The sequence below is a fragment of the Vanessa tameamea genome, chromosome 5 (genome assembly GCF_037043105.1).
Source record: "Vanessa tameamea isolate UH-Manoa-2023 chromosome 5, ilVanTame1 primary haplotype, whole genome shotgun sequence".
Classification (NCBI taxonomy): Eukaryota; Metazoa; Arthropoda; class Insecta; order Lepidoptera; family Nymphalidae; genus Vanessa; species Vanessa tameamea.
In genome coordinates this window covers 5961500-6229172 of record NC_087313.1, presented here as the reverse complement: position 1 = coordinate 6229172, position 267673 = coordinate 5961500, and the positions used below count along the sequence as shown (strand labels likewise).

The window sequence follows — 267673 nt, the reverse complement described above, 5'->3', positions numbered from 1 at the left end:
AATACAAAGACTCATCAAAAGAAGAATCGTTGGTCACTTTGGCAATTTAACATATAAAATGATTTTTCTTTACAGGGTCGTTCAACTGTAGCCAAAGGTTATTTTAAGAGGGAATACCCTTTCAAGTGAAAACTTCTACAAGTACAACACTACCTTTTGCAAACAAATATTGTTGTATATTCTAGTGTATATATTTTATAATATGACAAATACATGCTATTTTATACACATTTATTATTTCACATTAAGCGATAAACGAGTTTAAAAAAATAGTTTTGATCAATATATTATGCTCTATTTTAAAGCAATTCCATTCAAATATAGATTCCAAATTAACAATTTAAATGCTTGATACGCTTTAAAATGGTTCGCTGCTGATCGAAAACGATTAAAATGGCGCAAATTGATATCCCTGGGAACGCGGCAGGTGACGGAGAGACAAAAACACCTCTGTCTTTCTATTTAACTCTCCATTATATAGAACCTCTTACCACTAAACTTAATCCCATTTAGATGGCAGTAATAACGTTTAAAGGCCGTTACATTCACATTCAACGAATGCATAAATATTATTATTTTTAAAACATGCCAAAGCACTACTTGTCTTCGTCTAAATACCTAAACAATAAAGTTGTATAACTATATTTTTTTAATTATACTTATGTTTATGAACACCACAAATATTACTCTATTAAAATTAAAACTTAATACACTGAATATTAGTTAATGTGGTAAATAGCATTTTTATTATTTAAATCATTTTCATATCCTCACTAACCTAACGTGATCCTTGAGTAACTTTTGTTTCCAACCAATCGTTGAGCAGATTAAAATAAGAGACAATTTTATGAAGAAAATTCTAGAGTATATTTATATAAAAAAATGTAAAGAAATGTAGATAAAAGAATACTTTTCTCAACGCCAAGGCTAAATGTAGATGATGCTACGTATCGTAGATGGTGCTACGAATACGTATACTCGACGTAGCAAACAAAGAACAGCAGTTACGGCCACCTAATTCCTTCCCGAGCTCTCCGCTAAATAATACACAGATTTATATAAAACCGACGAGGTTCTTTGTTTCGCTGAAACTGAGTAACTTTTGCTCAATGATATGCTTTGTGTTACATTGTTTATAAGAAAATAAACATTTGAAATTAATTTTTACATTTATTATAACGGTATTGAAAATATTTAAGATTGAATTATTAAACGGAACAGCTTTATAAATAATCAGATATAATGAATCTAAGCTAATAGCACCTTGTCACGTACATGAATATGTATCTATAATAGATATTATAATACTCTAAACTTGACTTAGTTATTATTCATAACTACTAACTTTTCTATAAGTAAATAACGCAGTACATAACGCAGTTAGTATTTTTAGAAAAGTTAGTTGTTATGAACAAATAATTAAGTCACGTTTAAAGTATCATATTAGGTAACATATGTGTGATTGATTTCAATACACGGTTGCAGTCTATGAGCCTTATCAAATATGATATATATTGTAGAAGGTCAGACCGCCTAGGATAAAGATAAAAATACCTTCTCGACAAATAGACGAAGGAATATAACATTAGTCTTGGAGCTGGACAATAAATATGGTGATAGTAGCTATCTAGCAAGTACTGTGACCGCATACAAAGATTGAGCGAAAACGTGATATGTTTAAACTTTTGATGTAGCGTTAAAAATGATCAAAAATGTGTATCTATAAGTACTAATATTATAAATGATCCGTTTGTTTCGATTTACTCTGAAACTATTGAACGATTTTAATAATTCCTTCAATATAACGCTATTTTTAGAAGTGCCGAGATGGCCCAGTGGTTAGAACGCGTACATCTTAACCGATGATTTCGGGTTCACACTCAAGCAGGCACCACTGAATTTTCATGTGCTTAATTTGTGTTTAAAATTCATCTCGTGCTCGGCGGTGAAGGAAAACATCGTGAGGAAACCTGCATGTGTCTAATTTCAACGAAATTATACCACATGTGTATTCCACCAACCCGCATTAGAGCAGCGTGGTGGAATATGCTCCAAACCTTCTCCTCAAAGGGAGAGGAGGCCTTAGCCCAGCAGTGGGAAATTTACAGGCTGCTAATGTATGTATGTAACGCTATTTTAGTAAACTATTTTATCCAGAATGACATAACATTATTCCAGAGATAATAAGACTGATAAAGATTGAATTCCCCGCGAACGATGCCCCGGGCTCAGCTAGTCTACCATTTGACTATATATAAAGACAAACAAAAGTTTGTTAGGAATATATGGTATGGTGTACTAAAATTGTCTATATCGAAATACCAGAAACTAAGTTGCCGCCTTTGCATTAGCGACGCTTTAACTTTTTTACGTTCACAGTAAATATAAGAGGTGAGAATAAAAGTGGAGTATGTTGGAGTCAAACCTGATCGGAAGATCGTTTTTACATAATAACTCTCTAAACTATAATATTTTCAATAATCTGTGTTGCCATTTTAAAGTATACTATGTAATTTATTTTTTAAGTTTCGAAATAATCATAAAATAATCTGCATTCTGTACTTCGTCACATATAAGATTGGATTATTTTGCTGATCGAAACTTGTATGGTATCAAGTATGATCTTCATCTTAGCAAAAAGGTTAGCTTATTTATTTCTGTTACTTCAAACGGTTTTCAAAACAAGATTAAACGAAAAAGAATTTCTATAAATAATGTAAATAAACATCGCCATATAACGAAGCAAATAAAAGCTATAGCTAGCACTACATCGCACAATACTCTCCATGGACGATGAGCATTATTATGTGGTTACTTTACACCGCACTACTCCGATGCTTCCGTGTGGTTTGAATGTCTGTAAAATTCATGATGTTTTTCATTAAGAGCAAATCTTCAATTATTTATGTTAGTATTAAAGTATAAATCACACTTTATTGCCTCTTATATTTATCTTTATCCGAGCAGTGCCTGTTAGAAATGCCGCGGTCATATCCCCGAGGAATAGAGTGTGAATTGACCCTCCATAATTTAGTTCAGTTCCCTGTACAATAGCACATATCTTTCCCTATTTTATGTGTATCTCAGTGGTGACTTTCGTTTGTTCGATTAGGTTGTCCATAACAAAGTTTACGGATCATTCAATATATTATTTATAATAAGGTATTTTTTGTAAGGTTACTATTTTTTTTATTCTAAAAATGTTTGAAATTAGTTTGCGTTAAATAAAACTGTCCGATAAAAATATTTAAATAATTAACTTCACAATTTTGTTTTCACAATATATTTAAACAGTATATAAAATATATGACTATGTTTTCCTGACTGTTTCCGACTACGGAGTCCTTTCTCATAGACTATACCAGATGGTTGAATGCAAATGTTCGGACACATTTAAAATCAATATCTGTTAAAAATTGTGCGTAAAATAATAATAATAATAATTAAAGTAAATATAACCTATACCTAGAAATAGAATAATATATAAAATTTTAAAAAAATTAAGAAAAAAAAGTAAGTTAAGTCAGCGTAGGCCACCTCTTTCAAGAAGGACGGCGATCTCCAACATTAGTGAATATCTGCTAATGTTTAGTAAATAAGAAACATTTTAATCCGCCACACCTAACTAAAACCAAAAAGTGAAAAAGGCACGGGCAACTGTGAGCGCGTGGATGAAGTGTAACATAAAAAAATGTTCCGACAAACACAGGTGCGCATTCTATCGCTTCACTCTGGTAATCCAATGGCCGGCCAGCCGACTCGACCACAGATCTGACGCAGGACTAACGGTTACGTAGTGTATGCGCAATGCTTCCAAACTTAAAAATGTCATGATATAAAAACTCAATAACTTTTATTAACTCGGCCACGGGTTTGAACCCAAGACCTCGGGAGGTGCAACCTATTTATTTAGACAATAGACCAACGGACAAGGCAACGAGGAATTATATACATAAAAGCTAATGAAAACAGAGACAAACTCAGAAACGTTGTAAGTTAACTGTTGTATATCTAAACATTAATTCGAAAATTAAATTGTCAAATGTAAAACATACATTTGAAACAAAAATAAGAATGTTGTAATGACCTTCAATTGAAATATTTATTAAAGAATTGGTTGCACAGTCTACATTTTATACTAGTTACCTGCCTGTGAGGTGAGGTGTCAGGTGTTAGATACCCTTTGTCGTTTCGTGTCGTCTGTACACTACAACGTATATTTATATTCATGAATAGTTGTCGCCCGCAGTTTCACTCGCAATTTAGTGGTTGGTCCAAGTCTGTTAAAAAGTACCTATCCTTCGTTGGAGTACGAGCTTGCTTCAAACCAAATTTCATCAAATTCGGTTCACTGGTTTGGCCGAAAGAGCAACAGACAGACAGAGTTACTTTCGCATTTAATATATTTGTATAGAAGTACAGATAATTGGTTGAGATGTTAAAAGGTGAATGTGTACTAAACAAACTCACTTATGCATTAACATTGATGAGGATTAACAAGGGTAAATAAAAATATGTCAACAATGTAAACTCTCAAAGCATTTTATTATTATATACTTACAACTATAGACAAACTTTTGGCAAACTATAATTTACGGTTGCATCACAGTCCAAATTTACTGAATTGTATTTATATTCGAGAGACATTTCAAAGGCATCACATTCATCGGTTATCTTATCGAAGAAATAACTCGTATTTACTTTTGAAATTGAGGATCTCTTGCTAATATTCATATTACGTTTTCTTACGGGACTACTTTTTGGTGTTGAACAATTTTGATGTAATCTATTGGCAAATATACTTTTTCTATTTATTTGTTTATTTTCGAAAATGAGTTTGACGAGATTACTATTAACTTTAGTCGTTGTTACTTTAGGTGCTCTAGAAACGATAGTATCTACAATATCTGATAAATCTATATCATTTACGTCTTCCGCGCTCAGATCGAGAATACTTAGTAAATGTTTATCATCCGATATATTCTCCTTGTTATGATCGACCTCTCCCAAAATATTATCCAAAGAGTTATTTGCAATGGCAATATTCGTAATGCTATTATTCAATGTCTCTGTTAATTTCGACTTTCTTTTCTTAAGCGGTTTTAAATAACTATCAATTGTATTTTTTACTTTTGTTTTTGTACTGTTTTTCATTTTTCTCTTAAGTTTATTAACGCATACACTGACATGCGCTTTGCTACAATTCAAATCTTTGTTAGTTAGGCTTAAATTTTTCATGGAGTCATTGAGGTGAGACATTGTTATATCTTTAACTTGTTTCGGTTTTCTGTTGTATTTCCTCTTCGGTTTAACATTCTGATCAACATTTTCGGAATCTGGATCTTTCTTCTTCCTTCCTCTTGTCTTCTTCTCTTTCGGTGGCTTCTTGATAGATTCTTCATACCTTTCAACTAAATCTGGATAATAGCGTCGCATAAGATCTTGTCTTTCTATTGATGTCCATGGACCTTGTGTATCTTCACCTTCTGTAGACGATACAATAATTATAAAAAATAAAGTCATTTCTTAATATTCATATAAATAATAATTTATCTATTCACCTTCAAACTGATCGTCCGGTATGAGAGCGTCATACTGTCCATCAATATCGGCCCACAAAACTTCGTAACTGGGAACTCCTGTAAAATAAAATATCGTAAGCATAAAAATGTATATGTATGTGTACAACAACACGCTGATCTTAGCCGGAGATCGCAGGTTCATATCCAGACCAGCACCAATGACTTTTCATGTGATTTATGTGTCTTGATTCTACGGTAAATGAAAAAATCGCTAATAAACCCGCATATCATCAAAATTAAGATTACCACGACATATATTTACATCAAACAGTGGATCAGCATAGATGAATAACCCTCTACCTAAATAAAGTTGATGCGTATGCATATACTGAGTATTTATTTATCATTTAACTACTCTCTGTGCGTACGATATTTTTCAGTAGCAAACTACAAGAATAATCGTAGATTTTTGATGATCCATTTAACACAATAAGTCCAAATATTTGAAAAAAAAAGCTATAAAATAAACGACGGTCGACCGTCACCAAACGAATAGTCAAAACAAATCTTGTGGATCAAGGATCTCATTACAGGCTCGGTTTAAGAATTTATATGTCGTTTTAGTTACCATTTTTAGATTATTATATTTATTGCTACTCTGATCATATATAATATACATTAACACAACATTTTTAAACGTCCTGAACAAAAATCGTACTTGAATCTTTACAAATCATCGGGAATTCCTAATAATTCAAATCATAGATTCGATCTAAATGTGGCATTTCTTTTGGACTCAATAAAATTTGATTGCCTGAAAGAAAACAATGCGCTGTTAAGAAGCAGACTCTCTTTTAACAGTACAATTTATTTCTCTTGATGAATGAGTATAAAAACAAAACGTTCATTTCGTAATCGGTTAAAAACAAACAAGTATCAGTATGCCATTTGCGCATTATTGATCATGTGACCAGAATAGAGTTGGAGGGAACCCGATTATTCAAGTCCTGTTACACAATACGGAAATATACCGATATAACACAATTATGCTAAAACGGAACTACTGACGGAGATCGATAAGATAAAATTTAATGCAAAATATGTTACTGATTGAGACTCCAACCACACGATTTGAATCCAATCAAATGAATGTCAATTAACAAGATTTTTCAATTATCAAGTTGGAAAAAATATTAACATACAAGAGATAAGTTTTATTATACAGAATAGCTAGAAAAATGGTTTAGAAATAGTGAAAACATAGAATTTGTTATGAATATTGTAAATAAAAAAAGACATGCATTCCGCGACTCGATAACTGACGGAATTCTGGGGCTCTCTATTGTGAAAATTTTACAGGAATAAAAGTGATGTGCAATAAATAATATAAAAAATATACTAAAACTTATTTGACTACCTCAAAGGAATATTCCCGGATTATTTAATATAAAATAAAACTCAATTACCGTATTCGTATCAGCAAAATTTTAGTATAGCAATATTCCGTAATTAAAACAACAATAATTTTATAAAAACGTACCTCGAGGATTTCTTTTCTTTTTTATTTCGATAGGTTTTATCGTTCTGCAAGTTACATATTCTTGAAGATGCCATTTTGTTAGTAGCGGTAGAAATTTCTCGACACAGTATCTTTCGGACCAGTCCAATTTCTTGGACATAATTTTCTGAAAATGATTTACTCAGTTACATTTGAACATTAAATAAGAAGTATCAAAATATAAAGTTGTACTTCTTTATATCATAGTAATACATTAATTTGAATAATTCAAGGGCATATTAAGAACAAAGATAATACATAAAACTATAAATTGTTATTACTTTAAAAGTTATCCTCAACTTAATTACAAATGTTTCATAGTATCAAACAATCGAATACCACAAATTGAATTAAACTCGGAGTTGGAATCTTCAAGCTGTCGAGATCTATATCTTCTGGTGTGGTATCCAGGAATTCCTTCATAACTTTCGGCTCAGGGAAAGGCATTCCAGACGACAGGGCACGGTTACGGAGCGATAGTTCACGTTTTACTTCCGCTACTTTGGACCTACAAACAATTAGTTTGAACTAAAACTTCTCGTTATCAGGCAATATATAATATTAACACCTTATTACATAAAGCCTGGATTTTATCGTTGATTTCTTTAAAATGAACTTATTGATGACAGTGACGCGATATACATCATCGTAAATCCGCTTAAACTAATTTTTAACTGGAAAGGCAAGCTTTTAAACGTTCAGACGGCATTTTGTTTAGTGATAAGCATAAATAAAAACATAAAGTCAAAATCTTATGCTAAAAAGAATGGTCATTATAAAAATATATGTCATATTTGTAATATATGAATTCGAACATCTTACACTCGACGAGCCGAGTCGGACGATGTTAGTTAGTGACTAATCACGTGAACCTTAATCGGAGCACAACGTGAAAGTATTAACACATTTACAGCCTTTACAGCTAACATTTAGAAAAGACCAAACGAGACACCTAGAAACGTGAAACGATAAGCTAAGATGTGCTCGCAAAGCTTATTTAAAATATCGACTTTTATGACGGCTGGGATAAAATGCACAATTCGATTGAATAGCTCGCAAGGATTTGCAGAGATGAATCTATGCTAAGAAACTTATAGCGAGATAACCCTCTCGATGCTTCTTTGATGTGGGAAAGATGTGAATTTTATCGATATTTACGTAGACGGTGCTCATTTTTCCTGCGTGGTTAGTAAATACTTTTTCATTTTTAGGAAGTGTTTTATTAGATGTTAGTGTTGCGTATTATGTAGATATAATCGAAAACACTCTATTCTATTCTATCGACAATTTTCAATCACTATATAGATCACTAGCAACCCGGCCGGGTGCAATTTATTAAAATATAAACTAATTATATAAATATAATTTATACCCATAGCATTCAGGAATAATGAAGCTTTCTATCATCAATTCCGGATATTACCCGCTACATACAAACAAAGAATATGTGTATGTGTGTGTGTGTGTGTGTGTGTGTGTGTGTGTGTGTGTGTGTGTGTGTGTGTGTGTGTGTCTGTGTCTGTGTCTGTGTCTGTGTCTGTGTCTGTGTCTGTGTCTGTGTCTGTGTCTGTGTCTGTGTCTGTGTCTGTGTCTGTGTCTGTGTCTGTGTCTGTGTCTGTGTCTGTGTCTGTGTCTGTGTCTGTGTCTGTGTCTGTGTCTGTGTCTGTGTCTGTGTCTGTGTCTGTGTCTGTGTCTGTGTCTGTGTCTGTGTCTGTGTCTGTGTCTGTGTCTGTGTCTGTGTCTGTGTCTGTGTCTGTGTCTGTGTCTGTGTCTGTGTCTGTGTCTGTGTCTGTGTCTGTGTCTGTGTCTGTGTCTGTGTCTGTGTCTGTGTCTGTGTCTGTGTCTGTGTCTGTGTCTGTGTCTGTGTCTGTGTCTGTGTCTGTGTCTGTGTCTGTGTCTGTGTCTGTGTCTGTGTCTGTGTCTGTGTCTGTGTCTGTGTCTGTGTCTGTGTCTGTGTCTGTGTCTGTGTCTGTGTCTGTGTCTGTGTCTGTGTCTGTGTCTGTGTCTGTGTCTGTGTCTGTGTCTGTGTCTGTGTCTGTGTCTGTGTCTGTGTCTGTGTCTGTGTCTGTGTCTGTGTCTGTGTCTGTGTCTGTGTCTGTGTCTGTGTCTGTGTCTGTGTCTGTGTCTGTGTCTGTGTCTGTGTCTGTGTCTGTGTCTGTGTCTGTGTCTGTGTCTGTGTCTGTGTCTGTGTCTGTGTCTGTGTCTGTGTCTGTGTCTGTGTCTGTGTCTGTGTCTGTGTCTGTGTCTGTGTCTGTGTCTGTGTCTGTGTCTGTGTCTGTGTCTGTGTCTGTGTCTGTGTCTGTGTGTGTGTGTGTGTGTGTGTGTGTGTGTGTGTGTGTGTGTGTGTGTGTGTGTGTGTGTGTGTGTGTGTGTGTGTCACACATTTACAAACAAATGAAGATCGCAGTTTTAAGCATTCTAATACCAATAAGTCACATATAACCAATTCAATTATTATGAATCAGTCTGCGCGTTGATTTAATGTAATCAATCTCCTATTGCTGTGTTCCACATTGATGGGTGAGCCAGTGTTAGGGACAAAGATCTGAACATATTTTTCTCATGGTTGTAACGAAATCCAAGAAACAGCTTACTATTCTTACAGCGCTTATAATGAAGGTCGGCTGTGACCACTAACTACAGCTTGGATTTACATTTGCCTAGTTGCTAAGAAAAATCCACAGTGACTTCATATTACGTTCATTCATGGTCGTAAGTAAAAAAATATATATACATTAATATCGATGTATGTAGAAATCGTAAAATACAACAAATCAGTCTGATTTTATCTCATATTCATAATAAAAAATAGTACTAAAAGTTTACAGAGGATGGAACCCTCAACTACCTATCCAGTAATGTATATATTTTATACTAACTTGTGACCTATGTCCGTACAACCCCGATGTGTGACGCAAACGGGACAGCCGTTGTTGGCGTGTGTTCGTCCCGCGTGCCCGCAGCGGTCGCAGCGGCCGGGCGCCGACGACCAACGGGTTTGCTCTTCGTAGTGTTGCGGGTCACTCACCCAGGATAGTAATCTGTATGGAAAACGTGGTTCATAATGCTTGCTAATTTTAATAAAACATTAGGTCCTACTGCAGTGTTTCACTAAGGCAATCACAATCGAAGTATTTACAAGAATCATCAAATTGTGTTGCGAAAGGGAATAGTCCCTGAAGTAATTCGAGAATATCTCAAAAATAACTTAGTCGAGCGTGGTAAGCTCGGGTGACTTTTTTATAGTATAGGTAGGATGACCAACTGTACCAATTGATGGTAAGTGTTCAACTACCACTCATACACTAGAGCTGTAAAAATATCAACCATTCCTTACATCGCCAAAGCGCCTCCTAAGGTAGGTGGGCGCTTTGGCAAAGAATGAAAGTAATTACAAAAAACATTATGGAAACGGAATTTGGAGTTGTAAATTAACATAATTAATAATAAGTATTTTTTCCATGTTGCAAATATGATCAAAGCAATTTACCAGAATTTGATTTTATATATGTATGAGTAACATGTCTGATTTAGTGACAGGATTCCGACTGTTTCACAATCAACTAGTTCGACACCTTTCTAAAGAAACGAGACTTCAAAATCTGATGTAGTTTTTGTTTTCAACAAAATTGAACCAGACTACTTTTAACTTGACGAAACCCACACACTTAAATAAAAAACTGTATACACACACAAATCGTACAGATTAAAAATTTGCATCTAGCTTTCAACTAACTAAATGGTTTTTATTTTACTTTTAATTTAACATAAATTTAATTAAACAAAATAATTACCTAAATATGATCTGATCTTCAGGTACAGTATGAAGGAAAGCAACTGCAGTGGTAATTGACGAACCACAAGCTCCGACCCCATAATCACAACCACATAACAGAGCAAGCGCCACCATTTTCTTACGACCAAAACCTTAACACATTTTTTTACAAATTATGCCAGTAAAATGCCTTTACTTTCAACCTCAATTTTAGGAGGAATGATATAGAAAATTTACAAACATAATTCATACATATATAATATAACAAAAACGTATTATAAAAAAATATATATTAACATAAACAACTTGGTATAATAATAACGTTAATTAAAGCTTAAAAACATTCAATGAAATTGAAAAAGTAAATGGACATAATTAAAATCATCAAAAATTCATGTATCAACGTGAAATTATCATCGAAAACCGGTTCATTCTTAAAGTCGTTTAAAATTAACTACGCAAACAAATCATAAAAAAGATTTATATATACCATTACTGTTAAACATTTTCTCAGCGTCATAGCAATCGACTGAACCCTGCATCGCGCCGCCCCCCGCCGCGCTCGACACGCTGAAGTTACGATACACACGCTTAGCTCCGTACGCGAAACAGTCGGAATCCTGGGACACCACTGCGTCCACGAGCTGACAACCCAGTATGAACATTAACGTCTATTACAAATATAAAGAAAAAAAAATCTTGATTTATTTCTTCATAGGCATTTGAGATACGGTGATTCCGGTGATTCCTTCGTCTTCTATCGCCAACGATAGACTGGATCCCTACCCTTCAAAATGGAACACAATATTAATGCGAGACTTTTATTATCGCACACCTGATATTGTTGTGTTCCATTTGCTTGGTGGTAGAAAATATGAAAAGTGGTTGGTACCTACTCACATGGGCTTTCATAAGGCCCTACCACCAAGTAGTTCAAATAACATAATAAACAAATACTACACAAACTACAAAACAAAGATAATAAAGTCATTTTGTCAACTAAGTTATCCAATAACATAGTCTTCTAGCCCTTAGATATAGACAGAGGGTTCAATTACTCGAATATATATTGTTCAAACAATAATATAAAATAGAAAAGCAGAGATGTTCTTTTAATGTGGAACTACTTCAAATAAGTTAATAAAAATGATTATTTAATAACCTAATTCATCAACAGCCCATGCTCACCCTATGTTTTTCTTCTTATTAATAAAATATACAACTAATGAATTACCTACTAGCAGTCTTTTGACAAGCAATACAATTTGAACACAAATTCAAACCCTCAAGTTCAAACCCTAAAGATGAATGAAACACTTACATAACAATGTTTATAAGTAAGGCCAAATAAAAATGGTAATTTCAAAAAAAATTAAATACAAACACCTTTAGCATTCAGTCTTGCACAAGTAGCTTCAGCTTCCCCTCGTCCTTTAACACATCTCACGCCCATGCTCTTCAATAGGGTTTCGCACTGAAACACAAGGACTGTTATAAACTGAGTAAAAGTTATTATTAAAATATTATTACAAAAATAAAGCAGTGAGTGTTAGTGCTCTGTACAATAAATATATTTAAATATATATTTATAGCAATTGAGTTTTCTTAAAGTTATTAAAACAATTAATTTTAATTTATTACCTCTTTTAATACACCTTTAAATCTTTTTCTTGATACATTTGGAGCTTTGGCTTTAGCAGCATCAGACTTTGGTGCAGCACCTCGGAACTGTATAGCATTTCTGGCAGCCATAACATCTTGCTTTAGTTCTGGAGCTTCACCCTCGAGCACAAATACTGGACTTATGTCAGCAAGTAGCAAGTAAACAGTTCTGAAGAATAGATTTCTGAAAAATGCTTATCTCGTGATATGCTGATACTAGGTAAGATAACAGTCTATAACAAATAGCTGTTTTCCAAACAACAAATAATGATATCAGATATAATTAATATTATTCAATAACATTATATATTATATTGAATAAATTAAAATGAAAAATTATTAAAATTATTTTATTAAAATGTATAACCACATTTACAACCTTTGGCTATTCTTGTGAAGTATATAGACGGGTTCTATATGACTTTGAATTACTTAAGAGATACTAGTAAGTCACTATGCGACCACCGATTATAACTACCAAAACTTATTACAATAAATTAACTTTAGCTAGGTACATTATGAACAAATTCAGGTCAACCATTCCAATGATACAATATGTACCAAAATAATCCCATTATATCATATAAATACACTGGAGACCAAATTTCTCTTATTTTCTTAATAATATAATGATGAAGGTCTTGCCCAGCAATGGGAAATCTATGTTAATGTAAGATATTAGATAATTTTAAACTCCCGACTAAACTCTGCAATGGTCACTTGGTCAGTTATATTTGACTAGAAATATATTCACAACTAAAAATATATAGGTGTTTATTATTACCTTAAATATAACTTGGGTTGTATATAATAATCGGTCACATTTTGACTATCACAAACCCATCCTGATAAATCGACAGCAACAGTTTCTCCACGAATCTATATAGGCAAACAGAAAATTGGAGATAAAATAATTAAATACCGAACAATAATTTAAGAATTATAATAAGTCGTTTACTTCGTGTAAAGATTTCTTCTCGCTAAAGGGTGTCAAAACTGTCCATAAACCTTTTATGCCCATTATAAAGATAATAAACAATACTTTTAAGTTAACTAGCTACTTTGTACACATACAATTATTTTTATATTATATATTAATAAAATTAATAACATATTATTCTTAATGGAGACAATTTCAAATTCAACGTTTAACTTCAATGTCTTTGAAGACTTTGATAGCAATTTAACAAATACATAGCAATAGTTTAGTTAATGAAAATCTATGACATTGACGTATCTAATTCTAGATATTTCTTCTCTCTTTGGAAAACGAAAAACATTGAATCACACAGCCTAATTAAAAAAAAAATTTTGTAAAAAATCCCTGTTACATATCAAACGAGATCAATTATTAATTTATGTTATTCAAGAAAAATATAGTTTATAATTTCAATGAAGTCAGGACTTTTACTAAGATTCAATTTTACTGTGTCTTCTGCAATAAATCATACACCAATTGTAACTTAAGAACTAATAACCAGCGCTTGTTCTATAATCGCCAACAACTACTCCAAAAAATGATCTATCTCTTGCATTCTTGCATTCTTGAATAGGCATAAATTTAGATCAAGACCTTTCCAGCGATTACTATTAAACAAAAAAAACTTTTTATCATATAATTATGCTGGAGACAATGTTTACCTTTTTATTCTCCTTTTCAGGCGTTCTAACTATGCTAGTATATGCAATATATATACATGCAAGTTATAGATTATTATTAATAGGTGTTTAATAAAAATACATAAAAAAAACCTATGAACAGGCCTAGAAATACCACTTAGCATGATTGCGAGGACCATTGCAAACGTACTTATAATATTTTTTTTATATTGCAGGATCTGTCATTTGACATTTGATTAAAAAAAAAACTGATGACGGGGCTGTGTATTGCAATACTTTCGCCTTTTCTTGTAAAGTAACGTCACACAAATACATGACATTGACACTTGACTTAAATTTGAAACAAATAAACAACAATTATTGAACATTTCGTTCATTATCATTACCAAATGTTATTCCTGAATTATTTATAAGATAAGGAATAAGATTATTACCATGTATGACGATAACGTAGTAATTGTACGCACAGATTATTTACATACACATGTAGATGTACAGTTTTATCGAAATAATTCGCTGCATTACATCGGAGAAGAGGCTCGGCAACCAAAAACTCTTATCTTCCTTCCCACATAACGATAACGTTATTATAGATAATTCTGCTCGTTTTAATTACTAATTAGACAAAATGTCATATTTAAATAAATTAAATAGGATTTGGTAAGTTATATATTATTATTATTATTTTCATTAATTTAGAAAATAATTATATTTTTAATTATTGTTCTCCAGCTCAACTCTAAATCTTCCATATAGTGTAAGATTTAATCATGCGAAGCAGCTCAAATCAGACATACAATGGAGGCATATAGATAAAGTACTGATAGCCAATAGAGGTGAAATAGCATGTAGGGTTATGAGAACAGCTAAGAAATTAGGCATAAGAACAGTAGCAGTCTACTCAGATGCTGATAAACATGCAATGCATGTGGAAATGGTACGTTTTTATTACTTACTGATTTAATAATTTACTTGATAAAAGTATGATCTATATTTAAAAGAAAATTTCAGGCTGATGAAGCATATCATATTGGACCGGCACCATCCTCTCAGAGTTATTTAAATGCAGCAAAGATTATAGAAGTAGCCAAAAAGTCTAATAGTCAAGCCATTCATCCAGGATATGGATTTCTATCAGAAAATGTTGAGTTTTGTGAAAAGTGTGCGAATGAAAATGTCATCTTTATTGGTCCTCCAACTTCAGCAATAAGAGACATGGGTATTAAAAGGTATGTCACAATGTTGGTCCAAATATATAAAGTAATTTACTTGGCAGTTGGTCTTTGTATAAGCCAGCCTGGTTAGGTTAGCCTATTGTAATTACTACCCTCTCATCATATATTCTCCTACATTATTATTATTAATTTTAAAATATATTTTATATTTATTATTATTATTTAAACCTCATAAATTCCTAAGTAATAATAAGAGTATTTGTTTTTTTTCTACTACATAGCAATACTTAAATAGCTCGGTCCTGGTTTTAAGGGCGAGTGAGCCAATGTAATTATAGGCACATGGGACATAAGATCTTACTTCCTTGGGTTGGTGAATTGTCAAAACACTAACAAACAATAAAATGTTTGGTTAATATTTCTTACAATGGCAATGTTTACATGCAATGGTTCCCATTTACCATCAGGTGATCCATGTGCCAATCTGCCAATTTATATTAAATTGAAAAAAAAAGGAAATCTTGGTACCAAAATTAATGGAACTCTCATAGGTAACAAGTATTTTTTAAATTGTAGCACATCAAAAGCAATCATGTCTAGTGCAGGTGTGCCCATAGTAAAAGGATACCATGGAGAAGACCAAAGCATTGAAAAATTACAGGCCGAAGCTAAAAAAATTGGCTTTCCATTAATGATTAAAGCCGTTCGCGGTGGTGGAGGCAAGGTAACAATTTTTTTTATGAATCAATTACAGTAAATGTCAGTCTATGGTTCTCATTTATAATTATTGTTTATAAATTTAAAATCTGTGGTTTTGCATACATTTTATTGTAAATAATCAAATTAATCTTCCTAATACAATTACATTATAATTGTGATTCATCAGCGTAATAAAATAATATTTCTATTTAATTCTAACACCTAAGTATGTGTTACTCTGCCTTAAAATGGGTAAATATATATTGACTATTCTGTTTGCTTGTGCAACTGGAAATTATAAAAAAGTGTAAAAAGCTGGGGGTTAATTCTACTAATGTATAACTGTTATGATATAACAATTACTTAAAATTCAATTGCTATAAAGTGATAATTTATTAGTAGATATGGCCCCCTGTATGATTAGACTAATCAATTTTACATTAGATATTCTGTTTATTGAAGTAGATTATTTCAGACCACAACTGTTAAGCAGTAAGCAATTTGGAAAACTTTAGACTAAGCTAAAGGTTTACTAATCACAGTATAGATCAGATTTAATCCAGAAATAAGCACTATTTATCTCAAATAACTAATCACACCACTTCAATATTGTTCATCAGGCTTAGAATTAATTGCCTATCGTTAAAAAAGAAATAGATTAAAAATACCCATACATTTATAAAATATATTTACAGGGTATGAGAATTGCTATGACTGAATCTGATTTCTTATCGCAACTGGAGTCTGCGAAGAGAGAATCTCTTAAATCTTTTGGTGATGATAATATGCTTCTAGAACAATATATCACTGATCCCAGACATGTAGAAGTACAGGTAATCTTATCTATTATAAATAATATATGTATGTAACATTATAATTTAAAAAGTTTTAAAATATTGCTTTATTTCAAAAGCAAAAAATAACATAATATAATTCTATGTTAACATGTATTTATTTCAGTTTTTCCATAATGAAAAAAAAATATTTAAATCCAATGAAGCCATATACAGTGTTTATGTGTTAAAATAAATTATTAATGGTTTATATTATTGATAACATTTGTAACCTCTCTTTTATGTTACCTGCCTTTTTAGTGCAACGACACTAATCCTCTAAACTAGAATTATTTGTATATCTATATAGAGTGTCACTCTACAAAAGAACTAAAACAAATGAGCCAACTTTGTTATCTTGGTGTGCGTGACTACTACGCTGACAATCGCCGTCGTCATACTACTATACTAGTGTGCGTGACCTTAGTGGCCCACAGCTTGAGAAAGCTTTGACAGTCTATCTAGACATATAAATGATAAAATCCTCTAAACTATGAAGTACTATTTAGCAGAAAATTGTTTCGTTGATAATATAAACATATTAATTCATTTATTTAAGTTTTTATATTGAATTTGAAACTTACAGGTGTTTGCCGACATGCACGGCAATGCAGTTCATTTATTTGAGAGAGATTGTTCTGTACAGAGACGGCATCAGAAAATTATTGAAGAAGCACCAGCGGTATGTTCATTTTCCATTGTTTTGTTCTTAAATTAAGCATCAGTGTAACTTCAGGCACAAGGGACATAACATGTTGGTACCTAAGGCATTCGGTGCATTGCCGATGCTAGGGATGTTTAATATTTCTGACAGCACCAATGTCCATGGGCGGTGGTGACCTCTATCAGGTTGCCCATTGGCCCGTTCACCTACCTATTTTGTATAAAATAAAAAATAGTTATTAAGAAATATAATAAAATTTAACATTCCAAAATACTACAATTTGAGGAACTCTTCTCATTACATTCTAAAGATGACATTTGGGCAGTTGAAGTATATATTTTCCTTTTCAACTAAATGACATTTTTAAATTATATATATGAGAATATATAATATATATAATGAAAAAATACGAACAAAATATCACGTGACCACAAAACCCACTTCAAAGATTCAAGAATCTTTGTGACGTCATTACGTCATAATAATATTAATGCGATGATAATAAGAATAATAAATTCAAAGTAAAAATACTTTTAAAAAAAAAGCTTTTATTTAAATGCTCTAAAAAAAAGAAAATAAAATTTTAACTATCTATTTATAACCTCATTATACACAATTTCTTTAATCATAAAAGCTTGTCACGTAATAGCCTTGCGTAAATTAACTAGTAGTATCTAGTAGTATATAATTTAGTAATTTAATCTGCTGTTACATTTTTTTTTTATTTCAGTTTAATTAAATACTTCTATGTATGTACATACGATAATATACATAAATAAATTAACATCATAATATGCTTGACAGTAACGAGTCACAAACCAGAAGCCTAAAGCATTTTTTTTGTATATATTCCTTATCTAATTTAGATGCAACCGAAAATAAATCAACATTTACATTATTACATTAATAGCCTGTAAATGTCCCACTGCTGCGCTAAGGCCTCCTCTCCCTTTGAGGAGAAAGTTTGGAGGATATTCCACCACGCTGCTCCGATGCGAATTCAGTGGTGCTTGCCTGGATTTGAAACCGAAATCATCGGTTAATGTACGCGTTCTAATCACTGGCCTATCTCGACTCACATATAATAATAAATCAACATATAAAAATAAAATAAAGGACAACAAAGTCAGTTACTCTTTTATAATTAACCTATTAGCCAACAAACATTTTTGTCGTATAAGAAGAAATTACGCAACTAATAATGGTATAAGCGTTGTATAGAAGTAATTTTATTCTGTTATTCGATTTAGTTCCGCTGATAGTTTATTCGATTTATAGTCGTGTAAAAACGTCCTAGAAACTTCTATACGACTGTTTTATACAACTGTTACACGGTATTTAGTCGTGTAACCAGCGTTGTGGCAGTAGAAACGTCTTCGCGACTTTTATACCGACTATAGTCGTATTAGAGTGATGTATAAAACTCCTGTACGAATTAAAGTCAATATGACTTTTTTACGACATTTATATGACTGAATGTCCTATAAGAGTTTTAAAATACACTAAATATTACACACACCGCCATTCATTTGCGTCTTCGTAAAAATAATTTTACAGAGTTGAAATGGATAAAAAAAGCTGGGCAAACATAAAAAAAAGTCTCCACTTTAAGAGGAAAGATAAAAAAACCTATGCATCATTTCTTACCTCCAATTGTCTTATATCGAATATAAGTACGCGACAAGTTAACTGTAGGCTAACTGGATATGGTTCCGTATAAAATTTTGTGAGTTCTGAGCTACGTATTAATCGAAGCGCAGAAAGTGCATTTAGTGGCTCTATAAAAGTAAATTCAAACGTAGACGAATTTGACGAAATGTTTGATAATTTGTGTGTTAGTGATAGTCGATTATGATAGCACAAATAAAGCCCATGAAAATGATATACTTCGTTATAATCTAAAAAAATGGGCAATTAATTACAACATTTCACAAACTGCTTTGAAGGACCTAAACAAAATTCTTAACGAAAGGATACCCGGATCAGTTCCAAAAGATCCAAGAAAACGTATTAATGTAATAAAATCTGATTTAGTATTCGTATATTTTTTTCATTATAACGTATCATTTTTTATCACAGCTGAACCAATAAATACTCAATAATTATATCAAATAAAAAGGTTTTACACACTTGGCAATTACTAAATTGAACTCTAATTTCGTTTTCTATGGCGGAATATTTACAAATCCATTAATAACATAAATTAAAACGTCGTTTAGAAGTTGTATAAAGGTTTTGTCCTGCACTTTAAATCGTGTATCAGTAATTTTTAAAACTTGCTTTAAAAAATCTCAATAAAATATTATTTATTTAATTGATTACACTAGCGCGTTCATTATATAGTTAAAACTAGCCCATAAAACTCGATAAAGTTAATTTCCCATCAGATTAACATTCCTTGAACATGAGTTTCGAAGTAAACATAAACAGAGATGAATAAATAAAAAATAATGTTCACAATCAATTAAGTTTGTTCGTGACAGCTTTCAAACTCAATTTACAATTAATATTTTATCCTGTCACTTTTACAAAAAATATAGTCTGGTAAGAAGCGTGTTAGATACTGGTATTCGATCAAATGTCGTAAAGCAGCGGTAATAAACACTTTAAGTCTGCGGCACGACCTCTATACGACCACTATGCGACCAAAAAGTAAATTATGCGACGGCTACATGACTCTTATAGGATACTAAGTCGTATAAAATGGGCCTTTTCTTGGTGATGTCGACGTTATAACGGCGTAACGGCGACCAGCTTATAGAACCAAAAGTTACAGTTGGCACATTGTGGCGACCTGTCAAATGTTTGTTGAGAGGATACATGTAATATTCCCAGCAGTAAAGACATTATATTTATAGACTGCTGCTTTATTTATTCGTTACGATATAATCTCTTACGATTCTGATGTAAATAATAATAAAACATACATCAACGAATTACGAAATATCAAAGTGAATAAAAAATATATAATTTCCCAGCCCGGTATTTCCGAAGAAACTCGTAAAGCCCTTGGCGAGGCAGCCGTGCGTGCTGCTAAAGCAGTCGGCTACGTCGGCGCTGGCACCGTCGAATTCATTCTACACCGAGTGACGCATGACTTTCATTTCATGGAGATGAATACGCGATTGCAAGTGGAACACCCCATTACGGAAATGATAACAGGTACTTAGGCGAGTAGGCGTTCTGCCAAATGCACAAACATCAAATAAAAATCCTTGTTTTTATGGACTAGAAACTCTCGCAGGCGTACGATACATCGTTATGAAAAATTGGATCGACGGCTTAGGAAAACTGTTAACGACTGTACACACAAACATTCATTTTTATTTATCCAGATGAAAGAAGATTATTCATTTATTGTAATAGTGTAAATGCAAATTGAAAATTTTACAATTTGGCTTTCTCTTGTATTTTCATCAATACCAAAAGAAAAAATCTAATTGATTTTATTCAATTATAAATATAATATAATTTTATTGTTTTTTTTTACTGCCTTTATTCTCAATCGTCTCGAGCACACTAAGAAATCTTGTAAGTACGAGCGTCATTCACTCATGCACGCCGATAACCTGTAATAATATAAATAAATATTTCTAATCATAATTGTTTCAAGATTTCATCTATTACCGATCTGATCTATTACTATAAAGACAATTGAACGACCAGTCGAAAAACAGTAGTTTACATATATTTTTATAAACTTTTAGGTACAGACTTAGTAGAATGGCAATTGCGGATAGCAGCTGGAGAACCACTCCCAGTGACTCAAGAGGACATAGTCCGTCGCGGTCACGCTGTGGAGTGCAGGATATACGCGGAAGAACCACGGGCAGGATTCCTGCCTCGAGCTGGAACTCTACACAGGCTTACCCAACCTACACCAGAAGAAAACGTGCGAGTAAGTACATCTTACAGTGCTTTAAAGTACACACACATAAAAAACCATTGGTGTTTGATCATTTTTCATTCTATAACATTTCTAGAAGTCAAACAGTAAAAAAGATTTTAACTATGCTGCTTTGCCCTTCCTTTCTAGTAATTTATAAGTTTTTTTTAACTTTATATGTATGTTTGAGTCAAATATTGCACTTATAATTCATTCAGTTTCACCTTGCGGATTGTAAGTTCTGTATTTTATTCAAGTAAACTATGCAATGAAGCATTTTTGGAACGAAACCATAGGAACATTCCATAGGACATAAGACTTTGAAAATTACTAAAATAAACTAGTTTAGCTGTGCTTATGTCTGTAACTTTTCGAATTGTTTTGATTGCATAATAGCAGTACTTTGTTTCCCTGATACAAATGGGTGTACCCCGCTGAAGTTTGAAGTCGAGAGTATCTAAAGTAATACCTAGAAACACCTAGTAAAATACATTTTATTCTTATAGGACCTTGATTGAATATTGGCCTTGCTTTATTATTTTTAAATAATCATCAATATTCTCCCAACCTAAAATAATTTCGTAACCTTTTTCGCTTTATATTTATGATAACATAACTTTATATGTACTTGCTTGACTTATAGAGTATTTCTGTAATAAAAAAATAGTTATTTTGTTTTTGTTAAGAAATTCTCAAACATTACATTTCAATAAGCAAGTCTAACGCTTCTATATTGAATAAATCATTTTTTATTTTGACTTAGGTCAGTCTTCCGAAGATTGTTATAAATACTGTTTCTCAAAACCCGTGTAACTGATACGGATGATATAAATACGTATTATTCTTGTAGGTCGAAACTGGAGTCAGAGAGGGGCAAGAAGTATCTGTTCACTACGACCCCATGATTGCTAAACTGGTCGTATGGGGCAGGGATCGTAATGAAGCGCTTCTTAAAACCAGACGAAAACTTTCCGAATACCAAGTACGTTAGAATGTTTAAAATATTTCCTTTGTAATACTTATCAACTGTTTCCTGAAATATACATATAACTTCTTCTACAAGAATAACTTCTTTAAGTAAATTCAATAGTCTTGGTATTTACTTTTTTCTATAGATTATTATTTCGAAGAGCGATAAATACAGGTATGTTTCAGGAGCAGTCTCCGTGTATATGCAGGCAATAAATACATAATTGTATAAATCTTTAACTAAAAATAATTTAACCGATCAATCCGTAAATGACTTCTGTGTAAATAATCCCCTTGTTTGTGTAATGTGTCCCCTTTTAATGTAAATTAATTTTTCCACGAATATTTATGTACAAAGTGTACTACCTCCATTAATAGATGTATTATAATGTAGGTAGCTGGCTTGGAGACGAACGTGAACTTCCTGCTGCGCCTGAGCGGTGCGAGCGCGTTCGTAGCGGGCGACGTGCACACTGCGTTCATCCCGCAGCACGAAGCGGAGCTGTTCCCGCCGACCGACTCGCAACTCGGCGAGGAACAAGCCATACAAGCTGCACTGGGACATGTAATTATAATTCTCTAATACATACTGTATGCCTTATTTTATTTAATCAAATCAGTACAAGCTATATTGTTTCGAAGTACCGTTTTATCGTCATTATACAAGATTTATTAAATTATAAAGTAATTTTCGCTTTACTTCTCGTATTCATAAAAACATTGCGTTAAAATAGTAGTTATTGTGACATGCAATTTAATTGTAGGAAAACACGTAACTACTAAGTTTCTTTACGGTTCTTCACGGTACAACCTACTTAAGATTATGTAAATTAAGATTATTCGAGTGATTCTAGGAAGTCTAATCAATTAAAGTTTATAATTTTTTGTAACGTTGAATCTAAAACAAAAGGCAGGCGGAGCATGAAAAATCGATTACAATTTGCAGTCGCTTTTAATTTTATTGCTTCATAATAATATTCGGCGCGCTCTATCTGCCTTAGAAGTAGACTTATAACAGTACTTTAATTGTTTTTGAATAAATCTATACAAATCTTATTTTTATAATGCCTCATTTATTACTCGTTAGATACAAAATAAAATGATACCTACATATTTTTATAGCGAAAAAATAAGAAAAGCTAAAGTTTACTAAAGTAGAAAATTAAATTACGGTTCATATTACGTAACTAATAAATTTTATCTAAAAATAACTAAGTTAATCCTTTATTATAATAATTATTAATGAATATAACTTTTGTTTTTAGTTAATAAAATCTCAGACCGATGTTTCTTCAAATGACTCGTGGAAAGGAATCTCAGTAACTCCAAATGCATGGAGGCCGAATTATAACCTACAAAAGACGGTGCATTTGAAGTTTGACGAGACTGGTAAGTTTTATTCTATAATTACTTCTGGGGTTGCTATAAAAAAAAACGTATACAGGCAGTCCTCGACTTACGTCGTTTCGAGTTACGTCGAACGATATTTTGACACTATTCCTCAAGCATACGTCAATTGTTTCGAATTCCGGCATAGGAGAATACAATTGTCGCGAGGTCAATGTCATAGCAAGAAATAGCAAGAAGAAAAAAACGAAGCAATCTAATATGTCTCGACTTACGTCGTTTCGATTAACGTCGCCTTTTTCTAGATCCTAACATACCGTAAGTACGAGGACTGCCTGTATTCTTTTTGTAGCATAGGTGTGGGTAATGGACCACCTATGGTCCATGTAGTCACAACAGACCATAGACATTATACATATATCCACCAATCATGAGAACTGAGATATCCCTTGTGTCTGTAGTAGTTGTTGTGTAGTACACTGGCTCTCCCATCCTTCAAACTAGAATATGACAATCCTAAGTATTGCTATTTGGGGGTAGTATATCTGATGAGTGGGTGGTACCTATCCAGGCGGACTTGCACAAAGCCCTCATCCTTTATCCTTATTATAAATTCTTTGCTTTATACTTTTTATACTGTTAAAACATTCTGTTTGGCTGTTTAAGTAAAATATAGTTTCAATAGTTACTTCTCCATTGTATAATTCATGTATCCATTTCTAGTCCTGAACACTTTCTGAATTTTGAATTTAAATCCTTATAGTATAATATTGAATAGGTAAAAGTTGTTTTCTAGTCAATTAGTATTCTACATTAGTTTCCAATGGATCTAAATTACCGTAAAATTATGTTTAATGTGTACTAAGAGCATATTAATAATCCGATAATAACCATTCCTAGAATACTAATATATATTTTTAGTTTTTGTATTAATTTTAAAACTATGACATCCTTGAATAAAACTTACGTTTGATACAATGTTTATTGTTTACCGATGGCGATAGGTTGCTCTATAAATAATTGGTCTATTATAATTTTGTGTAGATACTCTCATTAACTTGTCCGCGTGTAAAATGCGCTGCGGCCCCTTTAATGGGAGTCATCTATAACTCAATTATAAAATAATACTAATCGCTTACGAAGGCGCGCCCCCCTACGTTAATTATTGGCGTTTTATTTAAATAAACTTAAAAAATATATCTAATTAGTATTTTTTTGCTGTCGTTACTCTTAATCGTCTCACGCACAATATACTTTGTGCAACGAGTTATTCGCTGATTGACAGATGGAACTAGTGATTACAACGTAACAAGTAGATAAGCGATTCGATTATTTGCACTATTTGATATGTAGTATCGATTATCGATTTATGTCGTTACTAAAAAAATCTTTGTTTTGTTGGCGGTTTCTATGTTTATCATAATTAAATGAAAAAAATGGCTTTAAATTCTTCACTGTTTGTGGTATCAATTATGTAACGTAGAATATATTGATCATTAAAATATAATTTTATAAAAGTAATTTGGACGAAAGTAGGAATTGTTAAAAAAAAGATCCGTCGCAACGAAAGTTCCACGTCGGAAGACTAAGAGAAATAAATTAAACCTATTTTACTCAAGATATGTTGACAAACATTATTGAATTCTACAAACCATGATTCTAATTTTATACGTATCTATTACTATTTAACGTGTTAACAATATTAAAGTCATGAGAGTATATTCAAGAGTTCCTGAGCCTTATGTTTTAAAAAAACGGACGATAGTTTTGCATTTTACAAGCTGTAAGGCTGTAAGGATCGGTAAACTTGTTTTAAATACAAGTTTATTGTACAAATACGGGCCGAGATTATAACAGAATATTTTTGTAAAATGTGTAGTAACGCTGCGGAATAGTACATATTTCGTCTCTCATAATGTATCTCACAAATTACGATGTGATAGTTGTAATAATGAGGTTACTTATTAGAATAATATTCACTTACCGCCTGTCTAGAATCAAACCAAATATTAACTTATTTTTTACCGCATTTATTTCCGCCTGGCTTCTGCGACTCCGATCCATAATTTATACAAATATTTGTTTCATTTCAGACATAAATGTAACGGTTAAATTTGAAAGCACTCCGAATGCATATCTAGTGAAAGTAAACGACGGAGAATTCATACCGGCTGAGGCGCACGTACAGACAACAGAACAAGGTCTCAGATTGATCACCAAAATTGGTGACAAAACGAGCAACGTCGGTTTGTTGACACACGAGAACGAAGTACATGTTTATGATGAGGTAATAACAAATATTTTTATTTGTATTTATTTTCCTGCCAAAATAGCTGTATAAAACGACCGTAATTAAAGATAAAAGATTTACTCTTGCATCATAACATTTTTTTTGTGACTAATTTGTGTTTTTAATTATGTTAAAGTAAAATATTTTTAAAATTTTATATATAATATTCCAGTGTTTTGTGTTCGTAATTCTTCTCCTCCGAAACTATTTTGATATTTTTTTTTATACTTCTTGTGTTTTGGTTTTATAATTTTGTTTTTCTATTTCTGGCTTAAAAATATCTTATATTTATATTTCAGCCTCCCAGCATATCTCAGTAATTTTACTCAGTAATCGCGACTTAATAATCTCTCATTGTTTAATAAATATCTCTATTTCACGACCAGTTTCAGAAAACACTGTGACTCATATATTATATGTATATAAGGTTATGTACTCAGGTTGTTTTTTAATAATTAAATTTCAAAAAAGTATGTGTATACAAATCTAATTATTTATTAAATAATCTTTTGCTTACAGAATGGTCAAACAGTAGTGAATCTATCACGTCCGAAGTTCCAAGCGCTAGCAGCAGACGCGACCGCTTCAGCGGATAGCGCTTCCTCTCCGACTCCCGGTGTCCTTGAGAGGGTATTGGTTAATAAAGGCGACAAGGTACGATTCTCTATAGAGGCACTACACATTAACCCCGTACAACGGTTGTATGGTTACACAATGCTTTGTCTTCTTCTTTCAAATGTAAAATCACTGATGATAGAAAGAAATCGACGTAAAACTTTTCACCCGCCATTCAACTATTCTTGAACATTATATTGTGATATTAAAATGTAAAATTTGAATGCAACGTATTGATATTAGTAACGTATGAGGTAAATTTTAGAGTTCCGAAATTTTTTTCTTCTCTCATGGGCATTGAGTGCTCAGTGTTTTATTTTTCCTTTGGATATAATATTTGGAACTTATTGGTAACATAATGAAGTATATATATTCCACGCGAATGTGCTACAACTGCTTAAGTAACGAGTATTAAATGAAACTTTACGTAGCTACGTCTTACTTTATATTAGTTTTGTAATATTTATGTTATTTCATGTAATCAAAAAATGCGTGCGAAGTTACACTTCTTTGGCGTAATTTAAAATAGATTTTAATTATATGCAAATAATAAATAACATTAAAATAATAATAGATTACTTATTAACAATAATATGTAATAAAATAAATGTAATTTCTTCTTTTTTTTCATCACTACTATAACACTCACAGAGTCAAAGGAGTCATTCACACAGTCATTTAAATTTGTAAATTAAACATTGTAAAATAAGGTATAACCTACACACAGTACAAGACATGATACATAGTGTGGCAAACGTGAAAACGATTAAAATTGCCGAATGTATTTCGCTCGCCTTTTTCGCAGTCGTAAGTGACATGGAGGTTTAAGGTGTGAAGTTGTTTATTTGGAGCACTTAATTGGCGGTATCGCGAGTAACTTCAACACGTAGTTTTCATTTCACCCGTGCACGCACATGATAAAAATCACTCTCATCACTTTTTCATAACGCGCTAAAATAAGTATAACTTCAAATTACATTCAAATCTGTTCAGAAATTTAAAAGTATTGGTGGAATAAATAATAATAATATTATATTAATATTATATATATATGCAGGAATGAATAATGAAAATAATTAAATTAATTTTATAAACAATATTTTAAATCCATTTTAGAAGTGTTCTTCAAAGTAATAAGATGATATTTTCTGTTATAACTGTTTAAAGGTGGTAAAGGGGCAGCCATTGTTCGTTGTGATCGCTATGAAGATGGAATACGTGGTGCGGTCACCGAGAGATGGCGTCGTAGCTGACATTGCCAACTTGAAGCAAGGAGACGCTGTGGGGAAGGGCGCACAAGTGGTACTACTACAAGGAGAAAATTAAAGTTTTTGTTCATAAAAACAATTATCGTACAAAAATAAAGTAATAGAAATTCAATTGTATATGTGGTCGTTTCATACAAGTAATATTTTACAAAATTTAAAGTGTAAGTGTTTATCGGTATTTGGAAAGGAAATAGAAGACAATTTAATACTGTTAATGCTATTTTTAAAATGTTTTTATATATATTTTCATAACATTTAAAATAAATAATTAAATTATATTTAAATGCCTCTTATGCAATTGTAAAAAATATTTACAATCAATTAAATATATTTTGTTGGTTATGTTTTTGTATTTAAATTTTATACTAATACATTTAATAATTAATATATGGTAACAATAGGTTTTATTTTTTTTTAAATAAATGCAATTTGAATATGATGTTCAATGATGCCCTTATTAACATAAGAAAATATATTTACCCTTTATAATATCTAATAATAACCACAGATGAGGTCGTTTTTTTTTGCAGAAAAAGTGATAACACGATTAAAAATCATAAAAATAATTACTACTATCTATAGCCTATTCCAATCTAAGTAGGAATAAAGATAAACAAGCCTTATATTACATATTTACGTATTTAATTCGATTTGCTAATAGCTCAGCTATATTGTGCACTACACCAGAGTTTTTGATTAAGAGGACTACAAGAGCTAAGTGCCCTTGAGAATCGCACACACACACAAAAACGGCAAGCCCGTGAACTAATGGTTAAGCGAGGTAACGAGGTTACGCCCAAATATTCTAATAGATGGCGCCAAACCGAGCGAAGTAAGATCAAACATAAATCTCATAAAAATAGATAGGACAACAGAATTGTTTTTATTTCTTTCGATGGTAGTTAACAAATGATTATAAAATAAAACTGATTCAATTAAACTTACAATATTTTTATTTATATTTTGTATACAATAAAATAGACAGTTAGTGTTAACCTTTTTTTTTTTCTTTTATTTATATTGTTATACCACAATTAGTTCTTATACTAAATATTAAAACATACCAATTTTTAACATTTTATAAAAGTTTGATAATCTATTTATATAATAAAATCATAAATGTTCGAAATCTGTAGTGTAGTAACCATGGGGTAACATATAACGTAGTGTTTGTTCGTTTTATTAATATCGGTTCACAAAGAAAAAATATATATTCAATTTAAAAAAAAAAACATCTAAATATTTACTAGAAAAAAATGTCGTCAAGTCGATTTGGTTGAAAAATTGGTTAACTAGATTAATCATACTAGGTTAAATCATAAATCTCAGAAAAATAGATATGATATTAGAATTATTTGTATTGCTTTTGACTGTTATTCGAAAATGATTAAAAAATAAAACTGATTTAATTAAACTTAAAATATTTTTATTTATATTTGGTACTACAAAAAAAAAGATTTAGTGTTAATTTTTTTATTAAAATCTTTTATTTAATTTCACTTATATGTATGAATGTATGTACATATGTCCTGGAATCTTGCAATCAATATTACACCCACTTCCACCATATATGTATTATCTATGACTTCCACTGAAGCTATGGAGCTGAAAGTTGGCACACGTATTTAGTCTCGATGACAATGCACGATTCATGAATTGCTGCCACATTCAATCCAATATGGCAGACGTTACAAAAAAATTAAAATTTTAATCTAAATATGCCCCATAGTACTTTTAATGAAAAATATCATATTGCTTCGAGTTTATTGGGATCGATAGTAGTCACTCTCAATTGATGTTTTCCTTGCTTTGACCAAATACTCTATCGTAATATTTAAAGAATAGCTCGAAAAATCTGATTCTATGCGAACTGATTGCACATTTTTTCTAATAGATGTTTTAAATATTCATAATTTATAAAAAAAAATATGTTTACTAATAAAATACTCTTACCTTTTAATATCGTTCATATGTATGTTCGACGCTTAATTTATATAAACGTTTTTTAGTTTTCCTCACGCGTTTCACTTTATTTCCCATATTTACACAATTAAAATTGATAGCAAATAATATAATAAAAAATAAATGCCTAATTACTATTACACTATTTTAACTTAATATATTTATTTACAAGAAAGAATAATATTTATTATAAGAAAACATGAAACAATGAATTTACAATTAAAATTACAAAAAAATATCTCGTATCGTAATGATGCGGCGAAAAGATCGACACGTCTATATAGCATCAGGCATCGGCCGGCAATTTTGTTCGAAAATAAGAACATCTAATTTTAAAAAAATCTATTGATTTTACTAAAAAAGTGACACAGAGGTATAGTAGTATATTGCTTGTAGAGTAATCTGACAAAAAACCAGAATTATTGAATGTATATAAGTATAGTTATTATTTGTTAAAAGATTTTTTTAGAGGTAACTCTTTGTGATTTTTTTCTATTATACCAAATTAATTACATAATGTTTTCAAAATAACAAATAACTAGCATGTATCCTGAAGATTATTTTCATTTGGTTTACTGCATTGGATCATATACTTTTTTGCATTATAAAACTTGCATTTAGCTCATGTAGTCCCCTTAATATATCTTATATATTTATAGCGTAAGCCGATTTTAGTTCCAGTTGTTATTGAATGATAGCTGCGCTTAAATAATCTGTTATGGTCTCATTTTGAAGAGGTCCAGCCGAAGATGTGCAAAAATAAAAGAGGATTCTTAATTTCAATATACTAAGTTGTTACAATTTAATAAAGAATTAATTTTACAGTGCGGAAAAAAGTTACTCTCCGGAAAAACGTGAACAAAATTGAAGTAAATTACTATCGACAAACTCCAATTCTAATTGAACCAATCTATACTATTTGATACTAAAAAAATCATTTAAATAAGGTTTCATAATTTTGGCGCCTAATGTAAATAAGTTACTTGCAGTTTACAATGAAATGAAATCAAAACAAAACCTGTCATTAGATTTGAAATACCTAAAGAGCTTTTGAATAAATGCGAAACTTCGCGGGTGACTCACTCAGTCAGTAATGAATGTCATAGATTATTCGGACTCTCGACCAATGATATCGCGTCAATTCGCAGTCAAATGTCGTTTATTTGACTTTTGTCTTCTTGTAGTTGGAATAGACTATAGTTTTAGTATCTATATTATTTGACAGTACTCCAGAAGGCTATGTTAGAGTAGGGTGCCACTGGACTCTATGGTATTAAAAAGTAACAATTATACACAAGTTTAACTTAATAACTACTCGTATCATTCTGTTTTAAGAATTTGTCAACAGAAAAACGCAATATAATCTTACTTACCCCGACCCGTGGTTGGCTCTTAAAGCTTCTCAACCAAACCATAGCCGAAACTAACGAGACAATAGCCAGTATAAGAACTACTTATTTTTTATGTAGGATACAAATGAATGTACCGGGAACATAGTTTTCTGAAATAAAGTCATAATAGATACTTATGTAATAACTTTATTTTGAACGTTAGTAATAAAAAAGCAGATATAAACTTAAACTCCTTTCTTTATAATTTGTTAAGAATACCCAGGGCTGTGACGCAGCGAATTTCCTTAATCTTAACCCCGTTCAAGACAAATACAATTAAGCAATTTAATGACAACTATTTTAATACTTATATAGCAAATAAAAAGTAACGTCTTTTTAAATTTAGCTTTATGGAATATTGATTTTCATAGTACAACCGCACAGAAGAACTTATTATTTATTTGATTATAAAAACTTGCTCAATATTATGTAGATATTAATTATAAGAACATTATCTCGCGTTCGATATCTTCGCTGCAGCTTAATGCATAGATAATACATATATACTGGCTTAATGCTAGACAGTAAGTCCTTGCTTCTTTGTTCATCGTCATATTTGCAAGAGGGAGACAGCTATCTTTCTTACACTTCTTACAATTAGATAAGAAGATTAGTACCTACAATATATTATGATTATATATAACTTTCTTAGACAATCGGCTAAACAAAACAAACCAGACAAAAAGATATTCGATTTAGAAAGTGTTCGATTTATGCTTACGAAACCATAAAATATTTTTCATTGTTCCATTTTTTGTTTTAAATGAAGGCAGAATTTGTAAAAGAATGCTTATTATAGTACCTATAGCGTAATTATCATTGCTTTAGAACTGTTCAATGTTTAAAATTAGGACTAAAAAGGCACCTGTCATTGGTATTCCAAGAATAAGCATTAACCATCCATTACTCCTATCTTAATCCAGGGAGCAGGAGCCGAAAAAACTTTGGTGTTGGGTGCACCTCGCTGATAATGAACAAGTCTTGGACCATCGTTAAGGCGCAGAAGGTCTCTTAAAAATCCTTTGAGGAGGTGGAGGGGCGAAATCGCCAGGAAACTGCTGAGCTTTAAGCGGCGCTGAATATGATTATATACTCGATATGCCATTACACATCGGGTAGCATATTTAATTGTAAAAGTAAAATATTTATAACCGCTCAATAATTAATAACATATTAAATTTATTAAAGATATAAGGATTAAAAATTACGCCGCAATTTCGGTTTTAAAAATTAAAAAAAAAACAATCATCGCAACCCGAAACACCATAGTTATCCAAAACTCTGTACAATTGTTTTAATAACCCTTAAGTCAAAAAAATCTAGTGCCGTTGAAAAATCAAAATTTTGCATAAATCTTACTTAGTAGAGGTACCTGTCTGCCTTTTCATTTCGAGACTAAATTCTCTAAATTTCAAGTGCATATACATCATTATAGATTTCACTATTTATAGGTAAGTATATATTTAGGGCATTCGTTCCCTCGCTACCACAAAATATCTAATGTTGAGTGCCGATAAACATTAGGATAAGATAAGTAATAGATAGAACCTTGACAAGGTATCACATGGTATGTGAAAGTTGCTGGTAAATAAATTCCGTTATAGGAACAAGGTCGTTCTGAGTAAAAGAACGCAAATTTTGTATTGCTATCCATCAGGGGGCGTAGCTCAGATGGTAGAGCGCTCGCTTAGCATGCGAGAGGTACCGGGATCGATACCCGGCGCCTCCAAACTTTTATTTTTATTTAATAAATTTTGACACCACGTAGAAAGTTTTTTTTTTAATATTAGACTTCGTTTTATAACTACAAATGGAAATTAAAATTTTTATTAAAAAAAAAGTCATTCTATATGCCTTTTTTAATTATCGCAGTTTGTAGCCTTCGGTCGTGCTTTATCTAATATGTATGTGGTTAAGAAAATATATCAGTCTACTGTCCTATTCCTGTCTCGTAACTAACCGCATTACGTAGGTCCCTCGGTCCATATATTTATTTTTAGAATCAACATTGTAAACGCTTTTTTACTGACAAAAATAATTTAGTAAATATATATATAGTATTAATCGTTACTCCAAGTTTATCTGCAAGGAAAAAGTTTTAATCGTACTTTTTATGTTGTAAAAAGAAAAACAATATTTTTACGTTTCTCGTTACTTAGGAAACATTAAAAAGCTGTATAATATGTAAAGTCAACTTTATATTTTGTCGGAGGTCGTTATTGTTTGTATTGAAGTGTATGTAAGTGTAATATGTAAGAAAAAAAAATGTTTCCATTTTAAAGTAAGATTTACAATTAACTAAGATAGACAATCAAATGGTTCAAACATTACGACTTTCCAAGTCTATCAATGTTCACAATACTTAATAATACTGGCTGACTGGAGAGTATATAAGACTCAAAGGGGTGGGCAACAAAGTAACAACGGCGAGGGACTACGGTATTATTGTGAGCACTGCTTTGAGTTAAGAACTAAGCTCTAGGAAGTTCGACAAGTGACAGTGAGTACGAAACCATAAGAAGAAAACTTGTGTAAATTAAATGCTTAGAAGACTCAGAGAAATATACCCGTAGTATAATATTCTTGAATTAGATCCAGATAATTTCATTAAAATGATAAATAATTAACTAAATATATATTTAAAAAAAAAAAATTAAAATGTTTTTCAGAACCTCCAATATTAAGAGACTTAAAGAAAGAGAAGATTGAAATCTCAGTCCAAAACGTACGCCCCGAGACACACCTAAGCATTTTAAGAGCAAAATACTCATATAAAATAGGTACTTGATAAAACTGTTCAAACATGTTTTAATTTTATCTCTATGAAATGATATATTTTTTTATCTCTATGAAATCTTAATACAAATTAAAAACAAAGATACGTATGACCGGACAAGACCTGCTGAAATCTAAATAAGTTTCTCTCACGATGTTTATTACCACGAATTAATATTTGTTAAATACACATACATATGTGTAGTTAATAAACATTATTTCGTCGAATCCACGTGTTCTATCTACGTGGCTGTATCGGCTCTACAATTTATTTTCCTAACAACAACAACGAAAATATTTATACTTAAAACTTTTTTCAATAGCTTATAAGTTTTATTTTGCTTAACAATATTATATTGAATGCCTCTTCTAAGGATTATCAGTATACGTAGGTAGTTGTTTTTTAACTTCTTGTCACGCGTCCTATTTATTATAAATATCCAATCTTAGTTTTATCTTGAACATCAATAACCCCTGTTCCAAATTTTGACAACATAAATGTTCAAGGACCTAATCATACTACAAACTAAAAAAATATTTCATTAAATAAATATTAATATATTAGAAATAAAATTCAATTTCAACAAAATCAGAAAACAATTAACATAAGTACATAGACAAATTTAATTGTTTACATTATAATATATATATTTATTTATAATACTTTGGTTCAAATATAATAAAAAATATTTCTGAGCACAAACAATAATATTTACTTAGAAAAATACATCACGACCGCTTGCTACTTAAATGAGCTCAGCTAAAGGTTTTTTATTATATTTTAAATTAAATTGCTTAATAACTAAACAATTAGTATTTAGGAATATAAATTACGTCCGCCTCTTCATTAAAACTATACTTTATTATAATTACTTAACAAATCGATCTTAAATTACTATATTAAAGTTTATTTTATATTTATAAATAATATTTCATTTTTGGTCATTTTGTATTCATTAAAAGTTTTGGATGTATTTGAATGAATCAGGTTCATTGTTTTTTAAGGTACTTTTACCTGGCGCGGGTTCGGCAAGAACTTGTTTTTTTTTACATTCCTGCCAACAGCTGATCCCAACAGCTGATCAACAAAACAAACCCACATTACTAAGTTTTCATTGGGTCTCGACACACCGTTCTGATATCACTTATACAAAGGCAAACACATACCGAAAGTCGCCTTATAATCTTTTATTACTTCTGACGATAATGTAATCTATAAATATAAAATTTGATTCTTAGAGAGAAAGGTTTTTTATTTTTATCATTATGTGGCTTTTTTTAAAAGTTGATTGTAAATTTAAAACATTTATTATGTACCATTGCACATTCACTCATTTTATTCTCCGATTATAAATCATACCGTAATTAGCAAAGTTATAAAAAGAGCGAGGTCAGTGAAGTTTATACTCTGAGGAATATAACAATTTTTAAGTTACTTATTAAACTGGTATCATTTTATAATTATAATTCAGTTGTCATTATTCGGTGTTGAAATTTGTTAAACAACGCTAAAGTTTGATTTCCATTTGTTTAAACAAAGCAAAACATATGGCACTTTACTGTAACCATAAAAATATTTTTTTATCACATGTAAATAACGCCTTACCGGCTTTCAAGAGTGCATTGGCAGCAACAAGTTAAGTAACAATTGAATTAAAAAAAAAACTAAATCGTAAACGAACTTTAGTCATCCGGGAATTACAATAGTGAGAGACATTCTTCAAATACACAATTTCTTAACAGCAAGCGTTATACGGAAATATAAAAAAAACACAGCATTGACACCGAGTGAAAACGTGCTAGAAATATTTTTTTAATAAACAAGTACGTGATTAATTTAAAGACGTGATCTTTCTATTAAATATTATAAGCGTTGCGGAATAAAAATCAAGTGACCTCAAACATTATGAAAGTAATTGTAGTTATATGTCGAAACAACTGAAATACTTGGATAAAATGTCTGTTTGAAAGGTGTTGCAATAAATGATATTGAAACTTACAATATCATGGTCGAAGATAAAGTATTAGTTATTTTACATTATGTAATTTTTATTCATCATTCGAACATATATTAAGAAGATATTATTTAATTACAAGAATATCGTAATGAGAATTTAAGTATATTCATAAAAAAGCTCGTATCTCGTATAGAAGGTATAAGAACAATAATCACGTCGACAAAAATACTAAAATAATAACGTCTATTTGTCTGATTTATACTGTTTGAAAAGTAACAAGCTAATTAATACAGGATTAATAATAAACTTCAATTATGTATTCAGTATTTTATTAAAACACTTGTCTTTTTATATTATACATATTATATATATATATATATATATATATATATATATATATATATATATATATATATATATATATATATGTATTATTAATTCTTAAATTATTAATAGTTTAATTTTTCTATTAACCGTGTACTGTTACGAAATACCTTTTCTAAATGTGAATTCGTATCCTTATCTATAAGGTAATTAAAAAGTAAAACAAAAACATTAATGATGCTAATATAAATATACCGAATAGATGTAAAAACGCTTAATGTAAGTACCTAATAAATATTGTAATAAATAACTATTATTACTTCTAACGTCCACGTAACGGTTTTGTTTAGCAAGTTACTGTTAAGTTCTCTTTCGCTTTCGATAACAGCAAACACTTTCATTACTCTTTGATTGCATTTGCATAAACGATGGCATGAGGAAAAATTATACGCTACGCCAGTATGAAGCTTCCACTTTATACGTTAAAATTAGAAAAAAAAAACAAAGGAGAATTGTATCCAAGAACAGTGTAATTATATAAATTCGTCAAGATAACGGAACAACAAGTGCGAAGAATGTTCGCGGGGACAGTATCACACGAGCTTAAATGTGTTCCAATTATTCAATTTGTGCGTAGATGTAACGAGGCTGCGTTAATAGTGTTGCATAAGTGGGGTGCATCTGCTTGACATTTGAATCGACCCCAAATCCGAATAGAAACTGTGTCACGTATTAGCCGGCAAGCAAGCACCGGCATGGCCGCAGCGCGATGTTGACGACGGTGAGCCGCGAGTTGCGTTGTGCAATCCCGTTAGCACTCCTCCACTCCACGTGCGAATCGAGCCGGCGCGCCTCAATGTCGCCCGTGGGCGGCCGCCCGCTGAAAATAGCGAGCCCACCCGAACTCTACCAACGGCCCGAAGAGCACCGAGAGCAGCCGTTTCGTTCATACGCATAACCTTTCCTTACCTCCTTCTCACTCGGCTGAACAGCTGAGTATCAAAACAAAGAAGCGAGACGGGCGGTCGCCGCTCCCGCTCGCCGGCCGGCCGGTGTCGCGCCGCACGCACGCCAGTTCTTGTTTGAACCGTGTCTATTAAGGTTGTCCGCAGCAAGCTTGCGCGCAAAGTTTACTGCCGCGAAAGGGTTTTCCTTTGTCCCGATCTTCGAGGACCTTGCCTTCGTATTATGTTTCCGCGCGAGAACCGCGATCAGCCTCGGCTTATTGAGGAGCCGAACCTACTTGAAAGTACGGTATCGCACCGAAATTCTCGTGGTTCCCCAAAATTTTGTGACGGATACCCCGCGAAACGTGTGCGTCGGGCGATTTGAAAATTTTGAGTGAACTTGTGACAGAAAGAAGTGTGAACTACGGAATAATATTAAATACCTCTGTTGTATATTTTTTTAAAGAGGCTAATTGAACTCTAGGCATCATGTCAACCGGCAAACGCTTAGCGAAGCGCTCTATCATAGGGACCCGCGTTGCGGCTCTCAGTGATGATGGACTTTATTACTCGGGCATGATCCAGGCTGTGAAAACCCCGGCAGCATTTCCGGAAAACAACAATTGTATCAACTTGACTCCAAACACCCGTTACACGGTGCGGTTTGATGGGGGCAAAATGATTCGCGAGTACCGCGATGCGGAGCTCATAGGACCCGGATTTCGTGGATTGGCCGGAGTTCGTTTGAAACCCGGTCAGCGTGTATTCCTCACGTACAATGGTCGCGAAGTCCGAGCCGACGTGTTAGAGCACGATCACGACACCGACGAGCTTCGAGTTCAAATTCACGTACCAGCCGCTGAAGTAAGATTTTTATTATTATTATAATTAACATTTCAATAAATTAAAAACTGACTTTTTAAAAGTAATCCAACCATGCTTTACACCAACTCCCAACTCTTTTTTTATGTTCTAATCTCGTACGTACAACTGCAACAAAAGACATCAACGCAATGTAGAGTCGTCGTTTTAGGTAATTATTGACGTCGCTGTAGATTGCAAAAAATACCAATAAATTGTATGAATGTCATGAAACATTCAGTCATTGGCATTAGAGGTGTTGACATTGCGACAACATTGATGTAGACAAAGGTTTTATGAGACGACAGAGGGACGGGAGAGAGCGGACGCGTGCAGCGAGCTATTGACCCCGGCTGCACGTGGGGCAAGTGACGTGCATCGTGCACCCAGCCCCGGCATCCATACTCGCCCGCACGGCTCCGCTGCACGCCTGCACTAACTACGCATCGCCCGCTATCGCATGTAACGCACCGATGCCACTTATCGCCGGCCGGCGAGATTATTCTAGTCGCCAGTGACCAGTTATTGCGCGGACGATGGCTAATTTTATTCTTGCCAACGCAATAAAACTTGTCTTAAACATTTGAACTAAAAATCCAATAAATAATGACTAACCGATCACACAATCACTGATTCCTTCACGCTATTAGTACTCGTAAAATGATTAGAACAGCTATTAAAGTTTGAAATAAATAATATTTATTTAGATACAATTGTACATCATACAATACTTGTTTACGACTAAAAAGCATAATTTAACTCGTGCGTCACAATCGCAGTGAGACATTTATCTACGTGTGGACACGAACCGTGTGGCGCACCAGTTTATATTGTAGTTAAGTCTCTACGATAATCTTCCCTAATTACTAAAATATTTCGTTTTATCTAGTCTCTGATGTGCATACATTAATCATTTGTTCAATACAACTTTTAAACAATATATGAAAATGTAAATACGTGTTTTATCTCACTATAATTGATCATAATCACCAAGATGATTAGCTACTGTAGATAATGCGAGGTGTGGTCGTAGAGTTTTTAAATTCAAGGATGTTACACGCTTCACATTTTAACACTGATCAGTGGACATGTGTAAAGAAGCACGCACGTGCGCTAAATTCGGCCGAATGCGTACCGTTACCGCTACGCACTGAAATTGGAATTTCAATTTCTCCCACGTGATTTAAAACGATATCTTCGATAACCGCATTTTGAGTGAAAACGTGTCGCTATTACCCCACGTTTTCGTGATGTTTTACATTGATATTAACTTGTAATACCAGCCGGCCGGCTACCAGCCACGTAACTCCTCACGCACTAAACACAATACCACAATCTTATCGCGTGAGCTAATTACATTGACCACAATATCATTTTTATTCTTTAAATAAATCAAGACCAGATAATTATACAATTTACCAGCTGTGGCATTTTAATGTGGGCAAAAACCACTAGTTTACACCGAACTTGTGATCGATCAACTCGTCGGACAGGTTTTTGTATCTCATTATTTAATTGTTAACACCAAGTCTTACGCACAAAATTATGGTATTGATTGCTTAACGGGATCCCAGGCATGATATAGATTTCAAGTTCGTTCGTTTTTGACATATTCGTATAGAAATTGTGTCGAATTGACTGCTGGTGCAATGAGGAAGGAGCGGCTACGCGGCGCGTGTGCCGGCCTTGCGCGTAAACACGGTGACGTCGCACGATATCAGCGTGACGCGCTGCCACGATCTCTCGCTCACTCACTGAATAACATTTTCGATAACGAGGCTAAATCATTATGTAGTTATGTATAATGTATTAGTTCGAATCCATTAACGATAATCAAATTAAACAATAATAATGGCCTTATTAAGTTATTCGCATTGAAAATAGGTAAGAATAAATATAAAAGTGATTCTACTTGCTGGCAATAAACTACCTACTTATATTGCATTAGTAAATAGTGTGCTATCTGAAAATTACAAGCACTCGATAAAAACAACTCTAATGCGTAGTCATCATTCAACAAATGTCTGATAACATGCGTACGAGTTGAGATGTGATTGCATTGTGATTACGTCATTTTAATTGTATAAAACAATTTCAATATTCGAACATAGTCATATTTTCTCATGAACAACTTGGAAATTACATTGACCGTCATTTCGTACTTATTTATGTGGAGGATAATTATTATCAGAATGACGCGGTAATCCCCCAGCACAGCGACCGACGCTTGCGTTCGTCACACGTCATTTACACTTTTACACTTGGCAAATCCACGACACGTTAAGCGGAATTGAATAAAAAAAATCTGACTCACACTATCTACTACATTCATAGTATTACTTATTTATTGAAACTTGAAACACACAAATCTCGTTTTTGTTTACAACGCTAACTATCATCTTATTGTGAATTCTATTCACTTCTAATTCAATTCTAATTAATAGATTAAACAATCATGTTTTAATCCTAACGAGTCGCTTAAATAATACACCTTCTCGATTCATATATTTTTAAACTTCTTACAAACGCAGCGCGGACGATCATTATGTAGCAAGCAATAAGATATAAAAATAAAGAGTGCGCGGCCGAGAAATAAGGTCACCGACAGGCCCGGAACCACATAACGGTATTCGTTACAAAATCGCGTCAAGAATTATTTTCACGTGCGCGCGGCGCCGCCCGAACCGTTAGTCGGTGGCGATGTCGGCTCAGCACCGGCTAACCTCATCGTTGACTTGTTTCGAGCTAAATGTCCACAACCTAAAAAGAACTCACACGTGTATTAAAATTGTCTTTCGATACGATGACAAAACAATTGGTCTTAGATTTCACTTTTAAACACCTCGACAATAATAATTTCGATATTTTTGTACGATAATTTTCATGCTTTTGCGTTGCCTTTCGATTACCGATGTCGTAAAGGAGCGTCGATCGGACACGGCTACTGGCGTACTGCAAGCCGCAATGAGTGTGAAAGTGCCACTCACACCTGCACTGTTTCAGACTTCATTCACTTTTACACATAACAACGTACATAAATTCATAATGCAGTATTTTTAAATTATATCCATGATCATAGAGCTCTAAGCTTTTGTAAATATTAAACATGCGAAAGATCTTAACTAATCACTGTTATGACTTTGCTATTAATAAAACTTCTCATAATCCTTTAGTTTTATTTCAAAAATAAATCTTTTTTTAACGCTTAAAATATAAATTTAACAAAAACAGAAGAAAAAGGCGTGATTTTAACTCAAATGCAATATGTCCTCAACAGTGAAATATAAATCTCGCTTTCACCACAAGAAATTCCGCAAAGGCTAAGAGAGCAGAACCGTATTTCAATGTATACTGTATGATTTCGTTACGAGCGAAAGGATTTCAGAAACGAACTGTAATGCATTTAAACGCATGATTTTTCTATCACATTTTTTTAACTAATAAATACACGTTTATAGTAGTTAGTGTTGCGTGAAAAATTTGCGTGTATAATATCCATTTCACTTGTAAAACTTAGCTCTAATATATTTGCAATTTTATTAGAAGTACCGTTACGACATGAGTATACGATAACAACTAACAAAGGAAAAAAATAAAGAAAACGGCGAACTTAAAACTTTACGTTAAATTAAATATTAAAATTATATCAAAATCGAACAGTTCACGGAGAAGCATAAACTAAAATAATCCATTAAATCATAAACCTATGTATGAATGTTCCGATGCAATTTACAAGTTTCTCCTTCGATAATTTCCAGTCGTACGTGACTTTTTTGTCGAAGCAAATGCATGAAAGGAACTGGCGAGCTGAGATCGACCATCGTAAAGAAACCATGGGAAGAGAAAACGACGAGTCCCAGCGCATGCGCACCATGTTTATTACACACACAAACATCGATACGTAAGATACAAATTCGATCCGTAAATGTAAAAGATCGTTCATAAACGTTAATAGTTTTAATTAATTAAAACATCAATATATACGAAATACATAAACCATTAGACAAACCATTCATAAACTGTGTATATATCGTTGAAACAATGAGGTAGATTGAACGCGTTCTAGCCACATTTTTCAATACATTTCGTAACTTGGCGTTTGTTACGTAGCAAAATGCGCCTAGTGACACTGTTTCTAAATAAATCAAGGTTGATAAGATAATATTGTTAGTCGATTTGCCGGTACAAGTCATCAAGGGGCTGTCGAGAGAATGCGATAGTTAAATATGGGCAACGATTTAGGACACGAGCCGGATACGCCAAGTCAATATGAAGTTCACCAAATAATAATGTTGAAAGTACCGGCATCCTAACTTAATACAACTAACTACATGCATTATAATTAGTAATCTGCGCCAAAAGAACCGCTACATTAATCCCTTTGATATTAATGTCGTCGTTATTCACTTAAAATTAAATGTGAAATGTTTTTATACAGTATAACGAAACAATAGAGCAAAACTAAATATATCTCCTCGGGATTCATTTAATTCAAATTGGTTTCCAATTTAAAGGATTAGTAATTATTACATATAATTATGAGTGTATAAATATTAAAGTATTAATCACGTATCAGATCATAGAATACAATGATTGTAAAAGACAACACTTTAAACAATCACTGAAACGGAAACTATTAAAGTAATAGTACCTTCTTATCTACTTTAATAATGGAATATAATTAATATTTCTCTATTGTACTTAAACTATTTATTATGCGTTTATATTCGTTTGAGCAATATTTGACTTTTGATCTGTGAATTTAAAGGGATAATAAAAAACAATTTCGTTCTATTGTGCACGTATAATAAATCTATTTTCGGCACAATATATTTTACAGCATTTCTTTAAATAATATAAGTAACTGATTAAGTTACTTATATTATACTATATTTATTATACTATCTTATTACTGTTTTGAATAATATGCAGTGCGGAGTTTAAATCAACAATTTTAGCTAAAAATTTAAGTCAGTAAAAGAAGCAGAAACACAATCCTAACGCTCACTATAAAATAGCTCGACTAATGTATTCGACCTACATTTAGTGCCGAAACAGCGAGATGATTGACCATTTAATGATGTCAGACAACCGTTGCTAATCTAAAGGCGTCATTTCTATGTTGTTTTTGTCCGCCACAATTCATTGTTAATACGTACATTGCGCGTAATTTTTAAACCCAATAAAATATTATCGATCTATAATACAAGGTACCTCAAATTCTAAAAACATTAATTATCTTGATGCAAAAATTGTTGAATGCTTTGATTCTGTTATATTTTCGTCTATGATGAAGTTGTCATCCCACAACTGTGGCGAAGGCAAGGCCGACCCTTTGTGGGTGACCTCATTGTTTTCGCCTTGAAATAGTTTTATGATTCGTGCTCTGCTACTGTTATCTGAATAGTTAGATAAATTATACAAAATTCCCAATATTTTCCAACAATTATTTACCTTCATACAGCAATAATTTTATTGTATGTACCTACTGCATAAAACGAGTAAGATGAGACGTGCTTATGGACTTAAAGTCACATAACATTATCATCTGATTTAGAAATGAAAATTTACAGTTACAACGTAGGCGACTTATCTTCTAACGTTATCGATAAAAATATCCGAAGAAATGGGTTCTAAAAAGTTTAATAAAAATAACCTTGAAACACGGAAATAATGTGTTAATAGAGCTAGATATCGAAGGCAAAGGGTAATCATGATTCACTTCGTCTATACACTATTAATGTAAAAGAGTTGACTCGACGCTGACGCAAGGTGACGTGAGACTTGTGATCAGTATTAGCAGTGAACTTCATGCAAGCCTTTTTATGTAAGTGAAGATCAAGTAATAATTACTGTCGGCATGAGGCGCGCTATGCGCGGTCCTCTCTGACACGCTGACCCACTGGCCCAGAAACGTTGATATTGAACCAACGACGCACAACCCGCATTCGAAATTCGACCTCCACTTGTGTTTTCCTTTTTTGTGACAGAACTTTGATACAGGTTTAATATACAGTTCTCAACTGTAAAAAAATATCAAATATAAAAAAATCAAATGGATGTTCCATTTGAACAAACTTAAAATAATATTGTTTTTATTAGAAGAGCAGTCAGTGCCTATTTACAATTCTCGAAGTTCTTTATTAGATTGACTTTTTAAAAAGTTTTCTCTCAATTGGGACTATTGGTGTCGACGATGACGATGTAACTTACAAGTCGTCAAGATAACGGTACTATTCGCACTGCGTATATAATGTTTTAGTCGAACAGGTTCCCGGTATCCGTTATCAACTAGTGGGGAGTGTTGGGCCCGGTCCGTTTTTGGGTCAGACTGGGTCATGACGCCTGCGTGCTCGGTACCCGACCTTTCAAACACATATATAACCCATTTTGAAGTCTAAGAATAGAGAGGCAACCGTACTCTCAGGCATCTCAAGGTAAAACGCTCACTTTTCTAAGCGTCGCACGTAAATGATGCGATTATGGCATCACGCTGGGTGCTATGTCGAAACGACTTGCGTGTCCTTGCACAGATTTCTCGTTCAATTACGTAACGCCACTTTGGCCTTATGCGATTTTATTTACGTACACTTTGTCTAGGATACGCGCCTAATACAAGCATCCGCCCACGGAGAGAGCAGTGAATCGCGCCTGTGACGTCACAGCGGCGCCGCGCCTACGCGCTCTCTCCGACGCGCAGTGACGTCGATTCTGAAATTACAGTGACTTACGATATGACGTCATGTCTATCAATTGAAACCTTCAATTGTTTAGACCAATAACCTAGGCCTCGTAATAAATAAAGCGTGCCAGTCTTGCATCATCATTGTCAACGCTACGCAATAATGATTTCCTGACAACGACAACCGACATTAAATATAAATTCATTTGACCTACATGGTCAAATGAATTTATAGTACCTACCAATTTCGTCAATAAAGCGCCATAGTTGACTTAGTTTTATAACAAAACATTTCTTACATTTTTTAAATTTATTTTTCAAATATTTTTTTTTTATCACAAACTATTAAATAGCAAAATTTTCATTGGGTACACACTATAAAGATGCTCTACTTTAACGTAAAGAAGGTTAACTGGGAGCGGATAGGATCGTGACCTATGTAGCTCGTTCCGTGCCAACTAGGTCACCTAACTTCGTCCTGCGCCGCGGTCATTCAATAGGAATGACCTAGGACAGCAATATAATGATAACTTGAATAACAAATATAAAGTAAATTTTGCCTTCAATACCGAGTAATAACTTTATGATATATAACGGATAATCCCAATAAAATCTTTCCTTATAAACAGAATGAGCTCACGGCAGGGCTTTAAACACAGTTGCAATTAACACAAATAAAGAACCAAATGTTTGTTTCAAGAATAATGGTAATAAAATCGGTGCTTGCATTTGGACATGTAATGTGGGTCACGGATTTTTGGCACAAGGTTGTTGCTTGCAGTCCGGCAGGGTGGTGCTTGCGTGCCTTCGCTGTATCCGCCTTGCAACCAACGTTTGTATTCGCTAAACATACAAGGCCGCCCGCTCCGTGCCAATCGATTGCTCGGCCTAACAGTACACATCCGATTTCAATACCTGAATCTAAATGCTTATTAATCCAAAACTACCATTTTACGTAAATTAAAATTCAATTTAATAATAGCACTATTGTTCTAGTGATTATTTAAACTCAAGGTATAGTTGTAGATAAAAAATTAAACACTAATGCTTTTAAAACTTATTATTACTAACTACAAATAACATCGAATTATGTTGACGTATTACACATCGATACGCAAAGGTATAATAACTAGATAAATTACTTTACAACGAGATTGCTTACGTTTTATGAAGTAATAGGAGAGTGACACGCCTCTACCATTTCAAAATGTTAACTTATTCATACTTCGTGAGCCCTTTTAGCCGCCTGCAACAACACATATTATGGTTGTAAAAAAAGAACGATTTTACTTTCTTATTTCAAACATTTAAAGTACTTATATTATGATTTTCAAAACCAATCCTTAACTAATTTATTAAGTTACCTCTTTGAGCTAAGGTAACTATTTTGGCGAAACCTACAGTTGTAATATTAATTACTAAGGTTGCATTTCGTATATCAAATGTAAAGCTATTGACCTATTTAGTCGTGCACGATCGCCTACTACCATCGAATTGCTTATGCATGCGTGTCAACGTGACTCGAAGTGCAGGCTCCCTGAATATTTACAAAACCAACGTCGCCCATCTATCACCTATTCTTATCGATGTAAAAACAGAAACCTTATGTTGAATTACCATATTGTTCTCTTTTATTCGTTAATGTGTATACGTTTAGAACAAGCTGCTTTTCTTGTCGATTACATTCACATTTGATATACAGATAATGGTAATCTTCATATTTTATCATGCAAGCTACTTATGCTGAAACCGGCTACGACATTGCAATGTTATCGGTCGTCTCAGCTGTGGTAGTCTATTGTTTTCTTAACTTCAAAATTCCTGCCACAGAACTAGATTTTAATGTCATCAAATATAATTAAATGGATTGAGTCTACATTCATTTATTTTACGGATGGTGCGTCGTCTAAATTATCTTTCTTTCCTTTTGAGAACATGAAATATTTTTTTAAAGAAAGTATTTGTAAGAAATGATTTGTATTTAAATTGATTACAATATTTATAAAGTATGTGATACGATGAGTTACAAAGTTAAAGATACTAATTCATCACAATTAATACCTAATCGTCGCATACGTAAAACGACGTCGTCGGTAGGCACGACAGCACAACGCACGCGTCACACGCGTTCAGCCAATGACTCGCGCTATCCTGCAGTCAATGCCACTTGCTTGCACTGCAGTAATAACTTTCGCTTCAGATACAATGTTATAAAAATGTATCAATTTTCATTTTAGTTTTCACTCTCAAATTATATTAAATATCATAACAGGAACCGGAACATTACCACTTTTCACCGTCTCGCTCAACATGAATAAGCAAATTCATTGTCAAAAACAGGTTTAATTTTATTTTATCATTATTTGAATAATTTCCAAATTGAAAAAGCAATTGAGGTAAAAACGCTTCAAAAGAATGCATAATCTATTTGGCGAAGCAACATCGACATGCAACAGAGCCAGCCGGTTGAGCTTTCGCAATTCAGATTCCATGAGTGTCCAGCATACTGTATTTGCAACTTTAATTGCTAATACACGTAAATATATGGAGACGAAACATGCTTATACCGTAAAAATAAATCAAATCATATCTTCTACGACACTACAATCAAGTTACGTGTAGATGGTATTAATGTTAAATGTGAATAGGCTGACACAGAACGACTATCAAATATATGTACTTTACGAACGTAAATTTATAATTTTTTTAGTTAATTTAAAAGTAAAAGAAGGTAACGATATTGAGTTTTGTAAGGCGTGTATTTTTTGATAATATGGTTATATTTAAATAATTTAAATATTAATGGTTAATGGATGTGCAATTCCTGTTTTGTTTATCAAGCAAATATGAGATCTATTACTATATTAATGACGCGGTATTATCAGTTATCATGTCAAAGTCACTCGGTGACTTTCACTGGCATTTATAGGCGGCCAAGTTTCGCCATCGGATCGAGCAATTGTGCAACAGTTGTCACTTTTTTACATAACGCGTCAAGATTGCCTTTGGTGGGGGAGAGGATGGATGGAGGGAGAGGGAGGCAATCACGATGAGCGGAACTGCAGCTGCGCGGCCGCACGCTTACTGCTGATAAATGTTTGGAGCAGAACTGCTCTACTTATGATTTAGTTCCAATTAATGATTATTTACTATAGCACCAAAACTGGATAATATTGCATTAAGTATATCTTGAATTATAAACATACATATAATAGTTTATAAAGTATTTAATCAATCTTACCCTAACATAACTGTAATATTTGATTAATGCTAATTATGAAATCATTATTTTGGTTTAAAAAGTTACATTAACATGCGTATATCATGTGTGCGAATACTTGAAAACTGCCGTACATACATAATTCATACTCATTAAAACAACTTTCATTGTTCCGGTATGAGCGGGATACGGTTCTCAGCCACGTTCGCAAGCACCAAATCACCAAAAAGTGAAAGTCCATGATGTGATCAGCGTTTTTAGTGCTCACATTCACCGCGAGAAGCAAATCATTATCTACAGTAGTAACATCTACAGCTTTTGCAATATAAACTTTAAAATCTTAAGGTTTCTGTTTAAATTCAAATACCAGCAAGTTTGCCAAATCAACATTTTTTTACAGAAACAACGAATATAAGTAGGTATTAGAACATTTAATACTCTGTTATTGAGGTTAAAGATTTTAATCATTATTTCAATTTGATCTCGCTCAGAAATATTCCATTTAGCCTCATTTCTCTACAATGCCACAGAAAACATCAATACATACAGAATATCAAAACGTTTTAAATAATTTGAAACACATTTATGAATTAATTGCATATATTAAAAATGACAAGACTTTTATTCTAAGTAATATTTTCTATATTCTTATGACGTCAAATAATTTAAAAATATGATATAAGATAATATTAAATAATGACCACCAAATACCAGCATTCGTTGCACTGACGTATAAGAGAAACGCGATCATAAACTAGTTGGCAAGAGCACGCGCAGTACATTGTATAAACATGCGAACACGCGTTGGAGGAAGCTCAGACGAAAATGCAGCCAATGTCAACTGCTAATAGAATGTTCATTACACATACTAAACGAGATTGCGTTCTAAACGAATAATCAAACGACGTAATACTTATAATACCTAAAGTATGATATTAATTAGATTATGATTACATATGATAGAATCGTTTTTAGTATTAATTAACTGAATCGCTTCATCGGTAGAATTAAAAATATCTAAGGCTTAGTTAAATGGAAATGTTGATGACGTGGAATGCATCTCAATTCACTTTAAACTACTCTAGGTCATGACGTCATCCACACACGGATCGTACGAAGGTCGACCATATTGATCTCGTATACACGCTTTTTGTTCCTATGCCTTACATAATATACATGCATGTATGACGCCTACACAAGTATAATTATAACATTCTCAAAGAACATATCTATTACACCATTACACCAGATAAAAATAACAAGTGCTTTTTTTTTAGTTTCTTCAAGATCTTCGTTAGCTATTTATCTTCAAAATGAATGTTCAATATTACTTCGGCAATCCTTTCTTCTCCTTGCTTGCATTATAAAAATATTAAAATAAATTCTTTATTTGTTTCAGGTGCCCATAGAACTAAGAAAAAGATTGGAAGAGATAAGATTACTAGAGTCTCGGAAGTCAGCAAGGCTTGCTGACGTGGACACAGATTTTGCAAGACTTGCAGACATGGCCGGCGACAGGCGCCGAGCCTCTGCCATCATCGAAGTGCCTGCTCATCACATGCAAGGGTAACGTTTTACACCTTTAATTTGCTTGGAACGTAAAATAAAATCACAGTCGGCAACGACTACTTCTTATTTAATTCTACTAAGGAAACAGCTTTGTATGCTCAGATTTGTATGTTTTTTTTACCACATTTTTCACGTTACTCTTATTGAAATTAATATCCATCACAAGCTTATCAACTTTAAAATAAACTACAATACTAGAGTACTACTTTTAGTAACAGTCAGCGCTGCCAATACAAGAAACATACATCATGTAGAGATTACGTAATATTTATTATTACTTACAGTGACATTAAATAAACATATCAAAAAGAAGATCGATAATCCCGAAGTCGAAACTAACATAATAATTAATACATAGTTAGGAGAATTTAACAGAACGACTACAAAATAAATGCTTTACTTCTAATAACTTCCTGATGAGCAACACGTTGAGCCGCTCCCTTGCCTTGTATCTCATAATTGTATTGTGATGTAAGCATTGACTTAAGGACCGTTTTAATTTTAGTTATGTAAATAAGCTAGGATAATCAATGATTACTATGATTAATATTACATAATTCGTATCGAAGACCCTACACTTAATTGAACATTGCAACTACTCATTCTATTTAGTTCTCAATTACTTACATTTCTAATTTTAACTTCATTAACTGATACTGGTAAAATACTTAAAATTTTAAAATCCGTATTATTTGCCTTGAATGAGCAGTTCACCTCGTCATCTATGAGGAAGGCCGCATCTATTGCAAATAAACTCACCTTGCCTTGCGTGGTCTCTTATCAAATTTGCACATTCTTTTAATTGTTATTAATCATACTTCCTGTTTACGCAGCAATAATGAGCATGATTTGAAAACTGCAAGAATATAAACAAATTAATCGATTATTAAGTTATTTTACTAAAAGGTGACCTCGCTGTTCGTTACGTTAGTTAACACGTAGCCGTATGTACCCGTATTGTGGTAGTTAAGCTTGTAGGTGTAATCGCTTACAATCGTGCATCGGTGAAGTGGAGCCGCGCGGGCGAAGTTGCGAAATCCTTAGCAAGCACATTAGAAACTGGATGGAAGTGTTAGCGCGGAGTACGGGCGTGTCCTTGTCACACTTGCCTACATTCTGCCTCCCGCGCCCCACACCTCCAGCGAGCCGCAGACAGGGACAGACAATGCAACATTGAGAACCATTAAATAACTCTTACGGCTTGGTTATATTGCACTATAAAATTTAAAAAATCTTTCTCTGTAGTTAATTCGATATACCTGAATTAGAAAGATATCTTGGAAGTGATGGCAAATTGTGAAATGTTAAATAATGCAATTCATAATGTAGTACTGTGGAACCGGAACAAACAGCATTAAATGCCGCAGCAACGTGACGCTCGCTGGCACCGCAGTTTCACTTTTCATCATGACGCTAGTGAGAGGTGAGACCTCTACTTGGTCCGCATTTCACAACAGTAGCCAAAAAGTCAGGCCAAGACGAATAAAAATTTATCAGTAGAATTACAAATGAAATTGATGTAGATAAAGTGAATAATTCATAACTATACAATGGGTATAGAATTAGATACAACCTAGTAACAAAGAAAAAATCGAGAAAAGTCGGTGGTTCGATACTATATTTTTTATTTAAATTGGATTAATTCTTAACATTTACAATTTTAATTATCTATAGTTGCACGAATCATAGAAAAGAACATTACTGTTGGTTTGTTAATATCAACAGTTATGTTGAAGTAATTAATTTTTGATTTTATCAAAACTACGCGGGATAGAAATTCCATTCACGATTGGAACAAATTTGCGATCACGGGACTGGGCCAAGCCAAAGTGAAAGCTTAAAAAGCTCCGTTTTCGTTTGATGTAATATAACTACTTATTCAACATTTTAAAAATACCGACATTCTAAATACGCACATCGTTCAACTCTACATACAATTAGAAATGACTGAATTTAATTTAAAACGAATCAACAAAATTCGAAGATGGCGTCGAGTTCGCTTGATACTTGGCGGGGCCGCCATGACACAGTGACCTAGTTTGAAAATGGAACAAACCGGCACACTAGAGACGTGCCACATGCATTCATATCCATTCACATATTATCAAAATTACCGATATTCATATCTTAGATACGATAACTCACTCAGTTTTGGGCTTACTCTACATTTAGATATATTTTGTGCCCCTATAGGAGAAAAGACTTATAAATTTAGACATTATAAATATTTACACAATATAAATTTAGAGAATATTAAGAATTCAACCATTCTATGTCTCACGTCCTCGAGCAGGTAGTACTAACGTATTTAGTCGGCTAGTAGGACAACAGCACAACCCGCATTTTGATGTCGTAAGTATCGGGTTACTACTTATCACGCCCTAAGTCAATGTTTAGTAAAACAGATTGAATAAATGAAAAAGTATTTGAATATCATAGATTAGTTTAGTACAATAGGCACGTCTGAATTTCGCAACCATTTATGTAATACGGTCAGTGTTCATGGAACGCCTTTAATAAACTTTCAATGTCAAAAATGGTAAACCCTTTATTGACGCAGTGTTGTATGGTAATGAGATATTTGAGTGTCACGGGCGAGTGAGTAGTGACACTAGTGACAAACTAAGTACGAATACCAGCGTACTAATAATATGCAACATAACATCCGAGCCATTGTCATTTAACTAACTAATATTTCTATAGTGGTATTAAAATTAAACCTAATCTAGTTTAGAGGCGAAATTCAATAAGTATATAATACATTTTACTTAGCATAGTTCGCTACTTATATGACTATTATTGTCAATTCCTTCAATAAAAATCAAGCTTAAGCTCTATTTTGTACCCTAGGTATAATTAATGTAACAAAGAAACCAAGAAACAAATAGCGTCGAGGGCAGTTTTGCATACTTTTGCGCAACATCTCATGAACAGGAAGGCAATGGAGGGGCGGCAGTCAGAACTAGAAGCACTTTCTCGCTGGGCACGTTTGCTTTCGTTAGTCTTGAGGTCCGTTATCTCATTTGGCAGGTGCGGGCGTGCGCTTTCCTAGAGAAAGTGATACAAAAATTTTACATTCATCATTATGCAAAGTTAGTCTTTGTAAAAGTTATACTTCATCAACTCTTAGAATAATAATGTCTGTTGTGTTTTATACAATATTTATTATGAAGGTCGAAATAAATAGCCTAGAGTTAGGCAGGAGTTATTAAGATTAGTCATTCGAAATAATTCAAATACACGCTGACTTTCCATCGACCTACCTGCAGGTTATTCCACCGCTTGCAGGAACAAAAACTGTTCGGCATGTATGTATTCTTCGAAATTTGATGATTTAAGGACGGAATTTTCGAACATTTTATTTGTATCAGAAACATTCGATTTATTGGACGGTTGGTGTTACAAAAAGAAAAGCAGTATTGTAAGAATTCTTACTAATTTAAATAACAGAAAATTTTCAGGTTTCGTATATAAATTACAAGTCAATAAACTTATTGTTTGCTTTCGAAAATAATCATTCGACTTCTTTAATTTATTTTGTGCTGTTTTTAAATATTAATTGAAGAAAAGATTATGTTAATCATTACAATAAATAAATTATTACTGGCAGCTTTACTTTCCGTGAAAATCCTATACCTATACGTTTAATAATATATGTTTTCTTTTTCTTTAAAATTCAATTATACATTGTATCTGTAACAAAAATAAAACCTCACAGTTATAATGAGCAAAATAAAAACGTGCTTTGTTAACCAAACCTGCCCAATATCTAAAGTGATTGGCCAGAGCAAGAACACCGATGACCTCACCTCAGCTCCGGAGTGGGGCTTGCCGCCACCTCAGCTCGGTGCCGACAGAGCGTTTTGCGCTAGCTCAATCACACTTTTTTATGCCCGCAAAAAATTACTTCACGACCTACATCAACCGCCAATTGCATGTCAACGTCCAAACAAGCGATTTTTTCGTTGCCTAAATTACTTAGAAACCGTCACAGCGTAACGTACATCTTTCAATCAGTTTTAAACACTAATCGCTTAGGATATTACTATGTAGCTGTAATGGTCTTTATGCAAATAATTATTATATAACAAAGGTAGTAAGTAGGTATGTTAATTAAAATTAACTCTTGTCACGCCCACAAAATATAACTAGTTAATATTCCCTTGCCTTTTATAGTGTATTATTCAGGAGTCTGCATAAGATAAAATTAATTGATCTTTTCCAAGCAACGCATAACATGTTTATGAATTACTGTTATTAAAAAAAACGAAATACATAATTCTTTGAAATCCAACAAATAAAGTTTGGAATGTTCACTCGGACGTGATTAAATCGATCTTACTAAAATGGTTAAGATAATTCAATTGCTCACGCTAATCAAACAGGAAATAATTTGAATTGAATACCTCAACATGTCTCGGTTGTGTGCGTTAAAGCGTATTTGAATAAAGAAAAAACATACATATTGTAAATATTAACTATTGTAAATAGTTAGTATCAGTAGCGAGTTGGTGGCGCGGCAACAGGCGGCAAGGTCGTTCTCAATGTTACGTATCTACTATAATCTATGTATCTACGTACTATACTACGAGCCCGCAGCGAGGTGAGTGTGCACAGATGCAGGTCGACTGCGACTGCCAACCAGCGATATTTAATTAGTGACAGCAACATTTAGATAATTATAAGAGAATTTGCATGTCACAAGGTCGAAAAGTTTTTCAGTTTACCAAAATACGAAAACTAGTCAATGAATGTTTATGCTCTGGTTTTAAATATCAAACAAGTAGCCAAACTTCAGTGATTTACATTAAACGTTTATTGCACCGAGCATCCGCGTCGTCGTGTCTACGTAGAGCTTATTTATGGGTTGCAATGATTAGATCAAAATAAAAATAAGAATGAAATTCCATTGAACCGCCTTGAAAAGCAACTCGATGAGCGAGATGCGATACGTTATACGTTACGTCAGCGTATTAGAGGAAATTACGTGTCTCTGCTATTTTTACGCGGGTGTTCGCCGGCCGGCCGGCGAGATCCAATTATTGCGACCAAATAAGCAGAGTGCGCAAAACCTAAAGCAGTGACGCTTTACAGACAAGCATCTAAATTTATCACTACACAATAATAGCTATTTAATATAGCTCTAGGTAAATATCAGGTGTTCGCTATACAGGTCACAAACTTCCTATTAATTTAATCAATATAAAAATAACGAGACATTTTTAGTATTATAGTATTATCAATTACAAAGAACATATTTTAGAAAACGGTGTGTAGATTTGATCTGATATAAATATGTTGTAAGGTGACCTGCAATCATCTGTTCTGAATAGGATAGCGACCCTGCAAAGTCTCTCGCCGCACGGTCGGCGGGTGAATACTCCGAGAATACGCCCTGTATCTAGAGTACGTACATAGGTCGTCAATTTTTCGACATTTTTTACAGATTTCTCTTTGTAAATAATATATTTTAGCAAAACTGCATTAAAAAGGAGCGAAGAATGATATAATAAATTATTTTCTTTCTATTGAATATATTTATTTACATTGAAAATTGAGAAGTACTGTTTTAAATCGAAATCATTGTTGGTTTTACATGAAAAGAAGTTTAACTAGTTTAACATTATTAATTATGGCAAATAAGTTGTTAGACAAGTTTCGTTCAGCGATCCTAAAAGCGAGTCCAATGTGCGCAATTTATACGCCGCCTGTTGCTTGCTCCTAGGACGTCTACAAGAGTAAACAGCCTTCAGGTCAATTATCTGAGGTCTTTCGAACTTTAACCCTCTCCAATTTTAAGGGTCGAAGTATAAATGACGTAACATAATTACGAATTCTTTACATCGAAAGAATATTCTTTATTTAAAATCATTTTAATATCTAATGCTCTTAATATAATGCTAATATATTGTTGTACCTTCACATATTATTTATAAAATATATTTATTAATGATCTTTCAAAATTTTGTTAAGTTTTATTTTTGTATTTAAAAATTGCAATAAAATTTATAACTTCACATTAAGTAACAAATTAAAAATATATATATTAACACGTGGACGTAATTTCATACGCAGAAAGGTAACTTCGTAAATCTTGATAAACGATTCGTTCGTCATTTCAGATATTTACAGAGTAACTGCTTTTGTAAATATTATGCTACAATATAGTAATAACTTCTATTACGAAGCAAAATAACCATATATATTTTTTAAATTGTTACGTATAACATATTTGTACGTTATTCGAAGCGAATATTTAATTATTTAATTATGTTAACGTATTACATATTTTTTTAATTTATAATATGTAATTAATACACCTACTATGAATTGTGTCATTCGTGCTATTGTAATCGTAATACCCATTATAAATAATATAAAACAAATAAGTACGCGTATAAAACATTATCAACGATCGTGAAGGTTAATTAAGAACAAATTGGAAGTCTTATCAGTCATCTTTATAAAATTCAAACATATATGCTATATATATACTATTAATGCGTAGGTTATCTGCTCGTGTATTGTTCCGAAATGATAAATGAACATACCTGAATATCATACCAATATTATACAGACATATTAACGATCGTCTCATTATAAGGACAAATGAGTTCAGAGTATTTTTTTTTAATTAATAATAATAACAATATCATTTCCATTTAAAATATTAAAAAAACAACTATTTATTAAATTTAGAGTTCACTATGTTAAAAAATGCTAGTCCTATCTTACGATGTGACTAGATTTTGTGGTTTAAACAAATATTGAACATACATATTTTAGGTACATACAAACATTAATACTTTAACCAAGTAAATGGTAGATCTTATTCATATATTTTATAATCTGGCCGTACCTGTTAAATGAATATTAAATAAGTAACGGTAGGCTTATATTGATTTATTCGTTTGAATTTCATAATGTCAACATCTAAGCAATCTAGTACATTAGTAAAATAACAAAGAAACGTTAATACTGAAATTAATAAAACTTTATCAAAAATAAAACAATTAAACTATGTACAATATAATATTTAAATCACGAATTGTACAAAAATTTACACAGACAAGAACAAATTTTATCAAATTTGAAATATTTATATATCTTATTTGCTCGCCCAGACAGTGAATATCTACACTATTAAACAGGGTCGTAAGTTGTGAAGGTTCATTGGACGAATGCGAAGTTGTCTGTACTCTTACTTCGATGTCTTGATCTAATAAATCTATTATAATAATTTGAAAGATACTTTACTCAGCTAATTCGTTTAATAGGATATTTATACGAATAATTTTGCTATTTATTTCGACGCTCAAGCTGTTTTGGATACCTCCTATTTAAATTACACATTAGAAACCTTGTGTTACCCGTTTTCTTATCGCATATTATGAAGTTTAGATAATTTCATATAATAAAATAATTATTTTTGTTTCAATTATGTTTCACTACCGAAATTTCACCTATACTTATTTAAATTTAATTATTTCACGTTTAACGAAATGCTATTGGGCTTAGTGATGACCAAAAATACAGTTTACGCTATGTCCATTGCATATTAAGTGAAATTGCAACAGAACGCTAAATGAATCCTGATGTAAATCAAGTAATATTTGATTTAATTTCTTACTGTAATAATTTTTTAAAAGACCTTTAGTCGTACCAATTATTGTCATAGTAATATTGATAGTAATTTATCATTATTCACAGAAAATTAAAATCAATTTCACATAACCTATCGATTGAATATCTATCACAGTGTATTTTCTTTCACAGGTCGCGTAAACGAGGTCCCAGTAGTTCCTGCGATTTAGGCTTTGGAGAGAGGGATGACCAGATGAATGAATGCAATGCAGCCCTCGTTCTGATGTCACTCAGCTGCTCACCAAACTCACCTCGACCCAGTAAGTTCAACCTTCTAGCTCTAAAAATTTAACCTTTGAATAAACACCTGACTTAAATATTTGAAGAGGCATGTGGTTCTGTGGTTTCCATTAAATTCGGTTATTAGTTAATACTTCATTTTGTTAATAGACTAAAATCGTAATTAACTATGTAAAAAGTCGTTTGAGACTCGTTTAATACAATTACGTACACAATTCTTTTTTCCTAATTTTAAAATTCTTGTAACATTCTCTTATATCAGTTGATAATTTAGTATTACATAATGGTGATCACGCTACGCCGACTGCGTAGTTACGTTAAGCGATGGTAAAGAATTACATAATGAATCCCACCTGCGAAGTTAGAACGAACCATATTGTGCTCGGTTTCGACTTTCGTATCTAAAACGTCAAGTCAAGATACCATTTAAGGAGCGAAGATCTTGTAACTTATTAAGCAGAACTATGCAGCTTATTTTCTTTATTATAACATTTTAACCATTTTAGAGTTTGGGTTAGTCTAGAATCTACGAAATGTTGATAACGTCTAGACAGAAGTCTAGACATTGTCTAGACAGGTATTCGGTGTAACTCCACTCTCACGTTATGAGCTCTAACCAAATGTGATCTAGTAAATTAAGTTAAGCATATTTAAGTAACATTTTCAGTAGCGCGACCTTTTCTCATTATTTCAATTGCTAGGAATTAATTGCTTTCATTTCCCACGAGAACGATTTGTGCTCTTAGGTAAGATTGATTAACATCTAGTTGCTGTGATTTTAACATGAACGAAATTTGAACATCATCTTATAATCTGAATTTACTACTCAGACAATTGAAAGCATATGAATAAGTAAATACTATTAAAGGCAACAATACCATTTGATTAAATACTGATGCTTAACATTTTATTTTTATTGTATGAACAGTTTTTATAGAACTCTCGAAAGAAATAATAATTATAATTATTTGAAATATCTTAAATTAAAATTGTTACACACATATGTAACTTTACAGCTTTATATGTTACAAAACTATTTTACGGTATAGAACTCAACGTTATCAAGTAACCAAGCTATGTTTCTCATAAAAATTTACGATACATCTTCAGCGCAGGTCTAATGGCGGCACGCAGTATATGTGCCGCGAGAAAATAGCTGTTCTTACGAGTGAAAGTGACCGGCTATAGTTCCGTTTCGTAATTTATTGCCGTATAATTTTATTTGTGTAGCTACGCACTTGTAACTGTTAAATTAAGCTACTAAATTTTCGAGTAAAAGTCAATCTTAAACCTGTACGAAACTCTTGCAATAAATAATATGGGTCCTTATTTAGCTTAACGTCTTAAACCATGTAAAAAAATACCGAAATCTAATAGTAAGTAGCTAGTGAGAAAATTGTTGTAACGTTTACATTACAGTACATTAAAAAAATCTTGTAACAGGTGCGTGGGGTGGAAGGTCATCAGTATCCCCCGGAGCAAGCAGTAGCTCTGGTTCCTCATGGAGGTCCGGCACCCCTTCCCCTCCGCCAGTGTCTTCATCGTTCAGTGATGAGGGCATCGCAATGGATTATGAGGACATTCACCCACGCAAAAAGAGGGTACGTACCTATTTCAGCTTTGTAAAACTTTAAATAACCTAAAACGAAACTTGTAATTTATTTTACTTAATTATTAATAAGCGGATCCATTTTTTATTCAGTCAAATAGTATAAGATACAATGAAAAACCATTTAATATACAATATAGAAACTAAAAACTGCGATAGAAATATTATTGTAATGGCTAAAGTATAGAAATCATCTTATGAAATCTAATCATATTATATAATTTCTGACAATCTAAAATGCTATAAAAACCGGGTCTATAAAATTTCGATTGTAGTTTTAATAATATAAAAAAGTTAATGAGGTAAAGATACCGTTAAAAAATGCGTGTAGAGCTGTAACAATCCTTTGAGACAAAATGACTCGCACATCTTGTTTAACGTGCCCAGCCACCGTGCCACCGACTTCAATTAGACCGTGACACAGATCATGCTCGCTTTCATATCATAACCGAGTAAATGTGTGCTTAAGTAAATTACGTTATATATGAAGCAGATCCGACGCGACGCGCTGTAAATAGAGCGAATTAACACATAAACGAAAGAGTTTTCTTTTCTCAAGAATGTTTATTGCCGGTGCCTTGATTGGATATAACATAAAGGAATTATTTCGTGACGCATAAGCGCGTGATTCAAGATTGCAGATGCAGTTCAATCTTTTGTCTAACTTGCAACAAACGTTTATGTGTCATAATCGTTACGAGTGACGTATCTAAGATTAACAAAGCATATTTTGTGTTGCACAGCGTGTATTCAACACCACTTTCACCAGTAAGACACCTGTTCGAAGTCGTTAAAGGCCATTATATCACGACTAGAGGCAATTCCTATTCCTGGTTTCGTAAATCTATATTTATTCTCTACAATGGTTGTTTATAAACAACATATAAATATTTTATATATTTTATGCGAATTTTAACAGTAAAAAGGTATGGTATTTTTATTATTATTATTATTTTGCCCGACGTTTCGACAGAGGCGTCGGTCGTGGTCACGAGTTGAAATAAAAAGTATGATCACGGTGGTAAAGCGAATAAAATATATTCAATTAGTTTATTATGAACTTTTGATAAGTCACATGTTCTTATAAGAATAAATTACGTAAATAATTGATTTCCGATCATTCTAATACAATAATTTGTAATTTTATATGGCTAATGAAAATTAATTTTATTATCTATAAAATCATGACTCTACTAGAATAAATAATAAATGAACAAGTAAGAACGCCGATTTTTATGCACTAAGTATACTGATTTATAACAAGTAATTTAATTTAAACAATTTAAAAAGCGTTATAAATTTAATATGGATGCGAAAATACATCATTATAACGAGACATTAATATCATCATTTTATCGAATCAAATCTACTGAGTTTACCTCTGGTCGTATTCCAGGGTGTAATCTACAGATCTAAGTTAGATGTAACGTTATAGATATGGTAAGTACTAAAACTCGTTTTTAAACGCAGTAAACTGCAAATGCATTTAAGAATATATCAGTTGCTACAAGAATATTTTATGATTTACAATACACGTGCACACTGCAGTTCAGTGTATCGTACAATGTCAAGGCACAGTACCGCGGTCGCGTTATGTAATTCTATTGCAAGTTGTCATAAATGTTTACGACTAATAGCGACAACTGTTGTCTGTCCCAATTTATAATATATATATTTTATTTTAATATTTCTTTGTAATAATTTCTAATTAATGAATTCTTATACAACTACAATAGGTATGTATATATATTTAGTGTGACGTATCTAATGTACACAGCAACACAAAGCATAATAAAACAATTGTACCCTTGAAATTAATTCACCCGCGATCTACTGAATGAGGATTATTGTTAAAAAGTTAAATAATGAGCTTTATGTATTGTTAAAATAAAGGTCACACATATAACTTACGTAATTTACGGTTGTACTGTAAAACAATATATTATAATTATTTAACATGTCAAAATCCAAACGTCAATTATGTCAACGCACTTTAAAAACTTTAGAGTACAATGGATTCCGTTTTGTTATGACAATAGTCTTTGTGCTGTTCTCGCTCATATGTATATTGTTTAGTAATTTATAGATGTAGGAAGTAAGCTGCGGGTCGTCCATGATATCGACTACCTTTCTTTAACGATTACGTAAATTATACACATACATACTGACGCACTAAAGGCTTAGGTGAACAAAGAACATTTATGGGTGCACTTGTATTATTTATGTATACTTACTTTGACAGTAACTTATTATTACCGCATTAGATATATTTTTATGAGTAACCAACGCTGTATCAGGCTATGTAAATCTTTGTATATCTCACTGCTGGTCAAAGACATTTTTTCAGCTTGAGAAAATCATTTAAAGCTTATACCACCACGATGCTCCCAATGCGGGCGGAATACAACAGATTTTTTTCTGACACATCCTAACAATATTTGCCTTCGCCACCGAGCACAAGATACTTTTTAAACACAAATTATGTACATGAGTACTCAGTGGTGTCCAGGTTCTAGCCACTGATCCAAATGGGCTTCTACATGGACTTTGGACGTGACAAATATCTTGTGTTGTTGGATCAGGATTACTTAAGACTGAAATCGAGTAAAGACTAATCAATAAATCTTACGCTGCAAGTTGTTGTAAGCAATACTTATTGTTTGGCGTACTAGATCTGTTCGCCTACGTTCCAGTCTCAACCTTGAAATAACGGCCAAGATGTGTGTTATGATGTGGTGTGGGTGTTTGAAGAATAGTTCTTTTAAACTACTGTGTTAATGAAACAAATATTTATATAATATCATAGCGATAAGACTACGATACATTACTTTTGTTTTAATTGTATAGATTATTAAAACACGTGTACTCGATTAAAGCAAATAATTCCCAATAGGTAACTAGAACGATGGACTTAACTTCAACAGAATGAACAATCGATTAATGCATAACTATCGATACGTTAGGACTCCTACGCAAATGGCAAGCGATGCTAGCGAAGTATTATTTGTGCAACAATGGCTTGCCCTAGACTCGCTGTCGCCTGTGGAATTATCACATGACCACACTTGGCAACTATTCTGATTACCGATTGCAAACGGAAATTATTACTTAGAAATGCGTCATAGAAGTGGTATGAAGAAAACAATAAACGATCAAAATTTAAAAATAGATATTGATGAATAGAGTCCAATTACAAGGAATCGATTAAATAATAAGTAAAAATTAAAAATTAGATGCCTTAGTGTTAGCTGTCAAAAATTCAATATGCTAAAACTTTGTAATTTAATAATGCATCATTTCGCGAATGACTAACGCCGGTTATTGTGCAGAATTAGTATAATCTTTCCTCGATGTCAGCACTCGGATTATCGGCCCCAGGGTCGGCGACCTGTTGCCCGCTGGCCGACACATGTGGACGGAACCAGTTCCTATGAACCACTTACGCCACACGGCCCACCGCGCGCCCTCGCTCCGTCCCAAAAAAACTAACTACCTACGTCACAACTCACAATATTCACCTTTAAATGTTATCGTTAGTCGTCACATATATTGTTAAGCACAACATCAGTTTTTATAATTGTGACAATGATACAGTTGACGGTTTACTTCGCAAGCATAAATTAAGGTAATTCTTTAATAATTTATTGATCAACCTTTATCGACTGCCACAACGAATGTCATGTTATATATACACACACTCGAGCAAAATCTCTTAAACGAGTGTACGTGTGACGCCAACTGGCAGACCTTGGGTAAGGACATAGCTATTATAACCCAGCAAGGCCTTGTGAGCTTTCTGCATGCAACACAAACACGTATGTAATGTCTTTTTTATGATATAAACCGGTATCTCTTATAATTAAATTACTTTATTAAATAGTCTGATTTAGATTAAAACTAAATCCGTTTAATTTGCTGTATACACAATACCATCGACCACAAAACATTTTAAGTAAAAAGTTTTCATTGGTTTCTTTCTTCTCCAAAAACCAATCTGCCGGTCGGTCGTGCCGCGAGCCGCCTCACTTGCGACTTCATTATCCTCTCCAAGAATTATTCGCTGGCGAAACATCATAGTTAATATTACTCAATGTCATGGCACTTGCATAAATGAAGACTTCGAATTACGTTACTTCAAAACCAACACCATTATAGACGAGCTACCAGGCTAAAATTGATGAAAGTCTCCGCTAATTTCTGCGCGAGCAATAGTTAGTCACTAAGGCATATACGTGTATGCTACACGTGGAAAGCTAGTTATGTAGATAACACGAGTAGTAACTCCGCCCCTGGCGTGCTGACGTTGCCAGCTATCATAACAATAGCCGAGCGCGTTGCATCAGCGCACGCGCACTAAGCTCGCCTCTTCTCGTTGCATAATCAATGCAGCACCTATCTGTTCACATCCTCAAAAATGTTCAAAGACAATTGACAAATTTACACTGTAAGGTTTTTGTATTTATATTTAATTCGATTTATTTGAAAACAATTTTGAAGTTATATATAATAATAAATTAAATTATCTGTAATTGAGAAATATTAAAGTAGAAATATGCTTAAAGAGAATCGTAAAATATGATTAACCTTAACTTTTAAAATTATACTAGTAATCGTAAACGTATCGACAAGGGTATGTTTTAAGAAAACGTTGTAACTGTGAAATGTCAAAAAATCCAAAGACACAGCTACCTAGTACCTACCTGTACTAAAGAAAGCAGTATTTTATCAGCGAGCACGTGTGACCTCGGAAGCATATAAAATCGACAATATATTTTATATCCATTAAATATAGATAATATACATAATACTGTTTTTGCAATATTTATTTTTAAATTTAGGTATTTCAAATATGATATTTTTCAATTTAATCCTGTAAAATTTTCTTCATGAATTCAAACTACTATCTAATTGTCGCCCGCGGCTTCGCTCGCGATTTAGAAGTTGGTCGTCAGCTTTTAAGCATAAAATGATTTTTTAAGCTTGCTTTATATTGCATTTTGGCCGTAAGAGCAACACACGGACAGACAGACAAACAAAGTTACTTCCGCATTTATAATATTACTATAGATTGTTTTTTTGTATGATTCTCTGCAGTACATGTATTTTTAAATTGAAAAATCAGTAAGTTAATAAATAAATCAAAATACAGTTAGATTAAAATATCGTAATTGAATAGATGCACTGCTGCGTTTGCACAATGCCACGGTCATAATTATAATATAGTTAGTGATTTAAATAAGGAAAATAAAGAGATCGAGGACGTCATTGGAGCAGATTCTTCACAGGCAATTGACAAACCAGTTGCTTATAACCATTGGATGTAATTACATTAAAAATATTTTGTATTGACAACAGGCTTGGTTATATTATAATGATTTCCTTGATTGACCTAAAATGTATAAATTATTTGCATAAAGATACAAGGAAGTCACCACATGGTATGTCCATTGTTACCTTATTAGAATTAAATAGAAAAATGTCGCGTGCAGAAAACTAACCATATTAAGAAAATGTAATAATTATAACTCTTTCTCAAAATAAAATTATTTAATTATTTGGCGTCTCTCTTTAGTTATTTTGGATCAGTGCTGTTAAATTTTGGAACTTTATTATAATAAGTATAACTCAAATTTAGCGCAAATTAAAATATTCTTTGAAAACACTATTTTATATAATAATGTATATTTAATAAACATAGCACATATTTAAGAACATAATTCAATGGTATTATCATATCACAAATCCAGCAATGCAATTAGTTTTCGATTTTTTATATGTACAAAAAATATCCTATACCCGTCGCGCAATTTTTACGCAAAGAACTATGGTTTTTTATAATAACTCCCTAATCTAAAGGAGTTTTTTCGATGGATTAAAATAAGTATCGTACAGGTACCTACTTTATTATATTTTAAAAGATAACATGCGGAAATAATTCGATTCTTAAAGCATAGGTAAAATCGATAAGACATTTAAATAAACGTGTTGATTATCAATATTATGTTTCGATTAACAATCGTTTTAGTAAATCTAAAATATTAACAGTAATTTCCTATGCAATTTCAGTCAGTGTACTTATGTATAACATTACAAGTTCTAAATGTAATAAATAAAAATTCTTATTTAATTAATTTGCATCGAACTTTCCTAAGTAACAATTCGTCGAGTAGATTTAAGATGACGACTGTCGTCAGTATTATATTTCATTGAAGGTCGTATTATCGCCGTACGTTGATAAAATAAGCCTATTGTTATCGGGAGAGACACGAATAACTTCCTCATTTACTCAGGGCCATATCAGGGCCTCGTTCGTGGATAACAATTATAAACTTAAATCATTTGTCATAGGTAGATATGCGTACTTTAAAACTGTTCAATTTTTTTTATTAAGACTAGTATTATAAGACTTTTTAAGAACAACTTCAATATTTGACTAATACCTAGAAAAAACTATTTTTCTTTATAATATATTATATAGGTTAAGCATCTGCTTTTCTCAAAAAAAAAATATAATAAAAATAAACTTGAGATTTATTCTAAACGTTACGTAATATTTGTCATTATGTATAAAGTATAAGCCGTATCATCGTGCTGTATCTGCAATATATCTAAATTCTTGATAAAATTTAGTGATAAAACTGTGGTATTGGAAACAAGGGCGTTTTGCTGTCGCAGCAACACTCACGTGAATAGAGATGCAGCACGCGCGCTCTTCGTGACGATGGTAACATTTTAAGAATACTGCTGTGTATAAAAAAGATTCTGTGGACCTTGAAAATATATGCATTTCTAGTAATAACATAAACTAATAATAGTGTGTAAACCTTACCGTATACCTAACCTTTGTGATTTTTATTTATACATATTACGGTTTATTGTTATGATAATAAAAAAATTGTAATGAAGACTTGGAAGACTAAAAAAATATACTAATGTGACGACCATCATTTGTTCGGCTGTCTGTTTGCCCATGCATCGCGGTAATCATCATTTTATTCTAACCAAAAACTTTCTTTTTTTAAAATAAACCAAAATAGTTCTACTGTTTAAGTTCAAAATTAAATTTCAATTAAAACAGTTCACTGAGTTACGTAGCAGGTCGTTTGTATAATATCATCATCAAAGGTCACTAAAGTTATTGCTCAAGTTTGAGAGTTGTCGAAGCTGTAAATTTATTCTTTAATTTAAATCACAATAAATAAATTTAGTGTAGGAAAAATAAAACCCAGTTCCGTGTATATATAATGTATGTGAAAAATTAAATACCTACATATATATTTTTAATTGTTTACCTCCTTTCAATCACTGGTTGAAAAACTTGTTTTTTAATCTGTTTAAGTTTTTTTTTTATATTTTAATTCTTTGCTTATGTAGTGATTATTTATTTACTGTGTTCGTTTTGAGATCGAAATCGTCAAGAAGTATTATATAACTATTTGCATTGTTCTCCGATCGATATTTTACTGTGACGCGCGTCTAATCTTGTAGACAAATTATTATAATTTTTACGTTACATTTCGTCACCGACCAAAGATTCCGTTATCTACGCTATTTGCGCATAAAAAAATGTTTTTGTCTTTGAGCATCTTAGTCTCAAGGTCCATAGTATATTGCGTTGCGATGCTGGCGTATTTCAAAGCAAGCGAATAAAGCCACGGCCTTCGCGGTCTATATTTAAAACACGGAAGACATTGCGGTACTAGAAGCGCGCAGATCATTCCCCGCTCAGTAAACAGTTAGGAGTGTAAATGGCAGGCGCGAAACTGGTCGTGAAGCGCGGGCGTCGCGTCGGTACGGGCACGGACGCGCACGTATGGAACGCCCTCTACGGCATGCGCGTATGAGCACTCGCTGATTACTTGTATGTTTGATTGTACTTTGACCTTCATTTACTGTGTCAACCTCCATATTATAACTCGGTAGGCCACTTACGTAAAATTCGTATTTAAAGCCAATGCAAAGGTTACTCATTCGAATGATTTACAACAAGATGCGTTATTGAGATAATTTATTCGAAATATTGCAGTAATTAATATAAAAACTAAAGGCTATCGGGATTATTAAACGAATTATAAGTGGTTTAATGACATTTGATCAAAATACTTTAAAATTCCGGTAGTAGAGAAGTTGTCCGCATAAATTGAATACCGTTACGCTACTTAACCTTCGAACGACGAACATTCAGTGACCCTAGTTTACTATCTGAATATTGTTATATAGGAAATATAAAAGGCTCCACTTCGTTACTCTTTAACCTCAACATTAAAAAGTAGTTTTGACGTTACGATACGATCGGTTACGCAATGAATACCTATTAAGGAATATAATTTATATATTTATTCACTCATCACACATAATACCACGATATAACTGATATGTTTATGCTTACGGCGCCTGCCTTATATTAAATTATAAAGAACTCTAAAATTTAATACTCAATAAATAATTAAATTTTAAGAGGTAAATTAAAAAAAAACATTAATATGATTAAATTTAAGTTCAAAATTAAAAACAACGTTTTATTAGTTTATTTTAGATACAAAATAAAACCTTAACAATAATTGTACCAAATAAAAAGGAAACCTAAGACACGAACGATATATATAGTATCAAAGTAGGCCAATTTTGTGTAACACACACATGCGAGCAAATATAAAAAAATACTGGTAACATTTAACCTGATAACATAATTAACATATCGCTCACTAACTACGTAATAATTTCAGTATTGAGCTCTTAATATATAAACATAATATAAAATATATACATATATACGAAAATAAATATTTATTAGTAACTAATGAAAAATCTTCATTTAATCAATAATAAAATAAAATATTATATTTCGAATTAAATACAAAAGATTTGGATAAATTATTGATCGAATGAGTAACTAAAACGGCAGTTGTAATAGCTTATTCAAGTACTGTGGGATCACGTTGTGCAACATCGAATATAGGTTACATCCATACGAGCGACCTAGATACAGCGATTGCATTAGGCACCAGAGTCCTTTGTGTCGGCGCTACTAAGCGATGATAGATAAACAGTTTAAATAGAGGCCAATATTTGAATATTTAATGTTTATTAAAGAAGGTATGCAAAAATATCGCTCATTTATTAAAAAAATAACAAATTGTCAATGTTTTAAATACCTGAAATTTCGCTTAAAGTTTCCCATGTTAATAGGTAAAATATGGTGTCGCCGTATTGCGGGCGAACTTCAGTTTTGTTGTCGTTCTGTCTCGCTCTTCAGGTCATCGCCCGACACACCACACGACTCCCTCGTTCTAATAACCCTGTGCATATCGGTAGCTTGATACATTATCGTTTTCGTGGTATACTATCCTTCGATGTGCATATGTCTTCAAAAATAAGGTATGCGATACAAACTTTCTTAAGAACATGGTATTTTGTGCATGGGCTTCATTAAGTTCACACACCCTACCCGACGACCTTGGTTCGGTCAAAAACACCGTACTAGCAGGCATTGACCAGAGGACGATAAAATAAAATCTTAAGTTTCGGTCACATTGGCTATAATATGGTCATTGATCACGTTAGTCAATTATTTATACCAGCTTGCACAATTAATAAGAGCAAAGGAAGTGTTTAACTTGCGTGCGACACGACATTGAGGGTAATTAAATAATTAATGCCTTTGTTGCTCATAATCCTTTTGTAATAATATTTCAATGTTTATATATATACATATATGCGAAACCCTGGCAATTCATATTCTATTATGATTAATAGCTAGCAAATATGATGATACAGGTTTTTATATCAACGCCTTGTTGTAATATAAAAAACAAGAAACATTCCTACGATTACAAATCCCGGTGATATTCATAAAAAAAGAAATGTAGCCGAGTGTAAAATTAGATTGGCAGCTCTATTTTTCTCAACATGAATGCAAGTCTTGAGGCAGTGTCGGCAGATAGGTGGAGTCAATGCGTTTTTTTTACCGGCATCGACGGGGCATTGACTCCGATGCCGGGGCACTGCCCGTTCTTGACAGTTCAAATGTTTACACTTTACATCTCGAAGGATCACTCGCTGCTCACTTCAAATGAATCCGTTCCGAATGCTTTACTTCAACGGACGATCCGTGTAACTTCGGGGATTACGGTTACGATGACATCATTCTTAAAACTTGAACGCTACTTTTACCCAAACAATTAACATACCTTTGTTTTGGGCGAGAATAACAATGTATATTAAAATATTGATTCAATACATCATTAATTTATTAGTAACACTAACATAAATACACATTAAATATTTATTATAACTTTGCAATTCTCATACAGTTACGTGAATTCCTAATTCTAAAAAATCATGAATGATTGTTAAATTGACAAAGAATATTTAGTGAATGCGTAACTACCTATATACAGCGGTCGGCGGCGAATATCACCGGCACGGACGGGAACAATGGCGCAGCGAGTTCATCAGACGCGATAATGAGTGGTCCTGTGGGTTCAACAAACTTCCCATTTTACAAGTAAAATAAACTTTATACGACAACAAATCTGTACCATTGAATTTTACACATTTATGCGTATAATAAATTGTATAGTTTTATTCGTTTGACGATTTGCCAAATGTCAACTCCAACTCGAAATTCACAAAATAGCTAATCGAGCCAGATTGGGGAACGCTATTAAAGATTTTATTAGTTTTTAATTATAAATAATTGTGGTTAAGTACATCAGAGATGTTAGAAGCGTTTCTGCGTGCATCGCTAGAGGAAAAAGTGAAATTGTAACAAGCCAGAACCAGTCGAGGTCGGTGACCAGCGAGGCGTCTCCACAACGATTGGCGGCTGGCCTAGTGGCTGATTCATCATTACTGCTTAGTCCTCACCATCATACCGGACCGACGCAAGGAACTCTGACTCATAGCAGTCTTTTGTCATTGTATGTGTACAACAAATCATGTCCTTTTTTATCTTTCGTAACTCGATTTGTTGTTTCGTAAAATTATGTTAATTATTCGTCACATATAGTTTATAACTGTTAAGTATGTTACTTACACAATATGAAGTAAAAGGCAAACAATAAGGTAAATGACAAATCCTTTGTATTAAGTGCAGAAAATTATAAATTATAGTCTAAATATATATTTTATAAATGTTATATATAACTTTTCGATATAACTTTGATGCGAACATCCTTAATTCTACAAAATTTAGTCATCTGTCAAATTGAGATCTCAACAAAATCACTAAGTTATAAAGTATATATAACTATATTGGAATATAGTTCTATTCCAATACTATATATACTAAAAACATGTTAAATAAACTGTAGTAGATCTCTTAATAAATATTTCTGTAATTTAATTCGCATTATATAGCTGTAGTAGTAAGTAGGTACCGTAAAGAGGCAAACGTACGCATAGAGTTTCTTGCCATCAGGTATTTTCATATTATGTTCTTTATATGTCGTCGTTCTGATTGGATAAAAAACAAGTGATGAGGGTGAAATGAAGGGTACGCGGGGAATGTTTTGGCCGGGTTCAATGCATCCACGCCACCTGTAGGCCTCTATGAATGTGTGCCTAGAGCCACACAGATAATATGAATTATTCTTTCCACAATAATGTGCAAATATTAATTGATTTGAAGTCGATACGTATTTATAACGTAAAAGCTAATAATAAATATACGCACTCAATTTATGTGAAAAAAAAGACTTTAAACTATTTAAATTTTTTTAGTCTCCATAATCTTAAAAATTTAACTGCACATACAATTTCCATACAAGATAAATATAAGAATATATTCTTGTATTATATATATTCATGTATGTTTGTTGTTGACCGAAATAGGGGTTACTTCTAATAGTTATATAGTAACAACTCGGTTCAGTGACCTCTAGCGCTCGTAGTCCTCGTTAGCCCCTTGTCATCATGGGGTGCGCTGTAAGGAGCATTCTATGTTCATACCCTACTACTATCCAGGTATAATGTTGTCTCGCTCGCATACCATAGAAAGTTAAAATTGTTTATTTTGTATTTAAAAACTTTGTAAATAGGAATATCCGCTTCAATCCGTCTCATATTTTAGTAAAATATAAATACTGTAATAGATGCTATTAACATAATTTATAGAATTGTGACATATTTCGTTGTCTACAATTAATGTCAAAACATATTCTCAATATGCATTCGTTAATATGTTACGGTTACTTCATTCTTCGTTTTCATTTTCTTAAACAAATTTTGGAATAAAGGGTTTGTTTGTAAACATTAAAAAGGCTCAGGTAGTTGACAAAGCGTGTTTTTAACTCGCGGCGCGGACTAGCCACGTGAAACGTGACCAAATTTTATACGCGGTTTGCGTTGCCTTTTAATAACTATGAAACGTGTTTATTTGCTTTTAAATCACTGTACGTTTAAATATTGATTTTTAAGACACGTTTTTAAATATAATTATATAAAGTTAACAACTTCTACTAATTCCAAAACTCAAAAACCTAGCATACATAATTACATATTAATATTACAAATAACATATAATATATATAACATATAATAGCTGTTATTTGTAATATTAATATAGATACTATCTGACACTTATATGTCATCGGTACTATATATACATAGTTATTTTCAGCATTTCGCTGGGAAACTTTACATGATTATAGTTTAATATCTGATCAGATATACACTAACTTTAAGATCAAAAAGAACACAGAGGAGGTCGGTACGCCACGCCACAATTGCTATGCAGTATTCAACTCATCTAAAATATTGACGTCTTTTTCACGCTTTATAAATAGAGTGGGATGGCACCAAAACAACTTATCTAGCCGCGTTGCGTTGAAATAAATAAGTAGAAGGTCACTTAAACGAAACAGTCTTATGTGCATTAGTGAGGTAAAAAGAGAAGCAATGAAAACAAATCAATAAGTCATCTCGTTTCGCCGAAGAAAGAGACGGCGCAATAACAAACCGGCACTTAATGCCGGATCGCGTTACATGCGAGCTATTAAACGAATGTAAACCTTCATGCAAAATCGTATAATATTATTTCGACTATCCGTGTGTTATTTATCTGTGTTATAAAACACAATAACTTTGACTATGGAAGATCCCGCTGCTAAATACATGCGCTTATATAAATAAAGAATATCACTTTATTTACCGGATTTAAATAAAATTCCTCTTTTAAATATTTTTATTTTTAAATATAGCTTTTTAAAAAAATGTTTTCACACTCCGGTCGCTACAAACCTAAGAGAAACTTTGAAGGCAACATAATAAGGTCTGTTGCTAACCACCCCTTGGCCCCGACCTTCTGACGTTTCACTCCCCCTTGGCACGTGAAGCAATCCCTCGGCACCTCTTTCTAACATACTAACATAAAACTAAAAATTAAGATCTAAATAAATATAATATTATAATTCACCGCGTGATAAAATTGCAAATAACTTTAAACACGAGCTACAAGTGATTATAGATGTGTATGTACAATAAACAAAAGACTTAACCTATATAAGCGTTCTAATTACGGCAAGATAAAATGACAGTCTGCGTTGCCTTATGTTTGCATCTCGGCCAACTGCCACATGCACTATATCGTCGCTAAATAAACATATTATAGCTTCTGTACTACATCCAACTGCACTTCACCGCACACACTGAAATGTTCCGGCACGTGTAATGTGTACTCACAGCACACTATTGCACTAGTCAGGGACCGCCATTACGAGATAAAAGTATTTATAAGTGCATGTCTGCAGGTTGCAGAAGTAGATTGAAGATGATCTCAAATGCGATATAAGATTATTAATCTTACAAGTGTTTTTTTATTTATCACACTAACAAATATAATTGATAAAATATTGAAATGATTTCTAGAAAATATCTGAAATGAAGTACAGATTTGTATAAAGTACACAATGTTCTGTATACCGAAGTTGCTTATTTAGCCTTATTTAAAAATATATGTAAGGAGGCACGTCAGTTTCAGATCGCTTAGTAAACGCGGGTTGCGGGACCTAGTTAAATGTTCGCTGTAATATCGGGGGCCTAAACTAGGTCAGTGGTGCAGCGAGGGACGGGCCCTCGACACTCCCACCCTCTTATTGCGAGGGGAAGATGAATCATTCAGCTGAAATATTAGGCTATTCTTCAATTTGTGATGTCGAAACATAATGCTTTAACGTAATTTTATCTAGAAACCTTAGTCAAAATATGAAAGAGTTATATGTTTATAGTTAAGCACTTAAGGGTTTCATAATGTGATAAAGCTGATAAGTTTTTTTTTTTTTTGTATTAAACGTGCAAGGCTTATATAACATTAAAGTTTATATATATTGGTTAAAGTAAAACAATCAATATTATAATCGATAGGATGAGCTTAAAATATATACCTAAAACATGCTCTTTATAATGTAACATTTATACAAATAGATAATTGTATTGCTTAATACACAGTATTAACACAGGCTACATAAGACTGACATATGAATTATAATTCAAAGTAAACGCTGTAAGCACGATTTAATATATTTGGCACTAATAAATAAATAAAAGATAAATAGCTAAAAACGCAATATCTATAATATTATATATTTATCCTCAATATAATACAGGCTGATAGTTGTGTATAGTATCATTTTAAAACTAAAATTGAAACAAAGGAGTTGCAACCTTCATAGAACACCCTTGGCCGTGGAGTTGCGACCTACATAGAGGCCCCGCAGACCACCTCCCTCCCCTGACCTGACCTAGTTCTAAATGCACTTGATATAGCCTCAGTTCCCCGGCGTGGGGCGACGGTGCCACTCCGCACGTGCACCCCAATTTCGCGTCCCTGACACAAAGGTGCTTCTGCAATATCTCTAGCTATATCAATAAAGTCGATACAGTTATACATTCACGTGCCGCTATTTAAGATGTCTCAATTTTTCTAATACAAAACAACAAATATAATCACCTTAAACAAATAATACTTACGCTACAACGTATTACAATCTAAGCATAAAGTTCTTAAAAAGAAGAATCTGTTTGAATTGCAACAAGTTTGAATTGGTCGGATAAACGTGGCATTGAATCGAAGGTCGCATCTAAAATCTTTGGCAAAGTGTTCTGGTATACGCTCTCACCTCGTGTCGCTATCATTAAATAATGTTCTTAACTATTCCATCATAAGTTATATTCATTTCTCAACAATGCATGTAGCTATACAGACGCGTGTACTGACACCAGACCTGTATACTGGGTAATTGTTTCCTCTTTGTACTAGCCTATAACTACTCGTAAGCGGTCTCGTAGGTGACATTACATTAAATGTCAATGTATTATAAATTCAATGCCGATATTTTATGGAAAGGTTCTGAGATTTATACTTCAACTATATATGTATCAGATAAAATCGAAATGAATGATATACGAAAGAAATCTAACAATTAAAAATAAACAGTGCTTATAAAAGAAATTAAAATTTAGTTTATTCGACACTAAACCGCGATATCGGTCGGGTGTGGCTGCGGACGGCCAGCGCTGCACACAGCGTAGGGAGTGAGGCGTTGCGACATCGACAAGGCCGCGACCTAGAGCTGTTTCCGCGCGTTATTTTATAAGCTCAATTTAACAATGTTTCTTCTATTATATAGAACTCTTTTATAATCGTCACAAAACTAAAGGAACTCTTATCTTTTTACCATAAAGCACCAAATTTTCTTAAAGATGTAAATTTTGGAAAGTTAAAAAATATAATGCCACATTCTACATATGGCTCTACAGTATATTATTTACTAAATTAATTTTAAAATAGTTCTGCAATCGTAAAAAATAATAATTTAATGGTGAAATTTTTAATTTTTCGTGTTATAATGTATAATCTTTATCTTAATCTATCAGTATCTCATAAATGATTCTTTTGTTTCAGATCAATAGCGTCGTATTCGAATGCACTTGGAGAGGTTGCGGCTATATCACCAACACGTGTTCTTCCATCGAAGCGCATATCAGACAGACCCATTTAGGGTATGAAGTCATTCAATCCTGCACTTATACAGTTATTGATATAATATAATGTTCTCCCAGCAACAACCTTGAACTTTAAACTTCACGTAACGAATGCATACTCGTGCATTGCTCACTGTCACTAACAGTTGCCAACACAATTTGCATTAAGCAGATTATTCTTACATAATACATTTCTTCTAACGGTCTGTTTTAAATCGATATTTCATTAAAATAAATTGTATATTTAAAGCATATTTTAACATTCTACAAAATTTGTTTATCATTTGTTTATCAGTCAAGTTTTAAGTTAAGACTCCTTAATTAGACTAGGTCTTAAGTAGTCAATGAAAATTAAAATGAATTAAAATAGAATAAAAATCAGATGTAGATCCTTATATGTAAGCTGTCAAAACTAAAGGTATAACATGCTATGTTGAAAGGCCGGCCCTTACTGACCCGGAAGCGTCGAGGCTTCGCGACAAGGTTGCCTAGCTCTCGCAAGCTCGTTACGCACAAGGTCACTGCGCGCCTTCTTACATAACACTGCCCTGCTGCTACTGTTTTAATATCGATAATATCTATAAGTAGTTCTTTTAATACATTATTGACCCTGGCTTATAATCTGGAAAAGATTTTCGAAATAGCTTTTACTGATTAAGCTGACAGGGGAGAAGTTTTATGAATCGAAACTACCTCTACTAATTCTAAGTAATCTACTCGTGTGTAAAAGTTTAACTGACTTGACCGGTCTACAAATACAAATAAATTATATCCAATGCTAAGATCAAAATATTTTGAATATTCATCTACCATTCTACTTGAGTACGCATTATATAAAATATTTTAAAAAATAAGATTGATTAATTTACACGTTGCATGTTAGTTTCTCGTGCGTTTCTAAATAACTAGGTATATAAAATACAATGACATATTCCTGTTTTTAATTAATATAAAATAATTATAGGCCAAAGAAAGAAGGCGAAAGTGATCATGAGGAAGAGTTTTACTACAATGAAGTAGCTGCACCAGCACCGCCACCCACTCTCTCCCATAGAGACATGTGCCGGCCGCCGCACGAAGATCCCGACTACCAGCGACAGCTCGTCGGATCCTACAGGTGCGCCCACTACATCAAGACCTTAGCCTATTTTTAACCTACCGTGAATTCAGATAGAGTTAAATTACTATTCTTTGTCTCTACGAAAGATTATCTATATCTAACCTAACAGAATGTAAAAATCTATTTTTATTATTATCAATCCCAAAGCAAATTATACTATACTGGAACTAAACTGAAAGTTGAAAAATGTTTATTAGAAATTACGTCGTTTTTAGGTCATTATAGCAAATATTAATAAATCATAATAAAACAACGTTGTTTTAGGCAAGGACTATTGTCAACGATGCAGAACGGATCAGCGAGACCCATAAGCATTCCTATAACGCATTCCTGGTCAAGCTCACACTCACCGGTATGTGTTTAATGAAAATAGTGTAATAATGTAATACAAAAAAATAACATTTTTTAAATAATAATATATCGATGTTTAAATTAAAAAAATAGGAAATGGGCTATAAATTTCCCAGTGTTGTGGTTTTTCATCCGATACATGCAGGTGTTTCCTGCAACGCCGCGCATAAGATGAATTATAAACAAAAATTACGTATTCTGTCCGCTAGACCATCTAGGCTCTTATCAATATCGATATTTAGAATCGAATAATGTTTCAGAAACACTTAAAGATCTCCGGAGTCAGCAGCTCACCAGGCAGCCCTGGCAGACGTCCTCGCTCGGACAACAAAAAGTGCCGCAAGGTTTACGGTATGGACCAACGTGACCTCTGGTGTACTCAATGCAAATGGAAGAAAGCGTGTACACGCTTTGGCGATTAGCGCATGCGCCGATCGCTCGCCCCTACGCGCGCTATGATGACAAACTAACGTTTGTGTTGTGAACGGTTTCAAACGTTTCATTACAAAATAAGCAACATTCACTGCCTCGGAGTCGTATGAAGATATTAAGTATTTCTCTTGGATGAGACTATTCCGTGTGCGGGACGTGATGATATAGACTAAGCGAAGAAAATATATTGAGTTTTTTATTTAATATAAACTTATACGGAGTAAATATATTGTAATGTTTAAGGGAGACATATTTTTTCTCGAAGAATGTGACTCGTATTTTGACTGCAAAATAAATGGACATTGCCCACGTATTTTTGTAGCGCGGTAGATATGCCTTTACTGCGACACGCATACGAAAACTGTGTGTTGCTCTCGGTCGGAGACTGTGAATATTAGGTTTAAGAATAGAGTTAAGGTTAGACTGAAATAATGCATTGCAGTGTGAAAACTATTGTTATAACAAAATATTAATTTAAAAGTTCATCTCATATTTTAATTTAAAAATTATCTATATCTACTACCACTGATCAATTTAAATTAAAACGAATCACTTAAACACTACTTCAGATGCGAAGCTTTTTCGCTGTTCAAAAATAATATTTAAAAATAAAAAGATCTTGAAAACTTGGAAATCGTGAGCTTGAGGCAATATTTAACACAACATAATCCAATAAATAAGCAATAATCATTTATTGAGGGTTTCGTAAGTGAGTTGTAAAATATAACAGTGTATATGAAGTCAGTGAATCCGTCCACGTCTTCAAAATTGCTTTTGTTCAGTACCGTCAGCCTACAGTCAGAGAGTAACAATGTTTTCACGCTGCCTTTGCTCTTACTGCGCAGCCATGCGCCAATACTAAGTCGACTCGGTTAAAAAGCATTCCAGTCGCAATAAACTTCAGTGATGGTTATCACTAATTATATGTTTTGACTGAATTAATATATAATAATGAATAAAAACATATAGTAATATGACTTAGCGCCGTAAGTTATCTCAGATTCGACTAAAAGACTACACAAATTTAGAGTTAAATTTTTATGAACATATCTATATCGTATACATTGTTGGTCCTATCCGAACAAGGAGACAATACTCAGTGTTGCCTGAGCTGCGCATGCGCCGCTCATCTGCGCTGTCGCTCATTGCCGGTGTTACGATCTGTGAGAGCAGGTTATGTAAAGATACTACATACCTATGTGGACAGTCTAGGCTATGACAATTTGGAAAGTGTGTAAACGATGGAGTAACTTCGTCACGTGAAGATCAAGATTGTAATTGTCAACGCAACTAAAGAGAAACAGAACAAGAAGTTGTGATACCTATACAATGTTGTATTCTAAGTTAAATTATAAATACCAACTAAAAGCAATTACGCCCTGTAACGTGTACGCATATTTTATTAAAAAAATATGGAAAGTGGCTAAATCGCTGCTCTAGAGCGTGATCGAAAAAAATATATCAGACTTCAGATCACTCGGAGTTCCATCTCGAAGACAAAAAATGTGATAAAATAAGGAAACAAGACAAGATAAGTAAGTAAAGGCGATTGCGAGATGCAATATTATTTGTTAAGTATTATTATATGATTATATTTGTAAATAGATAATTATATTGAGAATTATATTTAATATATTCTATAAATAATAAGCAATTTTCGGATATGTACATAAATTAAAGTGATATTGCTGTTTACTGTTACTTAATGTGATCGTGAAACTGAAAATTTTGTACGAAATAGTTTTCACTTCATGTTGTTCTACAACATTACAGATCATAATTACTATAAGTATCTGTTTATATCGTAACATAAACATAAAAGCGCGGTATTTCGAAGGCCCATAGCAAATACAACCTTAAATTCAAATGGTGTGAAATCGGTACCTATAAGGACATAATTGCGAGAATAGATTCGTTTGTGCCAATTATCATGATTAGTTCAAATGTTCATTGTGAAGGATTTATTAATCAATTAGGTTTCTTTAAACGCTATTTTTCATAATTTTACAGACTTCGATCAAAGAATTTTCTCTCGACCTTATATAATATAGACTATTTATATCACAAATCTATTTCATAATAATACCTACCGAGATTTTTAAATTTAATAAAGTATACATATCGCATTGCTTTATAAATTCAGATCTGAATTAATTGCAAATATTAAACTCAAAGTCACATTTTGAGCGTAGTTTTTTCAGTTGCTGCAATTCTAATTGCAGCAGTATATTAGTTATACCATATTAAAATATCAAAACTTTCGTTTAGTAATTGAAGGTATTTATTTGTCAAAAAATATATTAACAAATTTCGTAGCCGTTAATCATGGATAATAAAAAATATATTTTTTGCCTTGGCTACATTATCGCTCTACTCTCGAAAACTTCAACAGAAGTCCATGTAACATAAATCTACCTGCCTAGTTTAGACCAACTAGGCAGGTAGATTTATAGGTATGTGACTAGCTTTTAAGTCTGATTGGTCTTGCGCCTGTACTCTTTCCGGTCGTTTCGGATTCGGAAAGTGACGTAGTAGAAAGTGCACTTGTTAGATGTTAATTTGCGCAAATACTCATGCCTCAGTATGTCATGTGCAATAGCCGATGTGTGTCATTGGCAATCATCATCAAAAGATCCTTTAAAGAAAACCTGTGTCCAACACAAATACGTTAAAACTAGATACGAATCATCGACTACTTGCGCAAAACCGTCCTTGTCAATAATCGAGAACTTAAATCGTCTAAGGTATTATTTCTATTTACCATTAAACTATGCCATAACAGAGCGACAGCTCGGCTCAGATGTGCTCTACCATTTACTAATTTAGAAATCGGTGTTGGACAATATGTTAAATCACCAAAATAATTCACTTTGCATAATTCCCCTTTTCTTGCCAATCCCAAACTCCAAAATCATAAAGTAAAAACCTAATACGTATAACTAAATAGTATTTTTTAACACTGTTTGGCTTTCCTTGGATAGTAACATATATATAAACGAGGTGTACCTGCATATATTACCAAATACATATATTATGTATAGTAATTTTCATTGCAATAATGGTTGTGATAATAAATCATGTAAATGTCGTTGTTAGCAATGACATCAGAATTTTAATTTGACGCAACGAAACTCCGCGCTCATGAAACCAAATGATCACTTTAGAATAAGGCAACAACTCAGCTAGCGATTTGACAACTGCCATATTGTAAGGATTTAGCTGTAATTGCGTTTTAGGTGTAATAATAATAGTTGTAAATGATATTTTAAGTTGAAGTCATAATGTAGTATTTAATAATTTTAAGTACAATGAAATTGCATTACCTACAAAGAGGTAAATTCATTTTACTGATACTAAATTTAAACAAAATAATCAAGAATTTACCAAATTACGCCTTTCTTAGAAATTTGTCTGTTCCTGTATTTGTTTTTCTCGATTAATGTCAATATACTTTTAACATTGGAAAATCTGCGGACGATCCAACCTTGATCTTTTTCACTCAATACGTATATGAGAACACTATATTGAATCTAATTTACTTTCCTTTTTCGAATACAAATGATGCTCGGCATAACTCATAGAACGGCTACACTAGATTTAAAAGAAATACACACTCGAGGGATTTTCATTTTTCATAATAATTGTAGTCCAATCTCCCACATTTATCAAAAAATAATTTGACGATTAACTTTTCTAAATCCCTATACCAAGTGGTGCTTGATATACTTGCTTGGTTATTTAAAATGCAGATCTCAATTTATTTTGAAGCTATTAGATTTATGTACATACAATATATATTAGTTCTATTTTTTCTATATAAATAAAAAAGTATTTTTAATTAATTTAGATAAAGACAATTTTTTTTTTTTTCTAAGCTATATGTAAATAAATTTACGTACCTATTAATTTATTTAGCCAAAATTTTGCTCAATATTGTATACACTCAACACCAAAGTCATAATAATAAAAAATACTTATACTATCACGTCAGTACAAAGAACGCATAATTACACCGAAATATTAACTTGTTTCGATACTTCACGTCATGTGCTAACAATAATAATTTGTTTTGTATATGAAAAAACATGATACACGCTATTACATACATCTCTTAAAAAAGTAGAGGTTATTATATTAATTAAATAGATTTTTCATCACAGAAAGCGGCATTCAAATTCCTACACTGTCAACTCGTATTTCAGTGTTGAGGTGACGAGCCCTAGTCCCATCTAAGTCTATATTTCGTAATGTTTTTCCTTTGAACTGGATTGCGTGTTAATGGTTTTTTATTATATAAAAGAGTGTATTTAAATTATTTCTAAGTAATTTAATTTTGTTTACGATGTGCTAAGAAGTATATTTATCACTTGATTTTGCATCCGTCTATATTAAACACTTTAACTTTAAGTTATAGATAATATTATTTTATTACAGCCCCATATTGTACTTAGTGAATTACCTTTTTATGAAATACAAAATAAGTTGTTTTATTACAAATTTGCTATAAATTTCGATATCGTATGGTCCATATAAGTTTATATAATATGGACTAGCTATTTCAGAATATTGCGATCTTGAACTTAGAAGTTTGCATTGACTTTTTAAACATTTATCCGTTTATTTTATATTTCACATTTTGTAATCTTTTAAGCCATCGGTAAAATAATCTCAAGTTTATAAAATGGTTTATCTCTTCAATTTACAATGTAAATATTGAGTGTACTGAATACCATCGGTTACGCTGAATATATTCTTGTCCTTATCAGTGTTCGAACGTACCTTTATATCGACGGGAGTAGGTTTAGCAATATAATTCGCCATTTTAGAATAGCTTATTGACTTACATTGTATTAATAGAAAGTGTGGATTAACTATTTATGGTACCGGTCTCAATTAATTGTGTTTTAACTGTATACCGAAATTATTATGATAATAAAACCTAATTAGGTTATATGGGTTGCATATTATATAGAATAATGGCAATATTATTTCGTTATACCCTTTGCTATAAATATGTAGTTATTTTATATGATTAAGTTCTAATTATAATTCAAACTTACATGTATGTGTATGTTTAAATATTAAAAATGCTTATGTATATTTCAAAAACACCAATATAAATAATATTTTATGTGGGCAATAAAATTTTACGAAAATATGTCTCCTGAAAAGTTCATACTTTAAGCACTTTCTGTAAAAAAATGTATTTTGGACATGAGGACCATACGCATTAGTTAATTTAACGACAGATCATACTATTGGGAAAATGTTTATATAAAACTATGATTACTACTGTTTCTTTACACTAAGACTATGCGATGGTGTTCTGCCATTCCAGCATGATACTAAAGGGATCTATTTGTTTTACATTTGTATAACAGTGTGTTTAATTGATTTTGATTGCTGTTTTTTTTTCGATCACGAGTAACTCCAGGTTTATCGATTATATTTAGTTCAATGCCTCTGCCTTGGTGATATGCACATTTCTCTCAATGCTAGCATATCGTCGACACATCGGTTTCAAGGTTACCATTAGTTTTAAGGATATAATGTTATGATCAATCAAAGGGTATTTGTTTGAGATGTTATACTTCGTACGGATATGTAGGCATATTTCCACGTTGTCAATATCACAGCAGTTTTTACCGATACTGTCAGCTTCTATATCTAGATTAATATATTTTTGATTGTTTATCAATTGCGCATATAAATCAATAATACATAAATATATTTATAAATATCATGTAACACATAAAATTAAAGGAAATAAGGAAAGGTAGAAACTAGCTGGCAGTTGATCTACTGTGATATTAATAATTCTATTTATTAATCTTCTAGATTATTATTTATAACTTAATGTTGAATGTGAGCGTGTATATTTACAGAGATCGTGTTAGTTTAAGGCAATGTTATTTTATACTGTACCTAATGCGAAGGTCCAGCATGTGTTCCAAATTATTGATTTTAGAAGTATAGATATTATATTGAAATGTTTTTGTTAATAATTCTTAATTAAATTGTTTATGAAGTTTCGTATAAATATTGTAATAAAAATAATAAGAAGCGTAAATATTATGATTGTGTACATCACATATATAAACGTTTTGTAAACTTATCAAATAGTGCGCTCAGAGCTCTCTAGAAAACTAAAATTGATGCAAATGTTATTTTGTTTGGTTGTACTGTGTATTCCATCTGCATCACTTGACTGTGAGACATTAGGTACCTACTCATGAAAATAAATGTAACGCAGTTTAAAAGGAAATTTAATGGAAGTGCCAATCTTCCACAAATAGACTAATATGTCTAAATTATTATACCTCAATTAATTTTAGAATAAATTTATGTCTTGAAAAAAATATATAACAGTTATTAGTACCTCTGTGGCATTATTTCGCAATCCTGCAATGATCACTTTCCGATATATTAAGAATCTGCAAAATTAACTTATTCTATATATTTTTCAATAAACTTTATGTACCTTAACATAAAACTTGACGATTACCTAATTCTGCGATTGAATATATTGTATGGAACAACTCTTGACCTTATTATTTAATTGATCATGTTAATAATTGATATAAATTTACAAATATAAACTTTAGATTAAACAAAATTGTTTTAATATTTTCCTTAGTCAAATTAAATATATTGTCATATTATTGTTTACCTACATGTAATTAATTAAAAATAATATAAATTCAACTTGAAAAAACGTCTGTGTAATATAATATGGCAATCCTTAAAACAAAACAATTAATCCTTAACTCGGGATGTTTACTTTACTAGCCATTGAAGATTTCCGCAACCCACCTTCTAATTCCAGAGTCACAGCATCTTGTTTTTCTAATAACATTGGGAAAAGGTAAGTACACAATTATGAATACGTAAAAATACTTTTATTAGTACCCATCCAAAATACGCGTATAACTTTTACAAAGTTCGAGTAGATTAAAATTTAAGAAAGAGTAGCTTCAAAGAGATTTAATAAATGTAAAAATAAGATGAATGGAAAGTATACGATTACAATGTGTACAAATTTTAATGTACGAACGCGATACATCAATTTAACGATTTAATAGACTTAGATAAGATTTGTACTAGACTTATTGAAATAATAAATTTACATTGACTATTAAGGATACAGTGTAGCAGTATACGATTTGAGATTTTTTTTATATTTCGGAAAACAATTTGAAATGTTATTCCAAAATCAAAAACAAAAGGTATAAAAAAGAAACATCCAAATGTTTCAATTAAATAAAAATACTTCCAATTAAATATAAGTAAGTTCTGCTGTTCAATAACCTTCAGAACATTACCAAAGTAAATCGTTGATCAAATCCTTTGGGAAAAATATCTGCCAGTTTATATTATTATTAGGTTTCGACGACTAAATATCTTTTCCGAAACTGGTTATGAGTTCGAGTCCCCTTTTGATTTAACGTCCATTCATGTCTTAAATAAACTTATAATAAAATTTCCCACTGGGTGTTGACTACCGGATTCATTTAGGTCCTGTCACGGTTTTTGCAAATACCGTAAGATGGTAGTTGTGCCACCACTATGGCATGGACTGCAATATTGCCCAAGATACGCTAGAAGTGTGCCACGCTGAAGATGCGAAAAGCCGGATCAGACTCTGTTCTGCGATGTCATTCTTTATGCTCTGCAAGGAATTGAAATAAATAGCCGTAGCCTTCTTTTAGGACATTATTGTAGTAAAGAAATAGACGGTAGAACGACATCAAGAAAAGAAGGAATTCCGCGTTGATTAAAAGAGTAAACACCACGGATCGACACCTAGGACCTGAGTATCTTTTAAAGATTACTCATGTGGCATAAAGTTCCGTTTAGCGTATAGGCTCATGATGGACGTTTTGACCGCCAATTATTTTATTAATATTTGACTATTATGCGAGATTGTAGTGTTTCATCATAGTCTTGCCAGCGCGAATACCGCCTACCAATACGAAACATTTATGCAAGTGTCAGGCTATAGCAAAATTTCTACACACGTCTCAATAAGAGTATTTACGAATCCAATTATAATGAGCGAATGAATGAATTATTTATTTAAAAATAAACATTAAAATAATAACAACAACAATAAAATTACGTTCGATCAACAAATTCAGTATGCGAGAGCATCACCACTTTTGCATCTAAAAAAACTTTGTAATTTTAAAGGCATTAAATTAAAGTATTGCACGGCTTTAGTGCAAAATGTAATAGCATTGTATTTGCGACATAGTTCATAAAATAAACAATCTTAACGTCAATGTCAGTTGTCAGTTGTCAAAATCCAGTCATATTAATGATATTGCATTCATCCAATAGTCCAATACCTACCTTCCCAAACTATTTGAGTCATGATTCTTTGATTCTATTCAATTGCATTTTGATTATTGAGTTTTAAATACAAAAGTGAGTTTTAGAAGTATAGTTTCCAATCTGAATTTGCAATGGGTGCCGTATTAGGCCTTTGTTCAGCAGCTCAGGTAAGACAGATCAATATTTCTTTGTCAATTAAAAGATTATTTTTCGAGAACTACACGGTTGGAAGGTTTCTAATTTCCTCAAGGAATTTACGTAACAATATAAATAATCAATATAATTACCTCTTTCAACTTTTCTTTCTTCAAAAAATCGAGTTTATAAATCATAACAAGCTATGACCTTAATATCTATTAATATTGACGTGTTTTGATGAAATATCTTTCCACACAGCTATGTAATAAGGCTAAATAATACAAACAACTACAAATTAAGTATAAGCAATATTTTACTTGCTGCTGAAAATTCTATATTATGCAAAAAATATATAAAAAATTTGCAAATATAAAAAAATGTGCAAAAGATAGTGATTTAGAATAAATATGTTTAAGTTTTAAATTATTAATTTAATTTTAAAACACATGTAACTTCTGTGTGCTTGTTAATGAAATACTTTAGGAGTATCATTTATAAATAGTTTAGTGAAAATATATATATTAAAAAAACTACTCAAGGTAAGGTAGTAGAGTACAATGGTTTACTGATATTAGATTGTTATTTACACCTGTATTACAAGGCTCAATGATTCAGCCAAGTTATATTGTACCCAGAATATGTTGTAGATAATTTTTATCTTTAATCTTGGCAAATATGTATTACTATACAAAAGACAATTTTATTTGATACTCTTATAACAATCAACAAATGACAGGATTATAATATAATTGCAAAAAATATAAATTTTCCATTGTTCTTCAGTGTATTATTCTCGAAAAGGGCATTGAACATTTCTTACTACATCAGTTAATTATATCAAAATGAGACCCACATCACATCACATCATCAGCCCATATTTGTCCACTGATGGACATAGGCCTCTCCAAATGCACACCACTGTGGTCTTTAACAAAAAAAATGTCCTTAAAAATAAATTATTCATTTCCAGATGGCATGCTGCTGTACCAGTGCTGCATGCTCTCTGTGCTGCTCAGCATGCCCATCATGTGCCAATTCCACTTCTACACGCCTTATGTACACTCTCATGCTGCTATTAGTAATGGTGGCAGCTTGTGTAACACTTGCACCGGGGTTACATGAACAAATGAAAAAGGTATGTTACTGTTAAGTGTAAGATAACCATTCTTTCCTCTTTTAAATTAATAAAGATTATTATCAAATAAAATAATATTAACAATATTAGAATTCAATTATAATGAAATAGCTATAAATATGAATTAATGGGAAAGTTATGTATATATTATTATGATTTTGTATAATTTCAGGTACCATTTTGTGAAAATTCAACTGGAATAGTTCCGGGGAATTTTAAAGTTGATTGTGATCAAGCTGTTGGCTACTTAGCAGTATACAGGTATATGGTACATTATTATTGATTTTCGTTTACATTAATATCTAAAAATAAATTAGATACATAGTTATAAATTTTCTGTATCTGATATTTGTTATAACATGTTTACTTGTATATATATGAATACGACTGGTTCACTTTTACTACACTGAATTTAATATAATATTTATTTTTAATAATAGTATACTGTACACTAGTAAAATGTAGGACAATTTTTTGTTAGAATCAAAACAAACCTAACTATATCATATTTAATATATTTTTCAAATTGATTTTGGATAATCAATACAAGAGAGTTATCTGCTTATTTACATAATATTGTAATGAACTTGTAAATAACGAAACATTTTCTTTCAGGATCTGTTTTGCAGCATGTCTCTTTTTCGTTCTAATGGCATTGATAATGATTGGAGTGAAATCATCGAAGGATCCCAGAGCTGGTATACAGAATGGGTAATTTTGTCAAATATACTATGCTAATTTGATTATGTTACTTATTTAAATTGTTAGTTATATATACCAAGAATAACACAATTGTACATAAAACTCATGTAAAGTTAGTAGAGTAACAGCTTTTAAATATGATACTGATATATAAAAGTCTTCCTCAAAAGGAACGTTTTAAACATTTTCAATAATAGTGATCTAGTGTTAACAGTAAATACACACTGTTGAATATCATCCATCATAAACATGCTTGTATTGTTTGTTGATGTTTCATTCACCACCTAGCTTGCAATGAACTCTTAAAGTTTAAACCTTTAAAGTGTTTAAATGGAAACACATGAAACTCAGTGGTACTTGTCTAGAATTACCTGATCTCTGATTAAGTTCTACATGACATTAACAATGGACCAAAAAACACTTGATAATATTTTATTTAGTCAGTAAAAATATTAAGTATTGTACTACTCAACATAATATATTAATATTGTAATTTATATATGTATATATATAAATTGTATAATATATTAATATTGTAATACTAATGTTTTAAGGTTTTGGGGAATCAAATACTTGGTTGTTATTGGAGGTATCATCGGTGCTTTCTTTATACCTGAAGGACAGTTTGCCTCGACTTGGATGGTGTTCGGTATGATAGGAGGATTCTGTTTCATTATCATCCAACTAATATTGATTATAGACTTTGCCCACTCTTGGGCTGAAAAATGGGTTTGTAAGTATATGTTTTACTATTATTATGTTCAGATCTTTATTGAGTATCGCCATATTTATTTATTTTCAATTTTTGTAGCTAACTATGAAGAGTCGCAATCCCGTGGCTGGTACTCGGCATTGTTGTTGGCCATGTTATCATGTTATGCCCTCACACTTACTGGCATAGTTCTTCTCTACGTTTATTATACTAAGGTGAGAAGCAAATATTTATATATAATTGATGATTAAGAGTAATATTTTTTATTTAATGTTCTAATGGAGAGTTATTTTATATTTTAGCCAGATGGATGTGATCTTTCTAAATTCTTCATCTCTTTCAACCTCATTCTGGTGGTTATTGCAAGTGCTATATCTATCTTGCCTTCAGTGCAAGAACATCAACCGCGCTCCGGTCTTTTGCAATCTGCAGTAGTTTCTCTTTACGTGATGTACCTGACCTGGTCAGCGCTCTCTAACTCCGCTGGTGAATGTAATGCCAGCATTTCTGCCACAAACGAGGTATGCTATATATTAAAATGTTTATAAGAAATTGAAATATAAAAAATAAATCAATCATAAATCTATCAATGCTTTGAGTAAAATATATAATGTATTTGTATAAGAAGTCTTAAATATATTACTAAATCCTTTGTATATTATATACTATTTATTTTTCACACCTTTGAATAGATAACAATATTTTATTAGAATGTATTTTATATTAAATTTATTAACGCATAACCAGGATACTAAGGAAGATATTTATTGGGTACGTATATATAGTGACGCCATCATTAAATCCTGCTTGAAATCATTTACATTTGCTTATCCGAATATAGAACACTTTTTACATGAAATTCTCACGTTTGTACTCTAATTACTTTTTATAATTATTTTATAAGTGTGCATAGTTTATTAATCGAAATATAAAAAGTGTATAGCATCAATGTTTTTATTAAAACGGTACACGATACATCGCAAACTTAATTTGTTTAATTATATTTTCAATCAATTGCATGAAGTTTTGCAAGTAGTTGCTTGTGATAATTCTCGATTTTATAAACCTATTTTTTAACGCATATTCGACGAGTACATACTATTCGACGTAATTCGATGAGCGCATAGCTTGTTTCATTTATATTGAATTTAATATTATTGAAGAGTTTTTAATCATCTATCGAGCTCCACTTGTTATTTGTGCATATAACTTTAAATATAGTTCATATAGATATAAACAAGGTTTATAAAATAAGGTTTATTTTTTGTTTCGATCTAAGATAAATAGTGAATCTATTAAAATCATCATTTCTAATAAAGGGGATTGTCCACTGTATACCTTAATATAAATAAAATATCAATTGGTTACTTATTAATTTTATTTGTTTTTTATGGAAAAAGATCTCACTGTATTTTATAGACTTCATTTAATTTATTCATATTTTTAAGTTTTATTAAATTGAATATATTATATTCAATTTAATATCTATAAAATTTATTATTCCACAGTCATCCTTCGACAAGCAATCTATCATCGGTCTTGTTATATGGGTATGCAGCGTTCTGTACTCATGTGTGAGAACTGCTTCTTCTTCTTCGAAGATTACTATGTCCGAACATATCCTTGCAAAGGAAGGCGCTGGAGGTAATTATAAATCAATACAAATTAATATAATTGAAACGTTAAAATACATCACAGTAGTAAAATTATTTGATAAAAACCTTTTTGTTTTGCTGATTATAAAAAGCATGAAGTATATATATTATTTAAATTCAATTTAAAATACTAACTCATGATACACTCCCTGGGAACATAACGCGGTGCAACGCGACGCAGGCCAAGGAGGGCTCATTGCTAACGAAGGTAATGTTATTAAGACCCCCCTAGATAGAATAGTATTGGTATTGGTGGAATGATGACTGTTTAGCTTAGTAATACTTCCATACAATTGCTAAGTCAATAGAAAATTGCTATTTTAATATTACTATGCCTTGCTTCATCATCCTGTTGTTATTCAAGGTTGCTACGAACTTTTAAAACTCTTTGAATTCAATGAAATCCGAGAAAGTAATGTTAAACCTAAAGTTATTATAATCTTATTGTTTGTGGCAACTCTGAATAGAAATTTTGGAATACATTAGACAAACATTATTGTTAAGCCTTTACATAAATATGACAGTAATAAAAAATACAGACGAAGGAGATTCTCCTCCTTATTTTGTGCGTAAGCAATACTTGATGTCTGAGAAGATACTCTGTAATAAGAAGCGTCAGCATAAATCAAAATCATTCATTTACTTATAAAGCTTAATATACCCGCTAACCCTTAACTCGAAAGAAACTCGTTCGATTAATATCCGTCTTATACTAACCATAGTCAAAAATCTTGATAGTAAGATTTAACATTAAAAAATGTACAGTTTGATGTTATACACTGCATATCCACTAACTGATGAGAAGTTATAATGATCTCGTTACTATTCATCCTTTATTTAAACTAAAATAATGTTAATTTGATGATAGAGCCCATCTCTAGTAGCGGAAGCTTGTCAGTATAGTTTGCTTGTCAAAGAAAGCTAATAGTTGCATGTCGGTACGCTCACTGAGCGCAGGTTATGATTCCATAGAAGGCGACGGCGGGGAGGCGGGGCGCGAGGAGACCAAGGTGTTCGACAACGAGGCGGACGACGTGGCCTACTCCTGGACGTTCTTCCACATCGTCTTCGCACTCGCCAGCTTGTATATCATGATGACACTGACCAATTGGTACAAGTACGTATGCATGACACCATGACAGTCTCTTGTAATATTGACATCGCAAATGATTCTATATATAATTGACTTTCAAAAAAGAAATTATTTTTTGTCATATGTGCAAAATTTAAATAGTAAATATATTTACAAATTTCAGACCAAAAAATAAGATACGATCTAGAGATGTCATTTCTCTGTTACTGCTTTCTATTAAAAATATTTAAATATTGATAGTCAACGATCCAGTTGGAATGCCTAAAATTTACATTTGATTGACTTTATCTATAAGAAAATTTGTTGGCTTATTAACATATCACTACTAGTACTATATATATTTAATAATAAATTTTGGTTTACCTGGCTGGATACCATTTAGGATGTAGTAAACATAAAAGCATTATACATATTATAAATATACAAAACAATGACTTTATTTTGTCCAACCAGTCCAAGTTCTCAGCTATCTAAGGAGAATGTGGCATCAATGTGGATCAAGATCACATCGTCGTGGCTGTGTGTTGGCCTCTACGTGTGGACCCTGGTCGCACCCGCCGTCTTTCCTGATCGCGACTTCAGTTAAGAAAATATACCATTATAATAAATTATTGAGATTCACCAAGTAGATTTAGATGTACTTTATTGCATATTATTATGGATCTCATTTTCTAACTTGAATTTATTATCTCATTATTTCCATATAATTCTCTAAAATTGTATTCTCTAGCCTATATCCATTATGCAAAATTATTATGGATTCTTAAGTAATATTTTTCTATAAAATTCGAATATGAGATAATACTTTAAAAATGTTAACTAACACTGGGAACTCTAAATTTCAATGTTTTGAATTATGTTCTATAGTTTAAGTACACTTATTAGTTTGTAGTAAATTTGTTTTTAATCTTTATGATAACTTTGTTTATGTAATAAAACCCATTTTATTATTAAATTTTGTTTATACCTATGAATGCAATGAAACTATATTTTTTTAAGATCATCATCCCTTGTGACACTGTACTTTAGAAGTTTTGCATAATTTTTGAGTAATCTTCTCCAGTAACATTTAACATCTTTTTCTGTGAGATTATTCCATATATGTTCAAAGCCTCTTTCAGCTATTTCTTTGGCTACAGAATCATTATTTTTAAAATAAAGTATTAATTCCATTATTTCCTCTTTATTTGCTTTTGGGCTAACTGGAACATAATGGACCCATGGTTTTAGAGATGGATAAAAAAATTCTAACCAGTCATTCCCTACATGGAAGACTAATGATTTACATAAAAATAAATGCTTCAAACGAAAACTAGCTGCAACTCCTCTGTAGTTAAATAGATATTTATATTTACAATGATTTTCAAAAGATACTTCTGAGGCTGGTGGGGCATGAAGTGTATCCTGAAATTAAGAGATAATTGAAATAATTTCAATTAAATTAAATTCTTCTTTTCCCATATCAATAAATTGTATTGCTAAATTGTGAATAAAATGTTCTTCATAATAAACAAGTATGTATAAATTAATAGTGTCAGTTCTAATGCTAGTATACATTTTTGTATTTAAAATAGGGTAGGGCTTACAGCATCAGACTTCCAAGCTTGATTTTTAGTATACTGAGCATCAACTAAATCGGGATGTGATCTTGACAATAAAATCAAACTATCTCGTTCTTCACTAGTCCTTGATCCTCTAAAAAATACTTTTTCCTCCTTTTTCTCCCAAGGCCATCTTAAACAAAGAAAAATTCTCATTATATAGACATTAATTATTAAAATAATTTGGCCAATATAAGAAAAGAATCAAATTATGATAAATTCTTCTTACTCTTTAGCAGCTGTGGATATAGATATTCTATGCTTATCCCAACGGCCAATGCCAGTTGGATATAATTGAATAGCCGGTCCACCTTCCCAAAAACTCCAAGTTGGATACATTATATCATAATAATCTTTTGTCTACAATGAAAACAATTATAACTTATAGTAACGATAATACTGCAACAATTAATTATAAACAATGAGAGTTAATTTTTAACCTTACTGAATGAAAATACTGGTGCCTTTTTATGTCCCCAAGCTCTGTTGATTTGTGGCCAGTCTCTTGTGTTCATTGCCAATTCTATATTAGGAAGCTTAGGTGCTAATATTTTAAGATAATGTTCTATTCCTGCGCATCGAGCTGGAAAGTGACAGTCTTTAGTTCGATACAATTTCCCATTAATAATCTGAAATTAAAATAAGAAATTCTTATTTCCAACATTGAGTAAACTATTTGAATAACTACAAATATTTAAAATAATATAATCAAGAATTAATTCTTGATTATAATATATGATGATATAATAAAATATACCTGATATTTTGTGCCTTTAGCTTGCGCAATCTCGAACATCTCCTTTGTAATACCACTACTAAATGGTTCTAAATCTTTTTCTATTACATTCTTGTGACAACTACAATTTGTTCTCAAGCATGGATCATATGCTTGTAATTCGGAATTTATTATGTTACTTATTTTATAAGTCCACTTGTTGACATCTGAAAGATTATAATAAATATTTAAAAATACGCTCCTATAGACTACAAATTTAAGAAAAAAAATATTAACACCTTTGCTATATTTATTATGAGTTTCGCCGCATGTATCTTCCTTTAAACAAGTTTCAATGTTATTGTTACATCGAGCAAGTATTATAATGTTCAAAAGTAATGTAAAAATCTTAATATCAATCATTGTTTATCATTTATTTATAATGAACACATTTAATCTGTTAAAAAATATTTGAACTTGCTTAACCGAAATAATACGTTGACAAAATACAATAACTATAATAACACTTCAGTCTGAGTCTTCATCTTCAAGTTAATCACTTGGCACTTAGTCCAATGACAGAGCACAATAATGTTGCCATTTCTCAACTTTATATTAAACCCTATTCTATAACCTGATTGCGACAACATTAAATTTTGATTATTGATTTGATTATTGGCAATAATTGATATGAACTATGTAGTAGTATTGATTATTGGGTTTTCCAGATTAATAAAAAGAAAACTTTTTTTTTTATTATAAAGTTGATAGATTTATATATGTATGTAGGAATAAGATAATTAAACATTTTAAAGTTAATTTTTATGCAATCCGCAACAGTTACGATAACAGTTACGGTAACTGTCGAAAAGTGAATTACTGGTTGGGCAAGATTAAGATTACGATTTATAAAAATAAATAAACTAATATAAATTCATAATTGTAAACAAAAACTGTTCGCATTCTCAACAGCTCCAGTATCATTTATATTGAAATAGTTAATTATTCGCCTCTGCATTTTGATAGATGCTTATTTTAAACACTTATATCTCCACTTATTTTATGTCTTTTTTTATATTTTTAAATCAGCAACATGTTTCCCTGTACCGATGCAGTATTCGTTTAGACTACGTTATTGTTAAGATAATTAATATTATAAGAAGCCAAAAATATATATATTTATTTAAGATAAATATCACAAACAACAATGGATAAGTTAAAACTTATGGCCACTATATAATAGCTCAAAGATAAAATAAGGACCCGCTTCCGAGCTCGCTCCGCGAACGGCTGAGGAGAAAGCGCCAGCTGCTCCAACTCTGTGCACGGACGCGCTGTCGTAGGGTGAATCTTGACCTCAACAAACTTGCAGAGGAGGTGTCGCTCGCGCTCGTGGCTCTCGAGGACGACCGTTGGGAAGTCACCATCGATCGAGCAACCGAGCACGACATGACACTATACCACCTCTGCAAGAAACTCACTCACGATCAAGTGGAGGCATTCCTGTCAGCCCAGATTCCGCCGCTCCGGGGAGACGACTTCATCTCTCCGTCTGAGCTACGGAAGGCCGTCCTCCGCCTACCTAAGCGGAAGGCGCCAGGCCCCGACGGGATTACCAACGCTGCGCTGATGCAGCTACCCAAAAACTGCCTCGTAGCGCTCACGAGTGCATTTAACGGCATACTCCGGACCGGACACTTCCCCGAGGCATGGAAAGTGCGAAAGGTTATCGCCCTTCCCAAGCCGGGCAAAGACCGCCGACGCCCGGCCAACTACAGGCCGAACACGCTGCTCTCGCACGTTGCCAAGCTGTTTGAACGTCTGTTGCTGCGTAGACTCTCGCCTCATCAGCCCCTGCGCGAGGAGCAGTTTAGGTTTCGCAGCAACCACTCGACCGGTCGCTGCGAATGGTCGCCACCGTCAACAAGGCGGTGAACCAAGCCGTGGCGGCCTGGTCGAAGTTGCACACCCTTCTCACCTCCAGGCTTCACATGAAAACCAAACTGAGGGTCTACGGTGCCTAAGTCCGGTTGCGCCTAACGTACGCGGCCCCGCCTGGTACGCACTCTGTTCAGCGCACCAAAGGCGAAGGATCCAGATCCAACAGAACCGATGCCTGCGTATTATAGTAGGAGCTCCGAGGTACGTCAGCAATGACGTCATTCATAGAGACATCAGGACGCCCACATTTTAAAAATGTAAAACTCTATTTTAAAAATTCTCCAGTGCAAACATTTTTAGAATTGGTTCCTCGATGGTTAATCATTTGTTCTGAAGATTAGTCCCTACATACAAATAAATAAATTTGAACAACAAAGAAGAGGAACCTCTCAAAGAACTTTATTAAATTGTAAGCAGCTTGGTTACGTCATTTTAAGGCGCCGTAAAGATGCCGGATACTAGATATCGAAGCCTGATGATTATGACATAATACTGTGAAATGAAATAGTCTGGCTTTTTTCAAAATGAATCAATTGCGTCACTTTGTACGAAGCTGTGCCAACTTACTTATGACGATAAGTTTTGTTCAACTAAATAGCATATTTATTACGTTTTTTTCCGGCTCATCCTTTAGAAAGAGTGAACCAATGTAACTACAGGCACGAGATAAATAATAACTTAATTTTAAAGGTTGGTTGCGCATTGACGATTTACGGCATGGTTATTATTAATTATAGTGCCAATTTTTACGTACAGTGGTGACCACTGAACCACCATCAGATGGTCCATTTGTTAGTGGGATGTCATTAATTTTGTTTTTGCCTGACACCACATTTAAAACACCTCACATAATCTTAATAATGACGTTACTACTAACTGGGTTATTTTTGCGTTTAAGATAATTTTTTATACTTATGCATTGTTTTAGCATAAACATACGTTTAAAATACCTTTAACATTTTTGAAAGTGTTTTTAAAATTTCATCTATTAAATCCAGGTTTCCATTTTCCTAACGATGTTATAACTAAATAAACTTATTGATTACCTAGATTTGAATCCAAGATTTTGGATTGATTGAATTTTTTAATTTTAGATCTCATTCTTATATCTACTACTATATATACTCTATAGTATACTATATATACTCTATACTATATATCTCACCGTTGGAAGAAACTGTACTTATTGTTCTTAACTCAGGTTGTCCAGAAACTACTAAAACTGTAGCTTATTCCAGCATTCGTTTATTCAACTTTACTACAAACAATACCAGGTGTAAAGAATAAAAACTTAGTGTTTTATTAACAGTAATAAGTTTATAAGTCTTATTATTTATTTTATAATTAACTATTTATTTACAATATACGTAATAATTATAACAGTTATTGGGCATATTTTTATATAGTATTCTGGCTTACTGTTAAATATAAAATAACAATTATAGAAGTTATCAAAGGCAATGAGATTTCGACATTATACTATTTTTTACTAATTCGATACATACAAACTTGAATTGACATGGCATCATTGGTCAATATAATAATAAATGTGTTTAATAAGGATTTGTGAAACATGACGCTTCAAGTAAATATGATTTCTGTCGGCCGACGTTGTCTGCACCCTGGATTGGTTAATTCAAATTAATGGGACTATCGGTAAGCATAAGCGACATCGCAACTCTTTATAACGATAGATCGCATTATAACTTTATTGCACAAGTTTCAATCAAAATGCTGTATAACGAGTGTATATCGATCCTTTTTAGAAGAATATGTACTGATTTAATTATTATTTATAGATTTTCGAAGGACTACGATAACCTTGAAACGATCTATTTAATCTCCGAATTCGCTCGAATAGAAGAATTGTTTTAATTATGGATATATCGTTTATAGTTATATCGATATTCTATTATATTAGAACGTTATTGGTCATCCCTAATTATCACTATAGTTTTCAAACTGTCAATTTTAGATAGAAATAAAAGAAAACATATATATTTCATTATTTTTATTATTACAATGTAATAAATCTTTTATATAAAAAGATACAACTGAAGTGCATTCAAAACAAGTGGAATAAGCGGCGGCTTCATTTCATTGTACTGCTAAATGCATTTAAAGTTATCTATAAGTATATACAAACATTGCATCAATGTTTTTCTTTGAGCCTTGTAATGTAACAATAGCACCTGAACCCAGAGAAATAACTTATCTTCACATACTATGAAGATCATTCAAATCTATTTAAAATATTATTATATCATTTGGGATTAATTAAATTATATTCTCGTGGATTCAATATATTACAAGTTTTGTGATTTAAGTAGTAATAATACTAAATAAAATTATAAGCTCCAAGTATGAAATAATAATTAGAATAAAAAGGTTTTTACATCATATTAGCTACATGTTCGTGAACGTCTAATTCAAAGGATCACTTGGTAAGTTTACGCTCAAGTTGGTCTGCGATGGCCTGAAGGAAGTCTTCCGTGTTCAAGTACATTCCCTCCTTTGTATTGGCCATTCCGTGAATGCAAATGACTAGATCCTTGGTCATCTTACCGCTGTTTATACACTCGACACAAGCCTGTAATTATATCATTCAAGTTTATTTAGTTTACTTAAAAACAATCATAGTTGAAAGAGAAAATATTACAAAATTGGTAACATAATTTGGATAAATTTTAATTACTGGCTTGAAAAACAATGTATTCTTTCAGATTAATGTTTAAGAATATTTGATGCTTTATGTAATTACATTACATCACTTCAACTGACCTCTTCCAAAGCGTTGGCGAATTGTGCCAATTCAGGTGTTCCGTCTAGCTTGGCGCGGTGGATGAGACCCCGCGTCCAGGCGTAGATGGAAGCGACGGGGTTGGTGGAAGTGGGCTTGCCCTGCTGGTGCATGCGGTAGTGGCGCGTGACCGTGCCATGTGCGGCCTCAGACTCCACCGTGCGCCCGTCGGGACACATCAGCACGGAGGTCATCATCCCTAGTGATCCGTAACCCTAATAAAATAATGAACTAGTAGTGAACGTAAGGTTTAAGAGTCGAATTGGTATCGTGAAAATACTCGCTATAGTCAGTCTTATATTTTAATTTAAAAGCTCATCTAATGACTAATTGTGCGTCAAAGTACCTGTGCGACAATATCCGATTGAACATCGCCGTCGTAATTCTTACAAGCCCACACAAAGCCACCCGAGCTCTTGATAGCTTGCGCTACCATATCGTCGATTAGACGATGCTCGTACCAGATCTTCGCATCCTCAAATTTCTTCTTATAGTCGCTAAGAAATTCAATAAACAACCCTTATATTAAAATATCTCAAAAATTTATAAATACAATAAGATTATAAAATACCTTTCATAAATTTCTTGGAAAATATCCTTAAAACGGCCATCATATCGTTTAAGGATCGTATTTTTTGTTGATAAGTATAATGGCCATTGCTTTTGCAATGCAACCTGTAAAAAAGGATATAAGTTTAAATGCAGAGCGAATTAATATATTTTCGCAATGAAGCAATTTCATGTTATAGAAGGTGTACCTGAAAACTGGAGTGCGCAAAAGCACGGATAGATTCATCGGTATTGTACATGCCCATAGCGACGCCAGGGGATTTGTAATCATACAACAAAAATTTCTCTACAGAACCGTCTTTGGCTGTAAAGACCATCTCCACCTGTTGAAAAGAATTATAAACAAATCATTAATTATTTCTTAAAACCATTAAAATTACATTATCGGATCTACCAATCAATGTTGTATACCTAAGTTTCGCCTAGTCAAATAATAATTGTGTTTCCTTCTTTCAAATGTCAAATCACTGTAGACAGAAAGAGAGATATCTGCGTTTAACTAAAGACCAGCTAAACAAGACGTATGTTTAAGTCCGAATAAGTATAAAAATACCAAAATACCTTGCCGGGTTTGGAAATAACACAATCTTGAGCCTTGTATTGGTCCCCATGAGCATGACGCCCAATAACTATAGCTTTAGTCCATCCAGGAATGACACGGGGAATGCTCTGGCAGAGGATGGGCTCGCGGAATACGGTACCACCGAGAATATTTCTGATGGTTCCATTAGGACTTAGCCACATTTTCTTGAGTTTGAATTCTAAAAAAAGCCGTAATTTATATCATAACAACATAGTGTAAGGTCAACTAAATACAAGCTCTTTAAGGTCAAATAAAAACAAGGATATTTGTCATTAGTTCATCCATTTCGGTGGTTTGTGTGAGAGTGGAAGAAGGAGCGAGTCCTTGCCGATTCTCCTCACCGATTGCCGATTCAAAATGCATAAATTATTTAATTTAAACGATTTTGTCATCACCTTCACAAAAATTATCCCACACTCTATTTTTTTTTAAATCGCAATGCATAAACTTAATTTTACGTTTAAGGTCGACTACCTCTCCGTCAGCACATAGCTTTAAACGCTGTAGCCGGATATAAGTAATTCAAGAGGATCAGTATAAAAATATAGTAATAGTATATGTAACTGTTTTCGCAATTAACCTTCAACTCGCTGTTCGTCGGGTGTTATGGTAGCGCATTTGATACCGACATTATGTTTGAGAATGGCGTGAGCTGCATCAATGGTTACTTGGTCTTCAGTTGCATCACGGTGCGGCAGACCCAGATCGAAATAAAGACATTCTAGCTGGAATTTTATGATATTTTAATTATTCCCATCAACAATTAAACTTCAAATTGTGTTTTATTCCAAAACTATTATTGTCATATCAATATTATTAGAAAATCAATTTTAGAAGATATAAGAATGAACCATAAAGATGTTTCCGATATTTTTAGTGACAAAGGTATGACAAGGAATTCCCCAGTTTATAATCTAATCTTGTCATTTGTGAAAATTCTATAACAAAATACAAAGTCGGTACCTATAATGAAAAATAAAATATACATAAAAATATTAATCCCAAGATCAATCAATCTATGTATATGATGTTAATCAATGTGATATGCAGTTAGAATTTATTGTTTTTAATGCAGGATGTGTTTATGTTTTACTACTGAGTTACTAATTCGTTTCCGGTTCTTCTCAGCGGTTTTCAGTTTCTGGGCCGGTGATAGTTCCAGGTTATATTTATTCTATATTTGGACTCTCAAAAAACAATATACAGTTCGTATGACATATATTTATTACAAGTTGTATAAACGATGCTCTAATAAACTTATGATAAGAAAGTCACATAAAACTCGTTGATACTACATTAGTGATAATGCTTAAATACCTACTTGCCCCTTGTATGAACTATCTAAGCAAGAAACGTTAGTCTGTCCGAATTCTCAATTTTGATCGAAGCCGAAATTAATAAGTCATGGTTATGATAGTAATATTGTAATAAACTAAGTAACGTATTTTTGAAATTTTTAATAAAATTTTAAATATTTTATTTTGCATAAATTAATTAAATATATTTGTTTAAAAACAAAATACATATACATAGACTAATTTAATACTTTAGATTAGTTAAGACCGAAACTTCCCGTAGGTACCACAAATGTAACACTATAAAAAATATATTATTATTAAAGACACGTCAGTTTTTAAAAGGAATGAAAGAATCATTTTATGTGTATCAATCATTCAATTTAAAAACCAGTCCATGGGTTCGTTTTTAAAAATAAATGTCCTCTAAAGCTTGTTTTCGTTTTAACTACTTTCGTGGACCTCCTCGGACTTAAGCTTGTAAAAGATATTCGCGCATTGCAATATATGGGGATATTGACCTCAAAATATAGAAGAAACTTGAAAATAAGACTGCGGACTTCGCGTCGGGCAAAATAAAACGAACACACAAAACTAATTTATTTGTAGATAATGCCACTTAGTAGCACTAATAGAGATAATCAATTATTATTATTTATAAACCGAACACTTGAAAATGTATTTTTAACTATGAAATAAAAGTAAATAAAAAATTACAGGGGGTGGAAGAACGCGAGAGTAAGGCATAAGATAAAATTAAAACATAGTATTAGATTTCATGTAATAGATTTAAAACATAAGGTTCATACTGTTTTAATTTTTTTTACAGTAATATTCACTTTATGGGGTCTTTGAAAATAAAATGAGTTTGATTATAAATTGGAGAATGCATCGTGGTGTATTTATTTATATAAGGCAGACTTAAAACCCTGGTTACAAATAAAAATATGTATACATATATTTCAGCATTATTTAAAACATGCATGTTCTTGTATGATTTTTATAATACAAGTAGTAATATGAATGAAGATGATAGTTAATTTTATTAAAGGTGCATTTTTTTAGTTTATTTTGTGTATTCTATATAAAATTTAAAAAAATTAAGGTGTACAACCTTAATACTTTTGTTGTCAAATATTTATCTTAAAAATAATATAATGAATAACGTACTAAAAATATTGTTAGTTAATTTCGCTGATATTGTGCACTCAAAAGCATTTTTAGCTGGTTATTGCTTTACAATGTCACAATGTATTCATTAGAATAATAAACCAAAATAAATATGTAAATCCCAATATTTCTGTATTTGTTTTAAAGTATGCATATGACCCTTTTGTAGCAGTTGCAAATACATTTTTCTTCTTTAATTAAAATATTATTATATAAAAGACATTATGTGGTCATAGGATTTGTTACTGCTAAGAAAAAAATACATGAGCACATGAGTCATCTGAAGTTAGCTTTGCCCATGTGCATTGACATTGTAATGAGTATTAGACACAGCTTGCTTATAAGTGATACACTACTGGTAATGGTGCATAAAATGATAGTAACAAAACATGGAACCTAATTTTACTACTCCCCTGTACCAATAATTAAATTGGCTCACTCACCACTTTTACTAGATATGTATACAAAGTTTTTGTTGGAGCCAGAATAACAGCTCAATGGATGTGTTCTTGTTAAACATGCACTGGTTCCTATCAAAGATTTAAATATGATAGAAAATTGATGTGCTATTGTTAAAACTAGATAACACTGCCGTGCCGCAAAGTATAATCAAAGTTAACATTCAAACCAGGCTCAGTCTGCTGATTATCTCGAATTGTATATTAATATATTTAACCAATTTCCAAATTAAATTTCTAAAATAAATGTTGTTTATGTATGATATGAGAAATGACAATTAAGTCATTTTTAATGCTTGGAGGCGGATATTGCTTTTGTGATAACCTTGAAACCAAATTATAACATCTCATATTTATTATACCTACATTACAGTTTCATTATCTTTTAAACAGTACAAGTACAAGTAGATATCTACACTTTTTATGTAATCAAAGTATGTATGGTTGTCATAGTCAGTACTCAGTATTTAAACAATCCAAATGAAGAAAAGTAATTGATACTTCAATTTATTTTAATGGGCTTTAACAAGACTAGTGTATTTTATGTCTTTAACTATAAAAATTGTATCTATAGTTCAGAATTTAGAAATAATCATACCTTGACATATGGAAATATCAGCTTTTCCTTAATTTTTTCCCAAATAATACGAGTCATCTCATCTCCGTCCATTTCTACCACAGGTTTTGCTGCAACCACTCTCTTCGCAGTTGCATCTAAAAACATAACCAGCATATTAGAATTTTATTCATCACACCTTGATGATTGATATACAAATAAATATAAATAAAGTATGGTAACTTCTTACAAGCAGAAATAAATGTATAAGATCATTCTAAATTATAATATCAAATCTATATAAATGTATCACACGGGCAATTAAATAATATTAAATATTTAGCAATTAAAATAATACTTTTAAATATTTACATACTACATTTATTTTAATAAAACTTTTAATTAATGTTCAAAACTGATAAATGACTTCTATTGACAATACCTATGTACTTTAATAAAATTGTTTTCGATTGTTAAGATATTTACCACATAACTTATTAATTGAATATAGGTGAATTATTTATTTATTTTCTTAGAAATATGCTGAATATGTTAAATAAATATCTACAATAAAAGAAATTGCCGATACTTTGTAATACTCTAATTACGGCTCTAAACGCTAATAACCTTTTAGACCGCTCGTCGACCGGTTTCTTTATATTTTTTTATTCTTTTGTACAGTTGTAATGAAACACAATGATTTACTTATTAATTATATAATTTAAATTTCTACCGACATATAACATTAAAAGTTAAAATAAATATTACTTACAATTTCTCGTTGAATAAAGAGTTTGTTCGGAAACATATTTAAGCAAACGTTTAGCGTTTCTTCCAACCATCCTTAATGTTTTCTAAAAATACTAGGGAAAAAACAAAAATTTTTTGTAATCAGTCTATTTTTTGTAAATGTATTACGACGCTCACAACTTCACGTGTAAACGTGTCAGTCGCTTATAAAGTTAAACATATACCTACAGGCTCAATTTTTATCATAGCTCAGTTGACGCTGATATATTAGTCGCAGATGTGCCACATTGTCTATAGTGAATGTGAAATATACAACTTTAGAAATGGTACGAATTTGGAGGTACGATGAAATATTTCTTTTATTTATTAAATTTAAACATTTTAACTGTCACGAAACAAATTTGGCTATAATTAAGTAATCTCAACGTTATGCATTCCACAAGCATCTAACAATTTATTTAGCATAGTAAATCATAAAAATGCTATCCCAGCTTTTCATTTTTAACGTCCAATATCCGTAAGCCTAATTTTCCTAATTATCTCTATTTGACAAATATGATAACTCGTTAGATTAATTAATGATCAGCTCTTCTCATAGACGCCAATTAACGATTTGTTAATTTTGTTATACAATTGCAACGTCATTCATGGTCTCAAGCTCTAGTCAGATTTTGAGACGTTAAAGACTTCATTAGTTATATGAGACAGAATGAGGTTGTTTTTGTATTAAAAATCGTTTTCTAAAAAACTAGCGACCAGCCTCGGCTTCGCAAGGGTGCAATGCTGTCACTAAATTTACTACAGAATGTCTTACAATGTTCACAGTTTTCAGTCGTTAAACAATACAAATCGCTATGTCCCTGCGTTTTAAATCTTCGAATATATTCATTTAAATTACATGCTATAAAGGGCCATATTGATCTATATTAAATGCACTAACTATCAAATCAAATCAAATCAAAATACTCTTTATTGTACACCAGTAAACATAAAGTTGAATCACATTTAAGAAAGATGCACAAGAGGCACTATGTATTTAAGGAACTTAATTTGATAAGGATTAATGCTATATTGCTTAATTACTTCAAAAATAAGCCATTATTTCTCGTAAAAAGTAAAAGATAAAAAATAGTTATTGTGGGTTATCCCTAAGAGATAGACATATACCATCGCAGACTTTATATATTATTTTGATCTATCTCGTAGGGTTTGCAATAGAAGCGCAAAAATGTGTTCATTTACGACATCACTATGAAACCTCTAAAATTATCAGTGTTTCTCTTCTATATTGTGCATGTATTATACATATATCCCTTCTTCTTAAAACAATCTGTCTATTAAAAAAGACACATCAAAATATTGTGTTATTTTAAAGCTCTAAGCATACATAGGGACAGACAGTGGCAAGAGACATTGTTATATACTATGTAATGATGAATTCAAATATAGTTGAGTTATTAGCAAATCGCATGAAATACGTAAATTACATACATATGTAATAATACGGTTTGTATATCTTTTTACCTACTTCCATTAGAATATGCTATATACAAATCAATGTAATATGTCTCGAACACAGCGTCTGACTATTCATACTTATTACTCTTTGATCTGAGTGAGAGCGAACGAGGCCGGCCGGCAGCCCGGCAGGCAACGACTCCCGGCGGCGACCGGCACTATCCGTCCTTCGATGCAATAATAATATTCTGTGCTTTCTGCGAATGAGCTGGCTCGCTGCTCGTTGTGCTTTGTTCTGGTCAATTTGTTAATTAAAAAAAATTATCAGTAGTGTTGGGAATATTAAATATAAAAAAAATACAGATGATAAATTGATTTGTAAATTAGAAAACACAATAAGGTAAGATTTTTAGTTCTAACATTAGTGTTTGTGTTTATTTTTGACATGTGTTAATTTTAAAAAGTTACGTTAAGCATGAATACACAACAACTTTACAAATTTGTACGAAACGCTACTACTCCAATTATTGAATTAAATAAATTGTGTTGAATATTGTTTTAATTAAACTTTGAAATTAAGGTACTCATAAATAATGATTTACTGAGACAAAAAAATAGTAGTAGTTAAAATCTAGTAGTTTATTAGTTTTGTATTTGTATATTATTGGATCACAAAATTGATCGTCCACGTAAACAAAATGTTTACTGTACAATAACCGATTTAAATATTCAGCTTAATAAATACGTACCTAAAGTGTCAGATAACGACGAAATAAAAGATAATATTGTTTGTTTTTGATATAGTTTGGCAACGTACAAAACAACCAATTACATTTAATTAAAGTTATTGTTATTAATATAAGAATATTTTGAAAAGTTGTAGAAAAAAATTGTGTAGATAAATAATGCAATTATTTTTATATCATATACATATAATGTACATACCTATTTAGTCTAAATTAGGTTTGTATACTTAGTTTTAAATTAAAACAAAAATCGAATTATTTAATAGGGCCAGTAATTTGAGTTGTGCATTATCCATATATTATACACATAATGTGGAAATATTTCTCTTATTTTAATAGGGCGATGACATGTCTTCTTAATGTAGTAAAAAGCATCGTAATTATGAATAAAATTGCGTTTTGGTAGTAAAAGATAAAAATTCTACGAGACGTGCATTGCCTAGGGGCTCGGGTCATGGTTAATCAGAGTCTGCGTGTATCCTATTCCTTGGCTGTAGTTAGTAGCAGTGTGATACAGTACTTATTCCATACTTCGTTTTAATTTTAATTAATATTAAACATTCGTGTAGCTACCTGTACCGTTATACAATTATATTTAGATATTTTAATAAAAAAGTGCGACGTTTTAATCTCTTTTTTCATAAATGTGTAATTTTCTAAACATATTTCTTATAAACGAGCCATTAATGTTCGTAATAAATTTAAAAAATCATTATCTACGTTTTTTATCGAAAAATGCTCGTCATATTAATCGGTGGCAATATAATTCCAACGCGTATGACGATGGGTACCTACGGTATTTTTGAATTACTATCAATAATGAACTAAATCAAATTTGAAACACCGAAACTATATATATCAGCCGATTCGAAGCTAAGAACGCCGTATAGTGCACTTCATGATTTTTGCTAAGCAGAAGTTCTAATTTAAAATAAACAGCATTTACTGCGACCTTGCTCCGCTTTGAATAACAGGGATACACAATTACATTTTTTACATTTACATTTTAATAGAAAATTCAAGATCTACAAAGTCTGTAAGGGCACTTTTAACGATAATACCAACCATGTATGAAAAATACGCAAAAACATAATAGATTTGACATGTGTACAATTACTAGCAGAAGAAAATAAAATATATTTTTTTATCCTGGCAGGTAGGTAGTTTATTTGTAATAGAATAGGTATTTAAGGTCCGTACCAATTTTAGCTCTACTATTTTTAGTTCGCTGTAAGGTCAAGTTAAAATGTGCGGCTGCGTGAGAGTTCTCCGCATTGGCAAGCCGCTACCTAAGTCATGGCATCGGAGACTCTTCAGCTCTTCTTCAACGCCACCACCTATCCAAGGAGTTCCATATACAAAACTCAGTGTTGGAGTTCCGAAAGAAATATGGCAAGAAGAAAGAAGGTATATGAATTCAGTAATCCACATAATTTTATTCTGGACTTATATTAAAGTAGTTACGACAGTCTCGTTCCTATTTAAAGAGGAACGTAGTTACTGCGTAATTATCAATCGCAATACAGAATATTTATTAGATTGATTGGTATGATTAGAGTTCAATATATCTTGTTCCATAACATTATTAGGATCAACATTTTATAAGGAAACCATAAATGCTATTTTATATATTTTTAGGGTGGCCATAGTACCAGCGGTAGTTAGTAAATTAGTCAAAAAAGGGTTTAGTGTTAATATTGAAGAAAACGCTGGGACATTAGCAAATTTTCCAAATAAAAGTTTCGAAGAAGCCGGCGCCAAAATCACCAGCTTAAAGGATACTTATCAATCAAGTAAAGATTTTTTTTGTAAATAATTAATTAGCCAAAAAAAAATCAAGTCCATATTTACTAAGATGTGATGACGTTTTCATATTTTTTCAGACATCATTTTAAAGGTACGTCCTTTAGCTGTTAATGAAGTTCAAAATGTAGCCGATAAATCCACCATCATATCATTTTTATATCCCGCACAAAATCAAAGTCTCATACAAAAACTGGCAACTAAAAAAGTTAACGCATTCGGTAAGTACCTAATAAAGATTCAATTATTCAATATCCTTTTATAGCAACTGACAATTATATTTTATTTCATTGTTTTGTTTCTTAGCAATGGACTGCATTCCTCGTATAAGTCGCGCTCAAGTGTTCGACGCGCTCAGCTCGATGGCTAACGTGGCGGGCTATCGCGCTGTCATCGAAGCTGCTGCTCATTTCCCCCGTTTTTTTTCTGGTATAGCAAAAATTCATAGATTACTACCAAAAATATGCTTAGGTGATGTTTTAACGTATACTCCATAACATTGTAGATATTATTTATGATAAAATTATTATTTATTGAAGTATTGCCTTTAGACCATTGGGTCTTTTTTCCTCTGAAGGGTAAGCCTTGGAGCTTAGACTACCACATTATTAAATAAAATTAAATGCGGGTTGGTCGTATTTATGTAACAGAATTTCATCTGATGCATACATGCTTTCTCACGATAAACCCAATAAAACATATTAAATTACAATGGTTCTTGCCCGGATTTACACTCCTTCAGATCTTCGGTTCAGAAATAAGATTCACAAATTATTATCTTTGCTGTATTGCCTAAATTGTATTGTAATTTAAATAAAACGAACGTTTAACATCTTCGTTAAACATTTTTTATATGTAATAAGCAAGATGTCGATGCACCTGTCTACATAATATTTATGTGTGCATCTGCAATTGTCACATAAAATGTAAATTAGTAAGTGGTGGTCTGTAACAGGCCAGATGACCGCCGCGGGCCGCGTGCCCCCGTGCCGCGTGCTGGTGGTGGGCGGCGGCGTGGCGGGGCTGGCGGCGGCCGCGCAGGCGCGCTGCATGGGCGCCGCCGTGCGCGCCTTCGACACGCGGCCGGCTGTGCGCGAACAGATCGAGAGTCTTGGCGCTCAGTTCATTACTATGGATGTGAAGGTAAGATAACGTTGTTGTCATCCGACGTTTAGTTGCCGTTAAGGGTTTTAAATGGCTCAAAAACCATTCACTTTAAGATAAATATATCACTTAAGGTCACAGTTTTAGACGTTAGTATTGTATATGGGTATATATACATAAGTTCCTCTCCGTTGAGAATGACCGATGATGTTATAGAAATGGTTAGTTGGCCTATAAGAATATCTAAGAGGACCTGGTTAGTATTTATCTGGATTTTCTCATCGTTAGTTTGGTATCGGTTCCGATTGCCTTCAATAACATTGTATAAAACTATAAATTTAAACTGTACGAATTTTATTTTTATAAGTTATTTATTTTTTTAATTGTAGATGTCGAAGCTAGATTGAGATCACCCTATAATGCAATATTATAATAAACATTTTACAAAGCAAAATAATATTTAAAAATTTTTGCAGAACCTAGATACATACAAGTTGGCAAAAGACCAATTTTAAGTCTGGTATGCCCCAAATATTGTTTTGTTTTTGGCCATCATTTTAATGAATGCAATAATTATTTTATGTAAAGACAAAGTTTATCATTACATTATAGGTTTCATTTATGTAATACAATAATAGCGTTTTAATGCGGTTTTTGCGGTTAAAGAGTAATCTTACACATGTCATACTCGTATAATTTTACTACACGTGCGTACGTAATCGCTAATGATTTAATAAGACATTGACCAGGTTCGTGATACGCTAGGTGGCTGACCTTTGTCGGTTTTACGATAGAAATGCATAAATAATGGACACGTCAGCGTCTAAGCTTATAAGATCCAGTACATGAAACTCACGTCTTGATGTACACGAATATTTATCGCCAAATGTTTGTGATTTCATCCTTTACGTGACTTGCTTGTTAGTTTATGTTAGGTTTTTTTTTTCAACTCAAACTCAACGCAAACAAAAATATGTTTGATGCCATTTATCATAAATTTGCATTTATCTCAAGGTCTAATTCATAATGCTAGTTAAACTTGTGGACAAAACCTTTAACGTAATCATGAGAGTAAATATTTGCTAAGAAATGAAAACAGCAACCTGCGTCTATTACATAATTCAACAATTTAATATGTACATGATTATTGACTGCGACTTTGCGTGCACTTTTACTGAAGATTTTTTTTTTTTGTATTAAACCTCAATATTATGTATTATAATTACACGCCAGTTTTCGAAATCTTCATGTATTTTGAAGTATTTTATATAAATATAGTTAGTCACAGTTATGTTATTTTTTTTTATGATATCGGTAGGCGGACGAGCAAATAGGTCACCTGATGGTAAATGGTCACTACCGCCCATAGACAATGGTGCTGTAAGAAATATTAACCATTTCTTACATCACCACTGTAGTTACACTGGCTCACTCACCCTTCAAACCGGAACACAACAATACTGAGTACTGCTGCGAACAGTACTCAGTATTGTGTTATGTTGTGCGGTAGAATATCTGAGCAGGTGGTACCTACCCAGACGGGCTTGTACAAAGTCCTACCACCAAGTAAAAATATAGTGTTATATAGAAGTAATTTCTTATTAAATTTCGCTTACATACATTATTTTAGTATTTGTAGGTACATACTTCCCAATCTACATTACAAATGATTTATTTTTTATATTGGTAAAACACAATACATTCCATATGCTATAGTTGTAAAATTCTTATACAAATATAAGGAAGAAGGAGCTGGTGCGGGCGGGTATGCCAAGGAGATGAGCGAAGAGTTCCTCAACGCAGAACGGGCGTTATTGGGAAAAGAAGCCAGGACATCAGATGTAGTTATTAGCACAGCTCTAATACCTGGAAAATCTGCTCCTCTGCTTATTTTAGAGGTAAACTGATACTCTTCTATTTATGAAATAATGCATTTAAATATAACGCACCAATTATTCAAACTGTAACTAAAGTTAAAATTCTCATCGACACACACATTATCCCAGTTAAATAGGTGTCCAAGATAAACAAAAACTTCTTTAAAATTTTCTTCTTATATTTTGTATAAATTTTCAAAAAATAACAAATGCTTCCTTCTATTGTTATTTTAATTTATATACATATATTACATATATACATGTTATAAAGGAAAATGATAATAATTAAAAAATCTTTAATTTATAATTAAAAACTTTTCTATAGGATGCCGTTCGCGACATGGCCCCAGGGAGTGTGATAGTAGACCTGGCGGCCGAAATGGGCGGCAACATACAGACGACCACTAAGGGCAAAATAACAAAGGTGCATGATGTTACACACATTGGTCTTACCGATCTGCCCAGCAGGATGCCCGCACATGCCTCCACTCTCTATGCCAACAATATCTCTGCCTTCCTGTTTAGCTTAGGTGAGTTTAGTTTAAATGTTATTATTATGAAGTCATACTAAAATACTCTTCGTATCTCTAAACTGCATCGTAGTCAATGGTGTGTTAAATGATTAAATACGTGAATTGTCATACAATGAATTAAATAATTTGTAATGATTACTACATTAAAACTTTTTGCCTTTTTTCTATTTTGTAATTCTGTAAACTAAATAATTATTTGTATGCCGTTACGTAACAAGTAATAAAATAAATCGGACGAAGCTATTTATTTCTTCTTTAAATAAATATTATAAGAGTTGTAACTTCACGTTTTTTCGTTCGATATATTATTGATGTTTATCTTTGATAATATTATATACTTTCTAAAAGATATACTCAATGGCCAATCGACTCGTTTCGATATCAATAAAACTAATTGACGACAATCGACGAAATCACGACAAACCCTAATCATGATAAAATTGCAATAATGACGTCCATCCATTATGGCATTAAAAAAATATTCCGCAGATCGAAATGTGATTTCGAGTGCAACATAATTACGAATTTGACTATTATATATATTTCATACGATATAAATAAAATTCAGATAAAGCTGTATGTTCTGTTACATATTATCAACTTTTGTGTTTTATAACTGATTTGAATTAAGTACAATAAAATTGATAACGTTTTTATTTCGTATGCATTAAAATGTTTGATAATGTACTATACGAGCATACTTAACAAAATAAAGTGATGTAATTTATTGAGTCCATCCCTAATTCTTTGATTTGCAAAAGTCGATATCAAAATAAAATAATTTAGTTAATATGAGAGAGCTTATTATGAACACTAACACAGAAACTACCAGTCCATGTTAGAAATTTATTTAAATACATATATATTATTTAAAATATCCTGTATTTGTTTTAAAGTTATTGGCTTTATAAATTCCCTCTAGTACCTAAAGGAACAAACCAACAAATATGTGAAACTGTACTAGTTTTAACTAATGAGATGCATCTGGTGATATACTCGTCATATTTAACGTAACACAGACACGTATAATTCAAATGAAGCGCGACTGTAATTGCGGGGTAAAAATAGTTGAATATGCATAGGCAACAACGATCACTTCAACATCGACCTCGAGGACGAGGTGACGCGCGGCGCCATAGTGCTGCGGGACGGCGCGCTGCTGTGGCCGCCGCCGCCCGCGCGCGCGCCGCCCGCCGCGCCCGCCGCCGTCAAGGCCGCGCCCGCCGCGGTCGAACCGCCTAACCCCTTCAATGAAACCCTGAAGGACACTTTCTTGTACTCCACGGGTAAATTACATGATATTCAAACTATTATAACCCTTTATCGTTATGCAACTTATATGGATTGCTAGATCCGGCATCCCGCTGTGGAGATGCCACCCACCTTCCATTACTTTGATTTGAAACAGGCAGTCTTCGTTATCACAATTATATGTTTAGCTTAGTTTCAATTTATGCAGTTATTGAGCAAACACATACTTTTGATCCTATAATTGATAACATTTGTGATGTATAATGCTACTTTTACAAAAATACATATATGCTTTCAAATTGAAATAATGTTATAAATTTATTCAATTAATTTGTTCATACTTTCCAGGTTTGGCTAGTTTAATTGGACTTGGAATGGCCTCACCGAATCCAGCATTTACAACAATGACAACAACCTTAGCTCTATCAGGTAAATATGATTTAGATATTATTAATTAAATGAACATTATCCTCAACAGAAAAAATACTCAAAATTTGTATATTATTATTATTTCAGGCGTAGTAGGCTACCACACGGTTTGGGGAGTCGTGCCCGCTCTCCATTCGCCCCTTATGTCAGTAACTAATGCTGTATCTGGTATTACTGCTGTTGGTGGCTTACTTCTCATGGGTGGAGGATACGTACCTGAGACTCCAGTTCAGGTAACACAATTTGATCCGTACATTTAAATTACACTAAATTCAGTCAGTCTTAATATATACATTTTCTCATTAATAGTGTTAACAAGCATTATTTCGTTTAAAAAAAAACTGTATAAAATTATATTTCTAGTGGTTAGCCAGCACTGCAGCTCTTATATCATTCGTAAACGTATTTGGTGGATTCCTCGTAACACAACGTATGCTGGACATGTTCAAAAGGTATTATTCGCATATTCAATTTCCAAAGTTTTCATATATTGTAATGTTTTCTTATTCTATATAACTTTTTTCTAATGCTCAGGCCAGATGACCCCCCGGAGTATGGATACTTATACAGCATACCAGCTGCTGCGTTACTTGCAGGATATCTTACAACTGCAATGCAGGTATTTTTACTATTATGTTTATACTATAATTTGACCTTGAAATATATTAATATTAGGAATGTATTCTAATGAAGCATTAATTTTCAGGGGTACCCTGAAGTACATCAGATGGCTTATCTCGCTTCGTCGTTATGCTGTGTAGGTGCTTTGGCCGGCCTTAGCTCACAGAAAACAGCACGGAAAGGAAACTACCTTGGAATGGTTTGTTATTTTCATTTTTTTTGGTACTTGAAGCTACATAAGGATTTATATCTATTAGATTCTGATTGTATTTAAAAATGAAGTCACTTGATGATTTTAAAATTATTTTACAATTCTATTTCAATGATATATGCAACTGATGATTAGAAAAGGCATTAATAGAGAAACAGACGCAGCTAAAAGACTCGGCCTAAGACCCACTCATTGTAATCTTGATGACATCAGCATCAATCTTTTGATCATTGTAAAGGCATTGAGACATCAAAGATGTTTTGAACATTATTCCTTCGTCAGTAATTAAATTTAAATTATTAGCTATTCTGCAATGTTAGTTTTATTCTTATTATATAAATAAAGACGCAGTAATAATGTTCATATCTGTAAAAATGGTACTTGAACAACTTTTTTTGTAAAGTCTAAAAAAAAGTTTTTATATCATTCTATTACATTTAAATATTAATGAGGTAACTTGGGTTCAGCTCGTCTAGTTGTGATAACTCTTTAGTAATATGAAGTTGCATTTATTTTTTAATTTTAAAAACATTATTTTATAGAAATAATATACAAAAGGATGTATTATCATTGCCTATAGATTGGCGTTTCTGGTGGTATTGCGGCAACTTTGGGACTCCTGACGCCAAGCGCTGAAGTGTTGGCACAAATGATTGGTGTGGCGGGTATTGGAGGCCTTATTGGTGGCACTATCGCCAAAAAGATCGAGATCACAGACTTACCACAACTTGTTGCCGGTTTTCACAGGTAATCGTAATGTACTTTCTACATTATTTTTGTGGATATTTTGTTTGTTTCAATGTGCTAGCCTTAGGAACTTGCAGGGTTAGATTTGATATATTGTGTCCTAGGCTTATGCCCCCACCTCCTACTCCCTGTATATCAAAAAACTGAGTAATTTATTAACAATTTAATTAGGTTTTCTTTTTAGATGTGCTTTGAGTTTTTAAGCGCTTATACCTACTTATTTTTTACTTTATAGTTTAGTGGGCATGGCGGCGGTGCTGACCTGCGTTGCCACATATATGCACGATTTCCCTGCGATGGCTCTCGACCCCACTGCGGCTACTCTTAAAACATCGCTTTTCCTGGGCACATACATTGGAGGAATTACATTCACGTGAGTGTTTGTTTAAAAAAAATATAATATTTTATATAAAGACAAGTTTATTTGTTTCTTTTTTTATGGATTCATGTACTTATCAAATTTATAAGGTAGGTAATAATGTGAAACATTATTCTAAAGAAAGAACCATTTTGTATATTTTATACAATATAGAATATTGCTAATAACTCCTTAACTTAACAATATAATCATATACATTTTGAGCGTAACAGTTGCAGTAGTTTTAAAGAAATTAGAAAATATTGAAATGAACACATGCAATAATATTTTATGATCTTATTTTTATTTGTATATATCGACAATGTTTATGTACCTTTACATATAAACAATGTTTTGATCTCCGATTTTATTTTCAGTGGATCTTTGGTTGCATACGGTAAACTGCAAGGAGTGCTATCTTCAGCGCCATTACTTCTGCCTGGTAGACATGCTATCAACGCAGGCCTTTTAGCCGGTTCCCTAGGCTGTGGAGGAGCTCTCCTGGCATTCCCTGAAGCTCCGGGATTACCACTTTTGTCAGCTGCTGCATTGCTCAGCGGCATACAAGGGTTGACCTTAACTGCTGCTATTGGAGGTAAAGTAATTTCAATGAAATATTTTGCAACAGTTACCTCGTTTCAATCATTCGATTTAAAATAAAAATAACTTATATTTAAGGTGCGGATATGCCTGTCGTGATTACTGTTCTAAACAGTTACTCGGGGTGGGCACTTTGTGCGGAAGGATTTATGTTGAACAATTCTCTAATGACAATCGTGGGCGCCCTCATCGGTAGCTCGGGAGCTATCCTTTCCTACATCATGTGCAAGGTCAGATATTAATATAGCTATCGAACAAAATATTTTTAAGTAATACGATTGTAAGTATTGGTATATGTATTTAATTAGATTGACAAAAAAAAAGACCCGCTGAGTTTCTTTCGCCGGTTCTTCTCAGGTCAGGGTGTTTCCTTTTCCGAACCGGTGGTAGTGTTTAATTTGACTATGAATAAGTAAGTGTAATGCTTCTATATTCAATAAAGGAATTTGAATTTGAGTTTGGTACATACTTATAAATCCGTATACATATCTGTTACTTATATTATTTTGTATGCACTAATAAATCGTAGTCTCTCAAAAATTTTATGAGATATGTATAAGGCAAGTATGAATGTGTTGTGAAACAGGCGATGAACCGCTCCCTGCCCAACGTGATCCTGGGCGGCTATGGCGTGACGAGCGGCGGCTCTGCGCGGCCGGCCGGCGCCACACACACCGAGCTGAATGTGGATTCCGTGGCCGATCTCATACACCGCTCCTCCTCCATCATCATTACTCCGGGTACAATGACATTGAGATTTTCAAATCAAAGAGTAAAAATAGGGATTTTCTAGATAACCACGTCCATTTTAGGCTAGTCTGCACTATCAGCACTTTCTAGTCTGAATAAAAAATATTTTCACTCGACAATTGATTATCTAAAATTTTATATTAATTGCATTTAATATGAAGTTTTTCAATAATTTAATGTTTATGTTCAACAGGTTACGGTTTGTGCGTAGCGAAAGCACAATACCCTATTGCTGAGCTCGTAGATATCCTCAAAGGCATTGGAAAAAAAGTGCGTTTTGCTATTCATCCTGTTGCTGGTAAGCATTGCATTTTTATTGTCAAATTTAACATACATACAACATATACATTACGTTGTTAATTTCAATAATGTTTTTTATTATGTACATTACTAGGACGTATGCCCGGTCAGTTGAATGTCCTGCTCGCTGAAGCCGGAGTACCTTACGACGATGTCTTTGAAATGGAAGAAATCAACGAGGAATTCCCTGAAACTGACTTAGTTTTGGTTATTGGTAAGTTCGATATTGACTGACCTAACTAATGTTATGTGAATTTGATTGTTTAATCGTTTGTTACGATTTCACGTCTTATTTTTAATCAATCAATATGAAATTCCCCTCCCCCCTTTCTCACAGACATACGAAGCTGCGGGCTTTAAATATTTTTTTTTTTTATAAAATGCTTGCAGCTAGTGCATCAACAATGTTGAGAAAGTATTGAAGGCATGTTTATATGTATGTACTTCATTATACTATATTAATCAACTTAAAATTTATTGAAACAGGTGCCAACGACACTGTTAATAGCGCGGCTGAAGACGATCCGGAGTCGCCCATTGCAGGCATGCCTGTACTTAAAGTTTGGAAGGCTGACCAGGTATACACAAGCATATCATATTTTGTTGGACACACATTCTCTATTCTCTCACTGTCGTAATCCAATAGGATGCCAACTCATACCTTTACGTGTTTCTAAACTTCGGGCTGATACTGTATATTAGCCTTACTCAAAAGCTTATAATTAGAGTTACGAAGCAGGGACGAATACTAATAGCCATACCAACTTTTTTTATTTAATTTCAATAGTTAAGTTTCTCAATTCTATGGTTATTCTCAGGTGGTAGTAATGAAGAGATCAATGGGCGTCGGCTATGCAGCTGTTGACAACCCTATCTTCTACAACCCCAACACTGCCATGTTGCTTGGTGATGCTAAGAAGACTTGCGACGCTCTACTCGATAAAATCAAACATCTCACAGCATAAATATAAAGTATAAAGATATATTTTTTTATGAATTCTTTAAAACATCTAAGGCTTATATAATCTGATTAGGCTATTTATAAAACAGCTAGACTTTGTCATCTCAACGATATATTTAAAGCTATAACCTAAATATATATAAATAGAATACAAGTAAAAACTTGTTTTTCAAATCGTTATTTGTTTAAGAGACATGATATAGAAGCAAACAAACAAAATATGTTGCATTGTGTTAAGAAAGATATGGCAACCGATACGCGAATGCAACGCTAGCGGCTTTATTTGTATGGAGAAAATAAAACATTCATCGCACATTATAATTGAAGTAACCCATCATTGTCAATATAAAAGGCTAGGGTTTTATTGACAGTTAAAATCTACCACCCATTCAGGGCCGGATTATCAATTAGGTAGTATAGGCCTGCTTGCCTTAAGACCGGGCGTCGACGGTTAAGGTTTCAAAAATATTTCTAAAGATTTTTTACTACTATTTGAATAAGATTATGACATACCTCCTTTATATGGTAAATAATATTGTAAATATGAATAAAAGTGCGATGTGGTAGAAAAAAAAAATTTGGTAGCTAGAAAAGGGCAAAGGTGCCTCGAAACATGCATTTCCTGAGAGCCCTGTCATGATTCATCCAGCCTTACAACCAACCACTTTCCCACAATAAAGTGGAATTTGCGTCACGGGTCTTTTATTAATAATAAAAATACCAATTGAACTGAAATTAAAGGAGATGTTTCTTTAGAGGTTGAAAAAAAACATTTCTTAAGTTTGAAACGGACTAATCTAGTAATTGGGCCGATATAAGTCGTTTGTTTTCCTTTGCATAATAAATAATAACGCAGTCGATATTAGTAAAGTTAACTTGGAGAAAAAATTATGTTGGTTCAAGAAGAAAGTAAAATCTGAACGCGTGTGTAGGGTACTTGCTATATGAGGAACCTTATAGTAGTCAACTACATATATTCTGACATCCTATACACCGTATTGGATTCCTGGATAATCGAAATTTAAAAATAAAATACGTCCACGTATAGTTAACTAATTATAATTAAAAAACACAATCAATTTTATGATTTAATTTTAAGATTTAATGTAAAAATGATCACTTTTATATTTCGACACAAAATATTGGCTTATTTTATTGTAGCTCAAAATGCTAGCAAGCGCTACAAATGCATTCGTATTTCCAATTTAATGGCAACTACTAAAAATAAATGCAATTACATAGTTGATGCATATTTACAATTAGTGCGTTAAGAAATGAATTATACCGATGTGATACAGAAGTGCCTTCACTGTTTGTATTTACTTCAATGACATTACTAGTCTTACATCACGACGGTAAATTTAGTAGAATTTAATTATATATTTTACTATTTGGGAGAGAAGTTTTTACACGAGAAGAGCAATATACGTTATTTTATATACAATTTCCATTTTTATAAACGCTTATTCAATTGTTATATCCCATCGTTATAAATCTAGTCTTCCTTATGAAAAGTGTAATTCAGTATGTAAATATATCAAAAATGTGCCCAAGACCATTATCTGCGGGCTATTGTATTATCAAGTAGCTATTCAACTGTAAAAGTATTAAATCTATACTTTTTTATTATTCACAAGAAATATATGGAAATGATAGGTCTAAACGCACTGCACTGACTTCTTAGGTTAATATTAAAAAGTTAGTGTCATGAATTATAGACCTCTTTCATTTTGTAGTAAATAATGGCGAAGAATGCTAAATAGAATTATTGTTGTCAATTTTAAAATTGTATTTCTTTTAATGTACTTATGGGAATTGTGATATTCTGTGTAATATCTCCACATTCCAACTCAATATAAATATAATTATTACTAAATGGTAACTATCAATATCATTAAATATCGATATTTTTATTTATACCTATATAACATACAACTTAAAAAGAGATTATTTTATGAGATAACCACATTGATATCAAAAGTCGAAATAATAAAACCAGCACGATCACACTGTACCTATCTGTTTGATATTTGATTGTCAAAAATTATTTTTATGGCACTGGCTTTCTATTATGCTAAAAACGTATAATAAATTATATTGGTTCTATTGCCTATTTTATCCATCGTGCATAAAAATTAACTTTTACCATAATTAATTATGAGTAGATATTACATCAATTTATTTTATTTTTACCATTCCATGTCAACTATAAGCGATTTTACATAACGAAGCTAGTATTTAATTTTAAGTATAATTTACGATAAATAATTAATGAGATTAAAATTGAATTTATAAATAAATATAGATAAAGTTTAATGAATTTTAATAAGACATAATAATTAAATGAAATCAATTTAAAGAAACTTCTATTGTCATCTACGTAATTGTTCTTTTTTTTCCAAATAAATGTTGTTACTAAATAAGAACATCTGTTTTTCTTTTATTGCCTTCATCGCCCAATTTATACAAGTATGTAGTATTATTTTTAATTCAACTTGCTGATGTCGGTACTAAAATACAATTTTTTGGATCAACAGTAACGACGTTAACATTTAAGTTTTCAATTAAAGGGAAATTTACCCTTTGAAATGTTAATCGTTGATGATTCGGAAAAACACCTAACTGCAAAAGTGTGGTTAAATGATGTCATAAACCATATTGATCTTTTAGATCGATATAAGTAAAAGCCAGAACAGTATATTACACGGACGGACATTATTAAAATTGTAAGTCAGTCCGCAAGTGTTCACCATTCATTCAGAAACGATGATGTCATTTAGATAATGCATGGACGCATAAATAAGTAACAAAAACCGAAAATAGGTCATTCCAAAAATATATGCAAACTATTCCAATTCAATGAAATGAATAATTAAATCTCCTTTTGTTTATATATTTTAATATTTCACGTTCAATTTATTCTTAGTTATCGATACTCGGTACGCTTAAGAATGGATAATATTTTTGTTATTTCCCTCTATAATAATTAGAAATTATGCACATTACACATACATTAACGTTTTTTATAAACAACGAATAGTTTTTATCGAAAAACTTGCAGGTGACTCAATAGGTATCAATTCATTTTAAATTGCTTCAAATCAAAAAAAAAAAGCCTTGTGTTATTTCATATTGCTCATTTTAGTTACATTTACATACAGTTACTTACATTTAAGTATAATAATACCACTAGATGCTATGTTTTCAAGAATATAAATTATGAAGGATCTAATAATAAATCAAACGTAGAATCAAGCTTCAATATCGAGTACTCGTATCTTGCGATCCGATACCCACTTAGCATCGATTATCGAAACTGTCATTCGTATCTTCGATTCTTGAGCCGAATTTAGTTTTTACTTTATGTTAACCCTTCTGTCTGACTCTGTCTTCTTTTCAAATTAAACATAAAATTGTAACAAACAACATTATATTTTTATCTTATAAATAAACAAATTCATATTTATATTTATCATTGTGTAGAAGGAACAAAATAATATTGGGTAATTGGTATACTTTTTTAGTTATACAAATCACAATTTGTTAGTATTCGTTTTGTAAGACTGTCTGTAGACGTTAGTGCTTATTGAGTTGTTGCTTAGGTTGGTGTTTTTAGTATATAATTCCTGTACATTTGCAACGCATCAAGTGCATTTCTTGCACCCAGCATGGTACGTTTTTTTTTAATTTTAAGCCATTTTTTATGAATTAAATTGTGAACCATCTCCTGTTATAAATAATTGTGACGTATCGACATTGACTAGATTTATTTAAACACAAAGTAAAAATATTACATTATCGCACAATATATTTTTAATAATAAAATTATTGGTTTTTTATTGTATAGAATTTTAACAAATATATCAATATAATTTTAGGCAAATGATAACAAAATGACAACAAACAGCAAATTTGTTCTACCGGTAAGCAGTGATGACAATTTGAGTGTACTGTCGGTGATCTACAGATTTTTTAAGAAGGTTAGTCATAATAATAAGATGTTAAGGTGACTTTTTTCTTTATAAAAATATAATACTTCTATATGTACTCTAGAAAGAATAAATTTTCTGTCAAATATCATTTAAAATTTAATAAACTAAATCTAATATAATATATGGATACTTTTATTCAATAAAATAGCACATATAACTAGAGACTTTTATGAGAAACATGCAAATAGAAAATCTACACAAAATGCAGACTCGACTTTTTATTCACAAATTGATTTAAAAACATTAACATTCTTATTCATATACTTTATTTAGTTTATTCTATAAAAAAATTATGGCTTCATATTAATAAAATTCTATTCCTACTGATGTTATAATATGACAGTATATGTAAATATGTTTCTCCAAAATAGAAACCTTGGATGGTTTCCAGATTATTTACACATAAAAGTTTGAATATTAGAATTCAAAGAAGTATTTAAATTTTAATTGAAAATCAATAGTAATGCATTTACTAACTAATATTGGTATGCTGATAGCTGCTTATGAATCATAACCTTGAAACAGCCACCAATCTTGAATCATTGTAGAGGTATTTGACCTTAATTTTTTCATTATAGGTTGTTCAAACTTTACAATTAGAATTTGATATTCTTTACTTATTTTGATATAATTTGAAATGAAAATATGCATATACACATTTTTTTACTTTCTCACCTAAAAAATTGTTATAATTTCATTACTAGGCAGTTATTTTAAAAAGATACATTTTTTTAATTGACATATAAAATTCCATTGTTTTTTTTGTAAACAGTTTTCAACATTTATCATTGGTACTTACAAGTAGGTTAATTATCTGTAAGCAGATTTATCACTACCAGGTAATTAGCTGATCTCATTAATATGTATAAATGTTTTTTTGATGACATATTCTATCTGGCAGCTTAATGTACATAGTACTAATATTTGTGTTACTTATTGTGACAATACAAAAATATTTTTTTTATATTTTTAATAAATACCATAAAAATAGGTACAAGCATTCCAATTACATATTATGTCATCGAGTAGAATACCATTTTGAATACAATTTTCATTGCAATTATTTTATCATATCAACTTAACAAAACAACTAACTGTTAATCAGTCAGGGATGGAAAATGCAGAACCAGAGTGAAAACTATAAACAAATGTTAGAAGATCATATGGGACGATAAATCAACATAAAGGGCATACCCTTTACGTTGATTTATACTGTCATATGAGTCCTTCTTTTAGTTATCTCAGTCTTAGTTATTTCAAAAAAATAATATTGGAAAGTGCCCCATTTTTACAAAAAGTAAAGAAGAGACATAGGAAATAATCCAACAGTAACAAAGAGTAAAAAACAGTAGTGAACTATTAATATATAATATCCACCCAGGTGAAATATAATTAATGAAGCATTAATTTTTCTTAATACCCCAAAGTAATTCACTTATTTTAATATGTAAAAGCTATAATATAAGATGGAAATGTTTAAATAGAGTATTACAAGGTGGAATTAAAATTTACAATTATAAACAAATTATTTAAATAGTCTACTTAAATGAATATAATATTAATTAATTGTGATAAGATAGTTATAGTTGAAGTATTTATATATAATTGTACTTACTGCTCAATAGTGAATGTTATTAGGTACTAGGAATAAGATATTTTATTGTTATTTATATTTAACTTTATTTAACGCGTTGCTCGCGTTTTAGGTTGGTCGGCAATATGTAGGTATAAAAAAGTAGTCTATGGCCTTCCTTTATGTTCAAACTTGATTTTACAACATTTCATCAATTTCGGTTCAGTGGTTTGACCATGGAAGAGAAACAGGTAGACAAACGGAGTTACTTTAATATTAGTATAGATTATCATTTTTATTACTTTAATCAATGAGTTAACAGGAATGCTTTTTTTAACGTCGTTCTTTATTAACGTCAAATAATGCACAAATTAATTTGTCAGGATTTAATATTGATTACTTAGAAGTAATTCAGTTCGTTTTTATTGACGTTAAATATCTTTATTAATAATAATTAAACTTGCAGCGTACACACTCCATAAAGAGTAGGTTTAACAGTTTATAGTGCTGATAAAATAAAAGGTGACATCATTCATGCTAAAAATATTCCCACTAGACAGGAAGTGACCTAATATCACGAACTTCAATGGTTTTATTATGGATGTATAATGTATCTTTACCTCTTTAAAGCATATAAGGAACTAATTTCTATTTATGTATGAGGGTCATGGTTAATTAAAAACCTTTAGTTGTAACAATTGTATACGTGAAGGCATTGTATTGATCGTACAAAACTATCGAGTAATATGAGTAATGCGTCGTTTAGTCGAGTTAGCGTGATATTGTTAATTTAGATATTTTTGTACATTTCAAACTGTATCGATAAGTACCGTTCTCATTAATTGATAGTAACCATTTCTTAAAGATCACATGAATGTTACGGCTGGTGCACTAAAAATACTCCGTAAAGATTTCATATCGAATTACACATTCCATGTATCAAATGAAATAACATTTGTTAAATTTGCATCGCTCTTATACTTTGCATATTTTATAAAAAAGATAAAATAAACTGATTCAAAAATAATAACGAAATTTCCGTCTCTCTACAATAGAGTTGAAAACTATTTAGATTTATTTTGATCTGTGTCTAAACTATAGATTTTTATTTGTACAAATTAAATTCGTATAACTATTTGAATGTTATTTATAATTTGAATCTGTTGTGTTTTTAGAACACTTGTTACTAATATTTTCTCTGACAGTTCTCTGAGTTTTATGTTTATTTATAGGTTACAATAGTAGGTGCAGTATACTTGGTCGGTTATATGCAATGGAGCGTAGCATGGTTGATTGGTCCCGTTGTATTATCGGTGATGCGAGATCAGTGGCGAAAGGAAAGCGAATATCGTCGAAATTTGGCGAAAACAGCCGCGCTGTCTTCAGAGAAAGATGTCGTACTAGCACGACTCGATGATCTTCCGGCATGGGTACATTGTAACAAAATACTTTTACAATAATATACTTTTTTATTCACTAAGCGATTTAAAGCTAACTAAGCATAAAAAATTAAGAATCCGAGAAAACGTAATAAATACCGGTGAAAAGGCCGTGGATTCAGTTTGTAGCTACACCGTATAATTAGCAAATTTAAAATCTAAAATAGGCTTACGCTACAGCAACGATCAATATACACAATAATGATTTATTTACAGTAAATAAAGACAAAATAATAATAATAAACGAGACAGAAAAGACAAGAATCAATTTTATAACATGTTTATTTTAGGTCTTCTTTCCGGACGTAGAAAGAGCAGAATGGCTTAACAGGGTAAGTCGCCTTTGTGATTCTATTACTAAACTAGTTGTTACCCGCGGCTTTGCTCGCGTAGAATATGAAAAAAATTAAAATTTACGTTAATGTAAGACCTCTTTGTATACGACATTGGTGTGTATTTCAGCCCTTAGGGTAGAATATCAAGAAACGCTTAAATACGTATCTACTCATTTTTAATCGGTAGCCCAAAAATAAAATTTCATTTCTTCAAAAAATACGGACAAAAAAATTCCATCCACAAACGTTCAACCCCTTTAGGGATAGAATTTCCAAAATTCGCTCCTTAGTGGGTGTCATGATATGTTAGTTTATAAGTGTACAGCCTAAAATATAAATGTTATGTTTCTAGTTCTAAAAATGACAATACTTTCAACAACTTACAACGTTTCATCCCCTTTTCAACCCTTTACTGCATTTTTTTCCAAATAACAAGTAGCCTATGTCCATTCTCAGACTCTAGACTATTATTGTACCAAATTTAATTTAAATCGGTCCAGTAGTTTTGGCGTGAAAACGAGACACACAGTCAGAGTTACTTTCGCATTTATAATATTAGTATGTATGATTATGTTTTTGTACTATTTTCAGTGAAATGAGTATGCCTATGTATAGTTTACTAATAGTAACAGTTAACTTATTTTAAATTGTACGAAAATTGTTGATTTGGTTCATCGTTCTCATTTCCATAGTTAAATAAATACATTTTAAATGGGCACTTCTTAGTTAGAGACAATAGGTTCCGTATCTAACTGGTATGCCAATCATCGTTGATATGGCAATGTCGCTGACTATGCCAATAATGTGCCAAATCTGTGCGTTTAATAGCATATATGTAATATTTTTCTATATATTTTGCGTACAATGTAAATTCTGTTGTTAAACCTATATAAATAAATGTCACTTAGTTGACACTTTCATTTTTTTAAATATAAATTAAAAAAAATAACTTTATTGCATGTAAACAAGGATATTAACTATATACTATAAGGATATAACAAATGTTTTAATAGAGTATTTTCTGAACAGATTCTTCTACAAGTGTGGCCCAACGTTAACCATTACGCAAGAACTCTTCTTAAGGACTCCATAGAACCAGCCGTAGCCGAGAGTTTGGCTAACTATAAGTTAAACGGATTTAAGTTTGAGCGAATGATTCTTGGTACCATTGTAAGTTTATTCGATTTTTTTAGTCTATGGTCTTACAATAAACAAAGTAAGCCTTTCTCTTTGAAAAAAAATCCCTTCATAGAATTAGTCCCGTGATTCCCTGGACTAATATCGTACCCACTTCTAACCAAGCATTATGCTTAATATGGGGTTGGACAGAAATATTGGTAATTTCTTGAAAACAGGTATCGCTAGTACATATTCACTTCTTTTTTAGTATGATATTTTTATGAAAATTATAATTTCAATCTAACGAAAACGAAACAAACACTTCTGTAAAACCTGCATAATAATAAACTTTTTCATTATCAGTTTTGATATGAATTTTATTGAAGAGTTTATTTCCGCAGGTGTTGTAAAGTCCTGTTATAGAGTACGTATGTAAATGTGCGATGCGTGTGTTTGCCCGCAGGCGCCGCGCGTCGGAGGCGTCAAAGTTTACGATAAGAACCTTTCTAGAGATGAGATCATCATGGATGTAGACTTATTGTAAGTTCGCTATCTTAACTACATAGAGTGACTAACAGATTAGTCAACATTAGTAGATTGTATGGCTATTAATTCGTTTAAATTTGGATGCGTTGATGCAATGAGAGTGTGGTATTTATTTAATAGTGGCTGTATACACGTATTTTAATAATACGATTAAAGCGTTTGTTTTTTTAAATTCGGTAGGTTTTAATTTTGGATATAATTATTATAAAAAAAGTATTTTTTGCAAGACTTTTTTTTTCTTGCAATTAATATCAATTTCCCTCTGCTGGACAGTAGCCTGTCCTATTAATGAGAAGGTTTGATGCCAATCCAACACGCTTTTTCAATGATGTTCGTCTTAATGGTCAAGGATGAGTTGAATTATTAACGCACATTAGACAGATGCACGTCAGTGGTGTTTGCCCGGAATCGAACACGCTGTCTTTGTTTGAGGTTCACATATCTTACCTACTTGGGCCTTCTCAGCTCGTGAATAATGTTACACTCTTATATTTAGACAGTGATATTATTTTCAGTTATGCTGGTGATTGTGATATTTCATTCGTCCTTCAACGTATTAGAGGAGGCATTAAAGATCTTCAGGTAGGAAAATATTTGTTAATTTATTTATGTTATATAACTAGTAAAACCCGACAGATGTTGTTAATTGCTTGTGTAAATACCATAAATACTCATGGCGATCATTTGAAGGTTTGTTCTGCAGAGATCGCAACAAAGTGCATATATGGTATAAAACCTTCTCCGTGAAAAATTTTATTTATTTGTCGTGTTTCATTTCTTATAAAAAATTATAATGAATTGTATTGATTTTATCATTTAAATAGTTCTCGTTATATTTTAAAATATGTATTTGCAATAATAGTGTCGTTACTCACGACCAAACCCCAGATTTATTAGCTAAATTATTTTTGCCCGGCACAAGATAAACCCATTTAAACTTTAAAGTAGAGAAGTTCTCTGCAGTAGGCCAAAGTTATGTTCCTACTGGTAGTACTGTAATGCAGTACTACCAGTACTTACAGTTATTTGCGCGAGCAAAGGACATATTCTCTCATAGGCAGGCCTCGTGTGGAGGTCATATCTGCATAAATAGTTATTTACTGAAATAGTAAAATATGAATATCAATACGATATAAGACATACTGTTACTATGTATTAACATATATACTTATGACACAGCAATTGTCAGTTATGAGCAAAGCGATTCCTTCCTGTAATAACTATACCCTTGTCGCCTTCGAGTTTTTATTCATGACATATAGATTTATTTTATGTATATTTAAACAGTAGCTTGTAGTAATCGTTTATTTAGACATTGTTGAGACATTATTTTTTCTCAACACTTAATTAGTAATAAAAACATGCTAAAAAAAAATTTATTACTAGTTTGTTGCATAAATAATATTTATAAAAAAACATACAACGATATTGACTTACAAACTTTCATTCCAGCATGTTCTTTTAGAAACATTTAAGTAACAATAAGAAGCAATTAAAACAGTTGTATTTACAGTAATTGAGTTTCGCTAATACTAATTAGATACGATTGAATCCGCTGTTTCATCGTGATTATTATAAGCTATTTCATTAAGCCTAAGCCTTATCTTCAATGTTGCATAACATTTTAGTTTTTATTCCGGATTAACAGCATGGAGTCTGTATTAGTGAGACTACCGCATCTGTATATTATAGTGAAAAATCTTTTTTTTTTTCTAGATCCATGGCATGGTACGTGTGGTGATGAAGCCGCTGATCACGAAGATGCCGCTGGTGGGGGGGCTGCAAGTGTTCTTCCTCAACAATCCGTCCATCGACTTCAACCTCGTAGGCGCCGCTGATGTCCTAGACATGCCTGGCTTTAGGTATCTATTATTTGGACTTATGTTAAATAATAGTATAGTATATTTTATAAATTAAAAATTATTAATCTGTAATTAATGTTCTAATTTAATAAGTATTGCGTAGATGAAATGTAGAATTTCACTTTGAAATGGATTTGTATCGTATAATTATCTATTGGAGACAAACACGTAGATAAATAATATATTATAATTGTATATTATTTTCCAGTGACATTTTACGACGATGCATTGTGGAGCAAATAGCAAATATGATGGTTCTACCAAACAAATTGCCTATCAAATTGAGCGACGAAATTCCAACCGTTGACCTGCGCATGCCCGAACCAGAAGTAGGTTATTGCATCAATGTTGTCTTACTGAACGATTTTAGCCTATTTTGATACTATTTTTTAGGTTGCGAGAAATGAAAATTAAAATAAGTGTAGTTTAGTTAAAGAAGACTCTTAATATTTAGAGATGAAATATTCAATGAAAATATTTAAAATGTACGTTTTTAAGTCTTTAGCGGACATTATCAACTTAGAGATGGAAGATTCAATGAATCAATATTTAAAATGTACCCTTTCGGTCTCAGCGGACATTACAGAGATTAATTAAGTGCAAAGCCCTCAATCTAACGAACAAAACTAACAGCTTTGCATGTTTTCCGAGAACATTAGCAACTTCTTAATTTCGGACTCTCTCAAAAATATCTTAGCATAAACCCAACACCCTATAACTTTTACTGTCAAGTCAAATCTAGCTGGCCGTTTAACCAACGAGGTTGTTAGGTATTACATAATGGAATTGACATTCCAAGCCATCATGAGAAGAAGCTGCATATTTTAGTAACTTTACTCGTTACCTGGGTTATACATGTGACCTTATTGGTTCATCTATTATTTATTTACCAATATATATGTATATAAATTTACAGTTTTATTTTACTGTGTGTATATAGAGTTACATAATAACAATAAGAAAATTTACGCTAGGTTAGATGTTTATATATATTTTTTATTTACAATAAATGTGTTTCTTTCAAGGGTGTACTTCGTATTCACCTGGTGCAAGCTCAGAACCTAATGAAGAAAGATGTGTCGATGTTGGGTAATATAAATGAAAATTAAAAACTCTTTGTAATCATAAAATTAATTTAATAAATAGGTATAACATCTATGAACCGTAAATAGTCGTAAGTAGATCGATTAATCAATAAATAAAACATTCTTCACTTGCAGGTAAAGGCAAATCGGATCCTTACGCCATCATAACAGTTGGCGCGCAGCAGTGGAAGACCAAACACATCGACAACAACATCAACCCTCGCTGGGAGTACTGGTGCGAGGTGAGTTGTTACCTCATAGTATTAGATACGTTACACTATTTGCACGGTTACGGTTAATGCACTGATTTTAATTTTTTCAATATAATCAACTTAAAATGACTCTATATTTATAAAATGCTTGTAGATAGATTCGTTAAGCGGACACATTTGATAATTTTAGAATGTGTTCCCTTATTTCGTAATGGTTCTTTGGTGAGTACATTAAGATTGATTTATGTAATCTTTTATATCACTTCTTTATTTGTATTGAATACTCAATGTATTGAGAATATGCATGTGATTAAAATGGTTCTACAATATTCAGTGAAATAACAAGTAATGTTTATTCATTGTCATCCGTTACTAACCTTGTATATAAGAATAATCTATATCATTATGAGATCCTGTTCGATTTGACCTTGAAATAGATTATTCAATGAAAAATGGGGAGTTTTTGTTGAGTTTTATCATCATATTTATATCGAAGTAATATAAATTACTAGTTTCTACAAACATGTATAGACATGCTTGTAAGTAATTCCATTTATCTTTATACTGCCGTTCCAAATGTTGTTAGAAAATGACATTTTAAAACCAGCGTCGTAAGCCAGCTTTTAAGTGTACTCTAAAAAAAACATTATATAATATAATAAATTCTTATTATATTATATAATGTTTTTTATTTTATTTAGTACCGATATAGGTATATGCATGTATGTACTTATATGTAGAAATATAAAGAAGTACCTAATAAACATCTTTAATATAAAAAGGTCTTTATCGATTTAGTTACTAAATTGGTACTCTTAGTATTAACTTAGTTAAGTCCAAATAAAACAGTTTACTATAAATATATGTATACTTACAATGTACATATATTGACGTCAAACGGCGTTCCATTTTGGAGGTGCCATTCTATCAACATTTGGAACGGTTAATATCTGACTTCATTTTAATTCTATTATAACAACCAGACTGAAAACATTCGAATTCAGAGGATCCCATCTTTGGCCTAAAATATTCCTACTTTTCAAATGACATTCTAAGCGTGACTTTTTTATTATTTTTATTTTAAAATTACTTTCAATATGTAACACTTTTCTTTCTACTTTTTTCAATCATTTATTCTAAATTAAATTTCTCGCCAGACTTTTTCTGTTAGCTTGTTCGCCTTCGCTAAATTGGTCTGAAAAAGAAATGATTTTGTTTTCCTTACTTATGTTTGCGTGGGACTATGCGTGTATGGCGTAAAGGCGCGTATAATGCAATCCCTGGGTCAAACATTGGACATAGAAGTGTTCGACAAGGACGAGGGCAACGACGATGATAAGCTCGGCAGGTGAGTGCGGTGCGGGACAGGAGGTGGCGGACGGTGGTAGGTGCTACACGTGCTAGACTACTTCGTCCTTAATCCCAAACGATAAGGTTCAAAGTTGTCAAGCAATGAAGAGTTAACCATACTATTCTATTTCTTCATTTATATATACGTACATTATGCGATTATATTTAATTGGCATACATGCATGGCACATTATGATGGTTCAACAGTAGTTTAGTGTATGCTGCTTTAGTAGTTTATGTTGGCGCGCTAAATAATCCTGCTATATAAGAAAATAATATGTTTGTTATCTAGTATTTAGGTAAAATTATTCGAATTTTATTGTACACTGGTGATTATTTTCTTATTAAGCACTTTATAGCTGTAATTGTTAACTTATATCTTCGCTATTGGAAGATTACGAATTCCAAATGTTACCTTAGTGATAATATTATATATACGCAATCTTTCAAAGCAGTGAAATAAGCTACAGCAATTCTCTCGCTTTGCTTTCTCGTTTAAATATATTTATACTTATTTATTTTTATTTATATTTATGTATATATGTATATAGCACTATTACGTCAGGGAATAGTTCAGGGATAAATATGCCTGGAGTCTTATCTATAGCGTTTTTTCAATATGATTTTAAATTTTATTAAGTAGATATTTATCTTCTTTCAAATATTAAATTCGTAGTTCATGGTACAAATACTCTTAGCAGTTTTGATGAATAGGTTAGTTAATAGCAATTTACAACTAGAACAAATTTCAAAAGATAATGAAATCAATATAATATATTATTTTAATAATCTTATTTTTCTATTAATCTAGTCAATCTTTATATAAAATTAGTTTGTTAAACACTGCGCGTTATTAAGTTGAAAATTTAGCGATTTGGTTATTTTAACATGTTGTAATTTTTCCAAAGGCGATTATAAGCTCAAGAAAGAGCCAGATGCTGCAGTGCGAGTTGTGGGACTGGGACCCGGGGATGGGCATTCAGAACGATGACTATCTCGGCAGGTCCGTTCCGCCCCACGCACACAATGACATTTGTTTTGGCGTTACTACTCTGTGGATTTTCATATCACTCTTATTAGTAGAACTTGATACATTTTTTAATTTCAAATTATAAATACATTAATACTGAGGGTGATCTAAAAATTCGTAGTTACATGTTACAAAATCATAAGTTTTCATGTAAACTTGCCTAATTTTGTGTGGTTTGTCGTTGATTTATGCGTATTTGGCTAATTATTATTGAGAGCAGGGAAATTACAGACGTAAACGGACTGGTTTATGGTTTTTTTATAATTACAGTTTATTTTATGTATAATTTAATTTATTTGGTTTTTTATAATATTTAAGTTTATATAAATTAATAATTTCAACTGACATTTTCCGCGTAGCGGCGTTGCAAAACTAATAACAATTCTAACCCGTAGTATGTGTTGTTTTGCACTAATCTGTGTGAGTTTAATTTTATGATATACGCGGTGGGTTGTGACAGTCTGTGCTGCGACAGAGCGCGACGCGCGCTGCCATACAGCTTTACGACTGGGACCGCGCGGGCCGGGACGAGAAACTCGGCAGGTCGGTCATGGGGCGGCTCCCGTGTAACGTGCATCGTACTCGACATACACGCCTTAACCTCACATGTAATGGCGCGTATAAATGCATTTTGAGATCATTCAACGTTCTGTTAGACGATTATCACGAGGCGTTTGGTTATCTGTAGAAACATTTGTTATTAATAATAAATAAATATTGCAGTACACTTTCATACACATGCATTCAAGAAAAATTTAAATAAAACAATTTATAGTAATTTAAAAGTACCAACGTACATGTCCCATTGCTGGTCAAAGGACTTTTAGAAAAAAAAAAAAGGTTTTTGGAGCTTAGTACACAACGCTGCTACAATGCAGATTGGTGAATACTTATGTGGCATAATTTCATCCAACACGATGTATGAATAATAATAATAAACACTAATTATGTACATACATATAAAATTAAGCAACATTTCTTTCGCTCCAGCTACTTGGTCATCAGCACATCGGCGCGATATATTTTTGAATCGAAATAAAAAAAAACTGGTTATAAATTGTTTTATTTCTACTCATATTTATATTCACTCAACAAATGCTGTTTATAGACATTTATTTTTCAGTCAATGATGAGAATTCTGTATATCCATCGTAGAAAACTAACAAAACTTGTGCATGCGCTATGTCGGTTTTCTTTACATTAAACACGTAAACGAATTGAAAATATGAAATAAAAACATAAATAATAGTAATACTCAACGCCTCATCACCACGGAATAGAATAAATGCAAAGCTTTTCATTCAATGCACGACTGTCACAATTACTTTTTATATTCCTACTAATCTTTATAACTACGTATGTACTTATAATATAAATAACGAGTTTGTGTCTACGCGTTCATATCTCGGATATGATCTCATTACACGGCACCTCTCGTTTCAAATAAAACTAATTCGACTAACTTATTAAATAAAATTGTAAGATTGACGCTTTAAATAATAATAATCTAAAATTGATTATAAACAGGATATCAGCGCAAAAGTAACCTTCGCTTACTGTAATATCCATGTAAAATACTTCGTGAATGTAGTTAAGACTTTTTTGTAAGAACAATATTGTATAGACTTTTTTTTTAATTGGATTCGGGTAGTTTTGCGCCGCTGCCCACAATTTTAAAAACGTTTGGAGGATTATTTTTTCTTTGCATGCATAAATTATTGGTGTCGTTATTAGTGGCTTGTTTTTAAATGTTTAACTAAAATCAGTTTATGAATTGGAAAAAATGTACGGATTTATATTTAAAAATAATCATCTAAAATTTATAAAAGTTATATAATATTAAAAAAGTTTGTAAATAATTTAATGATATTGTTTTACGGGTTTTCTTTCGTTAACAATTTAGTGTGCTTTACCATTAAAATTTGTTCACTTTTTTTTTAGGCCTTGCCGTAACATTAATGTTATAAATAATTTTCAGATGTTCTTTAGATATCTCACAAGTTGTGCGCGCGGGTCGTTTGGATACGGTAAGTTATTTCAATTTATTACACAATAGTACATAATTTACAGTTTCTCAGTTATCTTTCATAACTACTTTAAAAAAAGTACTAAATTCAGCTTGTTTGTTTTTATAATTAAGTATTTTTTAATTAGGAATAAGGCGCGTTTATAAAATACTACATGTACTATACAAGAGCTGATACTTCTATTCAAATTGGTGATGTTATTCATATTTTTATGAAAGACATCAGATGGATTCGTGTTTTACGTTTCAGTGGCAAACACTCCAGCAGGCAAAGACCGGCAAAGTGCATTTGCGATTATCTTGGCACCGATTTTCCACTGACTTGGCCGACCTTAGCCACGTAAGTTTTTTAAATATAGTTTACTATACTTTTCTACCGTACATAATTCTCGCAAAACAAAACTTCCTTCGTTCTTTGTCTTATTATTTGATTTTAGGCTCTTACTGAAACTCAACTTGTGAAGAATGCAGAGCTGAGTTCAGCAGTTGTATCAGTTTACATAGACTCGTGCAAGAATTTACCAGTAAGTACTACTAAAGTAGTTACTTTTTGAAATTAGTTTAAAAATAGAATACTTTCTAATTTGATAAACTAAAATTACATTGAATGGACAGAATGCGCGTGCGCAGTCCCGACCCGATCCATACTTGACGGTGACTGTGGGCAAGAAGACTGAGAACACTGCAGTACAAATGCGTACCGACAGCCCTGTATACGAAATAGGATATTCTTTCCTCGTTCAGAATCCTGAAATCAATGTTCTGGAAATAAAGGTACTGGAGTTATAATAATGGTATAATTTTTTTTTACATATTACTCAATAAAGCTCGTCAAAGAGCAGTGTATTATAGCAAAAAGGTTGGCTAAAATCCGTTCCTACTTGAAAGAAGGATAAATACCAACATAAACACTCATATTCATAATATTAGAGTTGGAAATGTTAAGGCTACATGTTTAAATTCAAAATAATTCACAATTTTATTTTTTTTTAAATATGTATTTAGGTTATAGATCAGAAGACCGGCAGTTCACTCGGCCAGCTAACCTATGGGATCTCTTCATTATTGAAAGAAAAAAATCTTACAATGTTGAGCCAACCACTGAACTTGCAAAAATCTGGACCCGAATCAAAAATTATTATTGCAGCACAACTAAAGGTAACCTTATAATCAATTTTAGCAAGAATAATAAATAACACGAGTATGAATATCTTCCTTGTCTTGTCCCCCCGGCCCGCTACACCCTGTCCTCGCCGTAAGACTGTCGCCAGGGCTGCCTATTAAATATATATTGGAATGATCATAACTATCATAATACATAAAAAAAAACATTTTTCATTCAAATAGATTTTGGACGCAAAGCTACTACTTGTTTTTGACTTTTGAGGCTTTAAATAAATGATTCTGTTCAATTAATTGCAAATTTCTTTAACTTTTAGATCTTAAAAGAGGCTATAAGAGAGGAGGATATCGATGAAGAGATTGCGTCGGTCGCCTCGAGCGAGCCCGAGCCCGAGCCGATCGCGACCACAGACAACTCTGGTGAGAATCGTAGAAAAATTAATTGAAAAAATAATATATGCTTTATTTTTGCCTGTTCACAATTTTCATAAAATTCAAAATATATTTATTCAAGAAGATAAATCAACAAAAATAAATCGAAAGCTTTATATATATTTTTTTTTTTTTTGAAGAATATATTTACACTTGTATATCGAACGAATATATTGTAACCTTTTTTATCATCTATATAATCCTGTTTTAAAATATAGCCTTTTGTTAATGTTCTTTATCATAAGGTTCATAAATATCCCGCTGAGTTTCTTTCGCCGGTTCTTCTCAGGTCCGAGGTGCTAAATTCCGAACCGGTGGTAGATTTTTGACAATCAATAAGCAAGTGTAAACACTTCTATATTGAATAAAGATTTTTGATTTGATTTGATTTGATTCATATAAAAGAGGTATTATCAAATCGCAATATTTGGATCTACATAGGTGTACATTCATTGCAGTAAACGCACCACCAGTTCCATCCTCGAACACGGATCTTAAGGACTTAGTAGATGCAGCTCCAACAATTAACCAAACCGACAATGTATCTGAAAAATCGATACCCGTTGAACAAATCATAAAAGAAGTCGGTAAGATGAATTATATTTACAATATATATTTCAAATTTAAGTTTAAAATGAATTTTAAATCAATTGTGCGCCAATGACGTTCACAAGCGACAAACGTAATAATTTCCTAAAATACGACGAGTTTAATCGATAAACTATAGCTTACAAGTCATTTTATAGTTAGGAATTATTTGTAGGGAACAATTATACGTTCACTTCATGCCACAGTTATTTATCGATATTACTAAAAGCACAACACTAGCATTTTTAGTATAAATTTACTTTCTTCACCTAGCATAGGTACGAAGACTCAGGGATTTTAAGTTTTTAAAGTTGTACCTAGTTTTGATAAAATGGAAAAAACCTATTGAATGGTCCAGAAATTTTATAACAAAACATGCAAAATATGCTGAACGTTTTTTTTTTTTTGTTCCCTATTTTTATTTCGAAATAAAACACGTATCATTGTATTGTATTAACCAAATGTCACCGTTGTTCTTGCTATTTAAAAAGATAGTAGACATAATGGCTTGTTGACGAGCAATAGTTAAAACGCGGGTCATACTAAAATACATTACTTTTCATTCCAGACGTACCTCAAGAGAGCCAAATTCAGCCGGAACCCGAATCACCGAAGCTAATTCATAGAACTTCTTCTTTGACAACGTATACATTTTAATTCATACTTAAATTATATAAGAAATCATTTTGATTTAATGACCTACTTGAAATTACTTGTGATGTGCAAATCTAATTAAGAAAATAAGTCGAATTATATTCTAAGCTAACAAAGTAGTCTTCTGAAAAATATTATTAATTATTAACTAGGATAAAAATAATGTAAGTAATATAAAATTTATCAACCATAATTTATTTTAGGTCCGCCGGTGAAGCTGGTCTGGGTCGTATCTTATTGTCCCTTCGCTATAGTATGCAAAATCAAATTCTCTATGTTGTTGTACACAAAATTATGTAAGTACCTACTTTCATATTAATATAAATATCCTAAGAGAACAATAAATAATTATATATTTTCTTTTATGAACAGGAATATACCTCTTAAGGACCCTACCAATGTGCCTGATCCATATGTAAAGTTGTATTTACTACCCGGACGATCCAAGGATTCTAAACGGAAGACTGCCGTGAGTATTAAATATCATATAATACCGACTTTCCGGAAGCATTTACGTAAGGATTTTATTATAATACAAAATATTTATTAGAAAAACATTGCTGGGAACAAATTAAAGACATATTTAACAAACCCTATTAAACAAATACTTTATTATAACTTTAAAAAAATATTGTTGAGTTTTGTTTTGTACAATTTTGTTTAAAAGCTGTTATGACTCAAGTAAAAATGTAACTGTTAAATAAATTGTTGCTGTTACATTTGATAACATTTAAGAAAAGTAAAAAATTTCAGCAATAATTTAAATAAGCTTAAAATGTAACTCTATTTCTATATTTCTATTTAATTGTGTTAACAGGTGGTAAAAGACAATTGCATGCCCGAATATGATGAACAGTTCGAGTGGGCCATCCCGCTAGCCGAGTTACATTCGCGCCAGCTCGAAGTGACCGTCGCCACGCACAAGGGTTTCCTCGGTGGGAGCCCCATCATCGGACAGGTATTCATATATTTTCCTCAGCATGATAAATGTCCCACATTGTTGTCGATGAAATGTTTTTTGTAAGAAATGCAATCGCATAAAAAAGTGTCAAAATTGTAGTCGCTTTTATATGAACATTTTTTTGTAGGTAATCGTGCAACTGAATCAGTACGACATCCGTGAAGCCAAAACATTGTGGTTTGATCTTTTGCCTGAATCATCACCGCGAGAGTAAACATTTAGCAATTAGATGCTTAAAATTTATTATTATGTCAAAGCTTATGCTAAGCCATATTTAAATGATCTGACATAACTTTTTTTAAATGTATTTTGTTATATTACCGCTAGTGTACATGAATAAAACAAAATCGGAAACATTGTACAAAACTTATTTTTACACATTATGTTACGAGGATAGTGAACACACGCATACACGTATTCGCAATTTTAAGAACACCCTCCAAACAAAGGCAGTTGATTGATTATTTAGTAATGCAATGCGTAGGGTTGATAAATATGCTGAATAAGAATCGATTTTATGTGGAACAACACTAAGCATAGCACTTTCAGTACAAGTGTTATGTATTTATTATGACATCACTACCAGATTATTTAATTCTCGTGATCAATAAAATGTAAATAGGGCCCTTTGGTTTTGTTTTTATTAAAATAATACATGTTACCAAAATATGATTTCAGTTTGCATTTTTAATGTTGTTGTTGAGTTAAGATTTGTTCCATCTTAAGAATGTTCTACATCTAATCATTTCATTTTACATGTATTAAAAAAATGCCTTTTTCTAATAATTACTAAAACACGATATTTACGTTATTCTATTTTTATGGCTTTTGTTTTAAGATGGAGCATTATCTCGAATAAGAAATCTTATAATAAATTATCCTGAATGACAAAATTTACATATGTTATTTAATTGCTGTTGAAATTGTAAGAAAATAAAATATTTATTTATTTATACAAAAGTTTATTGTTTCATAAGTCTTATCAATGTTGTATTTATATTTTTACAGTCGCTATTTAAACATTGTTACTTAATTTCAACTTATGAATAGTTGTATTTTACTAAATAAGTGTAACTAACATTGTATTACGCTTTAACTGTATGCTTTTCTATCAGAAGTAAAAAAAAACCTTAGTTATTGTTGTCATTTTACCATCCATTAAAATTTAAGTTCATAAATTATTATATAAAAACAGAAGAACACCAGAATATTGTAAGTTGATAGTTATAGGACTATTTAATGGTATGACATGAAAGATAAAATTAAAGGTCATTTCAAACAATAGTATTTACTTAAAATTAAAATGTTATTACAACATGCTATTTCCATCCAGATCAATTGAATGTTTTTTACCATTACAGTCTTTCATATTTAGCTCCAGATAGCTCACTTAAAAGGAACATCAACGTTCTAAAGTATTTGGTGTTATCTTCTGGGCAATTATTTTTCCATAGCCGCCGCGTCCACCGTCGTAGTCCGTACGATATTCGTCACGAACCTATAATAACAGAATAATTCGTTGAGGCAAACATAATTGTATATTATGAAATAATGTTAATAATAGTTTCAATTATTGGCTTACTAAATAATGACTCCTAATTTGACCCTAAAACATATACGAGATAACATAGAACATATTAGGTCTAGTGAATATTATAGCATTCCATCTGAGTATTGCTGATATTAGTGTTATTGGCAGGTAAGTCAGGCTCATTAACTGCCCAAGTGGAATAGTTAAGTAGAATTACCACTTACAATAACAAGTCCTAATCCAAATATAAGACTATAGTAACAGGCTACATTGTAATTTTTAAGAAGTAACATTGGTAATTCTGAATGAAATAAATTAATTGGAAATGTAGACCCTCATTAATCTAATCAGTTTTTTTTTTCATATTAAGGTACAAATCTTTTATTACTCATTCATTAAGATTTTAGCAAAAAAAACTATGTCTTATATAGTTACCGATCATTACCACCGTTACATAATTAACTTTTAACTTAATGATTATTTAGAAAACTTACATTTATGCATAATTCTTAAGCTACTTAAAACTCTGAACATTGACAAATTATAATTTAATAGTCATGTAGTTCTAGTTAGATCATAATAATAGATGTTTCAATTCAAAATCACATTAAGCTTAAAGCTTGATTTTGTATAAGGTGCTACTTGTATTTTATGTTTTATTTTTGTATTTATCAAATGGCCCACTTTGTAGCCATTTTTAATATCAATACAATACAAGCACAACAGACATGACATCATATATCCTGTACTTGGCGACATATTGTAAGTGTAAGGAATGATTATCACTTATTGTGCCAATGTTGGAGTAACAACCGACCACAACTTGTCTGTCTTAATATCAAAATAACAAATTTTCTCAATAATGGTTTTTTTTAACCTTAAGTCACTTTTATTCTATTTAAACCACAACAATGGAATGCAACATCTTTGTATTTGTTATTATTTGTGCTCACACAATTACAAAAGTCCTAAGTAACTATAACTGACCATAGCAGTTTTAACTCATGGCTTTTTCAGGGTCGGTTAAATGTTTTAGGTATAAAAAGGGGTTTATATTCTTCCTTGGGTGGTAAGCTTGCTTCATACCAAATTCTATTAAAAAGTTACTTTTGCATTTATAATATTAGTATAGATTCTATTAACATAGTTTATTTCCATCCCATACCACCACAGACAATTAACTAAATAAACTGTTTAAAATCTTCAAGTTAATTCGAATCAGCCACATTGCCTCTATTACCTGTCCACCTGTTTTCCCTCGTCCATATTGGCGACCTTCAATAAATCCAGCATCCCAGTCACATCTAATAATTCTATCATCCAGTCTTGTGCCATTTATATATCTATAAAATTGAATTTACAGAAAAATTATCATTGATTAATAGCAGTATTCTTTTTACACGCCATTAAGTTCATTGATATTTAAACTAACCTCATACAATTCTCTGAATCTTGTCTTGTGTAATATTCTACGAAACAGAAACCACAAGGAGTTTTCTTATATTTGTCTAATCCCATAATAACTCTTCTTATATCGCCACAACGTGAGAATAATTCGTAAATTTGTTCCTCTGTAGTATAAAATGATAAATTTCCAATATAGAGTGTTGATGACGCGCGTAGTAACTTTTCTTGTTCGCTTCTGGATCCCTGAAATGTATAAAATTGCACGGCTTTTTAATTTTTTTTAATATTTATACAAGTTACTAACTCACGATATTTTACTGTTGTCTTACTTTAAAATGTTGATCTCGATATGAACTAATTTCAACAGAAGAACTCATTGAGTCGTAACTCCTCTTCATTGCGTTAAATTTAAATAGTATTTACCTATAAAGAAGCGTTTATATATTTAAGTGTATTTTAAAAAGCAATAAAATAAAGACTAAATATATTGCAAAAAGATGCTAACAAGTCTCAATAATTATTGTTCGCAAGCCGTCACTTATATGGCTCTGACATTGACGGAACAAGTGACATGGCAACTTCTTTTTCAAAGACTATTAAAGGACAGACAAATAATTTCAAGTTTATACAAAATAATTTATTTGACTTTAAAGCAAGTATAAAAAAAACTGTACCTATAAGACTAACGAATAAATTTATACATCACATATACATATACATGCACAAAATGGTCTTTTAGTGAAGTGGTAATTGCCATGAAAGTACCTTGATTTTTATACGCGCTCGTCACTGTTCGGGGCAAGCGGAGGTTTCATAAGGCAACCCCTTCCACCCTCGCTGTGGACTTCTGCAACGTAAGAGGGCTGAACTTCAAATTAAACGCTGTTCACTTTCACCTTGAGATGGCGACACTGGTGTTATTCTTTCTTACTGAGACCCAGATATCCTCTCCGGCTAACATTACTTTTCTCTTTCCCGAGGTACAAATCAGAATATGCCCACGGGCTAGGTTGTGCGTTTGGCTCTCGGTAGCTTTGAAGACTAGGATGATCATCTGCGAATTTAGGCGTGCCTCTATGGGACGCAATGGCGTTAATGCCGAAATTGACTGACTGGTTGAGCACGTCCAACTACCTACAGATTACGTACTGCAGCAGATACCATCTGCAGAGGTCGTAAGACTTGGCGATTTTACTGCCAACAACGCTGAATGGCTTGGATCTCGTAGTACCGATCATGCGGGTAAATCTGTTCTGGACTTAGCTGTAGTTTACAATTTGACACAACTGCTCATCTCACCAATACTGGATGTGGATGATCTTACATCTTCCCTGTACGCTATAGTGACCATCGGTACATCGTCTTGTGATGTAAATACCACTACAATCAGAAAAGACTCTGCTTCTAGATCCTTCATAAACGTCATTGCTAAGGCAAAGACGAAGTACATTGGCAGAATTGGCGAGAGACTGCTGCGCCTACTTCAGAAAAATGTGCGTCGTGCTCTCTCGCTAAGGCTGTCTTAGGAAATTTCCGTCAGCCTTCTTTTCCATCTCTGCAAAGGGAGGGTCATACCACGAGCCGCCTTAAACAACGGTCGTGCTAAATTTCCTTATTTTGTCGACAAAATCCGGAACAAACTTGTGTTTGAATTAATTTTGGACACAAGTTAGTCTTTATTGAATAAAATCTCGGAATGGGGCCGAATTAACCTTATCCAATTTAACACCAAAATATCCACGATTTAAGAAGAATTCCATGGCTGCCACAGATAGTATTTTAATTCTTGGCGGTTATCTTACGAACCTCGGTCAGTTTTGCGGTCGATTAAAAGGTTAATCCAAATTGGCATCGAAAAAGCTTGGTATCCTCAGCACGTAAAGATTTGGCTTTGCAAGAGATGTCTGATCTGCATCTTCTAACGGATTTTTTATGGGGAATGTTCCGAAGAATAGTTTTTATTAATTCATTATTAAGAAAATAGCGTTTGGGTTTACGTTTATAGATATTTATTCTCAAAAAGACATAAGTCGCTTACATGAGAATACACATATATTGTAATATAACATTCGCGTTCGTCTTAAATAATAATAATAATTGCTATATTAATAGCTACCCATTCAACGCATTGTCTTATTATTGCTATTTTTTTTACATTTAATAAAGGTCGGCAACGCACCTGTAAGCCCCCCATTATTGCAGATGTCCATGGATGGTGGTAGTCACTATCCATTAGGTGAGCCTTTGCTATGAATATCATAAAAAAAATAAACTATGCAGGGTCATATGAAAGTTGAAATATTTCAACTTTCAAGTGTTATCTACCACAAGCATGTTGGATGCTGGAGCCCGGAACAGATGTTACGAAGATTTATCGTTAAAGATTTCAGAAATATATTTATATATATATATCAAACGCTTTGAAAAATAAAAATGTGAATCAATTGATCGTTCATGTAAATGATTTCTATTCTGTTTTAGTGGTAGGCATTTGTAATATAGTATAGATAATTTTGCTTTGAACACTAGTAAAACAACATGTTCACTATTTACTATACCGAATGGAAAATAGCCTCTAAAATCTTATTGTAACTAACAATACAGTGGAATTCTCATTTGCCTTCCTTTGCAGGTTGCAACATACGTGATTAACTTACCACGCGACATAGAAATTACTTTAATTCAACAAAAAGCACCGTATTTACAATGACTTTTCAGACCCTATGACTCCCTTCAGGAGATTTTTAACAAAGTTGCGTCACAGCATATTTACAAAAATATTATGTATATCCATAATCATATTGATTATTTTGATTAGTGCCAATTATTGTATAGACACGAGAAGTAAAGAAAAACTTGTAGCACCAGGTTTCCTTCTCCGCAGTCAATTCATTATTCCTTGAGCGAGGATTGGGCGCTTCTATAATAAAATTCCGCAAATATTATATAAAAACTCTAGCTTTCCCAATTAATAAATTTAAATAACATATTAAAGAAGGCTTTGATTAATATGGCGTATTACTAGATAAAGTATAAAATATATGATAAAAAATTTAGTATTCGTTGATGTCCATACAGCATAAATTGTAATTCAATTGTTGTATTTAATAATCCGTATAATTGTGTGCCGGTAAACAGTAGGTAACTATGTTTTTCTTATCGATTTTTCTCTATAGAATCTACATTTCAAAACGGTCGTTTTAAATTTAATGTAATATTACGATTCAAAATTGCTCGCAAGAGCCTACATTAGTTAAGTATATTTTGGTTTGGTCTGTATTGTTCGTAAGATATAATTATGAGATGTATATGTTTAAGTAGTGATTGCCTTTACTACGTTTCCGACGTAATCGTTGCAATAGCAATCCAGGAACAATCGCATTATCTATACATATGATGATGCAAGCGCCCTATCCAACCGGAAGACAAGACTGTTCCAAGAAAATTGCTACGAAGAAAAAAAAACATCGCGGTGTTAAGAGGTGCTAATCAAATCTAGGTTTGTGACATAATCCATCTTAACAAATATTGTAATATAAAACGTTGAAAGAACTCGAAAGTTATGTTATTGCTGAGTTATAAGTACCTGTCTAGGTGTTTTATTAGGAGTTACTTATAGTCTGTGTTATTTTGTTTTTTGAAATAAAATAAGATTCAAAAAACATACTCACACTTCTTGTTGTAAATAAGTACCTAATGTTCAAAACTGTATTTGAAAAACCGGACAAAAGTCCAGTTGTTATAAAAATATAAGATCTTAGGAAATGTATCCAGATTTGTTTATGACAATATTTTTAGGTATTTCATATTACTGTAAGAAAGTCTCTTCCATATAACCAATTAAATACTACCACTAAATCCATATATAATTTCTAAAACCGATTTCTGGACAAACCAATTTCGCATATTCGTTGTTATTTTGAATTATTTACTATTTTGTAATAAAATGCAGAGAACTTATCGAACTCGCGAAATATTACCAAAAAATCCGTAACGGTTGCTTAACGGAAAGATCAAAGACAATAATTATTTATTGCGTTCATTTATTATAAAATAATTTAATACACAGTGAGTTTGTATCCATATTCCATAAGTACATAATGTATATTAATATGTTATTTAAATACTTTTAAACAATACTGAAACATGTATGTACATTTTTGCAATCTTACAATATTAAGATTAAATTAAGTGAAAAAATATTAAACAAATATGGAAAATAATTTTAAAGTTGATAACTTTAAATTATAATTTAAAGTACAGTACCGTGCAATACAGTTAAATATTATAATGTCTTTTATTTATAGATACTTCGAGAAATATTGACTTTAAGGATCCATTTTGATAGTTCCCGTGTACGCGGGCATTATCGTCTGAGATATCACATCGTTGAGTGACACTAATCACGAAGTTTTTAAAAACGTATTGCTTAATTTCTTTTTTTTTACATTTATTAAATAAATAAACCTTATATTACATGTATATAATCAATTATATAGTATGAAGATAATCAGCTATAAGTATGAAGATAAAATTAATCGATATTTACTAAGAGTAACTAAGCGCATTACTATGGCACTCCCTGAGACCGACCTGTGCCCAAGCGTAACAAAGTGATATACATACTTGAAAGATTTATGACCAGGAAACCCAGATGATAATGGTATTTTTATAGTTTCGGATGTTATAAAAATAAGACGTCTTCAGCTTATAATTATACATTAACGAATAACACAGCCTGGGTAGACGTGTAAATATTCAAAGCGTACCCATAAATTTAAAAAGTTACCTACTGAGCACGTATTAAATATTAATTACTTTCAAAATCAAGACACCACTTAAAGATTCCAATGTTTATAAGGCTGTTATTACTTCAAATAGGCATAATAATATATTATTTTGTATAATTTCCAACAGGGTTTTGAAGCTAATAACTGTAATTTTATCAAATTTGTAAATTATATATTTTACCATTTTTTGATTGAGTAGGTATATTTAATGAAATATATTTAATATTCAGGAATAACTCTTCAAGTAATTATTGAAGACCGTAATATCAAATAGTTATCTTATAGATTAATATATATTTTTTGTAAAACAATAATATTTAACGTAAGTTTCATTATTTTCTTTATTGTTTAAATAATTATCACTTAATATTATAGAAGCTTTGTTTTTTTATTGTTGTTTGTTATGTCCAATTTATAGTTGAACAATCAATTAATCAAATCACATTTTTATAGAGACGATACCATGTAAAATATCTTCATTTTAGTTACATCAAAATTTCTTCATTCAAATATATATATATATGACATGTACTCAAGTTTCATTAGACAAAAATTGATCGTCTAATTCATTTTTTTAAGTGTCGATATAATATTGTAGTCATTACAGGTGATAAAATGTACAAAATGTACACTTTTCCTCTAAGAGTATTCAAAATTATGTTCTGGAACATGAGGCTTTTTCAATTATATATTTAAGACTAATTATATGTTTTTACTTACTTATAATTAATTAGACACTTAAAAATATTAAAATAAAATATATTTTTATACATTTGTTTATGCATTAAAGGCTCTATCATAGAAATTGACAAGTACGTTTCGGGACACTTTTCTTACGAAGAGCAGCTCGCACAGCCTCTTCGAACACCTCGTGCATGTTTTCCCGTTCCAAGGCTGAGCATTCCACGAGTTGGACAGCACTGGGAACAATTGGAAACTTATATTATATATATATATGTTACTTATATAGGTACGAGATAATATATACCTTACGTGAAAACATGATGTTCACATAGTAACCGTTTTAACATGGCAACAATAAATAACACAACATGTAACATAACATTATATTTAGTTCTATTTTATTTTCCTTGCTGTGCTAATTATATTATGTTTAAGTACCTACAGTCATTCCTGAGCCGAGATAACCCAGTGGTTAGAATGCTGAATCTTAACCGATGATTACGGATTCAATTCCGGGTACATAATTTTCATGTACTTAATTTAACGAGAATTGAATACAAGATAAAATATAAACATATAATAATTTGTCTCAATGGTAAACGGTCTTTGCTACGATTTCGCTTTGGCTATGTATGTTAATGTCCTACCTAAGTCAAATAATTGTAATAATTTTACAAAAAAATATTGCGATTTTAAAAATTATTCGGCCAACCAAAGGACTCTCTCGTTTTTGTATCACAGTACAAGCCTTTATCGGTGAACGAAAGATAATGGCAACGATAACACAGCTGCCAGTGTTCGCGTGCGATAGTAACCGACATTTTTTTTCCTTACACCAGAAATATCAAGCTAATTTATAACAAAAAAAATCATGATGATTTATATACTTATGTACTCAGATATCTAGGAAATAAATATAGATGTAATCAAAACTTAAAAAAATATATTGTACAAGAATTTGCCGATTGGGAAACCGTAGTTAAGTACTTAATAAATGAAGATTTAAGATCCTAAATTTTAATGGAACGTATTCGGTCGGTGGTAATACAATAATGTATCCATTCTACACGTAACATACAATTATATTAATAATCTCTTATCTAGAGAATATTTTTAAATAAATACAAATTACCGTATTTTCTTCTTCAAAGTTTTGCCTTCTTGTGTCGTAATAACAGCTTTGCCTGATGCCCTCAAGTCGGTTTTCGTTGCTGTAATAAAAATATATAAATATAAAAAATTGATAATTTCAAAGTAAGTAGAACATTTTTATTACTTGATGCCGTATTTAGGATTAGGATTCTTACAAAATAAAATATATTTATTATTTGTTATGGGACCTGTTGTGAAATTATAAATTTAAATATCGTCTATGAAAAAATGCGTGGCTCAGTGGCAAGAACATTAATCCTAGCCGAAAAATGCTGGTTCAAGCCAGAGCAACCACTACTAAGTTTAAATTTGTGAAAGAAAACTTCGTAAGGAAACCAGTATATGTCGGATGAAAATCAGCCTACTTACTGAGACTGAGAGCCTACGAAAGTGTATTTATTTATGGAATAACCTTCTCGGTAAGAGGCTTTGACTAGCACTTAGATTTAAAGGTGCTATTTAATAATAATTGTCTGAAGTAAATTTTGTTAACTTTTTTGTAATATCTTTCTTACGTCCAACTTTAGGATAGATTATACAAAGTTGTTCCCGTAATACATATAACAAACAAATATATCCATCACAGTCATAAGTCATAACCTAGTTCTTAGTGCCTGGCTTACATAGGTACACACTTGACCAGTTTTGAAATGTTAAAAAATAAAATTGACCACCTAAAATAATATCTAATTTTCTTTCTGTCTAAGTTACAAAATTATTTTAAAAAAGGACCGCTTTAGACATTTCTGCAGTAGTATTAAATAAGCCCATCCTTATTAAAGTACGCTATGACAATGGTCACGAATTAGCGGAATGTCCAGTTGTTAAGTTAATTTTATTATATCTACCAACTTGCGACTCACGCGTAGTATTCGAGTCCCATTAACTTTATATGATATTATTACGAGTACTGTAGTCTGTAAGTAATAAAATAAATAAACTTTAAGTAAATATAGTTTTATAATAATGCAAATTCGTCAATGAATATAAAAATTCGGAGATTTTCAATCGATATCAAATCAGTTACAATTAAAGTAAGTTTATATTAATGTACACCCTAGAGCATAAAATTAGCAATATAACACGTGAATAATTTCACCAATTATTCTAATACCAATGATGCAATCTCATTAAATTCTCAAGGGACATGACATCTAATTCTTGTATTACAAGTATTGATACGGAAAAGTAACCATAATAAGGAGGTTATTGCTGTTTTACTTCTTAAAATAAATTAAATAGAGACCCAAAGCAGAAACGTGGACTAACTCCATATCTTAATACAGCCATTAGGTTTTAATGATGATGATAAATACAAATATTTTATAAATATAATAATAAAACTATAATTAAATTAGTAACAAAATGAAATGTTGTTAATAATATAATGAACAATTATTATTGTTGTGCCTAAGAAAAAATTGTAAGGGATTAGTACTAAAAAATTTCAACTCACCTACGAGTACAATTGGTACTAAAGAACTGAAGTGCTTTAACTCTGGATACCATTTGTGAATTACATTTTCGTATGAAGATCGAGTGCCAACGGAGTAACATACCAAAAAGCAATGTGTCTGTAAATATATAAAAAAATTAACTCGTTTATACAATTATCTTGATCAAATTCCTGCATTCGATTCAAATCGTTAAAGATTTCGCAATAAATAATATTACCTACAATTATTAAATACGGCCAGTTAATAGAGCAGTACCTCGTTTCTTTTAGGTAAGTATAATAAAAAAATACAAAATACGCTTTCCAATAATAAACATTAAATATGTGTGTAACAGGTGTAGATAAATCAACTGTTATTTTCAATACAAATTGAGGTTTACGTACATTATTGTATGATAACGGCCTTAATCGCTCGTAGTCCTCCTGTCCAGCAGTGTCCCACAGAGCCATTTCCACTTCTTGGCCGTCGACTGTGATGTGCCCCACATAGTTATCAAATCTAAAATCAAAACATCTATTTTATTAGTTTTTCATCATATATATAACTAGGTGTTTTCCGTGTGTCCGTTTGAAATCATTTTTACCTAAGATCCTGTAATTTTATTCTTTACATTATGTGCCTAATATGGTAATATGTCCACATTCCTCCTACTACCTTGTATGTTAAATTTCATTACGATTCACAGTTGTATAATCGTGATGAGATAGAAACAGACAGAGTTAAACGTATTTGTATAAAACCATGTCAAAATTTTATCTTTTACGCGTGAATTCTGTGATAGCGCGTTAGGGGAGGGCGAGAAGGGGCGACGAGTGAGGATGGGCTCAGGGCGCCTAGGTCTGGACTCTCCTGCCTTCCGTCTTGCATACTCTCAATACCCTATGCATAAAGTTAAAGCCAGTCCTCGATCACACTATACTCATACTATACAGGCTACGTACGAAAAAATAGGTCGTATCTAAAGACCGTCTTTGACCTTCCCAGTCCATCGGTATTCAGGCTTTAATCATTATCCTTTGAAATATAGACTAATTTCATAATCGATAGTTATTGTAATCCTACGGCATTTAGTTAATCACTTTTCAAAATACATTTTGTTTATTTCTGATTGTATGCTTGTTCTTCGTCTTATAACATGACTTTAACTAGACAATGTCGCAATTTTAAATATTTTTTTTTATCTAGGTATAAATTCTTTAAATACTCTAAATACTTATATACTCTAAATACTCTAAATACTTTAATAATATTAAAAATTTTTGGAACATTATACAAAAGGGGAGGGGATTTAGAGGAACCCTACACAACAATTTTACTCTTTTATTGTTGACCAAATAACGCCGACGGAATATAGACAATACTTTATATTATAAATTCCTGACACAAAACAAGGTAAAACTAGTAAATAACAAAAACTTTGTTTTTAAAATAACCTATAATAGTAAATAAAAGACCTTGTGAGCAATTACGACGAGTTTTAGTGACGGTCATTGACTACAAAATACGTAGGACCTTGGTATAATGTTGTAGCGATGGACTCTTCGACTCTTTAAGTGTAAGGAAGTCTTACTGTAGGCGTGCGTCAAGTTTCTTAAAGAGGAAGCGACAGACTCGCACAATAGATGCAATGCCGATACGTATATGATTTTATAAATAGTGCGCTCGAATTGCTTCGCACATTACTAATAATATTAACTGCACGATCGCATTCATAGCCGGAAACAGGGACTCATTTAATTTTAAATGCTTACCAATAATTCTCTCATTTATTGAATCTTAATAATAATGAACATAGCAAGTATAATAAGTTTGCGGTACCTCTTCTTTTTAAGTTAGGTTAGTTTAAATTTTTTAAAAAATGTGTTCAATATACAACGATGAACAATTAGTCACCCGTCTACCATAACTCAGTTACAGGTATTTATCATATTAAGCGAATAAATGACGTCAGATTATTGCCGATTTGTCATCCATTAATGTAAATATTTAATATACATATATACTTTGTTTACGTTAACTCTGCTTTTGGCGTTTGTATTTAACTATGTAATATTTCTTTATGTGGGATAAACATACTTATATAAACATTTCAAAACAAGTACTCGTATAGTGGCATTTGGGACCAAAAAATCATACACAAGAAAAAACTTTTAATATCGAATACGGTATCGTAACATTCTATTTTATTATATATTTATTTATTCATGCTCCAATGACACTATAAAATATGAAAAAGAGAGCGTAGGTACTTACATTACAACTTAAACCTAAGACTATGAAAAAACTACATTAATGAATGACTGTATAAAAATTGTTTAAACGATTAGCTTATCTATGTATGATTTATTTTTTAAGATACTATATGGCAGTAAGTATAATATGTATGTATATTTTTACGAGATACAATATCGGGCGATGATACTGTTAAGGTCAGTCTGTTCCTCATGACAGACAAACATGTTAACTTATCAATTCCAAGTGTAGAACTCACTGTCCTGTCACAAGTTGTATATATTAGTATGTACTAAACTTATAGTTAATTTTGTATAAAATACGCTAAAGCATTAAATCAGAACTAGCGACAAAATATTTAATTTCAGTACATTTTACAAATAACTCGATTAGATAAGAATTAAGTGAAGTGGGTTATTAAACATAATTAACTAAATACTATCATTAACTTTATATCGCACAATGTTATTAATTTTTTTATTTTTCGTTTATTGATTTTCACATCAAGAATATATACTATTAACCTAATGCTAATGAATAAAATGAATTCTATAAATGAAAAACTAGCATCATTAACTATTTTAAGCTAGCCGATTGAAGAAAGCAATGTAAATATGTTTAGATAAAAACCTTGCAAGGGGATATTATAGCATAATTTTATAAACTAAAACTGTAAATTAATGAATTATTATTATATAATCCTTTTCACATATGATTTCAAAATTATGGAAGTAATTCGAAAATATAATCATTCAAAGGTAATAAATAATATTTTTTTTAAAGTATTTTGAATTGTACTCATTGTCCTTCTACTACACTAATTATATTAGTTGGGAGAAGGGGAAATGTGAACAAAAAATTCTTGATAATTATTACTCTAAATTATTAAATTTAAATGTAGAAAGAATATTAATGTTCACATTTCCTTATATTAAAGAAATGCCACAGGAAAATATAATTAGGTTTAAATTAAATAATATGTTACATATAATGACAAATAGTAATTATGTATCAAAAAATGACATCAATAATAAAATGGAATTAATTGATATCAATAATATAATTAATAATAATTCATGTTTATTGACATGTGATAGGTACCTATCAAATTTTTATAATAGACAGATGGCAAGCACGCTATCATATTTTATTGTTACAAAATCGACCAACTGTTTGGTTGACCAAGCAGCTGCTTCTATTGGGCAGTATAATAATACAAGACCATATATTTTGGAACATGTTCCAAGTAATTTAAATTAAATTCTAAGACAATAGAGGTAGTCTCTGGCACCAATAGTATAGTTACCATAGAAGCCAATAAAAAGAAAAAGAAAATAGCTAATAATAAAATTGTAAACCTGGAGCACCAAAATATTCAAGGAATGTTAGGGAAGGACCTAGAAATTGAATTATTTTTGACCTGTAATGATATTGATATTATGTGTTTAACTGAACATTGGCTTCTGAATTATCAGGTCATGTTTAACTTTAGTGGGCACCAGATGGCTAGTTTGTTCAGTAGGAATAAAGCTATACGCGGTAGCTCTTTAATATTTATGAGTAAAAATTTTAAATTTAAGGAACGTAAAGATATTGTGAGCCTTTCTATTGAGCAAACTATAGAAATAGCCTGTGCAGAGCTTGAGCGTGTCATTGTTGTATGCGTATACAGGCCCCCTAGTGGATTATATGAATTGTTTGTAAATGTATTGGAAAATGTTTTATCGAAATTATCTGAATCTAATAAAGAAATTATTGTTTGTGGAGATTTTAATATAAATTTACTGCATAATACAACCACAAGTATTAGATTCAGATCATTGTTAAGTTAATATAATCTGGTAAATCTGTTCTTAGAACCAACTAGAATAACAGATACCACAGCAACTTGCATAGATAACATATTTGCAACCCATGTTCCACAAAATAAAATTATTATGAATAAACTAAATTTAGATTATTTAATTTCCATGTTAAAAAAATAAGCAATTCCGAAAAAATAATGTTTGTTCCTTTGACCACAAGTCATATTGAGAAGTTTAGAAGTAATATTATGGCCAATCTCCCACACCTATCTTTTAGTGATAATCCCAATGTTTTGTATAATAATCTATTTAAATTAATTAGAAACAAGTTTAATGCAATATTCACTTCTAAAATAATTAATACAAAAAACTTTTTAAAATTCAATGATTGGGCTACTATTGGAATGTACGAGCTTTATAATGAAAGGACATACAATCACAGTGCCACTTTTGCCAACTATGTAAGTAACTATTCAAAATTATTTAGAAAAGTGTGCTTTTTGGCAAAGTCTTTTAACTATAAAAAATAGAATTAAGAATGCACATGACAAAATAAAAATGACTTGGAAAATTATTGAATTTAAATTGAATTGAACTTAAATTATAATAATAAAGTCATAAATAGAGAATGGGAAGTTGTTTCAGTTTTTGAACAATTTTTTTCTGACATATCAGTTTCTACAACTAAATTACTTATTTCTTCTCCAGCAGTTGCCGAATCATTGATGAAAAAAAATGTACGAGAATGCAATCATAATTTAATTTGACCCCTAAGAAAACTGCTGATCTATGGATTATTTCTGTAAAGGCGATTAATTCAATTATTGATGTGATTGCACCTTATCTTGCAATAGTACTCAATGATTGTGTTCAACGTGGTGTATTTCCTGACCTGATGAAACATAGTAAAGTCATTCCAATATTTAAATCTGGTAGCTCTTCAGATCCTAACAACTATAGGCCAATCTCAATACTACCAACCCTCATTTGAAAAATATTTGAAAAAAATATTCTAAATCAATTATTAGCATATTACAATAGATACAATTTGCTTCATAGAAAACAATTTGGATTTACGAGGGGTCACTCGACTACCGACGCAGGACGCAGGAACTTATAAGAAATATCTATGAAACCTGGGAGAGGTCGCAGGATGGCTTAGGGATTTTCAGCGACTTATCCAAAGCCTTTGATTGTGTTCAACATGAAATTCTGGTCAGAAAACTATATCACTATGGAATTAGAGAATGTGCACTCGACCTGCTGACTTCTTATCTTAACAATAGAATTCAGAGGGTTGACGTTAAAGGGACAAGGTCTCCTGTGGTCTCAGTTGGTATGGGGGTCCCAAAAGGATCAACTCTTGGACCTTTTCTATTCCTCATATACATAAATGACTTGCCCTTTCTTGTTGGGAACAAACATGATATAGTACACGGGTTTAGCGTAAATAATCTTATGCTGAATAATAAAAAAACTAAAATTGTAAAATTTAGCACACCAAACGTGCAAAATGTAAAACCCGATGTACTTATCAATGGGGAATCGATGGATCCAGTTGAAACAACTGAATTTCTTGGCCTTACTCTTGATGCCAAGTTACAGTGGCTCCCCCATATAAACGGATTGGCAGGTAGACTGAGTTCTGCGGCATTTGCGGTCAAAAAAATTAGATTATTTACCGATGTTGATACGACTCGCCTAGTTTATTTCAGTTACTTTCACAGTATAATGTCATACGGTATTATGTTTTGGGGTAACGCAGCCGCTATCCATACTATATTTGTGCTGCAGAAGAGGGCTATTCGCGAACCGATATGTTCCTTTTTCCGAACCGGTGGTAGTGTTTAATTTGACCATCAATAAGTGTAATGCTTCTATGTTGAATAAAGGAAATTGAGTTTGAGTATTTGATTAAATTAAAAAAATATAAATGGCCCAAAGGCCAGTTAAAATGTTTTAACGAACTTTTACTAAGAAAAACATTGTGAAGAGTTCAATCTCTTGCTATATTATTTACACTATGTGGAGGATGTGTATTAAGTCTTATCAGTGACGGATATCCCAGTAGTCCGCGCAGATTTAATATGGAAGTACCTAACGCATAAGATTAAACTTTACATTTTGATCCAAATATATCGCAAATAAATTTAAATATTTATAAGCAAGCAAATACTTTAAACAGCCATCTAAAAATCAATATTAAAACTTTAGGAAATATTTTACATTGTCATTTTATTACGAATTTTCTATTATAAATACTTTATATATGGGTATTTCAATGAGTCATATTAATGATAACGCGCTTGTAAAGTTATTAAAGGAAAATATAGCAAAAATGTGTAGAATATACGTACTGACATAGTTATGTGAATATAATATATTTATATTATGCTTGTTTAAATTTAAAACTAAAGCTACAACAAAGATAAGAGATTACCGCATCAACCTGCTAATTTTGACACGCACGTCGCGCTCGCTCAACGTTCGACCCATTGACCTATAGTCGGATTTGATCAACTTACCTCAACTAATCGATTAGATACCAAATAGTACTTACACTGTCGGTACATATTCCTTTGGGAATTCATTCCTCGTGTACACATACAGAAGGCAGGTTTTGCCAACCATTCCGTCGCCCACCACTGTTATTTTTAATCGCGGCACTGTCCCCATCGTATTTACCACCACATCCAAGTTAAACTCACAAACAAATATCACTGTTCTAACAACAACGTCTATTGTTTAACACTCGTTTAAACTACAACTGTAGCATATCGAATTTAAGTGATGATTTGATCATCGGTAAGACAAATCGGTCCTTGACGAATCTTATCACTCACACTCAGTGATGTAATGATCTTATCAAACTTGTAGAAACATTTGCGATAACGCGGCAATTTAATTGAAACAAGGCGCGCGCGCACTTTGGTGGTTAAACGCAAAATGATCACAAATATTAAAATGCGCGTGATTCAACATAGATTTGTCACAGCCAAACAGCCGGTTTGTTCGTAGCGCGCGCGTATCGAAGGCGGTCCTCACTGAATATAATTCCTAATTAATTCTATGTACGTATTCTGCCCAAACTGTTAACAAATGAGTTACGTCAATTTTGTCTGCTTTGGCATTAATTATATAAAATCGAGTTTTATTTACATTTAATATGTTATTTATATATTTTTCCAATTTGATGCTTGACCACTGTCTTAATTGGTTTAAAATTAATTAATGATCTATTTGTAATAATGTGATGGTAGCTATCTTATAAGTAATCAAATTAATTAAAGTTTCTTATTTTATTTATTTTCTTTTTTACCATTCATGAAATTGCTATTAGTTGTATAAAAATAGACCATATTATATTTAAAAAATTTATTATCTTAGATTTTCATCACAAAAATAGGTATTAAAATAACGATTTTTACAGTATTTATTAATAATGTTAACACAACCATCAGGATTAGTTATAATTAGAAATCTACATTTTAATATTTTAAGAGATCAATTAATTAAGACAATTAATACTTATGCTATTATTATATTAGATTTTGTTGCAAGCTATTTAATTTTCACACCACCAAGTCCTTCAAGAATGAGCTCCTCCTTGAGAGCCAATACTTCTCTTAGTAAATCTTGATTATTAGCTTGTAGCTGAGCTATTACTGCTCTTTGTTTTCGTTCACGCTCTTTCAGCTGCATGAGTGTTGAATCACAAATATCAGCGCAAGGTGTGAAGTTGTCTGTTCTCAAAAAAATTTTTCTTATATATCACAGAATTTTAAAAATTATTTATATACCACTACTATTTCTACTAATATAAAAGAATTTCTTTTTGAATTCCTTAGTCTAGTGGCTATCCTATAATACTGTAGACCTAACTTGTCGGGTCTCAACATAGTGCAGATCCTGGAGTCCAATGAAAAATATTGAGTTTTATCATCAATAAACTTTTAGTAGGAATCCAGACCTGAAACATTCTCTTTTTTCACTCTATTAAAGAGAACTAAATCAAATAAAGGCTAAACCTTTGAAAGAAATCATACATATAGACAGAAACAGAAAATAACTTTGTTTTATACTATTTACTTTTGGAAAAAAATATAATATATGTGAAATTTATTGAACTTCCTTAGTAATGAATTAATATCTCCACTCAGTTGACAAATAATACTATTATTTTAGGAATATTTTTTTCAATAAATATACCTATACATAATAAACATACCTGATTTATTCCTTAGTCTATCTAAAATCTTATTGTTTTCAAGCTGTAGTCTTGCTATTTTGTTCTGCAAGTACTTTTCATTAGTCTCTTTTTGCTTAGTTAACTGATTCAATTTCATCTTTGAGTCCAATAGCTTTTGATATATTTCATTAGACTGATCTGAAGCTCGCTGTGCAGAGGCAACACATGCTTTTGATTCATTCTTTTCAGTGCTCAACTTCACATTTAATCTTTCAATTGTGTACTAGAATTGTATAAAATCGAAAAAAATGATCATATTGCTTTACTTATTACATACAAAATTTCATTCAATATTTACTATTTATACTGATGTAGATAAATGTGTGGGTTACATTATCAGAGTGAGCACTTTGAGTATAGTGTCACGAGACTCATATCATTATATGCAGCAACTAATAATAAATATACATAAACATTTGATCTTTTCCAAATCCTAGACAAAATCATTATTATAAATTTAATATGATCACTTCAGTGGCTTCAAACTTGATGTTGTTATATAGTTACTTCTTGTAATAGAAATATTAAATAAGTATAGTTAAGGTTAGCAAGTATCAGTGTTTTTTATTACACAATGCAAGTTGACATCAATAGAATCGAGATACATAACAGATCAATCTTACAAATATATATTTTTAAGCCTAAATAAAAAGTAATATACAAATGTTGTTAAACCATGAAAAATAAAACAACTTTTAACTCACATTTAGATGTTTGTTGTTATTTTCCAGAATATGATTTTGCTCTTCTAAGCCTTCAACTTTATCCGAAACATTCTTAAAGTGATGTAACAGTGTCCAAACTGAATTTATTAGTTTTACGATGGCACCTGGACTTAAAGTATCATTTTCAACATCTATATGTGGGTTGAAAATGTAATCTATATTTAACAGAGAGAATTCCTAGCCGTAAAAAAAAACAAAAAACAATCGGTTAAAAAAAATTGCTGTGTTCGTTCTCAAGTTCGCATACGTTATTAAAATTACAAATTAAAGGCCAAATCAAAATTAGAAATAATAATAGTAAAACTAATAAACAGTAAGATTTTACCTCGTTCAGTCTGATTAAACATTCTTTAAAGTTCTTTAATGTACATGGTTCATATATAGTTGCCTTTTTGAATTTATAATTTTCTAATAACTCTTTAATTTCATCGTCTAAACTTTCATTATCGGATGAAATCATTTTAAAATTGACTTCGGATTAGTGCGCGTTTTATTAAATTTAATATTTGCAAAACAAATGGAATTTAGTAAACTTTTTGACAACTGATTTAAAATTTTAAAAGTTAAAACAATACATTAATACAAACGTTATATACGATACTTGCCAACTATAAAAAAAAATCCATAATTTAAAAAACAAAATGCAAATTATCAACCAAAGTTAATCTTGTATTAGTAATTGTAGTAATAAAATTTTATTACTTCTAAAGTCATTTATTGTTCTTTTCTTAAAGATGAGGCTTATAATTTATTCGAAAAAGTTGCTCCACAGCGACTAAAAGTAGGATATTCCTAAACTCAAAATACACATAACAAAAAGCAGTCTATTAATAAATTTATAAGAAGGATCGCATATAATGTGTATTACAATTTATGTTATTGTAATCTATTCCAACCATAACAGAAAAAAAAAACATCTATGATATTCTTATGAGGCCCATTGTGAAGGACCACGTTTCAGAGCCGTAAGTCATAACTGGCAACACACACTGGTCAAAGACTTTTGTCTTGAGACAGAGACACTGCGGTATATGGGTAATAAACTGTTATCGGAATTTTGGAAATAAAATGAAAGTGGAAATAAGTTGTTAAGTGTAATAGTTCTAGTATATTTAGAGATATAATAATCATAAACTCTTAGTAGTGCACAATATAGCTGAGTTATTAGCAAATCGCACGAAATACGTACATCTAAAGTTTATTTATATTTTTTCCTGTTTCCATTGGTATAGGCTATAACTAACAGAATTTTCCAAGATAAAATAGTCTACCCTAAGATAAACTTCTCTTGAGCTGGCAACATTAAGATAGACACTACTTTTCAAGTATGCGCGGCAAGGTTACAAGATTTAACCCCTACGGCTTAACGTTAGAAACTAATAATTGAAGGAAACCAAATTAAAAATACTTTTTGCAAGTTCGCAGTATTTGTTCGAAATCGTAGAAGTATAAGATATTTTGAAATTACTTAGTACAGATATGGAGTTGGAAAAACGATCTGGTTTATTTTTTCGTATATTTTATTACAATGTACTAACTTTTAGAATTATTATTAAAACAAAAAAGAATAGTAGATGAAAAATATAGTTTACCTAAGAGTAAGAGGAAGTAAATTTCAAGGAAACAACTGACTATAATTAAAATATTTTATTAAGATAATATCTATAATAAGTTGTTGCCCGCGGCTTCGCTCGCTTTTTAGGGTTTGGTTGTCTGGTATTAATTATAAAATAATATGTCATTGGGTTAGACCTTCCTCCATACTAAATTTAATCAATTCGTTTCAATGGTCACATCTATAATATTAAAAAAAAAACATTGGCGGGAAAGTTAAGCTCTCTTCTGAATACACTGGAACCGGGAACATTGTTATAACATTATCTTACATTACTGTATTGTTTTACATTAATTGCTTAATTTAACCAATAAAGAAAAACGTTATTAATTAATTTCGAGAGTGATACATACAACTCATATAAATACTCCGTACAAATAACTATCAGCAATTAATTAAAAACTTTCTTTTAAACTAATTATTTTTTTCAACAGTAGTTACCGATTAGAATACCATAAATTATTATTATCTTTTTCACGTTGTATAGTTACATTAACTAGAATAGACTACAGACTAGGAGCATACATGTAGATACACCCAGAGCTTCGGCTTTTCGTTTTAATTAATTTAAAATGATGTGTATATCGCTCAAGATATGTTCTAGCACCGTGTTATTAGTGTCTCAAATATTATTCGATTAATGTCCTGCCTGAAAACGCATTTTCGTTGGTTTCCCGCCATTATACGGATTATGAGATGTATAAATGATTTTCAAAAAAAAAATACTCTAAGGCCGTCTCTAACGACATTAAATGGTATACTTAACCTTGTAAATTCATAAAAGAAAATCAATAGCATACAAGAGTCTGATATCATTATTCGCGATCTTGTGATTGAATTATTTATTTATTTATAACTATTTACTAAACCGTGTCCAACCAGTTATTCACTTTTTGACAGTTGCCTTAGAACATAACTATTGCGGATTGCCTACAAGTTAACTTTAAAAAGCTTGATAAAAAATATATACACTGCCTAATCTATTATTGTCTTCTTGTGACTTGTGACACAAATATGACAAATTTGAAACAGAGCAAAATTGAATCAAATTATATTTCCAGTAAGGCATTTTTTACTGTACTGTCTAGTTTATGAAACAAGTAACATAAAGTACTTACCAGTTATCACATATAATCGAGGATTATCCCTTGATCTTCGGCGCTGTAAAATATCGTGAGACAAGCATACAAGTTGCATAAACTGCCACATCGGTATTTCACTAAAACATATCTCTCTCTTTACTTTTCCATTTTATTTATATTACGAAAATATAAAATATAACTTCGATAGCGTTGCTAACGGTACTCATAGGTGTCAGTTGACGTCACTCGGAAATTTTCAAAAATATATATACTTATAATTCAATATTTTTTCGATAGAAATAAGAAGATAATTACAAAAAGATGTTTAAAATAAAACAAAACAAATGTATTAAAATCATATTTGTTGTTTAATGGCACTTGTTTAAATTTGTTATACATCTATGTTAATTTGTGAATGAAATCAGTCGCTTATCGAGATGTTACTTCTATTGATCGCATTATATTTTACATTTTATAATTAGTGGTCATTTCATAATTATTGTTTCATTATCCTGAGACCTTTATAAGATATTTCGTACTCTGCTTTAAAGATATTATTTAAAATACTGACACAAACGTTTAATCCAATTTACATTTCTTTTAAACAGCTAACAATGTCCATCTTAATTAATTGCTATATTCGGAGTCTCAGCAACAAAATGAGAAGACCTCTTATCTATGATTCTTTTGTTTACAGTAGTTCACAGCAATACTATTCAATTTAAATAAAATTTATGTAACCATAAGCTAATTTAAAAAAAATCTAATATATTGCTAATAACTCGGATTTTTGCAACGTTAGTTTAGTTAGAGGAAATGCAGCCGAAACCGATCCACGGTATACAGACACTGGAAGTGGGCGGTTCCGTTAATACGTGTCACTTTTTCTTACTGTGATCTATTAGTTTGGTCTGAAAAAAAATATTACAATTACATAATATGTTCACTTAACATCAAAAAAAAATTAATCATACATTTTTAAAATAATTAAAATACAGCTTGCATGGCAGTAGCCTATTGGAATCGAAAAGAGAGGAGGTAAGCAAACCTTAGAATTACATATTCATTAAAATATCTATATTATTATTATTCTACTCATAGACTATTCCAACCACAAGAGGACAAAGGCCGAATACACAACATTTGACATCGAATTGATGCGATATCATTGGTCGAGATCTTGAATAATCTATGTTATTATTATGGATTTACGGAAATATGGCGTTTTGAACGTCAACGAAGCTATTATTGAAACTTTGGAAGTAAAATTATAGTGGATATAATTAGCTAAGTTTAACAGAGCCGTACTACAAATAAAAACATATAAATAAAGAACAGTGATTAGTGTTCAATATAGTTGAGCTTTAATCAAATTGCGTAAAATATTTGAATGTAAGGTTTTTTTATTGGATTCCTTCTTCGATTGGAATAGACTATAACTACTCAATACTCATATTCGTTTTAATTCTTTTTTCAAAGTTCCGATAGCAACTTCGCCGACATTCGAAACTCCATCATTTCACGAATCCGTTATGAATATAATAATAGATTATTAAATATGTGAAAGTTTTTTATTTGTATTTACGGTAGCTATGATTGCTAAAAGCTATAGACTATATTAATTAGTTACAACAATGCACACAGATACATTAAATACATATTTACCTTTGCTAAATGAAGTCCAATTTCGCTGAGTCGCTTGTGTTGATAAGTCAATGGTTCGTGAAGCTTAGCGTCACCTCGTTTATAAAAGTCGCTATAGTCAAGTCGGAATGCCAGCGTTTGAAGCGAGACTTCCGTGTGCAAGGCTAGCTTTAGGATCAACGTTGTCACGTGACCTCTAAAAGATTAATAAATAATTAATATTAAATATATAATTATAGACCTGACTCTCAAACAAATAATAGTAAGGGTTTAGTATAAATTAAGTTTAAAAGTTACCATTCAGGTTTTAGAATATGCCTTGGGACTTATATTCTTGATGATTATATTTTTTAATAAATAGTTGTAATTTTATATAAAAAGTGTAATTAACAAAAAAGATTACAAGCTCACCGGTAAGTACGCGCCCAAACATTAAGATCGGCTTTTCGGTTACCTAAGAACTGTTGGAAAATTTTTCTCTTCTCTTTATCTTGTGCTTCATCAGCAGCGGTGAATGCATATTCTCCTAGAATAAAATTAAATAATAATTACATTATATTATACTTAAATTCTACTTTTATTTTGCAAACAAGAAGGTAATAATCATTTTAATTTTACCTCGTGATATACGCTCGGCTTTCAACTGCTCTAGTCGCTCGCGGCGTTCAAGTTCAGCATTAATACCCGCATGCAGCGTCGTTTCGAAACTACGTAGGGCGAGTGTCTCGTTCAAAACATTGCCCAAGTATGATTGCAGTTCCTATAATCATAATATTATTATTGATACCTAGTATTTAAAAAAAAAACATTTTTTTAATAATAATATTAAATTTTTAGTATTGGAATCAAAAGCGCTTGAAGTATTTGGGGGTGTAGACCTGTGTGGTGTGGTGGATCATGGCATGTATGGAGTGGCGGTCGAGCGCTCGGTGGTGCAACGCCAGCAGGCGGTCGAGGTGGTGGCGCGCGGCGGCGGCGGCCAGCAGCTCGGCCCACGCCGCCTCCGCGCCCTCGCAGCTGGCCTCCTGCAGCGCGCCGCACAGCCGCAGCGCCTCGGCGCGCAGGCACGACACACGCCGCATCAGGCCCCACACCTCTATTAGATATTAACTACATTTTTTTACTTGAAATAACTTGTCGTAATAGTGATCGATTCAATAATAAATTAATCATGCAATATACCTTCAATAATACAATAAAAGTTCCTGAATTATGGTGAAGTGACATAGGGCAATAAGAAAAAAGTTGCTCGCTACAATAGAGTAAAGAATATCTATCTACCTGGCATATGTTTGAGTCGTTTCTGCAGTATAGCGTGGTCACGCCAGGCGTGGTGTAAGGCGTGCTCGATGCGCTTAACGCGCCACAACTGCGTGAATAACGCACGATAACGTGCGGCGCAAGTCGCTGGGAAAAGTGTTCCTAACGGGCCATCCACGCGGTACTGAAGTGCGAATACGTCCCAGCCATTATCCTCGCGACCGTCACCTGGACACAAATATTCCCTTTTAAAACAAAGTTACTGTTGATATAGAAATAAGCAAAAAATATAATACCATAAAATCACCAAAAGAAATAATACCATAATCAAAAGACTTTTACTAACAATTAGGATAGAGGTTGACGTGTAAGCGCGCTAGCACATGCGGCGGCTCGAATTGCGCGTTGGTGGCGCGTACTGCGGCTTCCAGCGTGCACGTCAAATTGTGGACGTATAATGATGTCGCCGGTTTGTTGAGCTCCTCCCTACACCAAACAAGTATGTTAAATAACATTTGATGAGTAATATTATATTACTATTAATTTTATATTTTTGTTTTTAATATTTAGTACGGCATTGTTTCCTTCCTGAACTTCTTAAAGGTAACAATATTTAAAAGTATAAAAACAGTAATTTCAGGTGACATAAGTGACAATATTTGTTTCATAATTGTCAAGAAGAGTCTAAATCAGACTCATTAAAATTTACTCACTGCAGCAGCGTCATGAGATGGTGTACGAAATCTCCCTGCGCGAGCAGCAGGTAGCGGCGGTGCGCGGCGAGGTGGTCGAGCAGGTGGTGGTGCGTGGTGAGCGCGGCCAGCAGGCGCTGCGCAGCGGACGCGTGCGCCGCTGCCACGCCCTCGCGCAGACCGCTCGCCTGCCACCACGCCGCGCTCTCGCTACCTATTCATAATCACATTTATATACAAAATGACTATTTATATTCAAAATTGCATAAATTGAATCGAAAAAGTAAATAAATTGAGAGAGAGGAGGAATGTTCCCTACAGAAAGTTCTTCATTACCAATAGCAGGTTATTCCTACATTTAACACGAAATTTACCAGCTCGAGGCGGCTCAAGAAGTTGGTGCAGGTGGTGGTGGTGGTCGGCGGGAACTGGCTCATCGGCGCACGCCTCACGCATGAACACTACGCTCTTGCCAGTTGCCAAGATTTGCGCCGCTTGCTCGCGCGACATGAACGAGGGCACCATCCACTCCCTACGCGCACAGCAACGCACAAGTGGATTATTTTTTGTTTTGCTTAATTTCCTTTCTTAGATAAAAAATGAGTTTTGCCATTGTTTTAATTAAATTAGAAATGACTATTAATTATTATTACCTTCAAAAGAGAAACACTCACCTCACTCTATATTTATCATGCCACATTCTATCTATTGGCACGCCACTTCTGCTTTCGATGAAAAACTCGTTAAAAGGATCGTCGATCTCTCCTGCGAAAAATTACGTTTAATTAAAATAAAAGCCAAACGAAGCATGATAGTACCCTAAACAACAATCGCGGCGCGCCCTGCGTACCGTGTAGGAGCCAGCGAGTAAGCATGAGCAGGAGGGGGTAGGTGAGCGCGGTGAGCAGCCGGCGCGCCAGCGTGGCCACGCGCTCGTCTCCGTGCCGCACGAAGCGGTGCACGCACGATGCCAGCTCTCCGCCTGCGTGGGGGAAGGACTAATTATGGACGAAATACGACAAATAGGTGTCAGAATCTTTTAGAATTGGTCTACTAGTGGATCTTACAACATTTCGATATCCAATATTATATTTACTTTTCTCTAACAAGTTTTTATCATCTAGCTATTACGGATCAGAAACGTATTGTATGTTTAGAAAAAATCTAATTTTTATAACCTTTTTTATGATGTGCTGTATGTGCGATATTGGCGAGCCAGGTCAGGCGATGCAGGGGTTCATAAGCCCACACGCAAACACGTCGCAATGTACCACCGCCGCCGTCACCTTCGCACACCTATAAAGATTGTACTCGTAGTAAATTTAATAAATAAAATAATAAATATTATGTTTAACATACTCAAAAGTTACCTGGGATTGCAATAGCGCAATACTCCGATAATATTCTGTGAGTTCATCTCTTATTGATGACACTAATCCTTCGCCCATTAAACCTTAATATAAAATTTCATAAGATTAATAAGAGTTACAACAGTTTGAAGTAATATATTTATAAATTTAATAGATATTTTTTAGTACAATATTTAAATATCATACCTTGAGGCATGAGTCCCGATGCAGGGTCAATAAACTCCTTGAGACGATCATGAAGGAACCCCAAGTGGGCTATTCGTGAGTATAATGTTTGTGCTGGACGCGACCAATTAGCTGTATTGGATGCCTTGACGCCTGTAGCGGCTAATACTGCGTCTCGTACGCAGGCACGCTCGTTTGCACGTTCTTTAAATAAAATAAAAGTACACTTCAATGAAATTATACAAAACAAAAAAAATGCCTTTATACTAAATATAACTAGTTTCCGGCAGAGACTTCGTCCACGGGGAGGTGTAATATAGCCTATGTTTTTTTTCTATACCCCTGGCTATGTAGTAGTAGGTATATGTAAAAAAATCGTTGAGTAGCTAGAACGTGATAGCGTAACAAACAAACTCATTTTTGCATTTATAACGGCCTAGCAATGTTCATGAAGCAGGTTCGATCTTGACCCCTTGGGCAACTGTAATTCTTCTTCCCAATCCTTTAGTAGATAGGAATATTAGCTTTTATAATTGCTACGATTCTTTTAAAAAATACTATGTAACTTACGCAATCTAAATTGGCAGTTAGACATGAGTTGCTGCACAAAAACTGTTTATAGGAACAGAAGCGTGTGCAGAGATTCAGTAATTAGGGCTAGAGAACAAAGATGTAAATAGCGTATTACATGATCAATTATGTAACTAGTACATTATCGTAATTATTGGCTATGATGAATAAACATTTTCTTAAAGTTTATTGTATTCATTGTTGTTCTGTGAAATATTATTTGTATCAAATATTTTACCATTAGATTGCAAGGCCACAACCAAGTTGCTATTGTTAGATGGCAGACTCTGGTTAGAACCCTGTTGTTTCAGAGCATTATTTCCCCAGCCGACTGATCCTATAGTGCTTTTACTGGAGCTTGATGTTGCCGCTGTAGAACCTAATGCATCATTCTAAAAAAACAATATTTAACACATATTTTTATATTTTGTATTATACATGTATTATCATTTATTAGTTTCTTTTAATATCATATATTTGATCAAAATATTAGGTTACATGCTAAAAACAATCCATTTTGCTTGAACCATTTTATTGTACTCAAAAGTGTGTATGTATAACCTATTCCAATTAAGAAGGAATAAATATAACAAACCTTAGATTTACTTATTCCATGCATTTTGCTAATAGCTCTGCTAAAATATGCAATAAAAACAGTTCTTGCTTAATATATTTACTTACTGTCTATCCACATTAATCTTACTTTCAATGTTCTAATTAGAGCTTTGTCAACATTCCATATTGAATATCATAGATTTTTCAAGTTCTCAACAAATTATATCATATATTTATTCCTCTTGATTTTGGTATAGGCTACAGTGGATTTATCTTAACTAATCAAGTCAAGACAAGCACTCATCCATTGAAGTTAGTAGATTAGTTAATTATACTTTATAAGAAATGTTTTTTACAAAATACCAAATATTTTTGTGATTTATATTAGAAAAATGTTTTCTAGAAACCATTGAAGAATTGTGTACTAAACTTAATGTATTATAAAGTATTTATAAAATATTTATAGTTTGTTTACCAAATAAATATCAAAAATAGATATCTGTAGGTATCTGTTATTAAATTATTATTAACTATTATACCCACAAATAATTAGCATTGTATTGGAACGCTCCAGTGATAAAATGAAATGTGCACTTATTTACATACACACACACACACACACACATACTCCTTAAAACACTATTTTATCACATAATTTGCTAGTCTTTATTTAGAACAGCCCCCTTGATGGGAAGTGATAAATATATATTATATTCCAATGCAATTACATGGGAAAAAAAAATACTAATATAAATAATTTAAAAGACAAAAACTCACAGTATGTCCAAGATTAGGTATGGGGAATAATTGTTGTGTAGATTCTGAATTCTGTGGTGTCTCAGAAAGGGCTAACAGTAATGAAAGCACAGCAACTCTTTGCTTTAATACAAACTAAAATAAAAATTACACTATTATCACTATGAAATAATAAATAAAAAATTTATATTTTAAAACAAAATGCCTTACTGAATTTTTTAGTTTTGCATATGAATCATTAAACTTGTCTGCATCCTTGGCTGACAAACTAGCTAATCGAGAATGAATCTTTTGACAAAGAAATCTTTCATCTTGAACTGATCGAGATTTCTCACTCGTAGAAGACAAATATGAGAGTGCCAGTTCATAAGCTCCATCTGAAAATAATTTATCTGTCTATAAATATAAGTTTTGCTTAAATAATTCGAAGTATTTGTGCATATAAAAATTAATTAACTGCCTTTTTTAAGCTTCAGAATAAAATCTTTAAAATATTGTTGCATTTTGCGCTTTAATAATATATCGAAAATTAATAATATTATATCTAACAAATAAATTGACAAACAATATTTTTAAAAAAAGAAGCTTACCTGGATCAGGTGACAATCTTTCGCACAATTTATGAAGTAATGTAGCAACTGTACTTGCCGGGACTTCCATTTAAATTTCCGATAAACAATGCGCTATAATTAGGAGGCATTCAAAATAAATTGGACATTGATTTTAATATTTAAAATCTTGTTATTTCGAAAAAGCGTATTCGTAATATAAAAATAAAACACAAGTAATTAATTATAAATTATGAAACTTACAGTTGTTCCTTAAGATTTTAATTTGATATTTACAATTTTGTCTAACTGGCGAATTGACAGTTGCACTTTGAAGTTTGAAGCTTTGAAGTTAAATTATAACTTTATTTATTTTATCGACTGAGTGGCTAACGATTGCCAACATACAGCCTACAGACGAATGAATAGTATGTTATCGTTGTGTAATATTTTCCGACTTAAGATTATGTCACGCGATCCATTTACTAGCTATATAAACAATGTAAGTAGCACTGTTTTAAAATATAATATACTTAAATTTATTTTTAATTAAATAAATTAATATTTTCATCTTATGTTTTCGTAGATAACTTTTTCCATATTTTGATATGGAAAAAGTTTGGTAATCTTGACTACATACAGTTATTGTTATTAATATGAAAAGTGTATTGGCTAGTCTGAACGCAGTATTATAAAATGTTCTGCGAATGTAACTCTGACGGGGGCGCTATTGAGCGAGTCTAAGGAACCAAAAGAGCTCACTAGCGCCACGGACACGATCGCGGCGTTGACGCTGATTTTTCAGAAGCTTAATATTTTACTTAATGTACCTACGGCTATAATCAAACTGTAAAGTGAACAACAGTAAATAGTTCTCGTGAAAAAAAAAACATTATGATTGCTCTATTTGTTTATTAGTGTTTGAGTTAATTTAGGATTGAATTGTAAACATCGATGTGTAAACATGAGTTTTTCAATAGATGAAGTGAATTTTCTCGTGTACCGATACTTACAAGAATCTGGTATTTACTATCTGACAACCATGTATTAGACGCTAGAATGCATTGTTTATGTATGTAAGTACAACATCAACTGATGATGTTATGTTTTAGGTTTTCATCATTCGGCGTACACGTTTGGAATTGAGTCTCACATTTCTCAAAGTAACATAAACGGAGCTCTAGTACCACCAGCCGCTTTATTGAATATATTGCAAAAAGGTCTTCAATATACTGAAGCCGAAATAACTATTGGAGAAGATGGTAAGAAATACATTACTTTGGTAATAAATGTGAAATTAAATGTATATATAAAAAACAAATGAGTCATCCACATACAAACTATTAATCTCAGAATAAAATATATATATATATATATATATATATTTATACAAAATACTTAACATACTAATTTTAAGGTATTTCAATTTGCATAAGAATATTTACCATCAATATCTTAGATCACCTCTTTTTATTGAAGGCACAGAAACTCGTCTCACAGAAAGCCTTAGTTTAATTGATGCAGTCACACCTGACATTGTTGCTGCTCGACAAAATGCTCACAATGCACAAAAACAAGCTAATAAAGAACCAGGCTCAGGCGGGGAACAAAATGGTGTTGATGTAAGTGCATTAAATGTAAATAGTAAATTAAAGAACTTTTATATATACTGATATTATATGATGTTTAATGTTTATCATGAAATATTACTTCATTTAAAAAAAAACATAAGTTTAATGTTTATTGTATAATATAACATTATTGTATATTAATATGTGATTTTTGTTAATTATAGACAATCAATCTCCAGGGAACTACATGTACTGCAGCTACAACAACAGGTGGGGCTGCAACTCCAAGTGCCCCCGAGAATATGGATGTAGATCAGTCAATTGAAATACCTGCTAGTAAAGCAACAGTTCTTAGAGGACATGAATCAGAAGTATTTATATGTGCATGGAATCCCAGCACAGATCTTTTGGCAAGTGGCTCAGGAGACAGTACAGCTAGGTGAGTATTATTTTTGTCAAAATAAAATTTGATAAAGTTTGTAGTTAATTATTTTGGAGGACAAATGATTGGGACTATGTTCATAAAATATTCTAATTCAATTATTTTGAAAACATTCATAAATTATTCAGTCTACTTAATGGTAGGGCTTTATGAAAGCCCACCAGGGTATTACCTTTTACATATTCAACTGCGAAGCAGCAATATTTAATATGGTTATGTTCTGGTTTGAAAGATGAGTGAACCAGTGTAATTACAGGCACAAGTGACATAACAACATAGTCCCCATGGTTGATGGTGCATTGGCAATGTAATAGTTAAAATTTCTTACCATGCCCATATCTATCAGGGGACCCATTTGCCTGTCTGTCAACCAATATTTAAAAAAAAACTAAAATTTTAGGATATGGGACATGTCAGATAATCCTGCCACAACTCCTAACCAGCTGGTTTTGAGGCATTGTATTCAAAAAGGTGGAGCAGAAGTGCCCAGTAATAAGGATGTCACATCATTGGATTGGAATGTAAGTCCATTTTTTTTCCATTTAAATTTTCAACTTAAATTAATATTTTTATTCCATTTGTTTTCTTATCTTAAGTATTATTTGTACAGTAGTAGTATTATAAGTATACTGATGATGAATTTGTTTTTATACAGATTTGTGCATATTGAGTTATAATTTTTTACAAAATTATACAATAGAAATGTCCTTAATAAAATATTTCATTAACTTCATTATTTTTATTTTCAGTGTGATGGTAACCTTCTAGCAACTGGATCATATGATGGTTATGCTCGCATATGGACAACAGATGGCACATTAGCTTCCACTCTAGGTCAACATAAGGGCCCAATTTTTGCTCTCAAATGGAACAAACGAGGAAATTACATTTTGAGTGCTGGGGTATGTTTAAAGAAAATATTAGCAAAAATACTAAAATTTGTATGTAAAACTTAAAATCACAACAAGCTATTTTTAGGTTGACAAGACAACAATTATTTGGGATGCAGCATCAGGGCAATGCACACAGCAGTTTTCATTCCATGCAGCACCAGCACTGGATGTTGATTGGCAAACAAATACTGCATTTGCATCATGCTCCACGGATCAATGTATACATGTCTGCAGACTTCATGTAGATAAACCTATAAAGAGCTTCCAAGGCCACACAGTTAGTACCAATTGTTAATCAATTTTATCAATTGTTGATTATAAAATAACAATGCTTATTTTGTACATACATATTTCTAAATATAAAATATTTATATTTTTTTAGAATGAAGTAAATGCAATTAAATGGGATCCTCAAGGACAATTACTTGCTTCTTGCTCAGATGACATGACACTTAAAATATGGTCAATGAAACAAGACACATGTGTTCATGATTTGAAAGCTCACTCCAAGGAAATATATACTATAAAGTGGTCTCCAACTGGACCAGGTACACAAAATCCTAACATGAATTTGATACTTGCCAGTGCATCTTTTGATTCAACGGTACGCTTATGGGATGTAGAAAGAGGAGTTTGTATTCACACACTTACAAAACACACAGAGCCTGTCTACAGTGTTGCATTTTCACCTGATGGAAAGTTTTTAGCCAGTGGTTCATTCGATAAATGTGTACACATATGGTCAACTCAAACAGGAGGCTTAGTTCATTCTTATAAAGGCACAGGAGGTATCTTCGAGGTGTGTTGGAATTCTAGAGGTACTAAAGTAGGAGCAAGTGCTAGTGATGGAAGTGTTTTTGTCTTAGATTTACGCAAGTTATAAAATATTTGTAATATTATTTCTTATAACCATCATAGTGACAAAACAACTGATAATATATAATTTGTCATTTTATTTAATAAAAATTGTTTCTAGTTGAAATAATTTTTAATAGCAATATATAATTAAAGTATGGGAAATGTCCTATTTTGTTTTTTCTTACATCTTTTTTCACAGAAATAATAAAACAATACTCAAATCATAAACTTTATTTCATCTATTAGATGTTTGAGCAATACAATCTTAAACATGTGTATTGACAGTTATTTGTTAAAAGTTAAGAATGTCAATTTTTTTAAAGATATACATTGATATTTTAAATAAAGATTTACTTTCACATTTTATTTCATTAACATTTAATTTAAACTAGCTTTTTTTCTGAAACATTAGTTGAGATCTTGAATAAAGAAATGATATTCATAATTACATTCAAATGTTTTGAATGTTGATGAGGCTTTTATCCCAACATTGGAAGTAAAATGGTAGTGCTTACATATTGTCATGTATAACATATATCTAAGGGTATATTAATTAAAAACTGTTTGGAGTGCATAATATAGCAGCACTATAAGCAAATGACATTAAATATGATAATCAAAGGTATGTTTATCTTTACTCCTTTTTTAATTGGAACAGGGTTTAATTTTATATGTGATCTTCTCAAATATTATATTTATTTTGAAATGCAATTATTCAATTAGAAAATTGTAGAAAAATTAGTTTTATTTTATTACATATATATATATATATATTGCACATACATTAATAAGTTATCTTTGCAAAATTTATGATTCAACACTGATGAGTTGAGGGGTATGGACGGATTATATTTTTACTAGGTGTATTTAAAACTTATCCTGAAAAAATATCTGCATATCAAATTGTCTGGACAAAATTTGCTCAAGTTTAACCAGTAACCTCCATACACAGAATATATTTAGTAATCAATGGTCCTTGATTTTATAACATTTTTTTTTCCTATCCACAATTTATAAAGAGAGTAAAACCAGGTGAAATAATTATGTTTTCTTAGGATATAAAATTGGAACCAGTAACAGTTTGAGACATCCAACATCCAGAACATCCAGGAGACAAAAAAAAATATAGTGAAATTTTACATTATATTTCCATGGGTCTTTTGTAAGCCAGTAGATCATCATGTTTATATAAAGTGTGTAATTTTTCATACATATATTTGAAAAAATATAAAAGGTTGTCATATTGTCCATCATATGGTTTGCATAAAGTATGGTTTTCTTGTGTGTGTATTGGAAAATGTTTAGTAAGTTCATTTTCATAGAGTATACTACGACCCCAAGCACTCATATGTAACTCCAATAATAACTGATGCAATGCTTCAATTGTTGAAAGATACCATCTGGGACTTCCCTTTTGATGGCGCCAAAACTGAGATATTCTATTTTGTAAAACAATTTGAGGTATTTTTTGTAATCTTTTATCTGCAAATATTCCTCGACTCTGATTCCATGTACTATCAATTAAAACTAACCGATTAATTGGTAATTCTTCTGCATGATATATTTCATTATTACCATTATTATGACTGAAGATTTTTGTCATCAAAGTACCAACATTATATCCAGAAGGCAATTGAGCTAAAACATTTTCAGTGTAAGTCTGAGAGTTGCATTTACCCGTAAACAACTCTTTAACAGTGCGAGCTTCTGTTCCTGGATATAACAAAACTGTTCTCCCATCTATTACATATTCTGGTATTTCAGGATATGTATAGACATTAACATCACCAGGCGCTAAGACAGCGGCATGGGCTGCGGTGCTTTTACCGTCTATTTCACGTTTGTGTTTGATTATATCAACTTTTATTGGCAGCTAAAAATTAAAAAATATAAGTACCATGGTAAAAAATATTTTAATAAACTAACAATATAAAATAAACTTATGTTCTTACACTACATATCGGAATGCGACCTTCTAAACAGGACACGGGAACAAAGCATGTATAGCAAAAATACATTCGGGATTTACCACAACGTGGGCATGGGCTACGATTGCTTACACCATCTAATGTACTTGAATTCGATATTTTAAGTCCTTTAAACGGATTATCATCACGATTTCTTGCTTCAAGACTTTTAGGGTTCATACTTTTTAATTAGATATTTCTAAGGAATAAGCTCATAAACTTCCTACGGAAAATGAGATTAGGCTTCATACTAATTAAATTACTGAAATGTGAAAATAGGTCAGAAAGACATCCACTTTTTACACGAGACTATACCACACCACAAGCTTGACATTGACATGTAAAATAAAAAATATTAGACTTCACAGATAATACATACACAATTATTTACATGATAATACATATACTTTTTTATTTATACTATCAAAGAGTACACTACAATCAGTATGTTTAAAATTCAAACGCGTTGGACGCCGTAGATTGTATGTCTTCTAAAGTCTTATACTTTGAGCATAACTTTATTAACATTGCTTGAAATGAAATCAAATAAAAATACTAAGTTCAAGTAGGCTTTTACAACCACTCTTGAATCGTCATTTTACGGAATTAAATTATATAAATAAAGCTATCACAGTTTCGGAATGTATTTTCTACCGAAAAAAAGGCAACCGACAAGAAACTCAGTAGTTATTTGGTAGTTACTCTTTTCCAACATTTTAAATAAAAAGTGTTGTTAATCAAATTCAATATCTTTATATAATACATTCTGTCTGAAAGCTATAAAATAAAAGCTCCAAGCTTTTTATCTATACTAATATTATAAATGCGAAAGTAACTCTGCGTGTCTGTCTGTTGCTCTTTGACAGCCAAACCACTGAACCAATTTTGCGTAATACCCTAAAACGCAAGCGAAGCCATGGAAGACAACTTATCTATATACTAGTATATAAACGTGTATTAAATTATCCTTTATTAATTATTGTTTTTTTAACGAAGGATTTCAATTTGTGAATTTAAGATAATGAAGTTAATACTTTTTATTAGACTTAAATTGTCAATGCCGTATTTAGATGCTAATTGCTAGTAGGCCGGTACCGGTAGACAGTAATGGAAACATTGCTCGACGGTGAGAATAAAAATCGAGTAGCGTAACTTGAAAATAATTTAATGAAAATTTCGTTATTGTAATTGTCACGCGAAGTTTCTACCCAAATAAACTTTACGGAGTTTTATATACAATTATATTTCTGTCTGATACAATAATTAAGATTTCCTCATAAAAAATAAATTTATCTTTTATTTTTAGATCATTAAAGATAGTTTGAATTATATTGTAACGATAAATGAAAGCCCATATTTGATGCTACATTTGTTTGCCTTTTTTATTGATAGATTCAATAGTTTAAATTACTTCATAATTCTATTCAATTTTTGTACATTCGTGGAAATATATCAGAAATAAAATCCTTAATTCGTAAATGATAATACTTTCAAATTACGTTTATATTAATAATAGGGTACTGCTTAGTGTAGGCCCAGGTCTACATTATTAGCAATTTGAAATATATTACCGATTTAAAATATGTACTTATAAATAAAACATATTTTACTTTAATATAAAATATCAAATAAATAACTGAAAGCTTAAAGAATTATTTTCAAAACATAAAATACATCTCAAACGAAATACGATACATGTACCATAACAAACCCTACAAATATATCATCTATTTTCGTTATTACGTCAAAGTGTAGTGCTTATTTGTGATTTAAAATATTTTACAGTAATTCAAGTATAAAGATAAGGTAAATCAATTTGCAATATTAGAATAATGATTTTATTTATGAAGCGTTTATATACCCTTAAAAGGTTTCCCGTGATATTCCTATTACCTATCTTGTTTAGGACAATGACGCCATTTTGTCGCGCCGGCTGATCAGTAATATTATTTTTAAATAATTTTTCCATAATATCGTCTATTAATTGCTATAAAAAGTCTATTATTTAAATTGGCAGTACCCTGGAATATAGTTTGGACGATAGTTTTGTGTAAACCAACGCGCATACTGACGATGTTAATATATTGATTATGTGTATTCTATACCGCAAATATGAATATCGAAAGGATGTTATTTAGTTTATTTGCAGTGATATTAGAAACTATAGTTTAAATTGTATATATTTCTTAAATCGCTTACAAATATATATTTTTTATTGCATAAACTGATACTTCTAGTAAAAGTACTTGCAATAAAATTTCTTAATAAAAAATCACTTGTTTGTTAAATTGTTCCAAAAATAAATGTTTTAAATCTAATCATATTGATTTAAGGAGGAGGGAAATGATTAGAGTTATGTTATAATAATGACAATATCAATGAAGGAACAAGATCAGATGCCCGGGGAGGTAAATAATATGCTATATTTTTGTAACTTTGTATTATTGTTTTTATTAAATTAATTTGTACTATTATAAAAACTTTGAATTATAGATGGGGTTCCCCGAGGCTAAACTCAAAGCATTAGAAGAGAAAATTTCCCATCCCCGATGGGTGGTACCTGTTTTGCCTGAACAGGAGTTAGAAGCTCTTTTAGTAGCATCTACTGAACTAGCTGCAAAAGGTTTGTTTCCTATAAACTCTGACTCGAAACATTATTATTAATATGAAAAGTAAAACGAGTGGTGGTGTAATTTGATACTTTAATATGTTTTTATTGTTATAGGCGAAGATATAAATAATCCAGCCTGTCAAAGATTTTACAGTGATGCTTTGACGGTGTCATTTACAAAGATTTTAACTGACGATGCAGTCTCATCTTGGAAGAATAACATTCAGCAATGTGTGCGATCAAACTGTGAAAAGCTGGTTAAATTATGTGCCATGAAATTGGATGATTCTAGATTTTTACATTTGCTACACATAGCTTTTAATCCAAACAACAAGTATGATTCTTTTGTAAAAACATGTTTAGACTTTTGGCTTATTTATCAGTTTCTCATGTTTATTTTATTTTTAGATTTCATACTTTTAATGCATCAAGATCATCGGAAGGTTTATCGGCACCAAATATTTCTACAACTGCCGGGCAAGGTTCAACACAGGAGTCTGAAGTGTTTGCAAAATCACAAGATCATCGGACACCAAGAGGATGGCTGGTCCATCTTATTAATGTGTAACTATCTTTCAAATACTATTGCTACTTCTAGTTCGATCCATCTGCATCTGTAGTGTTAAATATGTATATCTTTATTTAAAATTTGTTATTTAATTTATAGATTTGGCCAAGCAGGAGGTTTTGTTAAGTTAAGGGAAAGATTTGAATCTATTATGGGCTTTAAAAAATCTGAATTGACATCATCGGTTATAAGTGAAGAAAAAGTATTGAGTGAAATAATGGAAAAAGAAAATGAAGAAACTAAGTTAAATGTAACTGAAAATATTATGCCTGTAACAGAAAACATGGAGGTTTGTTCATTTTACAAATGTTGAGAAAAACATAAAGGACTAATAAAATATGCATATCATATGGTTATTAAATTTCAATAAAAACTATGCTAATAAATTAATTGATTTCAGAATTCAATTACAAGAAATGAACAACCATCCTCTCTAGAACAATCTACAAGTGGAGATACACGAGTAGCTGCTGTATGGCAATTAATACGCCCTTTTGGTGTTTGCCATGATCTCCTCACTCCAAATACTGTCACTATATACCTCTTACCTGTTTTGGTAAGCATATTATTATTTATTTAATGAATTAAAATATGTAATGGCTTACCTGATGGTGTTTACCCAGAGATACTGTCATTACAAGAAGTATAAATGCACTGCTAATTAATTAATAACTTGGTAGTAGAGCTTTGTGGTAGCCAGTTTCGGTTAATACACTCATCACATATTCAACCACTAAAACAGCAGTACTTTGTATGGTTTTGTTGTGGATAGATGAACATCTTAGTTCACAATGTTAGTGATACCTCAACAATATACCAATCTGGTTTTGGTTGCAGGTGACTGAGGTGGAATGTACTTTACATTGTTCATATGTTATTTTAGTTGAGACAATCTTTTTCATTAATAAGTTATATTAATTGTCACATTTCTCATATTAAATTATAGGAATGTATTCCAACTCTCCTCGAAAGTCTTACAGATGAAGAATTAAAGAGAGAAGCTCGTGGCAGTGAAAACAAAACTGACACAGTGTCTTGTTTGATTCGAGCTTGCAAATCTGTATCTGTTAAGACTCCTCAACATCACAGTCTCTTGAAATGTAAGTTATTGTTATAATTAGCTTTTTATCGATATAAGAATTTGTGTGTAATACATAAGAAAAGTGTGAGTTTCATTAACTACTGTGTAATATTCATAATATGAGTTTTATAAAGAAAATTTGTGAAAAAACAGTAATAATATATTCCTGTTTCAATCAAGATTTCACAAAAATAATTAATTTTTTACATTATTTATATTGGTAATTTTATAAAAAATAAATTTATTTGAAATCAAGTAAAATAATTAAATGATATTATATTAATTAATGATATATTTTTAATTTATAAAGACCACAAAGCTTTAGTTCTTTTGTAATACATTTATATAATATTTCATTTATTTATATAATATTTCAACTTTATTAAAATCAAATATCTTATAACCTTAAACTCTTATCTTTAGAAATTCGAGAAATAATTTTTTTTTTGTTCATCTTGGCTAAAGATTAGTTAAAGTAGAATCATGTCACAATTTTTTGTATTGATAATTGCGTTGACTGAAAAAAGACCTGTTGATATGGAATTTAAAAATATATTAGTAATACTATATTATTATAGATTACAAACTAAGCTTAACTAAGTTTTGAGGAAGTGTAGCATTTTCAATCATGTAAAAATTAGGATTATTACCAATTTTGATCATTAACTTTTATTTCAGAAGCAAGATGAAGTTATATTAATTAAGTGTAAGAGAAGGGTAAATGAACGTGATTTGGAAGCATTACTTCAGGTTGAAGGCTGGTTGCAGACCCTGTAGCTGCTAAGGGGCGCAGTTTTTGTTTCTCCCCTATGCTGCTACATTGTCTGTAATCATCCTACAAACGTCATTACACGAGATTCGCCACATCAGCTTCTTGCGCATGTTTTTATTTTTGTTTAAACTGAAACAATTTATATTTCGAGTTAAAAAACGATTTTATTATAAATTGTTTTTAAGTTTATTTAGGTTATGCTGAACGTAAAGCTTCAATTTCATATTTTATTAAGGATTATTAAAGAAATAGTCCTAGTGACTATTTATTTAATAGTCCTAGAGACTATTTCTTCAATAATACTTAATAAAATATGCTTTTAATTTAGTGTTATTATTTTAAGTAGTAGTTTAAAAGTGTCGTCTTTATTGTGTGAAGTGTTAATTGTATAGATTATACAATTGGTCGCTGAGCGTATGCGTTCCTGATCTCTGTCTGTTGCTTATAACTAGTGATGCACTAGAAAAGTAAACAGTTTACAAAACCTTGTATCATTGTTTTTCATTCGCTCAAAATCATAACATTGTACAGAACAATATTACATGTTAATAGGGCAAATAAATGACAATCATATTTTTAACATAATTTCTTGATAACATGTTCAATTCAACCGCAGACATGCCAGGAATCCATTTTCTCAGCAGTTGGATATTATTATTAATTTCTCAAATGCCATATTGTATTGTGTTTATAATATGTGCTTTGAACAAATTATATCAAGAATATTAAACTCCAATCAAACTAAAAAGTCTGTAAATTTTTTGTATTGCAATTATTATTTGTAATATAATTGCAATAAAAAAAATTATCAATTGTACAATGTGTTTAACTATAATTTTTAATATGTTACAGTCAAAGTAGTGACGTTAAAAACCGTTTTTTTTACAGCTTTAGAGATGTTTCGGTTGAAGATGATCTTACGATTATTACAAATGTCTTCATTTAATGGGAAAATGTCAGCTTTAAATGAAATAAATCAACTGATAAGTACAATTTCACAACAACCTAAGCCCGAGTGGCTTACACCTGCAGTAATTACGGTATGTTTGTGTTGCGAGTGTGAGTGTGCTTACATGATCTAACCTTTTAACGGTGTATTTGAAGTTGGGTTTACATTTTTTAGAACTGGATTCGTGAGAATAAAGTTGTAGATATAGTCTTACGCGATTCTCTTCACCAACCTCAGTATGTGGATCGACTGGAAAAAATGCTTAGGTTCATGATCAAAGAAAACTCCCTTACAAGGGACGACTTAGATGCAATATGGAGGGCACAGCAAGGTAAACACGAGGCGATAGTCAAAAATCTCCACGACCTTCTCGCTAAACTCGCTTGGGACTTTACACCGGACCAGCTGGACCATTTATTTGACTGTTTTAAGGTAAACTTTGTCGATCTATTGTTATTTATTAAGTAAATGTGAAATCTTATAGGATAATTCAAATAATTATTGTACATTCGCAGGCAAGTTGGGCAACATCAAGTAAGAAACAAAGTGACAAATTACTAGAAGTTATACGAAGACTCGCTGAAGACGATAAAGACGGTGTAATGGCGAATAAAGTAAGATAATATTTAAACTGGACTCCGCGTTTTCGCACTAAAACTGTATTCCTTTTTGAGATTTTATATTCTTTTAGGTACTTGTACTATTCTGGAATTTAGCACACTCCGACGAAGTATGCACGGAAATCATGGACGTAGCACTGGCAAATCTTATTAAAATACTCGACTACAGCTGCAGTCAGGACCGCGATGCTCAGAAAACTTTGTGGCTAGATAAGTATGTACTTGTTTAAGTTGACTTTTATTTAATTATTCAGTTCTTATTAAAATCATTTTTTTAATTCTATTATTTCAAGGTACTTTCACATTTAATGAAATAATAAAATATTAAAATCTTCTAAAGATGATTTTTTAAGACGAGTTTAAGTCCAACTGAGGCCGCCGAGCTCGTTACTCGTGATTCGGATTATTTTTTTTTAAATAAACTAGTTGTACTCGCGTTTTGGGGCTTAGTCGTCAGTGTTAGATATAAAACAGTAGTTTGTCTTTCTTTGGGGCTCGAGCTTGCTCCATACGAAATTAATTCAAAATCCGTTCAGTGCTTTGGCCTCGAAAGAGCAACAGACAGACAGAGTTACTTTCGCATTTATAATATCAGTATAGATTGCTAGCTTAAGAACGGTCCAACGTTTCTACGCACATATTATGGGCGCTTACGCCTATAGGTACCGTATGCAGTCGGGTCTAAGACAAAGAGTTCGTTTAGATGCGTGGAGGAGCTGAAGAGCAACGACAAGTGGGTGCTGCCGGCGCTGAAGATGATGCGCGAGATCTGCTGCCTGTACGAGGCGGGCGGCGGCTCGGGCGTGCGGCCGCACGTGACGCGCCAGGAGCTCATCGACCGCCTGCAGACGCAGCACTCGCTCGTCATCCTCGTCACCGACTCGCTCACCCACTACATGGACGCCGTGCGGACCAAGTTGGCAGGTTAGCTTGCCTCTGTGCCATCTCTCTTTGTATTCTTTGTGTTACCGTTTCTGACGTGTTGTTTTGTTTCTGACAGAGGAGAGTGAAATAGATTGGGAGAATTGGCTTCCCGATGGAAGATATCCGCATGCGGCGCAAGTTCATGAAAGATTAAGTTTTCTTCGCTTTCTTCTTAAGGATGGGCAACTGTGGCTCTGTGCTGAGCAAGTGAGTATATTTGTTTTTGAGGTGGCTTAGACTTTTATTGTTAAATGAAGAGTTAATTATAAAATTGTTTTTCTCAGGCGAAACAAATTTGGATATGTCTAGCCGAAAGACCGGCTCACTTAGGGGATCGTGAGGCTTGCTTTCGCTGGTTTAGTAAGCTGATGGGTGAGGAACCCGATTTAGATCCGAATATTAATTTGCATTTTTTTCGTCGGAATATTATGACACTGCCGCCTAATTTATTAACTCACTCCGGAATAAAATGCTTTGAGAGGTAAGTGGAACAAATTATACAAGATATATTAAAAGTAATTTTGAATGGATAGTAAATATGTCTAATAAAAAAATATGTTTCAGGTTTTTTAAAGCCGTTAATTCCAAAGAAGGTAAACTTAAAGTTAAACGACGTAGTTTTTTATTAAACGATGCCGATCTCATAGGATTAGATTATTTATGGAGGGTGAGTGTAAAATTACATGCATTGGATAAATTATTAGTTATTTAACATTAAATAAAGGAGTGACTACACTTCTAAATAAATACCCCCCTATATACCAAAGTATCAGTGTGTCTGACAACATTTATTTTATGATACTAATAATATGAATACGAATGATATTATTACTATCATCATCAGCCCGCATTCGTCCACTGCTGAACATAGGCCTCTCCAAATGCACGTCACTGTGGTCTTTCTTCGGCAACTCGCATCATTATTACTATAGCAATAAACATTTGGGTGCCGCAGGTGATAACCGAGTGTGACGACGAGATCTCAGTGCGCGGCACGGAGCTGCTGCGCGAGGTGTGCACGTGCACGGGCCCGCAGCTGTCGCCCGCGCACCACCACGAGGCCTTCCTCACGCACTGCTGCGCGCGCACGCAGCGTCTGCAGAAGGACATGGACCTGGGCGGTGCGACTTTTACGGCCTTACTATAAATATAGGGAAAAACTGTAGTAGTTCAATATTACATTAAGAAAATCCCTCAAATAAGAATGGGAAAAAGCAATATTTTAAACATGATAATAATTTTAATAACTATTTCAGATGCTGCTGAATGTTGTACAAGGATGTGTAGAGTAATTCGTGCCATACAGGAATATATTAATGAATGTGATAGAAGATTCACTGCAGAGCGACAAATTCTTCCGATTTATAGATCGGGTAGAGGCAGGCAATGTACTATAATAGTAAGATTTAACTTTCAAACGGGCCAAAGACAAATTGAAGATATAGAACTGTTTTCACACTCAAATGAAACATTACATTCATTACGATCTGCAGTTCAGAGAAGGTAAAACAGTAAACTTCGTGAATCGATTATTCGAAATTGGTTAATTTTCTCAAATCCTACATTTTTGTTGCAGGTTAAAATGTGCGTCTGATAGTAATATTAAATTAGAAATGTACATAAATAAGTTAGAGTTGTATGTAAATGGTGAGCTTTTGGACACAAGTTTTGACCGTAAAATACTCTCACAAATACCTCTTAGGGACAAAACTGTAATCGTTGCTAAGGTAACCTTTATACTTTGAATTTTACCTTGAACTTATTTTATTATATTATATAATATTATATGAGAAATTATGAAATTTTACGGTCACTTATATATTGTCAGGTATATGATGGGCAAGTGTGTGGAAGTGGTGGTTGTGGATCTTCAAATGAATCCAGTAGCGATTCGAGTACGTCATCTCCGCCGTTACCCCCTACTCCGGAACACGCGTTACCGGGAGTCGTTAGTATATTACATGCAAGTAAATCTTATTAGATATTTGTTTTATTATTTTTATTTATCTTATGTTTTTTGCAGCTTTTTGCACAAGGCTCGTGGTACCTTCCATTCATATTGGATTTGGAACATATTGGTATTACAAAAGGGCATGCTCAGTTAACTGAAGCAGCCCATCTTTTGTCACAAATCTGTCCTAGTCATAAACAAACAGTAAGTCACATACTTTCTATATATTTCATTTACTACCATTCTCTGTGACAATTTATAATTGAACAAATTTTTCAGGTGGAAAAATTAACAGAAGCGCTTCTTAGCCGAGATGATACCAAATTAAGAGATATGCTGTATGGACCAGCCCCACCTACTGTTGCTTATAATGTAGAGGTTTGTATTAAATTATTATTAATATTTTATTTGTGTTTGCGTACTTAAAGAAATTATACGATAAAATTCGAGCTACTTACAGGTACTATACAGCATGGTGATGCCTTCATCGGATACAAGATTAGAACGTAACCGTAGTTTTCAGTTAGCGTGTGTTAAGAAGGCTCCACTTTTAGTGCAATGCTTATCCGATAGCGAGTTTCTAAAAGATGCGGCTCCGCACACTAGAAGGTAAAACAATTACATCTGATTAGCGTCAGCATACAAGTTACGTTTTAAAAAAATCATTAAATAATCATTTAATTTCAGAGTCGGCTATTTGGCTTTGGTACGACTATCCAAATTGGCTCTGTACACTTTAGGACATCTTTTCGAAATACTCGCACCAGATGGCTCTGACACCTCTGTAGATAAAGAGTTTCGGTAAGAAGCATTAAATTTATGCTTAAATAGTAAGAAAATATATAGATGTTACGTTACATTGAATATATGTTTGGTTAATATTTACAGAATGGATGTGACAATATTGAGGGAGGCATTGCAAACGGTACCTAACCATAATTGTGAGCTTATTGTTAAGGCCATAGCTGAAAAATTGGCGAATACTTTAGGTGAACAGGTGATTAAAACTCATATATTATATTTTTAAAATTTTCAGCAATAGTATTAGGATCATACAATTGTGAACATCAAGAACACAAATCAAATATTTGGACTGTTATTTTGATTACGAGGCAAGTTTTTAGACGTTTACTGTCTCCTGAATTAAAATGTGCCCTAAGATCCACTGAATGATTTAATATACTGACCCTTTATAAAGTAGTTTATAGTGACCATAACGTTTTAGTTTTTTTGATAAATTAATATTGCGTAAATTTGAACTCTGGGGTAATGCAGCTGACATTAATACTATTTTTGTACTGCAGAAGAGGGCTATTCGTGCAATTTATAACCTGGGCCCAAAAGATTCGTTAAGAGATAAATTTAAAGAAATTAAAATAATGACTGTCGCTTCTCAATTTGTTTTTGATAATGTTATGTATGTACGCAAAAACATAAACGATTTTCCCAGAAATTGTGACGTACATTCTATTAACACTAGGAACAAGAATAAACTTGTTACTCCAAGTACCCAATTACACAGGGTTAGTAACTCTTTTTTGGGGCAATGTATACGTTTTTACAACAGGATCCCAGAAAACGTTCAAAATTATTCAATTATAAAATTCAAAAGAATCGTTAAAGAGCGTTTGTGTGCTAAAGGATATTACAACACTAATGACTTTTTAGTTGACTGCACACCTTGGGAATGAAATGATCGCCTCCAGGCTGTTTCAAATAACTAAAATATAATAATTACTGTACATGCAAAATGAAAAAAAAAAAAAAAATATCCCGCTGAGTTTCTTTCGCCGGTTCTTCTCAGGTCCGAGGTGCTAAATTCCGAACCGGTGGTAGATTTTTGACAATCAATAAGCAAGTGTAAACACTTCTATATTGAATAAAGATTTTTGATTTTGATTTTGATTTTCTAAAGACCTCATGGTCAAATAAGATGGATTACAGTATTATGTGATTTACTAAAAACAATTTATGAAATAAATAAATATCAAGAATTTGTTCAGTCTAGGCAATCGACGTATGTACGACGATGTAATATAAATGGTCTAGGTTTCATCAGTATAAAAGTAACGTTTGTACATCATGTCGGAACAGATGGTGACCAGCAGCGAGGACAGCGACTCAGTGTCGTCGTTGGTGTGGTGGCGCGTACCTACCACCGCCACCGTGCGCGCGCTCTACTCGCTCGCACACTCCGTGGCGCAACCCGTCGACCACAACGGTCTCGTGCACTCGGATGACGTCATATGTGAGTGATGACGTAGCCGTTTTTCGCCTTTATGCGTATGGGAACGCATTTCGAATCAGTTCCCAAACCTTGTTTTTTTTTTAATTTAAATCCAACTGCTTTTGAGTTGACAGAGGCTAAAAGAATAATGTTTACAGTGGTGCGCGAATGCATGGAAGTCGTCACCATATGCATGGCATTAGGTGGTGGACATCTGGAATCTCTTCTACATGAATCCTGGTGGCAAGAAACGGCGCTGTACTTAATGATCGATTGCCCCAACCCACAGGTTAAAATTTCATTTGCTTAAAATTTGATGTATTAAAGTACCTATTTAAAATATCTACTTTAAGTTTGAGTCCACTTTCATGTTACATCTTTCCTTACTATTATGTCTTAAGTTACTAAGGAATACTTTTACTTGTCTGTAAATATATATGTAATGACAAAAAAATCTGCACGTAAGCTCATCTCATTCCTTATCCAAAGAGCGAGTGTTGTGTAACGGCAGGTGCGGGTGTCGTGCGCGGAGCAGCTGCTGGCCATGTGCGCGTGGGGCGGCGGCGGCGGCGCGCGCGGGGCGCTGGCGGCGCTGGGCGGCGCGGGCGGCGCGGCGGCCACGCCCCGCCTCACGGCGCACGCTCGCCACGCGCAGCAGTTCCTGCAGTTGTTGTGCCGCCTCGTGTCGCTCGCTGGGCCCACCTCGCGTACCTTGGAGGACTTGACCGTCGAGGTGGATATCCGTGATTCTGGAATTTTCGAGTTACTAATACAATAACAAACGAACAAATGTGAATAATATTTGTAATTTCATAGGTTGAGTGGCTTCGAGCCGTACGCGCTAATCCTGCCATCCTGGACGATACTTTACTAGAAGGCCATCTAAATCTCACCAAAGAATTATTTACACATGTCCCCGCCCAAGTAAAATACCAGTATGGCTCACATCCGGACCATAAAGACTCTGGCCTTATAAAGGTAAAAATGGAAAACTAACCGTTTTTATTAATTATAGTTTACTGTTGTGACCGCTATTAGGGTAGTAAAACATTTTATATATATATAATTATGATAACTATTTCAAAAAATACCAAATCAAATACCATTAGAGGGGGTCACTTTTGTGTTGGTAGGATAATATTAGAACATTGCACTTATATACAACAACTGTAAGTTATTTTAAACTCAATCTAATAAGCGTTATGTGAACAGATAGAATATGAATAAAATTAAGTATTCTTTTTTGTATAGAATTTCTTTATTTTTTTGTTTATTTATTAAAAATAGTTGTGCAGAGGTAGTAATGCATTGATACATCTGGGATGTTAAAAATTAAAATTTTACAAAAAAGTTTTTATTTTTGAATAAATATATAAATCTCACAGGAAGTGACAACCGAATTCCTGTGGCCATACTCTTGGGCGTGGTGCCACATGGGAGCCGAAGGCGATCAGATAGGCGAGCAGCCGGTTGAGCAGACGGGTCAGCAGACAGGCGAGCAGGCGGACGAGCCAGCGGGTGAAGAGGGCGTAGCGCCGCTGTGTCGCACGCCGGGCGCGGCCGCCGCCGCCACCGACCTGCTGCTGGCGCTCGTCGGCGCCTGCGTGCCCAACATGGCCGCGCTCGCAGACCTCCTCGACCGGATGTTCTATAGCGGTAAGTGCGGGATAGTTCTTAATGCGGGAGAAAAGGGGATTATCTAATTCTGCAGTGTTATTATTGATGTTATGCTTCGAATTGTCACATTACCTTTAATTAATGCCAGTATGTGGTCCATTCAGATAAGAGCATGGGTCTCACCGAGTGGGAGTACATGCCGTGTGTGGGTCCGCGGCCGGTGGCGGGATTGGTGGGGCTAAAGAACGCGGGCGCCACCTGCTACATGAACTCTGTGCTGCAGCAGCTATACTGCGTACGCGCTGTGCGAGACGTGCTGCTGGCCGTTCAAGGTGACTAGAACGCATAATGATTATTTAGTTATCATAGTTCACTTTCTTTATCGTTAAATTATTTTAAAGGTGCGGCGACCGACCCAAATGAAGATTTTTCAGGAGAATCACATCACCACAGCATTTTGGAGAACAACATAGAGGTATACGGTCGAAATAAATAAGCTTCTATGTATACGTTATTCAAAATGGATCACTAATCATGGAGTTTGTTTCAGAATAATAACGATTATAACATCAATATATTAAAACAAGTTCAGGCCATATTCGCGCATTTGCATTTTAGCAAACTCCAGTATTACGTACCAAGAGGACTGTGGGCACACTTTAGGTAAACAAATTAGTCTTAAAAAATGTTTATTAAATGTATTTAACTATACCTTAAAATATATGTCTAAATATATATTTTAGGCTTCAAGGAGAACCGGTTAATTTACGTGAACAACAGGATGCCGTCGAATTTTTTATGTCACTAGTAGAATCTCTAGATGAAGCACTAAAGTCCCTAGGTCAAGAACAACTAATGGCTAAAACTATGGGTGGCACATATTCGGATCAAAAGATCTGCAAAGGTTGTCCACACAGGTAATTAGAATATTTGTTTTGTTTATAAAACTCAAGTAAATGCCAAGTTTTGAAAAAGAAATTACTCTACTTTATTTGGTTTGCCCTAGCCTGTCTGGGTAGATACCACCCACTTATCACATATTCTACCGCCAAACAGTGACACTGTATTGTTTTCCCGATGAAAGAGTGAGTGTGACAGTTTAACTACAGGCACAAGGGACTTACATCTAAGTTCCTAAGGTTGCTGGTTCCTAAATGCTTATTCTAACGCGCAAATATCTTCCATTTATCATCAGGTCACTTACTTGTCCATCTTGCCTATCTAAAGTAAAAAATATCAAATGTGTTTTTCAATAAAACTTTATTAATATAAACTGAAAAAAATGTCATATAATATATATGTTCCACTTAGCTATAAAGACAACTTTATTCATTAATAACACAGTAATACATAGATGAGGTGTTTTCGTATTATGTAAATTATAATATTTAATGGTCATCATCAAATATAATAATTTATATCACCGTATTCAGGCAATACATCGCATTCGCAGCTACACTCAAAATAATGCAACAAACAAACAAAAATGAAACGATAGTTGTATTTTTTATTTTAAGTTGCAACCGTAAACTTTTCTATACTAATGTTATAAATGCGAAAGTAACTCTGTCTGTTATCATTTCACGGTCAACCCACTGAACTGAATTTGAGGAAATTTTGTTTGCAACAAGCTTGAAACCCAAGGAAGGACAGACGCTTTTTTATACCTCACACCTAACATCAATAACCGCATAACCTCCCTTTATACGCGAGTGAAGCCGAGGCCGAAGACTAGTTGTTCATATTTTAGTTGATTTTTTTTTGCAGATATTGCAAGGAAGAACCATTTAGCGTAGTCTCCCTAGATATTAGAAATATGTCGCGGTTGCAAGAATCCTTAGAGGCATATGTTCGTGGTGAACTACTGGAAGGAGCTGATGCTTATTACTGTGATAAATGCAGCAAGAAGGTACAAATTTATTCCGATTTTGTAATATTATATACAAATTTCAAAACATCTTACTAATATTGTCTTAATTTTAGGTAGTAACAGTGAAGCGATTATGTCTTAACAAATTGCCTCCGGTATTAGTAATTCAGCTGAAAAGATTCGAATATGATTTCGAGAAAGTGTGTGCTATAAAATTTAACGACTACTTTGAATTTCCCCGAGAACTGGACGTCGAACCTTACACGGGTATGTCGACGATAACATTTAATCATTCGTAAAAAAAATAAAAAGTTTTTTTAATACTGTGGAGGACCAAAAAAAGTGCTCTAGCACTGCACCAAGTAACAGCACTACAGTAAAACATAAATCAAAAACATACCGTGGACGGTTTGTATATGCCCAAGTAACAATATACTAAGGGTTATACATTTCATACCAGCATAATTTTTAATTTATCGATAGACTTGAAATTTTTGACATCGATATGACATAAGAACAGGGTAGGGTAGTAACGTAGAGCCGATGTTGCAGCGTGGGGCTTGGCGCGCGCGGAGGGCGACGCGTCGCTGTGGGAGGGCGCCGAGCACACGCCCGAGACGCACTACCAGCTGAGCGGCATCGTCGTGCACTCGGGGCAGGCGTCCGGCGGCCACTACTACTCGTATGTCTTGCTCAGGTACGACGACAAAAAATCCTATTTATGTTTTCTTGTCCAAAAATTAAAAGAGACTTTGAATACTTTACTAGTTATAGGATACTTTAATTTTTTGGGTATTGCTCATATCGACTTTTTACGACAACAGAGATAATGGCAGTGAAACGGGTCGTTGGGTGAAGTTGGACGATGGCGACGTATCCGAGTGCGCCATGCATGACGATGACGAGATGAAGGCGCAGTGTTTCGGCGGAGAATATATGGGCGAGGTGCGAATAATAGTCTCTTGACAAATAATTTATGTAACTCTAAAACCTGGGATATTCAAAATAATTTGGTTTCCTTCAAAATATAAACATAAAACCTTCGAAATTAATCAAACCAGTAATAGAATACGACGACATCTGTTTACAAATGGGGAAAAAATGTTAGTAGTATCTGAAATGAGTGCAAAAGAGTTTCTATAATGTTCTAGGTATTTGATTCTACTATAAAGAGAGTATCCTATAAACGTCAGAAGAGATGGTGGAATGCTTACATGCTCTTCTACACGAGGAAAGACACGATTGAAACAACTGGTCTTGAAAACTCCATGCAAAATATGACCCTCAAGTGAGTCTTATCTACTGAGTGTTGTTTTTTTATTTACATTCTAATGTTGCTAAATTTGCTCATCTGTTACAGAGAAAGTGCCATACCGAAGCCTATCTGGAATTCTGTTCGTCGTAGCAACATTGCATTTTCCCATAATCAAGATCAATTTAGCCTTGAACATTTTAATTTTATGAAAAAACTGTGTTGTATGCGACTACAAGTACTACCTGGTTCGCAAAGTGCTGTATGGGTAAATATAATAAGAAGTTGCTATAAATAGCATTTTTAAGTATCGTCAATTAAATATAGTGATAACGAATATTATGTAATAATTTCAGGGCCCAGAACATGAAGAAATGTCAATGTTAGCTGTGCAATTAGCTTCCAAGTTCCTGTTTCAAGTTGGTTTTCACACAAAGAAAACTTTGCGTGGTCCACCTTCGGATTGGTAATTACTTCTAAGTTTTACAGTAATAGATGAAATAATAACATCAGTTAGACACAAAACACTGTGGTTCTAGTTTTAGGACTTATTTATCTTATGGGATCTTTTTTTTTTATTCAGATTTCGATTTAATGAAATATACAATTTTGTTTTCTTAAAAGGTTTCACATAAGGTATTCTACCGTCAAATACAGCAATACTTAGCATTGTTGGGTTCCGGTTTGAAGGGGGAATGAATCAGTGTAACTACAGGCACAAGTTACATAAGATCTTTGTTCCCAAGGTTAATGGCACATTAGCAATGTAAGGAATGGTCAATATTTCTTACATCTTCAAAACCGTCGCGTGGCCCATTTGCCCGTACCTTTACCCCGAGAAAAAAAATTAATAATAAAACCAGGATTTCCTTCGCCTGATTTATTATGAAATACTTTTTTATCCTTGCGTGAATAATTGTTATAAAAATACGTATTTTACGCAAAAATCCTAAGAGTAAAGTTTAAACTGAGGAGTTCAACATGTTTAAAATTATATTATCTACTGTTTTTTTTTCCACTTACAGGCATGATATTCTTTGCCATCACTTAAGATGTTCTCAAGCGGTTAGAGCTTGGTTTGCAACGGATCTATTTAAGCATCCCCATAGGTATGAGATTTTAACTTACAGTATCATTCAATAACAGCAAATAACCACTGTATAGCTGCATGTACAATATTTTTTTGTTTTAGGTTATGTGATTACTTACTTTCCTGTCCGATTGCCGAAGTAAGAGTGGTGTTTACAAAAATTATTGTATTCTTAGCTCATTTCTCGGTCCAGGATCCACCAGGTTAGCATTATATTGGAATTAAAATAACAAAAAACATTTAATACGTAGATATATTTCTATGTCAGCATTTTGGAAGGTTTTTTGGAATAAATAGTTTTGTTAAATTATTTTTTGAATTATATTAATTACATGAATATACGAAATAAAACAGTGAGCAGCGGGTACGGGTCGTGGTGCTCGCGCGAGGAGGCCACGTCGCTGTCGGACCAGCTGCTGTGCAGCGCGCGCGCACTGGCCGCGCCGCCGCACGCGCACCACTCCGATCACCGCCATCTGCCACTGCTCTTCAATCTTTTTCACGCCTATGCGATGCTCGGCCTTGGGGAGCGACACCAACTATTGCGGGTGAATAAGTCTCCCCTACCTATTTTAATTTATCTAACTTTTAATATTTTACAATTTATATTTTCATTGTCGTTCTACAGCTTAAGATTTTGGACATCGTGTTGACAGTCTGTGTAGAAGATACGACATCCTCGCTTGGAAAGTATCCATATCCAGAGTCGGCTAAAATACATCAGGTAAGATAAAGAATATAAAATCTAATGTAGTATTTCAGACATATTTCAGTTGTTGAAAATATTATTATTTTTCTATTAATTATTTTTTCTATATTAAATTTTGAGAATTGTTTTTGCGTGCGTAGGTTGTGTGCGCTCTAGTGCGGTGTTGCGATGTGAGTGCGCGATGCCAGTCAGCCAGTGCCAGCGAGGGAGCACTGCCGCTGCCCAACCCCTACGCGGAACCGCAACCCGCGCACGCGCACTCGTCGCGCCCTGTGCTCTCTGCCACTGCCGCTGATGTTCTCTACAACCGAACGGGGTTAGGATTGTCAATGTTTATAATTATTTAGTGAATTAAATTATCTTTAATAAATAATAGCATTTTATAGAAAAGACCTTAACTTATAATATGGTTATATTAGAAGTAAAGAATTCATTAATATCAGCCTTATATTGAAAAAAGGCATATAATACTAAAGTCTTCATCATCTTAAATTTTTATTAATTGCAATATACGTTGATTTTTAACGTATGGTATGAGTTTTTTTTTTTCTTTATAAATATTATTATTGTTTAGTCAATTATTATGATATTATAATAATTTCTCATGACGTCATTAAGCAAATAGAACGCTTTATTATTAATTTATATTTATTAATTTAATAAATTTAATTTAATTTATATTGGTAGGTCTTATATGAAGAAATTGACCGAGGAGTGTTGTGGCTGTGAAGAAGGAATCAGACTACTGCAGTTCTTGTGCTGGGAGCATGCGGGCTGGTCTCGTATGGCGCTGGCAGAATTACTCTGGCAAATGGCTTACGCATTCTGTTATGAATTACGCCGGCACGCCGACGCGCTGACAGCATTACTGCTCATGGAAGATAGCTGGCAGCATCACCGGATACATAATGCTATCAAGGTATGTCTTGCATATCCATTGTGTGCTGACAAAAGTATTAAGTATATATTATGATTTTAATTCGTCATCAATTGCGAAATTATCTCATTATTTCTTAGCTCTCTTCAAATTGTTTTTTAAAACATTAATTATTTATCTAACTTATTTAGGGTGTTTCGGAAGAGCGCCCAGGGCTCCTTGAGACGGCGCTGCGTGCACGTAGTCACTACCAAAAACGTGCATATGCATGTGTGAAGCTAGTGGTGGGAGTCATGTGCCGCACGCCGTTGGCCGTGCGCGCCGTGCACGCGCAGCCCGACGCGCGCCGTCGCTGGCGACAACTGCTCGCCTGGCTGCAAGACGAGCTCGACCGCGTTAGTTATCATTTAAAATTAAAGTTATTGCTTTAATGTAAAATCCTTCAACTTTAAGTATGTTTTTAAAATTCTTCAGCTTTTTTACAAAATATATTTACGAATGAAATCCAAATAAAAGGTAATAACAGGTTTTTCCTTTCAGAAGTATGGACCGGGAGGATACGGCTCGTACGGAACGTGGTCCCCACCTAGCATATCGAACGAAACCTCAAGTGGATATTTCCTGGAACGCAGCAATTCTGCCAGGAAAACACTTGAAAAGTAATGTTTTAACTAATCGTGAATATTTTGATATATAAACATCCAGTCCAAAACCAGAGCTTTATTCAGGCCCATCTGAGTGTGTATTCGCTCACTCAATAATTATTTTATTACTAGCATCATCGTTTCAGGGCGTATCAGCTGTGCCCCGAAGAAGAAGAGGAGGAGGAGGAATCGCGAGAGGCAGGCTCGGGCTCGGGCTCCGGCGACGCGGGCGAAGACAGCGGCGACGACGACGCGGCCGACGACGACGATCCCGCGCCGCGCCGCCTGCAGCTGGCGCCGCCCGCGCCCCCCGCGCCGCCCGCACCGCCCGCGCCGCCCGCCCCTCCGCAGGGACTCTGAGCGCCTCTAGTCCTCTATGTCGTTATCGCCCCACGTTTCGTACGAGACGCCGCCGCCTAGACGTAGTTTTGTTCTGTGATGTTAACGATACGTGTATGCTCGCTTCCGACGACGCTCGGGATGTGCGGCTCCGTCGATGCGTTGCTTACTTTTTAATTGTTTATGTAACATAATGTTCCGCTTTAAAAGTACCATAGTATTTATTATTTTTCTTTTTAAGACTTAAGATTCTTTACTTATTCGATAGGGGAATTTATTTTCTATCGACGCAAAGCATATTTAATATTTTATTCTTGTAAGGAAACATTATAAGGTTCGATCGACTCCGTTCCTCATGATCGTTGACGATTTATCAAGCGTGGATGAAAGTGAAATTAAAAATAAAATCATGTTCGATTATTATAATTCACTAAAACTTACCTAGATAGGCTGAATACAGGCCACCCATAGTCTGCTTTGTAACAACGACAACTATATTAAAAACACTCGAAAATAAATTTCAAAATTACGTAAAATAAATTAAAAACAAAAAAAACTGAGAATAAATAATAGCCAAATCCGTTTATGACTGATATAATTTTATAATAAACAGTTAATATTTAAGATTCGTATATTAATCATAAGCATTAAGCATCAACAGTGAGCGACTCATAATAAATCACTTATAAATACTTTCATCAATTTTACTTAATATTTGTAGCGGCAGTAAATATAGTACTTTTAGCATGTTAAAGAATGTGTGTAAAGTAGACGATTGAAATAAGTTATTATTTATTAGTTTAATATTACGTAGAAAATATTCCAAAATTTAAACAATTTTTCACTAGATTTTACTAAAATAGCAAGTAATTTAAAATCAATACATCTAACTTTACTATAACTATAACAAGCAAATTTTTAAAAAAATATAAATTCATATGAGACAAAAATATCTTTAATATTTACTTTGAAATTGTTTTCGAGTGTTTGTCACAATCGAAAAGAGACATACAGTCCATTTCCTACATCACAAGTTGTAGTTCATTCATGAATATACAGAAGTTATGTTGCTTTATTGACTCTTTAGTTGTTTAGTTATAATAAAATTTAGCTTAAAAATATTATTTTATATATGTAAAGTTAACTTATATTAAAAAAATAAAATATCTTGTTTAGTTACATTAATTGATTGACTGCACATTTCTGTGGTTGAGGCCAAGTTTTGGCCTAATGAGCACTATGCGTTACAACGTTTTTATAACTTTATTGCTAGCTTTATAATAGTAACAAAGCGTGTAGAGAGTGTAGATATTATAGAGGTATTAAACACTAGTCTAACAGGAAAATGTTGCCACGTCGATGTTCTGCTTTGTATTATATGTTATTTATTTTAATATTCCATAAAAGGTTGTATATTTTTTCCTTTCATTTAGATACTAATTCGTGGCGTCGCTCAGGCTATCAGGGAGATGTGTGAATTTTGTGTGATACACTCGTCATAGTACACTAATCGTTTTATACCAGTATTTAACTAACAAAGGCTAATGCAGATTTTAATGACACATAAGCATTTTAAAACATTTTGTACAATATAGAAGAGTAAGTTCGTTGGTATTCAATTTAATCCTGAATAGTTACAGAATGCATTATATAGTTACACGTTTTAGAGTACCAAGTTTTTGCCGTATTCCTACCGAACTAACAGCACATGTAGTGAACTTATTTATCGAACACAAATAATATTGGTCATAGTGACCTTGTGCCTTACTTTTATTTTCGTTGCTCAATTGGTTTACACCTGATAGTCTGTACCGTCTATTGTCAGATCAAAAGATTATCAATAAAATTAAATAAATATTGCTTTTCATAAAAAAATTAACATTCTTAAATCATATTATCGCGTAACAAACTTAAGGCTTGCATGAGTGTGATCATGTTTCCAAATTATGCAAAGCTTGGTGCAGTGACCGTTGATTGTTGTTAACTTTATTACCAAAGATGGATTTATGGAATAAGGGTAATTGGCGGCCCTTTTTCTTCATAGCTTAATAATTGAAATGTTTTGTATCTTTTATAAAATACAAAAGTTAATGATGTTTTGTTATTAAAAGAAAATTGTGATCGACCTTAGGCTTAGATAGGAGAGATATTTGATGATGTAACACAAAACTAAACTGCCAATCACATTTAACGATTTTTAAACATGTATGAGTTTCAATATCGTGTAAATATCATGATCAACGTTCTTGAATGTCTATTGTTTTTTATCTAGAAACCAAATAATGCTTCGAAAGTTGTAATATAAGTCGAAAAGATGCGTTAAAAACGTAAAATCCTTCGCATGAATTGAAAACTCTCATACTTGAAAGTCAACCTGTGATGCAAATGATGATCACAGGGCAGTAACAAGTCAAAATTGTTGAAAATTTGCATGCCTATTCGCCTGAACAGTGTAAAATTATAATTGATAAATTTATTATAAGATCAGTTGAGTTTTGTATAATGTTTCTATGGCAAATATGTAACGAATGGCATTTGACATTATAGAATGCTCTCAGAATGCATTCAAATATAATAAAATCAAAAAAATAAATTTTGAACATTTTTTCGTGTTTTATTTTATTGGGGTCAAATTATAAATATTTTTTGCAACAAAAAGAGGAGAGCTAACGAACCTGATCTGTGGCCTTTGGTATTTTGTATATTGATAAGTAATTTAACAAAACATTACTTCTTATCAGTACAACTTACATAAATTATGACCGAGTCTATTAAGTAGTACTATATTTGATTTTACACAATGGAGAAATATATTAGTGTAAAAGAATTAGAAGATGCTGCTTTAGTTTTATTGCCTAAAAACGCTCGAGATTATTACAAAAGTGGCGCAACTGAGGAATATACGTTAGCAGAGAATAGACGTGCTTTTCAAAGGTAATTCACAGGCAATCTAAAATCATTAAATAATTTTGAACGCAAAAACATACTATTAAATAAAATATGGATTATAAAAGTAGCAAACTATTACCATGTTTTCGGTGTTATTTCCAATTTTTATCCATTCCGAATTGATTTGTAGGCTCCGCATACGGCCAAAATGCCTCGTCGGCTTAGCAGCTTGCGATTTATCTACAACAATATTCGGGGAGAAAGTGTCAATGCCGCTGGGAATATCCCCTACTGCAATGCAAAGAATGGCCCATCCTGATGGTGAAACGGCTAATGTCAGAGGTACAATATTTTCGTTATTTACTTTGTAATATTTTCGTTTATAAAATAAATTTCTTAACGAAATTAGGCTAAAATGACATAATATTCTAATTTCGTTCAGGGCGGTCCAATTCAGACAGTTGTTTGCATAGGAGATAGCGCATCTATACAGTTCAAATGTACTCTTTATTATTTACTTAGTGTATTAACACTGTCCCGAGTGTAGAGGGATTAGCAGCTAGACTATATTTGTGTTTTCCACGGCACACATTTCCCAATTTCTGACTTCGGATTATTAGCTGTTACTGAGAACTAACGATCTTCCAATAAAGATTTTACTTTTTTACTGTTATTATTTTGTTCTTGCATCTCGTGATTTCTAATTATTGTTCATAGACAATTCAGTGACTAGGTATAACTTAACAGATCGCATTGGGTGTATTTCCATGGTATTCGAAGCATTGTTAAACAGGTTATTATCATGCAATGACATGATAATAATGCCATGTCATTGCATAATAATAACCTGTTTAACAATAATGACATGATAACAAATATGTAATTGCTAAGGAGCATATTATAATATTATAAAACAAAGGGTACTTTGTTGTTGTCTTCTACATTACGAAAAACAGGAGAAAACAAATGAAAAAGAAGGAAAGCATACAAAATCCGAAATGATGATCACTAAATTTATATAAAAAAAACATAATAAATAAAAATAATAGGTGTAAATAAGTTTATTATAGTTAGATAGACAAATATTGAGTAATATCGTTTGACATGTGTTTCGCCCTTTTGCCCCAAGGTATCAATAATCAATATGTAAATATTTAATAAAATCTTATGCCAGTGCATACTTGAACCTCTCAATATATACCAATAAAATCTTAACAGTCGTCACAAAGTTTCGAGACTATTGATATTATATAGATTATTATAGAAAATATAAATCATGATTACACGATTTCATTTTCATTCCTACAATATTGACATTCTATTTCGCACGAAGCGCTTGACTTCCTCATTTCTGATGTGACTAATCATGGCTGCTCAGCATATATGGAATGCTCTTCCAGCTTCTGTTTATCCTGATAAACATAAATCGGGTATCTTACACCGCATTAACACTTAGAAACTAGATGTAATTCACAGTGGTCAAAATCAAGCAATAGACAAAAACAAGGATTTCATAAGAGGTCTTGTCTGTGCGCATGTGTCGCACAACTGATACAAGTATAATGATTGTTTTTATTGCTTTTATCTTAAGTTAAAATGTTATCTCTTGTTTTGTTTATTTTTATATTTAGTAATAATTATGTAACAGATACTTTCGGTGAATTATTATTTTCCACAGCTGCACAAACCGAAGGCGTGATTTATACACTGAGTACAATCTCGACGAGTTCTATAGAAGAAGTAGCTGAGGCAGCTCCAAATGCTATCAAATGGTTTCAATTATACATTTATAACGATAGGCAAATATTATTATTATTAGATTTTTATATGTACATGTTTATAAAAAATATTTAAATTTAGGTAATTGTAATATTTTTACAGAGAGGTAACACGAAAGTTAGTGTTAAGAGCTGAACAGGCTGGATTTAAAGCAATTGCGCTAACAGTTGATACTCCCGTTTTTGGTATAAGAAGAGCTGATATTCGTAATAAGTTTACTCTTCCAAATCATTTGAAGTAAGTTTGTATCATGTCAAAGCATGTATAAGCAAAAAAGTGTATGTATAACATAATATATATTATGCTTTTAAAGAATATAGAAATGTACCGACACGCTTACAGTAATTTTAAAATTTTCAAGTAAATGTATTTGATTTTTCTTTTAGATTAGCAAATTTTGATGGTCATTTATCCACAAAAATACACAGTACAGGGGATGGCAGTGGTTTAAATAATTATGTTAATAATTTATTTGACAAATCTTTGACTTGGGGTGAAATAAAATGGTTAAAGAGGTGAGTATTTACTAAAATCTAGAGTCGTACTAAAATCTACAGACTTATTCTACGGGTATGATTAATTTATTTAATAAGTCTGAAAGTGGAGATTTTGACTTGAGTTAATATAACGAACTTCTTACAGCATAACTAAACTGCCTATCGTGGTAAAAGGAATATTACGTGGCGATGACGCAGTGCGAGCAATTGAGGCAGGATGTGACGGTATATTGGTGTCAAACCACGGTGCGAGGCAGTTAGATGGTGTTCCGTCAACAGTAATTAGATTTTTTCCCTTTTATTCTAATTTTCAGACTGACAATAGGCCACTTGACTGTTATTACAATCTATAAACATTGGCGCCGTAAGAACTATTTTAAACATCACTTACTTCACAATGCGCCACTAACCTTGGCAAAATTACCCGAATCAAGATAAAACATGCGATGAAATTAAAATAGTTATTATTTTTTAGATTGAAGCTCTACCTGAAATAGTTGAAGCTGTAAAAAATTACAATGTCGAAGTATTTTTGGACGGAGGTGTAACAACAGGAACAGATGTGTACAAAGCTTTAGCTTTAGGAGCAAAAATGGTAAACTAAACCTTGGCATGTTTTTTTCTTAAGGCCTTGAAAATTTTCAGTCTAATAGCTATAAAGTAATTACATATTCAGTGAAATGAAGCGGACACTCAGTGTACTGGCCAATTATCTAAGCTTTTATTTACTGGTACACTAGCAATGTCGGTTGACAGTCGCTTGCTTACTATATTCCTAACATTATTGCTAGGAATAATATCATATTTTTCAATTTTACTGCTTTTTACTAAATCATATTTAGTAAAATCTAGTAAAATCTCTTTGTTTTTGATTAGTTCTGTGATTAGTCTTGTATTATTATATTTGACTGTAATCCTGAAGACTATCTAAGAGTAGGGTCTATTATAGTATTTATTGATGAGTTAAACAATAGAATAACTTTGATCATATTACAAGTAACACTAGAAATACTTATGAAATATGGTTGCTGCCTTGTAGATCGTATATCATATTATCTTTTTTAGTACGACGACTTACTTAAATATTTTATATTTCCGATCAGTAAACATCACTAGCTGTGTATCTTAATTTCCACACTCAAATTAAAACACAGTGATCTGATAAATCTACATGTTTTAGGTTTTCGTCGGTCGCCCAGCTATATGGGGCCTAACAGTTGGCGGTGAAGCCGGTGTCCAAAGAATGTTAAGTATATTCCGAAAGGAACTGGAATATACATTCCAAATTGCAGGTCAGATATAATTTAATTGGGGAGTAAAAAATATCAGTGATAGTAGTATTCCTTATGAAGCTTTATTTATTTAAATCAATCGAGATTTATAAAACGCAAAATTGCATAAAAGGCATTTTCAATTTACACTATCATCTGCGATTTCCTGAAGCAAATTTTTAAACTTTATTTTATGTTTGGAAACTGAAAACTTTTACATTACACATTTCTGTCTATTTTATGAAAATGTTCTTACAGGTACTCCAACCATTGAAGACATTACGAAAGATATGGTGCGTCACGAGTCAGCCTACAGTAGATTATAATTTCGTCAATTGACAAGATCTTATGTCACATGTTTCTTCAGTGAGTTATTAAATGAATAGTTGGAATTAATTGATTTATTTTATTATGAGTTTCCGATATAAATTATATAATACACTTGGTGTCATGTAGTGTTCGTTGGGCCACATAGTTCTTGATATTTTCTGTAAGATGATTAAATTAAATTGTACGTTTTTTAAACTGAGATTATTAGAAGTCGTTTGTCAAGTCTTTTTACATTACCTTAAAGTCGCATCCGTACATGTTTATACCGAACTTTAATCTTTTAACTGTTTGTTGTAATTTTGCATCATTCGTCAGTTTCTGTTTTAAGGCGATAGTATCGTTGCATGTTTTGCAAGAACTTAAATTATCTTCACCGCTAAATTCTCTTTTCAATTGTGTTTTGTTTTCGTTTTCGTCAAAATAGTTCGACGTTGCATCTCTTTTACGCATATAATTTGTAAAGCTGTTGCTACAGAACGTTGACACTGCTGTTGTACTAGTTGATACATCTTTGCAAGTCGAAGGTTCTTTATTTCTGAATATATTTTTGAAGGAAGTGTAACTTTTGACTAGTGTTGTGCAAGACCCATTGATGATATCGATAAATTTGGCGCCAATCGTTTTATTTTGTATTTTTTTATTGTCTGACGTTCTTTTAATATTTTTAATTTTATTAGTCCTAGTTTTAATATGACATTGTCTTTGAGTCGCAGCTGATGTCATAACTGATGTTCCAGAAGATTGTGATATAGAGTTAGACTTGAATGCTTTAGCATTGCGTTTTGGTGTTGAAACAAAAGGTGGTGCAAAATAGAATGTACTATCTTTGTCCTCCTCTTGCGTCAATAGTGGATCACCAATTTTAGGCATACTTTGCGTAAAATTATTAGCGGTTTGGTTGCAACAGGGGAGATCTACCAAATTGTTATTAATATTTTTTTTCCTGATAGAATCAGGAACACAACTTAATGTTTCACATCTTTTGTTTTCTAACGATTGTTTTTGATGAGCTTTAAATAAAAATGAAAATGATAAATCATTGTTAGCTGCGGGAATGGGTTCATCTAAATTATCATAATTGACTATGGGTCTAGTGTTTCCTCTTAAAATTTCCTTTTCATCAATAGTTGTATCATACGCAGGACCATATTGAGTATTTTTATTAAAGTTAATGTCATAATTATTTTTACGCGCGGTGTTTCTATTACGACCGTAATTTATACTTTGTGTTCCAATTAATTCTTTTAAAATATTACGGAATAATACATTTGTGTCATTTTGTTTGTTGTTGCGAACCACATGTCTTGATGGATGGGACTCTTCTGCCTTGCCTTTCCTTGTACTTCCGTCGATACCAATTATATTATTATTCTCTTTACCAAATTTTCTTAAAACTGAAAAATGGATTAAATTCATTATCGACACGTCCTATATCAATATTACCATCCTTTATTAAAATAAATTGATAATTCTAATGATAACATCACGTGATCATAACATTATGTAACCACTATCTAACATTTAGGATAGGATAGGATTTTTTTAAGTTAGTAGTAATTTTTTAACCCTCCTATTATTTTAAGCTTAAACATTAAGCTTAAAATAATAGTAAAATGTAGTAAAATATTCTATGTCTAATTTACATTGTCTTCGGTTACATATTACATATAACATTTAATGGTACGCCAGAAGGCTATGTTAGGTAATGCTGGAGGTGTTTGCCGAGAAAGTCTGTAGTAATAATCAATACATAGTGTGAATAGTAAGTAAATAAGACTAAGAAGTCAATAGAGGTAGGATCGAAGTTGCGACTTTTTACATCGCTAGGCGGCCCGTAAATCATTGCGTTATTGACGCGGCGTACTAAATAATTCAAAGTTCAAACTTTCTAAAAGCCCAGTAGTAGGATACTTACGAGCTGTTTACTTGTGTATATAAAATAAATACAGGATCATATACAAACCTTTTTGATATGAAAACAGAATGATAGAGACCCATTGGCCTATCTGGAAGAAAACAGAAAATAAAAGAAATTATACTCTCAACACTTCTTCAGTCTGTTAAATAGTAGTAACTGCTATTATTTATTATCGGTGAGGTATACATTACCAAATTAGACGCTCCGTATCTATGCAAAAAGTACCGCAGATGCTCGAATATATGAGACGACTCCGATACTACAGGATGATTTTCATTCGTCGTGTTTTCAACAACAGTGTTCAGTAGTTGCAGGCAAAATGAATGTTGCAAAGATTCTCTATAAATTACGAATTTTTCAATGAATAAAGCAGTATCAACATAAACAATTATATAATGAATAACTTACTCGCTCATTAGTTTTGTTTATTATAAAATAAATATTCCAGTCATTCTGTACATTTGGAAACGCAAATGAACCGAGAAGGTTGATTTTGGATATACCTACTGTAGGGAGGGTTTAGAAAAGCGTAACTTTAAATTGTCAACCTCAATTTCCTATGTGCTTTTCGCTGCTATCTTGAAAAAATGGTTGAATTTTAATTTTTGGCGACAACTCAGCTGTGCTTCGTGCTACGGGAATTATGAAAATAACCTTTTTGGTTGCTTCATTTGTGCTCTACAATTTAGGTCCAATTAGACCTACAACATATCCAAAGTTCAGCCTTGTCGGTTGATTTACATTTCTCGGCTATTTTTTTGGATATAATGATTGGACTAAAAATTTCATCAGTGATATTAATACCAGGGGATTAATTCTCCTGACACTTTATCGCAATCGAATCGAAATGTAATCGTTGCTGTTCAGCCGTTTTCGTATTCTAACACAACTATTCAGTTGCGATCCGGTCGAATTTGGATCGGAATATAATATGGAACGTATTATAACCGATATAAATAATTAGATTAAATTGAGTCTTATTTTTGAGAGGAATAGTCTAATTTGGATCGCAATACAGTCGGGAACGTATCTTAACCTTATATATTAGTAGGATTAATCCCCAGAACTGCGCTCATTCATATTATTTTTTACATTAAATTGTCGGTTATTTTATGTTTGATTTAAAAGGTAGACACATAATATATTAACTTCGATCATAAATTCTAAAAATATCTAACGTCAAATCGGCAAAGATATAATAATCGTAATGTGACCGCAGTTTTAGTTTAAAAAGAAAATGTTCAGTTAATATTTAATTTTGTTAAAACTTACAAAAAAAATACTCTAGCATTAGTGAAATTAATTTTACCTAGTAAATATTTTCATTCCATTGTTCTCGTGAAACAATTTCATATTGCGGCTATGGTTTGATAGTAGACTTTGCAAAACAATAAACATATCAGAACTTCCTCCACGACATCGTCGTATACACTGCAAGATGTTTAAATATTACTATTTTTTCTGATTGATAACTTTTTTTATTAAGCCGTTAAACTCCTTCGAGAGTGTAAACTGTTCTTTGGTACAACTTTTGAATTTAAGTTCAAATTACTAGTGAACCTTTTGCCGAGGAGTGCTCGACCTATTACGACTCCGCAAATCTATTTGGATGCATATTGAGAATCAATCCTGAAATCGTTAAAAAATACTGTAATTATATACATCTCACCAAAGGTACTATATGTGAGCAAAATGTCTGATTGATAGAACATTCGCGGCAAGCCTCGCTGATACCTCGACATACGGCCTTCAGGGTGTCTTGATGCTGACAATATATAACCATTTTAAGTACAACAAAATAAAATTGCAAGTTTATAATACTAAAAACTAAATATATTATCGATTTTTCTTTAAATTCCTACCCAACACATGAAAATAATGAAGTGTTAAAACAGCACACGATACCAAAAAGTAACCATTTAAACAACTCGGGTACGGCAATTCAAGCAGATATTCTTGCCACCTTTAAATGATCAAAGCATTTGCATTTGACGATGTCAATGAGCACAATGTCGTACTTGACACAAACTTTGAAAAATCCTTTTCTAATTGATCCTGAACATACATTATAGCCTCAATTGAATTAGTGAGCGTTCCGTTAACCCACACAAACTAGACCGTATCACAAATAAAACGTAGAACGCTGTGGAGTCGCAAGTCAAAGTAGAGTAGAGTAGAAAACGCTAGCTCACTTAAACCCACTGGTCGTACAAGTCAGCCATTCAGGTTGTATTGAATGACAAAAACGATAGGATTACGATAGCTAGCGCTGTTCAAACAAGAACCAGGCTAATCCAAGACACACGGCTTACAACGTTTCCGCTGTCGAAAATGACTACTGCACACACTCCACATCTCCGCCTCTTCGTTTCATATTGTCGTAAACTGAGGTGCTTTGTCTCACTGGTGACACCCGTAGGGTGTTCTTTTCCAGAACCATGACGCGATTTGAAAAATGAGGCGTAAACTGACACGCAAATATAGCAGCTGAGCTTTACAACTTAATGAAGACCACCAGACAGAACTAGATTTTAACTAAAGTAATAATATCATGAAACCAAAAAAAATAAATTGTGTAATTTTTTAACGGAGCTCACTAATTTTAAGTTGAGTTCATTCTAAATTTAATTTGTACAGGAACAGTTTATAGTAAATTTGAATAAATGTAAAAAAATATATATGATAATAACTCTGTAGCAACTTCATACCATCATAAAACTTATAAAGAGGTTTGTCATGGATGTTAAGATACCACTGACTCTTATCATATTTTGTGCATAGATATGTAAAGATTTCTTCCTCGTTTGTCCCTTGTCATTAATGTATAATAATGCGCATATTAAATTAATTGCGATTGTTATTTTTTCTTGGACTCCGCTATTTAATACGATAACAATTTTTTCATACAAAGGATCGCATTTTATAATGCCGTCGTAATTTGTTTCCTGTTGATAAAAATATATTTTATATAAATACTATATAAAACATATTCATAATATGCAAACCAAAATTTATTACTAAATAAACTTACCGGAGATAGTAAATATATTCCTATAGTTGAAAACAATCGTGTTAAAACATTTATATCACATGTGTTAAGTACTAATTCTAACACTTCTTTTAAATTTGATCGCGTTTCTGATATTGAAGTGTTCTGAAATCACACATACGTAAACATAACATTACAATTTTTTATTTATAAAATTACAAATATATTAAATTTATAGCGTTTACCTGCTTTAGCGTAAAAGTTCTATGTTCAAAATTCTGCATTGTATAACTATAATTACTAAAACATTTACTATGTATTTTATTTCGTACTAAATATTTTAATTGAATAAAAATATTATTTCCTTTAATTTTTACCGCCAAGTTTGGAAGGATGTTTATACTCTTTGGGCATATTATTTTAAACATAGATAGTTTGTTTACTACTACTACTCACTATCTATGAATAATTATTTAATTAAAAGTTAGAACATCTTTCGTCTCAAAATTAAGATAAATAAGATTTCTTTTATTATTATAAAATATTACTTGAATGCATGTTAGTGTATGCAGAGAAGGTTCTGTGATAAATTAAATATTATAGTAATCTGTGGTAGTGGATAAATTGTCAACTGTCATTGTCAATGTTAGTTTGCTTAATACCAATTACCGAACTATTTGGTTACGGGCTTCGGCTAATTAGTAATTTGCAACTAACAAACGAGAATGGTGGAAAATTTCATTTAATTTTATTCCTTGATCATATTCATAAACTGTAGTTTATATTACTTTATTATAAAGATGGATGTCGGCGAACTACTTTCTTTTAAAGTAAGTATTAAACATCCATTAAATAATGAGTCCTAAGAAAAGAAAATAATAAAAGAGATTCTAATTTTTAGCCCACACCAACTCCTAAAAGACCTAATGAAGACGATTTGGATGATTCCGATGATGAACCCAAACGCTCCGGAAAAACTCGTCGCTTAAACAAATCAGCAGATCGTTTTGCTGCTAATAGAGTTCTCCCCAAAGAACCAACAATAACAGACAAAGAACGAGAAGATATCCTTAGATTTGTTGAGACTGAAGTTACAGAGGTATTTCTAATATTTATTTTTTGTGTTTGAATGTGTTAAGAAACCATTGTACCTCTTTTCAGCTTGTATGCTCAGCATATTGCATGCATAGTTGTAGTTGTTGACAATGCCAACATATATGCCCAACTAAAAAACCAATATCAAGGGGTTTTTATTGTAATAATGGCAAGGTTTCAAACAGCTAAGAATCTTTTTCTGTCCTCAGTATTTTTCATAATGTTGTTTTGATGATTCAGGGTGAAGTTCTCGATGACACCACTGTAAAAAAATTAGTACTAAACTTTGAAAAGAAAGCACTCAAAAATAGAGAAATGAGAATAAAATTTCCGGACCAGCCAGAAAAGTTTATGGAAAGTGAAATAGATTTGTTTGAAGCACTACAGGTAAAAACACATACCTATGTTTTTCTATTTAAAATTTTCAGTTTAAATATTTCACATTAAGGCTAAGTATAGATTAACATGAAAATGTAATGTTGTTTTTTATTGCTACAAAGTACTATTGAGACTGCTCAGTTGTCCCTGACAAAAACATCAATTCCATTAATCCAAGCCATTATCCATTTATTCTATTTTTTAGGACTTAAGTGCAGTAGCAACAGTTCCAGACCAGTACCCTTTGCTGGTTGAATTAAAATGTATTAATTCTATATTAGAATTACTTTCACATGACAACACTGATGTTTCTACTAAAGTTGTTCATCTTTTGCAAGTATGTAAAAATATGATTTACCATCCAAAACAGTTTTATTCAAATAAAATATTAAATGAAAAAATATTTTATAAAGTATTTTATTTTATCAGAAAAAAAATTTTTAATTGAAATGCTTAGTGATCATTTTAACAATTGTATTGTTTTTTCTATTATGTATTTATTAATTTTAAAATTCCATTTAGGAATTGACAGATGTGGATATTTTGCATGAGAGTGAGGAAGGTGCGGAGGAATTGATTAATGCTCTAGCTGAAGCAGAGTGTCCTGCTTTACTACTTCATAATTTGGCACGTCTGGATGAGCAAGTACCAGACGAGAGAGATGCTGTTCATAACACATTAGGTATAATTCCACAAGAGCACTTAAAACTCATTTTAAATAACATGTACTGTATGTTCCTCATCATTTATGTTATTAAATTTGATGTTTAATCTAATTGTAAGGCAGGCAGGCAAGGTATCATTAGTTATTGTTTGCAATATATTAGATTAAAAATCTTGTTATTTTTCTAGGCATTATTGAAAATATAACTGAGTTTAGGCCAGAAATGTGTGTCGAAGTTGCAAAACAAGGTTTCATTCAATGGATACTTAAAAGACTAAAGGTAAATTAATCTAACATACTATTTCTTAATTTTTAAATAAATTGTAATATATAACATCTAAGAAAATTTTAGATTGAAATTCAATAATGAAATAAAACATTTCACAGGTAAAAATCCCATTTGATGGTAACAAATTGTATGCAACTGAAATTTTATCTATACTTCTACAAAACACTCCAGAGAACAGAAAGTTGCTTGGGGATTTAGATGGAATTGATGTTCTGCTACAACAATTAGCGGTAAGTTGATATTTTAAACCTCCTAATGCATTAACTACTGATTATTACCGGTTAAATTAGGTTGCTTCTAACTATAGATTAACAAACTGTAAAAATTATTTTAAAAAAGAAAACATGAGGGTTCTTCTAATAATAAGATAAGCCTTTTAGGAAATAACTATTAAAAAATATTGTAATTTTATGCAATTATTTTAATTATAGTTCTACAAACGTCATGACCCAAGTGGAGCTGAAGAACAAGAGGCTATGGAAAATATGTTCGATGGACTATGTTGTGCATTAATGGAGCCTTTAAATAGAGATCGATTTCTTCGGGGAGAAGGGTTACAGCTCATGAATCTTATGCTTAGGTGGGGTTCCCTTTTTCATTACATTACCTGTTCAATGTGGTTTAAAATAAACTTTACGTTTGTAATATTATAATCATATGGGCTTTATATATTGGCTCTCCTTAATATGCTTAAATATGCAAAAAGTTTTATTGAATTGTATTAGAATAGATAAAAAACCTTTTAAAATATTATTATAAATATTTTTTTTAGAGAAAAGAAAATGTCTCGTAATGGTTCATTAAAGGTTTTGGATCATGCATTGGCAGGTCCAGATGGACGGGATAACTGTAACAAGTTTGTTGATATATTAGGTCTTCGCACTGTGTTCCCTCTTTTTATGAAAACACCGAAAAGGAAAAGATTACTAACAGTTGATCAACATGAAGGTTCGTATAATTTAATAATAAACGTATTAATTAAGAGTTTGCTATAAAATAATTTACATATTTTTTTCAGAACATGTTGTTTCTATAATAGCATCGATGTTGCGTAACTGTCAAGGCGGTCAGCGTCAGAGACTTTTAGCTAAGTTCACTGAGAATGATCTTGAAAAAGTGGATAGATTGTTGGAATTGCACTTTAAATATATGGACAAAGTAGACCGAACTGAAAAAGAAATGGAGGTAACATTTGAAAAGAAAATTTTAATTTACCCGCGTTGAAAGTTCAAGCTTCGCATTAAAAAGCTTAATTTTATAAGTAAACATAACTAAATGATGTCTGATATACATTGCATTACTTTTTTTTTTTATTTTGTTTTGTACCTAATGATCCGTTACGACTTGCGCGCTACCTATTGTACGTATAGCCTATTCCAATGGAAGTACAAGAACAAGAACAAACCTTAGATTTACGCATTTCATTCGATTAGCTAATAACTCAGCTATATTGTGCACTACTAAGAGTTTATGATTAATATATCTTTATTTATAATACAACGCCATTGCACTTAACCACTTATTTCTACTTTAATTTTACTTCCAAAATTCCGATAACGGTTGTTTTCAATTCCGATAATTCGTTTAGAAATAATTAAATAAAACAAATTATATTTTTTATTTCAGCAAGATGCTGAAGACTTGGATGACGACGCACAGTATTTGAAAAGGCTATCCGGCGGACTCTTTACTCTGCAGCTCATTGATAGAATTATTTTAGAGGTACATTCACAGTTCACGTTTCTTATTACATATATATATAACTGCTAAACTATAAACGTACAGCAAAATACATAATTAAATGTTATTAACTTAAGAAACTTAATCATTTTTTATTGCCCGACCCGGTGTTTGAACCGAGGGCCTAGATCGAGGCAGATAAATACCAAAGGGTAGTAGTGATCCCCGTTAGACGTGCCGCATACATTCAAAATTGTAACTAAATATTTTAGCTTATATCCATTTGCATCCCATCTGTATATCATTCCTCACCACTCACCAGGTGTGCACGGCGGGTCCGCCTACAATAAAACAGCGAGTGCAGCGTGTGCTCTCCTTGAGAGGCGGCTCTTTAAAAATCATTCGTCACGTTATGAGAGGTAAAGTGTTTAAATGATATTGTTCTATAAAGTTTACACTGAACGTCAAACTCAACGATACATATATCGATTTAAAAATCGTAGGCTCGATATTGACCTTTTAACCTATTGTTTTGCCAATTCTACAAACTTTCCACTTAGGTGGAGGGGACAATATCAATATTAGCAGTCCCTTAAATAAGCATTGCAAGCATTTTTTTTACAGGGAATCCTAATTATACTTGTAGTCTATTTAAAAATACAAAATTACAATGCTGATCCGACAACTATGTATTATCAGAATTACAATAAATTAAAGCGTCTATGTGATTGTTATATTTGGTGAATTGCAATATATGTAAATAAAATTAATTTTAGTTTATTTAAATACGATGAATAACATTATTTACAGAGTACGCGGGTAACTTGGGCGACGCCGGTAGCGAAGAGTGGCGTCAGCAGGAGCAGCAACACATACTGCAACTTGTTGACAAATTTTAAAACACCATTAAATGAGCTGCGAAATATTTTTATAGTATTTTAAATAAAATGCAATAAATAAACATTAAAATATTTGTATTTTCTGTGCACATACACTAATATAATATCGGTAACAGTGAACAAAATACATAAAAGTGCATAAATAAAATTAAAGTTTACACATTTTCCGTTCTAAAATTACAAAAATGCACGTTTGGGCTTTCCAAACAGTCACATGTATCACAATAGCATGGGTTCATCTCCTTGCTGGTGCCACGAGCCTCAAGATCATGTATACACATCACACAGTCAACAATTCGATATTATTAATACCTATATCCCCCGCCTAATCTTACAGTACATCCTCGTTAATTCTAAAAACTACGATAGAAAACAAGTGATCAAGCGTTTACGCGAATTAACTCATAAAAATAAGAGATAAAAGCAGATTTAGAAACTGCATTGCTATGCTGTAAGAACTCACTTCAAATCTCACTCAAGAACTGATATATGGAGTTTATCTATCTTTTGAATATTCAATGTCCCATATCACTTGGTGACAACGATCGTTTTCTGAGGTCAGTTTCAAGCTTGTTCTTCCAAAAAAAGCCCTGCTGCTTTGTATACACAGATTAAGTCACCTTATATCATTCAATTTCTAAAGTAGTTTGCTGACAAAAACGTGATTAAAATAAAGTAAATTCTTCGTTTAGCATAATTCCAGCCCGATTATGTAATTAAAATTTAATCATCTTTTTTAGAAACCTTGAGTAATTATTACGTAAAAATATGAATTTATTCATATAATTCAATGTAAGATTTGTTATTATAATTTATTTGTTTTTTTAATATATTGAAATGCATATTAATTATAATTAGTATATAAAGAAATATAATTAATAAAAGGTATTCTGTATTGATTCGATATTTTAAAAGAAATACATTTTTATTGAGTCCAAATTTCATTTAGAAGCTGTACCAAGTAACCAAAGATTCGTGACTTATACCAATATAAGTAAAGTAATTTTATAACTTTTTTACCTTATAATGTCTTTGTCACAGACTGCGATAATCTGGATAATTTTAAAAGATAACAATAAAATCTAAAAAGTTGCTTTATAAAATTTAAATGCATAGGGTTAAATATAAAATTGTGATTTGCAATCTTAAATTTAAAGCAGAATGGTAATAATACTTACAAGTTTTCTTTAGGAACAATGATTGTTAACATACATACAAATAATTCCTCTATTTTGCCTTATGTGAATTTAATTTAGACCGAGGCCAAGTGATTATATTCTTTCGTCGTAAGTCTACATTAACTATTCCGTCAATTGAAACTCATACTTTTAAACATTTTAACCGACATATTCCTATCGAACTGTGATTAGACTTATTAAAACACACTAGACGCGTCAAATTTCATAGGATCGAGCTCAACGCCACAGGACTCAATTAGTATGATATGCAAATGCACGATAATTATGTTAATTATGTCTGCTAAGTTTTTCTTTTAAATTATAAAAAAAAACTACTGATAATTTTTCTTTATCAGAGGTGTTATGAGATGAAATGTCACAAAAAAAACAAGATTAGAAAGGTAAAGTTAATAATACTCCAAAAACGACAGAAATCTGTATGTATGTATGAACTTAAAATTCTAACATTGACTTACGACGTAAGAACTTAGCACTCGATCCTTTCTAATATATTTCTAAAATAGTGAGATAGACAATCAAATGGACCACCGGATGGTAAGTGGTCACGAACGCTCTCGACATAGTCATTGTCCCAATATCAACAATTCCTTACACCGACTTGGCGCCGCCAATCATTGAACCAAGATTTGATTATCTGTCATTACACTGGCTCTATCATAATTGAATCTGAAATCTTTCACAATACAACGATTGCGTATTTGGCGGTAGAATAATGGATTAGTTGGAAATAGCTCCCCTGACAAGCTCGCACAAAGTCCTACCATCGCTAAACCAAACGATTTCAACCAACTTACTAATAATTTTGTACACTTTACGTTAATTCCTTACGACCACAACCATATTCCATCCAACATTACATGTTGGAATCGTTACAACGGGATTTGAAAACCGTTTTAGTTAACTATTTTGATTTAGAATGTAATTAATCACAACATATGTAAATTATCAATTTTGACTTTAGTATTTTAATGTATGTAATATGTATTGGACAAATTAATTTATTTTTCCAGCGTAAAACGATACGTATATAAAGAGCCGCCATAGTAAGAAATGTTTAATTATAAAACATTACGTTATTAAAGTAGTTACCATATTATTTCAGCTTGTTATTATTGTTAATGATTGCACGTACTGCACTTTACGTTTGTGTATTGCCTGGGCGACATGTTTGTACTTTCGATTACAATTAATATTGAAGACTACCTTTACTCATATATAAACAACACCTCTCTTCTATCTATGATATAATACACTAAAACCTCTTTGCTGCATTCTTTAGTATAAATTATATAGGTATAGCCTATTCCAATGGAAGTAGCAAAAAAAAATAAACAAACCTTAGATTTACGCATTTCATTCGATTAGCAAATAACTCAGCTATATTGTGCACTACTAAGAGTTTATGAATAATATATAATTATTTATAATACAACACTATTGCACTTAACCACTTACTTCCACTTTCATTTTACTTCCAAAATTCCGTTAAAAGTTTCGTCAATGTTCAAAACGCCATATTGTTGCAAATTCATAGCGAAAATTATAGATTAATCAAGCTCTCGACCAATGATATCGCGTCATTTCGCTGTCAAATGTTGTTTATTTGGCTTTTTTCCTGTTATGGTTTGAATAGAGTATTTATTGGTTTAGTATTTTTTTGAGTTAGATAATGCAAAAAAGCCTCCACATTTGTTAATATAGATTTTATAGAATTAATTTGTTAATTTTCTATTTAGGATTGGCAGATAGGATAGATTGATGATATTCAAAAATAGAAGTGCCTTCTTTGATTGTGATTCTGGATAGACATTTAAAAAAATAACGTATGTATGTATGTCGGATGAGCCACGACTTGGGCTATTCATTATATATAAGTCTGGTGACTTAATATTTAACGTGCAAAAATAATTAAAATCTTTATATGGCGGCTCGATTATAATACTATAAAAAGTTTAGTGTACACTTTACACGAATACAAATTTTATTCACTTAATGGTATTCGTACTGCAAAACAATATCAACCAAATATTAGTAATAAAAATGATCCATACCATAATTTTATTTTTCAATAGTTCTAAGATAAAAGTCACATATGAAGCGAAGTATTTCCCTATCGTTTTTTTCATCCTGCAAAATCTTCAAAAGTGGACAGACACCCATACAAGATTATAAACTATTTAAGGCGAACCTACTATAACAAGTACATAGGCAATAAATATGCGCGTCAAGGGCTCAAGGCACTACGGGAGACAGGGGATGCGGTTAGGAGCAGTCCTTGCTCAACATCCTCCTAAATGCGTTGGGAATGTCTTCGTTGGTCTTGGAGGCGGTGCTGCCGCCCAGCAGCGTGGGCGCGGAGGTCGAGCCCGTCTGGATGTCGTGAGCGGTTTTAAGTAGATCATAGTTTATTTTTTCCGTCACCACTGAATCTTTCCTGTAAACAAAAAAATATATGGTTTCACATACGGTGATGTGATGATGTCCTCCTCCTGTCCGATTTCACAGTCACGACGGCCTTTAAAGTGCACTCTCTCACTTTTTTTTCCACACTTTATAATCCGATAGCAATACGAAACAACCGGAAAGAATATTTAAAAAAAAATATTCGTTCTTAAGATGGATTGACACAATAAAAAAATATACTCGTTAACTCAGTTTGCGTAGAGCGAATAATGTTTAAAATACTTGTATTCTGGGTGGTTGGTGACGAAGTCTCGCATCCAGGTGGCCATGGTGTGTATCTCGCCGGCGGCACGGCGCTGGATCAGCTTGAGGTACTGCTGCACCGAGCAGTGCGTGTCCGCGTCCACGTCCATACCTGACAGGTACGACTCAATCAACGGAATCAGGCCCGGGAACACACCTTCCTGATTAAAAAGTTACTATTTAAAAAAAATATTTAAAAAATTAACGAATAAAATAACATGAAATAAATTAAAAAAACTTATATTTTATTTACTATAGAATAAAGAATTTAATTTTGTTTATATAATAGACGTTTAAAATATAATTTTACATACAATAATACAGATGCCGCTTGAAAGGCCCCTGACTAATAAGCCGCTATCGATAAACCGACACGAGCGAAGCAACATGTCAATGTCGACATCAGAGGAAAGGAAATGAAGCGGGTAGGACTATAGCCCACGTCGAAATGCCATCGGTATCGAGTCCCAAGTCAGCGTTCGGTCCATCCCCAACTCGAGCCAGCGGTAGCGGTTACAACCGACACAATATAGTTGAACATGGCGTGTATGACGGACGAACCTTTCCATTAACGATCTCGTCGATCGTCATCTCTAGATAGTGGTCACAGTCGGGCGTGTCCGGCGCGGCGGGCGCGGCGGGCGCGGCGGGCGCGGCGGGCGCGGCGGGCGCCACGGTGCGCGGCGCGCCCACGTCGCGGCGCCACCAGAACCGCTGCTCAGTGCACGCGCCCCGTCGCTGCGCGCGCTGCATGTTCTCATCCACCTTTCGCGAGACACGGATAATTTTTCAAGGGCATCGGATATTATTATAGTATCCATGCCATGATCGTTATGATCTACTATAAGCAATAATCATAATTATTTATTTACTTAATTTCGGTATGAAGTTATTTGAAAATTATGTTAAGATGGATCGATCGATAATGTATAGAAATAAATAATACAAAAGTTTTAAATTTATATTCACAAATATTATTACACTGAAATTGAATTTAATAAGGAAAATCTTTTGAATCCGATGTAAATAAAGTTGCAATAAATCATAGAAATAATATTGATAGTAAAAATATCACGTCTTATTCATTTCAAAATTTATAATATTTATAATTATACTTTAGGATGAGATATGTATAGTTCGTCACCGACATTAATTAGATTTATGTTGAATAGTTACTAGCTATCAACAATGTATAAAAATCATTGATATATACAGGGTTATTGGTAATTCGACGTATTCCCGTTAGGAGGTGATAGGGGCGACTATTTGCGATAATTTTAACCCCCATATGCATAATGCAAAAGTGAACCATTTTTGAGTTATCGCGTTTTTTAGATTTTTTCAAAATAAGTCAAAAATGCAACTTCAAAAATTTATTTTAAAAAAAGTATCAATTAAAATCTATTTTTTTCTTCTGATTTATAAAAACTATTAAACATTGGATATTTTTCAATATTTAAACAATAATTATCGGTCCAAATTTAAAAACGTGAGACGGAAAACGATATTATTTAAATTTTTTTTTCCCTCAAATATGCCTGAAAAACAAAAAAAATCATTATGAAACTTGTTCTGCAGATTATTTTAAAAATATAATCGTTTACTTAGCTTTCCGAAAATGTATAAAAACTAGGAATTTATTTCAAAGCAACTGAAATAAAATTATAAGTAAGGACGCTGGTGGAAATTCGTATTCGAACATGACCGAATTCGTATTAAAGGTCGCTCTTTAAAATTCCCACAAAATTTATTTAAAATAATATCCAATGTAAAAAAACTTACTTATTTACTTAACTCGCATACTTAATACAAATTTAAAATAAAATTTAGATACATAAACAGTTCAGAAGCTAATTTACAATTAAGATATTAGTACAGATAGAATAGTACTGGAATAACATATTGAATACTTTTTATGCCGGGAAAACATTAAATTTTCGGGAACGCGGGTGAAACCGCAGGACGGAAGTAGTAAATAAAATAGTAATTATGGTAAAATTTATTCATTTAAACAAATCTTATTTATTTTATTAAAAACGAGTATATCCGCCATTCGTATCAATCACAGCTTGTAGTCGCTGTCGCATTGATCCAACAAGGCGAGAGCATATCTCGGTTCCTCTGAAGCCCTTCCAGACACTTTGGCAATTTTCTACGGCAGCTGCTTTGGTTCTATCGTTATTATTATTTATCCACCGCTGCACCATCACACCCCATAGATTTTCGATAGGGTATGTCCGCCGCTTTTGCAGGCCAAGGAATCACCACCACTTCCCGATGCCGATGGAACCACTCATCACACGTCACGTCATTACATTAACCGTCACATAAAATAACGGCCGAATAATATTACAAGCGTTTTTATTCTAGGATTGCAAGATATTGCAAGAAAATATATGACGATGACAGACTTTGACAATTCAGTAGAATATATCATATCTAATTTAAATCTTGTAATGACTAATTAGGACATAAAAAAGTTTTTATGTTGACATGACACTAGACGTAGTCCAAAGATGTTACACTATTTTGAACCAAGTTATCATACTATGTTAGTTGAATTTTATATGCAGTGGTCTGTTTAGTGGTTTAGATTCAAAAGGTACTAAGAGTTTACGACTTGACAAAGGAATGAATTTGAAAACTGACGAAGGTTTTCTTACTCTGACTGTACATCCTGTTTCCAACAGGCTATTTACTATTTACTCCCCACATTCAATGTTACATTCGACCGTTGGCGTAATCTATACTAATATATAAAGCGGAAGAGTTTGTTTGTTTGTTTGTTTAAACGCGCTAATCTCAGGAACTACTGGTCCGATTTGAAAAATTCTTTTTTTGTTGAATAGTCCATTTATAGAGGAAGGCTTTAGGCTATATAACATTACGCTGCGACCAATAGGAGCGCAGCGACAGTGAGAAATGTTGCAAAAACGGGGAAAATTATTCACATTTATGGACTTTCGATGCGTGCGCAACATAAACGTTTTAAGTTACTCAAAAAATGTGTATGAAAGATATATTCCTCTTTTAATAATAAAAAAAAAGTCCGTGACACTATATGTCTATTTGTTAAGAGTGTGCTAGCAGGCGGGGCGCGGCGGCGGCTGAGGGGGAGGCGGGTCAGCCCCGCCGCCGCGCTCGCCACTCTCACCCGCGGGTGTAGTTCTGCGAAGTAGCAATGCACATAACGACTTAAAAAAATTAACATTCTTAATAGTTAAATTATTTATCAAAATTAGGTTTTGTTATCAGCTTATTTGCTCATTATTTTTTATCGTTTAAAATCGATTACATTTAAATCATAATCTGCTGTAGTTTTAACTTACGATATAAGATAAAATTTCAATGAACATTCCTTCGTACTTTGCAAGTAAACAATTCAAACGTTTCACGGTATAAATAAGGTATAAAAATTACATTACACACGTAAAAAAGTTCAAAATGGCGAGCGATACTTTCACCGATGCAGATTAATCATCACTGAGAAAATAAATTATGCAAATAAGCAAATAGGTGAATATCGATTAAAATGACTACACAAATAAATTAGTAGTTCAATATTTCAAGTAAATTCTATTACGTTCAAGCATATTCAACACGGTTGTACTATAATCACCTTATGGAATAATAACACCAAAGGAGAAACAATCTAAACTTCTTATTGTTCGGTTTGTTTATCTTATTACGTTTAAGTTAATATTGTTTGTTTTCAACCGACTTCAAAAAGGAGGAGGTTATCAATTCGTCTGTATTTTTTTGTTTTTTATATGTTTGTTACCTCATAACTTTTCACTGGATTTTGATAATTTTTTTTTGTTTGAAAGGTAGTGCTTCCCGTGGGGTCCCATTTTAATTTTATCCTGTTACGATGATGGTATCCCTATGAAAACGATATAAGTCTTAAATGTGCATTATGTATGTGCGCGATAAATAGGTGAATAACTCAAAATTGTGCCAACCAATTTTAATGATCCTTTTTTTATTATAAAGGACAATAATTTTATCTATAATATATTATCGTAATAACTTTGCTGACTTTTAAATAGTCTAAATATTTTTAATTTCATTTTACATAGTTTAAATCTAAAAAATATTGTAATCATTGTTTGTTATTCATAGGTTTGTGTTAAGTTAGATTTAAAGTGGGTAGGTACATACTTATCTCCCTGCGTGGAAACACAGAACGTACCTACATATTGGTAAGTAAAATAAGTTACTTGATTATTAAGTTGTAGAATAATAAGCAATTATTTTTTACTTTTTAGAGCATATTATTTTTTTTCTCTTTTGAAGTCGGTTTTTTTTTTTGTCAAAATTTTTGTTTATTAGAAGTGGTTGTCATCTGCATAATTATTCTGATTTGGTTAGGTTTTTGTTTATTAAAACATATATGGTTTTTTTATTACGATAAAATATCGAAATAAAAAAAAAAATTAAATAACCTTTATAATACTTTTTTTTTTCAATACAGATTTCATTATATTATCGGGTACTTAATTATTTACCATATGTTTGTTTTTATTGATTACAAGATACGTTTTGGTTTAAATTTAATACCTACATTTTTTTTATCTTTTTCGTCACTATAATGCCTAGAAAAAGAACTAACCTTTCTCGGCAGACTGCTAATGCAAAGCGTCTGCGGCTTTTGCGTAGCAATGAAACAACTGAAGACAATACGCAGAGGTTAGCTAATCAAAGAACGGTCAGTGAACAACATCGTGCTAGGGAATCGAGCGTTGAACGTTCACAGAGGTTAGCCTTACAAAATTTCCGAACTTCGGTGAATCGACAACGGGAATCAAATCATCCTTATATTTTGCCAGCCATCTTACCCCTTATAGTTATGGAATAAATTTCGCAATGATTTATGTGAAGATATATTAAACAGAATGCGTAATGAAAATCAGGATATAACATTAACCTATACTGATAACGTATACAATGATAGACTTATCTTAATTGAAGATAAAATTCATGAAATTTCAGATAAATCATTGACTGATTTTGGGCTTCCTGCATCAAAAAGGAATAATTCACATAATAATTTAGATCCTTTAGAAGTAGCACTACGGAAGCCGTATGATGTAAATGAATTAAATGAGTATATTACTGAAAATGAACCAAAATTAGTTAATGACCAGGTGACGGCGTACAATCGTGTTATGTGCAGTATTCGTTTTAACGAAGGAAAAATATTTTTTTTGGATGCTCCAGGTGGAACTGGAAAGCCTTTTATTACTAATTTCATATTAGCAAAAGTAAGGTCTCAGGGAAAAATAGCCTTGGCAGTTGCGTCGTCAGGAATTGCGGCAACTTTATTAGCAGGTGGACGCACAGCTCATTCCACTTTTAAACTGCCTCTAACTGTTTCTTTACAAAAAGATAGCGTGTGCTCTATTCGCAAAAATGGCCCTCTGGGTAAAGTTTTACAAGACGTTTCTTTAATTATCTGGGACGAATGTACCATGATCCATAGAGCTCATGTAGAGGCTCTAGATAGAACTCTCAGAGATATTAGAAGTTGTGATAAAATTATGGGTGGGATTACCATTATGTTTTCTGGGGATTTTCGACAAACTTTACCGGTAATTTTAAGAGGAACTAGAGCAGACATTGTAAGGTCTTGCCTTAAAAGTTCACCGTTATGGAAATTTGTCCATACCTTAAAACTATCTACGAATATGAGAGCACATTTGGGGGGAGGAAGTACAAATTTTCCTTCAAAGTTACTTTTAATAGGAGATGGAAAAGTACCTCATTCTGAAAATAAAATTGAAATTGATCGCGATTTAGGAGAAAAAGTGACTAGCATAGAGGATTTAATATCAAAAGTTTACCCTAATATCGTCGAAATAGAAAATAAAGATTACCAATGGATGTGTCAAAGGCCAATATTGGCGGCGAGAAATAGTAGCGTTGACGAAATTAACGACCTAATTTTAACCAAACTTCCAGGCGATATAACTACCTACACATCTATTGATAATGTAATGGATCAAGAAGATGCAGCCATTACCCACAAGAGTTTCTCAATTCTTTAAACCCGAGCGGCCTTCCACCACATTCCCTGAAGTTAAAAATAGGTGCTGCGATAATTTTCCCGCCTTCAAGTAAAATTCCTTCGCAATAACGTGATCGTTGCAACAGTTTTGAATGGTCCGGCAGTTGGTCAAACAGTGCTTATACCTCGCATCCCAATGATTCCGAATGATTTACCTTTTAATTTTAAAAGAATTCAATTTCCCATTAAGTTATCTTTTGCCGTAACCATTAATAAATCACAGGGCCAAACATTTAAACACGTAGGAATCTATTTACGTCAAGACTGCTTTTCACACGGCCAACTATATGTCGCGTTGTCAAGATCGGGTTGCGGGCAAAATCAGTATGTTCTTCTACCACAAGAAAAAAAAACTAAAAATATAATCTACGCTGAAGTACTGTAAAACATATTATTAAATCTTATTGACGATTATAATAACAAAAACCAACGTGAGCAATCAAACGATAATCATGATAGTGTTTCCGACAACTACGCGAACGAAGTCGCGGGCACAGCTAGTAATAACTATATACGTGGTAAGGCCACGTGGCTTTAAATTGATATTATAGATATGGAGTTATAGATTTAATATGAGGTACATTATTTACCTTGCTGATTGGCATGACGAAATTGAGGTTATACGACAGAATAACTCGGGTCAGCAATACGACGAAGCAGACGTAAGCCGCGTTCTCAAAATCCGTGAGTTGCGCCTCGCACGGGCGGAACTCGACGCGCCAACCGATGGGAGAGTTCGGAGGTGGCGGCTTGAATCGCATCGTCTGCCAGTTCGTAGACTGGATATTCTGTAAAGGTTAAATTTTAATACTCGATAGAAAATAAAATTTACAAAATATGTCTGGAACACCCTTCGCCCTATGCCCTTACATTATTGAAACTAAACCGATTAGCATTTACTTGTTCATTATTCATGCGCACAGCCAACGTAAACATTATTCTGGCGGCGTTTATGTTTCCTAAGGATTATAGTCCAAGTATTTTCACAGCAAGAACAAATTGGCATTTTATAAGCGCGTTCCATTTTAGACTGAAACTATACTTACCATCAGCTAAAATTTTGATCAAGCGGTAGCAATTAATAGTACCTCGAAGTGATCGGTATCGTTCTCGTCGTCCTGGTGCACTTTCTCCGTAAAGAGCGAGACGGTGTCCCGTATGAAGAGGTGCGCCACATGCAAGGCCAGCGGGTGGTCGATGCCGCCCTCGCGCAGGTGGCGGTAGATGGCCGCGTCGTGCACTATCGGGATGTCGTTGTACCTACCACATATTTATTTTAATAAAAATATATATTTAATTATGAAATCTATATTTCTGTTTTTTGAACGGCAACAATTTGGTCGATCGGATGATGTTATGGTGAAAAATGACCATTTAAAATTTAGAACAATTGGACGTGTTAAGCTAACTTTGATATATTATTATTGTTGATTTTAATATTTTAAGGTTAACCTACTTTGCTTAGTAATTTCTTACAACGAATCCTTGGGATTCCTAAAATTATAATACTCATAAAACAGCTCACTTTTCATGGTCTGGAGATAAATACGAATCAATCGAATCGTATCTAGACTTCTGTATGCGGAATTTGTTGTTCTTGAGAGGTTCGAGGCCGCGCTCCTCGCGCGTGCGGCAGTCCACCGACGCCGAGATCACGTTCCAGCGGCAGTCCACGTCGGAGAGCAAGCCGCGGTAGATGGGCGACGCGGCCGACAGCGCGAGCTGCAACAAGCACCTTCATCCATCCAACTACTCGACTCGCTACAGACGCGATGACCAATGACAACCGAGGTCAGCAAGCTGCGCGGGAGCAATTATAGTACACTAGCGAATGCACAAACGCAGATGCACTTCCTGGCATCTGGGTTTGCACATTCATTCTATCTTACTGGAGACCAAGCATCACCAGCTTTCCAAGCTCGACTCAAAAATATATATAAATCACTAATTGTTTTAAATAAAACATATATGTGTATAGTTAAATTATTTAAAAAATATTATACCATGATTGGACACAGTGGCGCGAGTTGATCGTAGAGCGTGCGAGCCTCAGTAATGCAACAAGCCTGGAATGTAAGTTGGAGGCAGCAACAGCCCATACCGAAACCCATTGCGTCCATGTAAATGGAGTCTGGCCGAGCCGCTCCGGGCTCTAGTTTATGAGAATCGTCAACTGGGATTTTTGTATTTACATCACGATAAACTAAAATTTAAACAAATATGTTTAGATAATGTTTTATACAAAAACCGATACTTTAATTTATTGTTTTATCCTACTTACTGGGAATATTAATGGCAACTTTTTCTTGCCTTCTCTTACGAATGTTTGATGTTAGTGTTTTAAACCGAGGATGACCGGAGAATATACCTTCATCTGGGAAAAAGTGCGACATTGTCACACCCCTGTCAGGTTTTGCGGCATACGGCGGACTGGTAAAATTTGGACAGCCAAGCCTATTAAAAAAAAGAAATCATTATATAAGTTATATTGAAATGTTAATTTATTACGGTTTATAATATTTTAAGACATACCTTGGGAAATTTGTGATACTCATTATAACCTCACCCTCTTTTAATAGGTTACTTGCTTCCATTCTACGATATCTCATATTAGCTTCTACTATATTAAAATGAGCCAAAAGACCGCCATATGGCTTGCCTGGAGTGCCTTCGACCATATATGCACCATATTCTGGGCGCCACAGTGATTTCACGTCTATGAAAGATGGAAGTTCAGTAATATTAAATTTCCATAGAATAATGAGAATAAAAAAAAAAACATTATCTACATTCTCTGGAAAATATATTAAACATTAAAATATTACGAAAACAATTTAATATTAAAGAAGAAATTAAGTACTTGCTTGAAGTCGAGTCTTATCATAAAAATAACTATTATTATAAAAAAATAATGGTAAGAATATACAGAGCCTTGAGAAGTAAACTTATTGAGATAAAAAAAACGATGGTTATAAATTTATAATTGTACTTGGAATATTGTTTTGATGCCAGAAAAAACCCCATCGATATTACAAAGATACCTATACTTTATGTTTTGTTTTATATAATATGGCAGATTAGATAAATTCAATGTGGTTTTAATGACGTAACATGATTTTAATTAGTTCTTTTCTTCACCATAACGTCACATAATGTATATGTGACGTTTGTATATTAAAGATAAAGATTTGGCGATTTTTCGTCAAATCATTTCGACGAACAATTTTGTGATTCTATAAATCTCAATGTCATGGTTACAAAGAGCAAACTGAATGATAAAGTGTTTGATCAACATGTAACGTAAGATTTCCTTATACAAATGTAAACTCATTGGTCCGTTCGTTACGTAATATTGAGCAATACTTTACAACTTTACATTGATTCATCTTTTATGCTTATTTGCCTTTGTAAATTTTACAATAAATATATGAGATTTTAGAATTATCAGACAGATATATTTTTAACCCTATTATAGTTAATTAAATGAACTATGAAAATTGTGTTGTCATCATACAATTGTTAGTCATTCAGAAAGTAATTGTTTCTATGACTTGCATTTTACAATGATAGACGTTAGTGATAATGAAGTTGAACTGTTTATTTTAATTTATATTCATTGATTTCTAATGCACAATTTACAATGTTAACATTTGTAAGATATTAGTATCTTGTTTATCTAATTCGGTGTATCATATTTGTAGAAGTTCTATTTATATAATGTCCACATCAGATAATAACTCATAATAATGATAGCAACGTAACTATAAGTGTATTTATTAATCGTATTTTTATTAAATTCTTTCTAATGCCTCATAGCCACGTATATAATTGAGTTACAAAACATACATTTTTAGCTTATTTAGGACCTACAATATTGTCGGTATTGTAAAGGATCCAAATAATCTATGATTAAAGATGGTAGCAACAAGCAAGGAAGTATAACTAGCAATTACAGAAAATAAAATTATGGAGAAGAATCTACCGCGCCTTGAGACTGGACTCAAGAGACGGATAGAGGAGACTTTAGCCAGATGGCACACAAGAACCAAAGATTTAGAGAGACAGAGACAACAATCAATATTTTCTTTAAATTAATAATATTTTACTTTATTATCACTATATTTATTTAATGGCATGACTGATTTGGTTGGATGAGGATAGTTAGTTGAGATAAATTTTCTGTGATTTTTTTATACTATCTAAGTTAAATGTATACCATTTATTATATGAATGTTGAATAACATAAATAATGCTATAAAATACTTGTATTGGTTATATTATATTAAAAATAGTTGCTAATGATTCTTATTTTAATAGGCCAAAGATAACTTGTATTTAAAATAGGCCAAAAATATTTTAAATAGTTGTTATATATACTTTGTGGATCCTCCAGTTCTTTTTCTTGTAGTTTAGGAAGAAGTTCATCCGCTCTTAAGCTAACTGTGGCTCGTTGATTTTTATCATCGAATTTTACTATTATATACTCCACCTAAATAAAAGAAAATAAATTTACAATGTTATTGTGGATATAACCCATCGATACAGATGGGATAATTTAACAGGTGTTTATGAATCCAGATATTGTTTTTCGAACACCACGGGATGAATAACAAAACAATGCAATCTGTAGACTATTTAAAGTCGACAAACAATTAACAAAATCACTCTTCATAAAAAAACAGATTTTTTCCAAATGAAAGAAAGTAATAATATTATTATAATATTATATGTATATATTTATTAATAATATAGCTAAAAATGAATGCCTAAGTAATTAAGTTATAAATCTACATACAAGTAATCTATGTAACAGTGTACTATTCATGTTAAATAAAATTAAATACATAATAATTACATAGTAACAATAATAAAAATTTATTTTAGATAATACTGAAATTTCTCTGACCTCATCTCCCCATTTGAGAACATCTCCAGTGCGTTCCCGTAGCTTTCTATATAGGTTAATAAATTGCTCGATGCCATGATGCCGTACGTGCTCCGCTAATGCTTTGGTTTCTTCCCAAGAAAGTGGGCTACCTTCAGTTAGTAATCCCATATTAACGATTTGGATTTTTCGTAAAGTAAGACGCGACTTTAATACAATTTTACTAAATCCGCAAGTATAGGTATACCTCCTTACGTAAAAACAAAAGTTCATTTATTGCAGTAATCACTTGCAATAAGTATTGAAAAGAAGAAAAAAAAATTAACACGAATAATAGAATTGAAAATTTACTTCCTGAGTTAAGGTTAATAAACTAAAAGTTTACTCAATAATCAACAAAGTTTGTAGCTCCAATAAGTTAAAAAATAAAATACACGGATATTAATGATCAAATAAATTCTATACACTAATTATAAGCGAATGATAAAAAGACAACAACTCATTGTCACAATCACATTATTACATTTATTTATATTTTAGATTATTTACTTATGTCAAACATAATGTTACCAGCATGTAGCTCTAAAGTCATGTTATAGTGAATTCATAAATAAAAATAAATATAAAAAACAGTACTATCATGTTATTCAGTAAAATAATATAAGTAAGACGTAAATTAATAAATATCAAAAAGGTTATTAATGGTCAAGTAATACAAGCTTAAAGAAAATATTTGTAGATCCGAAACTTTTTTGTTACAATAAAAAATCAAAGGAATTAAATCATTCAATATTATATTGATTACAGTTATTGTAATAAAATATCATTATATTTTTGAGAAAACGATGCACTCAATTTATAATCTAATTTGTGGTGACGGGGCTGTATGTTACAATACTTTCACCTTATTAGAAGAAAAAATTTTAAAATAAATACTATAATAACTTCTATTTTGAGGTTTAGATTTTAGAAATTATCTTGTTTTTGGTATTGGCGACGTTCGTCGACAATTATAATCAAAGAAAGTTTTTAAGTGCAGATATGTAAAAAACATAATTGAGACATTTATAAAATAAACCAATTAATTTCAATTTCTTAATAGTGGATACAAAAATTCAGAATAAGTTCAGTATAAGTTTATTTCATTCGTCACCTCATACAACTACCTAAAAATATTGTTGGAACTTGCGAATTTGTCAATTAATCAGTTATGGCTTATGTTTGAGACGGTATTTTGTTCTTGATTGTCCGCAATCATGGTACCAGTAGCGATTGAAGGATGCAACCAAGGGACTGAGGGTGGAGGACCTAGAAGTGGATCAATTTCTCTTGGTTTATTAATTGATTTTATAGTTCAAAGAACTTATGATGAACTCACAGTGTTGGCTGAATTGTAAGTATAATAAATAAAAACCATGGGGTATAAAAAACAATTTTGTGTAATATTTATGTTTGCAATCAATTTATATTCAAATTGTTACATTTATAACTTGTTCATTCATAAAATATATAACAATGCTTATAGTTTTCTTCTGACGAGCGTAAAACTAAATAAATAATTAATTTTAATTTTAGACTACCTCGTAAAACTGATATGGAACGCAAGATTGAGATATATAAGTTTAGTGCTAGAACCAGGCAACTATTTGTGCGATTATTAGCACTCGTTAAATGGGCTAGCAGTGCTACAAAAGTGGACAGATCTGCACACATAATGGCTTTCTTGGATAAACAAGCACTACTTTTTGTAGAAACTGCAGATGTTTTAGCTCGTGTGGCTAGAGAGACATTGGTTCATGCGAGGTTTGAAACTAATTTTTACATTCTAAATACAATATTTTACTATTTTGATATTGAAGTAAAAACATATTCATCAATGAATATTTATTTTCAATGTTTCATTACTAAAAATATAAATGAATACACTTAGTAAAAGTGAGTTAATTTAAAATTTGATATGATCCTTACATTCTTACATTTATATAAAATAATATCTGCCAAATAAATTGAGTAATTATTTGAGATTAATATAGACTTGGTATTTTTGTGCAAGACTTATAAGAACTAATTGTTGAAATTTCAGTAGCTGTATTTGAAGGCTATATTTGAATCTGATAGAAATCATGAATTAGACCTACCAAAATAAATTTTGATACTTTTTATGTACAGTTTATTAAGATTGTTATATTGGTATTTTTTATATTTTAAACAATTGTTATATTACAAATGAAAAACAAATTTCTAGATTGCCTACTTTCCACATGGCAGCCGCTGTAGAGGTGTTGACTCTAGGCACATATAGCCGTTTGCCTGCTGTTATACGTGAGAGACTTGTGCCCCCACCATCACTTACACCTGGTGAACGTCGTACTACTTTGCGTGCACTTGCCCATGTTGTTCGGCAGCGTCTCACTACAGCATCATTACCAAGTGATATCAGAAACTTAAAGGTGAAGAAAATAAAATATAATATAAAAACTTTTTATGGATAGTTTGTTAAGACTCATGTGTAAACTCTATTTTTGAAATTTTTAACAGGTAGAGAATGGGAGGGCCACTTTTTCTGTTGGTCAAGAATTTAGTGTATCTTTAACAGTCATGGGTGATACACCTAATTTACCTTGGCGATTATTAGATATAGCTATACTAATACAAGATAATGAAACTGGAGGTAAACTTCATTGTATTTTTTTTAGAAATAATGAAATAAAAACAAAATACTTTTGTTATTCATGCAAGTGTCTATGAATTGTTTGCAGAGGGCAAATCCTTAGTGCATAGTTCCCAACTAAATTGGCTTCGGGGTGTTGCACAAGCAAGATTAGCAGCTGCTGGTCTTGGTGGAGCACTAACAGCTCTTCGCTACTTCTGTCGTTCTCTCTCATTGGAATTATTGTATACACAGACTCTCAGGCTTTGTCGCGATCGTTTAGCCCGACATCTGCAAGTGGACAGATATATACCTGGGCAGAAATTACAAGTTTCATATTGGAGGCAAGTAATTGTTATATTTAATAGAAACAATCCCTGTTGATTTACTTGCTAGCATATGATACGACTGACCTCGAGACCCTAACACCGCATTGGGCTAATAAAGTTTACAGTAGTAGTTCGAAATTGGGAAGTTAGCAAACACTGCCACACAATACATTGCTTCAGAAAGCACTTAAAGCGTCGTCATCAATTTTGTAGCTCTCCCAAGTAAAATGAAGTAAATAGATCAAATGGAATGTTGCTGTGTGCGCAGGGAACTGGGCTGTGAGCTGGGCTACCGGCTGATAGTGGGCGCCGAGGCCGACTCTCTGTGCGTGTGGCACGTTCCGGCACTGGCGGGCGGCGAGCGTGTGGCCAGTGCGCTCACGCCGCACGCACCGTCCATGGAGCGCCTGCTGGCGCACACTGTGCACGTTCGCTCCCGGCAGCGACTCAACGACCTCAAAGTTCTGCTCAATGACTTAGGAGTGAGTTGGACTAAGTTTCATTTTTATTTACGAAATAGATGACGAGAACCGATGGCGATACAGTATTCAACCTTAGTGATAAGTATCTACTTATGCGTTGTTCATTGACCCACACCACCCACCAATCGTGTATATAACTCCCCCATTTGTTTATAAACGACTCCAATATTTTCTCGCGTGCGGCGCAGGTGGAGTGCAGTGTCGGTGGCTGGCCGTGCGTGCTCGCGTGCTCCGTGGTGTGGCCGTGCCTGCGCGCGGAGCAGCTGCTGGTCTCGGTGGGCGCGCACGGCGGGCGGCTGCGCGCACGCGTGCCCGCCTACCCCGCCACGCCGCGCATGCCCGAGCTGGCCAATGCGCTCACCATCGCCGACCGCACGCTGGTTCGAAATCTATTAACACATCTCAGGTACGATTACCTAAGGACTTATATAGTACTTCTCTTTTGAGTATCTGAAATGTGAAAAAGGAGCATTTTCAATAAAATACACACAAATGTTTTAGGTTTTGGTTAGTGGCGCGTCGGTGTGAGAAGACGCTACAGCACTTACCGGCGAGCGTGTGTGAACACTTGCCTTTTCTTCATGGTCCTGATCATCCGCTAAACAAGCTATCGCCTGATCGTCTATACGTCACGCTACATAGACACACTGATCACATATTAGTAAGTTTTCTAAATATTAATCGTCATAAATAAATTGTTTACAACCCTATCTATTTAGAAAACGAAAATATTATTTTCATCCCTCTGTATTTATATATGCGGTATCGTCTCAGGTGGTAGAGATGAAGGAAGTGGCCGCGGGTGGCACGGCGACCACCAGCTCCAGCAGCAACAGCGGCAGCGCATGCAGTGTGGCGCTGGCCTTCCACCTGGCCGGCGCGCGGCGCTGCACGCCCGACGAGTGCGAGGACGAGGTGTGATTTCATTACTTCGAAAACTCATAGCTAATTCAAATGTACAAAGTATTATTGAGCATGGTGACAAAATCTCTGTTAAATCGGCTAAATGGCGTTTTAACAAAGATCATTTTGTTTCAGTTTATTTCTATATAACTGTTAAGAAATATACTATATATTTCAGGTCTCTGCCAGCTCAGCCACACCGGCGACTTCTCGTGCCTTTCTGAGGCTGCATTCGCTTGTCGAGCTCGACACTTTCACACTAACACACGGCCCCTTCACTCCTCTAGATACACTGGGTGAGTTTAAAGTACTCTTTTTATTCAATTAATTGTTATCAATTTGTGACATGTGATATCGAAACTATTAACCAGACATATTTAACTTTGCCGTTTCATAAATTCAAGTCAATTGTAAAAAATACATTGGTAAATAGGGCATATTATTCGATACAAGATTATATTTATGATAAAAAAGCGTATAGTTAATGCTTGTTGACTTCCAGGCAGGAGACATAACATACATATATAATTGTATTTAACTAACATGACTGTTTTTTTAGATGTTGAAAAAGAGTTACTACTGAGTTTCTTGCCGGTTCTTCTCGGTAGAATCTACATTCCGAACCGGTGGTAGCTTTACTTTAAATAGTTTGTTAAATGACGATTCAAAAGTGCTTGTAAAAGCTTACTTTAATAAAGTATATTTTGATTTGATTTGATTATAATCGTATTCACGCGTATTAGGTATGCAACCGGGAAAACGCAAATTATCAGCGGCCAATAATCGCAACGTGCGGGTCCGTCAACCCGCGTACTTCCTGCCCGAGCTGGCGCACGTCGTCGCCGCTGCCGACGAGCGGGTGCCGTTCGTGAATATCGCACAAGAGGTAATCGAATAGCGTACAATCTAATAGTATAAAAAAAAGTTGGCATATGCGTAAGACGTTGCTCCTCTCCAGCTGGCAGCGCGCGGCGTGACGCACGGCGGCGTGCAGGCGGAGTGGTCGGGCTCGGCGCTGGGCATGCGCATCGTGGCGCTGCCGCGGCCCGAGGGCGCCGGCGAGGGCGCGGCGGCGGCGCTGCGCGCGCGCCTGCTGGCCGCCACCGTGCGACTCACCACCAAGAACCAGGCTCGCGTGTGGACCGCGGAGATCGTGTTCCACGGCTCGCCCGTGCCCACGCCTAACCCTAAAGAGCAAGGTAGTAAAGGATGGTGCACGGAACACAATCTTTTATAATATATAATATTAATTTAGATAAATAAAGTAAAATTTGTTCAATTCAAGAACTAAAAATTTTTTTTTATGATTCGTTTCCTTGTAGGAGAACGACGTTGTGTGTATCTACAGTACGAGCTCGGGACTGACGCCGGCAGGACGGCGGACGCGTTCCTTGCCGATTGGGCCGCCATAGTACATCTTCATACACTTCTATACGATTTTATGCTCAGACCAAGTCAAGGTTTGTTGAGATGATTCGTATTTGTTTACTTTAGTTTAAATGTATTCGATTATGATTATTACATTAATATACAAAATATGTATTATATATATTTTGTATATTATGTACTGAATTTTATGTTAGGTGTCACTACAATGTTTACGTATATCACTGCCTATCATGTTTAGAGAAGATTATGCATATCAATATCCTGTAACATAATTTTCTTACATGACCACCCAATAAACTTTCATTGCTTCACAAATTCCATCTCATATTTAAGAGTTTAAATCGTTTATTTAGTAGATCATTTAACAAATAGACTTGTAAAAAGCCCTATTTATATGAATGCGTGGTACCCACCCAAATGGGATTGCACAATATGTAACGAACATTTTAAACATTATCAATAAGTGAAATGATATATATTTTTAAGAATTTCAACGCGGCGGTTGTTTTGACAGCTATAATGGATAATAATTATCCATAGTCTCGATTTTTGTGCATAACCGCTCAGGTGCGCACTATATTCTGTCATTCCCACAGTCTTGACTTTTCGTCCAGGCAAACCTAACCGACCAGAGGGAGACATCAGCACAGGACACACCTTTACGTGATTTCTGCGGCACGAGAGAAATCCTGATCATTTCCTACTCAGGCCGCTACTTGCTTCTACTATATTTACAGAAAAGCCCAATAAGTTTTTATCGTAGTGCGAGTATTGCGATTGTATTGCGATTTTATTGCGCTTCGCTTGCAGAGCGCGAGTCGCTGTGGCAGGGCGTGTGTATCCGCTCGTACACGTACCGCTCGCTGGTGCTGGGCTTCGGGCCCGCGCAGCGCGCCACGGCCGTGCTGCAGTGGAGCGCGGCGGCGCAGCGCTACACCGTGGCCACGCCCGCGCACCAGCCCGCCGCCAACGCGCACCACCTGCTGCACCACCACCTCGACCACTACCTCAACTGGTACCGCTCGCACGCCACTCTTCACCACTAACATTTCGCACATCGCATCGTCTGAATCTGAATTCAGTGGAATGTTGTTAATGGTACAAGAACAAAATAAAATTGATGCCTTAACTTTAAGTTATCTTTTTAGATAACTTAAATTTGTTTAATATCAACGCCTAAATACGATTAACAACCTAATATAAAGTATTTTAAATTATTTATAACACTGAATTGTCAGGAAGTATTTAAATGAAACTATTTTTATTAAAACCATGCCATTTGCCATTGCCATTGAACTATCTGTTGGCTTCTATTTACTGTTATATGTTATGTATAAATCGATTGCATACTAATGGGTGGAGACATAATATACAGGCACAAAGACCTGATGTCGCTGGGCGTGGTGCTGCGCGAGACGTACGCGCCGCTGCTGGCGCTGGGCCGCCTGCCGGCGCTGCCGCAGCTGGGGCTGCACCACGTGCGCACCCTCATGCCCACGCCCACCTTCACGTTGCTGGCACACTCCTGGCGAAAGGTTTGGGCTGCTGTTGCTTATACTTAACACAAATCGATTATTTCGACTTCTATTTTTTTTTGTTATTGATTGTGGTTGAAAAATAGTTATATATAATAAATATTTACTGTTTAAAGACATGCACATCAAATATTTTTATTGATTGCTAAAAAAAATTGCAAGTAATAAACTATTTCATCCGACTATAAGGTAAAGTCAGCGTCATATATAAAGTAACTGAAAGATTACTAAGCATAGAAAAATCTAAAGTGATCAATGATGTTCATACAACCAAAGTCGTCAGAAATATTATAATAACTTATAAATAGCTAAGTGCGTTAAATTTACTTAAAATGTATTACGAGGTTTGTTTTCAAAGCTGCTTAGATATCGCTGGCGCTTTGGTTGTTACCATTTAATGACGACTTGAGTACACTCATATATTTGACGATGTTCGTGTCTCGATATATTGGGGCAAGCAGGCAATTTTAAATATTTTTTCGACTTTGGTTGTTTGAAAGACTTGTTATGTTTTTAATGAATGTATGAAATAAATGTAATGGATTATTTATTATTTAAATAATATAAAAATGTTCGCCGTTTCAGATTCGCATTATATACGCCGGCGCTTACTCCATCGAAGTGGGTATCCGCGGTGGGAACATGGTGACGATACGCGATGGCTCATATTCGAAATTCGATAGAAGTCCAGTCGTTGACGAGTTTGCCCCAGCACATGGACTAAAGGTACTTTTTAACAACTTACTTTCTTATTATAATACAGTTGTCCCGCGGTAATTCGGCTCCAGTATAATTTAGAACCCCTTTAATCCGACATGCCCATAATATTACATACAATATTCCCGACATAAGAGCTATGTAATTTTGGCGGAATACAAGTTACACCTCGAAAAAAGTTCCAGGCTACGAGGGGGTGGCATTACTCCGTTAATTCGATCCTCCGACACCGCCTTGCAAAACGTTCGTCGGATTACCGCAGCTTAAATGTGTTCTTATTAATGCGTATATAATATAAACACTTTTTTTATTCCGTAAGACTTTCTTGTCACGATACGTCGACGACAATATCAGCGCGAGATTATTGGCAGAAGATGACAATCCGCCGTCACCTATGTCACCGATGCCGCCAGGTAATTATTTTATTTCTGAAACTATTTTTATGAATATATTGTGGATAATATTATAAAATTGTATATTGTTTTTCATTTTAACAGGCGGACTTCGATTCAATGCTCCTCTGACTCCCCCGCAGCCTCATACTCCACATTCGGCACCCGTCACACCGCACCCAGCTTCGCCTGCACATCAGGTTTGGGCTATTATATTAATACAACACATTTAGCAGATGTCGGAAATGAATTTCAAGTATACAAATTATTGTAATGATTTAATTGAAATACCTCATAGATATTTTTTATCCTTTGACCTTGTATGCTAGCTCTTACTCTTTTTGAGATCGGAGAGCTCAAAAATTTATTAAATATCGATGTTCGGTCAGGAAATCTATGTATGTATATATACGTAGACATTGAAAACTACTGTCTTGAAGAATTGATTAACCAGGTTTGCATCTCGCCATTTAAGTCAGTACAAAAACAATGAAGAGATAATCATCAATGTTACTTCATATTTTGACTGCTATATTTAAATATGAAATTATTTGTGAATATAGATGGGAGGTGGTTCTTTCAACTTGACGTCTCCCCCGGGCGCAGCGAGTGGCGCGGGAGGGGGCGGCGCGGCGGGAGGGGCGGGCGGCGGCGGCGCCGGTGTGTCGGCCTCGCCCGCCTCGCCCCTCGCACCCTCCCCGCTGGCGCCCGTTGCCTCGCCGCACCCGCCGCCCACGTCGCCCTTCACCACGTGGCCCGCTTCGCCTTCCTTACCGCGCCCGTCGCCGGGGCATCACCCATCGCCTCGACATCATATGGAGCACAAGGGTGGGTCACCAGTTTTTATATAAATTTTGAATACTTACTAGTTTTCGCCAGCAACTTCACCCGCTCGTGTGGGCAGGAATAAGGTACGTGTAGCTAATTCGACGTGACCATAGTTGTAATTAAATTCGTTTACAAGTAACCTAACCACTTTGAAAAATAATAAAGAAGTCGTTGCACGTCCATTGTTACTTCAGGTCCGCAGGCGAGCTCGTCCACGAGCAGCCGCGGCATGGGTGGGTTGTCAGGTCGCTCGTGGGGTGGTACGCCTGGCACGCCGCTGGCGGTGAGCAAGCTTGAGGCGCTGTGCTCGCCCGCGGAGCCCCCGCCTGGCGCCCCTCCAGGGCCTCCACTCGCGCCGTTACAGCGCTTCCTCGCCTGCGTCTACATGAAACGCGCGTTACAGCGATTCGTGCACCAGGAGGACTATGTACGTACATATCCATGACCAAGTATCTTATAATTGTATGTTCATCGTATCAGTTGATAATATGACAAACAATAGATTTTATGTTGTTCTAAAAATTTTGCGTAGTTAACGATGGTTTCGACGGATGCGACGTCGCTGACGTTCCGCTGCGACACTGCGGGGCTGGCAGCGCGAGTGGCTCTGCACCCGCAACACATGCAGTCCTTACATCTGCAGCTCACGCCACTCGCCGACGTCAAGGACAACTGGTCTGCCGATGATTTGCAGGTAAAATAATGTATACCTTTTTATTAAGAATTTTCATTTTATTACATTTACTTTTGCTATTAAATAATATATTGGAAAGGTAAATATTAAACAACAATGACTTAAATGAAATGCATTAGACTTCTTCTGTGATGTAAATTTCTGTCTCAATACCGTTCCTGTCTAGTATTTATTAATCAATCTAAATGATGTCGTGAAAGGTGATGGAGAAGTTCTTCGAACAACGCGTCGCAATAGCCCCCTACCGCGCCACAGCGCTGCAAGGTTGGGCTCGAGCATGGGGCGCGCCGGCTGCGGCGCTGCCGTCGCTTGTGGCGCTTATGCGGGCCGACCTGGCCCCCATCGCACCCGCCCTATGGACGTTGCACTGGGTGCTTCGCATCCCGCCCGCCGGCCCGCTCATCGTACCAGCTGGCCAACCCGCTGTGCTGCTCGCTAAACACAAGATACTCTTCTTTGTAAGTCTATTGTTTAAATACGTGAACGTGCCATTATACTATAGTCACTTTTTTAAATTTAAAAACATTATGCAATAAACATTTCCTACGCTACCTAGATTGCGAATTTATTAAGTATATTCTATTTTAGCTTATATAAATTAAATTGTACATTATTGACAAACTCGGTAATTAAAATAGTAGAAAAGAGTAACAATTGAGATTGTTGTTGTTGTGTTTCTTTCGTTTCTTCTCGGTAGAATCTACTTTCCGAATCTGTAGTAGCTGTACATTTAATTCAACACTAACATGACGATCCCAAATTATTTTTATTAGCCTACTTGAATAAATAATACTTGCATTGATTGATTTATATATAGAAATTAGACCAGGCACGATAGGCTGGCAGTGCAAGAAGATAATATCATCAAGAAGATATTATTATCATAGGAGCAAATTTTATGTCACCTGGCGGCAGGCCATACCTACACAAAAAAGTATTTTTTTTAATGTAACCAACTCTTTACCATTTGTTCTCGTCGTCCAGATATGTTTAACGCGCGGCGAAACACAACTCGTCTTACCGTTGGTGTACGACGTTCAGTCGAACGCGATGCAAATCGCCGAACGACGAGACGCACAGCAACCGCATCTCAATGCAGTCAATTTACAACTAAAGCGGTAGGTTTTGTCTGTAAAAAATAAATATGCAACAAATTCTAAGATTCCACTCCCTAACCTAATCATAATGGGCAGGTTCGCGGAATTCAACCAGGGCCACGGCGAGTGCATCCTGTGGCCGGCGGTGCGAGACCTACTCATCAACTTCACGCTGCCGCAGGAGGCACCGCAAGCGCCCGCGCCGCCGCCCACGTAGCGCGAGCTGTCGCGCGCCGCGCTCAGCCTGTAACCCCCACGGCCGGAGACGCTTGCGCGCTCAGATCTCTTTGGGTGAAGCGACTGCCGGAGCTGTTTTCGTTTAAAATTTTCTGTTTTTATTATTATATAACAGCATTTAAATGCACCTCTCATCGCAAAATAAGAAGTGTTGAAACGATAAATCTGACTGCATTAGATAAGTACGTAGTTTAAATTAAGTATATTGTTCATATCGTAAGTTATCAAATGTAAATTTGTACAAATAAAAAATAAAATTTGTTTATGACTATTTTATGGGATTTTATTTTTTACAAACATCTTAATCATCGACTCTGAAGAATTGCAAATTAAAAAATTGGTAAATGTTTCAATAAAAATGCACTATAAGAAGTTGGATAAGTTTATTTGAATACTTTTTATTTGTTTTAGTGCAAAGACACAAAAATGATTCTCTCATTCATGACAATGTCACTTACATTGTCAGAACGAATATGTTATCAAGTAAATCACCATACCCTGACAATGTGAAATTTATATAATATTGCTACGTCGTTTGAAGAAAAATTACTATGATTTTGGCTTAATTTATTTATATTTCTAAAAGGTACAATGGCTTCTCGAAACCCAAATTCCATGGATACTATACTTACGTATGATAATAAAGATGCGGTGAGTTCATCTAAATATTATGTAGTATTATTTGCAATGAAATATAATTATATTGACATGCATCTCAGTCGAGCATTACAAATATTTAAACCTAAAAACTCGCTACATCTTCTGCTATATGTTTTAAGTAGGCTTAGTAGATTTTTCAATCAGGGAACAAGACTCCTCATTTATTAGTAACGATTATGTATAATAATTTATTATTTTAGTATGGTATTAGTATAATAGTATAAGAGACGATTATTTTACTGAATAGAATTTATTCTTTTTGGAAATAATACCACAGCGTCCGTCGTCATAAGTTAGGTACAATAGGGTCAACATTTTAAAATTAATCATTAAAAATTTTAATAATCAGCAAAGTCAATGGTCGGTCGTTTGGTCAACGAGCCATATTCCTGGAATGGACAACGCTTCAGGCGGCGGTGTTCAGCGAGGCATACAGGGTCGTCGCAATTTAAGACTTGGCTCGCTAGCTCTTGGCGCTTTTTTAACTATGCATTGCCGAGTTGCGGCTTCAGTACTCACGGGAGGATTTTGTTTGTATTATTTTTCACCTATTGTGCTTTGTTCGTTTTTTCCCACGTTTTTAATGCAATCTATGTTATAACTGAGTAACGTTTTTTAGTTGTATTTATGTTATTTCTAATCATGGCGACTGGGCTGCTTGCAAATCCTTCGCGACATTTTGAAGTTTACCTCGGGCAGTGGAGTATTAGTGGCCCCGGGCGTGCTTTTCGTATTCTGCCAATGTTTGAAGGTATTTTATGTTTTCTTAGAAATAAAGATAAAAAAATTGTCCAGGTGGACCCTTTATGTATTCATGTGTTCTAATGTTTAATTATTTATACATTTGTTAGGTATCGGCTTAGCAATATGTATCAATGCTTTAGTGCGAGCAATTCTTTGTAGCACAATTGCTGCTATAGCCTCAATCTACGTCGTGCATTCCGTCTCTGACTCTAAATTACCTTTTACATTTTGCAGGTATACGTTTTTGAAATAGATTATAATATAATAGAATATTAATCAATGTCCCAGACAGAACAAAGTCGCAGTTTCATTAAATGGCTAAAATACCTAATGTTTGTATGTATTTGCAATCGAACACTACATAGACAAAAATGATTTGGCATTTACTTAAATTATAATTTAATCAAAATCAAATTAATGTTTGGTCGAAAGTATTGATTAATCATTTAATTTTGTTTACAAGATTAAATAGTAGTCGCTTGTATATTATACATTTATATTACTGAATACATAATTGTAAACTTATTTCAGAGATTTTGATCTTAAACCATACGACCCGATTTTGAAAAATCTTACGTTTATGATGTTAAGGGAGGTAATTGGATCAACATCCTGTTAAAACAATATTAATTATAATATAAGATTTTGAATTAATTAGTAACGTTTTTAGTCTAGATTTTTGTTGGAAACTGGCGAAGTTGTTGAGGAAAAATTTTTAACTGAACACGTTACAGTTGGGACGTATGATTTTGCATGGAGAAATGTAACTGACCAAAACCTACGTAAAAGGTACTTCATATTTTTATAATATATATATATATATATATTAATTTATAACGACATTGACAATCTAGGCAAAATATTTACTTTGCTTTGATTATAAAACATAGTAGAAAATACTTTCAAGTCATGTAGTTTAAATATAAAGAACAAAATAGATGATTTAAAGCATTTCTATTTTAATTACATTCAGACCTACTGTTTGCTTATTTAAAGTTAACTATATAGGTACAAGGTTTGTAGACTTGTATAGTTTTGTTGTTGATTTTGACTGTGAAGCTTGAATGAACTACTAATTAGTGATACTCTTTAGACCAAAGCATAATGTTACTCGAAGACGTTACCTCCAACCTATAGAAATGTGCAATGAGAGATATTCGATAGGCTATCCGATTCTGTACAGCACTCCAGCTTATAACTTTTTTTAGTAAGTGATATTGTCATATCATATTTTTTTATCCAAATTTTCTTATAATTTTAATTAGTTTTTTTTTTTAGTGTGGAAGTCGTTTTATTCCGTGAAGATTACAATTTCGGCCATTTCAATATGCCGTTATCGTTTTGTTTAGTTTTAGTGTGGGGGGTTTTATGGGCGCTTTTGATAAAGGAACGTCTTTCTCACGGCAGGGTTAGAATTATTATATATTGACATAATGTAATCTTTGTGAACAAACAAACAAGCACGTTAATATTTTAATTTACAGTTAATTTGGAATAACATGTATTCTTGGCTAGTCATCGTGCCGTGGTTTTGGGCGACATTACTTTTATTTACTTCGGTTATAAAACTTGTAACCTCACCTGAAGCCTGGCGTAAAGTTTTTAGGATGGGTTCTAAAGAAGTACTTTCAGTACGTAGATTTTTTTTTTATATTTTCCCCCATTGTTGATTGCAAAATATAAGCTAGTAGTCTCTCGATGATTTGTAATTAAAATGTGTGAATTGGGAAACAATATATAAGTAGGGTACTTAACCGTACCGCGTACCAATGTACCTCTCTAGTTAAATGGTATTTTTATTAGGATTTGGTAGAAAAATTATTCAAGGGGTCAGAATCCAACCTGTAACATTCACATTGCTCGGGGACCCATATGTCGTTGAGCTATTAAGGCATATGTGTACAAAATGTATATTGTACTCATGCTTTTATTCTATTTAGTCTTTAAAGGAGGAAAAAAAGTTCAGTTTTATAATTTTATATGACCCGAAAGATATTAAAAATACCCATAAATGTTATAGGCTTTAGCTGACGCTTTGGAGGTCTCTCTCTATATCCATTCAGCCAGTGTCGGATCGGAAATTATTCACGGAAAGGGTTTAAACCATTATGGTAGGTGTTCAATGCGATGATATTGAATTTAATATAATTCGTTCTTTAATAAAACTATAAATTTAAGCTTCGGGTCATATCGATCCGCATCTAAACGGCGAAAACGTATGGCATAGTGGGTTTTTACTCTTACTAACTGCACTTCATTCGGGTGGAGCTGCGATCTGTGCGCTAGTCGATTGTATACAGCCTAATACTAAAGCTGTTTACGCCATGCAGGAAAGTAATATTTATTAATATTTATGTACCACTTCTAAAAAAATACTTATTGTTTTATAAGTTTCATATTTTATAACATATGGTTTAACTTTTAAGGTACGTTATGGATAATTCCTATGTACTCTAAGTGTACATTGATCAAAAACTATTCGCATTTCATGTAAGTTATTTTAAGTTCATGTTAAATATGATACTTATATTCAAATGACGTAAATACATTAATTTATAAATTTTATTTCATCCAGATCGGCACTTATATTCAGTGGGATTGCATTTTCATACATGAGCGTGGCATTTATTCTAGTCAAAACAGCACTACATACAATATTTGAATATAAAGTCAAATTAGTGTAAGTACTTACTAGCGGATTTAAAAAATTAATTAATTGAATTTAAAGTTACAAGTTTTACTCAAATGTATATTATATATTATGCTGCTCCAATAAGCTAATAATATCCTGCTCTCTAATCATACCCTGTCTCTCTGCCTTGAACGACACACTAGCTTATTGCCGTTAATGGATATAAGTGTATAATGTAGCGAACAATATTTGTAATTTAATATTCAATTCCCGTAAATTGTTATCATTTTTTTATTATTTTTTTTTTTTTGAGTTTTAACAATACATACTACTTATATAGTTATGAGTACTTATTGCAAGGCGAAAAAGTTGCATCGAGTATATATTTTTAAATTATGTGTCTAGATTTGCAGAACAAGCTGTGGTGGCTGGAACGATCTTGACCTGCATGGGATTTAGTCTTCTCTTTGCAACAACAGTAAGATTTTTTTATTTGAAAGAGGGTCAAACTGAGACTAGCGCGTACTGGGTGCGAATTGAGAATTATGTCGCTCAGTACTCTCTCACTTAACCTGTTAAAGTAAAGCTCAAGGATATATATCCTTAGTATTATTTATATAATTTTTTAAGTTTTATCGTAGTCGTCATGAATCAGGCGCATACGCTGTCGGGGAACTCAATACAATATTGAATTAATAAGATATTCTGTAAAAGATAATACTATATAGGTTTCACTAATAGTTAATCGCTCGCATCGCTGGTTTTTAAATAAACCATAAATAACATTAGTATGTTTGACCGCATAAAGACACGTTACGCCGAGTTTATTTGTGCCTTCAGACCGAACCCGAGCACTCCTACTCTCACTTTATTGCGTTGAAAGTATTTTATATTGCTTAATAGCGTTAAACTGATATAATAATAATTAAAGTTGATTAAAATTTAAACATTATTTGATTTTTTGAATCATTATTTGATTTTGACTTTGAAATCGATTATACGGAATACCCTCACTTTTATTTGATTCGGATAATCGGGATAATTCTGAAGATTGATTTGCATACAATAAATGCATGTATACCCTTTCCGTTACACTTAGTTTAACTTGAAGACAAAGTTATTTATGCATTTTTCTGTAAGACAGCGGTAAAAAAAACTAAAAGTAGATCTCATATAATGTATCAATAAGTATTTGTAATCAATAAACTGTAATGTCAATTGAAGGGTGGTGTAGCGCTACTCGAAAGTGTGGATGCGATAATGTCTGGCGTCGCAATGCCCTGCATCTGCCTGTTAGAGTTGGTCGCGCTGCTGTACGTGTACGGCAACAATGACTTCGTTTCCGATATGAACATCGCAACAGAGGAGAACGCATGCTCATCGAGGATCGGCACTCAGTGGCAGATTATCCCCTTCATCATGGTGGTGAGATTAATTTTAACAACGAATATCGGCTGAGGCAGCTCTCGGGTCGACGTCCGTAATCGGTGCCGTTATTTCAAGACGACAATAATAATGAAGGCGACGATGCTGTGGAGCGCGGAGATGCCGGCGCCGCTGCTGTGGGCGGGCGCGGCGCCGCTGCTGGCCGCGGCGCTGGCGCCCGCCGCGCGCGCCGCCGCCAACGCCTACGCCTTCCTGCGCCGCGCCAAGTAGATGTACTATCGCTATGAGGTCGTGTTAAAATTAAAAAGCCTGTGATTGAAAGAAACCTTTATTCTTTCAATCATTTAAAATATTTATAAATATAGAACTTTGTACAATGCATTAACATGCGTACACATGATATGAAAGTCGGTGCGTGTCATAAGCTTTTGAGCTTTTTCGTGAAAAATTAATGAAAATAAAAAGCAGAAAACACGCACGCGAGAACACGAGCGACCGTCGGTCGCCGATGTCCGTGGATGAATGAATGTTTGATGGATTAAACGTCCACAAGCGACAAGGCAAATATTAGGAACGTTTAAAATATTTAGCAGACGGAAATGGTAGGTTACCAGTACAACACTACTCTATCTAGCCTACGACTGTCTATTTCACGATTAAATTAAAATATCACAATATGTACATATTACTCAAGACTATTCAATAATATCAATATTACTATGTGACACAAGATTTTAAATATCCGATTTAAATAATTCAAGATATTACACAGATCCCAAAACTAGCTACACGATTTAACTGCCAATAGTGGAGATAGGACCCAACTATAAAAAAATATGAAACTTATTGACTTAATTTTATTCGACTTTCATTTGGTTTATAGTTGCACAACTCGATTCCACAAATCACGCGATCGACGATCACGCAATTTCCATCACATCGATTAGTATAAATCTAATTTACAATTCGCCTTCAACAGTCGAAGCTCCTTCGTTCTCACTTTCCAATTCGAAATAATACTATTGGTCGATTTCCGACCCCACACGGATCGTTTCGATCCTTTCAATACTACAAGGCACTTCCGATTCCAACGGCTCCACTCGACGGGCCGAGCCCGAAAAGTACTCGCAACAAATAAATTACATTCACTTGCCACTTTCCTACGTCCGATCGCCCTCGGCACTGGGTCATTAGAATTATTAAGAATTGACGGCGAAGCGACGACGACGCCGGTCGTCGAACTCGAAAGTCAAATCACGAGCGTCTCGACGACGCAGGACAGTCGCCGGGCCGCGGCTCGCGTCACACGGAGCGCTGCGAGCGGCGTCAGAAGCGGCGCAGCGCGGCCGCGGCGCCCGCGCCCGCCTTGCGCGTGGGCTGCACCGACAGCGGCGCCACCAGCACCGAGCCGCCCTCGCCGCCGCCGCTCGCGCCCATCTCCTGCGAGACATCGAGCTTTAGTATATTAGGACGATTCAATCTTCGCACCGACCGACCGACCGACGGAGGCGACGTACGTTTATATTATTACAACTGGCGAGTCGCATCTGCGCGAGCTGCGAGGCGGGCGTCAGGTTGGAGGTGGAGCCGAACGGTGAGATCATGGATGACATCGCCCGCTTCAGCTTCGAGGGCGTCTTATTGAAGGAGAGCGCGCGCCCGACCTGCGAACATTCAACTTTGGTTTTTAGAATGTAATACATTATATTAAATTTCCTAGATCGATTTAGGTGTTGTTGTTTATTTGTTAATTTTTTGAGCATAAAAGTTTCACAATTATTTCAATATAAAATAAAAACTTTTTTGGATAAACATATTTCATACTATATCAGAAAGAGTACCTACGAAAATTACATTTATAATTATTTTCAAAAATTTAAATGTACTAAACACTAATAAAAGATAATTACCAAATATATGTAACATTCCACCCACCAGTACTTAATCGTACTTGAAGCAAACATCACACCAAATAAATTGCCAATTTACACAAAATATAAACAAAATAAAAGAAAATGTACTTTAATATATGTACCTTAAAATATTAATATTATTCATATATTGTACATTGTAAATTTATTCAATGCATAAAATCAAAACGATACACATTAAGTACTACAACTATATATATATTATGAGACCAGTATTTAGATATATTTTATAAATATTTTTATATGAAGATGACAAAAATATGATCGGCTTGTTAATCTGTGAGTGACCCCAAATCCCTAAAGTACTAACACATAAATGACATGAAATATCAAAATAATAGATAGCCCGAAAACCTCAGGTATGGCACGCTCACAAACAGTTAATCACAAATGATGTCTAGCAAAGCGTTAATTTTAATGATTTCGTAATTTGAAATGTGAGAAACAATAATTTAAGATATGACGCGATGCGTTTTAATAAGCATTGAAATATACCGGATGCGTACACGCTGATTCCTGCCAATAAATAATTGATGTCACATTTTCTGCTTTGTTTAAAAAGCTCGATCAAAGAATTCACACTAATGCGTTAAAGGTGGTAAGCAAGAAAAAAAATCGCTAGCTCTCAAATGGTGTTAAACAAATAGTAGAAAATGATCAACAATCAGGTACAGCGAGGACTCAGGGAGCAGCGTGCGCGAGGTGTGTCGCGAGGTGTCGCGGGGTGTCGCGAGGTGTCGCGAGGTGTGGCGTCAGACCTGTGCGAGTAAGTGAGCGCGCAATACCCATGTGTCTAGCAGGACGGCGCCCGGGTCGGCGCGCAGCCAGCCGCCCAGCCCCGCCAGCGCCTCCAGCTACAACAGAGCGCGCTACAGCGGCCGACACCCAGATATCGTGTTCTAGTTGCGACATCTTATTCATACATCTATTTTACTTTAATTTAACTGGCACGCGACTGAGGCGAATTTATTTACGTAATATTATTTTAGATGATTAAAAAATATACATTATAAGGAGACTACATCCTGAGCTCGACGATTTATGATGACAACTTAGAGATATACGAGTGACGAATATGAAAATATGTCTCAAGATTGTGCAATGAGTGTTAAAGTAGACAAATAAAAATTAAATCAATCAAAATTAAGCTGAACGTATAAAATGAAACTTAATGCAATATACAACGGTATTACGGTACTTCGATTTCCGAAATTGATTTTCATGCCTTAGTTACTGAACATGTTATACCAATATATTACTACGACTTACCGAGACTGTTATTATTGTTACTTTAAATCCAAACTTAAATTACAATAAATCCAATCATGCTGATAGCACTTCTTATTAAAATTAAAAAAGTTTGACTACATATCTCGTGATACACGTTAAACACGATGGAGTAACTCGAATTTAATATAATTTTACAAAATAAAATAAAAGAAAAGCCTTAACATAATATATATATTATTGAAATCTTGCGTTAACGTATAAAAATATTTAATTGCGTACCTTAATTCTGGTGCGAGCGGCGAACTTAGACACTTTAGAGAGAGTACTCAGTGCAAGATCGCTGGTGTCGATATCGAGCTGATGCGACTCGAGACATGCCAGAAATTTGTCCTGTTTATAGATATGAAATTTTTAATTTTGCGTTTATAGATCAGAGCTTTGTTATTTTTATAAAATAAGCTATAAATATGATTTTATAGCCCCATTATAGTAATCGTAATTAGGTATAATCAAAGCACGAATGGGACGTGAGCTTTTGGAACAAAGTTGGTTGTTAATTTAATAATAAGAATATTGTTAGAAGATTTGGTTGATGAGTAAAAAGAACAGTAACATTCTGGAAATTTTACTTTATGATAGGGTTTTGTGCAAGCCCGTCTGGTTGGGTATGAACCATCGCCACATTGGTCATATATTCTACCAAGCAGTAATACTTAGTATTGGTGAATGTTGTGTTTCGGTTTGATGGGCGAATAAGCCAGTGTAATTACAGACACAAAGGACATAACAGCTCAGTTCCCATGGTTAGTGCAGCATTGCGATGAAGGAATGGTTATAATTTCCTACGTCGATAATGTCTATGGGCAGTGATGACCATCAGGTAGCCTATTTGCCGGTCCGCTCACTTATACTATGAAAAAATAGAAAAAAAAAAGAAAATTTCCTGCAGTTGAACGTACATACGTAATCCGCTAGAATACCACCACCCTTTCGGCTTTGCCAACTATTGATAAGTGGGATAATTACTGTTCATAAAATTATTTGCTAATGCTCCTTCATCCTCGAGAATTGTCATTTCGGATATATTTTGACAAAGTTTCGTCCCATTCATATAATGCACAATGATTAACAAAGTAAATATGACGAGTTCAATTTAAAGATTATACTAACGGCATCAGCTTTACAGACAGTATTGGCCATCTGCCTGCACAGCTGTCGTAGGAAATGTGATTTGTCGACGGTTTCATCGGTTATCATGAACGAGTATAATTTCTCCTTCAGCTCCTGGTTACTCCGACACATGAGCGCGAACACGTTGTGACAATCTGACAACATATCGTCTATTAATGTACGCTTCATTATTAATCTTACTCTTCAATCAGAACTAAAATTGTAACAGCATAAAAGCAACATAACTTTTTAAGCTTTATAGTTACCTTCCGCTTCCCGTATATCGACGACGCGTTTGACGGTGCTGAGCGGCATGAGGGAGATGTGTCGGTACGGCTTGCTGGAGCCGATGCGCATCGTGCCCGTGCCATTTGTAGGACTTTTACTATTGAAAGCCTACAAGTAGATTTTATGATATTCTAAATTCAGACTTATTTTATATTATTTTAATATAATAAAGAAAAAAAAAATGTATTTTATTCTAAATAATATGCACAAGCAATATTAATAAAGTTCACCTTGGATCTTTTCTTGCATACTTCCATCGTATCCGTGAAAAGAAACAAAACAAGATGGTCTCCTCGCCCAGAGAGTTCCTTCGACAACTCGACCACTTCACAGCGGGATACGAACGATCTATGCGATGAGACGAGATGGGCCTGCAATCGATCAATATCTTTGATATTTTAAATAGTAAAAAGCCGTTCTAACTAGTGTCATCATAATGTCCTGATACGAATTAAAGAAAAAAATTACACTTAGATGTGTAGAATTTCCTCACCGGACACTGGTCGATGTCGTTGTAAATGTCGAACATCTGCAGCTGCCCCTCGGTCTTGCGCTTGTCCTCGTTGATGTGCGACATGACCTCGCGCAGGCCGGCCAGCGCCGACACCAGCGCCGCGTGGTCGGGGTTGCTCTTGTGCGTGTGCTTCAGAATATCTGCGATGAGAGCGACGTTCATCAGTTCGAAGTTAATATATATGGAATATGCTTCACAAGATTGTTTTAAATATTTTTCGTAATAAAATTAAATCGTGAAGAAATATTTTAATATAGCTGTTGAAGCATATAAGTTATATAAGAACTTACCATCCAATAACAGACTTATACTGGGTAATCGCTGCACTGGTCTTATTAACAATTCCTGCAAGCTTTGTCGCCCACATTCGGGTTTCGTTTGACAAATTTTCAGGAATGCATGAAATCTAAAAAAAAAAAATTCAATGTATTCGAAAAATCGCAAATAACTTGATTATGTTTGTCAGAAACTTTTAAAAAGCAACATTTCTACTTCACTACGTACCTTGGGTTCTCACGGTCGCATTGTTGCAGCATCTCCTTGGTGTTCTCGAAGAAGTTAACGAAGGGCGGGTAGGCCTTCACCATGTCGGGCGTGTACTTGAGCACGAGCCGCCCGATGCTCACCTCCTCGCTCCAATGCGCCTGTGCGTAGTGAAGCTCTTCCAGCATCCGTCTGAAAAAAATATAAATGTAATGAAATATTATTTGCATCGTCTACTTCTCTTAACTTGTAGTAATGTAGTAGTAAGATATATAGCTTGTATTCTGAAACGCGTGCAACGTGTTTTTCAGGTTACTTACATAAAATTTATAATTTTAAAGTCTTTATGATGTTTATATTAAAGATAAGATTAAAATTTATATATATACTCACTGGTGTAATTCATAAATAGGCGGTAAATTGCCAAAAATAATTTTAAGTTCTGTATTATTGAGCAAAGCCTGATTTTTGCCATTACTAGTGTCCTCTTCGGCCATTTCTTCCAGCGGTTGTTTAAACATCTACAAAACGATTACAAATGTTAATACACTTTACAAGTACAGGACTACACGCAAGTTATATTTATAACGATTTAGCTACATGTCATCCTTACATTTACAATGGTGTGTAATATTCCAACATAATTCGATTCTGTCTGAAGTAGTTCCATGAAAACTTGCTGTCGCGGTGACATCAATTTTCGCACCACATTATCAGGTACTTCGGACTCTATAAATATAAAAAACATTCCTTCACTATAAGACGAAACGACAACGACGCGATACCATCGATATCATCGTTCCTCGTATGATAATTCACCTTCGAGGAGCTGCTTGCCGTCCGGCGAGGGAGTGCAGTCGAGCAAATTTCCGGACAGGCTGAGCAGCACGGCGTCGCCCACCGACGAGCGGCGTTTGTACAGCGTCGCGTCGCCGCCCCGCAGCTTGCGCTTGCGGAGCCGCTGCAGCGCCGCCGGCGTGCCGCCCGCCGCGCCCGCGCCCTCCTCCGCGCCCGCGCCGCACGCGCCGCCCACCGACGACCGCCTCGACACCTCCTCCAAATACTGTGGCGGATTTGGCATTCGGCTCACTCCATTTTTACATACCTCCCAAAATTAATATATTTTGAGAGCGTCATAATTCGCGGATAGAAATCAGTTCACTTTAGTCTTTGAATTTGATACTTACGTCTTTAAAAAGGTACTCTCTTTCATCCTGCGCTTCCTCATTTTGGACCGAAGCCCAAAACCATTCCGCCTTGACGACGTGGACTCGCAGCGAGCACTCCGGTGCCACCACTGTATTGTGCTCGTCTACCACCTGAATTATAGAGGTTCGATAATTAAACCGATACAAAATAAGATTATACATTTATAATAATTACAATATAACCGTATGGTCAGTTTAAATGTAAAATAATGATACAAACGATATGTATAACTCACACCTCCTTGTGCACGCTCTATAAGCACCTACACATTCGACGTAACATGCAAGCATAACAGCGAAGGATTTTCAAGTATGAACCTATCTCGAATTTGGCTTAATCTAATATTTAGTATTGAACTGTAATTAAATGGGGTTAGTACCGGTAGCGATAGTCCATGGCATTGCGACAAGGCACGGGCGTCGCGGATGGGAGGCGGCGAGGCGCGCAGCTCGGCGCGGCGCGGCGAGGGGGCGGGGGCGGGACGGGGGGCGGGGCCGCCGCGCTCTGCCCCACCGCATATAGAGTGCCGGTGGGCGCGGAGCCAAACGCTTTGAGGTGTCTTAAATATTACCGAATCGTCCAACTCGTCAACATCTCCATCTTCTCTGACCGGTGTCCTCATGTCGGTGCTGTCCACCGTGTCCACTTGGACCGGGGATATATCGAAATTCATATCATCGAGGTCTCTCTTTGGCGTTGACATATTTTTCAATTCTGAAGGTAGATGATTGGCGTCTACCTGGACTGTATTGCGTTCAGCTCTCTTTTCATATTTCTTTTTTCGTTCGCTCCTAAATGAAGCAGTAAACGATTTAACGCTTCTTCTCAATTTCGATGCTGATTTTACAGTTTTCGAACTTCGAATAGATGCAAAAGATATATCGAAGAATCCGGATTGCTTACTGATATTCATGGACGAAATAGATGTGTTGTCGTATTCTCTAATCGGCGAGGAAGTCGAAGCTACAAATTCTCCCGCTGGGTCCGTAGGCTTTACATTCTCTGGAGTTAAGGCTTCAACCGTGATATCACCCGAAGTTTTAGAAACGGATTCTTTTTTGGTTCTTTTAAAAATTGTAGGTTTGTTTTTAAATTTAAACGAGTCTTTAATTTTAAGTCTCTTAATAGACTTCCAATTAACATCTTCTGATTTATCAGGAGATAAGTTATTGCTATCTATTGTACTGATTTGAAAATTAGATTCCGTAGAATTACGACTTCTTTTTTTACCAGAAGATATTGTAGTATTAGAATGTTGTAAATCTTTGTTTACCGCTGAAACGGGCAACAGAAAACCAGGATCATCTTTTGGGTCTAATTCACATAAGCTCTTCGTTAGAGAAGAATGCAGAGATCCCGCCTCCGCCAAACAATCGACTATATTAAATACATTCAAAGACTTATTTCTAAAGACTTCTCGCTTTTCTTTACTATTGTTTCTGCCTCCACCGTGAATAATTTGCGACAGATATTTGTTTTCTTTATTGCTATCTTTATATTTCCGCGTTTCAGCATTAGATGAGTTACTTGTGTCATAAACATCGGAACACATATCGTCTATAAATGATTTGCCTATATTAATAATACTGATATCTTCAGACTGAGACTTTTCTTTATCATTGCTTAATCTATTTCTAATACTGTCCCTTGCTAATTTCAAGCATTCTTCTCTGTCATCTTGTAGTGTTTCATCGTTTGTTTGGTTGGTTTGTTTGTTTGGACTAGCGCGACGGCCCGAAAGGCGAGCCGATAGCCTACGGTAGAGAGAGCTCTTGGGAGTGGTTTGGGATCGATTCGGTGTAGATCGGAGGGGTTTGGTTGAAGTATTGGGAGTGTTGAGATGGGGTGATAGGATAAGCGAACGACCGAAAGTCTCCCCATTGGCCATTACCTGAAACATGTGTGAAACACACCACGCAATGATGTAATGAAGCCATTCCAAATACAAACATGCACAACGATTTTATTACTATTGTGATAGAAAAAGTTAGACACAGATAAGCGAGTAATTCTAAATCGATTAAAAGTATTAAAAAAAGTATAAACTTCATTTCGCTGCGAACGTTTAATCATAGCGTTTATTTAAATTTCATAGTCTAAATAAGATTATGATTGTGGGTTTAGAGTTAAATGTACAAGGATTACCCACAAGCATTCATCAAAGCAAAATTCAAGGTTATTAGATGAACAGAAAGCAAATGAAAATTTCAAACAGTAACTGTGAAGTGACAAATGTATACAAACGGTGCAATACCGTACACTAATGTTATGAGTGAAATGTATGTAATTATAAATAAGCTTTGAATTGAGGTAGCTATTGGATCGTTAGAAGTAAGGCGGTGACAGAAGCCCCCTGTTGCAACAACTAATGGAAGACAACATTTAAACAGACAATGGGTTGACTTCGCGCCGTGCGGGAAGGAAGTGCCTACTCGTGGTACTACTGCTTTGCCCCATTGTATCATTGATAGGTATTTGTACGATCACAGTGAATAATTATATTGAACTGAATCGCTCTTCAACGTCTGTATCTCACGTTAACGTGTTATTTTGTTAATAAAATCGTTCCTGGCTCACGCCAATTGTTTTGACAAACAATTGACATTTGAGATATTGCCTCAATACTGTGCTGATGTAAGAAGAATAGAAAGCATAAAATTACAAGGTAACTACCACTTCTCGTAATCGGAGTGTCTACAGTGTAACTAATCATAAACTAATAGTATTCGTGTTTCCAACGGTACTACGTGCATGCTGATTTCATAATGCTAAAATTAGTGTCTAATGTGCCTTATAGTGTATAAATAAATTGGCATGTTAAGAATTTGGAGGTAAACGCTCTGCGATTGCATTCGTAAGAACAAAATCATTAGTGTATAGAGTATTGGTGGCTTCGTTCATCACTATTTCTATATATTACTTAGAGTACGTTAATGGTCGCCTATATTGAACCTAGAAATTAATTATGCTATATAATAAAATGATATCTTTTTTTTAATAAGATCTAGGAACGTATAGAAACGAACAGTTATATTAATAAATTATCTTTTAAATTTATTTGTAATGAATATATGATTTACAATAATATTTTATTATATCGATTAAATATACGTAAATAAGTAAAACCAATAACGCTTTTATTGAAATAAATCCATAACCAGAGCACAATGATGGGTGAAATTTTAAATTATCAACGACCAATTTATTACCAGATCTGAAACCACTGAAGGGTAAAAATACTAGCCGTATTTTATTCAATTTGTATGTTAAATGTGTTTGTAAAGGTGTCGTAGTAGTGCAGCGTGTACTCACGACGTGCGTGCAGTCGGCGTCATCCAGCGCGCAAGTGGCGCCGCCGTTGCTGGCGAGCACCTCCGCCATGTGCTGCGTCTCGTCCTCCGGGAACCCGACGAAGCACACGCGCGCCCCCGCGAACACCTTCAACTTGTGCTCCTTCTGTAAGAACAAAATTTAATTTTAAACTATGTCTTACTAACCCATCTCTATTTCAAACGGGTAAAAAATAAGGATGTTTCTAATATCTATTTATTGAATTATGACATTCAAGACCCTTCTAATGTATCCAGTATGAAATCATGCACCAACCGTGCATTATGGACTTGACCTATTAATGTCATATACTATACGGCCAACATTTTTTTTCAATCGTTTATTTGCACGTATTGTAATACCTCAATAATGTTATGTAATGTATAGTTATATTCGTCCTGACTACAATAATTTTATCTAAAACATTACTCGTGAATCAGAAAAAATGAAAACAATTAAATAATATTCCATTTATGATATTAGTAGATTAAAAACAACAGGAAACAGCAATTCAATTAAAATATACTGGAAACTAAAAAATACACCGGAACATTTTTTTTAACATATAGTATACAATTTAGCTAACATAGTCAACTACATTTAGTTACTATAATTAATAGATGGAAAAAAAATATTTTTCTAAATTGATTGTTTAAATGAAACTTGGATTTTTTTTAATTCATCAGGTAAAAACTATCTCTATTGTGTGATGACCTTCGGTTTGTCAATCACACCGAATGACACCATAGATTTTATCTCTGTTATTCGTGTCTACCCGCATCTATTTGTTATAGAAATAAAACAAGTCCCCAACGTTTTATATGATACATGCATTTATATTGAATGCATTAAATGTAGTATTATAGTATATATAGTATGTATAGTACAGTATATAGGTATAGTTTAGCTTTAATTCATTTACATAAAAACGTCTCACGCATCGACACTGTATAAAACAAAGTGGTGCGTAATCTTATTCGAGCTAATTTTTGAAAATATACTTTGTGTGCAATACTTACAATCATAGCATCGTCAGTCGCAAGGCACGCGGGGTCGTCCCGACGCTCCCAGCAGGCGTCGACCCAGGAGCGCGCCTGCACCGGCAGGCCGAAGCCCGATGCGTATCGGTACTTGTCACCCGTGGCCGCCGCCGCGATCAGATGCGTCACTTTACTCGACATGTCTTTACGGATCGACCCACCCATATAGTGGATCAGTGTTATCAGGTACGTCTGTCGGTGGATCAAATCAAATATTATAGTTAAAAATAATAAACAACAGCTATTATAGTCTTAATTGATTGATAGACTGGCAATAGGAGATATAGACATATAATATAAGGTTTACAGATCATACTTAGAATCTGGTCGATTTACTATTCCAATCGAAGAAGGAGTAAAGATAAATAAACCTTAGAATTACATATTCCATGCGATTTGCTTATACTTCTGCTGTATTATGCACTACAGACAAGTCTTGACCATTATATCCTTAGATCTTTACAACAGTATTATACTTACTTACTTATAAGTATCATTATATAATTTTACTCAGAAAGTTCCGATAATAAAACGTATTTTTTGCGAAACTATAACGAATACCATTAGTTACTAAATATGTCGACGAAACAGTTGACGCGGTATCATTGGATACCGCGTCAACTCAATGTCATAGTTGTTTATTCAGCTTTACTCGCCTAATAGAATATATATTTTTTTATTTAATCTTTATTCACGTAAAACACGTACGAGCTCATCCTTTTTTCGGAATCCTGAGAAGCATATGACTGCGCCGCGCATCGCCAGCGAGTACAGAGGTCGTGCGTTCGCTGGCGGCGGCTCCTCGCGCTCCGCCAGCTGCAGCACTGCTGTGGGCCCCAGCACCCTGACGTCAATAACGAAAACTTAAATTCCATATAAGAATACTTAAAAGTAAGGGTTTACAACCATTATTTTTACCAATCTTGATGAGCTAAATGAAATTAACTTTTCAAAAGCTAAATTATGTATAATTTCAATGTTTCTATTCTAGAAAAAACTCATCCCTCAAAGAAAAAATATTTCAAAAACAAGGTAAATATTTATAAAACTCTACTAATAATAAGTTATATTTAAAGATTTGATGAAAACGGTTTAAAATTTAAAATAATTAAACGTATGAAAGGACCAAAATATAAGGCAATAAATAATAATAAAAGTGCATAAACATTTATATAGTTATTTGATCACATCTGTAGCTACGATTCAATCATAATTATGTACATCAATAAAAGCAATAAGTCATACAGAATGTGCAGACTAAAACGTTTTCATAAATTCGTTCACATTAATCATCCTCGGTCGATTACAGAGAACCACTTGTGACCAGTATTGTGATTGAATTCCAGAATAGATACCGTTACATATTAATAACATAAACACATGTTAAACATTTATTTGTTTGAAATGAGGATTTCCGACTATCATTATAACCGGAAGAATGAAACATAAGGCAAATAAATAACTTCCATTAACATAACAATATTCGTTGCTACATGTGGTAGGTACATATCGGTGAAACATCTCACGTAGGAATCACTTTATAACTTACTATCCAATCACCATATACATGCAGCTGTAAATTGAAATTGAGGAATTTATTGTAACTATTACAATCACAAAATATATTTTAATATTAAGACTGCAAAAGAAACTCTGTTACCACTTCACGCTTAGACCGCTGAACCGATTTAGATGAAATTTAGTATGGAGCTAGTTTGAGTCCCAGAAAAGGACATAGGCTACTTTTTTAATTCACCTCTCGAGGGGGTAAATCGGTTTGTGTGCTATAGGTAGAGTTTTATAAATTTCGCAAGTTTAGGTTCAGCTAGTGCAATACTAAAGTATTACATAATAATATAATTATTTTTTGTTGAAATGTAAGAAAACATTTCAATGACATAATGTGATGTAGATTCTTATTAAGTATCTATTATAAATTGTTTATGTGCTCTTTTTCCGAATATAACACAATATATTATCAGTCTAAACGTATATATTTTTAAGTAGTATTTCTGTATAATAAGCGTTACTTTAATTCTGTTAAACAAAAATTAAATGCGAAACTTTTAAATCTAATATGTTTAAGGGATTTTCAAATTAAGATCAACGAGCCAGCTCTAGCCCCCCAAACTCTACTTTTTGCATTTCATTTTGCAGTATATTAGACGGCCTAGGGGTAGAGCCGAAGGAGTCGCGCTGTGCCAGAAGGTGAGAGAAAAAAATACGAGCACAATATTTTGAGACCCATAAAGCTTCGCGATTAAGCTTGGAATGTCTGGAATCTTACGAGTCGAAAAATAAGCTTATAAGGAAAGCGACATGATTGAGGCATACATGACTACAGGGGTCAAAGCTCTAATAATTATGCCTTCTGTACCCTGTAAAGGGCCAGGCCTAGGCTGATTAAGCTAGTGCGGAGACCCGCGGGTTAACTCATAAGAACCGAGGAGACAAGATTGTTGAAATTGTTAATGTTATTGCGAGCGACATACTGGCGTCTCGTGACGCGCAAGCGACGCGTTGCACGCATTACAACGTCACGGACAGGATACTAGCGTTGGGCTATGAACGATAGAAATAGTACTGACGAGTTAAATTCCGATTCCACGGACTCTGTAGTGTAAGCAATCGTCGAGTTTAAATTGGGTTAACTATTGAGTTTATTATTATGTTAGATGAGCATAATAGTAATAAACGGGAACGTGAAAAACTAAGCTATAGAGTTCCCCAATTGATTAATTTTATTAATTTATTTGAATAAGTTATCCTACTAATTTTATGAATATAAGGGTTCGTAAATGAGGATGTTAGTTAATGGATCACGCAAAAACGGCTGCTAAAGCTAGTTGAAAATAAAGGATCAACATTTTACAAACTGCGCTATAATCAATTGGAATTATATTTAAAACTTATAATTATATTCAAATATATGACTTGGACTTTTGATGTACTTAATGTTAAATTAAAACAATAACCAACGATGGCGCTGTATCTCATATGTTTATCGAATTATGAAACGGTATAAAAATATATAAAAACATGCGTGTTGAAAATTTATTTTCATATCAGGATAACATAAAATTTAATTATTCCTTTGTCGGTGCTTTTATTTTAAGCACTTAATTTACAATTTTCAAAATTAGATTAATATATAAAATACTTTTAAACTTTTATGGTATTTAATAGTAACAGACCGAACAAAATGTTATTTGAAGTCAATATTTATTAATATCGTTCTATCAGTACATTCTTTTAAGGACCAATCGAGAAGAATTTCCCGGTTGCCATGCTTACATTTCATATTGCAAATATATATTATCTGGTGTTTTAGGTTCAGATAAAAGATGCTGAGGTGGTTCTTCTTCTTCTGGTGTCGATGGCAACCGCGTCGGTCCCATTTTAAGTGTACGATTAAATTATTGACACTTCAATACTAATACAATCAGATACTAGTCCGGCGTGGGTTCCACACACTGGTGACACATCGGTTACATTCATTGGCACTGAGGTGTATCATTGCGAATGTATATATTTATCATTCACACCATACATACTACGCAAACATTGCTTGCACTGATATAGTTTTCCAAAATGATCACGACAACAAAACTAACTGTGTAAATTTATACCGCAACAAAGCGCAAGCGGCACGCGCGTTATGCGTTTCACGTTAGATTGAAAAACAGCCGCGAGGAATGTAAGGCCGAAAATAGCAAGGAGCGTCGCGCGGCCGCAAGGGCGACCCTCGCGCTACGCCGAGCGTCGTCGCAGCTCGCTTACACCTACCCGCACCTTTATTTACATCGTTCCGTGAATTACACTCACAAGATTACCATTTTTTATTAGTGGAAGGTTCTGTGAGCGTGTAATAACCCCGGCATAATATTCAGGGTGAGGTTGACTATTAAATTGTTCTTGCATGTCGTGGCGCCAACAGTCACGTTGAATGTTTAATTTTATGGACCGATTCAATCCGCTTTAAGTTAATACCAACACGAGGTTGTTATCATTAGCTTACCAAAGCTAAAATAATAAACTAAACTTAGTATTACGACACACAAATCATTTTAATGAATTTCGCAATTTCGATAATGCGTTAACAAAACATAGTGTCAAATAAAATGTTCATTTCTGGTCTTTATATAAATAACACTTACGTCACCTTTGAATATTGGTGGAGGTTTAAAAAGTACAATGCATAATAGAGGCACCCGAACTTGTGATTTTAAATAGACGTAATAAAACTCAAGCAAGATAGAATTTATTTAAGAATTAATGTGAAATTTTAATAAGTTCCTATTTTTTGTAATACAAGCTTTATATAATTTAAAAAATAGCACTAAAACTCTCATATTCATAATCCGAAAAAGGACCAACGACTTTCCATTATTTACGTCCGCGGCACGGGAGTACTTAAGCACTGGCTACTTCCATACTCTGGGCTGTTACAGAGAATTTCTTAACAGAAAAGCAATTAGAGTAAAGAGGTAATCGAAATATTATAATAAAATTAAATACCACTGATATTCACTTGAGGCAATTTTGCCAAAATCTAGGCCTGGTGCACATTTTTACCTATTCAAGCTAAAAGAAGGTGAACGTTGAGAACTTATTCCACTGCGTTACTCCACTGCGGGTTTGTGGATGACGATGCTATATAGTGGTGGATGAATATAAACACGAGGAAGTGAGAACACCGTAATAGTTACATTAGAGGCGAACGTTCGATGTAAGAATATATTGTCTCCGTACTCAACGGTTGCGGAATGATTTAAAAAATAACATAAAACAAGAGACTGTGATAAATAATTTATAAATAAATATTAAATATTGGACAACATCACATACATTACTCTGATCCCAATGTAAGTAGCTAAAGTACTTGTGTTATGGAAAATCAGAAGTAACGACGGTACCACATACACCCAGACCCAAGACAATATAGAAAACTAATGAACTTTTTTCTACATCGACTCGGCCGGGAATCGAACATATAGTATTGATCATCATTGTCCTTGAAAAGAAAAACGTTATAGGAAATAAACAAAAAAACAACCTCAATACCCACGTCCACGCGACTGAAGTCACGGTCACATTAATTCATAATGATCTATTTTTACATTGAAATATTATTTTGGGATCAAAAATTTCATGGTATTGTCAAAATGTAATAAACCGTGAGTCAGTTTCGTTCCCGGTAATAGTAATAAGTAGATATCCAAAATTAAATTTCGCCAAGCAAACATGCGGCGCGACGGCGGCCGATAAAACAATAAACAATTAATCTCATCAATTGGTATCCGTTTATACACTGTAACAATGAAAGCATCCTCTGCGATGCGTGAAATAAAGTAAATACGGCCGTTTTGATTTACGCCAGAGTTAAATTTACGATATATCACGTCTCACGGTTAGTGGGCTGATGGCGGTCGCGGTTCCTGATCGGCTTATTCTTTGTTATTGTAGAAACAAGTAATTTCACTAGTCTATCAAAAAAAATAGCTAAAATGTATATATCTATATATATGTATAAAAGCGAAATACCACTCACTAATTAATCACGAAATCTCAGAAACTATAACACCTACAAACTTGAAATTTGGCAGATTGGTTAATTATAGGGTGTAGACATCCGCTAAGGATGGATTTTACGAAACTCCACCCCTAAGGGTTTAAAACGGGGGCTAAAAGTTTGTGTTTCAAAAATTACGAGCGGATAAAGCCGCAGTTCGGTTAATACTTTAATAGACGGAAAACATGGTAAAACTCATATTAACGATAAAAAATGAAGAAAAGTTTGAATAATATAGACATTAGAACGTTATTGGAATTCTATATAACTGTAGCATGATTGATTTCAATTGCCCGTAGATTAAAATAGTTATCGAGAGTTTTAAAGTCCTTGAGCAATAGTAATAATTCGTTAAGTCACACTATTCTGTTCGTGTAGAGGTCGCAGCAAGTGATATTAAAAATATGTTGGATTTTTATGCTGTTCATTTCAAAATCTATTAAAGGTAAATATAGTAAAGGTTATCTCAGTATCAACTGAATCTAAACCAATAATCATTTCGGTGCAGTCAGGTGATACAGAGACGGGTGTGTGTTTGAGTTTTCGAATTTTATAGTATGTGAGAATGACACTTCAAATATACATAATATGTAAAGTACATCGACATAATATACAATTGCTTAAAAAACAAATATCTTATAAGGATTTCTACGTTTACATTTACCACAAGAACAAAGCGGATATCGTAGCGCACATCCGACGCGTCATTTCTATTTTATCTATTTTATTTGAGTATCTGATTATATTATAGACAGCAATCATTTTGTTATGTACTAGCTACCCGTCCCGGCTTTGCACGTGTAGAACAATGGTCTAAATACAACGATTACATTGAAGGAGAAACATTTACAGAAAAGAGTCTTGTTTTATTTTGACCGGGTACTAATAATTAAAAAATGATCGTGAACGTGATATACGCGTCCACTGCTACCGAAACATATCGAGCATTCGTCGATTAATACTTTAACATGATTAAAACACTTCCATTTAAAATATTAGTATGATAATATAGTAGTAGGTAGTACGATGATTAGTCGACGTTAAGAAGTGCCAAAATATATTGTCACGATTACCAGCGGAAGCCGAAGTTGGACAGTTAAACGGAAACGAGTATATATTGATGCCAATTTCTGAAACTGTATTCATATCTACAGCCAAACCCAACATATAATTTTATTGTAGACGAAAATATAGTTATTAAAAAAGAAAAATGCAGGTCAGTCCGATATGATAAAGAATTTTTTGAAGTTAAATTAACATTGAATATTTTAATGTGAATTTTATAAATATATCTTTGTCGTTGTTTTATCTTTTCATCTGTCTAAGTTTAAAACTGGCAATCTTGGCCTTAGCTTTGTTTAATATTCTGAAATGATTAAATATGAAAATTAACTTTTGTATTTAAGCGAAAACCTTGAGAATTTTATATATACAATATATTATATATACAAATATTCAAATAAAATACTTGAAGTACCATAGGTAAATTAACAAATCTCTCTATGTTAGAAAATAATAACGCGCATGAAAGCTTTAGTGGAGATCGTTAGCCGCTGCGCGGTGTGCCAATGTTTTTTAATTGCAAATAACGATCAGTTTTAGCGTAGTCGTCAAAATGTTAATGGCCCAATATAAAAACCGTAACTCACACATTAACTGACTAGCTTGAATTTTATTCAATTACATAAGTTTAATTGTAAATTACAATTATATTTTTCATAACTATACCTGCTGCTGCACGTTCGACACCATTATCATATTATATTCTTAATATTAATACATCGCCTTCGAAAGGCGTTTTTAATAGTTTTATATTGTTTAAAATATTTTAATATGTTAGGAATAATTGCATACCGATTGACACAACGCCGATCTTACCTATATTTAGCTTTATGTGCTGCATCGAAGAGTTCTCCCTCAAATGGTGCGGTCACTAGATAGGAGGGAGGCGCCGGCTGCTGCTGCGGTGGAGGCAGGGACTCGGGCCCTCGCACCGTAGCCAGCGCACCCAGTCTCTCGCACGCTGCGCGTACTCGTTCGCACTCGATGCACGATTCGCTCACGTATACACACGGCGTTGTCGAGCCTGGAAACAGTCGATATGGCATCATGGCTTGCAGGTTACCTAAATATGACCGGAAGTTATCGGTTAGACGGTAGACATTTTGAATATTTAATAGAGGCCTATTTTTAGAAACGATTAAATCATTACTCTACCATTAACACATACTCTTTTATTATTGTCATTATTTGTATGTACTACAATTACATATTAATTTTATTTTTTTTAGATCCTAATTTATATTATGAAAATACAAATATACATATAGGTAAATTTAAGAATTACTTCTCGTGTAGGAAACCTGTCAATTTTATCACAAACATTTACTACGACATTTTTCATATATTGCCAATGATATTTTTTGTCATAAATCTGTTTAATTATTATCTATTCAAAAATGTATTTTAATATTTACGAAAATAATGAAGGTCTACGCCGGTGACGCAAATGTGAACGTCATCCGCAGGATCTGACGGTCCAAATGCTGATCTAAATATAGAACAGTTTCGCTTCAAATTCCAAAGAAGGATATATTTTAGTATTTTGCTCGAGGAAGTCGTGAGACATAAACACAATTTATCTGATTACGACAAATAACAATGAAAAGAACCAGGTACCGTAACTTCTTTGATCCTTTAACATTGAATTTAAAATTTAAATAACAATTCGTATACATACATAAATGTATACATTACATTATATTTTTGTTTACAATAACAATTGCTACGTCGATTATTATTCGCTTTACAACTTAAAGTAGAAAAACTATACCAGTATCGATGTTTGTCAAAGAGCACTCAAGTATATTGGTGTCAAACGTTGAACAAGACAATAATATATATATATATATATATATAATTATATATATGCAGTGTATAGTGACTGTACAAGTTCGTAGCTCTAGTTATAAGCTTTTTTTAGATTTCTATGTTCATTATTATTATGGCTAGTTAAGTTATTTACGTTCAACGACGTAAACGTCTTAAAGTCGTCGTTGAGACATGTTTGTCCATTTTTAGTTACCACTTTGGAAAGAAACCTCTAAATTAAGTTTCCTATTCCTCTCCATCAATCCAAATAAAAATATTTCAGCAATTTTTATATACTCAACCAATATTATTATATCTTATTTTTACCATAACGGAACCTTACAATCTGCGTGGTCGGACACGAAGTAAATTGAAATATTTTAAAGTATTTTTTTGTAATAACACTTTTTTGTTACCTTGAATGTTTCCCTAATAAAAAAAAAGTGTTATAATACTTTCTTTTGTAAAATCTAACATAAATAAATGTTTGTCGACCTTTCGGGACGTGTTCCCGCGTCACATAAACGGTTCAGGGTCGCTGACTCACGCGTACGCCGCAAAGGGAACACCCGGCTCTTTTGGCATAATATTGTATTAGATGAAACTTCTCCAAGCACTTTATAAACCTACAACTTTTGTTACAAATTTCTCATTTTCATTGGGGAATAATTAGTGAACATAGCTTTATCTATACAAATAAATTCATACTTCTTCGACGAGTTTCGGTATTTCTTTGTTGAAACACTAGCGATCATTTTAAGGTATTTCTAATAATGTAATAGTCATTTAAATAAATAAAAAATGTTTTGTCGTGTGTTGTTAGCGTTTTGTTTGCAGCGACGACGACGTCGCTAGTATAATATAAGCTAGTAATGTATATAAATTATATTTGTAATATTATAAATGTACCAAAACTACCGTCCCATGTTTTAATTTAAACGACTAACCCATAATATAATGGTTACTTAAACATTCGTTATTAAAAAAACAATGTTAGGCACGTATAAAAAACAGAAACGTATTATTAGTAAACAAATAAATAAAAAGCTAGAGGAAACTAATTTACATATTATCACAACAAAACTACAACTTCTAGGTCACTAGCTTGTCTCATCAAGATTGATATGAATAACAATGACCTTCAGCTCCACTCGGAATACTTTGTGAAGATAGGTGTAAAAACCTAAAGCAATGTAACAGGTACTCAGAAGTAAGCCCACAAACAGAGAATCGATTAAATGAGGTAAACGTTATGATTTTGTATGGGTGGTTTGGTGCAATCGACATGCAACTCATGCATGCGAACTCACAGCCTCCACCGAGATATGACCGCAGTTGCTCTACCAACGCTAGCATGGTTGGCATGCGTGCCGCAAACCACGCTTTACGCCATCTGTAAAAGCTGTGCGTATCAATCATCATATATGAAAGGTGTCTGAAAGCCCCAAAATGTCAGGCGTTGATATACGAAACAACTTTCGCCGGACCAATATTGTCACTGCATAAATACAATGTAACTGAATATGTACAACCAACTAAAGCCAAAAGATAGAATCACATTATCAGTCACAGTTGAATATTAATACAAAATAAGGATTGTTTAGGGTCGAGAAATAAAGTAAAAGAACAATAAACAATAACATTGACCTCCTTGAACCACACAAGCAAAATATTTTTATAGTATCGTCTTGAAGCAGGATATTAGATGTATTTTTTTGTATTTTATCTGTAAAATATTATTATTAATTAGCATACCAATTTTAGTTTGAAGCAATTGCAGAGAAGAGTTGTATCTTCATACATTATCACAATAAAATATAAAAAGAATCCCCAATTCATTCTTTATAATACTTTTTTTACTTTATGATTATTGAAGAGAGTTTATAATAACAGCTTAGATGTTTAAAAAATATGGTTAAAAATGTATGTAATAACAATCAATTTTTATAGACTTGAAGCTGCTCAACCACATCCAATGTATACACATAAAATTGGATAATGTAGTACAAACAAGCATCACACTGTGTATAAAATACAAATATAGTTTATATTAAAACACGAGAACTATTCATCAGTCAACAATTGATTACTTTCCATCTACTATGTTAAATATATTATGATCTTGATATAATGATAAACAGTATATTTTATAAATATATAGTACATCTTGTTTTCCAGGTGAATTTATCTTTAATTTATCAGAAGATTTGACAAACATGTGTCGAAACACACTCATGATACCACTTCAAATCTTGGTGGACTCAGTAGTAAAGTTGGTATTTACACAAAGAGAATGAATTAAATTTTACAAAAGTAGAAAATCATGTATACGTCTTAAATAACTGATTTAATAACAAAATTAAAAACTAAATGACTATGTTACAGCAACATGTCTTAGTATTCCATTTACTTAGTTTTTGTATATGAGTTACTTTAAGTTATTTTTCATCAGAGGTCTGTAAAAAATATTTCTTGGACATTTGTTTTTTCCCAAGGCAAAATTGATTATTTAGTCATACTTATAATTGTAGTTAGTCAAAATGCTAAAATATTAACAATAGTGTAGGATCAATACCATAATAATTAAAGGTTTTTTTTTATATTGGCTTATGTGTGGCTGAGCTTTTATGTGGCTTATAAAATAACTCAAATTGTGGTAAAAATTAAAAAACAATGAACTTCATACAAAATAACAGTAAAATAGCAAGAAAACATTTCAAATAATAAATAAATAACCTTTACAATATTCTTCTATGTATAGTTTTAATAGTATTAGAAAATGGGAGCAAATTCTGTTGCACAAACAAAACATTGTGTTTAAAATACAAATATGGTATTCTTTTCTTTTAATTCACTGTCTTATTTATATTTTGATCACTTTCTGTATGATAATGTGAGTTACTATTCGATGCATGATGGAAACGTAATGTAAAATGACTAGATAGAATTTGAAGTGACTGAAGAACAATAGTATTATATGGGATCTACTTCCATTACTCCCTGACTATTACTTACTCATACCCAGATAATCCACCACAATATTTTTTTAATGACAAACTCTATCAATTTTTTATTGCATTAACCTGCTGTCTTGGTCGGTCTGTTTGATATAATGTTCTAATGATTTTAAACTAATTTCTTGATGAACCAAAACTTGAAACTAGACTGAAAAAAATTGTTCAAAACTGATTGAAAATGCAATGCTCTCATTCTTTTAGTTGTTGTTTTGTTTATTGGATTGTTGTCGGTAAACTATAGGATATAAACAGAACATTTATCTCCTCTCTTTTTCAATGCAACAAGGTAATATAATAATGATAATTATACATAATGGTCAGATTGTTTTTATAACATGGTATGAGAATAGAAAGAGCCATTGAATTCAAAGAGATTTTCTTAATACTATAAAATAAAAGTTCTATATAAATTCTCTATCCGCATAGGTTTCAAAATAAATATTACATTACACACATACAAATTGTAAGTTTGCAAACTGTAAAGCAGTTCAGCACCATCTTTTGCTACTTTTATTCACATCGAAACTGATAATGATATGATTATTATTTTTAATAAACTATAATAACTAAGGGTATAATTTATATTTTATTGATGCATATATTACTTTTTAATAATCTCTGATTTCTTTAAGAATGTTTATTTCTGTATCTTAATATATAATAACTAGGTGGAATAAGCCAACAAGTAAAGGATTCTGGTTTATGCCCAATGAGACATTTCAAGTCACAATTTTTTTTTTATACATTTTAAAACACCACATTGTAAGGTATTAGGATAAGAATTCAAATAATAAGAATGCAGTCTCGACAAAAATAAGATGATACAAAGTTGTACACTTTGAGCCCATGTTGACATAAATAAATTATAAAGAAATAAACAATTATCAAACTAAATATTTCAAATAGAAGTTTTCAAATATACGTAAATACATATTGTATGTATTAAAATGATATTTATGTTAATTTCACATTGAAATATTTAAAAATAAGGCTATTTTTTTTTATTTTAATTAGATGAAATAAATAGCCAGTTTTTAAATGCTTTTTATTTATGTAACTATACCAGAGTAATGACAACATCACAAATAATTTGAAAAATCCAAACAAGTTTTTAATAAAACTGTTAATGTCTTATGTTATTGCACCTTCAAAAATGAAGATATGAATATATTTAAATAGGTAACAATTATTAATTAGAAACGATTCGCAAAGGAATGTTTTTATTTTGAAAATTTAGTTTTCTAACAATGTCTCATTGATATATTGCATAAAATTATAATAAATTGGATATATACAAATATTATATAACTCCAAATAAATAAATATAAGAATTTTAATCATCACTAGAAAACAAAGGTATTAAAAGAATGTTTTATTATTATAATACCTAAAAAACAAAAATATTTAATCTCTCATTTCTACCGTTTAATAGAAATTTTAAATCTTGACATATAGTAGCAGAAAGCACAAATTTAATCACACTTTGACCACAGGTTGATTTCTTTTTTTAACAATAAATGAGTTCGTTAAATTGTGGTAGTTATATTAAACACCTGTAAAAATATATGGTTATGGAAATATTACCATCATTCTCCTGATTTTTGTCAGTTGAAGAGATGCTTCCTGCTTGTGACATGCCCTTAGACATTTCGTCCATCTTGCGAACCACCGATTCGTTATATCAATCACATAACATTAATAACAAAACTATTTACAAAACCTAACAAAACACATTGATTCACTTCACTTTATATAACACAAGGTCTTTTTTGTAAAAATCGACGATCCGTCCAATCTAATAACATTTCTGAAATTTTCAATAACACGACGTAAACGAAGCGAGTACAAATGAAGTTGAATGAAGCATTCATAGATAATGTAGTAATTATATTATGCAGGTATACTTGTGTAGCATTAGGTGAATACTTCACGTTAGTCCAAATATTCATCTAATTAAATGATTGATACATAGCTTCGTAATTTCTGCTCACTATAGTTAATTTTAACAGCTTACATTACATTTTAAAATACTCTTTATTTCTAGTAAATTTATGGTTGACACCACATCTTCATTGGTTGTTACCGAATGTGAGACCCTGGCTTAATGTTTCTATGTGAAGAACTATTTTTTTATATCAAGAAAAGCCATATATACAGTTACTTAAAAAATTTGATAAGTTAATATTTTTACAAATGTTTATAATTTTACCGATTTGTAAATGGATAAAAATTTTTAAAAATAAGTTTAATATTACTTGTTTTGATTATCTGAGTCCATACAATACAATTTATATAAATTGTAAATCTTTAGTAACATAAATAAATTAATAGAAATTTGAAGGCCCGAATTTTGTATTATTTAGTAAACCAGATATTACGGTACTGTTGTGTATTGTTAAGCAAAAAAAACGGATAAAGATGAAACTAAAAATGTTATACTGGATCTCGTTTTAATCTGCCTGGAAAACAAGGATGAATGAACCTTTAGCGAGGAACATGGTCTATGCTGTTCTGAAAGAAGGCGCACTAATATTTTTTTCATGGCAAACCAAGTGCTCGTTTGCCACCAAACGAGCACTTGGTTTATCTGATGAAAATTGACTACCACCGCCACACATCTGCAAGACACGAAAATTTGCAGGTGCGTTGTTGACCTTTAATAAATGCGGAGCCCTTGTCTTGAAGGTTCTCAAGTCGTCTTGTTTCGTAATAACAGCTGGTTAAAGCTGGTTCCATGGAGTGATTGAGTGAGGCAAAAATGCGTTAAAAACCGCACCATTGTGGATTTCCGACATCGAGGTGGCATGGATGGGATTTGGAATTCTGTAGCGATGTCGTGAAATTCATCAAAAATGTGGTAAAAGATGCAGAGTGATCCAACACATCTGCGCAAAGCCAAAGGATCAAAAAGCTTGGAAAATACATGATCTTCGACAATTCGAGCTGCTCTAAGTGGAAAGCTGGAGCTGGGGAACTCTCACCCAGAGGTGGTAGTATTTTAGCAGCTAACTCCACCCAGAGGTGGTAGTATTTTAGCAGCTAACTCTACCCAGAGGTGGTAACAGCATGGTTAGCATGTGTTTCTTTGGCGTTGAGTTAGTCGAGACTTGGTCAGCTCTAGTTTGAGAACTGGGTCAAGAATGATTCGATTTTAGACACATGTTTGTTCCAGTTCTCGATGATGTGTTTCCAGGAAATATTAGCGTGGCTGGTATATAAGGTGTCTACGGTACAGTCGTCTGCACAGCAGTTAATAATGCTGATTTACATTTAGATTTACATTGATATTTAGAAGAAAAAGGTAAGTAGGAACACCAGAATCTCAAATCTGCTGAAAAGCTAGTGATCCAATAGCATAATTGCCCGGGAAACTCATAAGAAAGAAGCTTTGAAAGATGAGCTTTATTCCATACGTGATCGAAGGATTCGCTATGTCCAAACTGGCTCCTAAT

At 32.9% G+C, this 267673-nt stretch overlaps 22 protein-coding genes and 1 non-coding gene across 38 annotated transcripts; 12 read left to right on the top strand and 11 right to left on the bottom strand.

Moving 5' to 3' along the window:
* Window positions 1-4526: 4526 nt before the first annotated feature.
* Window positions 4527-13675, bottom strand: Gen (XPG-like endonuclease). Its single transcript, XM_026629157.2, has 11 exons — window positions 13476-13675; window positions 13302-13396; window positions 12497-12701; window positions 12240-12329; window positions 11346-11499; window positions 10875-11007; window positions 9960-10121; window positions 7420-7588; window positions 7063-7207; window positions 5562-5639; window positions 4527-5486 (listed from the first exon to the last, which is right to left on the bottom strand). Exons 1-11 carry the CDS (start codon window positions 13536-13538, stop codon window positions 4564-4566), a joined length of 2217 nt encoding a protein of 738 aa, XP_026484942.2. The 5' UTR covers window positions 13539-13675; the 3' UTR covers window positions 4527-4563.
* An 817-nt stretch (window positions 13676-14492) lies between these two features.
* On the top strand, window positions 14493-28003 carry LOC113392639 (methylcrotonoyl-CoA carboxylase subunit alpha, mitochondrial). The gene is made up of 14 exons (XM_026629164.2): window positions 14493-14797; window positions 14870-15074; window positions 15149-15366; window positions 15889-16036; window positions 16707-16844; window positions 17431-17526; window positions 20487-20670; window positions 21216-21406; window positions 22245-22376; window positions 22758-22928; window positions 23629-23752; window positions 25804-25997; window positions 26520-26654; window positions 27783-28003. Exons 1-14 carry the CDS (start codon window positions 14766-14768, stop codon window positions 27939-27941), a joined length of 2127 nt encoding a protein of 708 aa, XP_026484949.2. The 5' UTR covers window positions 14493-14765; the 3' UTR covers window positions 27942-28003.
* A 1167-nt stretch (window positions 28004-29170) lies between these two features.
* On the top strand, window positions 29171-91705 carry LOC113392652 (probable serine incorporator). 6 transcript variants are annotated; one of them, XM_026629185.2, is made up of 13 exons: window positions 29171-29180; window positions 85312-85453; window positions 86395-86559; window positions 86732-86820; window positions 87175-87270; window positions 87816-87994; window positions 88073-88188; window positions 88276-88494; window positions 88721-88744; window positions 89482-89617; window positions 89810-89836; window positions 90601-90745; window positions 91175-91705. In XM_026629185.2, exons 2-13 carry the CDS (start codon window positions 85418-85420, stop codon window positions 91305-91307), a joined length of 1365 nt encoding a protein of 454 aa, XP_026484970.1. In that variant the 5' UTR covers window positions 29171-29180; window positions 85312-85417; the 3' UTR covers window positions 91308-91705. The 6 variants fall into 6 exon arrangements, with proteins under 6 accessions (XP_026484970.1, XP_026484972.1, XP_026484973.1 ...); XM_026629187.2 differs by lacking the exon at window positions 88721-88744; XM_026629188.2 differs by lacking the exon at window positions 89810-89836.
* Trnaa-agc (transfer RNA alanine (anticodon AGC)) lies at window positions 32893-32965 on the top strand. Its single transcript has one exon. It is a non-coding gene; the product is annotated as a tRNA-Ala (tRNA).
* Window positions 37141-77183, top strand: Glut4ef (Glucose transporter 4 enhancer factor). The gene is made up of 8 exons (XM_026629195.2): window positions 37141-38104; window positions 49403-49569; window positions 57349-57476; window positions 58900-59057; window positions 74970-75067; window positions 76014-76166; window positions 76434-76521; window positions 76781-77183. The coding sequence occupies exons 1-8, from the start codon at window positions 37730-37732 to the stop codon at window positions 76940-76942; spliced, it is 1329 nt and encodes a 442-aa protein (XP_026484980.1). The 5' UTR covers window positions 37141-37729; the 3' UTR covers window positions 76943-77183.
* LOC113392659 (O-glucosyltransferase rumi homolog) lies at window positions 91664-93575 on the bottom strand. The gene is made up of 6 exons (XM_026629197.2): window positions 93337-93575; window positions 93080-93264; window positions 92763-92951; window positions 92552-92682; window positions 92308-92455; window positions 91664-92125 (listed from the first exon to the last, which is right to left on the bottom strand). The coding sequence occupies exons 1-6, from the start codon at window positions 93458-93460 to the stop codon at window positions 91706-91708; spliced, it is 1197 nt and encodes a 398-aa protein (XP_026484982.2). The 5' UTR covers window positions 93461-93575; the 3' UTR covers window positions 91664-91705.
* Window positions 93576-96974: 3399 nt separating this feature from the next.
* On the bottom strand, window positions 96975-103420 carry LOC113392658 (isocitrate dehydrogenase [NADP] cytoplasmic-like). The gene is made up of 9 exons (XM_026629196.2): window positions 103183-103420; window positions 102453-102568; window positions 99512-99656; window positions 98910-99109; window positions 98537-98671; window positions 98350-98453; window positions 98125-98275; window positions 97760-97993; window positions 96975-97568 (listed from the first exon to the last, which is right to left on the bottom strand). The coding sequence occupies exons 1-9, from the start codon at window positions 103250-103252 to the stop codon at window positions 97416-97418; spliced, it is 1308 nt and encodes a 435-aa protein (XP_026484981.1). The 5' UTR covers window positions 103253-103420; the 3' UTR covers window positions 96975-97415.
* Window positions 103421-104815: 1395 nt separating this feature from the next.
* On the top strand, window positions 104816-116941 carry LOC113392627 (NAD(P) transhydrogenase, mitochondrial-like). Its single transcript, XM_026629143.2, has 23 exons — window positions 104816-105018; window positions 106589-106771; window positions 107003-107157; window positions 107248-107388; window positions 107474-107596; window positions 108123-108310; window positions 110014-110169; window positions 110474-110678; window positions 111764-111967; window positions 112281-112361; window positions 112449-112594; window positions 112725-112813; window positions 112896-112980; window positions 113068-113181; window positions 113774-113940; window positions 114176-114313; window positions 114676-114893; window positions 114977-115128; window positions 115485-115638; window positions 115842-115946; window positions 116043-116162; window positions 116435-116526; window positions 116767-116941. The coding sequence occupies exons 2-23, from the start codon at window positions 106611-106613 to the stop codon at window positions 116911-116913; spliced, it is 3141 nt and encodes a 1046-aa protein (XP_026484928.2). The 5' UTR covers window positions 104816-105018; window positions 106589-106610; the 3' UTR covers window positions 116914-116941.
* Window positions 116942-120258: 3317 nt separating this feature from the next.
* On the top strand, window positions 120259-138371 carry Esyt2 (Extended synaptotagmin-like protein 2). 2 transcript variants are annotated; one of them, XM_026629151.2, is made up of 24 exons: window positions 120259-120580; window positions 120788-120889; window positions 123707-123904; window positions 124204-124245; window positions 125278-125418; window positions 125831-125907; window positions 126429-126495; window positions 127630-127775; window positions 127984-128104; window positions 128801-128864; window positions 128996-129102; window positions 131331-131425; window positions 133431-133479; window positions 133729-133818; window positions 133916-134002; window positions 134094-134252; window positions 134484-134636; window positions 134918-135020; window positions 135491-135619; window positions 136189-136264; window positions 136478-136570; window positions 136647-136743; window positions 137092-137232; window positions 137363-138371. In XM_026629151.2, the coding sequence occupies exons 1-24, from the start codon at window positions 120578-120580 to the stop codon at window positions 137447-137449; spliced, it is 2427 nt and encodes an 808-aa protein (XP_026484936.1). In that variant the 5' UTR covers window positions 120259-120577; the 3' UTR covers window positions 137450-138371. The 2 variants fall into 2 exon arrangements, with proteins under 2 accessions (XP_026484936.1, XP_026484937.1); XM_026629152.2 differs by lacking the exon at window positions 131331-131425 and adding an exon at window positions 130335-130420 and having other exon boundaries at window positions 120261-120580.
* Window positions 138372-138507: 136 nt separating this feature from the next.
* Window positions 138508-140754, bottom strand: LOC113392683 (nuclear cap-binding protein subunit 2). 2 transcript variants are annotated; one of them, XM_026629225.2, is made up of 5 exons: window positions 140679-140754; window positions 140503-140596; window positions 140199-140416; window positions 140007-140109; window positions 138508-138733 (listed from the first exon to the last, which is right to left on the bottom strand). In XM_026629225.2, the coding sequence occupies exons 2-5, from the start codon at window positions 140569-140571 to the stop codon at window positions 138638-138640; spliced, it is 486 nt and encodes a 161-aa protein (XP_026485010.1). In that variant the 5' UTR covers window positions 140572-140596; window positions 140679-140754; the 3' UTR covers window positions 138508-138637. The 2 variants fall into 2 exon arrangements, with proteins under 2 accessions (XP_026485010.1, XP_064076832.1); XM_064220762.1 differs by having other exon boundaries at window positions 140503-140728.
* A 4954-nt stretch (window positions 140755-145708) lies between these two features.
* Window positions 145709-155254, bottom strand: LOC113392681 (ras-like GTP-binding protein RhoL). Its single transcript, XM_026629222.2, has 5 exons — window positions 154854-155254; window positions 148640-148754; window positions 148256-148373; window positions 146780-146858; window positions 145709-145883 (listed from the first exon to the last, which is right to left on the bottom strand). Exons 1-5 carry the CDS (start codon window positions 154967-154969, stop codon window positions 145760-145762), a joined length of 552 nt encoding a protein of 183 aa, XP_026485007.1. The 5' UTR covers window positions 154970-155254; the 3' UTR covers window positions 145709-145759.
* Window positions 155255-155685: 431 nt separating this feature from the next.
* Window positions 155686-157826, bottom strand: LOC113392676 (uncharacterized). Its single transcript, XM_026629216.2, has 4 exons — window positions 157593-157826; window positions 157247-157444; window positions 156522-156765; window positions 155686-156036 (listed from the first exon to the last, which is right to left on the bottom strand). The coding sequence occupies exons 1-4, from the start codon at window positions 157725-157727 to the stop codon at window positions 155855-155857; spliced, it is 759 nt and encodes a 252-aa protein (XP_026485001.1). The 5' UTR covers window positions 157728-157826; the 3' UTR covers window positions 155686-155854.
* A 2483-nt stretch (window positions 157827-160309) lies between these two features.
* LOC113392632 (gamma-tubulin complex component 3 homolog) lies at window positions 160310-167882 on the bottom strand. 2 transcript variants are annotated; one of them, XM_064220937.1, is made up of 19 exons: window positions 167789-167882; window positions 167567-167659; window positions 167187-167353; window positions 166998-167111; window positions 165904-166057; window positions 165117-165299; window positions 164931-165013; window positions 164739-164856; window positions 164411-164542; window positions 164235-164325; window positions 163935-164092; window positions 163582-163774; window positions 163215-163354; window positions 162890-163096; window positions 162487-162704; window positions 162227-162368; window positions 162020-162134; window positions 161630-161804; window positions 160310-160875 (listed from the first exon to the last, which is right to left on the bottom strand). In XM_064220937.1, the coding sequence occupies exons 2-19, from the start codon at window positions 167634-167636 to the stop codon at window positions 160843-160845; spliced, it is 2493 nt and encodes an 830-aa protein (XP_064077007.1). In that variant the 5' UTR covers window positions 167637-167659; window positions 167789-167882; the 3' UTR covers window positions 160310-160842. The 2 variants fall into 2 exon arrangements, with proteins under 2 accessions (XP_064077007.1, XP_026484935.1); XM_026629150.2 differs by having other exon boundaries at window positions 167567-167869.
* Window positions 167883-168266: 384 nt separating this feature from the next.
* Window positions 168267-171516, top strand: Ebi (ebi). 2 transcript variants are annotated; one of them, XM_026629178.2, is made up of 8 exons: window positions 168267-168546; window positions 168637-168786; window positions 169004-169146; window positions 169335-169534; window positions 169938-170058; window positions 170287-170439; window positions 170516-170707; window positions 170813-171516. In XM_026629178.2, exons 1-8 carry the CDS (start codon window positions 168489-168491, stop codon window positions 171311-171313), a joined length of 1518 nt encoding a protein of 505 aa, XP_026484963.1. In that variant the 5' UTR covers window positions 168267-168488; the 3' UTR covers window positions 171314-171516. The 2 variants fall into 2 exon arrangements, with proteins under 2 accessions (XP_026484963.1, XP_026484962.1); XM_026629177.2 differs by having other exon boundaries at window positions 169320-169534.
* Window positions 171517-172412: 896 nt separating this feature from the next.
* On the bottom strand, window positions 172413-173554 carry LOC113392670 (tRNA-uridine aminocarboxypropyltransferase 1). Its single transcript, XM_026629210.2, has 2 exons — window positions 173241-173554; window positions 172413-173161 (listed from the first exon to the last, which is right to left on the bottom strand). Exons 1-2 carry the CDS (start codon window positions 173433-173435, stop codon window positions 172430-172432), a joined length of 927 nt encoding a protein of 308 aa, XP_026484995.1. The 5' UTR covers window positions 173436-173554; the 3' UTR covers window positions 172413-172429.
* Window positions 173555-174925: 1371 nt separating this feature from the next.
* LOC113392619 (probable ubiquitin carboxyl-terminal hydrolase FAF-X) lies at window positions 174926-195961 on the top strand. The gene is given in 49 exon segments (XM_064220936.1): window positions 174926-175061; window positions 175589-175663; window positions 175749-175878; window positions 175981-176200; window positions 176275-176430; window positions 176534-176723; window positions 176835-176990; window positions 177381-177534; window positions 179176-179327; window positions 179411-179668; window positions 179752-179850; window positions 179928-180070; window positions 180560-180780; window positions 180857-180987; window positions 181065-181261; window positions 181345-181447; window positions 181736-181901; window positions 182037-182283; window positions 182357-182507; window positions 182609-182728; window positions 182804-182935; window positions 183011-183109; window positions 183192-183340; window positions 183419-183532; window positions 183620-183728; window positions 184826-184979; window positions 185117-185247; window positions 185470-185691; window positions 185775-185936; window positions 186344-186614; window positions 186740-186907; window positions 186977-187238; window positions 187319-187492; window positions 188343-188484; window positions 188559-188712; window positions 188998-189142; window positions 189270-189390; window positions 189597-189733; window positions 189806-189965; window positions 190054-190163; window positions 190723-190806; window positions 190890-190990; window positions 191142-191335; window positions 191416-191511; window positions 191637-191812; window positions 192184-192415; window positions 192565-192768; window positions 192914-193032; window positions 193164-195961. Coding segments are annotated over 48 exon segments (7572 nt in total). The 5' UTR covers window positions 174926-175061; window positions 175589-175621; the 3' UTR covers window positions 193378-195961.
* A 121-nt stretch (window positions 195962-196082) lies between these two features.
* Window positions 196083-200188, top strand: LOC113392665 (2-Hydroxyacid oxidase 1). Its single transcript, XM_026629202.2, has 9 exons — window positions 196083-196290; window positions 196436-196587; window positions 197924-198044; window positions 198127-198261; window positions 198411-198539; window positions 198667-198799; window positions 198997-199116; window positions 199702-199813; window positions 200051-200188. The coding sequence occupies exons 1-9, from the start codon at window positions 196157-196159 to the stop codon at window positions 200116-200118; spliced, it is 1104 nt and encodes a 367-aa protein (XP_026484987.2). The 5' UTR covers window positions 196083-196156; the 3' UTR covers window positions 200119-200188.
* Window positions 200117-205313, bottom strand: LOC113392600 (uncharacterized). Its single transcript, XM_064220795.1, has 8 exons — window positions 205275-205313; window positions 204749-204985; window positions 203710-203805; window positions 203350-203471; window positions 202232-202379; window positions 202086-202128; window positions 200360-201516; window positions 200117-200280 (listed from the first exon to the last, which is right to left on the bottom strand). The coding sequence occupies exons 1-8, from the start codon at window positions 205311-205313 to the stop codon at window positions 200194-200196; spliced, it is 1929 nt and encodes a 642-aa protein (XP_064076865.1). The 3' UTR covers window positions 200117-200193.
* A 388-nt stretch (window positions 205314-205701) lies between these two features.
* On the top strand, window positions 205702-210106 carry LOC113392646 (beta-catenin-like protein 1). Its single transcript, XM_026629175.2, has 13 exons — window positions 205702-205859; window positions 205931-206128; window positions 206365-206511; window positions 206708-206839; window positions 207025-207184; window positions 207355-207446; window positions 207554-207685; window positions 207887-208035; window positions 208228-208403; window positions 208474-208640; window positions 209082-209177; window positions 209458-209554; window positions 209946-210106. Exons 1-13 carry the CDS (start codon window positions 205830-205832, stop codon window positions 210032-210034), a joined length of 1665 nt encoding a protein of 554 aa, XP_026484960.1. The 5' UTR covers window positions 205702-205829; the 3' UTR covers window positions 210035-210106.
* Window positions 210107-212899: 2793 nt separating this feature from the next.
* Window positions 212900-225438, bottom strand: LOC113392601 (glutamate--cysteine ligase catalytic subunit). Its single transcript, XM_064220863.1, has 11 exons — window positions 224913-225438; window positions 224384-224495; window positions 222539-222722; window positions 222288-222460; window positions 222010-222209; window positions 221532-221728; window positions 221095-221266; window positions 220597-220794; window positions 214501-214704; window positions 213919-214100; window positions 212900-213667 (listed from the first exon to the last, which is right to left on the bottom strand). Exons 1-11 carry the CDS (start codon window positions 225162-225164, stop codon window positions 213496-213498), a joined length of 2046 nt encoding a protein of 681 aa, XP_064076933.1. The 5' UTR covers window positions 225165-225438; the 3' UTR covers window positions 212900-213495.
* Window positions 225439-225893: 455 nt separating this feature from the next.
* Window positions 225894-236418, top strand: LOC113392688 (mediator of RNA polymerase II transcription subunit 14). Its single transcript, XM_026629232.2, has 24 exons — window positions 225894-226284; window positions 226467-226694; window positions 227137-227341; window positions 227430-227562; window positions 227651-227885; window positions 228139-228352; window positions 228541-228758; window positions 228854-229013; window positions 229127-229267; window positions 229434-229551; window positions 229999-230141; window positions 230214-230454; window positions 230578-230715; window positions 231455-231659; window positions 232020-232179; window positions 232765-232905; window positions 233216-233309; window positions 233394-233488; window positions 233852-234116; window positions 234311-234543; window positions 234649-234810; window positions 235011-235268; window positions 235795-235928; window positions 236004-236418. The coding sequence occupies exons 1-24, from the start codon at window positions 226148-226150 to the stop codon at window positions 236122-236124; spliced, it is 4179 nt and encodes a 1392-aa protein (XP_026485017.1). The 5' UTR covers window positions 225894-226147; the 3' UTR covers window positions 236125-236418.
* A 267-nt stretch (window positions 236419-236685) lies between these two features.
* LOC113392602 (uncharacterized) lies at window positions 236686-241836 on the top strand. The gene is made up of 16 exons (XM_026629101.2): window positions 236686-236795; window positions 237154-237334; window positions 237424-237555; window positions 237656-237782; window positions 238080-238143; window positions 238219-238337; window positions 238642-238755; window positions 238827-238956; window positions 239033-239179; window positions 239569-239659; window positions 239727-239882; window positions 239975-240038; window positions 240124-240228; window positions 240586-240658; window positions 241405-241605; window positions 241684-241836. Exons 1-16 carry the CDS (start codon window positions 236736-236738, stop codon window positions 241834-241836), a joined length of 1917 nt encoding a protein of 638 aa, XP_026484886.2. The 5' UTR covers window positions 236686-236735.
* Window positions 241837-241884: 48 nt separating this feature from the next.
* Window positions 241885-266102, bottom strand: LOC113392622 (protein ECT2). Of its 7 annotated transcripts, XM_064215022.1 has the most exons (21): window positions 265806-266102; window positions 262515-262597; window positions 260212-260419; window positions 253470-253605; window positions 252741-252953; window positions 251704-251847; window positions 248771-250282; window positions 248370-248501; window positions 248002-248287; window positions 247796-247911; window positions 247576-247703; window positions 247204-247374; window positions 246990-247105; window positions 246679-246839; window positions 246416-246556; window positions 246164-246293; window positions 245898-246052; window positions 245007-245117; window positions 244256-244351; window positions 243084-243230; window positions 241885-243006 (listed from the first exon to the last, which is right to left on the bottom strand). In XM_064215022.1, the coding sequence occupies exons 2-21, from the start codon at window positions 262567-262569 to the stop codon at window positions 242893-242895; spliced, it is 4272 nt and encodes a 1423-aa protein (XP_064071092.1). In that variant the 5' UTR covers window positions 262570-262597; window positions 265806-266102; the 3' UTR covers window positions 241885-242892. The 7 variants fall into 7 exon arrangements, with proteins under 7 accessions (XP_064071092.1, XP_064071091.1, XP_064071093.1 ...); XM_064215021.1 differs by lacking the exon at window positions 262515-262597; XM_064215023.1 differs by lacking the exon at window positions 262515-262597 and having other exon boundaries at window positions 244283-244351.
* Between the last annotated feature and the right edge of the window lie 1571 nt (window positions 266103-267673).

What these genes read in the sequence shown, in the direction of transcription:
- LOC113392676 (XM_026629216.2), bottom strand. Translation starts at nt 157,727, where the DNA reads ATGATTTCATCCGATAATGAAAGTTTAGACGATGAAATTAAAGAGTTA. An exon ending in GTTTAATCAGACTGAACGAG is followed by an intron (nt 157,445 to 157,592) that starts GTAAAATCTTAC and finishes TTTTACGGCTAG; the next exon opens with GAATTCTCTCTGTTAAATAT. An exon ending in TAGACTAAGGAATAAATCAG is followed by an intron (nt 156,037 to 156,521) that starts GTATGTTTATTA and finishes TTTTGAGAACAG; the next exon opens with ACAACTTCACACCTTGCGCT.
- LOC113392683 (XM_026629225.2), bottom strand. Translation starts at nt 140,571, where the DNA reads ATGAAGAGGAGTTACGACTCAATGAGTTCTTCTGTTGAAATTAGTTCA. An exon ending in ATCGAGATCAACATTTTAAA is followed by an intron (nt 140,417 to 140,502) that starts GTAAGACAACAG and finishes TATACATTTCAG; the next exon opens with GGATCCAGAAGCGAACAAGA. An exon ending in GATTCAGAGAATTGTATGAG is followed by an intron (nt 140,110 to 140,198) that starts GTTAGTTTAAAT and finishes TCAATTTTATAG; the next exon opens with ATATATAAATGGCACAAGAC.
- Gen (XM_026629157.2), bottom strand. Translation starts at nt 13,538, where the DNA reads ATGGGCATAAAAGGTTTATGGACAGTTTTGACACCCTTTAGCGAGAAG. An exon ending in TGTACGGACATAGGTCACAA is followed by an intron (nt 7,589 to 9,959) that starts GTTAGTATAAAA and finishes AATTGTTTGTAG; the next exon opens with GTCCAAAGTAGCGGAAGTAA. An exon ending in CGAGTTTAATTCAATTTGTG is followed by an intron (nt 7,208 to 7,419) that starts GTATTCGATTGT and finishes AATCATTTTCAG; the next exon opens with AAAATTATGTCCAAGAAATT.
- LOC113392688 (XM_026629232.2), top strand. Translation starts at nt 226,148, where the DNA reads ATGGTACCAGTAGCGATTGAAGGATGCAACCAAGGGACTGAGGGTGGA. An exon ending in CACTCCTCTAGATACACTGG is followed by an intron (nt 229,552 to 229,998) that starts GTGAGTTTAAAG and finishes CACGCGTATTAG; the next exon opens with GTATGCAACCGGGAAAACGC. An exon ending in CAGCTTCGCCTGCACATCAG is followed by an intron (nt 233,489 to 233,851) that starts GTTTGGGCTATT and finishes TTGTGAATATAG; the next exon opens with ATGGGAGGTGGTTCTTTCAA.
- LOC113392627 (XM_026629143.2), top strand. Translation starts at nt 106,611, where the DNA reads ATGTGCGGCTGCGTGAGAGTTCTCCGCATTGGCAAGCCGCTACCTAAG. An exon ending in CACTTTCTTGTACTCCACGG is followed by an intron (nt 111,968 to 112,280) that starts GTAAATTACATG and finishes CATACTTTCCAG; the next exon opens with GTTTGGCTAGTTTAATTGGA. An exon ending in AAGGAAACTACCTTGGAATG is followed by an intron (nt 113,182 to 113,773) that starts GTTTGTTATTTT and finishes CATTGCCTATAG; the next exon opens with ATTGGCGTTTCTGGTGGTAT.
- LOC113392639 (XM_026629164.2), top strand. Translation starts at nt 14,766, where the DNA reads ATGTCATATTTAAATAAATTAAATAGGATTTG. An exon ending in TACAAGCTGCACTGGGACAT is followed by an intron (nt 22,929 to 23,628) that starts GTAATTATAATT and finishes TTTTGTTTTTAG; the next exon opens with TTAATAAAATCTCAGACCGA. An exon ending in TTTGAAGTTTGACGAGACTG is followed by an intron (nt 23,753 to 25,803) that starts GTAAGTTTTATT and finishes GTTTCATTTCAG; the next exon opens with ACATAAATGTAACGGTTAAA.
- LOC113392601 (XM_064220863.1), bottom strand. Translation starts at nt 225,164, where the DNA reads ATGAACTTTTGTTTTTACGTAAGGAGGTATACCTATACTTGCGGATTT. An exon ending in CGCCACTGTGTCCAATCATG is followed by an intron (nt 221,729 to 222,009) that starts GTATAATATTTT and finishes TGCTTGTTGCAG; the next exon opens with CTCGCGCTGTCGGCCGCGTC. An exon ending in TTATCTCCAGACCATGAAAA is followed by an intron (nt 221,267 to 221,531) that starts GTGAGCTGTTTT and finishes AATATGTGGTAG; the next exon opens with GTACAACGACATCCCGATAG.
- LOC113392622 (XM_064215021.1), bottom strand. Translation starts at nt 265,878, where the DNA reads ATGGACGAAATGTCTAAGGGCATGTCACAAGCAGGAAGCATCTCTTCA. An exon ending in GCACATAAAGCTAAATATAG is followed by an intron (nt 253,606 to 260,211) that starts GTAAGATCGGCG and finishes TATTGACGTCAG; the next exon opens with GGTGCTGGGGCCCACAGCAG. An exon ending in TATTACACACCATTGTAAAT is followed by an intron (nt 247,704 to 247,795) that starts GTAAGGATGACA and finishes ATCGTTTTGTAG; the next exon opens with ATGTTTAAACAACCGCTGGA.
- Glut4ef (XM_026629195.2), top strand. Translation starts at nt 37,730, where the DNA reads ATGTCAACCGGCAAACGCTTAGCGAAGCGCTCTATCATAGGGACCCGC. An exon ending in CCTGCTCATCACATGCAAGG is followed by an intron (nt 49,570 to 57,348) that starts GTAACGTTTTAC and finishes TTTCTTTCACAG; the next exon opens with GTCGCGTAAACGAGGTCCCA. An exon ending in GGTCAAGCTCACACTCACCG is followed by an intron (nt 76,522 to 76,780) that starts GTATGTGTTTAA and finishes ATAATGTTTCAG; the next exon opens with AAACACTTAAAGATCTCCGG.
- LOC113392600 (XM_064220795.1), bottom strand. Translation starts at nt 205,313, where the DNA reads ATGCAGAATTTTGAACATAGAACTTTTACGCTAAAGCAG. An exon ending in GAACTTTTACGCTAAAGCAG is followed by an intron (nt 204,986 to 205,274) that starts GTAAACGCTATA and finishes TTTTATCAACAG; the next exon opens with GAAACAAATTACGACGGCAT. An exon ending in TCTGTTTTCATATCAAAAAG is followed by an intron (nt 201,517 to 202,085) that starts GTTTGTATATGA and finishes TCCATTTTTCAG; the next exon opens with TTTTAAGAAAATTTGGTAAA.
- Esyt2 (XM_026629151.2), top strand. An exon ending in ATCATGGATGTAGACTTATT is followed by an intron (nt 125,908 to 126,428) that starts GTAAGTTCGCTA and finishes TATTATTTTCAG; the next exon opens with TTATGCTGGTGATTGTGATA. An exon ending in TTATTGCAGCACAACTAAAG is followed by an intron (nt 134,637 to 134,917) that starts GTAACCTTATAA and finishes TTTAACTTTTAG; the next exon opens with ATCTTAAAAGAGGCTATAAG.
- LOC113392665 (XM_026629202.2), top strand. Translation starts at nt 196,157, where the DNA reads ATGGAGAAATATATTAGTGTAAAAGAATTAGAAGATGCTGCTTTAGTT. An exon ending in TTATACATTTATAACGATAG is followed by an intron (nt 198,045 to 198,126) that starts GCAAATATTATT and finishes ATATTTTTACAG; the next exon opens with AGAGGTAACACGAAAGTTAG. An exon ending in ACTCTTCCAAATCATTTGAA is followed by an intron (nt 198,262 to 198,410) that starts GTAAGTTTGTAT and finishes TTTTTCTTTTAG; the next exon opens with ATTAGCAAATTTTGATGGTC.
- LOC113392632 (XM_064220937.1), bottom strand. Translation starts at nt 167,636, where the DNA reads ATGGAAGTCCCGGCAAGTACAGTTGCTACATTACTTCATAAATTGTGC. An exon ending in ATGCAAAACTAAAAAATTCA is followed by an intron (nt 167,112 to 167,186) that starts GTAAGGCATTTT and finishes TTTTTATTTTAG; the next exon opens with TTTGTATTAAAGCAAAGAGT. An exon ending in AGCCGAGCGTATATCACGAG is followed by an intron (nt 162,135 to 162,226) that starts GTAAAATTAAAA and finishes ATTTTATTCTAG; the next exon opens with GAGAATATGCATTCACCGCT.
- LOC113392646 (XM_026629175.2), top strand. Translation starts at nt 205,830, where the DNA reads ATGGATGTCGGCGAACTACTTTCTTTTAAA. An exon ending in CTCATGAATCTTATGCTTAG is followed by an intron (nt 208,036 to 208,227) that starts GTGGGGTTCCCT and finishes TATTTTTTTTAG; the next exon opens with AGAAAAGAAAATGTCTCGTA. An exon ending in CATTCGTCACGTTATGAGAG is followed by an intron (nt 209,555 to 209,945) that starts GTAAAGTGTTTA and finishes CATTATTTACAG; the next exon opens with AGTACGCGGGTAACTTGGGC.
- LOC113392652 (XM_026629185.2), top strand. Translation starts at nt 85,418, where the DNA reads ATGGGTGCCGTATTAGGCCTTTGTTCAGCAGCTCAG. An exon ending in GCCTTTGTTCAGCAGCTCAG is followed by an intron (nt 85,454 to 86,394) that starts GTAAGACAGATC and finishes ATTCATTTCCAG; the next exon opens with ATGGCATGCTGCTGTACCAG. An exon ending in ACACTGACCAATTGGTACAA is followed by an intron (nt 90,746 to 91,174) that starts GTACGTATGCAT and finishes TTGTCCAACCAG; the next exon opens with TCCAAGTTCTCAGCTATCTA.
- LOC113392658 (XM_026629196.2), bottom strand. Translation starts at nt 103,252, where the DNA reads ATGGTTGGAAGAAACGCTAAACGTTTGCTTAAATATGTTTCCGAACAA. An exon ending in TGATATTTCCATATGTCAAG is followed by an intron (nt 99,657 to 102,452) that starts GTATGATTATTT and finishes ATAAAATTCCAG; the next exon opens with CTAGAATGTCTTTATTTCGA. An exon ending in TTCCAAGAAATTTATGAAAG is followed by an intron (nt 98,276 to 98,349) that starts GTATTTTATAAT and finishes TGAATTTCTTAG; the next exon opens with CGACTATAAGAAGAAATTTG.
- LOC113392659 (XM_026629197.2), bottom strand. Translation starts at nt 93,460, where the DNA reads ATGATTGATATTAAGATTTTTACATTACTTTTGAACATTATAATACTT. An exon ending in TCATAATAAATATAGCAAAG is followed by an intron (nt 93,265 to 93,336) that starts GTGTTAATATTT and finishes ATAATCTTTCAG; the next exon opens with ATGTCAACAAGTGGACTTAT. An exon ending in ATATCCACAGCTGCTAAAGA is followed by an intron (nt 92,456 to 92,551) that starts GTAAGAAGAATT and finishes TCTTTGTTTAAG; the next exon opens with ATGGCCTTGGGAGAAAAAGG.
- LOC113392681 (XM_026629222.2), bottom strand. Translation starts at nt 154,969, where the DNA reads ATGGGGACAGTGCCGCGATTAAAAATAACAGTGGTGGGCGACGGAATG. An exon ending in AAGGAATATGTACCGACAGT is followed by an intron (nt 148,755 to 154,853) that starts GTAAGTACTATT and finishes TTTTGATTTTAG; the next exon opens with ATTTGATAACTATGTGGGGC. An exon ending in GGCCGTTATCATACAATAAT is followed by an intron (nt 148,374 to 148,639) that starts GTACGTAAACCT and finishes ATATATTTACAG; the next exon opens with ACACATTGCTTTTTGGTATG.
- LOC113392602 (XM_026629101.2), top strand. Translation starts at nt 236,736, where the DNA reads ATGGCTTCTCGAAACCCAAATTCCATGGATACTATACTTACGTATGAT. An exon ending in AAAAACTATTCGCATTTCAT is followed by an intron (nt 240,039 to 240,123) that starts GTAAGTTATTTT and finishes TATTTCATCCAG; the next exon opens with ATCGGCACTTATATTCAGTG. An exon ending in GAATATAAAGTCAAATTAGT is followed by an intron (nt 240,229 to 240,585) that starts GTAAGTACTTAC and finishes TTATGTGTCTAG; the next exon opens with ATTTGCAGAACAAGCTGTGG.
- LOC113392670 (XM_026629210.2), bottom strand. Translation starts at nt 173,435, where the DNA reads ATGAACCCTAAAAGTCTTGAAGCAAGAAATCGTGATGATAATCCGTTT. An exon ending in GTCGCATTCCGATATGTAGT is followed by an intron (nt 173,162 to 173,240) that starts GTAAGAACATAA and finishes TTTAATTTTTAG; the next exon opens with CTGCCAATAAAAGTTGATAT.
- Ebi (XM_026629177.2), top strand. Translation starts at nt 168,489, where the DNA reads ATGAGTTTTTCAATAGATGAAGTGAATTTTCTCGTGTACCGATACTTA. An exon ending in TCACATCATTGGATTGGAAT is followed by an intron (nt 170,059 to 170,286) that starts GTAAGTCCATTT and finishes TTTTATTTTCAG; the next exon opens with TGTGATGGTAACCTTCTAGC. An exon ending in AGAGCTTCCAAGGCCACACA is followed by an intron (nt 170,708 to 170,812) that starts GTTAGTACCAAT and finishes ATATTTTTTTAG; the next exon opens with AATGAAGTAAATGCAATTAA.